The 285,517-nt window shown below is 45.6% G+C and overlaps 6 protein-coding genes and 1 non-coding gene across 20 annotated transcripts in view; 4 read left to right on the top strand and 3 right to left on the bottom strand.

Annotated features, from left to right (window-relative positions):
• Positions 1-13,906, bottom strand: part of Zmiz2 (zinc finger MIZ-type containing 2) — a 17,009-nt gene extending 3,103 nt beyond the window's left edge. The window contains exons 1-16 of one of the 6 annotated variants that reach the window (XM_038349916.2): positions 13,841-13,906; positions 7,567-7,753; positions 7,015-7,128; positions 6,822-6,936; positions 6,266-6,468; positions 5,876-6,059; positions 5,421-5,681; positions 5,031-5,210; positions 4,408-4,485; positions 4,108-4,276; positions 3,351-3,495; positions 3,067-3,277; positions 2,206-2,311; positions 1,833-1,990; positions 327-394; positions 1-32 (exon numbers count right to left, since the gene is read on the bottom strand). The exon at positions 1-32 is cut by the window's left edge and continues 37 nt beyond it. In XM_038349916.2, coding sequence (XP_038205844.1) covers positions 1-32; positions 327-394; positions 1,833-1,990; positions 2,206-2,311; positions 3,067-3,277; positions 3,351-3,495; positions 4,108-4,276; positions 4,408-4,485; positions 5,031-5,210; positions 5,421-5,681; positions 5,876-6,059; positions 6,266-6,468; positions 6,822-6,936; positions 7,015-7,064 — 1,960 coding nt within the window. In that variant the 5' untranslated portion in view covers positions 7,065-7,128; positions 7,567-7,753; positions 13,841-13,906. Of the gene's footprint in view, positions 33-326; positions 395-1,832; positions 1,991-2,205; positions 2,312-3,066; positions 3,278-3,350; positions 3,496-4,107; positions 4,277-4,407; positions 4,486-5,030; positions 5,211-5,420; positions 5,682-5,875; positions 6,060-6,265; positions 6,469-6,821; positions 6,937-7,014; positions 7,129-7,566; positions 7,754-13,479; positions 13,565-13,840 lie in introns of those variants that run through there. The other 5 variants (XM_038349909.2, XM_038349902.2, XM_038349895.2 and 2 more) reach the window with 5 other exon arrangements.
• Positions 7,281-7,411, bottom strand: LOC119806127. The gene has a single exon (XR_005284157.1). It is a non-coding gene; the product is annotated as a small nucleolar RNA U109 (small nucleolar RNA).
• A 27,551-nt stretch (positions 13,907-41,457) lies between the features above and the next one.
• Ogdh (oxoglutarate dehydrogenase) lies at positions 41,458-105,998 on the bottom strand. 2 transcript variants are annotated; one of them, XM_038309688.1, is made up of 23 exons: positions 105,882-105,998; positions 99,538-99,785; positions 83,919-84,110; positions 81,632-81,722; positions 65,722-65,837; positions 61,761-61,915; positions 61,413-61,559; positions 60,735-60,825; positions 60,196-60,375; positions 55,260-55,388; positions 50,265-50,444; positions 49,571-49,723; positions 48,807-48,909; positions 48,385-48,513; positions 47,803-47,953; positions 47,385-47,512; positions 47,118-47,296; positions 46,703-46,774; positions 46,013-46,141; positions 45,082-45,154; positions 43,055-43,218; positions 42,685-42,839; positions 41,458-42,563 (listed from the first exon to the last, which is right to left on the bottom strand). In XM_038309688.1, the coding sequence occupies exons 2-23, from the start codon at positions 99,757-99,759 to the stop codon at positions 42,443-42,445; spliced, it is 3,060 nt and encodes a 1,019-aa protein (XP_038165616.1). In that variant the 5' UTR covers positions 99,760-99,785; positions 105,882-105,998; the 3' UTR covers positions 41,458-42,442. The 2 variants fall into 2 exon arrangements, with proteins under 2 accessions (XP_038165616.1, XP_038165610.1); XM_038309682.1 differs by lacking the exon at positions 81,632-81,722 and adding an exon at positions 81,408-81,510.
• A 20,418-nt stretch (positions 105,999-126,416) lies between these two features.
• Positions 126,417-129,593, top strand: Tmed4 (transmembrane p24 trafficking protein 4). The gene is made up of 5 exons (XM_038332537.2): positions 126,417-126,602; positions 126,780-126,880; positions 127,044-127,169; positions 127,374-127,520; positions 128,943-129,593. The coding sequence occupies exons 1-5, from the start codon at positions 126,443-126,445 to the stop codon at positions 129,090-129,092; spliced, it is 684 nt and encodes a 227-aa protein (XP_038188465.1). The 5' UTR covers positions 126,417-126,442; the 3' UTR covers positions 129,093-129,593.
• Positions 129,594-133,041: 3,448 nt separating this feature from the next.
• Positions 133,042-141,525, top strand: Ddx56 (DEAD-box helicase 56). Of its 8 annotated transcripts, none has more exons than XM_038329576.2 (14): positions 133,042-133,174; positions 133,255-133,416; positions 133,868-134,028; positions 134,152-134,322; positions 134,434-134,524; positions 135,242-135,486; positions 136,417-136,536; positions 136,874-136,987; positions 137,100-137,194; positions 138,237-138,310; positions 138,400-138,489; positions 139,196-139,301; positions 140,822-140,895; positions 141,187-141,525. In XM_038329576.2, exons 1-14 carry the CDS (start codon positions 133,115-133,117, stop codon positions 141,262-141,264), a joined length of 1,641 nt encoding a protein of 546 aa, XP_038185504.1. In that variant the 5' UTR covers positions 133,042-133,114; the 3' UTR covers positions 141,265-141,525. The 8 variants fall into 8 exon arrangements, 6 of the variants coding, with proteins under 6 accessions (XP_038185504.1, XP_038185513.1, XP_038185523.1 ...); XM_038329585.1 differs by having other exon boundaries at positions 141,083-141,208; XM_038329595.1 differs by having other exon boundaries at positions 141,086-141,206.
• A 22,227-nt stretch (positions 141,526-163,752) lies between these two features.
• Npc1l1 (NPC1 like intracellular cholesterol transporter 1) lies at positions 163,753-184,723 on the top strand. The gene is made up of 19 exons (XM_038348566.1): positions 163,753-163,909; positions 164,965-166,493; positions 169,325-169,425; positions 169,737-169,909; positions 170,155-170,283; positions 170,761-170,943; positions 171,841-171,955; positions 172,117-172,244; positions 172,662-172,799; positions 173,103-173,192; positions 176,536-176,726; positions 176,903-177,027; positions 177,486-177,612; positions 177,766-177,821; positions 180,295-180,445; positions 180,699-180,930; positions 181,099-181,212; positions 181,301-181,463; positions 184,509-184,723. Exons 1-19 carry the CDS (start codon positions 163,859-163,861, stop codon positions 184,694-184,696), a joined length of 3,984 nt encoding a protein of 1,327 aa, XP_038204494.1. The 5' UTR covers positions 163,753-163,858; the 3' UTR covers positions 184,697-184,723.
• A 4,156-nt stretch (positions 184,724-188,879) lies between these two features.
• Positions 188,880-285,260, top strand: Nudcd3 (NudC domain containing 3). The gene is made up of 6 exons (XM_038325767.1): positions 188,880-189,317; positions 197,592-197,914; positions 248,452-248,584; positions 265,499-265,642; positions 277,828-278,016; positions 282,892-285,260. The coding sequence occupies exons 1-6, from the start codon at positions 189,126-189,128 to the stop codon at positions 283,000-283,002; spliced, it is 1,092 nt and encodes a 363-aa protein (XP_038181695.1). The 5' UTR covers positions 188,880-189,125; the 3' UTR covers positions 283,003-285,260.
• Positions 285,261-285,517: the final 257 nt, after the last annotated feature.

Genomic DNA, 285,517 nt, shown 5'->3' with positions numbered 1-285,517 from the left:
CCACCTCCAGACCCTCCAGCAATGCCGTCTTACTGTAGAATGCAAAGGAGACTGCTCAGGAGGCCTAGCCCAGCTGGGTATAGACCCTACCATTTCTCCAGCTGTCACCTGTGTGATGATTCTGTAAGGGACCCCTGTGAGTTCATGGCATGTATTAGGTGACCACTATGATAGTCCAGTGTAAGGGGATACTGTGCAAGGTCACCTAGTAGGGTTCTGCCCTGTCACCTAGTAGTTTCTGCTACTCTGGTCTGTGCTACGGAACACTTCTGACATTATTTCAAGTTCCCCCCTTTAAGGAAGCGGCAGACACAAGACTGACTTACTTGCACACAGGGCACCTCCAGGTCCCCCGCTCACAGTTGAGCTGCAAGTATGACTCCAGGTCAAAGCACTGCGGAGACAGGGAGACAGGCCATTCCTTAGCATGGGTCAGTGAAAGGGGCTGTTCTGAATGTCTTCTGGAAATTGTGACTTATTTGGGTTTATATTTAAGGTATCAGGTTTCTACTGCAGCAGCATCTTAATAGGCCTAATTTGGGATACCCCCAAGCAGCCCTCCCCAGCACTGCTATGCCCCAGGATCAGGAAGTTGTATCCATAGGGAATCTCTTGGCTCAGGGCAGTTGTTAAAAGGCTAAGGCTGCAGCACTCGGGAGGCAGAGGCAGGCGGATCTCTGTGAGTTTGAGACCAGCCTGGTCTACAAGAGCTAGTTCCAGGACAGGCTCGAAACCCTGTCTCGAAAAAACCAAAAAAAAAAAAAAAAAAAAAAAAGGCTAAGGCTGTAGCTCAGTGGCAGAGTCCTTGCCCAGCATGCATAAAGCCCTAGGTTCAACCCCTAGTACAACCTCCAAAAAAGGAAGTTTATAGGACAGAACACCACTATGCAGCCATATGTAGCATGCAGTTACTTGGCTAACACTGGTTATTTTTGCAGACGGGAACTCTAAAGGTGGGCAGGAAGAAGGCTGCACCCAATCCTTATACCTTTTAAAATGGAACCCCATGAATACAGTAACCAGCAAAAATATAGGGAAAACTGTACTGGGTATAGCGGCACACATCTTTAATCCCAGAACTTGGGAGGTAGAGGCAGGTGAATCTCTGTGTTCCAGGCCAGCCTAGTCTACATAAAGAGTTTTCCAGGACAGTCAGGGCTGCGTGTCACAAACATACTTTTATAGGAAAACTGCGATTATGTTTCAAAGGAGCAAGAGGGCCACGCCCCCATGGTAAGGTCTGCCTATTTGGTCTGACAGTTGAGCTCAGGTTCCATCTGCCAAAGAGGAAGAGGCTCAAGTGTCAGCACAAAATATTGTTTTCTCCTGTGCATGAGTACAGGGATGTCTGTCTGCAAACACAACACTGCAGCCTGGCAGGAAGATCAGGAATTCAGGTTTATCCCCAGCTACAAAGTGAGTCTGAGGCCAGCCTGGGACACATGAGACCATGTCTCAAAGGGGAAAAAAATCTGAGACAGATTCTCACTATGTACCCCAGACTGGCTTCACTTTAAGCTCCTACTGCTTCAGCCCTCTGGGTGCTGGGATTACAGGTGTGTATTGGGGTACCAGGCACAAAACCTTTCTCTACGTTGCTGATAAACATGTTTTTCTCTGGAGCTCCTACTGGTTACAGCTATGGACAGTACTGTGCATGTTTTAGTTTGGTAAATGCCAGAAGCAGACCCCTCCTGTGGCTCATGGGTTCTTTCTTTCTAATGCAGCTTTCTCAGTTTCTAGTTTAGATTCCACTCAGTACCGAGTCAGTGTTCTGGTTGCTCCACAAACTCAAGACAACAAATTCCAATAGAGGGCTACAGACCACGCACCTGTATGTGGCGACAGTCGTGACCACGGGCTGGGAGCTGGATCCTGCGGAAGGTGATGGGGCACTTCAGGGACACCTTGATAGCCGTCTGCTCCACCCCATCCTCTCCATTGGGCCCAGGGGTGCCAGGGATGGTGCCGCTACTGAAGTTCCGCTTTACTGACATTGACAGGGGAAAACACTCTGAGGCTGTGAGCTGGTGTGCTAACCAGGGACCCAGTCATTCCTCAATCAGTGCCTCTAAGGAGTTGCCTGGAGGTAACCAGTGCTCCTTGGGCAGAGCCACCAGTCTGAGGGGAGGAAATGGTCTCTGTGCCACACCGCAGGGTTCAGCGTGGGACAGCCCAGATGGCTGAGGAGTAGGGACCACTCACTCTTGGTGATGCAGTGCTCAGCTGGCAGGAGGCGCTTCTTGAGGAGGCCCTGCAGCACAGAGCGGACAGACGGACGGTGCACCAGCTGCAGCACGAAGAGGTGAGACTGCAACAGAGTGAGGGACGTTACACGTAGAGCAGGAGCCTGGGAGGCAGCAGGTGGTTCAGGGGGGATGTGTTTTAGAAGTTAATTCAAGGGGTGTCAGGCAGGGAGGGATGGGGCCTAGCATGGACAAAAGCCAGGCCAGCTACCTTCCTGACAGCGAGGCCCTCCTAAGTGCTGACGCACAGGTAGGGGCGTTCCTACTTCTCTGGGCTTTGGGCAGGGGCTCTGAGCTTCAGCCACACTGCACTATCTCAACTTGGCTCCAACCACTGTCTAGTTTTCTCCTCTGTCAAAACATAATCACCTCAAGTCCCTGGCACAGTCTCCTGCTTGTCACACCCACTCTCCTGACATGACATGGTATTTGAGCCACCCTATCTCCAGGCCCCTCCATTGGGGTGGCTCCTGGTAGCCTGCAGCTCAAGGTTACTTAGGATCCTGTCCACTGGAACCTGGTAAGGCCCAGGCCAGGACAGGTGGCAGGCACATCTTCCACGAGCTTCCTGTGCTTAGCTTTCTGATATAACTAACATGAACATTAAATGTGTCTAATGCAATCTAACTGGGAAACAGGGTGGATTTATTGGCTCCCTTTTCTGAAAGAGCAGACCTGAGAAGCAACACCTGCTCTTCAAGGACAAAGACCCTCCCCCACAAGCTCCCAAGCCCACAGGAGAGCTGATGGTCTGAGTGGTCTCTGCAGGCCCCAGCCTGAACCCTGACAGACCCAACCCACAGCCCCGCAGGCTACCCACGCAGCAGCAGGCGGTAACGGTGATCTGGATCGTGTTGCGGCCTGGCTGGCACACATGCTTCAGGTAGAGGGGCTTGTGCGAAGTCTTGTTGTCTCCACGCTCGATGCTGAGGGGTGTGGCGTTGACGCTGACCTGCACAGACGCTGGCCAGTTGGTATTCATCTGTCGGTCCTCATGGTGGTAGCACTTGAACTGCAGCTCCAGGTCAGGCCTAGAGGAAAGAGGATGACAGGAGCCCACACCGTGCAGCCAGGGCCCAGGGGCAGGATGGTAGTGGGACTCACCTCAACATCAGGGTCTTGTAGACAGAGTCTCGGAGCTGGAAGACATGGTTGCTCACAGCCAGGTTGTGCTGCAGGCGGAAGGGTTCCAGGACCACCCCATCTCGAACTGGGAAGGTCAGGCGCAACTCATCACAAGGACCACTTCCTGCAGGCAGAGGTATGCTGGCCATGAGTCTGGTACCCTTCCAAGGCCCCCAAGAACACTTCTGCACCTAGAGTCCCAAATTCTAACCTAACTCCTGAGATGCCCCCACTCTGGGCTCCTAATGTCTCTACTAAAAGTGGGCCCCCAGTCAGCATGTTCTGTCCTGCTTCAGCCATCTAGCAGTCTGGATCACATTCTGAACAGACACAGGACATGCTTCCAACCTAGAAAGTACATTCAGACTGGGCCACCTGCCATCGCCCTATGCTTCAACGGAAAGTTTTAGGAAGTTAGCTATTTTTTTTTTTTTTTTTTTTTTTTTTTTTTTCGAGACAGGGTTTCTCTGTGTAGACCTGACTGTCCTGGAACTAGCTCTTATAGACCAGGCTGGCCTCAAACTCACAGAGATCTGCCTGCCTCTGCCTCCCAAGTACAGGGATTAAAGGTGTGTGCCACCACTGCCCGGCAGGATGTTAGCTTTTGCAGGGGCCTGATATATAACCATTCTGCTTTGTATGAAGCTGGGCCTTGGGCTTTCCCTGTAAGACTCTCTGAGTCCTGATTACCTTAGCCACCCAAGTCTCATGTTGGCTGTTGTCCTTAAACACTCACCAGAGGGTGATGGGTGCAAAGAGCTGAGGCCTGGCTTGAGGTCAGGCAGGAAAGGAGACTTGACTTCCTGGCTTGGGGACATGTAGGGAACATTGCTGCTGGGCGTCATGGGTGGTGTGGGATTCCCCGGCAGTGGGGAGCTGGGGTAACCAGGGATGGAACGGGAAGGCTGTAGAGGTTGAGCATAAACAGTCAAAGCAGAATGGCAGAGTGGGAGGGCAGTCTGCTCACAGAACACCCCTCTTTCCACACACCCTCCCTGTGAGCCTCCCAGCCCATCCGCCCTGCCAAGCCCCGTACCCCACTCAAGCCAGGCTGGCTGTAGCTGATGCTGCCCCCGTTGAAGTTGGCGCCCTGCCCGTTGAACTGCTCTGTGGGCTGTGGGAAAGAAAACTGAGTGTGCCTGGGGCTCCAGCCTGCCCCCTACTGACCCCGTAGGCCTGATCCTAGAGTCTGCAGCACACACAGGAGCTGATCTGTGCATTGTCTACACTCCCTATAATCTGTAAGAGACATCACTGATTTCATAAAGTAAAAAGTTAATACTAAGGAAACAGGAGTGGCCCTTAAGTCGGAAGAGCTCCTTTCTTTCTTTCCCTTCTCCACCTCATCATGCTACTCTGCCTACCCAGGCTCCCAGTGAGGTGTGCTCACCCTCCCTATGCCCAGACAGGAGTCAGGATGTGGGGGTAGATGGGTAAGGAGTGAATGCACAGAGGTTGTCAGAATGGTTTGGAAGTCTGCTTGCTGCTCCCTACACCAAATATCCACAGAGAGACATAGACGTATGGACCACAGAATCAGACTGGTCACCCTGAGAGCTGTTCTTACACTGACTAAAATTCCCTGGCCAGCCTGCCGAAAAGTCCCCACTGAGTCCCATGACACTCAAGCCAGCACAGGCCCATGGGAGCCAGTCCTACCTTGTAGTGCAGTCCTGTGGAGCCAGGTGCAGACAAGGAAGGGGCCATGCCCTGCTGCAGGGGTAGCCTGTGTCCGGGGTAAGAGGAGGCAGGGCCAGGGGGTTGCCCAGGCCCAGGAGCATACTGGGCAGTGCTAGCTGCATACTGGCCTCCTTGTAGATACTGCTGCCCGGGATACACCTAAGAAGAAGTGATGCCCAAGGAAAGAAAGAGTTATCAGGGGAAGCTGTTTGTTGTGTGTGTGTTGGTGGGTGGCAGGGGGGTGTCTTCACGATCCTGCTGGGCACAGCAGTTCTCTTTCACAGCAGAAGCCACCCTTATCATAACTCTGGGACGACTTGGTAGGGACTCATCATCTAGGACCCCATGCTGAGCAATCAAGACACTCACCTCTGAATAGGCTCTCTTGACACCCTGTCGAGGCAGTGGCTGGGCCTGAGGTGGCCCAGGGTACCCATGCTGAGGCAGTCGCTGTCCTGCATACAAGGGTGTCATTCCTGCTGCCCGGGTAGGGTTCATGGCCATGGAGGAGAGGCCAGAGGGGCCCATCATTCCTCCCATGCCAGAAGGGTTCATGCCAGGGGGTCCACTGGGTCCTCGGGGACCACCATGCTGCAGAAACTGGCTGCTAAAAGACTGTCCAGTTCCCATCTGAGAGGAGAAAGAAGAGGGACGGTCCAGACCCACTCTCAGCGGTTCCCAGCCCTCTCTCCTTTCCTGTGCCTCTTCCACTGGCTTCATGATGTCCCACAGCAGTCCAGACTTGTCCCCACAACACACTGTGGCAAGTCCTGCAAGCCCACCCATACGTGCTATCACATAGAAGGAACTTGAGGGGGCCTCACCGCTCCATATTGGCTTAGCTCCTGGCTCTGTTTCTCCTGCAGGGCAGCCACAGTGGCTGTGGCTGTGGCTGTGGCGGTGGCTGCGGCAGCAGCCATAGCAGCTGCAGCTGCTGCTTGTGTGAAGTCTGTCGAGGGCCGCGCAGCATGTGAGGGGAGGGCCAGGCCTCCAGGGCCACCTGCATACCTGCAGGTGATATAGGATTGTCTCACTCTCTACGATAGCGTGCTCTGAGACACACAGCACTCGGGAGCCCATTCTTTCATTCTTTCTCAACCTTCCACTGTGGCTACTGGAGTTAGTGGGAAAGCAACAGGCAACATCCAACCCTTTGGCAGCACTTGCCAGGCTGACAGCTTCAAGCCACTGGCCAGGTGAGGGGCCCTGCTTACCCAGTGGTGAAGCTGGATCCCCCAGGGTAGCCCCCGCGGCCATACACGCCTTGCTGGACGTAGCCCTTGCTAGCACCACCTTCAGCAAACGCCTGCTGTCCCAGGCACTGCGGGGAGGTCAAGGCAGAGCTGCCACCTGCCACACCAGGCATCATGGAGCCACCAGGGGGGCTTCCTGCAGGGCCCATGGGGTTCCCCAAAACCTACAAGGAAGTGGGAGTCACCAAAGAGAACCAGCCAAACCACTGTCTTCAAGACATAGCTCTGAAGTGTTAGATGCCAAGAGAAACCTAACAAGTGGGGGAGGACCTGGGATGGGAAGAGTGGCTGTCTACAATTCTGACTAGGGTGGTCTATGGAGCCAGCCAGGGGAAGGCATCCCATGACAACACAGAAGAAAGGCACCTAGCAATTTGAGACCCTCAGGAAGCCCCATCCTGTGCTCCAGTCAGTCCCTGTAGCCCCTTGTTCTTGAAGCCCTAAGATGGCAGAGGCACCAACCACCAAGGCTCTCGATCCTGAGGGCTAGAGGAGCTGGGCCCAGGTGCATACTCACCTGGCTTTGAGTTGCGTTGCCAACTCCCCACACAGTAGTAACCACGGACAGTGACCCGGCTGGCTGAGTGGCACTTTGTTGCCAAGGCACAGACTCATATGCAAATGAACCATCACTACAGAGAGAGTAGCTTGTAAGGCGGGGTCAGAAGGCCCAGGGCTTGCTAGAGGCAGGCCACAGAGCCCACACTCACCCGTGTGGCGCAGGGGGCAGGGCAGGTTTCATGGGGTTCATGGGGTTCATTGGTGACAGAGCAGCCTACAGGCCCGATGTGCCAAAACTTCTCTGGGAGTTGCTGCTCCGGCTGCTGGACAGGAGGGAGAGGACAAGAGCTTAGACGAGCAGGAGTCCCTTGCAGTAGCAATGGACAGAGCAAAGGCAGGACTGTTTGATGTCAGCCTAGAATACGGTGCGAAGCAACTCTAACAAGGGCCCTCCCATCTTTTTTCCTTTTTCCTTTAATGTAGGAGAAATATACAACTACTCAAACTCTACTCTAAGGTGGTAGCCCTGAGAACTCCTTGACAATGTAGCATGTTATGAATACATTCCTACTCCCAAACAAAGGAGGGGCAGACGTCTGCATGCGAGGGCCCTACCATCTTAAGCCACTGAACCAACCCTGAAAGAGGGCTCTGATCTCAAACACTCTATACACCCTTTCCCATACTCTATCCACATAAAGTCAGGAACCCTTCTGCAGGTCCTTGGAGCCAATCAGGGTAGCACCTACTCAAAGTCTTACCCACCCTGGGCAGCCCAGAGACCTGAGAGGGAGCAGAGCCAAAGTGTCCTTTGAGGCGGGGGCTGGCGAAGTCAGGAAGCAGATGTGGAAAGGCAATCCATCCACCAGCTTGGCCTTGGGGAGGCTGGACCAACACGGCTGAGGCAGGACACAGGCACCAGCCCAGCTCCTGGCTGGCAGGTTTTTCCTATCAAGAGGGTAGCAGAAGGGCTTCAGGCTATAGGATCCTCAAACTGACCTAGACGACTTAAGGGAGTGGGTGACTGTGGAGTATCAGGCCAAGCAGGCAATCCTGTCCCCCACAGACCCATCTATGACACTTGTGAGTTCCCAACAGGGCAGTGACATACACAGTACAACAGGTGTGTGTGGGGGGGTATCCGCAGACACAAAGGCCCTTGATATAACTAAGTTTCTCAGCAATAGTGAGAGCATGTTAATCCACATCTACAAGACGGGACCAAAGGGGCTTCAACCGCGGAAAACCGCAGCAGTTTGGCTGGTGGGCAGGGGACCTGTGGCCAACACTGGAAGTCTACTGCTTTGGTACTAGGTCTGTGCTCCCATGTAGCTCCTGAGTCGGAGTGGCCACAGCTCCAGGAGGCTTCCAAAGTCATGTCTCCCACACTGCCACGACCAAGTACCTTCTTAAAACAGACTCAGACATTCCCCAGGACCAGACTGTTGCCCTTCCCAGAGCCTCATTTCCTCACATACCCTGAACCACTTGCATGCCTACCTCTACCTGGTCTTACTAGAGGGACACAGCAGTCATATGCCAGGCACTTCTCAGGGGACCCTGAGGTAAGGCTGGGTGACTGACACGTGTACCTTCTGAAACCTGCTGAAATCTGCTGAGTTCCCTCTTGCAGCTCAGCACTCACAAGCCTCCTGTCCAGGGGAACAAGAGATACCCCAGCACCCACTCAGCCTTGGAACAGACATTCCTATGTGCTTACCAGGGCCTCACTCAGAGCTCACCACAGACCTGGAGGCTCTGCAGAGCCAAGCTACACCACACAGCCCCAGAGCAGGCAAGAGAAAGTAAGGACAGGGACTGTGACTTGGCCCTGCTTCCAGAGATCCTTCCCACACCTAGCAGCAGGGGCAAAAAAGCCCCACTTATGGCAGTCTGACTCCTAACCCCCAGAGGCAACCAGATTTGATTCTGTCCTTTTCCAAACCAAGTTCTACCTAGGCAGTAGAGGCCAGGATGTGCCAGCTTGGCAGCAGAGGTTGGCATCCCTGCAGCTACTGCCTGATCCTGGGAGGGTGACCTGGGAAGAGGAACTTGTCAACAGACAAGTCCTCCTCCCAAGACCTGACATATGGGGCCTGGAACAACCAGGTGGATGTCAGGAACTAGGATCTATTTTTTTAATAGAAAGCAGTATAATTTAATGGAAGAGAATAAAGATGGGGATATAGCCACACAAACACTCCTGGGGCACCAGAGTAATCCAGGGGGGGAAGGGCATTTACAACAAGTGTGTAGGAACAACTGGAGTTCCATCAGTAAACAAAACAATGGATCAACTCCTCATGCAGGTCAGTGGCAGAGCACCTGCAGGAGCATGTACCAGAGTCTGGGTCTGAATCCTTGTACTGCAAAGACGACCAATTCATACCCATATCAAAATAAACTAGGTCCTGGGTTTAAATGTAAAATAGAAACTATAAGATGTTTAGAGAAAGGTAAAAGAAAAGAAACTACAGGATCTAAGCTAGAAAAAAGTTCTTAGATTTGACACCAAAAGGCACGATCCATTAAGAAAAACTTGGCTTTATCAAAATTAAAAACTTTTCTGTGAAAGATTTGCTAAAAGCAAGCCACCTGTTACAAATGAGGTGGCATCTAGAATATATAAAAAAATTTTAATTAGCAAAACAAAATCCAAATAGAAAAATCAGCAAAACAGCCGGGCGGCGGTGGCGCACGCCTTTAATCCCAGCACTCGGGAGGCAGAGGCAGGTGGATCTCTGTGAGTTCAAGACCAGCCTGGTCTACAAGAGCTAGTTCCAGGACAGGCTCCAAAGCTACAGAGAAACCCTGTCTCGAAAAACCAAAAATCAGCAAAACACATGAATAAACTTCTCCAAGGAGAACACAGATGCTAATTAGCCCAAGAACAAGTGCTCGGCAACTTGTCAAGAACATAGGTTAAAGCACGAGGAGGCATCAATGTACATCCAGAAGAACAGCTGAGACAAAATGTGACATCACAAAACGCTGGCAAGGAGAAACTAGACCTCACAGACATTACCCAAGGACCATAAATAGCACAGCTACTCTGGAAAAGTTGGCCATTTCTCTAAATCCAAGCTTGCAGCTATCACAGTACAACAGAGCAACTCTAGTCCAGGGCAATGTCAATTCAAGAGAAATGTCAACTCAAGTGGAAAAACTTGTATGTGAATATTTATTTGTTATAGCCAAAGACTGGAAACAACCTAGGTGTTCTTCAATGAAGGACAGTCACATCAGTGTAGGACACCCACAACCCAGATGCCAGAAGCAACACACCACTGCTAACACACTACAGCCTATTAGAGATGAATCTCCCAGAAACTGTGCTGAGTGCAAAAAGCAAATCACTGGTGCTATATTGTCCGTTATCTGCCAAAATTAGGGAAATTGTAAACGGGTTAACAGTGGCCAGGGGTTAAAGGGAGGGCGGGGAGGATGATCTTCCACGGCTGTAACTTCAGTACAAGGAAGCCGGGTGTGAATATAAACACACAACAGGAAGGTTCCTCCCAACTGTAGCAATGAGCTGTCCCAGACTGATGTTGTACTACAGTTTTGCAAAATGTTACCATTTGGGGGAAACTGGTTAGAGATACAAAGACTCTCTCTGCAATATTTCTTACAACTGGATACAGCTACAATTATCGCTATCTAAACAAAACCTTTAGCTAAACAAGGGTATGGTGGCCCAGGCCTATAACCCTAGCACTGAGGAAGTAGGGGCAAGAGGACCAGAAGGTCAAGGTCAATCTAGAAAATGAGTTCTAGATTAGCCTAGTGTGGTGGTGCCTACATAAAATCACAGCAACTGGGAGACCAAGGCAAATGATCACAAATCCAAGGCTTGCCTAGGTTTACACAGTGAGACCCTGCCTCAGTAAATAAATATTTTTTTAAAAAAAAAGGCCAGGCGGTGTGCACACCTTTAATGACAGCACTTGGAAGGCACAGGCAGGCGGACCTCTGTGAGTTCGAGGCCAGCCAGGGCAGCTAAGTCTGTTACACTGAAAACCCCTGTCTCAAAAAAAACAAAACAAAAACAAAAACAAAAAAACAAGCAAAAACAAAAAAATCCAACTTTAATTACAAAAACATTACCACAAAACCACACCACCAGAAACAGCCAAACCTCCCCTCAAGTCCAAACCTGGTTAGATTGGCCAGAGCCACTCTGTTGTCCCAAGCACTGGGAGGGAACCAGGCTGGCTGGGAAGCAGGCAGGTAAGCCCTTGCCTCATTTCAAGTCACCTAAACCAGTAACACTCACCATCAGAGCATCCCAGTTAGCTGGTGTGACAGGCTGCTGGCCCCACCCAGGGTCATTAGAGCAGGCTGGGTCCTGAGCCTTGCATCTTTAACACACCTGACCACAGTTTGAGAGATCTGATTTAGGAAGTGCACAGAATTGGGGGGAGAAGAGAGAAGGACAGGTGTGGGGTGGGAAGGCACCCACAGGAGCCTTTTACATCATAGGAGCCTGGGGAATTCCACCCACAATGCTTCTCTGCTGTGGACAGAGACCACAGACACTTCCAGTTCCCCCTAAGCATGTCTCTGCTCGGAGGACTTCCTGCTAAACTCCTGAATTCACACCTCAACTTGTAGGTCTTGCGGGAGGACCCTGGGACTGAGATCTGGTATCCAGTGGACCCTCTGCTCCTGACTATAGGGAGACTCTGAATGTAGACCCACCTCCCACCTCCAAAGACAGGACTGGGAAAGAGGCCTGAACTCTCCATGTGCCACCTGCAGCTGGAAGCAGGTCTCCCAAAGCTGCTCTGACTTCAAGTCAGTTTAGGAGCACAGTCTTCTGGAGGTCAAAGTCACATCTCCCTTCAGGCAGAGCTCCAGAGAACTTGCTTTCCGGGTGTCCCAGAGTCACACTCCAAGGGTTCCTTTCTGAGCAGCTAAGAACAAGACCTAGTAATGGGGCCCAAACTCAGGCAACATTCCTGCACCTTCTCAACAGCCCACAAATCGTGACTCAAGGCCTCCAAAGTTCCAGGGTTAGGTTCAAACTCAACTCAAATCCCAAGAGGGATCTGCCAGGCGGTGGTGCACGCCTTTAATCCCAGTACTCAGGAGGCAGGGGCAGGTGGGGTCTCAGAGTTCAAGGTCAGCCAGGTCTAACAGGATTTCTAGGACAGCCAGGGCTACCCTGTCTCAAAGCAAATAAACAAAAAAAAGAAACTGGGACTCCAGAGAAATGGAAGTCCCAGGAAAGGGTGAGGTGTGCAAACTGTGGTCCTAGCCACTCAGGAGGTTGGGGCAGGAAGATCATTTAAGCCCAGGAGTTCAAGGCAATGCAATAAAATCACAGGACATAGGTGGGTGGGGGAGGAGGTCTCAAGTGTGGCAGAAGCAGTCCCTAGTATCAAAGAAGCATAGTTAAGTGCCCAGAAGGCTTAGAGGTCCTGCCTGCTCTGTACGTAAGGCAACAATACTTCCTTAGTGTGCGGACTTCAAGAATGAGCATATGCCAATAAATAAATAGTCCAACCAAAACCTGACTTCAGTTTCCGATATTTAGAATAGGGATCAGGAAGTCATTCTAGGATATATGACCACCTTTATGTCCTCAGCCCTTAGAAATCAATCTTGGTAATCAGGATGCTCCCACAACATGCTGGGCCTGTCTCTCTGAAATCTACCTGTTTATCCTCTTTATCCCTCCAGCCTGTAACTGCCCTCCTGGGAGCACATCAGGACCCTTGAGGTCAGTCCTGGTGAGTAACGTTAAGCTTCCCTCCCCTGTTACCACTCTCAAGTGTCAAGGGATGCCCTTGGTGCTGGCTTTGCCAGGACTTGGTGGCGAGTACGTGTTCACCCTACCCACATTCACCGTGGTCTCAGATCAGGTCACATTTGTGACGACGTTATTTGTGTCCCTGTGAAATTTTCTGCAATAACACAAACGAGTTAAAGACATCATCAAAGACTGTCTCTAACTACTAAAAGGAACCCCGGGGAGGATGGTGGTAAGAGCGGGGGGAAGGGGGCGAGCGGGGCAGGTGATGGAGTAGGAAAGGGACTGCGTGCTGAGAACAGGATACCATGAGGGAATGGGATACTTGCGGGGGGGGGGGGCATTGGGCACCTGGGAATGGTGTTCAGGGTACCAAGGAGAACAAAAAATCTAGGGGAGAGTAGGGAACCTTCGTTCCTGAGCTTCAGTTTGGAAAAGGGTGTTCCCGTCAAGAACCTGGCCAGGGACTGACAGGTCAGCGTCCTCAGTCTAGGAGCCGCGCAGCTCCTCCTGGGGCCACTAACGGCTTCCAACCGCCCCCTCTCCCACATCACCCAGATGGTGAGCACCTAAGTGGGAACCGAGGGGCGCACTGTGAAGGTGAGCCTGCCCAGCTCCAGAGCTGGAACGACAGGTAGGGATGAGGGCCCATCAGCCTCCTCCGCTCAGGAGGCCCCCCAAAGGCCACTCGCACCCCTGGGCCATCCCCAACAAAGGCTTAGCGGATAGATAAGAGAGCCCGACGGCTCGGCACAGGGGGCAGGTACCCGCAGGTGGGCGGCAGAGACGGGCCGAGGCAAAACCTCCTCCGGCGCCTGGGACCGGCCGCACCTGCCACCGCACCTGCCGCACCTGCGCGCCCGCCGCCGGCACTTGCCTGCGGTGCCCCGCGCCGCCCCGCGCCACTCAGCCCGCTCACCTCCGCCTGGCCCGGCCCGGCCCGTTGCCGCGGCCCCCGGCCCGCGCAGCTCCATGCGCTCAGCCCGCCCTCGGCGCCGCCCGCCGCCCCCGGGCCGCCGCCGCCCGCGCCATCGCGCCGCCGCCGCTCGGAGGGCACAATGGAGCCGCCGCCGCGCTCTTCATGCATATGCATGACGCCGCGCCGCCGGCCCCGCCCCCCAGGCCAGAGCAGCGGAGCCCCGAGCGGCGCTCCGTAGGCTCCGGCAGGAGCGAGTGCGGGCCTGCATGGCCGGGCCGGGCCCGGGCTGGGGCCTGGCGGCGACCGGCTGCCGCGCAGCAAGCTCCGTGCGCCGGGCCTGCACCCCGCACCCTTTCCGCACCTTTGCGATCGCGGCGTCAGAGGAGCCCCGTGCGCTTCCTGCTGCTGTCCACCGGGGCGGGGCCGGCAGGGGCGGGGCCGCGGAGGGGGCGGGGTCACGGCGGGGCAGGCTGGGCCTGGGCCTGGCCCCAGCCTGGCAGTCTGGCTGGTTCGTGACTGAGTACTGGCTAGGTCCCTCCGGAACCTGAGACCTTTATGGCGGCTGACAGCGTCTTAAAGACTGGGACCCAGAGGCCCATCGCTGAAAATGAAAACCACGTATACCTGCCCAGACAGCCTTCTCCACAGCCGAATAGTCTCTTCCTGGGGTGTTGCCTCCTTCACCTCTCTGTTGAAGTCACTGTTACGATGTTCTAGGGGCTGGAGCGATGGCTCAGTGGCTAAAAGCTTGACTGTTCTTCCAGAGGCATCAGGTTCGATTCCCAGCTCTAACATGGTGGCTGACAGTCATCCATAATTTGAATTTCGGAAAATTCTGTGTTCTCTTCTCCTCTCCATGGGCATGTACGTAGTGCAAAGACATAACAAGCTAGCAAAGCATGCATGCACATAAAATTTAAATTTTTTTCTGGTCAAACAAAACAGACCTGTAGATAGTTTTGTCGTTCTGTAAACCTGGTAGGTGTGATGAATCTTTTGACATTGCAACATGAGGTTGTCACAAAGTTCATACTAGAGAACTGGGCAATAGATTTACCAACAAATGTCCCATAATATTTTAACTATATATGTATTATATATATAATATATATATATAGTTGTTGAACAAAATTCATAGGAATAACCTTCCACATGTATGCATGCAGGCCCCCAGGTACCAGGTTAGACACAACCTGTTAGGTATTTACTTTTTTTTAACCAAGTTTCAGAAGGATACATTTTCCTGATAATCCACAATTCTGTTTCTTTTTCGGTTGTGAGCCTAGCCTTTAATGGCTGAGCCATCTCTCCGGACCAGTAACCCACGATTGTTATCGCTGTTGTTATTGCAAAACACAGCATACATTTTGATTGCATTCAAGTGTCCAGTAGTATTAAACACATATATTGTCATGCAACCAACACATATCTTCAGAGCAGTTTGATCTTCTCTGCCCATTAACTAACAACCCCTGCCGGCGGTGGTAGCACACACCTTTCATTCCAGCACATGGGAGGCAGAGGCAGGCGGATCTCAGTGAGTTCGAGGCCAGCCTGGTCTACAGAGTGAGTTCCAAGACAGTCAGGACTGTTACACAGAGAAACCCTGTCTTGAAAAGCAAAGAAAAAGAGAAACCTCTCTCCTCCTCCAGTCACTCCACTCATGTCCCTGAGTTTAAATACCGTATATGAGTGGAACCACACGGTGTTTGCTTTCTTCACTGAACTTTGCGTCCTCAAGGTTCATCTGTGTGTCCAAACTTCTTTTGTTAGGGAGCAGTTGAAACAGGTTCCCACACTGTGAACTCAGGCTAGCCTTGACCTTGCAGCAATCCTTTTGCCTCAGCCTCTCGAGTGCTGAGATCACAGGCATGCACCTGTACAGCCAGCTAGTTTCCCTCCTTTTCATGGGAGAAGGATATCCCGTGAATGGAGAGAGCATGTTTTGATTATCCATTAATGGATTCAGGGGTACGCTGCAATTCGATTTTAATGTTGCTGAAATTTCTTCCCTGAGTCTCGTGCCTTGTTTTATGAGAGAAGTCATTAGTGCCCTGGACCAATGTGACAGTTCTGCAACATGACAGCCTTGGGGCTTGGCTCTGCCACTGCTAGCTTTAGCTCACAGCCCTTGGAGCAAGCATATTAGAGGGAGAAACAGAAGGCATTGTCTCAACAGGAGTAAGCGCTCCATCAGGAGAGTGTCAGGAGTCAAAAGCAACATCAACCACTGGGATGAGGATACAGGAAGAGTTATCTGGGGAGCAGAGCTGGTGATCAAGATACCCCAATGAATGGAAAGGTGATGTCACGGTCTTGACCCCTCTGCCTCAGAAGTTGTGTGGGTGGAAGATGCAGACTCATGGATCAGCACAGAAGAGTCCATTTAAAGAGTGAGGTGTCCCTAGGGCAGACAGGGGTTACCCCACATCTTCTTTAGAATCTCTGGTCCTGGCATCAATAGTACAAGCCTTTGATTCCAGCACGCAGGAGGCAGAGGCAGGTGGATCTCTACGAATTTGAAGCCAGCCTGGTCTACAGAGTGAGTTCCAGGACAACCAAGGATACACACTGAGTCCATGACTTGAAAAAAAATCATAGTTAAAAAAAAACAAAAACAAAAACAAACAAGCAAAAACCCTGGAAGCCGGGCAGTGTTGGTGCATGCCTTTAATCCCAGCACTCAGAAGGTAGAGGCAGGTGGATTTCTGTGAGTTGAAAGCCAGCCTGGTCTACAGAGCGAGTTCCAGGACAGTCAAGGCTATACAGAGAAACCTTGTCTCAAAAAACAAACATAACAAAATAAAAACAAAACAAAACAAAAAATAAAAAAAAATAAAGAAAGCCGGGCGGTGGTGGCGCACGCCTTTAATCCCAGCACTCAGGAGGCAGAGGCAGGCGGATCTCTGTGAGTTCGAGGCCAGCCTGGTCTACAAGAGCTAGTTCCAGGCCAGGCTCTAAAAAAGCTGCAGAGAAACCCTGTCTCAAAAAAAAAAAAATAAAATAAAAAAATAAAGAAGAAGAAGAGGGAAAGAAAGAAAAGAAATTTGAGTTGGGTGTGGTCATGTCTTTTTTTTTTATTTATTTATTTATTTATTTATTTATTTATTATGTAATATTCTGTCTGTGTGGATGCCTGCACGCCAGAAGAGGGCACCAGACCCCATTACAGATGGTTGTGAGCCACCATGTGGTTGCTGGGAATTGAACTCAGGACCTTTGGAAGAGCAGGCAATGCTCTTAACCTCTGAGCCATCTCTCCAGCCCCTGGTCATGTCTTTAATACCAAATTTTCTCTGTGAGTTGAAGAGCAGCGTGGTGGCTGGCCAACCTCATAGCTCCGGTTTCAAGAAGATTCTATGCGGCCGGGCGGTGGTGGCGCACGCCTTTAATCCCAGCACTCGGGAGGCAGAGGCAGGCGGATCTCTGTGAGTTCGAGGCCAGCCTGGTCTAAAAGAGCTAGGTCCAGGACAGGCTCTAAAAAAGCTGCCGAGAAACCCTGTCTCGAAAAACCAAAAAAAAAAAAAAAAAAAAAAAAAAAAAAAAAAAGATTCTATGCCTCTTCTGGCCTCTGTAGGCACAGAAGTGGTTCACAGACATGTATAAGGCAATACACCCATACACATAAAATTTTAAAGCGCCAGATACAGGAACTGAATAGATGGCTTAGAGTTTAAGAGCACTGACTGCTCTTCCAGAAGACTTGAGTTCAATTCCCGGCAACCACATGGTGCCTGACAACCATCTCTAGTGAGATCTGGTGCCCTCTTCTGGCCTGCAGGCTTACATGCAGACAAAATACTGTATACATAATAAGTAAATCTAAAAAACAAGAAAGGAAGGAAGAAAGAGAGGGAGGGAGGGAAGGAGGAAGGAAGGAAGGAAGGAAGGAAGGAAGGAAGGAAGGAAGGAAGAAAGAAAAAAAGAAAATGAATTAAAAAATATCAGACACAGGCGAGCAAGATAACTCAGTGGATTATCACACTTGCTACCAAGTCTGATGGCTGCAGGACTCATGTGGTGGAATGAAAAGAACCAGCTTCCACGAGTTGTTCTCTGCCCTCCTCGTGTTGCCATGGCATGTGCATGCCTCCCCCACCCCCGCCCATGCACTCAGATATGGTCATGGATACACACAATAAGTAAATAATAAATACATGTAATTTTAAAAACACACTTAAAAAAATAAAAGCAGATACAGTCTAAACACTGTCATTCTGAGATTCGTTGGCTGTGCAAACACCATAAACTGAAAGGGATATGTCACCGGGCAGTATAATAGCAGAAGCCACCATCAAATGTACAATGTGTCACTGATTAAAGCTGCATATGGCATGCTGCTGAGGTGCCTTTGGTCATAGGGTTTGTGGGTCCCACATCTGAAGTTCTGACCTCTGTGAGGTGGAGAGCAAGGGAACAATGTTGCCACCTGCTAGGAATCTGGCTGAAGAAGAAGGGTAGCTTAAACCCAGAATGCCACCAGCCTGAAGCTGGACTTGGTGACTCACACCTGAAATCTCACCACTCTGGAACTGAGGGAGGAGGAGGAGGACCACTGTGAGGACAGCCTGAGCTACAGAGTCAGACCCTGTCCCAGAAGGCAAGAGTCTTAAGAGTCTTTTTTTGTTGGCTTGTTAGTTGGTTTGTGTGTGTGTGTGTGTAGTGTGTGTGTGTGTGTAGTGTGTGTGTGTGTGTGTGTGTGTGTGTAGCCTTGGCTGTCCTAGAACTAGCTGTGTAGACCAAGCTGGTTTCGAACTCACAGAAATCCTCTTACCTCTGCCTCCCAAGTGCTGGGATTAAAGGTGTGAGCCATACTGCCCAGCTCAAGTTTTCTTTCTATGTTTTGTTTTTTATTTCAAGACAAGGTTTCCTCTGTGTATCCTTGGCTGTCCTGGAACTAACTCTGTAGACCAGGCTGGCCTCGAACTCACAGAGATCTGCCTGCCTCTACCTCCCAAGTGCTGGAATCAAAGGTGTGTGGCTGTATCTGGTTCTTTTTTTAAAAAAAATTATTTATTTAACTTTATTTATGTGCATTAGTATGAAGGTGTCAGATTCCCTAGATCTGGTTCTTATCAACAGCAATTTTTGTATCTTTTTCCTCTCATGATTATCACAAGCATTTAACTGCTTCTACACATTAACTGGAATCCTCATAAAGTGAGTACTTTAAACGAGGCCTAGTGCTCCCCATCTGTAATTTCAGTACCCACAAAGCAGGGGCAGGAAAAGAAAAAAGTTTGGTGTGGTGGCACATGCCTTTATGCTTAGCACTTGGGAAGCAGAGGCAGATGGGTCTTTGTGAGTTTGAGGCCAGCCTGGTCTGCATATCAAGTTCCAGGACAGAGCCATAGCTACATAGAGGTACATTGTCTCAAACAACAACAATAACAATAGCAACAACAAACAAAACAAAACCAAATAAGCAAGAGGATTTTAAGTTCCAGGCCAGCCTGGGGTACATAATAAGACCCTTCTTCTTTTCTTCATCATCTTCTTCTTCTTCTTCTTTTTTTTTTTTTTTTTTTTTTTTTTTTTTTTTTTGAGACAGGGTTTCTCTGTTGTAGCCCTGGCTGTCTGTCCTAGAGCTCACTTTGTAGACCAGGCTGACCTCAAATAAAGGCATGGGCTAGGCTAGGCTGGGCGGTAGTGGCACATGCCTTTAATCTCAGCACTTTGAAGGCAGAGGCAGGCGGAGTTTCGTGAGTTTGAGGCCAGCCTGATCTACAGAGTGAGTTTCAGGACAGGCTCCAAAGCTAAACGAAGAAACCCTGTTAAATAAATAAAGGCATGGGCCACCCCCATACCCAGCCTCTGTCATTTTGAGTATAGTTTCCTGGTTATTCCTTTGGTGTTCACAGTACAGCTCCCCGTAGGCGCTGAACTCACTTCCTGTGTTTCAGTTCCTGCACACACCCACCATCCCCTCAATGCTCCTCCCTCTTTTCTTTTTTTAGCTTGTCTGTGACCAGCATGCCCCTCATTGTTTACCAATGGTGAGGGGACACAGCTCTATGCTGCTACCCTCGGCAGCTCGGGCCATTCCTTTAGACTTTCAGGGATCTCAGCTCAGGCCAGTTTCCGGTTTGTGGCTTCTATGCTGGAAAGAATTTCAGGACAGTTGGCATAGCCAAGTTGGAGATTTTAATACCACTCTTTTTGTAGACCAGGCTACCCTCAAACTCACTGAGATCTGCTTGCCTGACTCGAGTGCTGGGATTAAAGGCATTCGCCACCACAGCCAGTCATCTTGGCCCTTTTGATGGCTCTCAGATTGCATCTCAGACATGTTAAAAAAAAAAAGTTGGTATTGACCAACAATGCTAAAAATTATAATTTTGACTTGTTGTTTGCAACTGCTGAAAAAACTTTGACACACCCTGTAAATGTTGGGAGTTAATGCATATGTTAAAAATTTTAGGTTTTGACACAACGAAAAAGATTTAAGAGCTACACTAAACTAGCTAAAAAGCATTCTCAACTCAGGTAATTCTCTTCTTCTTTAAATAGGAGACTATAGCCTTTGGGAGCATGAGTATTCATAAAACATTATAATTAATCCTAAATTATAATTAATCCTAACAAAAAGTATGGCTCCAGCCGGGCGGTGGTGGCGCGCGCCTTTAATCCCAGCACTCGGGAGGCAGAGGCAGGCGGATCTCTGTGAGTTCGAGACCAGCCTGGTCTACAAGAGCTAGTTCCAGGACAGGCTCCAAAGCCACAGAGAAACCCTGTCTCGAAAAACCAAAAAAAAAAAAAAAAAAAAAAAAAAAAAAAGTATGGCTCCAAGACACAGAGCTCAAAAAGTATGTATCTCTCTCCATTAATCTCTTTTCTTCACAGAGATCAGCAGTCAATGACAGGTTTAAAGCTACTTCTTCCCAGATGCCTAAGACAGGAGCTCGCATATATAAATGCTGTTCCAAAGACGAGAAAATTTGGGTAAATAAAGAGGTCATTGCCCAAGCCAGGCATGATCTGTCTGTCCTGTTGCAGAAGCACAGGTTTTATTAAAATTAATAAGAGAGTGGATTGTAGGCCCCTATTTCTCTATGGCATGGCAGCCAAGCCATCGAGCCATAGGCCACACCTGAGATGGGACACGTATCCTCAGGGGCTGGAGTGACGGCTCAGTGGTTAAGAGCACCGGCTACTCTTTCCAAGGGTTCAATTCCCAGCCCCACATGGCACTTCACAACTGAAACTCCAGTTCCAGAGGATCTGGCATCCTCATACAGACATACATGCAGGCAAAACCCCAATGGACATTAAAAATAAATAAATCTTTACAAAAAAGAAAGAATCCTTTTTCTCCTCTCCTGCTCAGCGATACTCAAGGCGACACTGGAGACACCTTGGATGAAATTAGAGTCTCACAAAGAGAGACCAGAAGCCATTAGGGTTGTGCAAGGAGTTCAGTTCACATCCATTTCATATAAATGGAGTTTCTGGTGAGAGTCCTAGAGACTGCAGGTCTACGGCAGGTTGTGAATTGTGCTGGAGTAGTTGGCATGCAGATGAGAGGACCCTGAAGGGCTCCTCCTCCTCCTAAGGAAACCTCTGCATTTTCCCTGCTTTCCTATACTGCCGCAAGCTGGCAGACTCACACAGCTGGCACAACTGTGATACGTTCCCATCACTCTGGAAGCCTGTCAGGTAAGATGGCAACACCTGCAAGGCACAAACAAGTCAGCCATACCCCAAACCCCACTGATTGCTCCAAGAAAGGATGATGGCCGGATGGAGCCATGCATGTGTGCAAACTATAGCTCTCTGAAGGCTGAGGCAGGAGGAATCTGAGTTTGAGGCCAGCCTGGTTTGGTACAGTATGACTCTGACTCAAATAAATAAATAAAAGGCAGGTGTGATGCATCATCTGGAATTCCTGAACCTGGAAAGCTAAAGGAGAATCACCGTGAGTATGAGGTCAGCCTGAGCTACAGACAAGACCCTGTCTCAAAGAACAATAACAGCAATGGAAGGTGAAAAGGAGAAAGACTATTTGGAACCTAGCTTCCTGCTCCCTTCTCCCCAGTGGCACTCCCACACCATGGCTCTTCTCCTTCCTGGTTGAAGTACAGCAGTACCAGTGGGAGAGAAGCCAGAGCCCTCACAGCCGAGCTCCTGAAGAACTCTTGTAACAGATTCAGGCCACTGACAAGGTCACAGCCACGTTTGACCCTTCAGCTGTGCACTGCCTCATACCTGCTCACAAGCTTTGACACTGCCTCCCTCTCCATCCCAGACACCAGCGTCACATGGAAGTGTTTGGACAAACACTTGCTCTCCTGTTTGGCCTCAGCTTAACTTTCTGGCCATTGCTTTAAGGGGAGTCCTATGTCCTGGGGTGGTGGACTGGTTCCTATAGTTGTCGCAGTCTTCCCAGAGACAAGCTCCATTCTCCTCTGCTCTTGAGTCCACAGAGATGTGGAAGTGAGGCGGGGACTTCTGAAGGTGTCCGGGTCCCTTGCTCATTCTCCAGATTGCTGTCTGTGGTCCAAGCATTACACCATAAAAGTACAGCTGACAGATCAACAGACTAACTCATGGGAGCAGAGAGGAACCCGATCTGCAGATCTTCGGTGTTATTATTCATAAAGCAGGGTGGCCCGAGGGGCAGCGTGGGTCACCTGAGACCTCGGCAGGTCCCCTTGCAGGTGGGAGACCCCGTGGGTGAGAGACAGATACGCCATGCAGAGAGAGCTTGGGTATTGAGTTTATTTAGTGGGTTATGGAAGGGGAGAAGGGAAGGAGAGAGAGAGAGAGAGAGAGAGAGAGAGAGAGAGAGAGAGAGAGAGAGAGAAAGGCCGATGCTGCCTCTCCAGAAGAAGGGCGGAGGGAGGGAGGGAGGGAGGGAGGGAGCAAGGGAGAGAGGGAGAGAGAGGGGAGAGAGGGAGAGAGAGGAGGGAGAGAGAGAGAGAGAGAGAGAGAGAGAGAGAGAGAGAGAGAGAGAGAGAGAGAGAGAGAGAGAACACAAACACTTGTGGTTGGGAGATCCCCTTGCCTCGGCTGGGGGGGGGGGGGTATTGGGAGTGGGCGGGGGTTGTCTCTTAAAGGGACAGGGTACCCAGGTGACAGGCCAGGCCAGGCCAACAGATTACAACATTCAGGAATACCTACCTTTCATTTGAAAAGTCGCTGTCATTTCTATGAAATGACATAGCATTCCTCTTTTCCATAGTGGGATTCGTCCCAAATAACCCCAGCAGTGTATTAATTCTTTCTGGATGACTTTGTCCCCCACACTGTGGGGCCCTGGTGTGAAAATATTCACTCAGTGAAAATTTTCACTCAAAGAGACCTTTGTTTTCACAGTCAGACCTACATAAAGCTAGCCCCCACAATGATCTTTTATGGAAGGACGTCAGACAATGAAAGGGGCCTTGCTAATAGACCACATTAAGAACCTCAAAAGACAGGCGCTGGGCAGGAAATACTGCCCTTACTGATAAACAGGTCTGGGTGGCCACAAAATCTCCAACAGCCAAGTCGGAAGAGTATAACCTACTGGCCTTTGCCCTACCCTAACAAGCTATTAATATTCCCTACTTACTTTCACCTTGGTTTCACTGACACAAGATCGTAGTCTAGAAAATTAACTGTTGGTGCCTTTACCCCTAGAAATACAGGGGGAAAAAAGCTGAGATCGCTAAACCAGCCCCAGAGAAAGGAATGCCTTCTCACCTGGGCACCAAAGGGTACAGCACCATCATCCCTACAGCACCCTGTTGTTTATGGGGGTGGGGGGCATCATCCACTTTCCTCCTGAAGCTTAGGCTGGTTGCTATGGCTACCAGAAGCGCTGTGTTCCCAGCCGCTGCTGGAACGGAAGTGCTTAGAGAGTGCACAACACTGTAGCGTTTGTCTTCCCTTCTCTCATTTACCAATCACAAACTCTAGCTTAACCAACCACACAAATACAGCTAACACACAACCCCCCTTTTCCTCTTCTCAGGATCCTGTACTCATTTAAAGCCCCATCCTTAATTAATCCTTCCGGTATCTGCCGGGGGAGTTTCACAGCCACGCCTCCTACAAGACATCAGCCTTACGTAACCTCTTGTTAGCCCCAAGAAACACGTGCTGGGTATCATTGCTATTTACCAAAAAGTTGTTAATTATGTCTGTGTGGATATATAAACAGGAAACCTTGTGGTATTGGGAGGAACATGGATAGAGATTGTCAGGGAGCATTGAAAGAGCCCTGGAGAGAGCCCTGGGAGACCACAGGAGAAACAAATGGGACCTGATGACCAGACTTATGTGAGTTAATTTGTTTACCCTCAGACTTCACTAGTCAGTTTTCACTTGCTATAGTTTTCCTTCTGAATCCTGAGAGGTTTAGGCGGGCTGGCACCCCCAAATAAACGTCGATACCTGAAGTTACTCCATGCAGTGAACTTGAATGGTGTCCCCCCCCCCAAAAAAATGTCCACATCCCATCCTGATTCCCAAAACCTGTGAATGTCACATGTAGCCAAAGAAGGTGTAGTAGATAGGGAGTGGCACTATTAGGAAGTGTGGCTTTGTTGGGGTGCGTATGGCCTTGTTGGATGACGCGCGCCCATCGTTGTAGGGGGTGGGCTCTGAGATTTCCTGTGCTCAGGACACTGCCCAAAGAGCAAGTCGACATCCTGTCTCTGAAAGCCAAGCGGTAACCCCACCATGTATGCTTGTAAGGCATGCTCCCTATCATGATAACAGACGGAACTTATTGATAACTGTAATGTTAAGTTGGGAGCGTCACCCCAGCCCCTGGCATCCATCCCAGCCCCCTGGCCTGGGAGTTGCATTGGTCTGGACTCCAAATCGCAGCATGCCACTCCCTCAGGGTATTTAAGTGGGCACCCAGAGGAGGAACATGTGGTCCGGGGTTTTGCATGTGCTCCCGGGTTTTGCATGTGCTCCCCTGCCATGCTCTCTGCCACCCGGGAGTGCTGTGTTTATTTAAACATGGGCATTTTAATTTGGTTTGATTTGACCTGATTGGATTTTTTTTTTTTTTGCGTCGGCAGAGCGGCTTGTCTTAGGATTTTTTTTCCTAACAATAACTGCCGGAACTTCTGAACTGTAAACAAGCCACCTCAATTAAATGTTTCCTTTATAAGAGTTTCTGTGGTCATGGTGTCTCTGCGCAGCAATAGAAACCCTACCTAAGACAGAAGAAATTAAGTGAAGGGTCATCCTAGTAGCCATGCATGCCGTTGACCTTATAAAAGTGTGGGAGAGGGCGGGGGAGGGACGTCGGAGGCCGTGTGTGAAGGAAGGACAGAGACTGCATAGATTCGGCAGCTAAAAAGGCAGGAAGGACCCTCCCTCAGGGCCGGATCACACTTCATTTCATCTTCCGGGCTCTGGAACTGCCTGTTGTTGGAGCCCCTCGATAAACTGTCCTTTGTTATAGCGGTCACAGACCTCTGGGACCTCCCTGCAACTGTGGTGCCCAGTTCCTATGGCGTCAGATGTCTTCTCCACAGCCACGTCTGCCATCTATTTCTGCTGGGCCCACTTCCTCATTTCTCTGCCCCTCAGGGGCCCCCTTTTCTCTCACTTTACCTGCCTCTCTGAAACCTGCCATGAAACTTTTACTTGTCAAGGAAGTCATCACAGGCTGTGGCCACCACACCAAGGAGAAATGTCACCTTCTTGAGAGCTGTAGACCGGGGCTGGGGCTTTGTCCCACATTTCTCCTCCTTCCCTTCTCCCTAGAGACTCCTACACACCCGAGGTCTGGGCCTCAATGCTCCCTGCTTCCTTCCAGAGACTTATGTGGCCCTGCCTTGTCAGTCACAGCTTCCCACACTCGCAGGCCAACTGTCCCCACACCTCTCCTGAAGGCTGGCTCCTTTACCTGCCTGCTGATATGGCCTCAACAGATCCAAATCAGACATCCTTGCTCACACTCGCAATCACAGTGCTTAGGGAGCTGAGACAGGAGGATCACCATGAACTGGGGTCAGTGTGGGTTACAAGGCGACTTCCAGCAGAGCCTGAACTACAGATGAGAGACTCTGTCTCAAAAGAGAAACAAACCTCAAACACCCCTCCCCCATCCCACCATCCACGGCAGCACTATGGTGGTGGCACCCCCAGCGTCAGCTGCACTTGTAGCAGGAATAATAAAAACCCAATGACAGATACTGGGGTCCAACCTGAAGATCGGAGAAGCCAAGCAGCCAGCCCCTGGCTCTTACCTCTACCTCAGGCAGCAAAGACGATCCCGCCTCCACTAACCCTCACAGTGAGACTGCTCTGAGATCTGTCTCCTCCCATTTTATATTCTTCTCTAGGGCTGGGATTGAAGGCGCGTGCCGCTGCCGCTGCCACCACCACCCAGCCCTGCTTCACGTTCGATTGAGACAGAGTTTCACTCCGCATGGTTCATCTGTCTAAACGTGCAGGTCAAGCTGAATGTGGTGTTTCCATCAACCTCGGAAGAACCCACAGACCCTAGTCATCACCTAGCTGCAAGCCAGCTTCTGTTTTCACTCTCTGTGTGCCTGTTGCATGTACTGCGTGTGCAATCATACAATAGATGACCATCTGTACCTGGCTTCTCTCATGGAGCAAAACCTTCAGTGCTTATCTGTGTGACAGCATATGCCAGAGCTTCACTCTTTGTCTGTACAGTGTTCTGCCTGCATGCGTCACTGACCGCCAGAAGAGGGCACCAGATCTCATTACAGATGGTTGTGAGCCACCATGTGGTTGTTGGAAACTGAACTCAGGACCTCTGGAAGAGGTCTTAACCTCTGAGCCATCTCTCCAGCGTCCCCCCCCCCCCAACACACTTTTTTTTTTTCAAGACAGGGTTTCTTTGTGTATCCTTGGCTATTCTGGAATTCCCTCTGTAGACCAGGCTGGCCTTGAACTCACAATCTATATCTGCCTCCTGTGTGCTGGGATTAAACATGCTACCACACCTGGTTTCACTCCTTCAATTTAGTTTATGCATATGATTGTTCTACTGACTTTATGTCAGAAGAGGGCATCAGATCATACTATAGGTGGTTGTGAGCCACCATGTGGCTGCTCGGAATTGAACTCAGGCCCTCTAGAAGAACAGTCAGTGTTCTTAACCACTGAGCCATCTTCCCAACCCCAATTGACCTCTTTCATTGCTGGTGGGGATGCCTCTGTCTTTTACTCAAACTACACCCATACCAAGGGAGCCCTTTTCAGAACCCTGTCCTCACAGGAAGGTGAAGCTTGGGATTTCCAGTGTCCCCATGGTGGCCCAACTGTTGTCCCTACTCCTTCTGTCACAGGGATGACTGACTTGCTGGTTTCACTCCCTGCCCTACGACATCTCAAGCTCTCCCATTACTCCTCTCTCAGCTCATCTATACGCATTATCTTAAACCTGCACAGTGAGGAGCCGGTGCTGTCAAAGAAAAGGCTTAATGTTTTAGGTTTTGGAAATCAGAGGTGTATCAGGTCATGCGGGAGATGGATGCAGAAGTCAGGAGAAACCGCAGGCCCAGGCCTTTACTGGGGTTACAGGGAACGTGAGGTGGAGCAGGGCAGCAGCTGCAGTTGGTTTCTTGGTTGGTTTGGGGTAGGGGGAGTGGTTTTTGTTTTGTTTTGTTTTTCGAAACAGGGTTTCTCTGTAGCTTTGGAACCTGTACTGGAACTAGCTCCGTAGACCAGGCTGGCCTCGAACTCACAGAGATTTGCCTGCTTCTGCCTTTTGAGTGCTGGGATTATAGGTGTGTGCCACCACTGCCGGGCTAGGGGGAGTGTTTTTTGGTGTGTTGGAGATGAAATGGTTGCGGACGGGTCTAGGCTAAACAGTTTGCATGTAGTGGCTATATTCTTGGAGGTGAACTTTACTACCTGCTAGAGCTGGCAATCCTGGGAAGTGTTTCTCTAGATAGTGACACTAGGCAGAGTAGAGCTTCCAACACGCACACGCACACACACACAAAAAAAAAAAAAAAGAGGAAGAAAATACAGTTCAGTGCCAGGTGGTGATGGAGGTGTATTCCTCTAATCCCAGCATTCAGGAGGCAGAGGGAGATGGATCTCTGAGCTCGAGGCCAGCCTGATCTACAGAACAAGTTCTAGGACAGCCAACGCTACACAGAGAAATCCAGTCTTGAAAAACCTGAACAAATGAATGAATGAATTTAATAAATAAAATATATATGTATATAAAGATTCAAGCTGCACCCATTGGCATCTTCAGGACTGTGGAGCTGCTCTGAGGAACCTGAGAGACCCAGGGAAGCCTCGAGGGGAGAGGAGTCCGCAGAGGATGAGTCTCCAGAGCAACCATTATCTCCTGAACAATTGAAAAAAAAAATGCAGGTCTTATGGGAAGATGCTTTTAAAAAGTGGGCTCATGGAAGTGAGGAAATAGCACGGTGGAGCACAAGGTGGAGCGAAGCGGTGGCCGTCGCGGATGTGGAAGTGCAGCCACAGGGGACAAAAGCTGTTGCATGGTAGGTCCTGGCCTGCACCTTGGAGCTGCCCCTGCTGCAGCGCTAGTTGCTCTCCCTGCTGCGGGGAGAAGGGGGAGAGAGGTAAGCAATTGTAGTTCTGCCTGCAGGCTTCAAGCAGGATGGTCCTGCTAGGTGAGCCTGAGGGACAGCTGGCACCGAGGGCAGGGTAGTGTGCAGTGGCCTAGATCTCATGCAGATCCTTTCCCGGGTCCTGCGGCCCAGCGGCAAGATCACCCTGACTCTGGGCAACAGCAGGATATCCCAGAGGAGTCTCAGCGATAGTCCAGTAAACCGGAAACCTTGAGCCAGACCAATAACTCGTTGCAGTAAGTTTCTGCCTGGAAAGTTGTTTGAGCAAAAAAACACACTGTGGCACACAGCAATTTGCAGTGCCGCTTTAGTGGATGCCGAAGTGTGATGGAGAGATGGGAAGGATGGCGAAATGGAGCTGCGCATGCGAGGTGCGGAGGGACGGACCGGCAGATGCTGCGCTGACAGGTATTGGAGCGAGGCTGCCTTGGACAAAGGAGTGTCATTGCTGAGTGGGGCCGGCAGGGCAGTGTGTGAGCCTGTAGCTCACAAAGGCCCTGTCCAGCTGCACATCCCCCGGGCTCTGAGCAACAAGATATCCTAGGTGAAGAACGGTTCATTTTCTGGATTAAGCCTGCTCAAAGTGGAGGCCATGTTAGCGTCCATGGTCCTTGCTGCAGCCAGGGGCCGGTGCTGGTCTCTGTGGTCCGTACTGCTGCCAGACTACCATGTAAATGTTCCTTGTTATGTTGCTGCTGGAATCCATGATCCATGCTGCCATGGGGACCATGTTGAGGTCTGTGTTCTGTGCTGCCCCTGGAGCCCGTGGGGAAGTCCGCGATCCCTGCTGCCACTGGCTGTTATGGGCAAGGAAGCTTCTTTTGCAGTGGCTTCAATGACTGCAGACTCATAACTGAGAATGAGAGACACTGAAGCCTTCTGTGACAATCACCCCCTCTCACACATACATACAAAAACAGTCCAGACAGTAAGCTATTGAAGTGAGTCCTTAAAACCTGTACTAAAGGGGCTGGCAGGGTGGCTGGCCCCTGATGTCCTCCTTCCCTTGTTTTCTTGTTGCCCCTCCTCTTCCGCATTTCTCCTTCTATTTATACTCTCTGCCAGCCCAGCCTACCCTTGCTCCTGCCTCACTATTGGCCATTCAGCTCTTTATTAGACCATCAGGTGTTTTAGGCAGGCAAAGAACCACAGCTTCACAGAGTTAAATAAATACAGCATAAACAAAAGTCACACATCTTTGTGACATTAAAAAAATTTTCCACCTGGCAGTGATGACACTCGCCTTTAATCCCAGCACTCGGGAGGCAGAGGCAGGTGGATCTCTGTGAGTGCGAGGGCAGCCTGGTCTACAAGAGCTAGTTCCAGGACAGGCTCTAAAACTATGGCGAAACCCTGTCTCAAAACACCAAAAAAGAAAAAGGAAAATAAATTCCACAGCATAAACAAAAGTAACACAATTTAATATTCCCCAACAGTCTGACCTCTGACAATCATTGTAGATATCATCTTCAGACCTTTTTAGAAGACCCAAGAGTTGGAGTCATGCATTATGGGTCCTTTTCAGATTGCCTTTTTCATTTATCAATACATATCTAAGACTCTTCTATCTCAGTTTGAGGTTCAATAGCTTATTTATTTTATTTTACCACTGTTGGGTATTCCACTGTATAGCTATCTATTCACCTACTGAAGGTCATCTTGCCCTGAAAGCTTTTGCAAATATGAACAAAGCTGCCACAGGCATTATGGGCGGGTTTTTGTGTGGTTGTGTCTTCTGCTCAGTTGGGTGTATTCTTAGGGTTGCACTGTAAGAGAATCTTAGTTTTTGTTGGGGGAACAAAGGTTCTTGTGCCCATAGGTCACTAGAGAAACCAGGAATGTTAATCACACAGTGATATCTCCTCAAAGAAGAAATTACATGTTTTCTTTGGGGAGGAGATATTGGGTTTGTTTGTTTGTTTGTTTTGAGACAGGGTTGCTCTGTTTAACAGTTCTGGCTGTCCTGGAACTTGCTTTGTAGACCAGGCCAACCTTGAACTCACAGAGTTTTACCTGCCTCTGCCTCCTGAGTGCTGGGATTAAAGGCATGCACCACCACTGTCCGACCGGGAGTGGGTATTGTTAAGGAACTTGTGACCTCTTTGCTATCTGGGGAAGCAGACCTCACCTGCCTTTTGCTATAGAGGCAGACCTCACCTAAATCTCCCAGAATGTGTACCCCAGACTCTCCCTCCTTAGATCTTTATCCTTAGCTCTCAGTTCCTAGAACCCGTCCTTAGGGGTGATGCCACAGAGCCTGCTGACCCCTATGGTACCCCAGTCAGAGACCAGATCCTAGGCCCTTGAGCTGGAGAGCCATCTCCATGGTCACATGTATGTTGCAAAGGAGTTTCTATGTAGTCACGCGTTAAGTTTTATTGATAGTGTACATGGAATTGGTATTACTTGGAAACTTACGCCAAATTCTACTGGGTTTAAATGTGCTTGCAATAAACTGGCATCAGACTCTCTATCAAAGTCTGATCCAGTCTGGCAGACTAAACCGTGCTGAATTGAGTCTCCATTTTCTTCTCTTTGCAGATCATTCCTCTGTCTGCTATGACTCCCACAGGGACCCCCTCAATCTAGGTGAGAAACTGTCTTTCTGTTTTCCAAAGAACATGTGCCATCTCGCGGTCCCGGAAGCGGCAGATGAGTGTCCCTGCTGTCCCACACCCTTGTCCTCACGGGATGATGTCAGTATTTGGGATTTAGCCATGTTGGTCAGTGTGTAGTAAGATGTCATTGCTGTCAAATAGCACACCGCTTGAAAAGGCTACAAGATCAGTCTTCCTGGGGTTGACATTTATCACACTATGACTTATATTAGACCTTTTGGCACTGTGACCAAATAGCAGCGACAACAGTTCCAAGGGAGGATTGGGTCTAGTTTATGGGTCCAGGTGTTTCAGTTCATACTTAGCTGGGTCCATAGCCGTGGGCCTGTGGGGAGGAGTATGGCATCCAGGAAGCAGAGTAGGGTAAGACTGGGCACCAGGAACAACTCTCAAGGTCACTCTTCCAGTCTCCACCTTCAATAGCCTATTCACACTGTGAATCCATCTGTGGGTCAGTCCACTCACAAGGACAGAGTCCTATGAGCCAGTCCCTAAACCCCATCTCTGAATGCCACTTGTACCGGCGACCAAGCTTTCAAAGCATGAACCTTTTGGGTCATAAAGTCCATATAAAAACCATGGCACTAGTATAATCAATAAAGTGTAGTATTGATGGAGAGAGGAAGGACAGAGATCAATAAACAGAATAGTAAACCTAGAAATAGATGCTCATAATGCCTAGCAGATTTGTTTTCTAGGGGTGGGAGTTTGTAGCTCAGGTTGGCCCATACTTTGCTATGTAGATCTGGCTAGTTTTGAACTTGTGACCAACCTTGCACTTCTACTTCCTGAGCAGTGGAATTATGGGTGTGGGCTCCCATTCCTGGTTCCTCAGATGATTTTTTTTTTTTTTTACAAACATACACCATGAATTCAAGGGCTTGGGAATTTAGGTCAGTGGGTACTTACTTAGCAAGTATAAGGCTTTGGATTTGGTTTTCAGCTCCAGGAACAGAACAAAACAAGAAACAAATTCAAGGCAGAAACCTTGGTCTTTTTGTCAAATGGTGCTGGAAATGATAGACACAAGTGACCAAAAAAAGAACTCTGTCTTATACAATCATTTGAGATGAATTTAGATTAAAAACAAAACAAAAAACAACCGTGAATGTGTGTGTGTGGGGCTGGGCAAGTTACACAGCTCAGCAGGTGAAGGGTTTGCTGCCCAACAGTGGGAGCCTGGCAGCTTGAGCCTTGACCCTTGGGATTGATTCCACACAGCTGCCCTTTGACTCCACATGTGCACCATGACATGTGTGCTCACACATCTGCGCGTGCGCAGGTGCACACACACACACACACACAATCTAATAATAAAAATCTTAGAAGTGGAGAGGCGCCTACTTGGTGGGAACTGGACACCAGCAGGAGGCAAGGGAGAGCAGAGAGCGGGTGACAGCCTAGCGAAGAGGACCGGAGTGGGGGGCATCGCGTGCACACGTGGAAGGGGCGGAGGGAATGCGTTGTGGCCACAGACCCAGCGGTGCAGGCCTTCTGTGATAACTTATTCTGGGTATCAACACCATCTAGGACCACTTCCTAGCAGACAGCCTTGGGGGACGCCTGTAGGGGAGTTTCTAGATGACTTTGTTCAGGCAGGAGGACCACCCTGAAGGTGGACTGGGGAGATGGTTCTATGCGGAAGTGCTTACCAGGAGTTCAGATCCTCAGAACCCAGGTGCTATGTCCAAAACACCCCCACCCCAGAATGGCAGTGCTGGTGACAATGTCCTAGACAATGTCCTGCTTTGCTCAGGTAAACAGAGAAATTATGTGTAAACATAATCCTGAAGGCAGGTTCTATCTGACCAGGAACCTCTCAATCTGCTCCCAAAGGTCAGCTCCCAGGGCAAGGGCGTCTAGTTCCTTACCAGCCGGTACCCACCCTGACTGCCACAAGGAATCCGCTCGGTTTTGTCATCTCTTCTCTCTGCATCCCCTTGACCCTGCCAGGAGGTAGACATAGTGGTTTGATATCCAATAAAATTTTCTCTCTACCCATGGAATGGTCTAGTTTGGTAGTTACTTGGAGGCCTATCTGTAATTGTGGTCTCAGAAGGCAGAGCCAAGTAATCCCAGAGCAAGGTGGCTAGGAAAACTAACCATCTTGGTGAGCTCTGGTGTTTTGTTTTGTTTTTTTTCCCTTTGGTTTTTCGAGACAGGGTTTCTCAATAGCTATGGAGCCTGTCTTGGAACTCACTCTGTAAACCAGGCAGGCTTAGAACTCACAGGGATCTGCCTGCCTCTGCTTCCCGAGTGCACCACCACCGCCCGTGAGCTCTGGTTTTAACTGAGAGACCCTGACTTACTGAATGAGGTGGAATTACACCAAGGTAGAAGGGCTAACAATGGTTCATCACATCAGCTTCAGGCTTCCATATGCACACACACACACACACACACACACACACACACATTCAAAACACACATACACAAGAAATGGAAAAAAAACTGGTTATGGTGATACATGCCTTTATTCCAAGCACTCAGGAGGCAGAGGCAGGTGAATCTCTGTTGAGTTCAAAGCTGAGCTGGTCTATGTAGAGTTTTCCAGGCCAGCCAGACTACATAAAGAGACTGTCTCAAAAACAAAGTGGCTGGTGTGGTGGCACACGCCTTTAATCCCAGCATTTGGGAGGAAGGAGCAGGCAGATCTCTGGGTTTGAGGCCAGCCTGGTCTACAGTGTGAGTTCCAGGACAGCTAAGACACAAAGAAACCCTGTCTTGAAAACACAAACACACATATACAAAATAAAACAAATAAAATAACCCCCAACACACACACCTGTGAGGACCTGACTTTACAAACTCCATTTTAAACAAGGGGCTTCATCTTACATCATATAGTGAGTGGGGGTCTCTGCGCCAGAAATGTACTGTGATAGCGGAATCTGAACGGATACCCTGAAAATAACTAATTAAAAAGCTAGGGAATAAGGCCATAAAATTTAACGAGGTCCAGATGTTCCTAGGAGGCATCTTGTCCTTGAAGATACCTTGTAAGTTATTAATGGCTTTTTGTTAGGTTTTCGTGCCCCAAAACTGACCAATGGTTTCAGGAACTACCTTACCCTATGCCCTCCTTACTCAATCCCAAGAAGACAGGACATGACCTCCCCTGATTAGGAAGTTCTCCTCTCCCTGGGCTGGGGCTGCGCTTCCCTCACCTACTCCATTGGCATGCTGGAGGTGTGGTCCAAATTCAAGTTTGTATATTAAAAACCCTCACCAGGCAGTGGTGGAGTATGCCTTTAATCCCAGCACTCGGGAGACAGAGGCAGGCAGATCTCTGTGAGTTCGAGGCCAGACTGGTCTACAGAGCGAGTTCCAGGATAGGCTCCAAAGCTACAGAGAAACCCTGTCTTAAAAAACCAAAAACCAAACAAACAACAAAAAAAACCTTCTTGTGGTTTACATCAGAATTCAGTTCATTTAGTTCTGTGAAGTTTCTTTTTTGGGGATGGGGATCAGTAACTTGGACAAAGCACACCAAAATAAGTAAGTAAATAAATAAAATGAACAAAATAAAATAAAAACATTTTTAATTACTTTTATGTGCGTTTGCATTTTGCCTGCGTGTATGTCTGTGTGAGGGTGTCAGATCCCCAGGAACAGGAGCTACAGACAGGTGTGAGCTGCCATGTAGGTGCTAGGAATTGAACCTGGGTCCTCTGGAAGTGCAGATAGTGCTCTCCACTACCACAAAGTAAAACTTTTTTTTTTTCTGGTTTTTTGAGACAGGGTTTCTCGGTGTAATAGCCCTAGCTGTCCTGGAGCTAGCTCTGTAGAGCAGGTTGGCCTCAAACTCACAGAGACCCACCTGCCCCTGCCTTCCAAGTGCTGCCACCACCAACCGGCTAAAACTTTTAGACAAATACTTTGATCCCTCTCCTCCCAGTCAGTAAAACCTTTGTTGATACAATGGCCCTGCTACATTCATTGATTAAAATGGCTGGCTTCTCCTTCATTCCCTTGGCACTGATTCTTTAAAAAGGAACCAGTCTCAGAAGACTGTGAAGTTGAATCCCAGACAATGGGGAAAAGACACCATCTCTATCTGAGTAGAACAAGAACCAAATGCACTTCCTCTCTTTCTTGATCGAGAGTAAAGTTTTGTTTTGTTGAGACACACACACACACAAAAATTTAGTTGATTTAGGGAATCAGGAGCCACTCAGGGACTATTTTATATTGTTATACTTACAGCCATGGCCTGCCTTACATTTTAAATGTATCTACACGTGTGTGATAGCATGTGCTTGGCTATCTGTTATTGCTTTGTTGAGTTAGAGAAATTTTCCAAATTTTAACACATTATAGGATGTGGTGTCAAAAATTATACAGTATCATGGAAACTCTCCAGGAACCATTGCGATCATGGTGGTGGTAGACACAAGTTTCCAACACCTTTCAAATTCTTATTTGCTAACAAAAGCTTGAATCTTGGGGATAAATCTTCCCAGGTGTTTTCCTTGCAGAGGCTGCCTCACTTTTTAAATGTTGATTGAATGTCTGGGTGTGAATTTTGTATTCAAAGTGTGATGTTTGTATTCCAGTTGTCCATTCACATAGAGATGACCTGGGAATACATGGAACTGGGAAAATTAAGACTTAGGTAAACCAGGCCCCAAAGGACAAACCTCATGTTTTCTCATGACTCCTCAGTAGGGCACGTCTAACATGGAGAACCTATGCAAGCCAGGAAACCAGGCAAGGGATTGCCTAAAGGAGACGGGATAGTAGAACACAGGTAAAAGGCAAGGGAGTAGGAACCTCATAGGTGGACAGTTTTACGCAGGGGGTGTTGGGGAAAGGGTAAGGAGGATTAATCAGGGACAAAAGTATAAAGGAAAGTCATGTGGGAAGTAAGATATATGCCCACTACCTTTGCAATGGTGTCGATGCACTGTGGTGCATGGGGTTGGGGGGCAACTGACCTCTGAATGGATCCAAGACATCATGGTAGGGGCAGGCCTGGTACTAAACTGGTCTAGGAGCAAGACGCGTGCTTCGCTTTCTTTTCTTCCTCACCTTTTTTTTCTTTTTCTTTTTCTGTCTCTTTCTTTCTTCTTTCTTTCTTTCTTTATTTCTTCTTTGTTCTTCTTTCTTTCTTTCAAAACTAACGACCTCCCAATCACTACCTCACTCCCCCCTCCCTCCCTCCTCTTTCTTCTTCTTCTTTCTTTCTTTCTTTCTTTCTTTCTTTCTTTCTTTCTTTTTCCCCCCTCTCTCTTTTCATCCTTCCTTCCCTCCTTTTCTTTGTGGATTTTCAAGACAGGGTTTCTCTGTGTTAACAGTCCTGGCTGTCCTGGCATCTACTTTGTGGGCTAGGCTGGCCTTTAAGTCACAGAGATCTTCCTGCCTCTGCTTCCTGAGTGCTGGGATTTAAGGCCACCACTTCCTAGCCTAATTTATCTTGTGTGTGTGTGTGTGGGGGGGGCAAGTTGCTGTCTAAATACCTATTTTCTACCCATAATTAAAAGTGCCCAGCTTTAATGGGCGAAGCTTCTGCTTACAAAGAACAATGAAAGCAGATGCACAGCTGCCCAAGATGCAGAAAATAAGCAATAGATGCGGGCCCAGCCCAAAGCAAGTCACTTACACCACTGTCTTGTAGGTGCGGGGGGGGGGGAGGGCAGGAAGAACGTAAGAGCTGGAAGACAGGGTGAATGGCTACAAAATGCCTTTCCTTAGACTTGACACAACCAGCCAGAGCTACATGGTGAAACCCGGTCTCAGAAAGAACAGGCTGTAGCATTAAAGAGAGTTCCTCTTAGTTCTAGAGTTAGCAGTGCCCGAGCTTGAAAGTAAATGGTTTCCTGACCTGTCTTGTGTGACTGAAGGCCCTGCAGATCCAAGTGAGTGGAGGCTACCGCACCTGGAGATATTTGGGGTCGAGGAAGGTAGACAGGGTTTACAGATCAGGTGAGAACTCAGGACGAAACAGTCATCCTGTCCCACGACAGCACAGACTCAAGAGCAGGCCACAGAGTGGTAGAGGCTGATGGAAATGGCCCGGAGGCCATGAGCTGCTCATCTGAGTATGGCATGTCCTTGGGAAGGGGTTCCTGTTCCCTACCACCCCACACCAGACATAGGTCAGTTAGTCCCCATGTGTGTCACACACACACAGGACTATATGGACCACCCTATTACTCCAAAGTGGTCTTGAAATTCAGCCTGGATCCTGTGTTCCCTGTAGAAAGTCAATGGTTTAAGCCAGACATGGTGGCACACACCTTGAATCCAGGAAGCTGGATCTCTGAATTTGGGGGGGGGCTCCAAGGATCCTATCTTTCACTGTTTAACGGTTGGCTATTGAGAGACTGTGGACTCACTGCTGAACCCACCAGGCTCCAACGGAGAGCTCCAAACCTATGGCCACAGAGATGGCTCTGGTTAATCATGGCGGGACACAAAACGAGTAGATATGTGAGACTTGTGGAAAGGGAAAGGGCGGTATGAGATGAGAGGTAAGGGCAGACACTATGGAAGGTGCATAAGAAGGAAACCAAGGAGAACAAGGTAAGGGTGAGTCCTGCCTTACCTCTGTGAGAAAGCAGAGTTGAACAGCACCATACGGCGAGGGGCTAAGGAGAGGGTTCATTAAGAAATCAACACGGAGCCGGGCGGTGGTGGCGCACGCCTTTAATCCCAGCACTCGAGAGGCAGAGGCAAGCGGATCTCTGTGAGTTCGAGACCAGCCTGGTCTACAAGAGCTAGCTCCAGGTCAGGCTCTAAAGCCGCAGAGAAACCGTGTCTCGAAAAACTAAAAAAAAAAAAAAGAAGAAATCAACACGGCTGGAAGGTAGTAGTGCATGTCATTAATCCCAGCACTTGGGAGGCAGAGGCAGGTGGATCTCTGTGAGTCTGAGGTCTACAGTGAGATGCAGGACAGCCAGGATTACACAGAGGAACCATCTTGAAAAACCAAAAAATTTAAATAATAAAAAGAAAGAAATAACACGGATTTTGTATCTTGAATCCCAAAAGTAGCTATTTTGGCTCTTTGGCACGCTGGGCCTTCCTTTTTTGCACATCTTCCACACTCATTTCTGTGCATAGCACCCGGTGGTAAGCAAGTTCATCAAGTACTTCCTGGACAAGGCACTAGAGAATTCCTTCAGTAACAGGCAGGCCCCGGTCTGTGGTCCAGACTAGGGTGTACATGCTGACAGAGCCCAGGGAAGCTTGTGGACCCCAGGCATGTTGTCTATCTTCAAGCACTGCTGTCTCACAAGTCACCTTCCTCCCTGCTTCAGAGGCCTGAGACAACCCCTGCCACACGCTGGTCATTGTAGCCTGTGTGCCCAAGGTGCAGGTGAGGGACCCAGGTAAGCATGGATAAGCCAAAAGGCCATCCGTACTAGGCCATCCTTTTCACATCTGGAGGGTGCCACCTATTGCTGGGGATAGAAGCCACTGGGTTTCCTTTGGGGGGGCAGTTTTGAGATGGGGTCTCTCTGTTATGTAGCCCTGGTTATTCTAGAACTCCCTATGAGAGTTCGAGACCAGGCTGGCCTCAAATTCAGAGATCCAGCTTCCTGGATTCAAGGTGTGTGCCACCATGTCTGGCTTAAACCATTGACTTTCTACAGGGAACACAGGATCCAGGCTGAATTTCAAGACCACTTTGGAGTAATAGGGTGGTCCATATAGTCCTGTGTGTGTGTGACACACATGGGGACTAACTGACCTATGTCTGGTGTGGGGTGGTAGGGAACAGGACCCCCTTCCCAAGGACATGCCATACTCAGATGAGCAGCTCATGGCCTCCGGGCCATTTCCATCAGCCTCTACCACTCTGTGGCCTGCTCTTGAGTCTGTGCTGTCGTGGGACAGGATGACTGTTTCGTCCTGAGTTCTCACCTGATCTGTAAACCCTGTCTACCTTCCTCGACCCCAAATATCTCCAGGTGCGGTAGCCTCCACTCACTTGGATCTGCAGGGCCTTCAGTCACACAAGACAGGTCAGGAAACCATTTACTTTCAAGCTCGGGCACTGCTAACTCTAGAACTAAGAGGAACTCTCTTTAATGCTACAGCCTGTTCTTTCTGAGACCGGGTTTCACCATGTAGCTCTGGCTGTCTTGGAACTCACTATGGAGACCAGGCTGTCCTCAAGAACCCCAGCGATCCACCCACCTTTGCCTCCCAAGTACTAAGATTAAAGGCATGCAACATTTCTAAATCCTTTTATTTTTATTACGTATACAGTGGTCTGTCTGAACGTATGTCTGCATGCCAGAAGAGGGCATCAGATCATGTGGTTGCTGGGAACTGAACTCAGAACCTCTTTCCAGTGCTCTTAAACTCTGAGCCATCTCTCTCCAGCCCCTAAATCCTCTGTTTGTTTTTTTCGAGATAGGGTTTTGCTGTAGCTTTGGAGCCTGTCCTGAAAACAGCTCTTGTAGACCAGGCTGGCCTCGAACTCACAGAGCTCTGCCTGCTAAATCCTGTTCTTAAGGCTAATCTTTAGGACTAAGCAGCTGAAATAAGGGAAATAAGGCAAAAGGGCAGGCATAAACACATATGGACTGATTTGACAACCTAGGTAACTTCTCAGCAGGGCTGGTTTCCTAGTTGACCAGGTCAGAGGTTTAGTGTGGGAAGGGACTTCTTTCAGCTGTCCAGGCCGACGGTCTCCAAGACAACTAGCTATGCTCTATAACAAAGTTAGGACTAAGCAGCCTTGGTCTTTCATCTTTGCTCACTTGCTGTTTATGCTGGGGCTCAGTGGTATTCTGGCCACACCTGGCTTCTTCCTGGTCTTTCGAGAGTATTATTTATGAAGCCATTTCTCCGTGCAGGGTACTCAGAGCCACCGACCCATACACAGAGGACTTTCAATAGCTTCAGCAGTAGCCAGGCCTGTCACCACCAGTGGTTACCACGCTGTGCTGCTTCAGAATCCCGCTCAGATCACTTTTCTGGGCTCTACTCACTCAAGACACCTTGACCCATGACATCCTTTCAGTCCAAATGGTGACTCTCCCTCCTACAGCTGCCTTGGTCTACCGGTTGTTTTAAATTATTATGTATAGTGTTCTGTCTGCATGTGTCTCTACACGTTAGGAGAGGGCACTAGATCTCATTATAGATGGTTGTGAGCCACCATTGAATTGAACTCGGGACCTCTGGAAGAACAGCCAGTGCTCTTAACCTCTGAGCCATCTCTCCAGCCAAGGTCTATCCTTTCTAAATGGTGTTTAGGTTGAGGGGAGACGGCAGGATGAGGTCAGCAGTGAAGTCCCAGAACACTCCCTCTGGCACCTTCCACACAGCTCTAAGCTACCTACCCCTGGGGAAACCGGGTGAGTACAAGCATTGAGCAACCACAACTTCCCGCAGACTGACGACCTCGGCACTTGCTCTGTGGCTTTAGCTTCATCAGAGCTCAGAATGCATCCTAGCTGCTCCCGCTCCACCAGCAGCTCCTGCAGCTGCAAAGACTGCAAGTGCACCTTCTGCGAGAGCTTCCACTGCTGTCCAGTAGGCTGTGTCGTTTTCTTTTTTTTTTTCAAGACAGGGTTTCTCTGTAGCTTTGTCCTGGAACTAGCTCTTGTAGACCAGGCTGGCCTCGAACTCACAGAGATCCGCCTGCCTCTGCCTCCCAAGTGCTGGGATTAAAGGTGTGCGCCACCACCACCCGACCTAGGCTGTATTTTCTTTCTTTTCTTTCCTTTTCTTTTCAAGACAGGGTTTTTCTGTGGCTTTGGAGCCTGTCCTGGAACTAGCTCTTGTAGATCAGGCTGGCCTTGAACTCACAGAGATTCACCTGCCTCTTGAGTATTGGGATTAAAGGCATGTGCCACCACCGCCCGGCATAGGCTATGTTTTCAAAGGCGCACCTGACAATGGCACCTGCCAGGAGGACAGTGCTGTTCTTCTGTGTAAACAGCAGTGTGGACCAACCTAGCTGTTCTTCATACAACCCTACCCTGTTTACCAAATCCCCTTTTCTATCAAGTAGGTGAATAATAAAAGCCAATTTGAGGGCTGGAGAGATGGCTCAGAGGTTAAGAGCATTGCCTGCTCTTCCAAAGATCCTGAGTTCAATTCCCAGCAACTACATGGTGGCTCACAGCCATCTGTAATGGGGTGTGGTGCCCTCTTCTGGCCTGCAGGCATACACACAGACAGAATATTGTATACATAATAAAAAATAAATATTTCGTTTAAAAAAAGCCAATTTGAATCTAAAAAACCAAAACAAACCAACAACCAAAAACAAATGTGCTGACCTCAGACAGATGCAAAATAGTGTACTTCCCACCTGAGAGTAAGGGCTGTTGTTCCCATCCCAGGACATTCTCTACTGGGTACGGATGGAGTTATTAGGAGTGCTTCAACCCAAGCTACATGGGGGAAGGGGGCAGGGGAAAGGCGATGCTGAAGGCACCGGAGCCCCAGGCTTGGGCTAGTGCTGCCTATAGAGAATAGGGTGAGGGGTCTGGGCTAAGGTCCCAGTCCTAGGACCACTGCTGGTGCAAGGTCTCATATCCGGGTTAAATGAGCTGCCGAGGCTTTAAATCTGCAGGATGAAAGGCAGTCATTAGGATGACCTGATGAGGAATGCTGACTTAGACATAAATGCCCAGTCCAGAGTGCAGGGTACCAGCCAGAAGGGGCAGGCCATTCAGTTTGCATTACACACCTACGTACAATGACTGCTGTTGCCCATGAGGGGGTGCAGAAAGCTGTGGGGCACACATCCAGTTGGCAAGTGGCCCCTGGCACTTCCTCCCCAGTGAGAAGACTGTTCCCAAGCAGGCTGGAAGGGCCTGCTAGTGAGGAGGTGGAACACAGAATGACAGCAGACAGACTGGCCATGATAACGTAGTTTATGGGTCAAGCCGATGCAATGCAAAGTTGGTTATCCTTTTTATCATTTCTTTTTTTTAACCAAAATAAATAAATCAGATCTGTCCCTTTGAAGGTCAAAAGAGGAAGGAAGGACAGCTGGCTCCAGGGTCACCTTGCCCTTAGTCACTGATCTCCTGTTTCTGACCTGCCTTGGCACAGCGAAGAGAAGGATCTATCAGGGCTTCCTTGTGTTCAAGGGAACAACAGAAAGAGAATTAACTGGCTGGGGGATCAGGGAGGAGTGGGGAGAAGATTCAGCAGGACCAAGAGGCAGCCAGTGCCTGGGGTTTGGGACCCAAGGGAGCTTCTGGACTCTACTCAGAGCCAATCACTCCAGGCATGGTAGTTAGGGCAAATTCCCCACAGCCCAATCCCAAGAAGGGTAGCAGAACTGGACCTAACTTTGTTGCTAAGGCCTTTTTAGCTGCTCTGTACCATTCTCCACTCACCCAACAGCTGAATTATACCCCCAAAATCTGCCAGCTATAGCTCCTCCATTACTTCTTAGTTTGGCCCTAGCAAGACAAAGCTAACCCTAGTCTTGAATCTGTGGCTTGCTAGGTGACAAGGACTGACTACTAGTGCCCTGGGAAGCCGCACAGGATTTCTGTTCCAATCCTGGAGGATTACATAGTGAGCGTGGGTAGGGCCAGAGCTGCCTTTCCTAGGATATCTTGAGGGGACCTTTCTTCATCCTGCTCCTTATTGCCTCATGGAAGGTGTGCAGCCTGAGAAGTCAGCCCAGGCTGGCAGTATCTGGGCTGGGGAGCAGCTGAGCACTGGAGTAGACAACAGCTTAATTCCTATGAGAACAGGAGTGGGGGTGGGGAGGATGTGGCACAGCAAAGGGCAGAAGTGTGGGCAGTGCTGAGGCACTATTCTTTAGTTGAGAAGCAAAGAGCATCATGGACTCGGGGGACCATGGCCTGATCAGCTCCAGGGCACCTAGGAGAATTTCTTGAAGGCGTCCAGGTCAAAGGCTGTGTCCAGGAAGCGCTGCAGTTCTGTCAGGTGAGTCTTCTTGTTGCCGGTGGCTGGAGCAGCTGCTGGGTCTCGGCCAGCATACCTGGCAGACAGAGAGGGAGTAATGAGGGTAACGGTCAGAGGTGGGCCCTGCCTGTTCTTCTCTACCTGCTTCCAGGTTAACTGCCCACCAGCAGGTCTCCCATTAGGGACTTGGGCCTTACCAGACAGGCTTGGCACGGTCAATGGTGGTCCGAAGTCTTGGCTTGACATAGTCATAGTAGCCTTGGTTCTTGTGCTCCTCCTGGCACCAGGCCAGCTCAGCATTGGGATACTTCTGTGCCTCCTTCAGTAGGAGGTCGAAGGGGAATGGTGATAGCTGAAAGAGAGCAGAGCTGGGGTCAAGAAAGGGACATTAGGAGGGTGGGGAGGGTTACACAAAGGGAGGTTGGAATTCCAGCAGGGAAAGTCTTGCAGCTATTGCAGGTGGGGAAGGTTAGAAACCTCAGTAAACAACGTTCTGCCAAAGCACCATAGCCCAAATACCCTAGAGGTGGGACACTGGCAGCTAGCTGCTATACCACATGCTCTTACCTGCTCAATCCTTGTAATTGCCACCTGCTCTGCCAACCCCCTGGCTTTGCGCTCTCGGGTGAGGTCATAGTACACCTTGCCAGTGCAGAAGAGTAGTCTTTTGACATCGTTTGGGTTCTGAGCTGCAGGGCCATCTTCTGGGATCACACGCTGGAAGTGGGTTCCTACAAGAAAATTTCTACAGCTGGGCTGGTTCTTTCTCCAGGCCTATTCCATGGTGGCTGCAGCTGGGCTGGTTCTTTCTCCAGGCCTATTCCATGGTGGCTGTGCATGAGCTGTCCCACAGTAGCTGGGACCTATGATTTCTGAGGGTTAGAGATACTTCTACCTCATGAGCTGCTGATGCCTGTGAATTTGCTCAGACTAAGAGTGTTGTAGAACCAGGCATGGGGATGTGCATCTTTAACCCTAGCACTCAGGAGACAGAAGCAAGTGGATCTCTCTGAGTTTAAGGTCAGTTCATTCTACATAGTGAGTTCCATGACACTCAGTGCTACATAGTAGAGACTGTCTTAAAAAAAACCAACCATCTGATGGCTACTTTCACACACAACTTACAAGTGTACAAATACTCAGAGGACACGACGTCTAAACAACTGCTGGTACAACTGGTGTGTACCAAACATGGAGACTTGACTGTTTCCACAACTGAACATTCAATGGGAAACGACAGAGTGATAGATGAAAAACCCATGGCAAAAATCATATTCAAGCCAGGCGGGGGTGCCACATGCCTTTAATCCCAGCACTCAGGAGGCATAAATCATATCCAATGGTGAAAGACTGTAAACTGTGCCTCTAAGGTCAAGAACAAAGGTAGCAGGCCCACCCTCACCACTTCTATTCAACATACTACTGGAAGTCCTAAACACAGCTGGGCAAGAAAGAAGAAATAATGGCATCAAATGGAAGGTGGAAAGTGAGGATGTTTCAGGGGATAAAACACTTGCCACGCAAACCTGACGTGAGCTCAGCCCCTGGAATCCCATAATGTGGAAGAACCAACTCCTGAAAGTTGTCCTCTCACTTCTATACATACTATATAAACTCCCCATCACACATACAAATATATTAAGTAAAATAAAATGATGATGATTTTTGTAGAAGAAAGGCTTGCTCTCTAAAACTCATACAGTAACTCAAGGGTCAATGAATAACCAAATAAAATTTTAAGACAAAGCTTAAAATTTCAAAATGAACTATAAAAGCTATAGTAAGCAGTGTGGCACTGGCAAGGGCAGTGGTGGTACACACCTTTAATTGCAGCCTGGTCTACAAGAGCTAGTTCCAGGACAGCTAGAGTTGTTACACAGAGAAACCCTGCCTTGAAAAACCAAACCAAACAACAATTTTTTTACCTGATGGTGTGATGGCTGTACAAAGTAACAATGTTCCTCCGTAACATTGAAATGGTTAAGACAGTAGATTTCACATCATGTAAATGCTACCACACACAAAATGTAGAAAATAAACAAGAAGCTTGCTGTATAGAAGACTGTAGGGGCTTGGTGGTCGAGAGAAAAGCAGTTTTCATCTGGGTAGCTACGGCCTGTATTAGCACTGCTTGTCACTTTCCAGGTAAACACCTCAAGCCACAGACTTCTACCTCTGCAGTGCAGCTGCACATTCCTTTCCCTGAACCTTTTCCTCACAGTGAGGAACGCACTCCCAGACCTGTGCCCCTGAGCGGTGTGAGCTGTCAACCCTAGACACACAGTAGGATCTCTTTTGTTCTTGTTGTGTGTTAGACAGGGTCTGACCGTGTGATTCTGACTGGTTTGGAGCAGGCTGACCCACAACTCAAGAGATGCTCCTGTCTTTGGCTCCAGAGCACTGGGACTAAGAGAGTGTGCCCCCATGTACTACTATTTTAATGCAGTCCCGGGGCTACTCAGTCTTTATCTCATGACTAAAAATCCAGAAAGAGCCTCGAGATGGATAAATACAAGCCCCATAAGCCCTACAGAACAGCAAAGAGCCACCAGAGCTAACACCATTCCAGGAAACACATAAGCCCCCACACCTACCTGGAAGCATCTCATCAAAGCTGGTTCTTGCCTCAGGGTGGCGTAGCAGGGATTTGGGAGTGAAGACGATTAACTGAAAGACAAAATAAGCTCACAGTAGACTATATTTTAAAGATTCTAGAATGGCGGTACAAGGTAAGGGCCATCTAAACCTTGATTTTGGGTACAAAGGATAGTCTGTCTTCCACATCTCAATGGGAGACTCACAAAATACAGGAAGAAAAAGGAAGACACCAATTTCTCTGCTGTTTACCTCTTCTGGGTAGGGATTTACTCTCCATGACCATCTGCCTGGAGCCCGTCCTTGGTGAACTGAGCAGCTCTCAGGTGGTCTTAGAGATAAGGCACTTTTAGTCTGTCTAAAGCTGAAGGCCTAGCACTAGGGCTGTTCTGCCTGGTGGGCCTGCAGGCTACTGGGTGCACAAAGCTGGAAGCCTTAGCTTTGCATTCACCTTCTGCGGTATCCCAGGGCAGCAGGACCTCCCTGTATCCTTACCCCACTTAGCCTCCCCACACAACTCCTACTCACACTTCAACACGCAGCTCAAAAGCTGCTTTCTGGGCTCCTGGAACTCCTCGGTCCCTGCTGGGGCTCACCTTTTTTCCAGTGCTCAGCATACCTACATGACAAGCTGTCTTATTTCTCAATATACCACGGCTATACCTGTCCTCCCTGCTGAGCTGATGACTGTATTCTGTCAGACTCTCACATGTGGTACTCAGGAGCATGTGAGGACGCAGCTTAGGAGTGAGAATGTGCAGTTCGCTGCCATTCATAACAACAGGCCTGGCTTCCTGAGAACACATCTCACCCTTATTCCCCTTTAGGTATCATCCACCCAACCTAGAGGAACAGACACCAGGGGAGTCTGTCTTTGTGGTAACACAGGAAGGCCAGCACCCTGGTCATTCTGGAGAACCCAGCACTGACCGGCTTCCGGAAGGGCAGCAGGATCTGTCGTCGAAGTACATGGAAGAAGTTGCCAGGGGTGGAACAGTTGACAACAATCCAGTTGCAGTCGTATAGCTGATTGATATCAAAGTTGTCTTCCTGCAGATTCTGCAGCATGGAAGGAAATGGCCAGAGGCCAGCAGCAGCTGTGAGCACTTTGCCTGGGAGAAGGGTAACTTAGGGCAGAGGTGCCTCGGGATGTCTCACTGGAGACTCAAGGACTCACTACAGACAGTGAGAAGCAGGCGCCACAGGTTCCCTGAGTCTGGTCCCATTTAACCCTTGGCAGCTTCTCAAGGCTACTGCTTGGCAGTGGATGTATGGAATATAGGAGACACAGGTGCTGGCTATAGTTAAGTCTATTCTTCCTTAGAAACTGACTCCCAGTAGAGGTCTGAGTTCTTTAAAATCCTACTGGAACCAGAGCAATGGCAATGTCACTTAAGAGGTCAGACCGAGGATCCTCGGCTTTCAGCAACAGCAGGAAACAAATGAAGTAGCCTATTTCAGGGAGATGAGCAGGCATGGGATCGCACTGAGCTACCCACTCTGATTCCTAAGCCAGAGGGAGCGCCAGCTGCAGCTGAGATCTGACCCCTCAGGACATCCAAATGGAATTCTTTCCTAGATGCCCGTAGGCAACTGATTATCAGGGTCTGTTCTACTCACAGGTAGGACATCTGGATCATCATTGCACATCTGCAGAAACCGCTCTGGGCGGGCAGAGGAATGCTCTGGACCCTGGAAGCAGACACACAAATCAGTTTGCAAGTTCTCACATGCTGACATCTACTGTACTTGTTTCTTCCTCCTGATGTCAGAACTCATTTGATTCTTCCCTTTCCCACTAGCAAAGTACAGGGCAGCAGGGATGTGGAGACGGAGCAGCATCAGCACCATCTGCTGCCCATCTAGGGATGGCTACTCAGGCTGCATGCAGCTGGGCCACTCTTGCCTTCCAAAGTCTTCTAGTTTTCCCATCAAGTGGCTGGGAAACACTAACAGAACACTCTGGTCTTTGGGATGGGGTCCTGAACAGGTCCTTCCCAGGTCTTGAATTTGGTGGGCAAGGGGAAGATCTCACCATGCCTTCCATGCCATGAGGCAACAGGAGCACAATGCCATTCTGCCGCACCCACTTTGCCTGTCCTGGGCAGATGAACTGGTCAATAATGCACTGTGCCATGTTGTTGAAATCACCAAACTGAGCCTCCCAGAGAACCAGAGCATTAGGGCTAGCCATGGCAAAGCCCAGCTCAAAGCCTATAATGGACAGAAAAGGAAGAATGGCATGTCAGGACACCAGGCAAGGGATGCAGAAGACTTGAGGTGGGGTTGGGGCTGGCCTTACCCAGGACACCATACTCAGACAGCGAGCTGTTGCAAACAGTGTAGGGGGCCTGATTGGGCCAAAGGTGGTTCATGGGGATGCAGGTCCTTTTGTCTACATTCTGATCATGGAGCACATGGTGGCGATGGCTGAGGCAGAATGACAAGATTAATAAGCAGGAGTACACATATTTGAACCAAACACTTGAAACTTGAAGCTCTAGTAGATCCACTGTGACAACTTGTCTTTCTGCCAGATGCTTCCGAGTACAACCCTCCCAGCATATAAACGGAGCATCCACAACATAAGAGGAAAGGGTGAGGCAGCCTCGACATTGAGGATGCAGTGACTTTTCTGGAAATGATTTCCCCACTCTGGAGTATTAGATACCAAAGCCCTTCCATTCCGTTTCAAACTGAAGGGTAAATATTTTTGTTACCTAAAGGTGCCCCGCTCCACATCCTGGCCACTCAGCCGGACGTGGATGCCTTCCTTCAGGAGTGATCCGAATGCCATGTACTCCGCCAGGGCCCAGTCCACAGTCCTGTTTGTCACTAGCTCCTTCCGAGTCTTCAAGATCCGGCTCAGCCCTGCAGAGAAAGAGAATGAGATGCTGGGCAGTGGTGGTGCACTCGCCTTTAATCCTGGCACTTGGGAGTCAGAAGCAGATGAATCTCTGTGCGTTCGAGGGCAGTCAGGCCTACAGAGTGAATTCTAGGACAGGGTCCAAAACTACACAGAGAAATCCTGCCTAGAAAACCCAATAAATAAATAAATTAAAAAAAAAAAAAAAAAAAGAGTAGCACTCCCAATACTGCAGGCCCAGCTCATGTGGACATCTTACTGTCTGTGCTTCAGGGACACAGACACAGGCAGAGCCTTTGTCACCCAGTGTTAGGACAGCAAAATGGTGACCTCTGCTTCTTTCCAAGTGAAGGAACTTGAATGTTGCGGGAGCTGAGTCTACCAACACACCCAGTGGGCTCGGGACAGGGAGTTTCTACAGTGCAGGGTTGGTTACCTCCATGGATGGTAAAGTTCTCCACAGGTACAGAGCTGGCGACATTCCCAATGTGGGCCAAGACATCCTCCTCCAGGCCAGTAGAGGGGCAGGACATGCTCCTGGGCTGTCCATCCAGGGTGAAAAAACCTAAGAGAACAGAGATAGGCTGGGGCATGCCATCTTTTGGAAGGGACACCTGCAGAGCAGACCAGAGTAATAGCTCTGCCTTTCACTGCAGTACCATGTGGTTTTGCGTAAATGGAAAGTAAGAGACAATAAAGCCTAGATGGCCACCCTGAGGACCACAGGCCTTGCTGAATGGAACACTCACTATGTGTTATGGGTACAGAAGAGGAGAGCTGGAGCTTTGTCTAGGAAGGGGCTTCATGGTTACATCCTATTTACAAGGAGTCTATCTGGGGTAATGGTCCCTTGCTTACCAGGCCAGGGGGAATCCAGCCAGTGCTTGATGTGCAAGATCTTCTCATCTTTAGATCTGGTGAATGCTTCCTCACAGATCTTGTCATACTTGGAGATTTCCTCCTGGAAGAGTGGGGGGATACACATAGCTGACCGAGCACAGCACACCCATGGCATACAGGCTTACTGTACCCTGGCCTTCAGTCCCTCTGCACTTTTGCACACCCAATGAATGACCCACCCACTGTATTTACTCAGAATTGCCAGTTTCTAACAAACAGCCTCTTTAACACCTGAAAGAAGCCTTTAATTTCTGGTCCTCATTCCCTGCATCATTTGGCTTAGAGTCTGTTTAGTCTGAGCCCCTAGACCAAACGTTTTTTCCTAAGAACTGCTTCAGTTTTATGTATTTGTAATTAGGCTTTAGAGCTGCCCCTTCAGCAGCTGTCCAGTCTGGGCCTCAGCACCAGCCCGGATGTCTACAACTGTTGTTCACACTGTCAGGTGACAGATGCTCTGTGCAGACTATACAGGATCTTTACCAAGCTGCATGGACCCCTGTTCAGACATCTCTCAACCCAAATAGCCCGTGTCAACAGAGAAGCTATTGGGTAGTCACTCCCTCATCTCTATAACACTTTCTCCTCCTCCTCTAAAGTTCAAGCTGAAATGCTGGAATGCTACAGCTGTCAAGACCTACGTGCTTTCATGGGGTCCTAGGAAGAAGACTGGCTGGGATGACCTTCTCTAGTTTGCTTAGGGCCAAAGGCCTGCCAGGACACACCTCATATTCGGGCTGGTTGACGACACCCTGGGATACCAACAGTTCTGCATACTTCTGCAGTACAGGCTTCTGCTTGCGGATCTGCTTGTACATGAGTGGTTGTGTAAACATAGGCTCGTCCATCTCATTGTGGCCATTGCGTCGATAACATACCTAGTCAGAGTCGCAAGAGAGGACTATGAGAGAGAGTGGCTGGTCTGTAGAAAAGAACACCATTATGCGTCTGTGGGGGGTTATCTGCCATATCTGTGTGATGGCAACATGGCTGTTACTGCTTTGCTTCAATGTACTTCCTCTACAGCTAAGATTTTGATTTTCTTTCTTTTACATGGAGAAATTAATTTTTGTTTTTTTTGAGACAGGGTTTTTCTGTGTAGCCCTGGCTGTCCTGGAACTTGTTCTGTAGACCAGGCTGGCCTTGAACTCAAGAGATCCACCTGCCTCTGCCTCCTGAGTGCTGGGATTACAAGCCTGCACCACCCGGCACAAACTATTTGTAAAGCAGTCCTACATAAGACAAGATGGACCATATAGCTCCCACTGAGTAGTATTCAGAGGCAAGTGTGTATCTAAATACTCTAGACCCAGAAGGATCCTACCTGAAGTATGACATTACAAAGGCCCAAGGTGACTTAGCAAGGCTAAGGGACAGGCCAGACATTCTGCTTGGATGGCTTGTCCTGCCATCACTTACCAGGTCAACGACAACATCCTTGTGGAAGGTGCTTCTCCACTCAGCTGCCACCTTGCATACATACATGACAGCTTCAGGGTCATCTGAGTTGACATGGAAAATGGGGGCGTTCACCACTCGGGCCACATCAGTGGGGTAGGGGGAGGAACGTGCCATCCGAGGGTCTGTGGTGAAGCCAATCTGTAATTACGGAACACGTGATCAGGCAACAGGGTACCTGGAAATGGTAGTACAGGGTACAGAGGCTGGTAGGCAGTACTGAGCACAGCCTATGTGCCCTACGTGGCTTCTTTGCTTAAGTTTTGCTTGTTTCCCCTACTCTGATAACAAAATTCATGTATGTTTAACATAGGGGATTGGAAGAGGAAATAGGCTGTTATACTAACTTTTTTTCTTTCTTTTCTTGGTTTTCCAAGATAGGGTTTCTCTGTGCAGCCCTGGCTGTCCTGAAACTTGAAACTTGCTTTGTAGACCAGGCTACAAAGTACGCCTGCAAACTCTGCCTCCCAGGAGCTAGGGTTAGAGGGACGCACCACCACTGCTGGGCTGGTGTGAACATTTTTATTTTTCTTTCCAGATTTTCTCTGCAGGCATACTTATGTAACTACATATAAGTCTATATTGAAGCTTATGATTTTGCTTCCCCAATGCATAACTGTTCCATTCCTCTGCTACAGGTGAAGTAGGTTAGTAGTAGCACGCTTCCCTAGTGTGCACAAAGCCCTGGATTTGATCCCCAGTACTGAAACAGAAATGATCAAGACAGCCAAGCTCAGCACTTTAGAGAGGCCAAATTCTCCCTCTCCCTCTAATTTCTTTGTGTGGAGGTGGCTTATGTGTGTGGCTTGTTCTCACACGGGGATAGGCAAGCACACTGTGGAGGTCAAACATCAATGTCTCACTGAACCTCTAACTCTCCAACTGGCGGGACTGGCTAGATAGACTGCACCTAGAATCTGCCTGCCTCTGCCACCCCAACACTGTAACTTCATTAAGGTCCTCATACTAGCGTGGCAACTACATTACCAGCTGAAGTATCTCCCTAGTCCCCGATGACCACCACTTTTTTTTCCCACTGTTTTTTGAAGCAGGGTCTGACTATATAACTCTGACTGGCCTGAAACGCATGTATTCCTTGCTGGCCTCAAACTCAGAGATCTACCTGTTCCTGCCTCTTGAGCGCTGGGATTAAAGGTGTGGTATGGCTAGGTACAGTTGGAATCCATGGATAGTATGTGCAGAGAAAACACTAAACTTTGAAACTGCTCAGTACTCAGAAGGCAGAAAGGAACTTTATAAATGAGGCCGGGCTGGTCTACCTTGTGAGTACCAGTTAGCCTGGGCTACAGAGGAGGAGCTAAAAACCAAACATACAATTAATAAACTTCACAAGCCAGGCATTGGTGGTGCACACCTTTAATCCCAGCACTTGGGAGGCAGAGGCAGGTGGGTCTCTGATTCCGAGGCCAGCCTGGTCTACAGAGTGCTAGGACAGGTTCCAAAGCTACAGAGAAACCCTGTCTCCAAAAACCAAACAAAAACTCCACAAAACAAATAAAACAAAAGTTTAAATGGAACTCTTCTATAAGCCAGCAATTCCACTCATAGGTGTATAGCCAAAACATCTGAAAGGAGGGTCCTGAAGAATATCTTTACACCATGTTCACAGCAGCATTATCAAAACAGGTAAACGGAGAGGACTCAAGTGTCTATCAATAGATAACTGAACAAAATGTGGAGCATTCCTAGGGGAATGTTATTCAGACTTAAAAAGATTCTGACATAGTACAACAAGATGGACCTTGAAGGCATTAAAATTAGTGAAGGAGAATTATCTTAAGAAGACAAATACTGGAGGCTGGAGAGATGGCTCAGTGGTTAAGAGCACTGGCTGCTCTTCCAGAGGACCTGGGTTCAATTCCAGTACCCACATGGCAGCTCACAACTGTCTGTAACTCCAGTTCCAGGGGATCTGACACCTTCACACCAATGCACATAAAATAAAGTTAAATAAATTATTTTTTTTAAAAGAAGAAGACGGGGCTGAAGAGATGGCTCAGAGGTTAAGAGCATTGCCTCTTCTTCCAAAGGTCCTGAGTTCAATTCCCAGAAACCATATGGTGGCTCACAACCATCTGTAATGAGGTCTGGTGCCCTCTTCTGGCCTGCAGGCATACACACAGACAGAATACTGTATATATAATAAATATTTTTTTTTAAAAAAGAAGAAGACGAGGCCAGCCTGGTCTACAAGAGCTAGTTCCAGGACAGGCTCCAAAAAAAAAAGCTGCAGAGAAACCCTGTCTCGAAAAAACCAAAAAAAAAAAAAAAAAAAAAAAAAAAAAAAAAAAAAAAAAAAAAAAAAAAAAAAAAAAAAGAAGAAGACGAATACTATAGAGTGCCACTTAAATAAGGTACCCAGAGTAACCACAAATTAGAGACAGACAGTAAAATGGTGGTTACCAGGAGCAGGGGAGAGGGAACAGAGAATAGGCAGCAATTGTTTTTGTTTAACATTTATTTTACTGTGTGTGTCTGTCTATATGTCTGTCTGTGAGTGCCTGATACACGTGTGTGGGTGACCACAGAAGCCAGAAAAAAAGCTGACGCTGGGTAATTATGAAAGGCCCAAAGTGGGTACTGGAGACTCCACTCAGGTCCTCTGGGAGGGCAGCAAGCCCCTCTCCGGTTCCAGGCAGTGGTTGTTTAATGTGGAGCTTCTGTTGACAGAGATGAATGGTGGTGACTGCATATTATGGATGTGTTTAATACAATTAAACGGTTCATTAGAAATGGTTATGATAATGAGCTTGCTAGGTATTTCACCACAATATAATAAAGGCAGAAAGTTCATTAGTGGAGCTTTTTGTTTATTTTAAAAGATATTTCTTTGTCCTTGGTATTTTTTCCCAAGGCTTCTTAACACCGTTCTCTGAAGGCAGGCAGATTATATACTAGTACTATCATCTACCGCAAGCGAGCTCCTCAGTCTGTTTCTCAATGTTCCTTTTTGGAAAATAATAATGCCATAGCTGGATGTGGCGGCACATGCCTTTAACCCCAGTGCTGGGAAGCAACAGCAGGTGTATCTCTGTGAGTTCTATGTCATCCTGGTCTACATATCAAGTTTTCAGCCAGCCAGGGATTAATGGGAGAAAGGGAGAGAGGGAGAGGGAGAGAGAGAGGGAGAGAGGGAGAGGGAGAGGGGAGAGAGAGAGAGAGAAAGAGAGAGAGAGAGAGAGAGAGAGAGAGAGAGAGAGAGATTACTGCACAGGTGACAATCCCATGGACTGAATTACTTACTGCATGTGAGCTGCCTGATTTGATATGTTGCAGACCACACACACTCAATGGCAGCTTTGCCATGCAGTGTGATATCACTTTGTCACTTACCAGTCCCTCCCACAATCTCACAATGCATCTGGTCTGCAGCTTTCTTTGTAAATGCACGCATGTAGCGGGCAGAGGACAACCTCAGGTATTATACTCAGTAATGCCGTCCACTTGGTTTGAGACAGGGTCTCCATTGACCTTGAGTTCACCAATTAGATCCTTGTTGCTACCCTCCTATCTCTGAGATTATAAGTGTATGCAATCATGTGCACCTTCTTTTTTTGTTTTTGTTTTTTGTTTTTTTTTTTGTTTTTGTTTTTTGAGACAGGGTTTCTCTGCAGCTTTAGAGCCTGTCCTGGAGCTAGCTCTTGTAGACCAGGCTGGTCTCGAACTCACAGAGATCCGCCTGCCTCTGCCTCCCGAGTGCTCATGTGCACCTTTTTAAAAAATTTATTTTTTGCCAGCATATATATAAGTGCATCATGTGTGTGCTTGCAGAGACCAAAGAAGGCTTTGGATCTTCCTGAACCAGAGTTACAGACAACTGTAAGCTGCCATGTGGGTCCCGGGAATTGAACCTGGGTCTTCTAGAAGAGTAATCAGTACTCTTAACTGCTGAGTCATCTCTCCAGCCCTTATACACAATTTTTATATGGTAGTTGGGGACTGAACTTGGGTCCACAGGCAAGGGCTCTGTAGGCTGAGCTATTCCCCTGGAGCTTTCTGAGTACTGGCTGACGGCAGCTCAGGCTCATATTAAACATCTGTGATGGTCACATATAAACATCTATGATAGATAAACTTCTTTAGACATAAAGACTTCCTGCTCCACCCCACCATTTATCTATTTGGGCTTTAAGTTTCCACTTATTCATCAAGCAGGGAATTACCCGCTATCAACCTCTGGCCTCCCTTTCCTTCTTGGTATTTTGACCCCACCCCCCCCATGGAATCTGAGTTCTGTGTTAGTAGAGCACAGCAGCTCTTACTCTCTTTGATGCTTAACATAAGTATAATATGTTACTTATACTTAATCAGCAGTGGAGTATGTGTCAGGGAGAGTTACATGTATTGGGTGAGATGACCCGAAGGAAGGACATAGTAGGTAATAGATGACATATCAACACTGAGCAGAACTGAACCGTGACAACTAGAAGAATACTTGAAAGAAGAAAACTCTAAGATTAGAAGTCCATTTTATGAAACAATCTGTAGTGACTACTTCTGTGAAAACTGTTTTAAAGGACTGCATAATGGTGGATAAAAGCCGATAGTAATATGTGTATATAGGACTCCAGTTTCTTAATGAGAAAACCAATTACTTATAACTGTGGCTCTAGACAGAAATACTCTAAAACAATAATGCCCTCCCTTTAATAATGTAAAATCTTTCCATTGTAAAAAGTGGCTTTCTGTGTTACCCAAAGAAATTTGTTTATTTTGTATGTGTTTTGTACACACAACAGAAGAGGGCATCAGATTCCTAGGACTACAGTTATAGACAGTTGTGATCTGGCATGTAGGTGCTGGGAATTGAACTCAGGACATCTGGAAGAACAGCCGTGCTCTCTTAATCATTTAGCCAGCTCTCTAATGCTATGAGTTGTCCAAATTTTAGATGGCCAGGGAGACACATAGGAGGTGACAGACACCTAAGGTTACCTGGTTGTTGACAACCACATGTACAGTGCCATGGGTTGTGTAGGATGGCAAATCACTGAGATGGAAGGTCTCATACACGATGCCCTGCCCAGCAAAGGCAGCGTCCCCATGCAGCAGGATAGACATCACCTGCAAAAGAGACTCCAAATGTAAAACATCTTGACATTCAGTTCACAAAACAAGTGGATGAAATGAGCTGCAATTAGTTTTTCTTACTTGAGTTTGTGTGCATGAAATGGAGAATAGGGTACACACGCCACAGCATGTGTGGAGGTCAGAAGACCACCTTGTAGAGGTGGGTTCCCTTTTTCCACATTTTTGTAGGTTCTGGGGATCAAGCAAACTCCTTTATGTACTGAGTTATCTTGTGCAGCTCATAATTTTTTTCAAGAGTAACGTTTTAAGGTTATTCACAACTCACAAAGTAACAGCAGCACAGAAGACTTCTAGAAGGGCATCCCTTCTAGCCTGACTTGCTGCCATATCCACATGTGCCACTGCCTGCTAGCACCTGCCTTGAATACAGAGAACTGCTAGATAGCCTTCTACACCTTACAAACCCTCCCGTCCAAGAAAGCAACTCCAGCCCCAGCCACCCCAGGGAATGTTTCCTCAGTTGTTATATCTCTGGCTGCTCCTGTATACCAGATAGGTTAGCTCTGGTCACTTGGTCTGGTCATTGTCTGCCAATTTCTCTTCAATTCATCTTCTCAGCAATGAGCACACAGTGAAATTGGTGGGAAGAACTTCATCTTATTCCTTCTCGAGCAAACCTTCATCTGAGCCTCAGCAACATCTGGACCCACCTCAGCTAGTTCCTTGAGTGGCTAATGAATGATGATCTCTGATTTATTACTTCTGCATCTATTAATTGCATCTTCTTCCTTCTCCCTGATTTATGATTGTATGCTCATGATTCCTCTCATTCTACAGAGTGAGCACATAAGCTCTACAGAGCACATGATAGTTCATGATACCATCAGTTATTCTGATGCTCACATTATTTCAATATGCTGTGTCTTTCAGGGTACCTTATTTTCTGGTATCACAGCACTGCAGCCTCATGTTGTGCTGTCTATTACCAGTCCTGATTCCTCCAGTAAAGGACAGGACTTAGATTCATAGCTATCTGTTAACCAACACCAGTCTCTAAGCACAGGGCTAGTGAATATATGGGTGTGCACACACAAATGTTATTTCTATATCTCTGTATACCACATCTATCAACATCTCCAGCTACCCACAGAGTTTACATATTAGCTCAGCATTCCCAGTCGGACCCATTCTTTGGCTATATAGCCTATTTCTATCCTAATCCCTTATATTAGTTAGGGTTCTCAACACACACACACACACACACACACACACACACACACTCAAAACCCACCAACAAAACAAAAACAGAGCAAATGAGTTGATTTTAAGGAAGTAAGCTGGCATGTTTAAGCACTGTGAGGTGTGTGGGGGGGGGCAGCTACAGATCTAGGGAAGAACTGAAAATTCAGTGTGAGTCTGAAACTATTTAGAGGCAGAATTCCTTCTCCTTTTGGTACCTGGGTGTTTAAAAGAGGGCTTCATGAGCCAAGGCTGGCTTAAAAGTTTCTATGTAGACAAGGATGACCTCTGAACTCTTCATCCTTTACTTCTACCTCCCGAGAGTTGGTATTATAGGACTGTACCATCATACTCAGTTTTATACAGTGCTGCAAACTAAACACAGGGCCCCTGCTAAATCCTTATGGTATTATACTGGGAAATGGTGATGAGCTATTGAAATCATCCTAGGCACATGTGGGCTTCCCTTGAGTCCAGAGATCTAACACCTCTGGCAGGAACAAGTTTTCCTTTGCACTGGGCTGAGCGCTTATACAGGCTAGCTTTTTTTTTTTTTTTAATTTACTTATTTATTATGTATACAATATTCTGTCTGTGTGTATGCCTGCAGGCCAGAAGAGGGCACCAGACCCCATTATAGATGGTTGTGAGCCACCATGTGGTTGCTGGGAATTGAACTCAGGACCTTTGGAAGAAGAGGCAATGCTCTTAACCTCTGAGCCATCTCTCCAGCCCTATACAGGCTAGCTTTATATCAACTGGCACAAATTAGTCATTTGGAAAGGGAACCTCAACTGAGAAAACATCCCCACCGGACTGTCTCCTGATTGATGACTGGTGTGGGAGGGCTCAATTCGCTGTGGGTAGCGCCCCCCTTGGGCTGACGGTCCTGGGTGCTGTAGGAAAGCAGGCTGAGCAAACTATGAGGGACAGGCCGTTAAGCAGCTCTCTCCACGGTCGGCCTCGGTTCTGGCCTGCAGCTGGTGCCTGACCTCGGATGGAAGACTGTGGTATGGAGCTGTGGCTGAAGTGACATGCCTCTCCTAGCTGCTTTTGGTCACAGTGTCTGATCACAGCCACAGAGAAGTAACTAAAACTCGGCTAGAGCAGGGATTTAAACTTTCACCGAGGAAATGTTTCTGGAATACAAAATCTCAAAGGCCACACTAGTACCAAGTCAAATTAGGTGAGCTTCTCAACGTACAAGGTTATAGACTGACCTCAGCCCAATTTACACAAAGTATGCAGTTTTTCCTGAGCACTAAGGTTATATAACCTGCCATCTTACTGAGTTCTAGATTTAGCAAAGTCAAATCATTTCTAAGGAATGTCAGAAAAGTAGCAAAAATAGACAAGAGGTCAACTAAGCTTTCTCTTCACCTAGCTGAGATCATGCAAGGCACTTAGAGCAAGGTGAGGAAGTAACTCAGAAATCGGGCTGGCAGCTCCCTGCACTGGGAAAGCACAACAATGAAGTACACGTGAATAGGACACTCCTTAGAACACGAGGAATGGCGCTGCAGAGATGGCTTATCACGCAAGAGCACTGTCTGTTCTTCCAGAGGACCTGAGTTCAATTCCCAGTGCCCATATGGCAGCTCACAACACCCTCACATAGACATACATGCAGGTATAACACTAATGCAATAAGATAAATTAAGTTAAAAAACCCAACCCAAACCAAAATATGTGTGAATTTCCAGCCAACCAGGAGCCAGCCAATTCCCTTCATTTAGATCCTAAAAGGGACCAAATATTGAACTCTTCTCTGCTACCTTTCTCATTATTTTATCACCTTTCAGGACACATCTAATATTCTAAACAAGGTCTGCCTGAGTGGATTTTGTCTACATTTTCAAAGGCAGAAGCCACCTAAACCTACTTACAACTTCATTTTACTACCCAATACCAAATATCCGGGTCAGCCCCCTCACATAGCCCCAGTGTTCTAAGTGGACGTGGGGCTACTTGTCTCCCAACACAGCTGAAGCCTCACTGTAGGTGTTCTCTGTCTACTTAAAGACTTTCTATGGCACCACCCAGCCCCACACTGGGACCCAGTAAGTGTCCTCTGGGTGCCTGGGACAGCACCATCAGTGAGGAATTACTTTCACCTCTCAAGGCCATCCCAAGCAGCTCTGTCACTTTCCTCTAAGTCACCAAGCATAATACTATGACTTATAACTTGTTTTTTCTTCTTTAACTTGTATGTAGGAGTTTTGCCTTCATGCATTCTGTGCACCACATCTCCAAGAACAACAGGAGTTTTTAACTGCTGAGCCATCTCTCCAGCCTTGAATTATAGTATTTTAAATAGCAAAACCAGGTATGGTGGTACACATATAAAATTCAAGCACTTAGGAATGGCTGAAGCAGACTCTCTTAGATGAGACTAATCTGGGCTAGAGTATGAATTTGTCTTTAAATAAATAAAAAAGAAGTACTGCAGACCCTACCCTAACTGTCCCTCTACAGGCTACTCTGAGAGGCTGGCTGCCGCTATGGTCCCAACCCTCTCTCTACTTTTTGTCCATCTTCACAGAATATTCTTTCCTTTTACCTCCCTAAATCATATTGTTTCTTCAATATCTTAACTTTTTTTTTGGCTTTTAAATTATGTGTGTATACATGTACAATGTGCAGAGTGTGCTAGGCCAAACAGCATTAGATTCCCTGCAGCTACAGTTACAGGCAGTCATTCAAAGGTGTGAGTGCTGGGAACTGAGCTCAGGTCCACTCCAAGAATATCATGTATTCTTGGCCATCCAGGCATCTCTCCAGCCCTGATACGTCCGACTGTCTCATCTAACCATGTCTGTAGACGTGCTTATTCTAAAGCACTATATGGTCCGTTTTGCAGCTCTGCTTTACTCACTGTTCAATGACTTCCTGACATTCTCCCCCCTTTTCTTTTACCTTTTTTTCTTCAAACAGCAAAGATCCTTGAGAGTGGGCTGACAGTGACTTTTTTACATATCACTCAATGGACATTATACCACGTACAATGAATATGAATAGATGACTTTTCCCCCGGTTTCTTAGTTTTTAACATCATTTTAAAAAAATTTATATATTAATCTATTATATACATAGTGTTCCTCCTGCATGTATGCCAACATGCCAGAGAGGGCACCAGATCTCATTATAGATAGTTGTGAGCCAACATGTAGTTGCTAGGAATTGAACTCAGGACCTCTAGAAGAGTAGTCAGTGCTCTTAACCTCTGAGCCACCTCACCAGCTCCTTAATACCATTTTTAAATAAGAACTAAACAACTTTATGGAAATGTAAAATTTGCTACAACTAAGAATTATATCCTGAGGTTAAATAAGGATAAGATTACAGTCAGATAAAGGTTTATAGGCCAGCTAACCAATATGCAGCATTCTCTATCACACAAAGGAAATGCCAGGGCAGTTGGGAGCTGTCTGACATGCACTTTTGGCCTGATCAGTGACACTCTCTTCTGACATCTGAGTCCCACACCTTTTCCCTGCAGTCCCTTTTTCTGTTCCTCCATCAGTACTGTGAAGACAATCTGTAAAGCACTGTGTGGAATACGGGCAGAAGGAACTTTACTCACAGTCTCTCAGGGCCTCACCTTTTTCCCTTCAGTATCTCCACAATAAAACTGCTCGGCTTTGGTCTTGCCCATCACCACAGGGTCAGCAGCCTCTAGGTGGGAAGGGTTTGCCACCAGGGACAGAGTGATGTTTCTGTCCGTCACACGGTTGATCCTGCGGTGATACATGCCCAAGTGGTACTTCATGTCCCCGGAACCCTGATGATAAATATGGCAATGATTGTTGAGTGATGATGGTAGAAGCGGTTCATTCTTAACGGCAGCCCTACAGATGGGATTTTGACTCCTAGGGTCCAACTGTAGGAGGAAGGGGAAAGCTTCCCCAACATTATCCCCCCAGGCACAAGTATAGGGTCACCTGGGCAGAAGTAAAATAGTCTTTCCCCCAGCAGGAGGGATATAAGGCAGGTAGAGGAGGTGGGCCAGTTCCAGTAAGGAAGGCAACTGTAAATGGTCTGGAAGACTGGCGCTTTGGTGAAGACCTTCTGAGAAACCAGTGGCTGTAGGGGTCTCAGGCAGACCAACCACAGTGGATATATCTCCATACAGAACCTCACCTCATCCGCTGCTTCCAGCTTTGAGTCAAACTGACAGAAAATCTGCTCCAGCTCCTTCCTGATGACATTCGCAAGCACGTTCAGTCGTCCTCTGGGACACAGGGAAGAGTGAGTAATCTCCAGGGCAAAGCTGCCCGACCCTACCCCTCACCCAGGACACATCCTTGGTTTGTAGCCCAAGAACAGTTATGATCCAAACCCATGAACAAGAAAAAGCAGAAAGCACAAAAGCTATCAGCTCCAGCTCCCCACCTCTCCCAAACCTCAGAGAGCGGTCATTATTACAAGTGAGACAGCAGCAATGGCACTGGGGTTGATTTACTTATGATATACTGTGTGTGCAACAAAGGCTAGTCTAGCACTTTAAAGTCCAAGTTGGACTTGAATTTTGTGATCTTCCTGCCCTAGCCTCTCAAGTACTGTGATTATAGGTATGTATTACCATGTCTACCTCGATTTAATTTTAACAAAACTCACTATAGAATGAAATACAAGTCTAACCATATTTGGCTTTTACTTTGACCCTGACTCTGTAGTCACCCTGATGTGGGTGGGTGAAAAACTTGGAAAGCAACACATCTTCATACACTCAGATACCATCAGATCTCTAGCTGCACTGGATGAGGGAACAGCAGGGCCCAACTACTGTGTCTCCAAGGCCCCATCGACCTAAAGTACCTGTGTGGCATTCCCATGATCACATAGTCTATTCCATTTTCACTTGACTTGTCAATGATTGTCTTGAGGGCAGGGATCAGCACCTCACAGCCTTCCAGACCAAAACGCTTCTCAGAAGACCACTTCCGCTGTAAGAACTCCTCAAACCTGGATAGAGAACCAAGCACCTTGAAGAACAATGTCCATAGAGCCAGTCTCAATGTTAGGCATTCTCAAATGACAAGAGGGTACAATGGAGGCCAATTCTGTTCTCCTGCTTGCTCACCACCCTGGAGGACAGGCTACCCAGACTCCACAAATACTCCATGGATCCCCTGGGCGCCTATGGCCCAAATCACACCTCTTTACCTGGTGGACCGTACAAGCCTGGCCAGCAGGGTCCGCTTTTCCTCATTGGTGAACTGCATGATTCCAGGAGTCTCAAACTTCTGCCGGATCCATTGGCATTGTTCCAAATCATTAATGAACATGAATTCCACACCAATGTGCTGACAGTAGGCCATCTGTTCACAGGGGCACAAAAGCCACTGGTGAACATAGACCACAATTCCAGTGTGCCAGCAATTAGCCATCTACCTGTCTACCACCCTCACACAGGCAAATGTATGTTTAACCAGGTCTCACTGTAAGAAGGTACCACCTGCCCTATTATCCAGGCTAGGGAGGAGCAAACTTCCTTCTATATATCTAAAGTGCTGTGACAGAAAGCAGAAATCAAGTAGGTATCAGTCTTGCAACCTTCCTGCCTTGGTCCTTCTATGCTGGGATTACCAGCTTATAAATGGAGAATGACTCCGTGGTGAAGAGCACTACCTTCTACTCTTCCAGAGGTCCTGAGTTCAATTCCCAGCAACCACATAGCAGCTCACAACCATCTGTAATGAGATCTGGTGCCTCTTATTACAGACAGGCAGAACACTGTATACGTAATAAATAAGTCTTTTTAAAAATGCCACACTTAGCTTCTGAGGTCCTTCTAACAAAGCCGTGCAGCACATTCTTAGGACCTGGTTTGGTACACGGAGAACCCAAGGAGCAAGGAGTCAACCAGGCTAATGAACAACCAGTTCATTATTTTCATGGTAAGTAGCAGAGACCATGCCAGCTTTTGGACTGGATCCCTTTCTAAGAAAGGCTGGCTGTCCTTATAGTACGTTCACCATCCATGATAAGAAAAGTTTGGTGGCTGAAGTTAAAAGACTTAAGACTTTAAATCCAACTTTCTAATAACTGATTTTCCTGGAAACTTAAGGACTGAAGAACATGACAGCATAGGAAAAAGGACAGGACTTTTTTGTTGGTTTGCTTGTTTGAGACAAGGTCTCTATATATAGCCCTGGCTATCTTGGAACTCACTATGCAGACCCACTTGGCTTTGAAGTCAGAGATCCACCTGCCTCTGCCCCCAAATGCTTGGACTAAAGGTGTGTGCCACCCAGTTGACACAGGTCTTAAATAGACCTGACGAGCCTTGAACCAAGTCTGGAAAGGAGGTGGTGGTCATCCCTGCAAAGGTGGGGACCAGTAAGATAGCTGGCTCTTGGGGAATGAAAACTAAGGGAAGAGAAAATGTATATATATCTGGAGGGACTCTTGCAAACCCACCTCAGGGATGATGCCCAACCCCAGTCTTACACAGACTCACGGTTCTTGTTGAGCCTTTACCACCCACCTATACCACTATCCTGGAGGCCCAGAACACAAGTGTGAAAGTAAACCAGGGAGCAGCACTGGGATAGTAAAGGCAACAGAGTGTCTGACGTTGCCAACTTTACAGACCCACAAGCCCAGTTGTCTTCAAATAGCCAGAGGCCCAAATATGATCCCAGTGACTTCTTTCTGTGCCTCCATTTGCTTTAGACAGTGAGTCCAGCTGGCACTGGCAGTTACAGGCTTGCTAGACTTGTGGCCAGGTGCCTGTTCTTTGACCCCACTTACAAAAGTAAGGCTGTCCAAAATATACTACAGCCTTTCTAGCCAAAATGAAAATCATATAGCCTGGAAGACCTTGAAATTTAAGGTGTTATAATTAATTCACACCATGTTTTATTCTTTTTTTAAAGATGTATTTATTAAGTATACATTGTTTGGCCTGCATGCCAGAAGAGGGCACCAGATCTCATTATAGATACCTTGGAGGCACCATGAGGTTGCTGGGAATTGAATTCGTGACCCCTGGAAGAGCAGCCAGTGCTCTTAACCTCTGAGCCATCTCTCCAGCCCTCTTTTCTTTCTTTTTTTTGTTTTGACACAGGGTCTCACTATGTAGTTTTGGTACTTCCTGTGTCGACCAGGTTGGCCTCAGACTCTGAGATCCTCCTGCCTCTGCCTCCTGCGGGCAGGGATTTATCATCTAAGATGGTAACTTGTAGAACTTCTAAATTAGATTAAGCTATAACTTCACAGTTTTCACCAGTCCATTATCACGTCCCATTTTTGCAGATCTGCAAGGAATCTGGTGACCAGCAGGACAAGGCATGCTTCTGCATAGTTTAGACCCAAAGAATACAGAAAGACATGAGCCCCCAGAAAGCCTAAGCCATAACTGTTGTCCTCAGAGCAATCCCAACTTAGAATACAGGTATGCACATAAACCCTTCACTACCATACACCTACATGTGATGTATATATGTGTTATGCTGTGATGTAATTACACAGAGTATATGTTTAGAAAACTTAAGTTAAATTTTCCTAGAAGAAATAGATGAGATGAATTTTCCTATCTTATTTGACCCAATATACCAAACATATCATTTCAATGGTTAAAGTTATCCAGGTGTTTTGCCCATTTCAAGTGTTCAATAGTTCTACAGACCAGGCTGGCCTCAGCTCTCAAGAGATCCGCCTGCCTCTGCCTCCTGGGTTCTGGGATTAAAGGCGTGCGCCACCACCACCTGGCTTCAAGGTGGCTCCCGCGCTGACATGGGCGGATCAGACAACAATCAGTGTCAGTCTGCGACAACGATGCACAGGTGGGCAATGATGCACAGGTGGGCTCAAAGTTAATTGCACTGGATCAATCCTGAGCATTTCCTTACGATGATCATTCCTTCCAGATAGAGACATAAATAGTTTCCATTCCTTGCTCTCCCAGGGGCCCATTAGAAAGTTAGGCAGCATCCTGAGATGCTTACAATAAACACAGGAAGTGTCCCAGCCAACATTAAAATATTGTCTACCATTCGTGGACTAAATATGGACCTGGAATATGCAAAAGGTGAGCTCACTGGAAGAAACACTAATCACCAGAGGTGATATGGGTGCGGAGGGGGGGGGAGGAGGAGGGGGTAGTTCTGGCTTAGGTGACCACAACAGGATTCCGCCCCCCCCCCCCCCCCCCCCCAGTGTAACTATGCTTCAGTCTGGGTTTATGAAGAATTATCTGTTGCTACCGATGGGTTCAGAACCTGTTAGTCCTGAATACCATGGATAGCACTAAGTAAAAGCAACAGCTAATACTGGATGACCATCTCTCAGCAAATCCACTCCCTGCTGGAACAGGCACCCTTATATACAGAACAGAGGCAATGACTTGCCCAAGAGAGATGGAAACACACAGGCAGCCTGATGCCAGAGCCAGGCTCTCAGCTGCTATTTGTAGTACACAAAAAGGAGTCCCTTAAATATCAATAAAGTACAGAAAGAAAGAAAAAAATAAGATGGGAGAAATGGGGTTGGGGTGGGTGGAGAACAGGAGCGGCCGCCACTGTGTAGTGCACTCTGCAGCTCCAGGCCTGCACACAGGCTAAGGGAATCTTCCAGGGAGACATGCACCTGAAATAAAAATCTAGAGGGAGCTGAAAACAGATTTTTTTATTTTCCTAAAACAGGGTTTCTCTTTTTAACAGTTCTAGCTGTCCTGGAACTTGCCCTGTAGACCAGCCTGGCCCCGAACTCAGAGATCTGTCTGCCTCTGCTTTCTGAGTGCTGGAATTAAAGGCGTGCACCACCACCACTACCTGGCTTTTTTTTTTTAAACCAAACTTTTCTCTCTTTATGACTAATGAAAAAATAGATTTCTAGCTATAAAACAAAACCAACCAAACAAAAAGGCTATTTTTCCATTTTTAAAAACACAGGACTGCCGGGTGGCGGTGGCGCACGCCTTTAATCCCAGCACTCGGGAGGCAGAGGCAGGCGGATCTCTGAGTTCGAGGCCAGCCTGGTCTACAAGAGCTAGCTCCAGGACAGACTCTAAAGCTACAGAGAAACCCTGTCTCGAAAAAACCAAAAAAAAAACCACAGGACTAAGCCCAAAACAAATAGCCTGTTCTCAAGTCTGATAGATTTTTCTAAAAATGGTTCTTACCTCCAGCCGCCGGATAATCTCCCGAAGAGGAAGTGCAGACTCCTGTCCCCCGATGAAAGTGGTGGTGGGCAAGTGGAAGACCTTGTCAAGGTCAGACTCATCTAGGCCATAGAACCCTACAGACGATGAGGGACAAGGCATAGCCATGCAGGGGTCACAGTTTATAGGAAGGGAAGAGGAGAGATGTCCCAAAGAGCAAAAAGAGAGAAAAAGATATCACATACCCCTGATATTTAAATATATGTATATGAAATCAAGCAGTATTTCCATCAAAACCAGAAATTTTAACAATAATTAGGAACTAAGATTATTACTATGTAAACCAGAATAAAGCTATTATGCACATATTAGTCCAGTTTTTGGCAATTACTTACAATTTAGAGTTAAATATACTTGAACGTCCCAAGATAAAAGCCAATTTTTGGAGGTGGAAAGAGCAAAAAAAAAAAAAAATCAATCAAAAAGTAAATAAAAAGTTGAGAGAATTAAGTAGGAAATGAAGAACTGATAAAGAACAGCAGACCATATATGAGTCATTTAACAGGAATATGAGTATATATTACAAAGTGAGTGACAGTGAGCTGGGGTCTACAAAGTGAGGGTGAAATAGTCACTGGGAATCAAGCCGCTTGTGGGAGAACTGTCCTTCAGGGTACACGTAAGGCAGCAAAGAAAGGTAAACAGCCCTTAGCCTTGGATTAGGAAACTCTTTTTTCCTGAAACAGTCAAATTGCTAGATGTTCTAGGTATATTCTGCAGTGCTATTGGATTACAGGTCTAACCCTCACTTCCCTACCGGCTCTCCCAGAAGTACTACAGGGAAGACGCTCTTCATCTGAGAGCGTGTTTCAGACTGGAAAGAACAGGAGGCTCTTCAGCATCATGCTTGTCTCAACCTGAAGTCTTTAAGGGAAAAACTACCAAATGACACCACTGGTTTGGCACTTACTCTGAAGGGTAAAGAGCACAGTGTAAGAGTCGCCAGTACTTGAATGCTTGGTTCTAGCACTTTCTCCAGCTCCAGAAATGAAAAGTGACCCACCGGCAGACAATCAGCTGAGTCTCTGACATCTGACTGGTCGAGATAAAATGTTTCACTGATTCCTGCCTGAATTAAGTAGAAATAAGGGCTGCTGTGCAACACGAGTCAGGGAACCACACTAATGTAAGCAACTTGAAACACAGCATGGGTACAAACTTCCAGACTTTTTTGTTCTGTTCCCTGACAGAGGCCCTATTTAGCTCTGAACTGGCCTAGAACTTGCTAAGTAGCCCAGGATGGCCTTGAACAAAGGTAATCCTTCTGCCTGGCCTCTGATTAGTGGAATTACAGCTGCGCACCAGTCTGCCTGGTTCTTGGGGGGATCTGTAAAAACACCTTTTCAGTCTTTAACATTGGTGCAGACCCAGGTATCTCCTAATGATTCCCATTCAAGCTAGGTTGGGGAATTAGATCCCCATCCCACTTTTTTTGAGACAGGGTCTTTCCACATAGCCCTAGCTGTCCTTGAACTCAGAGATCCACCTATCTCTGCCTCCTGAGTGCTGGAGTTAAGTGCACCACCACACCCAGCTGAGGAATTACATCCTTAAGTCTTAAAAAAAGTTACATTTTATCTAAGCCTTTTTAATTTTATTAAAGCAAAACAAATAAAAAACAAAAACAAAACCCAAAACAAAACAAAACAAAACAAAAAAACCCCAAAACCTAGAGGAAGATAATGGTGAAAGTAAAAGTGGTCAAGCTATTCACTTTTTTTCCCCTATTATTTTACCATAAAGGAACAGCAGTTACGGGCTTAGAGGAAGCACATAGCTCTTGCCTTTTATAAACCAGCTTGCAAGCAAAAGCTCTACGGTGTTTATGGAAAAAAGCAGAAAAAAACTATTTTCTATAGTTGTGTTTTTTAAGACAGGCTCATGTTATGTAGCCCAAACCAGTTTTGATGCAGCAGCAATTCTCCAGAACCAGCCTCCTAAATGCTCTAATTACAGGTATGCACCACTGTGCTTGATTAACAAAGTAATTTTTGAGAAACTTTCAGGCTTACAAAACTCAGCTCAGGCCAGGCATGGTTACTGCAATCCAAGCACTTTGGAGGTAAAGGCAGGAGGATCATGAATTCAAGCTCAATCTTGCTTATAAAAGACTATATCTCAAAACTAACAGCAACTGCCACCAAATAAAACAAGACAAAGTACCCGAAATCTCAGGTTAAGGGTAAGATCAGAGGAACACTGTTCAGTGTAGAAAATATCCAGATTGTGATGTTAACCAATCGGGTAGACTCCTGCAGATGAGAGCTGCACTCTACACTACAGCCTGAAGAAGTGGCACAGGAGGCACGTGGTGTGTGATGGTCCTCTAGGTGGAACACTCAGTTGTAATTCACTGATCAGCCTCAGAAGTACTGGGCCCATTTCTAGATCTTCAGTCATTTGAGAAATGAAACCACAGACGTAAGTTTTGGTGGGAAAAAAAAAAATCACTCCTTTCTGCTTTTCTACTAACTCCAACTAAAAACGCTAGATTTTTCTATGTGGAAGAAAGGGTAAGATAACCCTGTGAAAGGCCAAAAGAAGGTGGACAAAGCCAGGGAAGCCCAAGTTCTCTTCTGCTCCCACATCCCAGACAGGGAGGAGAGAATCAGCAGTAGAGACATCTCAAGTAGTGCAAACAGCCAAGCCCCACAAATGCGGCTCTATGAAGATCAGGAGGGGGCAGCGACACAAGATCAGAGACCTTGAGACAGTTCTGCTGCACCTGCCCCATCTCTCACTAACTTGTTACAAGCCTCAGTACCCAAACTGAGGTTTCAGGGAAAACCTGAGTCTAAAACTTTTATCTCCTTTCTGAGAAATAAATAGGAAGAAGGTAATTCCCCTGACAAGACCACCAAATGCATAAGACCAAAATGTCTTTGTTTCCATTAAAATTTTCAAAACATACCACAGAGCTGGTAAGATGGCTCAGTGGGTGAAGGAATCTGCCACTAAGCCGATGAACTGATTTGATCCCCAGGTCCCGTGCAGTGGAGAGAACTGGATCCTTCAGTTGTCTTCAGACCAGCACAGCACCCTAACTCACTACACAGCACTTGGCAGGGCAGGGCAGGGCAGGGTACTTGGGGGACGAGTAGGAGGGTCAAGGGGTTAAGATTAGCCTCAGGTACATAATGAATTTGAGCTCAGTCTGGGCTATGTGAAAACCAAAAACATACAAATAACAAACAGCATCAATCACTGCACTACATAAAAACAGAAATAGAACTTTTTAAAAGTAGACATACAAATCCCTAGCACAACAGGAAACAAAAGCAAAGAAAAAAGGAAAATATTTGCCAGATGTGGTAGCACATGTCTTTAATTCTACACTGGGAGGCAAACAGGAGGATCTCTGTGAGTTCAACGTAAGCCTGCTCCATGTAGTAAGATCCTATTTCAAAAGGAGCAAGAACATTTCCGAATGAACAGGAAACAATAATCAATAGCCTCACAGACACAGATGTTAGTTATTTGAGTCAAATAAAGCCATCACAAAACCATTTTAGTGAGTAATTACAAATATTATAGTAATAAATAAGTTGTGTTACAAGTTGAAATTCTTAGCAAAAACTAAAAACATACGAAACACCAGATGGAGGGGCTCGTGAGATAGTTCAGCAGGTAAGTGTCTGCCGCCAAAGCCTATGATCTGAGCTCAGTTCCCAGAGAACACACAGTAGGAGAACTGACTCCTACAAACTGTCCTCTGACCTTCACACATGCAGCACAGCACATGTGTATCCACACATGTACACACACATAGAGAAAGTCAGTGGATCTGAAGATGGAAGAACAGAAGCTTATCCACTGGATGAAAACCAACATTAAAAAGCACTGAGTACATGTGACACTATAATTAAAAATTTCACACTCATGTGGGCAAATTCCTGAGAGTACCTGAAAAGGTACTTAGAAAATGGCTGAAAACCTCCTAAATACAACAGAAGATCTAAACTCCCAGATTCAAGAAGCTGAATGAATCTAAAGAATAAGGCACTCAAAGGAGACAAGTTTTCTACTCCAACGGAACTGGTGAAATAATGACGTAAGTAGACTGATAAATTATGTCTACATAATGTAATACCTTGAGAAACTAAAAAAGCTATATAAATAGATACATTACAAAGATGGGATTATAAAATAAGAGTATTAAAATCCAGGCCGGGAAGATGGCTCAGGGGTGAAGGTGCTGACACGCAGGCTAGGTTTAACTCCTGGAACGCACGTAAAGGTGGAAGGAGAGAACCAACTCCACAAGCTATCTTCTGACCTCCAGTCTGTACCATGGCTTGCTCATGTCCCCTTCTCCTGCCCCTACAATGTTTTCCTAAAGGTTCATAGACGAACAGGAAGTAAAAGCAATTTTTAAAAACTGTTCTAACAAGAATAAAGATACTCTACAGTGATAATTGTAGCCCTCCCTGTGGCTTTTACTAAATAAACTGTAATTCCCTGGGTACCAGGTAGGAATTAGCGGAATCACTGTACCGGGACAGGTATTAGAATGAACTGCTCCTTCTTAGAAGTACTCTGACCCTGAAGAGTCCGTGTGGAGAACAGTGATTGTTTCCCAGGATCTGTAGAACTGTTTTGCTGAAGGGGCATTGTGGCCATCCCGTGACTTTGATCACAAGACATCTCAGGCACGCCTGAGGCTCTTGTATTACTGTGTATTGCAAACCATACGTAATGAAGGACTAGAGTCATGGGGCATGTGATGTTCCCCTTCAGTAAGACATGTGAATTAGATTAGCAACCTTGGTTTGAGGAAATACTTTGCGTAACTTTCAATAAATACACCTTTGTATGGCTGTTCAGGGGTTCAGTCTATCAGAGAGGCTGAACTTTCCTACTGCCACATAGGCCTTAAAATTTCATTTTGGAGAGCCTTCTTTCTTCAACTGACCTGTGCTACTGGGTGCACCCCAACACCCAGGAATCTTCCTGGGAAAAAGCAAAGGCTGAAGCCTGGTGCCTGCCAGAAGGGTACCTGTCTCCTGGACAGAGATTCCAGAGTTCTGACAACCTGTTAGACAACCAGAACTGAGATAATAATGGGTGTAGACCATACCTTAACCAGGATGGCTGGGTTATGCGTACTTCTTGCCCTCTTACTTAGACCTAAACTTCACGTAAGAACCCCATGGTCTTGGGAAGGTCACTAAACCTCACGTAGGACCCCATGGTCTTGGGAAGGTCACTAAACCTCATGTAGGACCCCATGGTCTTGGGAAGGTCACTAAACTTCTCATAGGAACCCAATGGTCTTGGGAAGGTCACTAAACCTCACGTAGGAACCCCATGGTCTTGGGAAGGTCACCGGGCCTCTTTTACCCCTCTTCCCACTGTGACCACATGGAATATGTCTTCTTTGTCTGTTTCTCACCACACTCTCTTTCATTGGCCTTTTGAAGATGAGTAGCTGAGCCTAACTTGTTAGGGCTGCCAGGGCCCTGGTTCTGATCCACTAACAAAATAAAAAATAGAAAAACAGGAAAAAGAACAAAATGGCGCACTTCCACTCTTAATACATCAGTAACCACACTAAATATAAATAACATTAAATAAAAAGAATTGGCAGGGTAGGTTTTTAAAAAAATTAGCTCGACAGAAAAACTAGGACCTAGCACAAGACAGTCTTGGTTTCTCTTTTCGTTCTTTCTTTTCTTTTATTTTTTTATTTATTTTTTGTTTTTTGGAGACAGGGTTTCTCTGTGTAGTGCTACTGTCTTAGAACAGCTTTGTAGACCAGGCTGGCCTCAAACTCACAGAGATCTGCCTGGTTCTGCCTCTCAGAGTACTGAGATTAAAGTAATGCACCACTATTCCTGGCATGATTATTTATAAGAACCTTACTTATCCTTACTTATAATGACATGGGCAGATAGAGAAGATAGCAACCCTAAATGCACAAGCAGATTTTATACATAGAAATATATAAATTTGTGATGTCATATAAAAAGCTTGTATTTCCAACACTGAGAATAAGGCAGGAGGATTGCTGCAAGTTTTGAGGCTGGCCAGGATTCAAAGCCAACCTGGGCTACATAGTGAGCCCATTTTTTTTTTTTTAAAAACAAAACAAAACTAAAACAAACAAAAAGAGCTATAAACTACTGCATCAAAAATTAATGACTCAAAGGAGAAGTGGACACATCTATATAGGCAATTGAAGATTTCAATGCCCTTCTCTCAAGAAAATTAAAAAACTAGGAAATTGTTATAGATCTAGAAGAACAATCATCAAACAAGATCTAACTGATGTTTCCGTGTATTCCCCCTAATAACAGGCAATACTCTTTTCAAACGACCTCTGTTTACATGTCAAGACATGACAAACTAGGCCTTAAAAACTAATAGATTATGTAGAAGGATTGAGATTATAACAGAATCGAATTAGAAACCAGTAAAACTTGGATACTCTAAATAAACCAAAAGTATTAAAAAACAAAACACAAAGTATGGGGGGAAGGTTATGAATTTATCGAAACTTGTGGGAAATCTAAAGGAGTTCCAAGAAAGAAACTTACAGTAGAAAAATGAACACATCAGAAAATAAGGTCTTTAATCAATAATCTAAATTCCTAACCCTGTCCAGGACTAGAAGAGGGAAAAACAAAACAAAAACCAACAAGCAGATGTAAAGAACTAAGAGAGCAGAAATTAATGCACAAAATAATGAAAACCAGGGAAACAAAGGAGTATTTATCTGAAAAGATCAATATATTAACAATCTCCTTGTAAAACAAAGACAACACAATTTACAAATATCAGAAATAAAACACAGTTACAGGTCCTCAAGGTATCAAAAAGATAAAAAGGGAATATCACAAACTCTGTAGATATTTTACAGTTTAGAAGAAATGAACATGGAGGAACTTCTCAATTTCCCTGTAAGTTTATCCTAATTCCTAACAAAATGTTGACAAGGTTTTATTCAGGCAGAAACACTTATTCTAAAATGCTCCAAAACAGGCTGGAGAGATGGCTCAGAGGTTAAGAGCACTGACTGCTCTTCCAGAGGTCCTGAGTTCAATTCCCAGCAACCACATGGTGGCTCACAACCACCTGTAATGAGATCTGGTGCCTTCTTCTGGCCTACAGGCATGGAGACTGAACACTGTGTATATAATAAATAAATAAATCTTTAAAAAAAATAAAATGTTCCAAAACAATCTTAACAATTGTGAAAGCAAAGTTATAGCCACAATAATCTAGATGTGATATTGGTAAAAGGGTACACACAATTAAAGGAAAACTGGAAATCCAAAGTAGATTCACACAAATGAAACCTAATGATTTTTTGAAAAATTTATTGTATGTCATTATTTGTGTATGTGAGACACACATGGTACAAGGCATGCAGGTGGGGTCAAAGGCCCAGAAATGAAACTCAGGTTTGTCAGGCTTGGAAGCAAGTGCCAGATCCTATTTTCATCTTATTTTATTTTACTTTTCTTCCCCCCTCAAGGCAGGGTTTCTCTGTGTAACAGCTCTAGCTTTCTTGGAACTCGCTTCACGAACCAGGCTGGCCTCGAACTCACAGAGATCTGCTTGCCTCTGCCTCCTGAGTTCTGGGATTAAAGGAGCCACCACGCCTGACTTTTGACCCTACTTATTTTTGAGGAAAGTGCAAAAATATCACTGAAGGAGAGACATTCCAGCTAACAATGCCAAAGCAATTAGAGACTATGGGCAAAATATTTAAATAACTCTCAGTTTAGATGTTGCTTTTATACGTAAATAAATTCAAAATAGATTCTAGAGTCATTCAAAATTATAAACCATTTATAGCTCAGCTGGCCTCAAACTCAAAGCAACACTTCTGCCTTGCCTCCAAAAGTGGTAAGATTATAGGTGTAGTCTACTGTGCCTATCAAAATTACAACGGGAAACATCTGGGACCAAAGGCTAAGGGAAAAGTTAAAATTGACAATGAAGTGCAGTAACTGTACATCACAAAATTAAAATGTTTTGTGAATCTTTTAAACCAACTGCGTCTCCTGCCATGGGATAGCACTCAGCTGAGAACACTAACAACCTGTATGTATCACTACATAACTAAAGCTAAAGGAAAAAACTCCAATCTCAAAAACTTACCAATGTTTTATAACACTCATAAAATGACAGAATTACAGAAAAGCAGAAGGACAAGAGCAGCTGCCAGGTTAAGCATGGTGGTAGGGTGGGGGGAAGGGTTCTGAGCCTTCACCTGGTGTGGTATGTGCTGCAGTCACAACTTGACCACTGGGTGTGCTAAGGCTTGTGAATGTCATCAATTCTCGAAACTGCACAAGTCTCCACACTTGTTTCAAAATGCAAAGTTTAATATCTCACAGGGACTATGAATAAGACAGAGGAAAAGAAAAATGTCTTAAGAGAAGCCTGAAGGAAAAGAAAGTGGCCAGAAAGTGAGGGGTAGGTAGAGAAGATGGCAGGCAGATGGCCCCAGCACCTCAACTCTGGATTCCTCAAGGGTATTCTACCCAGAGACAAGTCCTCCAGGAGCTCCTGGAAAGCTTTTACTAATACTTTGGTGGTCTTTAAACAGAATGGCTTCAAAACCTTGCTCAAAATGCCCAGGAAGGAGAATCTGAAGGAATCCAGAGTCTAGCAGAATCCACAAACAGAACAGAGAAGAGAGCAAGCCACCATGCAGAGCTCGTGTGGCCTCAGGCCCAGCTGGCTCCAGCAGGAGCTAAAGGTGAGCGATGCTGAAGATGGACGCCTATGGCAAAGCGACGATAAGCGTGTGGGGTAAAAATGCTCTCCAGACATAAAATGAACAGAAACAAGCCCACAACAGGTACACAGCTCTGCTTGTTGCTAAACAACTAAGTGAAGGAAAAATGTATTTTAAAACAATTAACAAACTTTTAAAACACTGATGAATGTGTGTCAACTTTCCCCAAGACGCATGCTAGGAAAAGTTGCACCTCCTATTCAAATGAAGTCCTCAACTGCAGAACAGTGAAAGGCTCATTGTTTTCATACCTCCTACTGTTAGCATTCGGAGTCGTTCCTTGAAAACTGCAAGATCTGAGAGGCAGAGTAGGGTAGCATGGGTGAGCGCAGAAGGAAAAAGACAGGTGAGAGTTAGTTTAAAACCTCAACATCAAAATCCGATACCATCACCACAGAAACAGGCAACACAGATGGAGGGATGGACAGACAGATGGATGGACATGGACACACACACAAAAGGAGACAAGGTTGGGTTTTGTGATCAGGGGTTGAATTGCTGAAACCTGTCCTGGTAAATGTGGGACCCATTCATAGAAAAGCTAAATAAGGTGGATCAAAAGTCATGAAGGCCACTCCCCTGATTCCGAGAAGCCACCAGGCAGCATCATTTGATCTCACTGGTCTAACCCAGCCTCAAGAAGCCACTGACACAGTGCTACCCGGAAAGTTGCACATATTTCTAGACCACTACGTGATGGAAGACAGAGGAAAGAAAAGAAGGTAAAAAGACCTAATTTGTGAAGTAGTAGTCTTTCAGAACTGTGTTCTAGAGAACAGAGAGATCTTTAGTCTAGTCTTCTTGTAGAAGATGGCAGAACTGAAACAGAAGAACTCAACAGCCAAAAAACAAAACAAAACAAAACAGAACAAAAAACCACTGTAGGAGTCCTAACTACACACAGCTAAGCACACCTTACATGGTCTTCTATCTGTGAGCTTTAGGCCTTTCCACCCCAACTTCCCTGGCCACTAGTGAAGCCCAACACATCCTCCCAGACACAGAGTCCTTCCTTGTGAGCCACGGCCATTTCTCTGGTCAGGGAGTGCAGGTAACAGCAGCCATGGGCTTCCTTTCAAGTGGAGGGCTCACAGGGAACAGGCAGTCTCATTAAGACTCCTACAGTGTGCAAACACCAGGCAAAGCTCTACCTTCTTCTCCTAGGGGCATCCATCTAAGACCTGAGCACCCAGTGACTCCTTAAGACAACAAAATATCTAAACTCTGCACAAAAGCAGCAGTGTTCTGCTTAAGGCTAGGGTTTCTCCTTGGGTCTCTAGAACCAAGACAGACCAGGTCAAGCAACCATTAGTGATTCTGCAGAGCTAAGAAACAGGGGATGACCTCAAAGGAAACTGAAATTGCTCATTCTTGTTAAAAAAAAAAAAACCCAAAAAACAAAAAACACAACAACAACAAAAAAAAAACTAAACACACTGGTGGTGGTGCCGTGTGCCTTTAATCCCAGCACTCGGGAGGCAGAGGCAGGTGGATCTCTGTGAGTTGGAGGCCAGCCTGGTCTACAGAGTAAGTTCCAGGACAGCCAGGGCTGTTACATAGAGAAACCCTGTCTCAAAAAACCACTCCTCCTGCCCCACCCCCCCAAATCTGAACATAGCATAGGACAGTTTTGCCACCTGGGGACTGGGTGTACAGACACAAGCGAAGAGGGTGGAAGAGAGCCACTGTGCTGCCACAGACACAACTGTCCCCAGTGTCTCTGAGGACTTGGGAGTCTTTTCAGCAGCTACTTTTAGAGTGCAGGAATGTCACCGTGAGTAGACAAAAGCTGTTAGGAATACAGCTGTGAAACTTCTAAAAGCTCAGGATACACATGGAGTAAGTGCGATAGATTACCAGTTCTTGGGCATATACAAAGAATATCTGTTAAACACTGAGTGGCTTCCAGGTCTGGGCCTCAATGTCCTTTGAATACAGCTTCAGGAAGGCCTGCTTAGTGTCTAGACCTGTCCACTCATAACAACTCTGGCATTTTGCAATAAGGACTAGTTCTACTTTAACGTCATCTAGGAAAAGCCTCCTTATCCCCCCCCCCCAAGAGGCAGTGGGTGCCCCACTCTCACACCACACGGAGCAAACCACGGCTGTGGGTGAGCGGAAATGTGTCCACAAAGAAGGATGTTCTACAGTACAACCTAGTACAAGTTAAAATGGCCCTCCAGAGGCTTACTTGGAAACTGAACCCAACTGAGTACCTCATGGAAAGAGGTACCCACCCCGTTCCAGACATCCTAAGCACAATCATGGAATATAACTCATAACTAACCACCGAGGAACTGCTCTAAAATGAAATCTTTACATTTTTTAATGAAAGCTGTAGTCCTGGTTGTTCAAGAGGCTGAGGCAATAGGGCCTTCTGAACCCTGTGTAGATGAGGGAGGGGGGCAAGGAAGTGGAAGGCAGAGAGAGACAGGAAGGAGAGAGAGACCAGGTGCAGTGGCTCACAAGCATAAACCCAGAACTCCCGAGACAGAAGAATCACTGCAGTAAATTCAAAGTCCCACCAGCTTACACAAAGAACTTGCAATAAAGGTACAGTTTAACTCTGAAAACAATCTTAGATGATGTTGTCACGTCTGCCTTAAAGATGAGGTGACTGGGATACAGAAAGGTCAAGTCTCCAGCTGAAGGTCATCCAGTCAGGGACTATAAGATTGAAGTCTAATGAGGAGAAGCTGGGACTTGATTACTTTCTAAACTCATGTCAAACCTGTGTACTCAGGGTAGTTGTTCAAACTATTTTTCCTACAGTTTCAAACATCTAACAAGCTGACACCTTTTTTAACCTACAGATATCTTTATGTCACACTATCTAAAATTCACAGCCTCATGGATGGGATGTAGCTAAATGTGCAGTATTTGCCTAGCTTACTAGAGGTCTTGAGTTTGATGGGGTAGGGGTTAGAGGGAAGCAAACCACGGTGGGAAAGGGCTCTATTCATCAATACTAGGAAAACCCAGGCAGGACAATCTTTTTTTTTTTTAAATATTTATTTATTATGTATACAATATTCCGTCTGTGTGTATGCCCGCAGGCCAGAAGAGGACACCAGACTCTATTACAGATGGCTGTGAGCCACAATGTGGTTGCTGGGAACTGAACTCAGGACCTTTGGAAGAGCAGGCAGTGCTCTTAACCTCTGAGCCATCTCTCCAGCCCCCCACCCCCCCAGGCAGGACAATCTTAAGCTCCAGATCAGCCAGGGCTACAAAGAGAATTAAAGACCTGCTAGGGCTTTATAATTTTTCTGATTAAAATAAGAAAATCTACAGGATCAGGTGGTACAGCTTTGTAATCCCAGAACCTGGGAGATAGAAACAAGAAAATCAGGAGTTCAAAGCCAACCTTGGTTACAGAGCAAGTACTAGGCTAGCCTGGGTGACATGAAACATATGCTCCAGGTCACGGGGAGTTGTCAGAGGATTTTAGAGAGCTCTGAGCCATTTCCATGCACTTGAATTTTATGATTTATAAAGTCTTAAATTATGATCTTCAGAGAAGCACAAAAATACTTAGAACATACCCAAAGTGGGTATGAGGCAAGGCCCTAGAAAGAGAAGGAAGGAGAGGAGGAGAAAGGGCAGGCAGGCAGAGTAGTGTAATATGGACTCAGCAGACTGAGCTTTGATGGAACTCCTTAAGGTTTTTTACCCTTCAAAGACTGCTAGGAGGGGATCCCCACAGCTTGCCTTGATTTACACAGTCTGATAGCTTGAGCGTCCCCAATTATTCTAATGTGCAGACAGAGAGGTACATTTTAATACAGATTCCAGCGGTATAGAAAAAGGCCAGTTTTCTCATCCGTTTCTCTCTAGATCTAACTGGTCTCTAGCTTGACTGATAGAGGAGGTGCTCCCTGAGAGAAGAGGAGGTTCCTGGGAGGTCTCTGCTCACAAAGAGTAAGAAGTCCACAGTCAGGAGCTTACCCTGACCCAAGCACATGGAGAAGACCCCTGAGGTCTTTGGAGTAGTCACAGAAGCGATGGGATACAAACAGGAGGACGAAGAGGCTTGGGACTGCTATGCAGTGGAAGAACCGGGAGACAGTGAGCAAGCGTTCTCACCTACAGGACGACACGGACGGAAGGAGGCACTGTGCAGAAACTGCAGCTTAGGACCAAGTTTTCACAGCTGAACCCCAGAGCAAGGCTGAACTCACTCCCAAGTCTATGGTCAGATTCAAGGACTTTCTCTACACTTTCCTCCTGGGTTATTTTTTTATATCCATGTTTTTGTTCATGGTTTCTGCCTCATAACTTTCTCCCCAAGTAAGGCCACAAAAACTAGAGTTCCTCTTATTCAAGTGGGTCCAAGAAGTTCTTAATTTTCCCAAGTCTTCCTATCACAACTGACTGACCTTGATCTACCCTCTGACAACAGGTAGCCTCATTTCAGAAGAGTCCTGCCCTATGCCTGAGAGGAAAAAATGCTGAGAAATTGGTAAGCGTTGCTGAGAAATTGGTGTCCAACTGCATTTTAGCATGACTATCCTTGCTTTGATCACACCTGCGTAATGCAGTCTCCATAAAAGCTCATGAGGACAGTGTTCTGCAGCTATGTACTACAAACATGGCAGCTGTTCGGATACCTGTCTACATGCCAAGACAGTAGTGTACGCCATAGAACAGAGCACGAGACTCCTCCAGACTAGCCCTCGGCTTCTCTTCATCTGACTGATTATTTACATTCTCAAAATACCTTTTATAATAAGGGGGTAAATATAGGCAAGTGCTTTGCTGGGTTCTGTAAGCTAATTGAACATTTTGGTATAGTGGCACAAACTTTAATCCCAGTCAGCACCTGGAAGGCAGAGACAGGTGGATCTCTGAGTTTGAGGCCAGCCTGGTCTATATAGTGAGATTCTGCCTTTAAAAAAGTTATTTGAAGACAGGTGATGGTGGTGTACATCTTTAATCCCAGTACTCAGTAAGTACTCAGTGAGTTCAAGGCCAGTCTGGTCTACAGAGTGAGTTCCAGGACAGCCAGGGCTACACAGAGAAACCCTGTCTTGAAAAACAAAACAAGCAAAAAGCTATTTGAACATAAACTGATGGAGGCAGTCTTGGGAAGGGAGGTCCCATTCTGGATCTGATTCCATCTCCAGGTAGACGGAAGTTAGGCTGTCTTTTACATTTGTCTGTGTGTGGTATGCATGTATGCACACAGTGAGGGTGTGGCGGTCAGAGGACTACTTGCAGGAGTCCATTATCTTTTTCTATCATGAGGGCTCCAGGGACCAAACTCAGGCTGTCAGGCTTGGCGCCAAGCACCTTTATCTGCTGGACCACCTTGCCAGCCTCAAGTGGCTCTTGTCCATAGTTCCTGGCTCACAATTTCTTCCCTAAAGCAGGCCATAGAAGCTAGAACTCCTCTTACCCAACATGGATCAGAAAACCCTAATCTTTTCCAAACTTTCTGTTCTAGAGTTCACCATAAACAAATTCTTTTCATGGAACCAGCTATCAGAACTGAACTGAATGAGAAGAAACCCAGTTGGTATTGACTGCTTACTTGGTGGGGAGAAGTCTATCTAAACCTCTCAGGTTGTGTATGTGCACTTGCACAGAGACCAGAGGAGGGCAGTGGGCATCTCTGCCATATTCCTTGAGACAGGGTCTTTCACTCAACCTGGAGCTAGGCTAACAACAAAGCCCCAGTGATCTTCTACAGGCTCATGTGGCCGTGGGGTTTTTTACAAGGGTGCTGGGGATTTGAACTCAGGTCCTCATGCTTGCACAGCAAGTGTTCTTAATTCACTGAGTGATCTCCTTAGCACCTTTTTATACCTTTTGAGGTCACAAAATTTGGGGGGGGGAGGTTGATAAACAAGAGGAGGTTTGTTTTCTACACATTTCCTAAATTGGCTAAAGAGTATGTACATGGAGGAAATTCTGTGGTATCTAGGAGTGTTCTTGAAAACTAAACAACAATTTATAAACTGTCAACCCAATTACAACATCAATAATGTCTGATGTCCAACTGGAGCTGATTAACATCCAAATCCTTGGTTACAATTCAACAATACTTGTAAGACCACAGGGTAGTACCTGCAAGGACACTAATTTTATCTTCTCCCCAAGGATATTAGCAAGTAGATGATCATTGATTTCATTAGCATGCAAGGTGCCTATTGTCAACACTTTGGTCATTTCATTATTAGTCACATCATCATTTCTTTAGTACAGGTTAGCAGCACGGTGACATAAGCAGATTAACTCTGGAAGCAACTGCAGTGAGCATCGCAATGCCCATTCACCTCACAAGGAGGACCAGGTACAGGTTGGCATATCTTCTGGCAACAATGACAAAACCCCAATTGTCCTCCACACATGCACCTCCCAAAGGCCCTGGCCTCCTGACACTGTAGGGAACGCCTTCCAAAGTTTCCTCAGTGTGATCACCAGCATTTATAAATCAGGAAACCCAAACTGCACACGTTGCTCTGGAATTCGCTCCTTAGGGATGTGAACATCCTCCAGCCCGAGCAGGCCCCACCATATTCCAGAATGGGACAGCCAAGACAACAGCAGCCTTGCGAGCCTGGTCAGTGGCCTTACGAAAGGCAGTGTTGTACAGGATATGGAAAGCTGGAGCCAGAAGAGCTATTCTCTGAAGCAGTGAGCCAGGTTTTCTCAGTGCCACAGACCCTTCCTTTGAAATTTTATTTTCCAGATTGAGACTTGGACAATCTGGCTGAAAATTGAGATAAAAATAATACCCTTAAAACACACTAAGGCTACATTCCTGCTCAATTTCAAGTGATCAGAACGAAGGAAACTTAAGAGCCTTCCCTCCTGTCTGGACGTCCTGGCTAGCACAGGCTGTGCACAGCGAGAGGAGCTCAAGCAGCGCAGCTGACTGCTCGCAGACCCTCACCAAGTTTGTCTGTGGATGAGATAATGTCAGCGGGCACGGAGGAGTCCAGATCAGCATCCAAAATCCCCAGGGGGTCCAGCTGTGCTACATGGTGCCCTCGTATCTATGAGTGGGCCAACAATGAGAGGGAAGGACACACACAAAAGGACAGGAGAAAAAAAAGAGGGAAGGGGCAAAAAAAAGTAAAATTACATTAAAATTAGCATTTACATATTAATTCTCACCCACGTTTGAAGAAACAGTTACCGGAGCATCATCAAAATTTACACAACTAATTCCGAGAGGATCAAGTTTTGCAATGTGGTGACCCCTGACCTGGAATAATAACACAAGCAAGTCATTAAGCAAATCCAATAAGCTGCGGGAAGTGGTAAAAGAATTATACTACATACAAATCTTTCTCAGAAAGGAACATAGCTCAGTGAACCCATAAAACAGAATTAGTTCTTAAAAAACAGTTTAAAACAGTTTATTTTAAAATGCATTACTGTGAGCTAGACCTAAAAGCACAGACCTATAATCTAGACCACTTACAAGACTAAAGCAGAGAATCAAATATTCAAGAACTGCCTGGACAACTTAGTGAGATTCTGTTCAATTTCCAGTAAAATAGATACACAAAAACAATGAATAAAAAAAAACCCAAACAACCCAAAGTATTATTGTATATAAATGCCCTTTTACGAGGATAAAAAAGGAGTATATTTCAAGTTATAATAAACTTGGATATTTAAAAATGAACTGTATCTTGGGGATCCTTAGTTTCTCTAGATCAATGGAAATGAGATATAAATTATTACTTTAATGTAAAAACATTATTTCCCAGAGAAGGAATATGAAGGCTTAGGTGTTAGCTGTTACTGAAAGAGTATAAACAAGGTGTCATCTTATTCAGGGAAGGTTTGCCTTTACATATCCAAGTGTGTGGAGGACTAAAGGCTCTGGCTCTAATGCTGCACAGAGTGGGTCACACATAGAACAGAATCTCCCACTATTGCACTGGTTTAAAGCACTTGATCTGAACTATTTAAAAAAAAACACTAGAGAGCTGGCTCAGCACTTAAAGAGCCCTGGTCGTCCAGATGACTCAGGTTCCATTCCCAGCATCTACTTGGAGGCTAACAACCATCTGTAACTCTAGTTCCAGAGGACCTAATGTCCTCTTCTGGCCTCCATGGGCACCAGGTGCACATATGGTGCACAAACATGAGTCTGGGGAAGAGCTCAGTGGTAGCTCCTGTGAATCACTTGTATACCCACATGCTGCACTCAAACTCCAGCACCACGGAAACAACAAAGGGCAAGGTGGGGTGGGGAAATCCCTTCCATTTTAAAATTTTAAAATATATATATATATTTTAGATAGTGTCTACTACTATTATCCCTGGTTGGCCTAGAACTCCCTATATAGACCAGGCTGGCCTCAAACTCACAGAGAACCACCTGCCTCTGCCTCCCAAGTGCTGAGATTAAACGTGTGCCACCACACTCAGAAAATTCCTTCAAGTTTAATGGGTTTATTTGCTTTTGTGTTTTAGTTAGGAATATTTCTATCACAGTTCTTGCTAGCAATTTGAGAAGAACAGTGGGTGATGAGAAGTCACTGGAAACCAGATTAAAAATGTTACTGTAGCCAACTGTATACAGGCTATGATTAGGGCTATAGCATTTATAGCATTCTGTGCATCTCCTTCCCATGTCAGCACATGTGTGTCCCATGAGCCCTCATTGAAGAGTATGGCAGGAAAAAGACTAAGAACCCAGGACCTTTCTGAACAACCACCACTGGGAAACTGAAGCATGAATCAGAAGAAACAAGAGCTCAGGGCACGCTCCCTAGATACTACTGTTGCATCCATGCTAGTGTGGAGCCTGGACTCTCATTGGAGGTCCTAGAAGGAAGCTACCTGGTTTATTATTCTGTACCTTTCCTCCTCAGTCTACTCAAATTTTAAGGTCTGAATTCTGGTTCCCCAACGGAGGTGGGCATGGAGGAAATCCTTGGTTACTGTACTGAGATGGAGAAAGGCCAGGAAAAACGAGCCCATTCCTGTTGAATGTATCTGATGAGGCTGGCTGCTTGCTGGCAGAATTCAGATAAAATGTTCTTGTATCGCCCACATTTTGCAGACTCAGTTCCTCTTCCCTACTCTCTGGCTTCTGTCTCTAACCCCTATGGATTTACTTTTTTACAGTGTCCAGTTGTTAACTGAGATGGGACAACAACGATCCATCCTTCTCGCCAACTGTGCAACACCTTCCATGCCCACATACTGACTGGCCTATTTATGGACAGAAATCATGAGCTACTATGAGACAGACCACTGAAGTGGAAGATTTGCTCAACTAGGGTACTCTTGCTTCTTTTCTCTTATATACTTGCTGTTTGCCTCTGTAAGCCCAAAGCAGGAAAGAAACAGTTGGCATTTGGAAGAGAATTAAACAACGTACATCCAGAAAGGCCTAGAGAATTCTGTATCTTGTATGAAACTGATGACAGCCATTGCTCACCTGATATGCCCTGATGAGAGATTGCACTGCCAAGTGGTCTTCCACGAGTTTGTCGACGTTAGGTTGTGCCTCCACCAGGGACTGTGCATGGGCCATGGTAGCCAGAGAGCTTCGACTCAGGGAAAGAGGACTCTGGTAGGCAGTGCCCGGAGGGGCTCCAGCATTGGTGTTTCGGAAAAAAATGTCCCATGACTAAAGACAAAAAGCACAGTTATGTGACTCTTCCCTAAATGCCATAAAGAACTGTCCTCTACAAGAAAGCAACACTGTCATTTCCTTATATTCCTAATCTTATTTACTTCAGATTTTAATAATTTAATCTGCATTTTGTACTGTAAATTATATACATTACTTAACTCACCTCACACAAGATGTAAATTAAAATATTTAAAGATATATTTATTTTAAAAATTTTACTTATATCTATTTTTGTGTTGATGTGTGTCTTAAAATTTTCATTACTGTGACCTAGGAAGTAGAGAAAGACAAGATCTCCTGAGTAAATTGGGAGCATGGGGACCATGGGAGAGGGCTGAAGGGAGGGGAGAGGCAGAGAGAGGAGCAGAGAAAAATGTAGAGCTCAATAAAATCAATTAAAAAATAAATAAATAAAGATACCATGACCACGGCAACTCTTATAAAGAAAATAATTGCTTGGGGTTAGTGGTGCATGCCTTTAATACCAGCATTGAGGAGGCAGAAACAGGTGGATCTCTTTGAGTTCGAGGCCAGCCTGGTCTATAGAGGAACAGATGGAGTTCCAGGACAGGTTCCAAAACTACAGAGAAAGGCTGTCTCAGGAAAAACAACAACAACAACAACAAAAAACCCAAAACACATTTAATTGGGGTGACTTGCTTGCAGTTCAAAGGTTCAATCCATTATCATCATGGTGGGAAGCATGTTAGCACGCAGGCAGATGTGGTACTGAAGCTCAGAGTCCTACATCTTGAAGGCAACAGGATGTTGACTAAGACACTGGGCAGTAGCCTGAGCATAGGAATCATCAAAGGCTCCCCCACCCCATGACACACTTCCTCCAACAAGGCCATACCTCCTAATAGCGCCAATCCCCATGATATTATAGGCACCAATTGCATTCAAACTACCATGTATGAGCATGTACCTGTGGAAGCCTAAAGAGGGTTTTTTGGGAGTGGGGTGGGGGACGAGATGGGTGTGGTATGGGGAGGTTAGTGGCTATCAACTACTCTGTGCCTAAGGGCAGCAAGTAAAGACAACTCAATAAATCATAATATTGATCACTGATCACTGAAGTTCTTTGTCTTAAAAAAATAATTGTTTTAGCATGCTAGAAATCAAACCCCAGGTCCTAAACATGCTAGGCGAGTGATTTGTCAGTGGCCCTCTTCTTCATCCCTATCCTAGTCAACTGGCTTTTTAGACTTAGCTCTTTCATGGCAGTGTTCAGAAACCAACATAGCTGATTTATGAATATATATATTCTTGGTACATAAACCAGGAAGTTCCCTGCTATACAAAGGCCTGACTGCCTCTTACAGAACAGGGTAGCCTCTCATTCTGGATACTTATGAAGACTTTTCTGAAATGCTTATAACAGTCTACAATAAGAACATACTCCATTGTATTCATTTAAAAAAATTAGCTGGGTGGTGGTGGCGCACGCCTTTAATCCCAGCGCTCAGGAGGTAGAGGAAGGCGGATCTCTGTGAGTTCGAGGCCAACATGGTCTACACAGTGAGTTTTAGGTAAGCCAGGGCTCCACAAACACTGTCCTAAAACCAAGAGAAAACAAAACACACCAGGAGGATGACTGTGCAGCCTGTGAATATGGTAAAAACACTGCACACTTTAGAACGACGACATCTGTGTCATACAAGCTATACTCCAGCGACGAGTTTTAAATTATCACTTTTCTGGTTAACTAACTGGGTATTGACTGGGGAAGACAGACCTGATGTTCTCTTCAGGTAGCTACAATGAAACCTACTATAGAAACATTGAGACAGACATAGCTGATTGTCTGAAACAGAAAAAAAAGGAGTTGCAGAGCTGGGGGGATGATAGTTTATGCCTTTAAGATCTCTGAGTTCCTATCCCGACTTCCTTCAGTGATGAACAGCAATGCTCAAGAAAAAAAAAAAAAGATCTCTGAGTTTGAGGCCAGCCAGGTCTACAGAGTGAGTTCCAGAACAGCCACGGTTACTCAGAGAAACCCTGTGTCAAAAAACCAAAAAACAATTTTACTTTTTAGAAGATATTATCCAAGTGTTTGCAACACGGATCAAGGACGTAAATTTCTCAAAATCATGGTCTTGATCTTCCTCTATGAATTTGGCTCCCACCAAAACTCACTCTGGATCTTTAATGTGGGAAAGAGCAGTATTTCTACCTGAGGGGAGGGAATGGAGGACATAACTGTTAGCATTCCATTCAGACCCTGCCAGGTTCCACATGAGACGTCTAGAAGATGGCTATCCATGAAACTCAATGGATATCCCCAGGTGCTTCTGACTTCACGGAGCCTTTCCAGCAGGCCCAACAGAGCTCCTTACATCTGGAAGCAGGAATGACCAATGACAGCATACTTTGGCTATAGGTGCTTGTTCTAGAAGCAAAGATGATCAATGACAGCACATGTGAGTATCAGTCTAGAAGAAATGACCACAGACCACATGGTTTAGTGGTCCATCTTCAAATACTCAGCCCAAGAAATAGTTAGACAGCTCTCCTTGGCCTACACCCAGGTCTTCAGTAAGTCTCTGCAATGTAGCAGGAGACAATCCAGCCCTATCCCATCCCAGAACTACAGGCAAACAACAAGTAGCTCCTCCCACATGTAACTCCAAACTAGCTCCAGTAGCTGGCTCTGACGCTCATGGCCTTAGGGCTGCATGAAGAGTAGCATAACCCTGACAGTAAGTAGCCCCTGAAGAACAGCACAACCCAAACCACCTTCTTTTTTATCTTCATAGCACCCGCCAGGGCTGGGGAATTAAACCCAGAGCCTCTCATACACCGAGCGGGCTCTCTACCATTAAACTAATATAAATCTGAAGCATGGTTTCTTCCTTTATTTTCTAACAAGGTCTCATGTGTCCCAGGCTGGTCTTAAACTTGATATTGTAGCTGAGGGTGACTTTGAGCTTCTTATCCCTTGCTCTACTCTAAAATGCTGAGATTCCAATCCAATCATGTGCCACCATACCTGGCTTATGCAGTGTCAGAAATCAAACTCAGGACTTTGTGCATATTAGGAAGGTAATCTACCAACTGGAGCTACAACCCCAGCCCCCAAACTTTGTTTTTATTTATTTATTTATTTTTAAAGATTCATTTATTTATTATGTCTACAGTATTCTGCCTGCATGTGTACCTGCACCCCAGAAGAGGACACCAGATCTTATTTTAAGATGGTTGTAAGCCACCATGTGATTGCTGGGAATTGAACTCAGGACCTCGGGAAGAGGAGTCAGTGCTCTTAACTGCTGAGTCATCTCTCCAGCCCCAAACTTAGTTTTTTAGATAGATTCTCACTATGGTCAACTGGCCAGAAACCTACTTTGTAGACTAGGTTGGACTGGAACTCAGAAATCTGTCTCAGCTTCCAGAATACTGCTCTACCATGCTAGGTCCCTAAACACTTTTTTTTCACTGCTTTTTTGAGACAGAAATTCTCTGTATAGCCTGGGCTGTCCTGGAACTAGCTCTGTAGACCAGGCTAGCCTCAAACTCAGAGATCTGCCTGCCTCTGCTTCCTGACTGCTAGATTAAAGGCATGCACCACCATGGCCCAGCTTCCCAAACACTCTTAAATCCTTAAAACATACCATCCTTGCTGTGGAATAATCCTCTGTACATTATGAAAATGTGTTGCTGTCATTAATAGAAAGCTGATTGGCCAAAAGCTATGCAGAATTTTTGGGGCAGAGAGAATGCTGAGGAAGAGGAGCAGATTCAGAGACATTACCAACCAGACAGAAAGGAAGCAGGACCTGCTGAAGAGGTAAAAGCCATGAGCCTTGGGGGCAGCACATAGAGTAATAGAAATGGGTTAATTTAAGTTGTAAGAGCCGGTTAGTAATAAGTTTGAGCTGTTGGCAAAGCATTTATAATTAATATTAAGTCTGTGTCGGTGATTTGGGAACTGAAAGGTGGGAAAGGAAAGTCTTCCTACACATCTCTTCTATCTCATGGAATTCACTAAGAACCCAGAAATAGTACCTGAGACCAAGATCTAAAACTGAGAATCTACCTGAGCTATAAAAATGACATCGTAGTCGGGAGACAGTGGTGCACGCCTTTAATCCCAGCACACAGAAGGCAGAGGCAGGCGGATCTCTATGAGTTTGAGGCCAGCCTGGTCTACAGAGCAAGTTCCAGGATAGCTAGGGCTGTTTACACAGAGAAACCCTGTCTCGAAAAACAAACAAACAACACTATAATAAAATCCTGGTGAAGCCGGGAGGTGGTGGCGCACGCCTTTAATCCCAGCACTCGGGAGGCAGAGGCAGGCCGATCTCTGAGTTCGAGGCCAGCCTGGTCTACAAGAGCTAGTTCCAGGACAGGCTCTAGAAACTACAGGGAAACCCTGTCTCGAAAAACCAAAAAAAAAAAAAAAAAAAAAAAAAAAAAAAAAATCCTGGTGAGCAACAGCCACTTAAGGATCAGCATCTATAAAAACTTTTGAAGCCAAGTACAATGATGTACTCAGGAGAGTAAGGTAGGAGAATTGACAATTCAAGGCTAGTCTGTGCTACACAGAAAGACACTCATGCAGGAGAAGGAGCAGGGTCTGGTTTCAAAGGCCACTCAAAAGGCTAAGAAAGGTGAGTTCAATGCAAGAGCTGGGAATATAGTTCACCTGGTAAAATCTTTGACACATAGCATGAGGGCCTGAGTTTAATCCTCATATAAAAGAGCCAGGTGCGATAGTGTGCATCTATAATCCTTGTGCTGGGGAGGTAAAGATCGTATCTGGGGCTTCCTAGCCAGCTAATTTAGTGAAATTGGCAGACTCTGTCTCAAAAAATAAAGTAGGGAGGCTAAAGTTATCATTCAGTGCTTGTTGTACAAGCATGAGGACATGAGTTCAAATCCTGAGCACACAAGTAAAAAGAGGGGCATGGTGGCACCACATCCAGCTCCCTGTGACCTTCTTTTGTGCCTAAAACACCAGGTGATTGGCTGAAGACAATAGACAAAACCTCTGCTTGTACTAAAGTTAGCCAAAAAACCAGGTTCATACCTGGTTTCCAGAGAGGAAAATGGGGGTTACGCAGCTCCAGCTCCAGTGGTTCTTCTCAAACAAACTGACAAGAGAAGAGTGCCCCCATGCTGGGTTGGGACTATACCTAAAGAATCCCCTTTGAACCACGACTGCTGTCACACTAATAGATAATCATCAGAGGCTACAGTATACAGCAGGCTGCCACACCTACTTGGCAAAACTCATACTAAATATACTGAATAAATTTAAATATGCTATTTAAATATTCTTTTAAAAAGACTTAGAAAAGTGCAGGATATTATTTGGCCACAGGTAACCAAACTATACACACCTGTTTAAGGCCAGAAGCACTCCTACCTAGTGACCACATTCTCTTCCTAGCAGCCTTAATGAAACAACTTTCTTCTTCGGAAGGCCAGATGCCATTCCCATTTCTCTCTTGTCTCTGCAACCCTGCATCTTACCCACAGCTCCCATCCCCCAGTCCTGCCTTCATCTCTCCCACCTCTGATGTGCCAACATCCATGTCATTGTCCTCTATAATATCCCAGCCCTGGGTTTGGTTCTCTTTACTGACCACCGACTTCTAAGATCCTTGCCTTCCCCACGTCCTCCTTAGATACCTAGATACCCATTCATTCACCTCACACAGGAGTCACTGTAAACACCTGGATTTATCACTATCTTGGACAGTCCTGTTGGTCTCCTGCATACATCTCAACTTGAGAGTCTATGCATTTATCGCTAGTCTGTCTCCATGCTGCCACAACAACTGAAGTCTTATCTCCACAGGAAGGAAGATCACCACTAGGGCTGAGACATCAGTGCCTGGCCTGTACAAGAGGAAGCTTCTGTAAATGTGAAAAGTTTCAGGGGAAAAAAAAAAAAAGTCAACCCCCTTACCCCCAATTTCTGCTCAGTGCAAACTGGAAGACAGAAGGCCACTCACTAAGGAAAGTAGCAGCATTGGTGGCATTGATGAAAACCTGACCAACCCCAATCTCCTGGTGAGTGATGAAAATGAGCCTAAGCCACCAACCTCAGTTCTCCGAATCAAATGTATTCCCACCTTCACTATCCCTTGTTATCACCTGGATAAAGTCCACCATCAATGTGAAAAGGGCAGCAATTTCTACCTTCAGAAATATGTCTGGGGACCAGGAAGAAGTAAAAAGAAAGAAAGCAACAGCTGGATCACTGGGAAATATGATTCACAACAGTTTCCTGCAGCTGGGATGGTTTCTTGTCCACAAGACAAAACAGAGTTGGACTCTGGCTCCAGGAGGATGAAGGGTGGTGGAGACTTCTGAGTCATGTTGATCTTCGCTCACATCCCCATCCACCACACCCATTTCTAAGGTCATTTGCCTCTCCAACCTCTTACTTGGCATGTTTTGCAATAAACAAGGAAAATATTTGTCTCCTTGCCTAGATTAGGACTGTACAAAGTTCACAACATTCAAATCTCAACAGAGATAAAGAAAAAGTTAAAATATCACAGTAGGTGGACAAGGTTACAAATGACACTCACAGAACAGGAAGCTGTCAGGATTATGTCTGGATAAGAGGGGCTACAGGTGCAGGAGGTGCCTATCCCAGGGCACCAGTCTCTGCACCTACTAAGCGATTTTGAAAGTATACATAGTTTTTTCCCCTTTTTGGGGGGGCATATTGTACACATGTGCATATATGTGTATGAAGAACTTTCTACTCCCCACCCCCGTGATGGGACTACAAGCACTGTGGCTATATTTTTATTTTACTTTTATGTGCATTGGTGTTTTGCCTGCATGTATGTGAGCTGTCATGTGGGTGCTGGGAATTGAACCCGGGTCCTCTGGAAGAACAGTCAGTGCTCTTAACTGCTGAGCCATCTCTCCAGCCTACTGTGGCCATATTTTACATGGATGTTAGGGATTCAATGCAGGTCACTGCTTTACTAATTGAGCCACCCCATTAGCTGAAAACACTTTTTTTTCTTTAAAAAGAGTTAGTTGTACAGTGTATGTGGGGAGTGGGTGAAGGGCATTGTTTTTGTTTTGAGACTGGGTCTCACTCTGTATCCCAGGCTGGCTTTGAACTCATAGAGATCTGTCTGTCTCTGTCTCCCCAGTGTTGGGATTAAAGGTATGCATCACCATGCCTAGCAAAAACATGGGTTCTAAAAACCTGTTTTTGGCCAGGCAGTGCTGGTGGGTTTTCAAATGCAAATAATTTTAATACTATGATTGAAATAAAATGAAGTCTGACTTCCCACGTTATTTATAGAAAACCCAGAGCACTTAGTCCTGTACTGGTACCAGTCAAAGAATAACCAACGACATGTGACAATAATCCAGTGGTATGGGTAGGGCAGGTTCAAAGGCCTACCTACTACCGATAAATTTTTGATGAAGCCCAGCATTATCAAATATATAACCTTGATTATTAAGATCAAATGCTAATTAAACTTATTGTTATCAATATGAGCTACAGGGAAATGAGTGAAAAGGCAGATGCTCCGAGGGACCCAGTGTCCACCCAGTGCCCTATGATCACCTGCCCGCAGGACGTAAGTGCCACTTTGAAGGGCGAGCCCTGCTGTCCTAGCCACAGCATGCACAAGTAAGGCTGACTGCATGCTATCTATCCCCCTCCTCCAAACCTATGACTCTGTTCTTTCTCGCAGGCTCTGAGTCCTTCCAGAAAACACCCTGGGAATGATTTCAAATGTGAATGTGTGACTACCTTGTGTGAACAGGTTGCAGGCCCAATGTGAAAGTAGCCAGAGTAAAGGCTAAGCACAAATGTTCAAAAAAAAAAAAAATTCAAGAGGGTAATTCCAGCACTTGGGAGATAGAGAGAGGTGCATCACTGTGAGTTCAGGCAAGCCTGATCTATAGAATGAGTTCCAGGATAGTCAAGGCTGTTACACAGAGAAACACTGTCTTGAAAACCCAAAAAAAGATTCAAGAGGCTGGACTCCAGACACTTTTATCCACTCAGGCCATCCCTAGGCAGAGGTCTCTTTTCCAGCAAGATAGGACCACTGACCAGCACCATCCCATCTATGAGACAAAGCCTCAGGTAGACTGTGATCCATGCTTGCTGGTACCAAACCCAGTTAAAACTAGAGGCCTGATAGGAGCATGCCTGTGGTCCCACTGCTCTTGAGGAGGGCAGCCTGTAATAATAGTAACATATCGTTACCTAGCAGGTAAATAAAACACAAGAAACTAACAAAAACCTAGGGAGACCACGATCAGATATCAGTAAAAACACCAAATGAATGCATGCTGCATTACAACAATGCTGTTGTTTTTACAGTACAGTATAAGTGACAGAATTTCTGAACTTTCTATCTGGGTACGTGAATTAAATTGTGATGGATACCTAAGACTGACAAAGAAAGCTCCCTTAGCTCTGACTTATGGAAGGTACTGTAAGGCGTGCTGCACTGAACTACAGGTGGCCACACTATCAGACCAGTCAAACGGGGTGGAGGCTAGCCTAGCCAGTCAGTCCTATATGGTCTTCCGTCCATACACATGCCCTGCCTCTCATCTCTCATTGATGAGAGATGAATGCTGACATCAACCCGCACTTACCAATAGGCTCCAGTAGGCGACCTGAGCTCAGATCTCAGGAACTCTGCAGCTACTCCTTATCACTGGGACTTTCCTAAAACTAAGACTTAGTGCCTGAAGAAGCAGGCCAGCAACGACTGCCAGCTATGAATAAGGCCTTCATAGACCCCGCCTAGAGTAGTCTTGGCTGCATGGGGCCACGATGAGAAACCAGGGGCTTTCAGCTGACTGAATCAAGAGAAACACCACACTGTTACCACTTTAAGATGTAGTTTGGGAATGGCTTGTTATACCAATACTCTAGGGAACCAAGCTTTTCCCATAGGAAAGTATTACAGCCAACATACCCCGTGACTCTTCTCTTGAGCACACTCAGGAGATTCTGCAGCAAAGGAGAGCACTTACCTCTGCCCAGCTCTGCATGTGACACAACTCATGAGAGACCAGTCAAAAAGTGGTTATCTGGGGTCACCTATGTAGATCTGGTTAGGGCCCACCTGGAAAAGGACCAACCAATTTTGTCCTCCACAGTTGTGACTGGGCCTCCTGCAAAGGAGCCCTAAGCTTGCTGGGAAAAGCAGCTGCTCCAAGACTTCTTTTAGAATGCTGAGGCTTCAAGTCACCACGTCCTCCCCTCTCAAGATAAACACCGAGTTAAGCAAGAGTCCCAAGGGCCTCAGACCTACAAGATAGTCTTGAATGGAGGGAAGGAGTCAGAGTGTAGGAAGCCTCAAGATTGTACAGGCTTCCTCTACAAATGTGATAACTTCTGTTTTCTAAATACTGGCATTGGTTCCTTAGAACACGTAGAGAAAACGAGCTATTTCTTGGACTTACACACAGCTCTTTGATTTTCTCTGGATTTTTCTGAATGCAGTCAAAGCAGTTGTCACTCCCATGGAATGAATGTGACTTGTAAAGTAGATTATGCATATGACTTGTATCTTTTCTCTTCGAGACAGGTTCACTTGCAGAAAATAAGAAAATTTTGGTTTATGAGCATGAAATAAAGCACAGGCCAGAAAGGGCAACAGTTAGGCCAAATGAAAGTGATAGCCCTCCTAGTTTCTGAATGCAGAGTCCCTCACTCCTACAGCAGCCACCGGGAACCGTAGTTCCTACTGTACTTTAGGAATGGGCAAGCAAAAGACATAAGAAAAACACAAATAAAAAATGGCTATCAAGATGGGTGGTGGTGGTGGCACACACCTTTAGTTCCAGCAGAGACAGAGGGAGGCAGAGGCAGGCGGATCTATGTGAGTTCAAGGCCAGCCTGGTCTACAAAGAAAGTTCCAGGACAGATAGAGCTGGTCCAGAGAAACCCTGTCTCGAAAAAAAAAGAGAAATAAAAAAGAAAAAAGGAAGGAAGGAAGGATCGATTAACAAATTCAGGAAGAAGGGAGGCTTTGGGAAGGTGGAGGTGTCAAGCCAGGAAAAGGACAAAGTGCTGCACCTGTGAGGGCGCTCAATGACAGGCAGGCAGGAAACAGAAGCAGGACCTCTGAGCAGCACCTTCAAGACAGATGCTGGAGTAACACAGGGAAGAACCAGATTTATCTCAGTCAGGCCAAAACCAGGTAGTTGCTTCAGAAGAACTAGATGCCATACTATATACCTGGAGGTTGGGTACTGTCTCTACTCAGTAAAACAAAACCAGTTTCAAGATTGACAGGGGCTTAGCAGTTTTCAACTACCTGCTTCTTTTAAACATTAACAAAGGCTATTGAGATCACATATATGTGTCATTATGCTTGGCTAGTTTTGACTGGTTTTTTTTGTAATTTTATTTATTTATATTTTATATATGAGTGCATATATACCTGCATGCCAGAAGAGGATATCAGGTCCTATTACAGATGGTTGTGGGCCACCATGTGGGTGCTGGGAATTGAACTTAGTGTAGTGAAAAGCTGCGGGCAGGCCTGCTTTTCATCCCACCCGGCTCCTGCATGGTTAGCTTTACACCCGAAATAACAAAACACAAATTGTATTCTTTTAAATACTGCCTGGCCCATTATTTTCAGCCTCTTACTCACATCTTGATTAACCCATATCTAATAATCTGTGTAGCACCATGAAGTGGTGCCTTACCGTTTAGTTTCTAGCATACGTCCATCTTGGGCTGGAGCTTCATCGCGTCTGGCTTCTCTCTGAGGAGAGGCACGGTGGTCTGTCTAACTTAGGAGAGGCGTAGCATCTTACTGATCCTTCTACCTCACTTCCTCTTCCTGTTCTGTCTACTCCACCCACCTAAGGGGCGGTCTATCAAATGGGCCAGGCAGTTTCTTTATTAGCCAATGAAATCAACTCAAACAGAAGACTCTCCCACATCAACTTAGGACCTCCGAAAGAGTGGGCAATGCTCTTAACCACTGAGCTATCTCTCCAACCCTAGTTCTGACTGTTTTTAAAACAGAAAAGTGGCTGGGCAATACCTTACTCCCAGCACTCAGGAGTTCGAGGCCAGCCAAGGCTGTTGCACAAAGAAACCCTGTCTTGAAAACAAAACAACCTCCCCCACAAAAATAGATGTCACCATTCTATGTATCCCCAACAAGTTATGAAATCAAAAAAAAAAGATAACAGGCTATCACCAAAGATTCTTAAAAGCATTCAATGAGAAATACCTAGAACAGATAGAGTCTCAGAGAAGACCAAGCTTAGAACTAAAGGATAGTAGACCTGGTGCAGAGGCAGATCAAGTAAGAAAACAGAATACTGTGGAGCAGCACAGGAAGAAGGGACATGGGAGTTCTATCCAGTGGCAATATTTTTGCCACACACAGAATTTTCACAATTATATATTCTTTTTCTATGGAATATGGGGATTGAACCAGGGGCCTCATATATGTTGGGCAAATACAGTACTATTAAACTAAAACCCAGCCATCTTTTTAAAAAGTTGCTTCTGTGGTTATTGTTTTCTTTTTCAAGATAGGGTTTCTTGGTGTAGCTCTAGCTTTCTTGGAACTTGTTTTGAATCAGACTGGCCTCAAAGTCACAGAGATCTGGCTGCCTCTGCCTCCCGAGTGCTAGAATTAAAGGCGCGTGCCATCACGGCTGTCTTGTTTTAAATATGGTCATACATGATGGCTCATGTCTATAATCCCAGTACTTGGGAGACTGAGATACAGAATTGCCACACCTTCCAAACTAGCCTGTGCTACACAATGAGTTCCAGTCAGTCTGGGCTATAATGTGAGACCAGGATTCAACCAAATAATTAACATCAGACAGAGATATATCTCAGTGCCCAAATCATTGCCTCATATGCACAAAGCCACGGGCTTAATCCCAAGCATCACAAAAAGGGGTATGGGGTGGTAAAAGCAAGGCATGGCAGCCGGCACCCACAGACCCTACTACTTGAGAGGCTACAGCAGGAGGACTGCTTGAGCACAGGAATTCAGGGACCTGGGCCAGGGTCTGAGCAACACAATACAACACAACACAACTCCTTAAAAAGCAAAAATTTTAAAAAAGCCTCCAGAAGTACCCTGGTTGGATTCTAAGCACTATACAAGTAAAAATATGTTTATGCATATGCATATTTAACTATAAAGCAAAACACAAAAGGCTGGAGAGATGGATCAGTGGTTATGAGCACTTGCTACTCTTCTAACAGATCACAATTCAGAGCTGGGCAGTGGTGGCACATGTCTTTAAACCCAGCACTTGGGAGCAGAGGAAAGCAGATCTCTGTTAGTTTGAGGCCAGCCTACAGAACTCTACAGAGCGAGTTCCATGACAGTCAGGACTAAGTAGAGAAACTCTGTCTCAGAAAAAAGGAAAACAAACAAAAATATCCCAATTAAGTGCCCAAAATCTATGTCAGGCTGCTTATAGTTATCTGTAACAACAAGTCCAGGGGATCTGATGCCACTAACCTCCCCACATAAATTGATCCACACACACGCACACTTACTCATAATTTAGAAGGGCAATTTTATGATATTTGCAAAGATTTAAATCAAATCAAAGATGTAATTCTATTAGAGAATTGTATTCACTGTGGTCATGAAAACACCTCCTTATGCTGGGCGGTGGTGGCACACACCTTTAATCCCAGCACTCGGGAGGCAGAGGCAAAGGCAGATCAATCTCTGAGAGTTCGAGGCCAGGCTGCTCTACAGAGCGAGTTTGAGGCCAGGTTCCAAAAAGCTAGAGAAACCCTGTCTCGAATCCCACCCCCCCCCCCAGAAATGAAAAAACACCTCCTTGTGAGGCAGAAGCAGGTGGATCATGAGTTGAGGGCAGGCCTGGGCTATATGATTTCAAGACCAGCTTGGTTACATACAGAGACTCTGCCTCAAAATTGACAGACAGACAGATAAACAAATAAATTTAAGTTTGTCCTATTGAACATCATTCACCAGCAGCCCCCATGACCTCTCTGAAAATAATTACTGAAACTGACCTCAGATATTTCTAAAATAGAATTTACCAGTGTGGTTAAATTGGCTGACCAGGCAAGCCCCCAGGATCCTCTGATCCCACCCCTAGCACTTGGGTTATAGGTGCATGTTGCCACATCTGGCTTTTCATATGGGTGCTGGGGGTCTGAACTTAGGTCTTCATGCTTGTACATCAACCACATCATCCACTGGTCCGTCTCCCAAGTCCCCAAAGCATTTTTAATAAAACTGAAGCATTTCTAAGGTTACAGATCTTAACATTCTGTGGATTACAGGTATCTTTAAAAATCCGATTTAAACCAGGTGGTGGCAGCACATGCCTTTAATCCTAGCACTTGATAGGCAGAGGCAGGTGGATCTCTATGAGTTTGAAGCCAGACTGGTCTACAAGAGCTAGTTCCAGGGCAGTTAAGGATACACAGAGAAGCTCTGTCTCTGAGGGGAAAGAAAAAAAAAAGACTTAAATTAAGAGTCATCTCCCTCAAAAAATGTGTATGTACCATGTGTGTGCATAATACAATTTGAGGAGGACTATCTAGCTGCAAACAAGGCATCAGAGAGATCAAAGTGCTGTCAGACTACAACTAGGATTTCTAGAGGGCCCAGCCCTTCAATCAGCCTTTCTGGTCCTCCCTCTACAGGTAGAAGGGGCAGAGCAATGCCTAACTCTTTAAAGGTAGCCCAGATTCACCAGGCAGTGGTAGCGCATACCTTTAATCCCAGTATTTGGGAGGCAGAGCAGCAGGATCTCTGTGAGTTTGAGGCCAGTTTGGTCTACAAAAGCCAAGTTCAGGCCTAGTTTCATAAAAAGCAAGAAAATAGTTTTTTTTCTTCTTCTGCCAGTTCATACAGTAAATGAAGCATCCTTGAATATGGTCCCAATTAGGTTTGCCACCAGAAAGCTGCCAGCACCTTCAACATTACTTTTCTCCTTAAAGAAGGTTATATTAGTATGCTCAAATGCCACATGTACATGAGAGTCATCTGTAAGATATCCAAGAACACAGGTGGCCAGAATCAGAAGCAGCAGGTTTGGGAAGAGCGCAGGTAAATAACTGCTGATTCAGGCTCAGCAGGGAGCCACCACGTCAACACATGGAATGAAAGAGGAGCAGGGTGAGGCTATGAGAGCAGGTGTGCGGGGGCCACGGGGCGGGGCTGTCTGTTCTTGGAATTGTTCATGACATTCATCCAGGGCCTCAAAAAAAAAAAAAAAAAAAAAAAAAAAAAAAAAAAAAAAGACCTTAAGTCAAAACAAACAAAAAACTTAATCACAGGTCAATGGGTAACGGGCACAGGATGCCTTCTGTTGAGGTGACTCTGTGATTCAATAGGGCAAACAGGCCCAACTCACAGGAAAGGTAAACATCTTGGCTGAGTATGGCCTCCATAAAGATGATAATCATCATGCCTCTGCCATTTTCTTCTTTTCTCTCCAAAAATTTACAGATGAGGAGCTGTGGAATATAAACTCTTACATCACACCACACTGCAACCACCCCATGTTCCTTATCCAAAAGCTAAATGACCACAGAGCCTATAAACAAGCCAGGCAGTGGCAGAGCACACCTTTAATCCCAGCACTCACAAGGCAGAGGCAGGAGGATCTCTGAGTTCAAGGTCATCCTGGTCTACAAAGTGAGTTCTAGGATAGCTAAGGCTGTTACCCAGAGAAACCTTGTTGCCAAAAACCAAACCAAAACAAATCAAAACAAAAAACCCTATAAACAGTCATTGGCCACAAACAGACCAAACCAATTCTGACACTACTAAGATGCCTGGACTAGCCCAGGGCAAGTGGATATATTGTGATAGTTTTGGGATTCACATCTCCACATGTCTGAACAAGTTACCCTCAGAAAGGGTTCAGGCAAACAGCGCAGAAAAGAAAAGGGTCTAAGAAGAAAATGCCCATGTAGATGCTACAGAAAAATAAAAAAACAGGAGAAAAAGAGAAACAAGGATCTAAACCAGTTTATATAGAAATTACATGTACTGAATTCATAATGTCACAAATACATGTGTTCTCTCAGAGCAGTAAGGACGGAAGAGCATCTAGAGGTCCCGTTCTTTCTCACAGACTTTCTTCAGAGGCTTCATCCTAAAGCAAGCTTTGGGGAAATCCTGGAGCGCCAGTCTTGTGCTTCTTCAATGTTCGCAGGACCACACTTGTATTTCCTCATATCCTTGAAGGGCTACACATGCTTCCTTGTGTGCTCAGAGTGTTGAGTTTATTGCTGGAAACCACTCAAGAAGGCTGTGTTCTCCAGTGAGGCCGCACTGAGTCTGATGCAGCTGACGTGGTAGATGGTGCTGGGGTCCAGTTGCCTGCCTGCCCACCGACTCTCCTAGGTACACTTACTTACCTGGCAGTCAGTGAGCACCTAACCGACACACACAGCACAGGAGCGCTCTGGGAGCCTTACCTTATGTACACTTTTGGGATTCTCCAACCAGGCACAGTACATCTCCTCCACATAGTTCGAACTAGTCCCACTAAGAAATGGTTCAGCAGCTACGGGTGCAGAATAGCACCGAATCTGTTGAAACGTCCTAATTGCTGCTGGTTTGTTCTGTGACAATGTCTTAACAGTCTGGGAGGCCGTCAATGGCCTCAACTTAGCAGCACAAGTCCTTAAATGAAACATTTTGTCCTGAAGCCTTCCACAAGTGCCTGTTTAAAAAAAGAGAGAGAAGGTTTAGGAGAACATTAAGGAGATAAAACTTGTTCAGGAAAAAGATTCTAGCTTGAAAGGTATTCACACCAGCCAATGACTTGCTCAATGCCTAGTCCACATGAGAGCAAGACAGAGCATGACTCAAACTGACACACTCACACCCCTGCAATGCCTGGATTAGCCCCAGAGAAGTAGGCACAGAGTTGCAGACTTGATCCCATCTGACTTGGGATCTTTACATTTATTTATTTTAAAGGAAGTTCCCAATCAGCTACCCTGGGTATCCAGGCAACTAGCTGTAGGACTAAGATTCTTTAAAAAAAAAAAAAAAATTTAGTTCTGTATACAACATTCTGCCTGCATAAATGCTCGCACGCCAAAAGAGGGCGCCAGATCTCATTACAGATGGTTGTTAGCCATGATATGGTTGCTGGGAATTGAACTCAGGACCTCTGGAAGAGAAGCCAATGCTCTAAACCACTGAGCCATCGCTCCAGCCCCCTCTTTACATTTATATACTGTCTAAAATGACTACAAAAAAAGACAACAAGGATTGGTTAAGAACTGATAATAATTGCAAAATGGCATTTTCTACTGTATCCAAAAATCATTGAGTATTCTCTGTGCTCTTAGTATTCTGGGGAAGTAGAGGTGTTGCATAGGGGCTGAGGAGATAGCTCAGAAGTTAAGAGCACTGGCTGCTCTTCCTGAGGGGCCCAGGTTCAATTCTTAGAACCCACTTGGCAGCTCACAACTTTCTGTAACTCCTGTTACAAAACACCAAAGAACATAAAACACAATTTTTTAAAAAAGGTGTTGGTGTTGCATAATGACACACACCTATATTCTCAGCACTCTGGAAGCTAAGGCAAGAACATCTAAATATTAAACACACATAGATATATGTATGATATATATATATACTTACATATTAGATCAACATTTTAATTATAAATGTGTGCTTATAGGGAGGCCCAAGGTCAATCTCTGGTGTCATTCCTCAAGTGCTGCCTTCCTTTTTGGAGACAAGGTAGCTCACTCGCCCAGAACTTATCACATAAACTAGGCTTGCTGGCCAGGGAGCCCCAGGAATCCGCCTGCCTCTGCCTCCTCAGCCCTAGGATTACAAGCAGGTACCACCATACCCAGGTCCTTGTGCAGTTAAGAACTTTACTGATAGTGGCACAAGTATCAAGACACCTACATGCTGAGTAAGCATTACATACTAGACCTGACTTGCTCAGTATCTTTGAACCAAACAGTAGAGACAGTAATTACTCTTGTCGCTCTCATTTGTTTGTAATTATAATACATTCTATGACTAAAGAATTATAACTTAACAAGTAGGCCAACTTACAATTATAACTTATAAGAAGCCAACAGAGATGTTTGAGAAATTCAAGTAAACACCAGTCACCTTGGTATGGCAATTACTCTAACTCGTGAAACATTAGTGGAGTATCTCCATTTTCTAGTACATGGCCTACTTAGCCCATCTAACTGCATGCAGGCTTTCATCCAGGAGGACTTCCAAAGTCAGACCACTGAAGGTCTCTATACCTGAGTCTGAAGATGGCTGTGCTCTTTCCCTAGCTGTGGCTCTGCAGCATCAGAGGTGCCCAGGCCTGCAGGGGTCTAAAGCAGGCAGACTAGTGAAGGCTTAAGGGAAGGGAAGAGGCACTTTAAGAGGTTGCATTATGACACACACCTGTAATGCCATCTGGAGGCTGAGAGAGGCCTCTAGATTTCCAGCCAGAGTTACTTATTTAGATAGACCCTATCTCAAATAGAATTTAAATTTATTTATTTGAAGTGCATTGGTGTTTTGGCCTTTTTGTATGCATGAGGGTGCCAGATATGGGGTTACAGACAGTTCTGAACTGCCATGTGGGTGCTGGGAATTGAACCCACTGGAACTGACTGGAAGAGTGTTTTTAACCACTGAACCACCTCTCCAGCCCCTTGGTTTTTTATTTTTTGAGACAGGGTTTCTCTTTGTTACAGTCCTGACTGTCCTAGAACTCACTCTGTAGACCAGGCTGGCCTGGAACTAACTCAAAGATTTGCCAGTCTCTGTCTCTCAAGTGCTGGTATTAAAGGCAATGATATGTTCTGAAAGAGTGAAAATTCTGAAATCTTTATAGAAAGCATGATAATCTGCCAATATTTTATTAAAGTATATACAGAATTTCTGTTTCTTGCTAAACTCTGCCCCAAACATAAATGTTAAATTTACAACAAAAGTCTCCAAAAGGTGGAGAAAGAAAGCAAACTGACTTGAACCTTGAATCTTGGATAGAGCACTGACAGAGCACCGTCCCTTACCCCACATATTCCAGATTAATGAATAGAGGAACTCTAAGAAATGCCAACAGGCAGCCGGGCGGTGGTGTGAAGCGCTTTTAACCCAGCACTTGGGAGACAGCAGCAGGCGGATGTCTGTGAGTTTGAGGCCAGCCTGGTCTACAGATTTATATCCAGGACAGCCAGAGCTACACATAGAAACCATGTGTCAAACAACCAAAAAGAAAAAAAAATGCTAACAGGTGTAGACAAGAGAAGGCACAAAGCCTATGCTCTTAAGTCAAAGCATAGTGACAGGTGCAGTGAAATGAAACAATTTTCCTACTACAGTCAAACATCAGAGAAGGTACCATAGCTCCATCTTCAGTGACGTCAAAGCACAAATGAGGGACTTTATCTCCACCTTTACTCCAGCGACAATCAGCTGGGGCCTGATTCCAGCAGTAATAAGGGCATAATCCTCATACTGGGTGGGGACCACAACAACAGCAGTAACAAAGTTCTTAGACTTGAGGCAGCATTCTCTGCCATTTAGCAGTCAGAAAATGCCCGCTCTACTCTGCTTAGAAATTTAAGAGCCAGACATGGTGGTGCATGCCTTTTATCCTGGCACTGGGAGGCAGAGACAAGAAGACCTCTATGAGTTCCTGCCTCAAAAATGAATGAATAAATGAATGAATGAGAGAGATCTGGGCCAGCCAGAATACACAGTGAGACCCTGACTAAGTAAATAAATGAGATCACTTCTCATACCTTTCTCTACTTACACTAATACCAATATATCATAGCTGTTAAGACTACCATATCTGGATAGGGCCAGATGCAGTAAGTAACGCGTACCTTTAATCCCAGCACTCAGGAGGCAGAGGCAGCCAGATAATCTGAGTTCAAGACCAGCCTGGTCTACAAAATGAGTGGACAGCCAGGGCTACAGAGAGAAATCCTGTCTTAAACAAAGCAACAGCTGGGTGGTGGTGGCGCCTTTAATCAAGGCACTCGGGAGGCAGAGGCAGGTGGAGGTCTTTGAATTTGAGGCCAGCCTGGTCCACAGAGCAAGTTCCAGGACAGACTCTAAAGCTACACAGAGAAACCCTGTCTCGAAAAAACAAAAACAACAACAACAACAAAATTTTGATTTGGTAAAAGGCTTAACTATACATATTTAAGAAGATAAACAGACCCTAAAACTAAGCACTACAGACATATCATAAATTTATGAAAACCTGTGAAAAACTACAATGATGCATTATGACCAAGAAAATAAAATTAAGTAAAGGTTTGGGGAGACCGCTTAAGTGGGTAACAGTGTTATATAAGCATGAAGATTAGAGTTCAAATCCCTAGAAGCTACTTGCAAAGACAGGTGTGGTCACTAATGTGCATCTGTAAGTCCAGTGCTGGGGGAGGCAGGAGGAGGGCTGCTGGGGCTTGCTAACTGGCAGCCTAGCTCCAGGGAAGATCTTGTCTCAAGGAATAGAAAAACTTAAAAACTGACACAGTTTTCAAATACTAAAGGAACAGAACTGTCGATCTGAAATCATCCAACAAGAGCTGCCAAGAAAACTCATCACTTTGGTTGAGGCACTTGCTGCCAAGTATGACAACCCAAACTGGATCCCCAGGATCCGTACGGTGGGAAAAGAAAATGACTCTCTGAAGTTGTTCTCTGATCGACACACGCACATGCATACACAGTGCCAGGAATGGTGTGGCATGCCTGCAAATCCCAGCATGCAGGAGGCAGAAGCAAGAGGACAACCTTGGGTCCAAGGCAAGCCTTGGCCGTATGTACTAAAGTAACCCAAAGGAAGTCAGCACAAAGAGGAGAAATGAAACTAGAATATGCAAAATGGAAGACTTAACATTTAACATACCACTATAAATCCTGACATCAGAAAAAGCCCAATAGGCAGGAGGATAAAATAAAAGTATATGTTTGTCTACAAGATAGTAATAATGAAAGTAAGATCGAAAACACATTATTTCATAACAAGTGGTGGTGGCACACACCTTTAATCACAACATTTGAGAGGCAGAGGTAGGCCTCAGACTCTTGTGAGTCTGAGGACAGCCAGGTCTACAGAGAAATCCTATCTTGAAAAACCCAAGTATTTCCAAGAATGGACCTATTATCTAATAAAGCAGAGAGCAATGAAAAGGCAATTACCAGAGACTGAGAGGAACATAAATAATGCAAAGGTCAATCTACCAGAAAGATTAGCAAACCTAAATGTGTACATACCAGGGGGAAAACGTCTGCAAGATAGATCAGTGCCACCAAACCTGACCACCTAAGTTCAATCCCCAGGACACGGTGAAAGGAGAACTCTCAAAAGTTGTTCCATGACACCTACACAAGCGCTGTCACATGTACATGTTCCCCTACACACAAATAATGTAACTTTTTAAATAGAAAGAAAACTGCCTAATATGTGATGCAAAGGGACAAGAATAGAAAGAGAAAAAAGACAATGACGGTGTCACTCATCCTAACGTCAGCTACTAAGTAATCTACCGGGGGCCACGTCAAGGGCCCACAAGACCGGGGAAACTAGGAAACTCCAACAGTGTCCTCTGCTCAATGTCATAGCACAGGATGCACAGACGCAAGTCCGGCCCATAAGGGTAATGAAATCCACAGGGAAAAAACATTTGTTTTTAGTTACTTGCTTCTACATAGAGGTCAAGAAGCTGAGTTGCACAGCTGAATTAGCGTCACTATTTACAGATAACACCTCTGACTGACGATCATCGGATCTAAATTGTTTACACGTCCTTCGAGGCCTCGATCGAAAACTGGCTGACACCACTGACCCCACTTGGGCCTGTAGAGGTGTTCCTTGAGTGACCTTTTGACGTCAAGGGTCTAAAACTCCACCCTCCAATGGTAACGCCGCCATTTTCTGATCCCACAGAGCGAGTCAGGAAGTGGGGCTACGCATGCGCACAAAGCCTAGCGCTGCGCTTCTCATTCCCTTTAATTCCCTTTCTCCAGCCTCACCCTGCAGCTACCCTTATGCGCTACCCTCGGGCCCCCGGTCTGAACACGCGTGTCCGCCACGTGACTACCCTTCCCGAGCTTGTCATCTCGGCTACAGGCGCACTGCGCGTGGGTAAAAGGCACACGATCTTGTAACTCCTGCGGGGGCACGGTCGCAGCGTTCCCAGCCACTCGGCGGAATAACTCGCGTCTGTCACAGACACTCTCGCGAGGAAAGCGGTGCGTGGACGGGGTTTCTAGGGAAACGAGTGTCACCTTGGCCCGCTGCCGGTTTCACCTCGCACCGGCAGGTGGGGCTGCCGCAGGCACCAAGGTCAGCGCCGTGACCGGGCGCGGCGAACACAAGGACGGCGGCCTGCTGGGGTCAGGGCACGCAGGACAAAAGAACGCGCGCGGGCCGGAGGAAGCGACCGGGCCACGTGACGCGCCGCGACCTTGGGGTTCTCCCGGGCCGCCGAGCCACCGACACCCAAGCCCGCCGCATCCGAGGCTCCACCGCCAGAGCCAATAGCGCTCGGCCCGGCGACCCCCGGCGCGCGTTCGCGTCCGCCAATCTCCGCCCGCCAGGCGGACCCTACCATTCCATTGGCTCCGACACCTGTCCGTCAGGCTCGTCCCCCGCCCACCATCGCCGCCCTCCGTCAGCCCGGCTCGGTCCGGCTTCACGCCCGTCACTTGGGTGGCCCGGCTGCAAGGGCGTGTAGGCCTCCCCCTCGGTCGCCGGCTCCGGCTGGCAAGCGCCGAGCCGCTCAGCCCTGGACCGAGCCCGTCCGCCGCGCAAGGTTACCTGTCTGCCGTTCTGCTCCACCCGAGTGAGGCGCCGACACCCCACTCCGGGCTCCAAACTCTCAGCCCCGCCCCGGCGTGTGGCGTCAGCGCGTAGCCCGGCCCCGGAGGAGCGGCCTTCATGAGCGACGGGCTGTGGGCGTGTCGTGATGTCACAGAGTTGCCTTTCCGTCCCTCTCGGGCTTCGCGCCAATGCGGAGCTTGCTGCTGGCCAAAATCAACCTGTTGCTCAGCGCGCTTCCACTGTCATTAGAGGAGAGAAGCTTCCAGAGCCTGGTTAAGACTCTAGTAAACTCAGGGCGTATGGGCACTCTGGTCATTGCAGCGTTTGACAGGCCCGAGGAGAAGCGTCGCGACTTTGAGGCCCACCGGCTTTGTAGCCAAAACAAGCACTAAATAATAGTTGAGTTAGTGAAATTTATCTCTGCACAAAATAATGTGAATAGCAAGATCTACTTTTTTTTTTTTTTTTTTTTTTTTCCGAGACAGGGTTTGTAGCTTTAGAGCCTGTCCTGGAACTAGCTCTTGTAGACCAGGCTGGCCTCGAACTCACAGAGATCCGCCTGCCTCTGCCTCTGCCTCTGCCTCTGCCTCTGCCAAGAGCTGGGATTAAAGGCGTGCTCCACCACCGCCCAGCAAAGATCTACTTTTTTGAACACTTGTTTTGCAGCCGGTTTGGGGAAGAGGATTTAGTGAGCCCTATTGTAAAGCAGCAACTTGGGTGCCCCCTCCTGCTTTCTGACAGAAAACTTGCTGGGTGGGATTGTCCTGGATCGTCCTGGCTCCAGAGCCTGCTATAAACAGGCAAAGTACTACTAACTAAACTATCGCGCTCCGCCGATCATAAAATTCTCCCAGTGTAAAAGTGTTCAGCCAGATTTGGAGGAACACACCCATAATCCCAGAACTGGCAAGACTGTGACCAATTGGAGGTCAATATGGACAACATAAAGAGCTTGAGGGCAGTGTGGGCTACATAGCTGGATCCAAAATGGGAGTCTCAAAAAGGGGAGTGGTTCATGTCTTTTGTTGGTTTTTGTTTGAGACAGTAGCTCATGCCTGCCTAAACCTTACCATGTAGGCTGGCGTTTAACTGTTCCTTTTGCCTCCATACACGAAGTACTGGGATTACAGATACATAATGCCAGCTTCATGCTCATGGCCTTTAACTCCACTCTTATTTCTGTTTTTTTTTTTTTTTTAACAGAGTACAGATTAAAGACTCAAAGTTTTTGCTGGACAATAATACAGATTTTAAAATGCTTTATGATTTGAGGCAGTTTACCCTTGCTATGTATGGCAGATGGTGCCAGTGCACTATGGGTGAGATGGTTCTGGAGTCCTTTGCCTTACTGGAATAGAAGTGAGTAGGGCTGTAGAGATGACTCAGCGCTTAAGAGCATTGGGTGCTCTTAAGTCCTGATTTCTGAGGTTCAATTCCCAGCAACCACATGGTGGGTCACAACCATCTGTAATGCAATCTGGCGCCCTCTTCTGGCGCGCAGGTATACATACAGGCAGAACACTGTATACATAATAAATAAAAATATTTAAAAAAATAGAAGTCATGAGATCTGGTTTTTAGCAAGAGTGTACAGGCCATAGTGCACAGGCAGAAGCAGCAGAAAATGGCACAAGTGAGCTGCCTTCCTTCTCAGATATTGGAGTCCTTGGCCCTACAGCTGATAAAGCTCTTATATGGGCGTAGGAAGCCAAGATTTCTCAGGTAAATTAGAATTAGAATCTAACCAAGATTCCTTGGTTAGAGCTTGTTGCAGATTAAAGGCAGCCTAGGTACTCAAATTCCTTGTCTGAGATCTAATAAAGAGTCAGAGAAAAGTGTCAAGTGTTTATGGCCAAGGGTCTGGTACCCCACACTATAAGATTGGCTGATGTTGAGCACTAAGGAATCCTGCTTTCCTAGGCCTACACAAGAAAGCTTTCTTTGTGTTATAGCTTCAGCCCTCACTACCAGAAGTAGGCAAGAAAGGACACTCAAGTAAATACTTTTAAAATTGGACCCAGCCAAATAGCGGTGTCCAACACCTTTTATCCAAGCACTCAGGTGGCAGAGGCAGGCGAATCTCTGAGTTCGGGACCAGCGTGGTCTACAGAGCAAGTTCCAGGACTACACAGAGAAACCCTGTCTTGAAAAACAACATCAAAAACAAAAATTTTTAAAAATAAATAAATAAAACTGAGCCTGCTATTGCAACACCAGGGGAAGCAGCACAGGACAGCATCTCCCAGTGTCCTCAGGAAGGGAGCTTCAGCATCCTGTTTATATCAAAGGAAGAGTTTGGTTCATTCCCAGTCGTGACTCTTAGCACCAGCCACTGAACATGTGTTTTGAACCACCCACAGCTGTAATAAAACACCGTGACTGACTAGCAGGCGGTGGTGGCATACTCTAATGTCAGTATTCAGGAGGCAGAGTTCTAGGCAAGCCTGGTCTACAGTGAGCTCCAGGACAGCCAGGGCAGTTACACAGAAAAACAAAAAACAAACAAAAACAAAGAGCAAACCCACCATGACCAAAAGTAAACTGTGGAGAAAAGATTTATTTTATTGTATAGATATTGAAGGTAAGGCAGAAACTGAAGCAGAGGCCATAGATGAACACTCCTCACTGGTTTATTCTCAATGGCTCAGTCTGCTTTCTTGTACAACACAGGACCTACTCAGGAATGGCACTGCCTGTGCCTTCCCATATCCATAATTAATCAAAAAATGCCCTTTAGGCCAATCTGGTGGACATTTTTTTTCAATTAAGAGGTTCCTTCTTCCATAATGATTTTAGTTTGTGTCAGGTTAATAGTAAACTAACTAGCACAGCCCCACACCTGGAAGTTATTTCTGGGCATCTTGGTAAGCATAGCTCTCCTGATGCTGAGAAACCCATTGGGCAGTTGGAGTTTGACTACTCATAAAAGATTGTTAGAGCTTCATGGGACTGCGTTGGCTCTATAGATGAGTCTGGGGTAGCATCGACAGGTTAGCATGGTTGAATCTTCCAGTCCATCAAGTCAGGCTATTTTCCCATCTCCCTTCAGAACCTGGAAACTGTCCCTGTGCAGTGCCTATGCGGGCAAAGTTGTAGCGGCTGTTTCAGAAGGGAGTTCAGCCTTCTCATCTGCCCAGGTTCTTCACCTACAAAGAGCGTTCTTCAACACCTGTTTATAAGGATAGAATTTTCTCCAAAGACTCCGTTTTTTTTTTGTTCTTTTGTTTTTGTTTTTTGTTGAACTATGTATTTTTCCCACTTCCCTTCCACCTTACCCCATAACCCTCACATTCCCAACTCTCTGGAGCTGTGACTTATAGTGTGGTTGTTTTTGTGTGTGTGTGGTTTTTTTGAGACAGTGTTTTTCTGTGTAACTGGATCTCAAACTCAGATCTCCCTGCCTCTGCTTCCCAAGAGCTGGGATTAAAGGCATGAATCACTACCACCCAGCTAAAGACTCCATTCTTGACCAAGATACAAAGTACCAGAGGCTTAAAGATTCACAGTAAAGGACTATGTACAGAGCCAGGTGGTGGTGGCGCACACCTTAAATCCTGGCACTCTGGAAGCAGAGGCAGGCAGATCTCTGTGAGTTTGAGGCTAGCCTGGTCTACAAGAGCTAGTTCCAGGACAGGCTCCAAAGCTACAGAGAAACCCTGTCTCAGAAAACCAGAGAGAGAGAGAGAGAGAGAGAGAGAGAGAGAGAGAGAGAGAGAACTATGTACAGCTGGGAATGTGTAGGAACCTCTCACTTCCTTGCACTTCCTCTCTCCATGTTTGTGACTACCCACAAAAAAAATTCAAATTGCATTTATTTATTTTTTACATAAAAAACTTTATTTGTAGGGAAACAAATTTAATCAAAAAGCCAAATGCTGAGCCATCATCTGACTCTTCAGACTCCCTTTCGTCTTTCTACCCTGCGTGGGTGGTGGTAGAGCATGAGGGAATGGGGGTAGGAGCCAGTCTCAGGAGCTACAGAGCCAGGGACAGCAGAAGCAGCAGCAGCCCCGCCAGCAGGCACACAGGAGAGCTTGCCAACACCCTCCTTCAATGTTTCTTCTGTTCCGTTCACTAATAACTTTGCTGCTGGCCATCAGTTGCCTTGATGCCCAAGCTGTCTAGGATCTTCTTGATGTCTGTCCTGAGAGAGAAGTTGCTCCAAGGGCAGCCAGCAGGCAGGAGGCCATGTATCACATGTCTGTCAGCTGGGGCTGACCGGTCTCACAATGTCTGCAGTGTAGGGCAGCAGAAAAAAAAAAAAACACATTTTTTTTTATGTTGTTCATGTAATATTTAAGAATTCATTGACAACTCTAAAGTCATGGAGATTTATTCTTGTGGGGTTTTTCTAAGAGTTTTGTGATTTTAGCTAATATTTAGATGCTCTGTCAGTTTGTTTGTTGAGACAAAATTTCAGTCTTTCCCAGGCTGTCTTCAAACTCCTGACCGCAAGTTATTCTCCTGCTCAGCCTTGTGAGGAGCTGAGGTTAACAGCACTCACCACCACAAGCAGCTTATATCCATTTTAAGTTAACTTTTCTGTAAGGGATGCAGCAAGGGTTCAACTCCATCCTTTTGCTTATAACTCCAGCTATCTGTGCCGTTTGTTGAGAAAATGGTTCTTTCCCTCACAGAGCAGACTCAGCACTCTTTTTGCTATTGAAGGCCCCTTGCAATTCACATGAATCTGAGGACTGGACTTCCCATAACTCATAAAAGATTGTCAGAGCTTAAAGGGACTGTGCTGACTCTATAGCTGACTCTAGAGAGCATTGGCAGCACTGCTGAATTTTCCAGTCCATGAAGCCAGGCTGTTTTCTCATCTCCTTTGGGGGAAAGGGAGGAAGAAAAGAAGGGAAAAGAAAAAAGGGGGGAGGGGGGGAGAGGAGAAGGAGGAGGAGGAGGAGGAGGAGGAGGAAGAAGAAGAAGAAGGAAAAAAGAAGAGGAAGAGAAGGAAAGAAGAAGGAAGAAGAAGAAGAAGAGGGAGGAGGAGGAGGAGGAGAGGGGAGGCGGAGGAGGAGGAGGAGGCGGCGGATGTAAGAAGAAGAAGAAGGGGAAGAAGAAGAAGAAGAAGAAGAAGGGGAAGAAGAAGAATGAAGAGAAGAGAGAAGAAGAAGAGGGTGAGGAGAAGGAGAAGAATGAAGAAGAAAGAAGAAGATGAGGAGGAGGAGGAGAGGAGGAGGCGGGCGGAGGAGGAGGAGGATGAGGCGGAAGAAGAGAAGAGAAGGAAGACCTGAGGGAGGATGAGGGGAGGTGAGGAGGAGTATGAGGCTTCTGATTTCTGATTATTCTTCTGTCTTTCGCATCTCTCCTCACCTCCTCCTCTTCTTCTTCTTCTTCTTCTTCTTCTTCTTCTTCTTCTTCTTTTTTGAGATAGAGTTCTCAAAAGCTATGGAGCCAGTCCTGGAACTCGCTCTATAGATCCGCCTGCCTTTGCCTCCTGAGGGCTGGGATTAAAGGCATGTGCCACCACCACCTAGCCCCCACCCCCTTTCTTGAAGCAGAGTCTCACTGTGTAGCCTTAGCTGTCCTGGAACTCACTATGTAGACCAGGCTGGCCTCGAACTCACAGAGATCCACCTACCTCAGAGGCCTCACTCTGCCTCCCAAGGGCTAGAATTAAAGACCTGTGCCACCAAAACCAGATCTTTAAAAGCCCTCCCCCACCAAGACTTTTATTCTTTAAAAATATACTTATAAAGTGGAAGCTCTCCCATTTTCCTTTTGGGTTGATCATTACTAGTGTATTGATTTGGGGGTATAAATGTGTGCCTTGAAACTGAGTTTGTTAGTTTTATTAAGTGTTTGCTTGTTTTAGTTTTTGAATTTTCTGTATATAGGATCATACTGGTAATCTGTGTATAGAAATAATTTTCTTTTTTAGTTTGGATATCTTCTGTCTTTTTGTTTGTTTGCTTGTTTGTTTATTTTTTGTTTTGTTTTTCAAGACAGGGTTTCTCCATGTATCAGTCCTGGCTATTCTGTAACTCACTCTGGAGACTACACTGGCTTCGAACTCACCGAGATCCATCTGCCTCTGCCTCCCGAGTGCTGGGATTAAAGGCATGTGCCACCACCACCTGGCTATGTCTTCTGTTCATGCCTCTTATCTATTTGTTCTGGCTAGAGGATTCATACAATACCAAGCAGTAATGAAGTGAGCATGCTTGCCTTGCTCCTAATTTCAGGAGAAAGACTTTCAGTTTTTCACCTGGAATTCACTGCTTTCTGTGGGATTTTCATGGATGCCTTTTAACATGTTAAGAAAACTTCTGGGAGCCAGGCATGAAGCAGGATAAGAAAATAGGAAAGATCCAGTAGGTAATGGCACACACCTTTTATCCCAGGACTTGGGAGGCAGAGGAAGGTGGATCTCTATGAATTTGAAGCCAACCTGGTCTACAAAGCTAGCTCCAGGACAGCGAGGGCTGTTACACAGAGAAACTCTGTCTTGGAGAAAGAAAAAAAAAAGAAAGGAAGGAAGGGAGGGAGGGAGGGAGGGAAGGAGAGAGGGAGGGAAAGAACTGTACATAATCCTTAAACCTTGTTGTAAATAACATCCTTTGATCAGTAGAACTTGGGCCACAGCCACACACATAGCTGTTAAAAGGACACCTATGTCCTTCCCTCAAGAAGCCTGCACTTGCCAGGTGGTGGGTGGACCCTGTCTTTAATCACTTTGGAGGCTGAGGAAGGCAGAGCTCTGTGAAGTCCAGACTAGCCAGGGCTACATAGTCAGACCTGGCTCAGACCAACCACAGCAAAAAGAGCCCATGTTGTCGTGTACTGATTTTCATATGGATGTGTCTAAAGGTCGTGTTTAAATCTAAAGTGTGCGCTATTCCTTATCACTACTTAATATATGTGCTGACTTGACTTGGCCTGACATACTTTTTTGTGATATAGTCTAAGATCTGTCTTTGCCTCCCAATCCTTCCCAAACAATTCTACCAACAGGGGATAAGCATTCAAATCTATGAGCCTGTGAAGACCATGCTCATCAAACCACCACAAAAACCCAGTAAAAGGTTCTGGAGCAGTATCACCTACAGTTCCCTGGTTCTGTTGAATCTAGAATTCAACTTCAATTCCTGGACACTGGTGGGTCAAGATAGAGGTCCCTAAGTAGGGATTGCCTCAGGCTACTGGTGCAAGTGCTAGGCTGTCTCTCTGCCACTGCTGACGGACACGATTGTCCTAGGGTTGGAAGATTGAATCAGTAGGATCGTGAATTTGAGGCTAGACTAGGCTACAAGTTAGGCTACAAGACCAATCTGTGCTACATAAGACCCTATCTCAGACGAAGATTGTAGTAGGAGGCTGCTTGTTCATTTCCCGACCACCCTGACTCAGAATAATCACTCAGAAACTATATTATTGCAATACTGTTTGGCCAATAGCTTAAGTGTATTGTTAGCTAGCTCTTACATCTAGAATGAACCCATTTCCATTATTTTATATTTTATCATGAGGTTTGTGGCCTACCAGCAAGGTTCCAGCTGACAGCTCGTGTCTTTCCCCTCTGGCGGCTACATGGCATCTCGTGACTCCGACTTCTTTCTCTCAGCATTCAGTTTAGTTCCCCCTCCACCTAGCTCTACTCACCCTATCACAGTGCAGCTTCTTTATTCATTAACCAGTAAAAGCAACACATGTACAGAAGGACTTCCCACACCAGAAGGTGACAAAGGGAGAAAAAAATGAAAATTATTGGGCTAGCATTGTAGTTCAGTGGTAGAGCACATACCTAGCATGTGAAAGGCCCTGGATTCTATTTCCAGCAGAAGGGAAGAAAATCCTTCTAATATTAATTAACTTTTTAAAGATACTTTTTAAAGTATGTGCTTATTTGTGTGTGGTGATTTGTTTTGTTTTGAGGGTGGGCTTTTATGGTTTTTTGTTTGTTTTTGTCAACTCCAACTAGAATCATCTGGGTAGAAGGAACCTCAATTGAAAGTTTGGCCTTTAGACAAATCTGTGGTGCATTTTCTTGGTTAATTATTGATGTAGACGAGCCCAGACTATCGTGGATGGCATCATCCTTGGGCAGATGGTCCTACAGTATATAAATATGAAATCTGAACAAGTCTCACCAAAACATAGTCATGTCTGAACAGCAATATTTTACTCCTGGTACCAATTTTTGTCTTAGTTATAGTTTCTATTACTGTGATAAAACACCACAACCAAAATCCACTTGAGGAAAGGATTTATTTTATCTTACAACCCTCAGGTCATACTCTATCATTGAGAGAAGCCATAACACAAGCTCAAAGCAGGAACTTGGAGGCAGGGACTGAAGCAGAAGCCATGGAGGAATGCTGCTTGATTGCTTGCTTCCCATGACTTGTTCAGCCTACTTCTTCATACAACTCAGGACCACTTTCCCAGGGTTGGCATCATGCATGGTTGGCTGGGCCCTTCTACATCAATCTTTTTTTTTTTTTGGTTTTTCGAGACAGGGTTTCCCTGTGGTTTCTAGAGCCTGTCCTGGAGCTAGCTCTTGTAGACCAGGCTGGTCTCGAACTCACAGAGATCCGCCTGCCTCTGCCTCCCAAGTGCTGGGATTAAAGGCGTGCGCCACCACCGCCCGGCTTCTACATCAATCTTTAATCAAGAAAATGCCCAACAGACTTGCCTATACGAAAATCTGTTGTTGTTGTCATTTTGTTTTTGTAGACAGGATTTCTCTGTTTAACAGCCCTAGCTGTGCTGGAACTTGCTTTGTTGACCAGGCTGACCTTGAAGTCACAGAGAAGCCTGTGACTCTGCCTCCTGAGTGCTGGGATAAAAGGTGTGTGCCACTATGCCTGGCTATAGGAAAACCTTAATAGAAGAATTTTCTCAATTGTGAGCTTCTCTTCCCAAATGACTCTGGCTTGTGTCGAGTTGCCAAAATACTAACCATGACATTAGCAAGCCAGCAAGCAGTACTCTCCGTGGTTTCTGTTTCAGTTCCTGCCTCCAGGTTTCTGGCTTGGCTTTTCTTCATGATGGACTATAAATGATAAGCTGAAATAAGCCCTTTATTCCCCAAGTTGCTTTTGATCATGTTCTTTATCATAGCAGCTGAAAGTTTTTTTAAAAATATTTATTTATTTATTTATTTATTTATTTATTTATTTATTATGTATACAATATTCTGTCTGTGTGTCTGCCTGCAGGCCAGAAGAGGGCACCAGACCCCATTACAGATGGTTGTGAGCCACCATGTGGTTGCTGGGAATTGAACTCAGGACCTTTGGAAGAGCAGGCAATGCTCTTAACCTCTGAGCCATCTCTCCAACCCTGAAAGGTTGTTTTTTTTTTTTTTTTTAGTATTACTTTAATACTACTGTTAGTTACCTGTATATCCTATGAACAAATATTTGAAACAATTTTTAATGGAAGAAATTACTTATTTCGGTTTACAGCATTGGTGATTTCAGTTTATAGTCCTCCTGGGCCCCTGGTGAGGCAGAGTGTGGTGGGAGCATGTGGAGGAAGCCACTGTTCATGGTGTGTATGTGAGAGAGAGAGTGACTGACAGACAGACAGACAGACAGACAGGCACAGAGATATGTGTGTGTGTGTGTGTGAGAGAGAGAGAGAGAGAGAGAGAGAGAGAGAGAGAGAGAGAGAGAGAGAGAGAGAGAGAGAGAGAGGGAGAGAGGGAGAGAGGGAGAGAGGGAGAGAGAGAGTCGACATCAATTTTGAGACAGTTTCTCTACATAGTTTTCCTGTCCTGGAAAGTACTATATAGACCAGGCTGACTTCAAGCTCACAGAGATCTGCCAGCCTCTGTCTCCTGAGTGATGGGATTAAAGACATACACCATCATGGCTTTGCCTTTTTTTCTCTTTTTTTGGAAACAAGGTCTCTCATTGAACTTGGAGCTCACTGTTTCAATTAGACTGACTGGCTAGTGGGCCCCAAGGATCTTTCTGTCTCTCTCTGCCTAGTGTTGGGATTATAGATGTCCACTGCTGCACTTGGCTTTGTATATAAGAGTTAGGGATCCAAACCCAGGTGCTCGTGCTTGCACAGCAATTACTTTACCAAGTGTGATCTCTTCCCAGCCCAAAGCTAGGCATCGTATGGTAGACAGGAGCAGGACTGAGGACAGATTTAACCTGCAAAGGCACACCCCTAATTATGTACTTCCTACCTCTAAACATTTATACAGCTTCTGAAAACAGCAACCAGCTAGGGACGAAACATCCAACACATGAATCTGGGGCGGGGCGGGGAGGGGAGGGCTTTTTATATTCAAACCATACCAATCACAAAAGGTTACTGGGTTGTGTCCAAATGCCATTTCTTCATTACTTGAGATAGACACGTATTCCTTTTCTTTCTACTAAGGTGATATATATCATGTTGATTTTTGGGCTGACTAGTTTTTTTTGTTTGTTTGTTTGTTGCATACAATATTCTGTCTGTGTGTATGTCTGCAGGCCAGAAGAGGGCACCAGACCTTATTACAGATGTTTGTGAGCCACCATGTGGTTTCCGGGAATTGAACTCAGGACCTTTGGAAGAGCAGGCAATGCTCTTAACCTCTGAGCCATCTCTCCAGCCCTATGGACTGACTAGTTTTATGTTAACTTGACACAAGCTAGAGTTGTCTGAAAGGAAGGAACCTTGGGAATATGCCTCCGTAAGATGACTGTAAGCGTTTTCTTAATTAGTGGTTGATGGGGGAGGGTCCAGTTCATGGTGGGTAGTGCCATCCCTGGGCTGGTGGCCCTGGATTCTATAACAAAGCAGGCTGAATGAGCCATGGGAAGCAAGCAGTGAGCAGCATCCTTCCATGGCCTCTGCCTTAGTTCCTACCCCCAGGTTCCTCCCTGTTTGAGTTTCTGTCCTGGCTTCCTTCAATGATGGACCACAATGTAGAAGTACAAACCCTAGAAACCTTTTCCTCCCCAAATTGCTTTGGTCATGGTGTTTCATCACAGCGATAGTAATCCTAACTAAGATAATTCTCAAATGTCAAAATGTAAAGACAGGTCTCCAGGTAACCTTGAACTGGTCCAACTTCCCCCTCACTTTAGTTCCCTAAAATAGCTGTAGAATGTGCTGAGAATACAACACCCTGATAAGAGGGACCTGACCAGAAACGACCTGCTTGGTTCCAGTCTTCTACAGAAACAGGACGTCCTTCAGTGTTTAGCCAAGTGTATCAGGTGGTTCCCGGGATAGGAAGTCCTGAGGTGGAATTCTTTTCTGGACTCTCAGAAAGTACAAGTGGGGCAACTGCAAATAAGACTCCATCCACTTTAGGAAAATTTCCTGAGTCCAGGGGACCTACCCGCTTGCCCACAACCCATACCTTCTGTTATCTTCTGCAGCTTCGTGTAATTTCTTTATGCCAGTGTTTGGAACTTACTGAATTCAGGCAAGTAATAACTTTGCAGTCCAGGCTTCTCTAGGCCATTTAGCTATACAGGTAGCCTATCTCTAGATCCCATCTTCTTGGAAGAAATGATATGTACTCTGAGTTAAGTTTTGATGTATTTATGATTTCTTGTGCACCAGAGATTGTATTACCACAGGAAACTTTATTCCCAAATTATATCGCATTTAAATTTGTTGGTAATGAACTGCCTGGCATCAGACTCCCCAAAGTTTGATCCACGTTGACAAATCAATATGAACTGAATTTTCATTCTCACCTCTTTCTCAGTTTGCTTCCCAGCTTGCTGTGATCACCTGCAGGGTCCCCCTCAGTGTCCCCTCACCCCAATGTGAAGAACTTAAGAAATATTAATGCTGTTTCTTTGAAAAATGTTTAATGAAAGTCACTGGGGAAGTTGCTGTGTGTGGATATGATTTGTTTCCCAGTGCTTTGTATGTCAGAAGTTTGATCCTTCATGCATCCCCCATGCATCCATTTTAACATGCAACGGTGTTAGCAAGTGGAACTTTAAGAGTAAGTTTGCTGGGTGTGGCAGCACCTGCCTGTAATTCCAGCACTTGGGAGGTGGAGTTAGGAAGGTTGTCAGTTTAAGGTCATCCTCTCTCAAGTAGTGAGTTTGACACTCACCTGGACTACAGGAGATCCTGTCTCAAACAAAAGAAAACAAAATAGTTAGAGCTTAGTGGGGGATTCATAAACCAATTAAGAGTGCAGTCAATCCCCAGTCTCTCTTTCTGGTTTCCTGCCTGAAGATATAATCTTTCTTTTTTTGCTGTTGTTTGCTCTTTTTTTTTTTTTTTTTTTTTTTTTTTTGAGATGGGGTTTCTCTGTGTAGCCCTGACTGTCCTGGAACTAGCTCTGCAGACCAGGCTGGTCTCAAACTCACAGAGATCCACCTGCCTCTGCCTCCTGAGTTCTGGGATTAAAACTGTGTGCCAACACTGCCTGCTGGGTAGCAAGTACTACTCTTAACCACCACGCCATCTCTCCAGCCCCTCTTTCACTCCTTTAAATCTAGACATTTGCCAAGTGTGACATCTCAGGTTTGTAATGCAGAATCTTAGAGGCTGCAGTGGAAGGACTGATGTGAATTTATTTTATATAGATGGGTGTTTTAATTACATGTGGAGGCCAGAAGAGGGCATTAGACCCCCTGGACTTGGAGTTACATATGGCTGTGAGCCGCCATACATGGAAGAGCAGACTGTGCTGTTAACCAGTGAGCCATCTTTCCCGTGGGCCCCTCCCCTACACTTTATTTCTTTTGACAGAATCTCACCGTGTAAGCAAAATACCCATACACATAAAATAAAATATTTTTTTTTTAGAAAGTAATAGGTATTTGGGCAGGGGAGATGAATCATCTTGGCACTTGACACAGTTTGATGGCCTGAGCTTTGTTCCTGGATTCCACATGGCAGGCAAGAATTGATTTTCAAAAGTTGTCATCTGACCTCTCTGTGTACACAAATGTGTGTAAGTGCATGCTCACACACACATGCAAACACACACACGGTGTGGGAAAGTCCTTCTGTATGTGTTGCTTTTATTGGTTAATGAATAAAGAACTGCTTTGAGCCTATGTCAGGGAAGAACAGAACTAGGCAGAGAAAGGTAGGCTATATGCTGGGAGGAAGAAGGCGAAGTCAGACAGTCTCCATGGAGCTGCCAGCTGAGATAGTTGTGCTGGTAGGCCACAACCTCGTGGTGATGCACAGATTAATGGAGATGGGTTAAATTTAGATGTAAGAGTTAGCAAATAAGATGCTACAGCTCATGGGCCAAGCAATGATTTAATTAATACAGTTTCTGTGTGATTATTTCAGGTCTGAGCTAGCTGGGTGGCTGGGAACCAACAAGCGGCCCTTCCTCCTATACACACACACACACACACACACACACACACACACGCACACACACACATACACACACTGAAAATAATGTTTGGGGGAGTAATACATGGGTGGACATTTTGTGGGCCACTATCTAATTTAATGTACTCTGTCCCTTTCCCTGTGCCTTATTTTGTTTCTTGACAGTTACCTGCAGATGATCTACTGTATGTTTACTTATTTTTCTTATATATTGGCAGATAAGAATTGAGATAAAGGCAAAGGAAGGAAGATATTTGTGTTTTGGTCACTGTTGTTTCTCTTGAACATTTAAGTACTACACATGGCTTTGCCATGTAGTGGCTGGATGAGGAAAGAAAAGGCCAACCTAGACAAAAAACCTCAAAAAACCTTGACCAAAAGTGTTCCAGTCTTTGAAGAAAAAATAAGTAGAAAGCCAGACAGTGGTGGTTCACACTTTTAATCCCAGCACTTGGGAGGCAGAGACAGGTAGATTTCTTTGAGTTAGGTGGCATCCTGGTCTACAAAGTGAGTTCCAGGACAGCCAGGAATGTTACATAGAGAAACCCTGTCTTGAACCCTCCCCCACGCCAAATAACATAATTAGATTGCCTAACATATATTTTCTTCTTATTATGTGTATGGGTATATGTCTATGTACATGTGTGTGCGTGTGCACATGTGGGCACACATATGTGGAAGTCGAATACCAAATGTTTCCACTTTTTCGACTTCCACTTTGTTTCATCTTTTAATTTCATTTTTGCTCTTTCAATACAGGGTTTCTCTGTGTAACCCTGACTGTTCTGGAACTCTCTCTGTAGACCAGGCTGCCCTTGAACATAGAGATCCTCCTGTCTGTGCCTCCCAAGCACTGGGATTGAAGGTGTGTGCCACCACTGTCCAGCTTGTTTCATCTTTTAATTTTTAAATTATATTTTATCTATTTTTTTTTGTGTGTGTGCATGCACGTGCATGCACTCTCTCCAAAGCATGTATGTATCTCTGTATGGGCCATGGCTCATAAATTGGAGAGCGATCCTCAAGAGTTGGTTCCCTTGTTATTCTTTTGGTTGGCGCTTTAAGGGGCAAGCCACGCCCACTCCCAGCGACCCCCCCCCAACTCCCCCACCCCTCTGGCTGCCATCTTGAATCTCTTCTCTTTCCCTGTCCCTTGGCATGGGCACCCGTGTCTCACGTGTCTCGTCTCTCTGTCTCTCTGTCTCTCTCTCTGTCTGTCTCTCTCTGTCTCTCTCTCTCTCCCTCCCTCCCTCCCTCCCTCCCTCCCTCCCTCCCTCCCTCCATCTCTCTCTCTCTGTCTCTCCTCTAAGTAATAAATGTCCAGGTCTACGCCTGCCTACCGTGTCTATGTGCCTTTTACCCGCTGCATGTCCAAACTCTCCGTGAGCTGTCTCTCCCTGCTCGCCACATTTGGGACCAGCTCACCCGGGATGAGCCACTGCTAGTGAACCGCTCGGGGATCTTGGGCAACCCGCTTGGGACCCTCGAGTCTCTGCCTTGGGACTGGCTGCTCCTGGAGCCCGCTGCCTGCCTACAGCTGCCGCCTGGGACTTTAGAGCATTTTGTAAAAGAACAACATCCCTCCTGTCATATGGGTACAGGAGATTGAACTCAGGTCTTCCGGCTTGCCAACAAGTGCCTTAACCTGTTGACCTCTTGACAGTCTCTATCTTGTTTTTTGAGACAGAATCTCTAACTGGGACCTGGGATCTAGGCTTACCAATTAGTCAAGACTGACTGATTGGAACCCTAGAAACCTTTCTGTTTCTGCCTCCACAGAAATAGGATTATAGTCACATCCCACTACACTTACCTGCCTCTGCCTCTTAAGTTATGGTGTTGAGGGTCTTTAATAAATATAGTAAGGGGTTATGATAGAGGTTGGCTTAGTGGAAAAACTAATATAGGTAAAAGCAAGATATGGTGTTTCCCCCCACCCCAACCCTGATAAAGCAGGACCTGCAGAGGATAGAAAATAAGAACAAGGAAATGTCACACAGCTAGTTTCTCTTGAGGAGCCTTAGACACTGTGGTTTAGGTTAATGATTAAGAAAAACAACTGAGTCCTTGAAGCTCAGCTAGCTCAAGTTTTTTAATCTTAACATTGAGAGATATGTTCACAGTTTTCAAAATATATTATAACTGAAAGAAAGCTTTAAAAAAAGAATTTAAGGTTAGATTAAGATGTTTTTGTTAATAGCTTTGAAGTGGAAAAAAACAGAGGAAACAATCTAAAGTTTAGAAAGGCATATAGTTGAGTGAGGGATTCATTGAAGTCAAGGGACAAGAACAAAGCAGCCCAATTATTATTAACTGATATGACTTTCTTGCTAGGATTGGTTGGTAAGCAAAAATGATGATTAATCTCTTGTACCTATTTTTGCCCTTAGGTTCCTGATATAAAAAAATGTTGACAAATGGGTGTGCACCCCAAGGATTTAAAGTAGAGCTGACTGTTTTTTCATATATAAAAGTTTAGGTTTATGATTTTTTTAGAATTCCTTATAAGATTACCTTTCGAAATAAGTAATAAAGTGATTGATCCTTTCTTTGTAACAAAAAAAAAGCAGCCTGCCAATAAAAGAACTGAGAAAAACACCTTGCTCACTCATGCTCTGCTTGGATATGAATGTATGTGGGTTCTTGGGATAATTTGTGGGTTTTTTGTTTTGTTTTGTTTTGTTTTGTTTCATTTTTGTGTTTGTTCTTTTGGTTTTTTGAGACAGGGTTTCTCTGTGTAACAGTCCTGGCTGTCCTGGAACTCACTTTATAGACCAGGCTGGCCTCGAACTCACTGAGATCTGCCTGCCTCTGGCTCCCAAGTGCTGGGATTAGAGGTATGTACCACCACTGCCCAGCAGGATAATTTGTTTTTCATTTATAGTATGTGGAATATTCAATACATTACTTTTCCCCTTACAGCTTATATATTCCAGCAAAATTTTTCAAGCAATATAAAAATTATAATGAAAAGTAATGTATTGAGAGGAGCGGGTCGTATCCCGCCGCCTGGCTAGCTTAGCCCCCGAAATAACCACACAGAAATTGTATTAATTAAATTACTGCCTGGCCCATTAGCTCTAGCCTCTTATTGGCTAACTCTCACATCTGGATTTTACCCATTTCTAATAATCTATGTTCACCACGAGGTCGTGGCTTACCGGGAAAGATTTACCATGTCTGACCTGGCAGCTGGCTCCATGGTGGCAATCCCTGACCCCGCTTTCTTCCTCCCAGAATTCAGTTCTGTCTACTCTGCCTACCTAATTGCTGCCCTATCAAAAGGCCAAGGCAGTTTTCTTTATTCAACCAATGAAAGCAATACATAAACAGAAGGACCTCCTACACCATTTCCCCTTTTCTTTTTAAAAAAGAAAGGATTTCACTTTAGCATAGTAAAATTACAAATAACAAAACAGGTATCAAGCTAGAATTACAGTTACAATATTTAAATCTATTTTATCTTTTATCATAACAAAGGAAAACTATAATTATAACTAACTATTCTTTAACTCCATCAAAGACTCCAGAAGGATATAATATTACCTAAGTAAACAGGAAGTGCATTGTAAGCAAATTCCAAAACTCTAGAAATGACAGAGACATCTTGCTGCCTGGACAGTCACTCAAAGTTCTTTTTTACCATTGGGGCATCCATCTTCAGCCTACAGGCCCATAGTATCCAGCAGACTTATTCATGAAGCAGGAAATTTCAAAGACAGTTCAGTCACTTTCTTCTGTATCCTGCAGAATGTCTCGCAGACTCTTTTATGAATCAGGAATCCCAAAGGACCATCTCACCTTTGGGCAAGTTCAGCCGTCCTCTCTCTGTGGGTTCTTCATGTCCAGTTTATGCAACAGTCCAGGCAAGAGCAGTTTCTTGCCCAAATGGTTTAGCTGCAACAGTGTGCTCACAAACTGCACTCAAAAGCTCCATAGTTAGACCACCTGCCTGAAAGAGTCAGAGTTTGCCCTGGCAGGGTGGTCGGCATTTTAAAACGGAGTGGCTTTTTTCCTGCTATGGCTGAAAACTGAAAATCATGCAGTCAGCTTTTCATCAACACTATTTAAGTGTTTATGGCAGGACCTCTTTAAAGAGCTGCAGGGTTTTACAGCTAAAGTTGAGTCAGGAAGCCTCTCTTAAATGCGAGCACTTGCTTGCCTCTAGCAAGCAGAGCAGACCCGAGAAATTGCTGCTACCAAGACAACATGCTTTACTCTATACTTTCTCAAGCTTTCTCAGGCTTTTTGTGGATACAGTTATCCACATGGGCACCATTCTGTATTGAGAGGAGTGGGCCGCATCATGCCGCCCGGCTAGCTTAACCCCCGAAATAACTACACAGAAATTGTGTTAATTAAATTACTGCCTGGCCCATTAGCTCTAGCCTCTTATTGACTAACTCCTCATTTAATCCATTTCTAATAATCTGTGTTCACCACGAGGTCGTGGCTTACCGGGAAAGATTCACCATGTCTGACCTGGTGGCTGGCTCCATGGTGGCAATCCCTGACCCCGTTTTCTTCCTCCCAGAATTCAGTTCTGTCTATTCTGCCTACCTAATTGCTGCCCTATCAAAAATGCCAAGGCAGTTTTCTTTATTCAACTATATTCAACTAATGAAAGCAATACATAAACAGAAGAACCTCCTACACCAAGTAAAGTTAGCTAGAAGAAAGACATCAAGAGATACAGAAGGGTAACACCAGGGGGGAAAAACAGAATAGAAAAAAAAAAAAAACACGGAGTAGAACAAGCAACAGTAAGAATAATAAAATAAATAATCAACCTTTGGCCCTCAGAAAAGTCTTTGTGTGTCTGTTTGTCCATCCAGTAGCTTGCCTGCTTTGCATTTCCTCTTTAGTTTCTCTGATCTGCTGAAGGCTTGCCTTTTATCAGCACACTAGGTGAGATCCTGACATATTGGAGATGTGTGTGTATGTGTGTGTATGTGTGTGTGTGTGTGTGTGTGTATGTGTGTGTATGTATGTGTGCATATGTATGTGTGCATATGTATGTGTGTGTGCTTTCCTTTTTCACTAGCCCTAGAGAATTAAGTTTTACTCCTCCGGAAAAGTCAAGTTGAATGATTAGGTTGCTGGCTCTGTGTAACCCTCAATCCCTGAGCTGCTGGAGGCTGGTCCTCACAGCAGCCATGCTCTTTCTTTCCCATCTCTCCTCATACTTACTCCCTTTTTTCCATCATGCCCAGTCCATCAGGAGCTGAGGGCAGGCCTGGGTGTTTTGTTTTGTTTTTGAGATAGGATCTTTCTATATAGACCGGATTGTCCTGGAGCCCAATATGTGGACCAGGTTGGCTTCAAACTCCTAGAGATCCTCCAGCTTCTGCCTTGAGAGTTCTGGGATGAAAGGCATGTGCTACCACATCTGGCTCAAATTGCTAGATTTTTATGACGGGATCCTAAACTGGAGCTGTCTTGAGCTTAGGGAGATTTCGGAGGCACTTATAGGGCAGGCTGTGACCTGCTCTAAGTTACTCCATATTGTGTAAAACTGTAGGTTTGGGGCTGTAACTTGCCCTGAGTCACTCCACTTTATAGTCACATTTGGCCCTGTCTTAAATGTAACTGCCGAAATATGATAATGTACACCTCACTGTGCATATAAACACCACCACCTGTGTAGTACTACCCATGAAACATAGACCAATAAACACTGATAAAGTACTATCTATAAACATACCAGAGTAGATTGAGACCACATGAATGTACTGGTGTGTTAAAACTATTAGAAAACAAGGCCTGAGAACTTACCTAATATATCAGACTGAGCTAGGGTCCATCATCCTCACGTGAACCCCATGAAGAGGAGTGCTCCTGACCTGCCATCTCATTATGAAATTGTATTTCAAGGGATTGGCAGTCAAGGGACTCCTCAGTGTCCCCAGGTTTCAGCTCACTAAGATCTCTGCCATTAATTTATTTTCTTGATCCATCTGGACCTGGTCCTGAACTTTGTTTCTATGGTCCTGTGATTCCTGTTTTCACCTCTGCTTCTGCCTGGATCAACGCTATGGCTCCAGCTCTAAAGGCTCCTATAGCCCTGTGGCTGGTTCAGTTAACCTAACAGAACCACTCAGTGACCCAAAGAAACTTGGGAGGAAAGGGTTTATTTGGTTTCTGGGTTACAGTCCATCACTGAGAGAAGGTAGGGCAGGAACTTAAGGCAGAAACTGAAACAGAAACCAGGGGAAAGTGCTGCTCACTGGCTTGATTCCTCTGGCTTGTTCAGTTACTTTTCCTTATACAGCCCAGGACCACCTGCCCAGGGCGCTACCACCTACAGTGGGCTAGACCCTCCTTCATTAACTAACAACCAAGAAAAGGCCCTTTAGACAAACTTGTAAGCCAGTCCAACTCGGCAGTGGCGGTTCCCTCTCCCCATTGTGTCAGGTTGACAACCCATGCTATGACAGATACATAGACATAATCACTGTATGATCATGGTGTATATATAACGTGTGACCTGAGAGATAGAATAAGTAATTAAGGTTGGAATAAAAAGAAGCTTTGTTTGGGTTGGGGGCAGCTGGGTGGGTAAAGTGCTTGGCCAGCATGTGGGAAGCTCCATCTTCAGCACCCCAGAAGCACCAGATGTGGTGACACCTTGCTCAGGAAGTGGAGACTGAAGGATCACAATTTCTAAGCCAAGTAGCAAGATGCAGGCCAACCTCGGACATTTGGAATCCTGCCCCAAACAAACAAACAACCCACATACTTGCCAAATTGATACTACTAGGCAAACTGTAGCCCATGAAGCTAACTTGTGAATTTATTGTTACTCAACAAGTCCTGAACTTGTGAAATGACGCTAATGTGTTTCTGTAGCGTGCTCATGAGAATGGTTCACTTGCTTCTGGCACTGAGAATAAGAACTCTGGCTGTTCAGGCCTCGATTAGGGAATAAACATCTCCTAAGGTGGCCTAGCACCTTGCACAGGAACCGCTCTTGTGCAGCTTCACACAGTGCGCAGGCACACAGCGGTACATAGCAAAGACTCTTAAGCCTAACAACTAGAAATGGTAGCGTTGGGCAGAATCACCGCGCAGGCGGTTTCCCTCTGTGTGGCTAGTCTACACTAGGAGCAGCGCAGGCGCAGAGAAGAGCAAACCTGAGGTTTGCGACCGGGTTTGGGATGGACAGAGCTGGGTATGGGAGAAGAGGAGCCGCATCACCGCGCAGGCGCACTTCCACTTTCCTGCTGATGCGCAAACGCTGACCAGTACGCGAGCGTGCGCATGCGCGGAGTTGAGGCGCGATGGCAGGTGTCGGGGTCGAGCGGCTGCAGGCTATGGTGCGGTTTGCGCTGCTGGTTCTCACTGTGTGTGCTGTTGGTGCCCATGGGCTCTATTTCCACATCGGCGAGACTGAGAAGCGTTGCTTCATCGAGGAAATACCCGACGAGACCATGGTCATCGGTCAGGGGGCTGAGGGTGGAGAGGCCCTTTGTTTTCGCCTGGCCCTCGGAAGGGCCCCTCCTCCCCTGTCAGCTCGCCCCCATCCTGACGGTGCCTTGAGGGCGCCAGGTCCCCTGCCCAGCGCCCTGGGGCCGCTTATTGGGGGTCCCCGGTCGTGACTGTGTGTCTGCCCCGCAGGCAACTATCGAACCCAGATGTGGGACAAGCAGAAGGAGGTCTTTCTGCCCTCGACCCCTGGCCTGGGCATGCATGTAGAAGTGAAGGACCCGGACGGCAAGGTAAACACGCCGTCCCCGGAAAGCTCTAGCGGGTGTCAGAAGTCCATTAATGTCATGGGATGTAAAGTACTGGTAACCTTGGTCCTGAGAAAAGATCTCTAGGTATCAGATCTTGCATTTTGAGAGGTCGTTGTAGAGTTGGGGCCTGATGCATATATTGCAGGTGGTACTGTCCCGGCAATATGGTTCCGAGGGCCGCTTCACGTTCACGTCGCACACACCCGGTGACCATCAGATTTGTCTGCACTCCAACTCCACTAGGATGGCTCTCTTCGCTGGAGGCAAACTGGTAAGAAGCTCAGACTGAGAGTTTTTCCTTTGATTTATTGTTATCTTTCATTCTTTTTCTTTGCCTTTTGGGGGAAGCAGGTGCGCACGGTCAGAACTGGGGAGATCAGGCTTGCCCTTCTGCCTCAGCCAGAGACAAGAACGGACTCCATAACAGTAACCGACGGTAGGCGGCACCCACTCATTCATTCCTGTTTCCTTGTAGCGTGTACACCTGGATATACAGGTTGGGGAGCATGCCAACAACTACCCTGAGATTGCTGCTAAGGATAAGTTAACAGAGCTCCAGCTTCGTGCTCGTCAGCTGCTTGATCAGGTGGAACAGATCCAGAAGGAGCAGGATTATCAGAGGGTAAGGGCGTGTGTCTTTTTGCACTTGGAGGTTGAGATTGACCTTTAAAACCCACAGTGCAACGTTTCTGTTTGGGGCCTTCCCTACCTGCAAGATTAGTTTTTCAGAGAATGAATTGGGGGCTATCAGTCTACGTAGGTGAAGTTTGCTTTTTCCTTTTGGCACTTTATGTGCATGTCTGCAGTGCTGAGGGTTGGACCCATGGCCTCATCTGAGTGTTAGTCAATATCTCTACCACTGAACCACACCTTCAGCCCATCATACGTATATATGTCTACAAACACACACACATTTAAATCCTACACCACCTGGTATTTTCCATCCAAGTACCAACTTGGCCTGGCCCTGCTTAGCTTCTGAGATCAGATCTCAAGGGTTCAGGCTCCACTTCCCTCATTGCAGTTTTGATTTTTTGGTCTGTGATCCTGATTAGTGTTAAACACTGACTCCCCACTTACCTTCCCATGTTGCTGTTCTATTTTTTTTGCTTATGGTCTTGACCACTGTAACCAACCAAGTGGAATCCTTTTGTGTCTGTCTTAGTCCATTTGTCACAGTGTGTGCAGGGTTCGTCCGTCCTGTAGTGTGTAGAACGCTCTGTTTGTCACCTTTATTTATTTTTGTAGTGCTAGAAGTTGAACCTCATTTAGGCTAGATAAGGGCTCTGAAGTCCACCATACCTCCACTTAAAGATTTGTTTTCTTATCTGCTATTACAATTAAATATTACATTATGTGTATATGTGTATGGTTTATGTTTAAGTGCAGGTGTCCTCTGAGTCCAGAAGGCATCAGATCCCTCTGCCTCCTTTTTTATTTATTTACTTTTTAATTGTGTGTGTGTGTGTTAGGGGGGACATGCACATGGGGGCAGGTGTTTGAGGCCAGAGGCATCAGATTTCTGGAGTTACAGGTGGTTGTGAGTCACCTTGCATAGGTGTTAGGAATCGAACTCAAGTCCTCTAGAAGAGCAGTACATGCTCTTAACCACCGAGCCATCTCTCCAGCCCCCTGCCTCTGCCTCTTAAAGTTGTACACCACCATGTCCAACTGTAGAGCTCTCCTTTTAAGGTGGAATAATAGCCTGTTGTATGTAGAGACCTCATCTTGCTTTGGGTAGTTATTTCTAAATTGTATGAACCATTCTAGAGAGGACAACGCACAATTTAGTAGTACCTATTGCTTGTATTCCATGGGCTCTTATTATAGAAGCATTATGTTAGTCCTAGCAGAGACGGTTGTAGAGGAACATCACTTTCCTTCCTAGGGACAGTCTCGGGGGAGACTAGCCACCTGACGGAATTACAGGTGGTGCTCCAGAGGCATCTGGTCTGGGAGTTGTGCGTCACACAAATAGAGGGCCCTGTAATAGCAGTTTGTGTTTTCCTGCCCATTCTAATCCTTTGCTCACTGTCCCACGCAGTACCGTGAAGAGCGCTTCCGCTTGACCAGTGAGAGCACCAATCAGAGGGTCCTGTGGTGGTCCATCGCCCAGACTGTCATCCTCATCCTCACTGGAATCTGGCAGATGCGGCACCTCAAGAGCTTCTTTGAGGCCAAGAAGCTAGTGTAGGACTCTTGCCGTATAACCCTTCCCTTTTACCCCAATTAGTTGTTAATTTCCCCACCTAGCCCCATCCACCTGGATTTTGAGGAGGAAAAGTGAAAAATCAATGTGTCTCACATTGGTGTCATGGCAATAAGCCATTGAGATCAGCTACCCTTTTGACCCTGGTTCTCCAAGAAGCAGACATCGGTCCACGCTTTGAAAATCTGCCTTAGGGTTTGGGAGAAGTTGGAATTAACCCAAGATCAAATCATTTCTTTTGCCCCTGGTGATTCTCCTGTTTTTGAAGAGATGACCAAATGCTCTTCTGTTTTCTAGTTGTCTACTTCTGCAGTAGACAACCGGGATGCTCCATGGAGGAGGCCCTGCCTCGGTGTTCCTGGGTCAGTCCTGAGTTCTTTCAATGGCTTTGTGAATGTAAATGAGGGGCAGTTCTTGGCCCTGAAGGATCGAGATGTTTTCTATATTTTAGAACTATTTTTGGATAAATTATATGTATTTTCCTTCCTGGTTGAATCATCACTGCCTGTAACTAGCCAAAAGCACCAACCCAGACCTTATGCATTCTACTTATTCCCACACTTTTAGTAACTGCCACGATGTGCTCAGAATTTCAGCAGTCTGGGGCCAGAAAGCAGATACTGTAGTTACTCTCAAGTCAATGTTACAAGGCCAAGAAGAGTTCTCTTGAACACTTGGGAGTCCGATCCGTCAGTCTAAGAGTCGAAGACAGGGACAGAGTAACTTGGAGCAGTGCATTCTTCCCTCGGTTTTCACTTAAGCAGTGGCAATGGTTTGTAGGTTCTTTTTGTTTTGTTTTTGAGACAGTCTCTGTTGCTGTGGCAGGCCTGGAGCTCCCTATGTAGACTAGCCTCAGATCCACCTGTGTCTACCTACCAACTGCTGTGACTAAAAAGGCATGTGCCACCACACCTGACAAATATTTCCTTCAAGGGAACCAGATTTTGGTTCTGTATGCAGAATTATTTCCAATGAAATAAACATAGTAGTTATGTTTGATAGACAATAATAGGTTGTGGACAGAGGTAAGATTTCCCCCCCCCCCCCGAAAAAAGACGGGGAGGTTACTGGTGTGGACTTCTTGCCTTTGTAGAAAATGTGGGGTAGACTTCAATAGGCACTCTTGCTAAGACTTGGCCTAGGAGTGGATGAGTGGATTGCTTAACCATTCTGTAAGGTCACCCTAGTAGATAAGATGTTATCAAGGAACTAGCAAAACAAAGCCCCTGAATCATAAACAACTCTTAAGACATGTCCCTCACCCCCTTCCGTATAAGCTTCATGCCAGTAGTTGCCCATCCTTGATCTTTTATTTCACAGTTTTATTATATATTTATTTGGGATATTTATTAAATTTCTTTTTCTTATAGAGCTAAATTCTCCCCTTATTTCTGTGTATTCTACTATATACGAACCTGTTTTACACTTAGAGTATATGCAATTTTTTTAGTTTGCAAAGAGGAAGGGCAAAAAAAAAAGTCCTACATAACCCTCCTAGTTCTAATTCTGGATGGCCATATAACCCCCAGAAAAATTCCTCTGATACTTAAAAAAGTTTACAGTCTTCAGTTTAGGATCAGGATGGGAAGCCAGGCGGTGGTGCATACCTTTAATCCCGGCACTCAGGAGGCAGAGGCAGGCAGATTTCTGAATTGGAAGCCAGCCTGATCTACAGAGTGAGTTCCAGGACAGTCAGGCTACACAGAGAAGTCCTGTCTTGGGAGGGCAGTGTGGATTAGAATAAATTAGGTGTTGAGAGAATTGTTTAGTTTTTCAGACAGTATCTATACGCAGCCACCAGGGTGGCCTTGAACTCACAGAAATCCACCTGCTCTGCCACCTGAATGCTGGGATTAAAGGCACGTGCCACCGTGGCCAGTGAGAGAAGGTCTTGATTTGTTTCTGAGATGGCCTTGAGGTAGCACTTGTGTTAGTCTTTACGATCCTGTTGGCCCTGCCCTTCAGGTGTTGGGATAATAAGTGTGTGCCAACATGTCCAGAACTAAGATGCCCTTTGAATAACTTAGATGTTTAGACCCATAGTGCTGTGTTGTTTTCTCAAGAATTCTAGACCTGATAGGGAAAGAGGCTAGAAAAGGCCAGGCGTTGGTGGGCTTGTCCAACAATAAACACACAGTAAACAGGGTTTCTCTTGCTAATCCCTTTCAACTCCGCTTTGGAGACTTAGCAGATGCAGGCTTGTGTATGAGGAGTACGGTAGGCAGGAACATGACTGCCTCAATGCCTCTGAAAGTTATGAACGCCATTGGGCATGACAGGGATTACTAACCAGATGACTTTGAAGTAAGGAGCTAGTCTAGATCAGTGGTTCTCAACCTTTTTCAAGATATTTCCATTATAATTTTTTTTTTTAAGACAGGGTTTCTTTGTAGCTTTGGAGCCTGTCCTGGAACTAGCTCTTGTAGACCAGGCTGGCCTCGAACTCACAGAGAACCCGCCTGCCTCTGCCTCCCAAGTGCTGGGATTAAAGTCATGTACCACCACTGCCTGGCCTTTCCATTATAATTTGTAACAGTAGCAGGATTATAGTTATAACATAGTGAAAATAATTTCATGGTTGAGGGTAGCACAACATGAGGAACTGTCTTAAAGGGTCCAGCATTAGGAAGATTGAAAACTGCTGGTGTGAGTTATCAGGATGAGCCCACTGTAGTGACAGGTGCCAGAGACTGCCTTTTAGGCTTCTAGTTAATCTGTCACCGGGAGTGCTTCCCCTATCTTAATAGATGCTCACTATAGTAAGACCCTCCCTGTCCATAAGTGCCCAACAATCTCTTTTCTATTACTGCTCTAACAGTAATTACCAGATGGCTTAAAACATCAAACTGTTAGGTTTGGGAGACCAAACTAGGTGACCTGAGGGCAAGCAGTTTATTAAAGAGCCAGTCAGTGGCAAGCTGTAGGAAAGGCTTTTAATTGCTCAGGGGAGAGCAGAGTTCTTTTAAGGTCTCTCGTGATGAAAGTGGTTGGGGATGGGGGAGGGGATGTGCTCAGAAGAAATGAGCCCAAGGTCGGCTGAAGTCGCCTAACTAGACTTGGAGACAGTTTATTGTATTTTTTTACTTTAGGAAGTGTTTAAGAGGTTCCAATGAAGTCGGACATGGTGGTGCAGCTTTAACAGCCAGTCTGGTCTACTTGCCAAGTTCCAGGCCAGCCACAGCTCAATAGTGAGACCTTGTTTCAAAAAGAACAGAATAAAAAGGTCCCAAGGACATCCCCAGCGGAAGTGGTTCTGGAAAAGGGAATAGGCGTAGCTGGTATGTAGTAACACCATCTGACTGCAGCTTTTGGTTTTCTGGAAAAGTCGGGTCCCAGGAAGGGGTCAGGTTAACCTGGCACTTCTGTGAAAGATAACAAGGCGTGTGGCAAGATCCATGAGACTCTTCGTAGTAGCTGGGGTTTTTTTTTTGTTTTGTTTTTTTTTTGTTGTTGTTGCTTTGTTTTTTTATTTTTATTTTTTTGAGACAGGTTTTTCTGTGTAGCCCTGGCTATCCTGGAACTCTCTGTAGACCAGACTGCCCTTGAACTCATAGCGATCGCTTGCCTCTGCTTCCCAAGTGCTGGGATTAAAGGCCCTCGCCATCACCTCCGGCTTAACAGTTATCTTAATAGGTTAACACTCTGTATCGTGATTTCAAACTGGTTACCCACAGAGCCGTAACTCCTCTACGCGCACGCACATGCCCAGGTGGGCGGCCTTGCTGCCTCCTCTCAGCCAAAACGCGGTCGGATCCTAACCATAACTTGGCGGGCAAAGTCCTGCCCTCGCCACTCTGCGGGTCAGCGAAGGTTGGCGCTTGGGTGAGTGGGGGGTCGGGCTGCAGCGACTCGGAAGGCACGCCTCTGCGCCTGCGCACCGCACAGCAGCATATGCGTGCTGCAACGCCTAACGCCCCCCGTCCAGGAAGTGACGTCTCCTCCGGAACGGATTCGTTTTTGGTTTGTCCCGCCCTTACGCGTGCGCACTGTCAGTACAGAGGCACGCCATGGAGGACCAAGAAGCGCTAGGTTTTGAACACATGGGGCTGGATCCCCGGCTCCTGCAGGTATGGGGACGGTTGTGAAGCTGGGATCTGGGGTGTCGCCGCACTCCGCGCCGCCTGAGCCCTGTCCTCTTTCTCCTTAGGCTGTCGCTGACTTGGGCTGGTCGCGACCTACGCTGATCCAGGAAAAGGCCATACCTCTGGCCCTGGAGGGGAAGGACCTCCTGGCCCGCGCCCGCACAGGCTCCGGGAAGACGGCAGCTTATGCTATTCCGATGCTGCAGTTGCTTCTCCACAAGAAGGCGGTGGGTAGCGAGAGGGGACAGTGGGCACACGGAAGCCCCAAAAGGCCATGGAGGGAGGTGCCCATCTATGCAAAGGTTTCTCTTATTTGGTGGGTCCATATGCAGTATAAGCTCTCAGCTGGAGTTCAGGTTCCCTGGCTTTCAACCCAGGTCTTACCACCACTACCACCAGCCTTGTTGTAATCTCGGGTAAACCATTGTTTGTCTAGAGAAGGCACATCATCTCCATACCGAGTCTGTGTTAATTCATTTCAGACATGCAGCAGGTTATTTTTAAATTTCAGTGCTCGGGAAAGCTCTCCCATTCAGTGTTCTGAGGTGGGCAGAATTAAGAGTTTATCAGGACATAGCTAGGTGATTGTATTGCTCAGTCCCCACGGTTTGGGAGAGGTGGAGAAAAGCATTAGGTGGACCCGGTATTTTTAACAGTCTTTAACTCATGCTTTTACAGACAGGTCCTGTAATGGAACAAGCTGTGAGAGGCCTTGTCCTCGTTCCTACGAAGGAGCTGGCGCGGCAGGCCCAGTCAATGATTCAGCAGCTGGCTGCCTACTGTGCTCGGGATGTGCGAGTGGCTAATGTCTCAGCTGCTGAAGACTCTGCTTCTCAGAGGTGGGTGGAACCTGCAGGGTGCTAATGCGTGTGACTGGTTTGGTGAGCAGCCGGAGGAGTCAGGTCTGCCAGGATGAGGTTCTGGCTGCTAAATCCTTGCTGTCCATAACTTGCCACCTTCAGAGCTGTGTTGATGGAGAAGCCAGATGTGGTGGTGGGGACCCCATCCCGAATATTAAACCACTTACAACAAGACAGCTTGAAACTCCGTGACTCCTTGGAGCTGCTGGTGATAGACGAAGCTGACCTTCTCTTTTCCTTTGGTTTTGAGGATGAACTCAAGAGTCTTCTCTGGTAAGGAGGTAACGGAAGTGGCTCCTAGTGGGAACCTCTCTGAGTCTAAACTTGGGACTGGAGTGGGATGGGTGGAATGGAGCCTCAGCAGGTCCTGTTTTTCTCCCACAGTTATTTGCCTCGGATTTACCAGGCCTTTCTCATGTCGGCCACGTTCAATGATGACGTGCAAGCTCTGAAGGAGCTGGTACTACATAACCCGGTAAGTTAGGTTGCTGAGGGAGCATTTGGAGCTGGAGCTGGGGACACTCGAGGCTCTGTCTCAGAGGAAACTTTTGGTGTTTGGGGTGGGGCTGTTGTTGAATGTGTCATGCCTAGTTCTTAGTCCTTGAAAGGAAGTCAAGTAAAACCATCATATATTTCTAGGTGTCCTCAGTCCAAACTATGCTTTGCCTAGAAAGCTTACCGTGTCCTCAAGGGGAGCCACAATTCTAAGATCAGAGTTGTCTTTTTTGTTGTTGTTGTTTTGTTTTTTGAGACGAGGTTTCTCTATAGCTTTGGTACCTGTCCTGGAACTAGCTCTTGTAGACCAGGCTGGCCTTGAACTCACAGAGATCTGCCCTGCCTCTGCCTCCCAAGTGCTGGGATTAAAGCCGTCAACACCACCGCCCGGCCAGAGTTCTCTTGTATATATTTCAGTCTCGAGAACCATTATGCACACCTACTGTGCTGCGTATTGCCTCTTAATGTTTCTCTTTGTTATATCCACTGGTGCTGTGTGTATAGTTTGCATTTCTATATATCACAACAGTTAGGGTGCTTTGAGTTTTTAGGTACAACCCTGGGGGTAGGTGTGTGGGGAGGATGGGGTGATGGCTCACTGTCTGCTCCGTGCTGTTGTGGGTGCTTTGGTTGCTGAGGCAGTGGCCATAGCTCCTCTTGACGTTCTTTTCTGATCACAGGTGTGTCCTCTTCCTAGGTTACCCTCAAGTTGCATGAGTCGCAGCTGCCAGGGCCAGAGCAGCTGCAGCAGTTTCAGGTGATCTGTGAGACAGAAGAGGACAAATTCTTGCTGCTGTATGCCCTGCTCAAGCTCTCGCTGATCCGGGGCAAAGCCTTGCTCTTTGTCAACACTCTGGAGAGGGGTTACCGGCTGCGGCTCTTCCTGGAACAGTTCAGCATTCCGTCCTGCGTGCTCAATGGAGAGCTCCCGCTGCGCTCCAGGTCTGCTGGGGTCTGCGTCCTGGTGAAGATAAGCTGAGGGAATCATGGAACGGGAGAATGCAGTTTGTTCTTTCTTTTTTTAAGAGATAGGGCTTTATGCTAGAATTGTAGACCAGGCTGGCCTTGAATTTAGAGGAGTTCTCCTGCCTCAGTTTTCCAAGTGTTGGAATTAAAACTATGGGCCAGCTCACACAGCTTGGTCTTCTTTCCTCTCTCCTCTCCCTCTCTGCAGTGCTAGGGATTGAACCCAAAGCCTCGTTGATGCCAGACAAGCACTCAGCCACTGAGCTGTATACCTGGCCCTTTGTCCGTCCGTCCTTCCTTCCTACCTTCCTTCCTTTCCTCTCTCTTTATCTCTCTCTCCTCCCCCTCTCTCCCTCTCTCCCCCTCTCTCCCTCTCTCTCCTTCCTCCCTCCCTCCCTCCCTCCCTCCTTCCCTTCCCTTCCGTCCTGTCTGCCTCCTAAAGACATGTATACCACGGCTTTTTTCCTGCTTTTTTAAGCACTTGCTGGGATTCAGACTCTCAACAGGCCTGACAAGTATTTCTCACAACTCTAAAATACTTATTGGTGCTCCATTTAAAGGGAAAAATTTATTTTTATTTTTTTATGTGCATTGGGTATTTTGCTTGCATAGATTTTTGTGTCCTACATGCATGCCTCATACCTATGGAGACTAGAAGAGGAAGATGGATCTCTTGAAATTAGAGATACTGACAGCTTATTAGCCACCATATTGGAACTGGGAATAAAACAGAGGTCCCCTGGAAGAGCAGCCAGTGCATTTAACCACTGAGCCGTCTCTCCAGCCCGTTGTGAAGATGACAAAAGAGAGTAGAAAGGGCAGAGTCGGAAAGGGCGATGGTTAGGGCGATGCTGGTATTGGGAGAGCCTCTTGTGATGCAGCGTGGCCTTTCCTCTTGGCTTGCAGGTGCCACATCATCTCACAGTTCAACCAAGGCTTCTATGATTGTGTCATAGCAACAGATGCTGAAATCCTAGGACCACCAGTCAAAGGCAAGCGGCGAGGCCGAGGGGCCAAAGGAGATAAGTAAGTCCACAGTTCTCTTTTTCAGCATCCCCCAAGAGGACTGTTATTGTGCATTTGTAAGACTGAAGGCAAAGTGCACAGAACAGGCTGCCAGATGTTCTTGATGATTATACCAGGCAGTCCTGTGGACCCTTGCTCGAAGAGTTCAGGGTCACAGAGGTGGTTTGTGGGTCAGTGTTCTGCTATTACCCAAAACTGAGGTCAGGGCAAGCCCTGGAATGTTTCTAATGTCCAATTGTTTGGTCTTTCAGCTTTGTTTACAAGGTAGTTTAGAGACTGAACTTGAGCATCCCTTTGCCGAAGTTAGGATCTGGCTGACATTAGGTTATTTCCTCAGCGCCTCTGATCCAGAGTCAGGTGTGGCCCGGGGCATAGACTTCCACCACGTATCTGCGGTACTCAACTTTGATCTCCCTCCCACTCCAGAAGCCTATGTTCATCGAGCTGGCAGGTAGGACGATAGCAGTGTGGTAAGCTAGGCCATGCTGAAGGAGTTGGAGTGAGCTGGACAGGCCAACTCCTGGACAGGCTAGTGATGCGTGTTTGATCCCCTCCCACTGTAGGACAGCTCGAGCCAACAACCCAGGCATAGTTCTGACCTTTGTGCTCCCCACAGAACGGTCTTGCTTGGGAAAGATTGAGGCGCTTCTCAGTGGAGGTAAGAGCCCTTGCTCCGTGACCATGGGCCTCTAAGAGCCAGACTTCTCCATCACACCTTGAAACCTACCATAGTGCCTAATATGGTGGTCATCAGAGAACATGGGGAGAGCACTGGATGACTGACAATTTGAGGCTAGCCTGGGACATATAGCAAGACCCTGTTGTAGTTGTTGCTGCTGCTATTTTTATTGTTTTTGTTTTGTTTTGTTTTTCGAGAGAGCCTTTTTCTGTAGTTTTGGAGCCTGTCCTGGAACTAGCTCTTGTAGACCAGGCTGGCCTCGAACTCACAGAGATTAACCTGCCTCTGCCTCCCGAGTGCTGGGATTAAAGGCGTGCACCATCACCACCCGGTGCCCGGTGTGTTGTTGCTATTTTTTAAAAATATTTATTTATTATGTATACAATATTCTGTCTGTGTGTATGTCTGCAAGCCAGAAGAGGACACCAGATCTCATTACAGATGGTTGTGAGCCACCATGTGGTTGCTGGGAATTGAACTCAGGACCTTTGGAAGAGCAGGCAATGCTCTTAACCTCTGAGCCATCTCTCCAGCCCTGTTGTTGCTATTTTTAAATCAAAGAATGGATCAGTGGTTAAGAGTACTTGCTCTTTTAGAGGACCCAGGCTCAGTTTCTGGCACCCACTTGGTAGTTCATAGCTGTCTGTAACTCCAGCACCCTCTTTTGGCATCTGCAGGCACCAGACATGTATATGGAACACATATGTGCATGCATGGAAAACACACACGTAGAAAATAAACCATTTTTTTAAGGGTCTCAGATGAGAGAAGAGGGCACTTTGCAACCATGCCAAGTGTGGTATCACATACCATAATCCCAGCATTTGGGAGCTTGAGGCAGGTGTGGTGGCAGGAAGATTCAGCGTTCTAGGTCAGCCTAGGCTACATAGCTAACTGAAGGCTTCAAGTATAGTGATGTTGAGTTGTCTCAGGGTATGGCCTCATTCGGAGAAGAGGAGCAGCAGGCTGCCAGGGAAGGCCTGACATGGCCCTGCCCTCCTCACTGCTGCCTTCTCCCCAGAGGGCGAGGCTCCCATCCTGCTTCCCTACCAGTTCCAGATGGAGGAGATTGAAAGCTTTCGCTATCGCTGCAGGGTGAGTTCAGCACTGGGGTGGGCAGGGGGCTGGTTGAGGAATGGGCTGTGACCCCATTGCTGAGCTGCCTGACTCCTGGTCTACCACAGGATGCCATGCGCTCAGTGACCAAACAGGCCATACGAGAGGCGAGACTGAAGGAGATCAAGGAGGAACTTCTACACTCAGAGAAGCTCAAGGTGAGGGCAAGCTTGGCAGCTGTCCTTTCTGAAGGCTGGCTAAGCTCTGGGTAGTGAGAAATGGAGAGCTGGTCAGTGGGCCGGCCTTTGGCAGGGAGACAGGAAATCAGCTGAAAACAGCTGGTCTGCTGGAAGGATGTGGACACACTTCATGGTGGGTACTTGGCATTAGACACAAGTGAGCGTACATAGGGTGTATGTGTGCATGTGTGTGTGTGCACACTATTATGGAGCGAAAGATGGAAGCCCCATAGGGTCTACACCATGAACCTTAGAATGTACGGGCCATTCCTGGATGTTACACCTACGTTGGAAAAAGTGAAGAGGCTTTAGGTGTGTTGAAGAATCTCATTGTGGGATGACACTAAGCTAGTGACTCAGAGTGCTGCTTTTGTATCGTAGAGAAGGATGTCCTTGTACCCATGGTTGGAACTCAGAACTAGCATCTAGCTGTCCTGAGTTGCCAATCTCTGGTTTGTGTGAAGGAACTACATTCCAGAGCTGACAGATTTCCACGAGGTGCTGTGGTAGGTTGCATTGCTGCAGCATGCAGTGCCTTACTTGGCCAGGAGAGGTCAGGGATGGACGCCTGTCATGGTTTGTGCTAGGCTGTGGCTGTCGAGGAGGGCGAAGAACAAAGTGATAGGCAAACTTGATGGTGTTGCTTCTTGCGCTTCTTAAACGGTGGGCTCTCTCTGCCTGTCAGACATACTTTGAAGACAATCCCAGGGACCTCCAGCTGCTACGCCATGATCTGCCCTTGCATCCTGCAGTGGTAAAGCCTCATCTGGGCAATGTCCCTGACTATTTGGGTGAGTCTTGCTGAGGGTCAGGAGGCTGGAGGAAATGGCCTAGCTTTTCTTGGTCATCTCCACCGGCCCCTGTGCTTGTGTTGGGAAAGCTTCATGCGTATAAGAGGACCTAGAGACCCAGGCAGGCAGCCTGTGTGACCACGAGCAGCTGTGCCACCGTGTACTAGCTCATGTAGATTTTTTCGACCCAGCCCATGGTAGCTGTCTTGTCTCTTGTGAAGATGAGAAAACTGGTTGGGCAGAGTTGGCGGCCCATTCCCAGGGTTTGGCTGATGGGAAGAATGAGCCAGTGAGTGGCGTCCTGTGTTCTGAAGAGGCTGAGCGGGTCTGAGAGTGGGTCCTGGGCTAGAGAATGCTCAATTGGCAGGCAGCAAGCGGAGACTCCTGTGGTTTGTGGGTTTGAGCACAGGAGGGAAACACACCCCACAGGGAAGGAGAGTAGCCATTCACCCTTCTTGTCTTGGCAAGTCTCTGGGGGATAGCTTTGCTGCTTGGGTGTCTAACATGGGGTATTTTTGGTGATGAGTATTCATGCCTTCTGTGCTTACAGTGACCATAAAGGAGAAGAGTGAGGTAGCTGGACAGTGAGTTAGACCCTCCACCGTTCCTGATCTTGCCTACCTAGGATGGAGGTAGTTTGCTGATAAACAGCCATAGAAGTGACAGGAAGGTATAGGAGGGACACACGGGGCAGAAAAGATGGAAGCCATGTGAAAGGGCCCAGGAGAGATGGGAGCATGCTAATACTAGGGAAGAGCTGAAGACAGGTTCCTCAGGACGCTGCCTTGATCCACATGCTGGGTGGGTCCCTTTGGCTTTTCTTTTTCTTTTTCTTTTCTTTCTTTTGTTGTTGTTATTTTGGGTTTGTTTGTTTGTTTGTTTGTTTGAGGCAGGGTTTCTCTGTGTAACAGTTGTAGCTGACCTGGAACTCGCCTTGTAGACCAGGCTGGGCTCGAACTCACTGAGATCCATCTGCTTCTGCTCCCCGAGTGCTGGGTTTAAATGTGTGCACCACCACCGCCCAGCTACAGCTTTTCTCTTTTCTTGGTACATGTTCTTTGTAGTGAATTTAAACATTACAGCCATGATTTAGACAGTGGGAGTCCAGGGAGCTAACTTTAATCTTTTGTCTGTGTAAATACAACAAATAATTGAGTATTGGAGACCCTTTCCTCTCCTCCCTTCCCCTTCCCTCCCCTTTCCTTCCGTCCCCTCCCCTTTCCTTCTCTGCTTTCTGAGGCTCCCTATGTATCCCTGGCTGTTCTGGAACTCACTCTGTAGACCAGGCTGGCCTCAAAGTCAGAGATCCACCTGCCTCTGCCTCCTGAGTGCTAGGAATAAAGGTGTGTGCCACCACTGCCCGGCTGGAAGTGTTTCTTGGGTCTAGATTGAGACTGTGCTACACTTTAGGGTAGCACTGAAAAGGGGTGGGACAATGCTGGAGGCCAGGTCTCATGGGTCTCCGTGGCTGGAGTTCAGAAACGGGTGAGACTATGCCTGAGGCCCAGCATCTCTTCCAGTTCCTGCTGCTCTTCGTGGCCTTGTACAACCTCGGAAGAAACGGAGAAAGCTGCCCTCCTCTAGGAAGACTAAGGTATGTCTCTTGGGAGTCTTGGGACAATAGCAGGACTACTTCCTACCTTGCCCTTTGTCTTCAGCAGCTGCCTTGTCTGAGGGAGGGAGGGATAGGATTTCCAGGATTAGGGGTGTGGGCTTGTAGTCTTCCCACAGCGGCCTGAAGGCCGTTTCTGCCCTTAGCTGACCGCTCACATTGTGTACAGCAGCTGGTAGTCTCTGGCGTGTGGCACAGAGATCTTGCCAGCACTACTCACTCTGTTGGGATCATCTGACTGCCCGCAACTGACTTGTGACTCTGCCTCTGTAGAAGGTGAAGACTCAGAACCCACTGCGTGACTTCAAGCACAGGGGAAAGAAACCTAAACCCACAGCGAAGCCCTCTTGAGGTGGCCTGGGCCTGAGGACACGGAATTGGGCATCCTGACCCGGATGGAGTGAGTGGGCTTCCCACTCTTTGTGGCCACACTCCGATGCTCATTGTCTGGACAGACTGAACTTCAAAGCAGCAGACTTGGGCGCTCCGTCTTCTTGGTACTGCTTAACAGAATAAAGATTCCAGCTGCCCCACCCAGGCTGTGAGCCTCTGGCATCTGGGAAGAGACTGCTTTCCCAAATCTTCAGAATTAATAAACTTTTATGAAGTGGTTCTGCTGGATGCAGTGCCTTGTTTGGCAAGCAGAGGTCAGCTGTGTAAGCCATGAGAAGCCTGTCCCGATTCTGTTGGTCTAGTGTTGGTTGTGTTCAGCTGACCCAGAGTCCTGTATCAAGTTCTGTGGTTCTATTGATCCAAATTGACTGATAGATGGACTTGTGTTCCCCGGTCAGGGCGTTCTTGAGCACAAGCCCCTGGCTTTCAACAGCGCATGCATGTTCACATTCAGAGGGAAAGGTCACTGAGCCCTGGAGCTGGAGCAGCTGGCCTCCCTTGCTGGGTGAATTCATGTGCCTGGGTAATCTGTTGTAGCAGCAACAGGTCCTACTTTTTTTTTTTTCTTTTCCCTGAGACATGGTTTCTCAGTGTAGCTTTTAGAGCCTGTCCTGGCACTAATTCTTGTAGACCAGGCTGGTCTTGAAATCATAAAGATCCTCCAGCCTCTGCCTCCCGAGTGCTGGGATTAAAGGCGTGTCACCATCCAGTCAGACTTAGGCTGTGGAGAAAATGTTCCCTGTGTTTTCTGAGTCTAAATAGGGAGAGTGTAGAGCTCACTGTCTTAGAGTCACTGTTGCTGTGATGACGCACAATGAGCAAAGCCACTTGGGGAGGGGAGGGTTTATTTATCTTAAAATTCATGCAACAGTTCATCAAAAGCAATGGGGGCAGAAGTTGATGCAGAGGCCATGGAGAATGCTGCTTAATAGCTTGATCAGCCTGCTTCCTTATAGAACCCAGGGCTGCCAGCCCTAGGATGGCACAACCCACAACGGGCAGTCACGCCTATAGCCTGTTCGTAAGGAGGCATTTTCTTAATTGAGATTTCCTCTCAAGTGACGTTAGCTTGTGTCAAGTTGATATAAAACTGTCCAGCACACTCATTCTATGCCCAAATGGCCTTCTCATGTGTGAAGTATCAGATGCTTGGGACTGGCAGGGTTGTCTCTTAGACTCGGTTTGAGTATGAAGTCTAAAGTAGGACAGGATGAGCCTGTGACCAGGTATACATATACTCTCTGAGTAGAGTCAGGAATGGGCTACCTGGGATGAGGAGGCACTTGTCAGTGTGAACCTGGAAATGAAGAAAGGGACAGGGCTTACTGGAAGCCTGAGGCAGTTCTCCAGTCTGGGACTACTGGGTGACCTGCTGCGTCTTGACCATGACCTTGTTTAGAATTGAGAACAAGGCAGTCTGCATGTAGAAACATTTATGGGAACCAACAATTGGACCCCTAACCAGGCAGTAGTGGCACACACCTAGAGGCAGGTAGATCTCTGAGTTAGAGGCTAGCCTGGTCTACAGAGTGAGTTCCAGGACAGCTAGGGCTACACAGAAAAACACTATGTGTGTGTAGGGGGGGGAGTTGAACCTCTAAGCTACAGTTGACTTCACAACTTAGGGCTTGTATCATCTGTTTTTGCCTATAGTAGGGGAAATATTGTGACCCTCAAGGCTTACGTTCCAGGGTGGAGGGCTGACATTTGGGTAGTACCCAAATAGGAAATAGTCATGGTGGGGAAGGCAGGATGCAGGAGGTTTGAGAAGGGCCACATTTGGTTAGAGGGACTGCTGAGGCAGGAAGGGAAGGAGGAAGTGGCAGTCCTGGCAGGGGACCTCTGTGTAAGAATTCCCTGGGAATGATGATACATTTGGAGATGAAAATACCAATGTGGTTGTCACCAAAGTATGTGACAGAGTGAAAGCTCATCTGGTTGACCCTGGAAATCTGAAGGTCTGTAAAAGGTGAAAGGAGTGCGGAGATCTTAGAGGACAGCACCCTGACCAGATAGTCACACCATGTTGATAATGGAGGACAGGGTGTGTCCAGAAACTCTGGACCTAGAGCATGGAAGGTTCGTGCGCCACACTAATTCTCTGCTTGCACCTGCCAAGGCTTCATGACTCAGCTTTTGAGGAACGCATTGAGGACTTTGACCTTTACAGTTGCTGTCCCTGGGTGGCAGTATTGATAAGGTAGGACTTGAGCAGGGAGACGCCTCAGCTCAAGCCATCCTCCTTTCCTGGGAAAATACTGACCATGAGATGCCCGCCTTACAGAAGGGGCTGCAAGTCGCTGCTTTCCCATTTATGACAGACTGCCTCTTCCTCCTTGCCTCTCTCCCTTCCTCCTTCCCTCCCCCTCTCTTTTGGTTTTTCAAGACAAAGTTTCTCTGTATAGTAGCACTAGCTGTCCTGGAAGTTGCTTTGTGGACCAGACTGGCCTCAAATTCACAGAGATCTACCTGTCTCTGCCTCCTGAGTACTGGGATTAAATGTGTGCCACCACGATCAACTCATCTTTTATTTTATGTGGGTGATTTGCCTGACACATTGTGCTGGGCACACACACACTCATTACTCATTTTTTTTTAATATTTTATTTATTTATTTACTTATTTATTATGTATACAACATTGTGTCTGTGTGTATGGCTGCAGGCCAGAAGAGGGCACCAGACCCCATTACAGATGGTTGTGAGCCACCATGTGGTTCTGGGAATTGAACTCAGGACCTTTGAAAGAGCAGGCAATGTTCTTAACCTCTGAGCCATCTCTCCAGCCCCTCATTACTCATTCTTGAGATGCCTCCAGAACTGGGCAGGTCCAGCCTTTATAGCTTATCCACCTGACTGCCCACACATATCCCAACAAGTCGCAAGGATTAGCACGAGTGCAGGAGAGGTGTCGGTGACCATGACAGTTATAGAGCAAGGCGCATCAAGAGGGTCTTTTGTGATAGAGCAGCACATCTGTGTGTGCCCAGCATGGCATAGTCACAGTGACCGGGCCAGACCACCACAGCCACTTACTGGCCATGTGGCCTCATAAGGAAAGACACTATTTTTCTAAATATGTAAGCGGTGACAGCATGTCTGGAGGGCGCCCCTGAAAGCTAATGCAGCACAAAGGTGAAGTGTGACCTAGTCACCTAGCACCCTTATTGTAGCCCTACTCTGTGCTGGCCCCTGATGCCTCTCCAATGTTCATACAATACCTCCCCACCCCACATACTCCCATGTACACCAGATCACAAAGTGATCCTCATAAAGTACAGGACTTGGGACTGAGATAGGCTCCGAGTTGTTGGCCGAGAGCTCAGGCTCTGTTTCCAGGTTCATCAGTCGACAGCTTGTTCTGTAGATCTAGGGCAGGGCCTTTGGATTCTATGTTCTGACAGCTCTCTTCCAAGGTGAGGCCAATTCTCTGCTGCCTGGACCGCCACTTGAGGTTCACCGATCGTCTGTCTTGCATGTGGACAAGCAGGTTCTGATTACCGACCCACTCAGTTGGCTAAGTGATGCGAAGGGAAGGGTCTTTCCGTATGTCTCTATCCTGCAACGTTCAGATCCGTTTTGAGGCTGCTCATTCAGCCAGGGCAAGTACAGACATTCATTTACTTCAAAGTTTCAAGAAGAAGAAGAAGGTTACTACGTAATCATATTCCATTCATAATTTGGAATATAATTGCAATTTCAAAACAACAACAGGGGGCTACAGAGATGGCTCAGTGGTTAAGAGCACTGCTTACTCTTCCAAAGGTCCTGAGTTCAATTCCCAGCAACCACATGGTGGCTCACAACCATCTGTAATAAGATCTGGTGCCCTCTTCTGGTTTGCAGGCATACATGCAGACAGAATACTGAGAATACTGTATACATAATTAATAAATCTTCAAACAACAACAAGGTATTTGGGGCCAGGGGTGGGGTGTAGTTCAGCGGAAGAGCAGTGTCCACTGTGTGAGGTCCTAGGTTTTCACTCTCAGCAGCACATGCTGAAACTCACGGTCAGCTGTGTCCTGCATGTGTGAAGGATTTGCCCGGCCCAGGGCTCTAATCCTTTCTCACCCAGCATGCCTTCCTCCAGGAGGGCATTCCTGAACCCAGTCTGTGCCACTAATAACTGCCTCACTCATGAAACTTCAGTTCCTAGCAGCTTGTCCCACCCTGCTGTGGGCAAAGCTCTGGAGGCAGGAGCATGGCAATTGTGTGTTCCGGGGTGCATCCACTCATTATTAAAAGCTTTGCCCTGAGAGTATCAACACCTCGTTTCTCTGGCCCAAGGATCTTGAAGAAAATGTCCAGTTAAATGGGAAAGGAAAGATCTCACATGGGAAGAACTCACTCGGCAGGGCTGGACTCTGCACCCAGCACAGCAGACATGTCTCGGGATGCTATCACATCATCTGCACGACTCAGAGCTTAGATGGGAGGCCCCAGTTGCACACCTCCCAAGGGCAGAGATGTGCCAGAGGTCCCATGCTCGTCAAGACTGCGTAACAGATGTGGATGCCCATTCCCGCTAAACACGACCCTGTAGGCAGAGACTGTCCATCTGATAGGTCTTGCTGCAGGCCCTTTTCAGGCTCCTCCCAAAAAAACTACAGTGCAAGTGGTTGGTTTAAGGTTAGAAAATGCAGTGCAGTGTTACAGGCAAAGAATGACCGCTAAAGTCAAGAGTCCTTGGACAAAGGCGGCCAACCAGCTCTCGCGCTACTTTGAGGATTAGATGCCTCACAGACTAAGCATGAAAGACCAGTCTCTCTGGCCTCATCCCAGCTCAGACTGGACACAGGATTGCATGGTCTCCATCTGCTCAGCAGTCTGGGTCTACTTTCCCCTAATCTGTGGCCTGTGTTCAATATGTTCAGTGTTCTTGACCCTGCCCAGGTTGAGACTCACTGGGAAGAGGGCGCTGGGAGTCACTGGTCAAAGCAGATGGACTGAACTGCCCACTCTCTCCTCTAAGCAGCCCCTGAGTAAGTACTAGACACCTCTCCATTTAGAACCTGCCATGGAATGAGAGAACTGACTCCCGAACGTTGTCTTCTGACACATATGTACATGTGTATACTGCACAATGATCCCATGAACACTAACACAGGAGAACACAATAATACAAAAAAAGAAAAGAGCCAGGTGGTGGCAGGGCATGCCTGTAATCCCAGCATTTGAGAGGCAGAGCCAGGTGGATCTCTGTGAGTTCGAGACCAGCCTGGTCTACAAGAGCTAGTTCCAGGACAGGCTCCAAAGCTACAGGGGAAGGGGAGAGCTAGGTGTTGGTGGGTCCACACTCAGCGAGAGGTGTGGCTGGAAAGGCATCCTATATACTGTCATCCCAGAGACGTCAGGCATCTGTTCTTTGGGGGAGGTGAGAAGGCAGGTGTGTCTAGGAAGAAAATATTGTTATTACCAAAGATGCGTGTGCCAGGATGAGGAGCCGGTAGGCCCTACATTGTCGCGTCCTGGAAAACTGGAGGATGGAAGGTCCTGTCTGCTGGACAGACCAAGTGTCCTGAATGGGTGTCCGCTTGAGCCTGGAGAGATGGTACCAGCATGGGTGTCCCAAGAGCTTGGCAGCCAAGGGGTGGTGAGGATTACCCTGTGAGGTCCTGTCCATCGAGGTTCGAGAGACCTAGGAGTTAACTGTTTGAGGAGTACTCTGACCCCTGGGGAGAGCAGGGCAGGTTTAGTGGCATTAAAGTCCACTGGTGTGGTAGCAGGGAGACAACTGTCAGTGTGTGAACAGAGAAGGAACCTTAAGAGGGAGAGGTAGGGGAGATACCCCATCAGTGGAGGAGTTTGGACTGGGAGGTGATGGTTAAGGAGAAAGGGTCTGCCATATAGCAGCCAAAAGGGCTTAGGCCCATAGGGGAACGTGGGGTGGCCCTGAGGCGAGTCAGGGCAATGGGGAGAAAAGAGAGCCAAGATAACCTGAGTTCAGTGAAGAGCTTGGCTAGTTGTTGTTTGATGAGTCCATTGGCCTTCTCCACCTTTCCCAAGGATTGTGGGTGGTAGGGGATGTGGAATTTCCAAGAGATGTTGAGAGCTTCTGACACGAGCTCCATGACCCTGGAAGTGAAGGCTGGCCCATTGTCTGGATGGCTCATGGAACACCAAACCAAGGAATGATGTGGTCCAGGAGTACCTGAGCCACCACATCTGCTGTTTCCCTGGAGGTTGGAAATGCTTCTATCCACCCTGTAAAAGTGTCCACAAGTGTTAAGAGATAACAGAGTTTTTTATGAGTAGGCATATGAGTGAAATCAACCTGCCAATCTTCGCCTGGTTGGTGGCTGCGAAGCTGGTATAGAGACTAACGTATGTGGAGAGCCCCTTGTGGGTCTGGGCACACATCTGGCAGGAGGAGTGAACCTGTAAAATAGAATCTCAGAGATGGGTGGGGTCAAAAAGGGGCTCCAAGAAGCAGAACAAAGCTTTGGGGAAGGGGCTAAGGATTTCTCTACCCAGTAAAGGTGCTGGGCAAGCAGGCATCGCTAAGAAAGAATGAGAGAAAAATTGTCCTGCAAGAATGCAGGGCAGTAGCAAAGTTTTAACTGGGGAGGAACGGGTCCCATCTACCCCCATAGCTGAAATTGGTGAGGGGAACATAAAGCCCAAGTGAGATGTTAGAACAGAATAGGTAGCTCCCGTGTCCAAAATAAAAGTAATGGACTTACTGGCTACCTGCAGCTTTACCCTAGGCTCGGATAGGGTTATGGGATGTACCAAGTCTGGGCAGCATCAATCCTCTGCAAGGCTGAGAAGTTCAAAGGCTGGCACAGTTTTCACTTACCGATGTTGGTGAGGCTGGATTTCACTCAAGTCACGGGAGCATTGTGATTTCCAGTGTCCAGGTTGCTGACAGATAGGTCATAACCTTGGAGGAGGCATAGTGCAATATTGTGCCATGTGACCATTTGGGCCACACTTGAAACAGCTTGCCTGTGAGGTTGACTTAGGCTGAGCTCCACCAGGGCAGAGTCTCATGGTTGGCTTCCCTTGTCCCCCTTCCTGTGACCTTAGGGCAGCTGCTAAGGTGTGGGCCTGTAGGTTAGCTGTCTGTTGTAGCCATGTAAAGGCCATTTTTACCAATTTTTGTGTAGGGGTTTGGTGACCCTCCTCAACCTTTCTTAACTGTTTCCAAATATCTGGTGCTGACTGAGAAGTAAAATGGATAAGCAGAAGGATTAGTAGAAAAGGAACCTAGCCGCTTTTCTATATGAGAGAGATGTGGAAGAGAAAAAGGTACTTGAGGAGGATTGGGAGGGGCTAGCCTAGTGCGCAAAGAGAGTCTGAGGGTGGGGAGTTGAGGTGTGTGGGGGGGAGGGTAAAGTGGGTAAGGTGGAAGTTGACCTTGAACCTCCAGTTTGGGAAGGGAGGGGTAGCCAGGAAAGGAGAAGAATGTGGAGAATGTTGCTCCACAGGAGGTGATTGGGTAGTAAGGGCTGGAGGGAGTGGGGGAAGGGCCAGTGCCTCTGGCTGCGTGGTGCTGGGAGACACTGGCTACTAAGGGAGGGGCAGAGAGCACAGAGCCCAAAAAACCATGGACATATGTAAGCTCTGTCCATTGTCTTTATGGCGACAAAAATATTCTAGGTCCTGGAGGATGGTAAGCTAATAGCCAACGTGTCCCATAGTCAAGATCGTATTGAGGCCAAATCTTAGTGCATAGTTTAATTAGCTGTTCAGGACAGATTGTATTGGACAAGCTCAACTTAAAAAGATTTTGTACAGATTCAACACAATGCCCATCAAAATCTCAGCAAAATTCTTCGAAGACCTCGAAAGAATGGTACTCAACTTCATATGGAAAAGAAAAAAACCCAGGATAGCCAAAACAATCCTGTACAATATAAGAACTTCAGGAGGCATCACAATCCCTGACTTCAAACTCTACTACAGAGCTACAGTACTGAAAGCAGCCTGGTACTGGAATAAGAACAGACAGGAGGACCAATGGAACTGAATAGAAGACCCGGATATCAATCCACACATCTTCAAACACCTGATCTTTGATAAAGAAGCAAAAAATATCAAATGGCAAAAAGAAAGCATATTTAACAAGTGGTGCTGGCATAACTGGATATCAACATGTAGAAAAATGAAAATAGACCCATATCTATCACCATGCACAAAACTCAAGTCCAAATGGATCAAAGACCTCAACATAAAGCCAGCCACATTGAACCTTATAGAAGAGAAAGTGGGAAATACACTTGAACGCATTGGCACAGGAGACCACTTCCTAAATATAACCCAAGCAGCACAGACACTGAGAGAAACAATTAATAAATGGGACCTTCTGAAACTGAAAAGCTTCTGTAAAGCAAAGGACATGGTCAACAATACAAAACGGCAGCCTACAGTATGGGAAAAGATCTTCACTAATCCCACATCAGACAGAGGTCTGATCTCCAAATTATACAAAGAACTCAAGAAATTGGACACCAAAAGAACACATAATTCAATAAAAAAAATGGAGAATGGAGTACAGACCTAAACAGAGAACTCTCAACAGGGGAATCTAAAATGGCTTAAAGACACTTAAGGAAATGTTCAACATCCTTAGTCATCAGAGAAATGCAAATCAAAACAACTCTGAGATTCCATCTTACACCTGTAAGAATGGCCAAGATCAAAAACACCGATGACAACTTATGCTGGAGAGGTTGTGGGGAAAGGGAACACTCCTGCATTGCTGGTGGGAATGCAAGCTGGTACAACCCCTTTGGATATCAGTATGGCGATTTCTCAGAAAATTAGGAAACAACCTTCCTCAAGACCCAGTAATACCACTTTAGGGTATTTATCCAAAGGATGCTCAATTGTGCCACAAGGACATGTGCTCAACTATGTTCATAGCATCATGGTTTGTTATAGCCAGAACCTGGAAACAACCTAAATGCCCTCGACCAAAGAATGGATAAGGAAAATGTGGTATGTTTACACAATGGAGTACTACATAGCAGAAAAAAATAATGACAGCTTGAATTTTGCAGGAAAATGGATGGAACTAGAAAACATTATTTTGAGTGACACAGAAAGACAATTATCACATGTACTCACTCATAGGTGGTTTTTAAACATAAAGCAAAGAAAGTCAGCCTATAAACCACAATCCCAGAGAACTTAGACAACATTGCAAACACTAAGAGAGACTTATATAGATCTAATATAATAATCTTATATAGATCTACATGGGAAGTAGAAAGTAGAAAAAGATAAGATTTCCTGAGTAAATTGGGAGCATGGGGACCTTGGGGGAGGTTTGAAGAGGGAAGGGGAGAAGCAGGGAGGGGAGCAGAGAAAAATGTAGAGCTTAATAAATATCAAGGAAAAAAAAGTAGAAAAAAGATTTTGTAAGAGGCATCCCAGGGGAGACAGCAGATCTGACTTTGAAGTGCAAGTGTCCATTTTAAAGTCTATGCCCAACCAAGTGGCCTAAGTCTATTATAGTGTGTTCACTAAAATAGTTTTCAGGTCCAACTGGGTTGTGAAAATTGAATGCTTGGTGTCCCAAAGCAAACAAATCCTACCTCAGCCAAGCCTGGTCTTGCCAGTCTGGCCGTTGTTGAGATCAAACTCTTGGCGCAAGCTTGTGGCTTCAACAAGAGTGTGATAATTGACAAAAATATGTATGGATGTGTCACCCAAAACCCCTAGAGCATAGACAAGAAAAAGGGACTCACCAAGATGCAGCTGCTGTAGCCCAGGAGCTGGTTTTTGCGTGGTGTGGAGAGCTCAGATTGTAGACTAGGGGGCTTTCGACACATGGCCTAGGGCCATGTGGAAAGGCTGCCCTATCTCAGTGGGACCTCCAGATGTTAGGAATTTTTCCTAATGTGAGCTCTTTGCCAACACAAAAATTCCCATCAAGCCAAATCACAAGAAGCCAAATTAAAAAAATATTCAGGTTTAATGGGATTCTTGCACTCTCAGGTGGTCCTGAGGGGGAAACGGGAGGCCAGGAGACTGGGAGGCCACAAATGCGATCACCTGGGGAAGAGGAAAGAGACCACATGTTTTTCCTTTGGGAGCTCACTTAAATACCCTGTGGGAGTGGTTCTGACCTCTTTGGAGTCCAGACCAATACAACTCTCAGGCCTGGGAACAGGGATGGATGTGAGGGGCTGGGAGCTACGCTCCCAACTTAACATTAAGTATATTAAAGTTTCTCCCCAGATCTCTTTTTTAGTTGTTGATATTATTGCTAATCCTATTTTTATTGTTATTTATTTTATTTTTTGAGATTGTCTTACTATGTAGACTAGACTGGCTTTGAACTTATAGAGATGCACCTGCCTCTGCCACCACCATGCCTGGCCTCAAATTCAGAAATCCACCTGCCTTTGCCTCCTGAATTCTGAGATTTATAGTCTGCGTCACCACGCCAGATGTTACTTTTTATTTTGAGATGGGGACTCATCAAGTTTCTCAGGCTGTCCTGCCTTGAATTTGCAGTTTTCCTCGGTTTTCTGAGTAGCTAGGATTACAGGCCTGTGCCCAAAGTCCTGATTTGGTATGGCTTTCTCAGTTTCTTCTTTGGATTGTTCATTTTTAATTAGTTAATTAATTTTTTGTTTTTTGAGACAGGGTTTCTCTGTGTATCAGCCCTACCTGTCCTAGAAGTTGCTTTGTGGACCAGGCTAGTCACAAACTCACAGGGATCCGCCTGCTTCTGCCTCCCGACTGATGGGATTAAAGGCGTGCACCACCACTGCCCAGCGTCCTTTTCTTTTCTTGTGATGTCAGAATATCATAAATATGATATTTATTTATGATATATCTGATGCTATGAGGGTGGCCTCACAGGATTACATATTAGTTTTTTATTACATCAGTGAAATACCTGAGGCAAACAAAAAGGTGTTTGGAGGCTGGAAAGATGGCTCAGCAGTTACAAGCACAGACTGCTCTTGGAGAGGCTCCAGCTTCGATTTCCTGCGTTCCTGTTAGTTGGCTCACAGAGCCTGTCACTCCAGCTCCAGGAAGATCCGACACCTGTGGTCTCCAAGGGCACCTGCATTCAGACGCACAAATGCTCCCACCCATTTAAAAAATCTTCAAAGGAAAGATGATGTTTGTTTCACAGCTTTGGAGGCTGGAAGTCCACATAGCACAGTGTCAGTACTGTGGGAACATCGTGTTAAACGAAGAGGCAGACCAGTCTGAAGCCAGACCCAGGCTTTTGCAACAACTTGCTGTAAATCCAGCGGTACCCAGTACCCGAAGAGCTGTCTTTAGTCCCCGCCACAAGCAGTTCTCTTAATAACCCCAGGACATCCAACTGGGTCACATCTCTTAACGGTTCTATATGTTACCGAGCTGAGACCTCGGTTCCACCTCTAAGAGGTTCAACGCTGTTTATATCACCTCTCATCAGCTTCCCAGGACCCGCGGCTCAAAGGTCCCGGCCTTTACTTTCACTCTGAGAACCAAGCTTCCGACCCACTCACACCGTCCTCACATGTCAACAAATGAATCTGGAAATGTTCTCTCCTCTTCAACAGTTTGAAACAGTTTCAGAAAGCTTGGTGTTGGTTCTCAGGAAAAGGTTTGGTGGAATTCACCAGTGAAGCCATGCGGTCCTCGGCTTTCCTTCTGGGAGAGTTTTAAGTTACTGACTCAGTTTCCTTGTTCTGTACAGGCCTATCCAGGCTTTCTGCCTACGAGTCAGTTTTGGGAGTTGAAGATTTAAGGGCTTCACTCATTTCTTCTATGTTACCCAGTCCGTTGGTGTTCAAAGCATTGCATTAGTCGTGGGTGGTGGTGCACGCCTTTAATCCAAGCCCGTGGCAGGCAGAGGCTGGTGGATCTCTGTGAGTTCAAGGCTGGCCTGATCTACAGAGTGAGTTCTGGGACAACCTGGACCATTTACAGAGACCCTGTCTAAACAAACAAACAAACAAACAAACAAACAAAAAAGTGTTGTTTTACTTATTCCTGTAACACTGTAAAGTTTCCACCTTCAGTTTTTAGCTTTCTGAAGTTAAAATATAATTACATTATTTTTCCTTCCCCTTTCCTCCCTCCAACCTCTCCCATATACATCTTCTCCCTTGCTCTCTCTCAAATTTATAGCCTCTATTATTATTATTATTATTATTGAGGTTAATTTTTATTTTATATGTATGGGTGTTTCACCAGCATGGGGGATCAGGTCCCCTTGGAACTAGAGTTAGAGACAATTGCTAGCTCCCACGTGGGTGCTGGGAAGTGAAGCCAGGACTTCTGGAAGAGCAGTTAATGCTCTTCACCACAGAGTCAACTCTCTAGCCACGCCTCTTTTTCTTTAATTGATACACATATATATTAGGAATCTATAAATAAATGTTCCTAAATCTATAGGTACAACCTGTTTATCCTGTACAATGTTACTTGTATGTATGTGTCAGGGCTGACCTTTGGTTATCGGATAACCTGTTGGGGGATTTCCGCTCTCAGCAATCTTTACATGCTTATAGTTCTTTTGCTAGGGTTTGGCCCATAAGATTTTTCCCTTCCACGTTAGCATGTCTGTTGTTGTGGTCATTGTTCAGGTCTTGTTTAGGCAGCCATGTTATGGAGACTTCGTGAGTACAGCTTCCCTGACATTTCTAGGAGACAATTTCACGGCAGACATCCTGTTTCTCTGGCTCTTACAATCATCCCACCCCCCACTTCTATAATGTTCCCTGAGCCCAGGGCTCGGGAACTGTGCTATAGATGGATTGGTTCAAGTCAGGAACCTTCTGATCACCCATTCTCTGCATTTTGATCAATTATGGTTTTCTATAATGGTGTCTTTCTATTGCTTAAGAGAGGTTTATTTTTATTGCTATTGTTATTGTGATTATTTTATTTTATGTTTATGGGTGTTTTGCCTGCATGTATGTCTGTGTACCATGTATGTGTCTGGTGCCCAGGGAAGTCAGAAGAGGGTGTCAGATCCCTGGAACTGTTGTAGTTATAGATAGCTGTGAGCCTTCATGTGGTTGTTGGGAATCAAAGTTGTCCTCTAGAAGAGCAGCCACGGCTCTGAAATACTTAACCATCTTTCTAGCCCAGAATTTTGTTGTTGTTTTTGTTGAGTGGTGATGCACTTCCCTGTGGCTGTAAGAATAAATATTCAAGAACTGGGCGGTGGTGGCGCACGCCTTTAATCCCAGCACTTCAGAGGCAGAGGCAGGCAGATCTCTGTGAGTTCGAGGCCAACCTGGTCTATAAGAGCTAGTGCCAGGACAGGCTCAAAGCTACAGCAAAATCTGTCTTGAAAAACCAAACCAAAACAAACAAAAAAAAGAATTACAATGGTTTAATAAAGTGGCAGTTCTCCTCCTTACTAGCCCTGACTAGTTTCCCACTGTGTGTGTGTATGTGTGTCCCATGATGGAGTAGGGGACTGAACCCAGGGCTTAGATGACAAGCACACACTCTCCCATTGAGCTATACCTTTAGCCACTAAAAAGCCAGCCTGACAACCACTGTGCTGTTGGACATAGTGGCACACACCTTTGATTCCAACACTTGGGATCTCTGTGAGTTTGAGGCAAGCCTGGTCTATGCACAGAGTTCCAGGGAAACCAGGGCTACACAATGAGACTTTGTCTCAAAAACAATCAAACAAAAAAATCTTCACACAACAAAAAAGACAACCATTGTCTTTTTATTATTCTTTTTGTATAAAAGACAGGTTCTGTTGGTGCTGGAGAGATGGCTTGGCGGTTAAGAGCACCGACTACCCTTCCAGATGACCTGGGTTCAATTCTCAGTACCCACATGGCAGCTCAGAACTGTAAATCCAGTTCCAGGGGATCTGAGACCTTCACACCAATGCACATAAAATAAAGTTAAATAAATTATAAAAAATTCTTTTAAAAATTTTTGAAAAGAGAGAGGCAGATTCTTACTTTTGTCTTCCTGCTAAGCGTAGCCTCTTATTTATTTATTTATTTATTTATTTATTTATTTATTTATTTATTTGTTGTTGTTGTTGTTTTTTAAGACAAGGTTTCTCAGTAGCTTTGGTGCCTGTCCCAGAACTAGCTCTTATAGACCAGGCTGGCCTCGGCCTCGAACTCCCAGAGATCTGCCTGCCTCTGCCTTCCAATAAGCATAGCCTCTTGTAGGCTGGACCACAGCCTGCCTCACCACATCATGCATCTCTTCTTCTGTGACGAGTGTAATTCGAGCCCAGAGTCCCCCCCCCCCCCTTAGCACATCCTTCCTGCATGCACATTTGGTTTGCCAGGGTTTTATTTCATTTGACTTCAGTCATTTTATCTTTCCTTTCTGATACGTTTTTTATATTTTTATTTCCTCCCATAGCTTCTCTATGAAACAGGGTCTTGATGAGGCCCAGGTTGGCCTCAAAGGCATCTTTCTTCTCGTGCAGCCTCCCACTTAGCTACCTCGGCAGGTCTGCGCCACTGCGCCCTGCAGTGATGCTTTCATTCCCCACTTGCAGAACTTACTGGATGTGAGAAATGTGCTTACAATTTCTCCACATTTATGGTTAAAAATATTTCTTTTTATTTTATGAGTGTTTGTCTACATATAGTTAGGCTAACAAGGCCAGAAGCATGGTAGGAACTAAGTTCAATGGTAAGGCAGTTTATATTGCTGTCTAAATGGTTTCTGGATTTAGTCCTAGAGAACAAATAAACACCACATGGCAGAGTATAGAAAAGAATCAACCTGAGATGAAGTTCTATAAAGATATTTATGTTCTTACTTGACCCCTGGGTCCTCTCACGACCCAGGTGTCTAGGTACAACTTCTGTATCATAGGACACTGGTTCCCCGATCTGGTCTCTGCTTTGTTTTTGTTGTTGTTGTTCTTGTTGTTGTTTTGTTTTTTGAAACAGGATTTCTCTCTATCTTTGGAGCCTGTCCTGGAACTCACTCTGAAGACTAGGCTGGCCTCGAACTCACAGAGATCCACCTGCCTCTGCCTGCCAAGTGCTGGGATTAAAGACATGAGCCACCACTGTCTGGCTAACCTTTGAAGTTACAGTTCTAGATAATCCAAACATACCAAGAAGCCTGAGAGAAACAACAGTTAGTTTATGGGATTGAGAATACACTTTCATGTATGTTAAAATAACAAAATGGCTGTGCACTAAGAGGGTTGAAAAGATTGGGTGTGATGGCTCACACCTGCAATCCCAACATTCAGGAAACTAAGACAGGAGGATTGCTGTGAATTCAAAATGATCTCTGGACTACATTGTGAGTTCCAGGTTGTCTTGGGCAACAGAGTAAAACTCTGTCAAAGGAAAAAAAAAGCTGGGTAATGGCGCACGCCTTTAATCCCAGCACTTGCAAGGCAGAGGCAGTGGATCTCTGAGTTCGAGACCAGCTTGGTCTATACAGCGAGTTTCAGGACAGCCAGGGTTACTCAGAGAAACCCTGTCTCAAAACACCAATTTGGAAAAAAAAAATGGAAGGAAGGGCAGACTACATTTTATTAGTGGGATTTGGAATCTAGATGTTTTGTGACTGCTGGGTGAAATGTCATTGGTGTAGTCTAGATGGATGGATTTTATCATCTTTTGTCCCAGAACCTGAAAACAGCTATTTCTGAACATCCTACTCTCCACGGCTTCTTTGGGCTAGATGGTCCTTTGCAGGTCTCCACAGCTAAACTCTACACAGGCACCGTTTGGAGGGTGACCTACCTTTGAGGATAATTGCATCGGTGTTTGGATTAGCCCTGCACAGAAGGAGGGTGTTCCCTGTGTGGTAAACAGCTGTTGCTGTTGGTGTAAGGCAGAAACAGCTGCCACCTAGGGGAGAGGAGGAGCAAGGGTGAGGAAGAGCATCATAAAACTGCCCTAGCATTTTCAGGGCAACTTTTTTTTTTTTTTTAATTAATTGTTTGCTTGGTTGCTATAGACCTTTATATATTTTTTTTGAGCACCTACAGAGTTGGTTCTGACGTTTCTGCTTGTTTTATCAATGTTTCTATGGATAGATACTATCTTAGAACTTCCTTGTTTGCTATCTTTCTGAGGCCACACCCGAATGTCCTATATATATCTATTTTTTGAGATAACAGATATACTTTAATAAATGCTGTACTTTCTGGGCCTAACAGATCTAATTTTCCAATAGTCCCTGGGTGAGATGATTCCATGGGTGGCTTAGGAGGAATGGAGTCCCTCTCACATGAATGATGAATGGCTTTTTTTGTTTTGTTTTGTTTTGTTTCTTGAGACAGAGTTTCTCTGTAGTTTTTGGAGCCCAGCCTAGAATTCTCTCTGTAGATCAGGCTGGCCTTGAACTCACAGAGATCTGCGTGCCTCCCAAGTGTGGGGATTAAAGGCATGTGCCACCACTGCCCTGCCTGAATGGCCTATTTTTAAAAATCATTATTATTGATACTTAAGGATCAGAAGATGATTGCTACCATGCTATCCAGTCTGGATATCTGGCATGGTAAACTGCGGAAGGCTAGAGTGTCCCACCAGCGGTGCAAGTGATATTTGTCTAGAAGTGCAGAAGTAGATGGCATGCCATTGCTAGTGACAATAGAAGTTTGAACACAGGGACAGCATCGTCTTCTGAACTGTAGGCACAGCCCTTCACCAAACACAGTCTTGGTTCTGAAGACAGGAAAATGAAGATGCCAATAGTAGGCTGGTTACCCCAAAGAGCCAAAAGCTGGCACTGTGACCACTCACATACACGATGGTCAGCCAAGATAACATGGGTAACTGTTGGGGGATGTTATTTCCAGGTGTGTGAGCTTTTCTTTATGCTGCATTTGTTTAACTCTGTAAAGCTGTGATTCCTTGCCTGTCTAAAACACCTGATGGTCTTCAATGCGATGCCCATCAAAATCTGAGTAAAATTCTTCAAAGACTTCGAAAGAATGGTACTCAACTTCATATGGAAAAGAAAAAAACCCAGGATAACCAAAACAATCCTGTACAATATAAGAACTTCAGGAGGCATCACAATCCCTGACTTCAAACTCTACTACAGAGCTACAGTACTGAAAACAGCCTGGTATTGGCATAAGAACAGACAGGAGGACCAATGGAACTGAATAGAAGACCCGGATATCAATCCACACATCTTCAAACACCTGATCTTTGATAAAGAAGCAAAAAATATCAAATGGCAAAAAGAAAGCATATTTAACAAGTGGTGCTGGCATAACTGGATATCAACATGTAGAAAAATGAAAATAGACCCATATCTATCACCATGCACAAAACTCAAGTCCAAATGGATCAAAGACCTCAACATAAAGCCAGCCACATTGAACCTTATAGAAGAGAAAGTGGGAAATACACATGAACGCATTGGCACAGGAGACCACTTCCTAAATATAACCCAAGCAGCACAGACACTGAGAGAAACAATTAATAAATGGGACCTTCTGAAACTGAAAAACTTCTGTAAAGCAAAGGACATGGTCAACAAGACAAAGCGACAGCCTACAGTATGGGAAAAGATCTTCACTAATCCCACATCAGACAGAGGTCTGATCTCCAAAATATACAAAAAACTCAAGAAATTGGACATAAAAAACACATAATCCAATAAAAAAAATGGAATACAGACCTAAACAGAGAACTCTCAGCAGAGGAATCTAAAATGGCTTAAAGCCGGGCGGTGGTGGCTCACGCCTTTAATCCCAGCACTTGGGAGGCAGAGGCAGACGGATCTCTGTGAGTTCGAGGCCAGCCTGGTCTACAAGAGCTAGTTCCAGGACAGGCTCCAAAGCCACAGAGAAACTCTGTCTCGAAAAACAAAACAAAACAAAACAAAACAAAACAAAAACTAAAATGGCTTAAAGACACTTAAGGAAATGTTCAACATCCTTAGTCATCAGAGAAATGCAAATCAAAACAACTCTGAGATTCCATTTTACACCTGTAAGAATGGCCAAAATCAAAAACACTGATGACAACTTATGCTGGAGAGGTTGTGGGGGAAAGGGAACACTCTTGCATTGCTGGTGGGAATGCAAGCTGGTACAACCCCTTTGGATATCAGTATGGCGATTTCTCAGAAAATTAGGAAACAACCTTCCTCAAGACCCAGTAATACCACTTTTGCTCGATTGTGCCATAAGGACATGTGCTCAACTATGTTCATAGCAGCTTTGTTTGTCATAGCCAGAACCTGGAAACAACCTAAATGCCCTCGACCAAAGAATGGATAAGGAAAATCCATTGTGTACATTTACACAATGGAGTACTACATAGCAAAAAAAAATAATGACAGCTTGAATTTTGCAGGAAAAGGGATGGAGCTAGAAAACATTATTTTGAGTGAGGTAATCCAGACACAGAAAGACAATTATCACATGTACTCACTCATAGGTGGTTTTTAAACATAAAGCAAAGAAAGTCAGCCTACAAACCACAATCCCAGAGAACTTAGACAACAATGAGGACACTAAGAGAGACTTACATAGATCTAATCTACATGGGAAGTAGAAAGCAGAAAAAGACAAGATTTCCTGAGTAAATTGGGAGCATGGGGACCTTGGGGGAGGTTTGAAGGGGGAGGGGAGAGGCAGGGAGAGGAGTAGAGAAAAATGTAGAGCTCAATAAATATCAATTAAAAAATGTATTAAAAAACACCTGACGGTCCAATAAAGAGATGAGCGGTCCATAGTGAGGCAGGAGCAAGGATAGGCAGAGCTGACAAACAGAGAGGATAAGCAGAAGAACCGTGAACGAGGAGCAAGAGAACAAGGAGAGGAGGCCAACAGGGATCAACCACCCAGCCAGCCACGGATTGAGAAGGAAAGTAAGATAAACAGAAGAAAGATAAAAGTCCAGAGGCAAATGGTAGTCAGAATAATTTAAGATAAGAAAAGCTGGCAAGAAACAAGCTAAGACTGAGCATCCATAACTAAGAACAAGCCTCTGTGTGATTTATTGGGGAGCTGGTGGTGCCCCCCCACCAGAGTCCAAAGACTAAAACATAACACAACAGGTGATTAGCCTGGCAATGTTACCTTCTTTTTTCCCTGCCTTTCCACATGAACCCCAAGCTCTGAGTGTTCCTGGAGTACAGAGAAGTCAGATAGTGAACTTCCTTCTCCTCTTCAGGTCCTTCCAAGCAAACATTGACCTGGTTCCAGAGGATTGCCTTGCCCCAATCCTAAGCTGCCCCCCTCCACCCCGTGTCATGTGAAACACTGCTCTGGGCGGCTGATGAGCTACACCATAGCTATAGGTAATTGTATGAATATTAAAAATAAGTTAAAAATGAGATCTCCTGACTAGCTGTGCAGTTCAGTGGTTTATCGCATGCTTACCACATACAAGTCCTAGGTTCAATCCTAGGTACCAGGCCTTCCCTCCAAACCCCGAGGTATCTTTTTTTTTAAATATTTATTTATTATGTATACAATATTCTGTCTGTGTGTTTGCCTGCAGGCCAGAAGAGGGCATCAGATCTCATCTCAGATGGTTGTGAGCCACCATGTGGTTGCTGGGAATTGAACTCAGGACCTTTGGAAGAGCAGGCAATGCTCTTAACCTCTGCGCCATCTCTCCAGCCCCCGAGGTATCTTTTTATCATGCTACAGTTCCTATGTTAGTGAAGCCTGGCAAACATGATCAGGTGAGAGTGTGGTGAGACGCTGTGCTTGCTGGCGTCACCGAGTGTCTGTTGTTTAAGGGTTGGGACTGACCCTTAGCTAGATACCAGTAACAGAATCTGATAATCTTCTGATAATCCTCATTTAGCTTGAGGAATGAAATCGTGAACTGTGTACTTCAGAGTCATAAACATGCTGAAAATCATAAATCTCAGCTCTGGGAACACATTTTAAGGAGATATACCCCCCATGAAAAAAAAAAACGAAGGAGGAGGGGAAAGAAGAAAGATGATACATCTTAGACACAAAGGATCAACCTCATTCTTTTTTTTTTTTTTTGCAGGGGGAAGGTTTATTTGGCTTACACTTACACTTCTGAATCGCTGTCATAGGGTCTCCATTGCTGTGAAGAGACACCATGACCATGGCAACTCTTATGAAGGAAAGGCATTTAATTGGGGTGGTTTATGTTTTCTGAGGTTTCGGCCATTATCTTCATTATGTGACATGGTGGCACACAGGCAGACATGGTGCTGGAGCTGAAAGTCCTACATCTTGATATGCAGGCAACAGGAAGTGGTCTGAGACACTGGAGATATCTTGAGCATATATAAGACCTCAAAGCCCACCTCCACAGTGATATACTTCTTCCAACAAGGCCACACCTCCTAAGAGTGCCACTCTCTTTGTAGGCCATTTTCTTTCAAACCACCACATTTTACTCCTAGGCCTCCAAAGGCTTGTAACCATATCGTAACACAAAACTGCATTCAGCCCAACTTCAAAAGTCCCCATAGTCTATCATAGTCTCAACGTTTAACAGTCCAAAGTCTTTTCTGAGATTCACGCAATTTCTTAACTGTAATCCCATTTTCAGAGGTTTAGTCCATTATCACCATGGTGCAACATGGTGGTGTGCAGGCAGGCATGGCGCTAGAGAAGTGGCTGAGTGTCCTACATCTTGGCTTGCAGGCAACAGGAAGTGGTTTGTCTCTCAACCTCATTCTTATTCAACCAGCTCAACTTGCAGTGCTGGAAGAGCAGAAGCACCCCCCCCACACACACACACACACTCTGTGGACCACAATTCCAAATACACTTCCTGATCAGAGACAGGCAAAGGAGTGTTAAAATCAAGGGGGAAGTAGCAGGCACGCATGCCTGTGTCACATGCTCAGGAATGACTGCGTGTGTCCTGGGCAAGGCCTGGAGGGACCCACATACAGGTAATGGAAGTAAGACTGGGCGATGGTCTTTCTTTCTGTCCCTAGTTGACTGTGTGATTCGCGTGCTTTTGGAGGCTTCAGAAAAGAACTCAGACCATAGATCTGAGTCCCGACTGTCTGGTACTGGGCTGCACACAGTTGAGCGACCCTCATGAGACCTGACATATAGAAGGCAGGGCTTTAGCATCTCTCACTTGGGCACTTGGGGTTTTCACGTGACTGTAGTCATTTTTTTTTTTTTGAGACAGGGTCTTACTCTGTAGCCCTGGCTGTCCTGCAACTCACTCTGTAGACCAGGTTGACCTTGAATTTACAGAGATTCATCTGCCTCTGCCTCCAGAGAGCTGGGATTAAAGGCCTTGCACTACCATGTCCCTACCAACAGTAACTTCTTGTTTCGAGTGTTTGCGATGTGGAAAAATAGCGGCCATGTGAACCGAGGTTCAGGTTTCCAGGAGTGTCCTCAATCAAGGACTTGCAGGTGCAGACAGTGCCACACCCCTATTCACTGTGTGTGTGGGGATCCTCTAGGATTCCCCTGTGCCCTGGATTGTCCTGGAGGTATCCGGGAAAGGAGCTGTTCTTGAACCCATCTTGATCACTTTCCTCATATCTGCTGATTCTGTGCCTGCCCACTCCACTGTTGTTACCTGAAGCCACCTTCCAAGTAAAACCGTTTGTCCTAAGATACTTGTCTCAGGGTCTGCATCTGGGGGATCAAATGAGAACCCTAAGACAAAGCAGAGGTGAGCAGATACCATCCGAGAGTAACAAGAGAACCGGGAGGTGCTGGGGGCAGGCCCTGTGCTGTCTCAGCCTCAGCTGTTCCTACTGAGCTTGGACAGCTCCCCTCTGAGCCCACCAGAGTCCATGGGACATGGATGGCAAGGAGTAGGCCCCTCCCGGCAGGCAGCTGTCTGGGCAGGGAGCCTCGTGAGAGCCTCGCCGCAGTTATCAGCAGCTCAGCTTTGGCAACAGGGGCCAAGGTCCTGGCCCATCTTGGTGATAGCATGAGCTCAAGGAGAGACTGGAAGATTCCTACTGGAAAGAAGCAGAAGGAGAACCATGGGCCCAGGTTGAGTGGGATTTGCCATCCAGATCACCTAACCGGAGTTGTTCAGTGGACTAGGCCAGGGCCAGGGCCAAGAAAGAGACCGAGCAGGAGTGGGGAGGAAGGGTAAAGGGATCAGATGAATCTCTGGTTTCCGTCCCCTGTCAGAACCTGAAGGGACTTTCATCACTGAATCACTGTACCCTCAGTGTCCCTTTATTATCTGGGTGCTAATATCAATTAATCAGTTGCTAGGTTGGCAGAGCCTATACTTGATGTTGGTCTCAAGAGGCGATGGGTCAGAGTACGGGCTGGAGGCCAAGCCCAGGATAATGTTGACATTCTGCAGCTCCATTGAGCTCCTGAGGCCAAAACCAGACCAGTGCCTGGTCTAGCAAAAGTACAACCCTGCATCTCCTGCCCAGCTGGCTCGAGCAGCGTGCGACTTCAGAAGCACCAGGAAGTGAGTGGGGATCCCAGCACCTTTACTAGGAAGTTCACCTAAGAGGGGGTACATGGAAGGGAGCCATCTGATAGGAGGGGACAGGGTGCGTGAATCATTAACCAGAAGTTCGCAGCCCTATTGGTCCTAATCCTGCCAGACATGTGTTGTCACTAGGAGGAGGAGGCGGCCTTAATGTGCAACTTTGGGAGCCAGTCCTCAGTCCTTCCCAGCTGTCCCTGAGGCTCGGCCCTACTTCTGCTTCCTGACCTGGGAATGGCAGCTGGCCTGAAGGGATGGCTGCTCTGGGCCCTACTCCTGAATACGGTGAGTCCATTGCTCATGGTTACTTCTTAGTGTCTCCCATTAGGGCAAGGCAAGCCGGGTATCTGATAGTCAGGGTCACACGGTTAGGGGAGGTTTCCCATGCCCAGAAGTAAGTGCTGGTGAAGTCTCCAGGTCAAGGGGTTGAAGGGACAGAGGGTCAGAGAGGCAAAAGAATGGGGCCTTTGCCTGTGGTTAAGTGGGGATTGAGTTGGGTGCTGGAGGTGGACCCTGGGTGAATATCCCCTGAAATATTCTGGGTTTGGGAGGAGGCCCTGTTACCATCCTAACTTGCTCTCAGAGGTGGAGGTTGGCATTTGGTAGTGCAGGATGTAGGACAGAAGGGTCTTATACTGACTTGAAAAGACAAGTGGCCCTGGCCTCAATGTGGATGGAGTACAGTCTAGAACTCAGACTGACAGCAATAGGGGTCCCTCCACCTCCCCATCTCCTCTGAAGCATGGCCTTTTAAAGCCACACTCTATCAGATGACTCCTTTTCTGAGTAACCCTGTCTCTATCCATTGGGAGAATATCCCTCCATTGGCACCCTAAGCATAGCCCATGCCACACGAGCCTCCCCCGTGGCTCTCCCAGCCCTCTGCATGCTCTCTTTCTGGTGTGGGAGGTCCTTCTGTCTATGTGTTGCTTTTATTGGTTAATGAAGAAATTGTTTTGGCCAGTGGCTTAGCAGAATAGGGCAAGGTGGGAGTTCCAAACAGATAGTCGAGAGAGTAGGAATCAAGTGGAAGCTATGGAGCCGCCAGAGACAGACTCACTGGAACTTTGCCAGTAAACTACAGCCACTTGGCGATACACAGATGAGTAGGAATGGGTTAACCAAAGCTATAAGAGCTAGCTAGCAATACGCTTAAGCTATTGACCAAACAATATTGCAAATAATAAAGTTTCTGAGTGATTATTTTGGGTCTGGGCATCCAGGAACGAACAAGCAGCCTTCACCTACATCCTTCTTTCTCTGGCTTCTCACTGCCCAGAAGGTACTCTACTGGGCCAATCAGCTTCAGGGCTAATGGATACTATTGGTCTTTTTTGCAGGCCCAGGGGGATCCCTACACACCCATTCATCAGGCTGGCTACTGCACCTTTTATGAAGAGTGTGGGAAGAATCCAGAGCTGTCTGGAGGCCTCACATCACTGTCCAATGTATCTTGCCTATCTAATACCCCGGCCCGCCACGTCACAGGGGAACACCTGGCCCTCCTCCAGCGCATCTGTCCCCGTCTGTACAATGGCCCCAATACCACCTTTGCCTGTTGCTCCCCCAAGCAGTTGCTGTCGTTAGACAGCAGCATGTCTATCACCAAGGCCCTCCTCACCCGCTGCCCAGCCTGCTCTGACAATTTTGTGAGCATACACTGCCAAAACACCTGTAGCCCTAACCAGAGCCTCTTTATCAATGTCACCCGTGTGATTGTGCAGGAGGCTTCACAGCCTCCGGCTGTGGTGGCCTATGAAACCTTTTACCAGCGCAGCTTTGCCGAAGCGGCTTATGAGTCCTGTAGTCGGGTGCGCATTCCTGCAGCTGCCTCACTGGCCGTGGGCAGCATGTGTGGGGTCTATGGCTCGGCTCTTTGCAATGCCCAGCGCTGGCTCAACTTCCAGGGAGACACAGGGAATGGCCTGGCTCCGCTGGACATCACCTTCCACCTCGTGGAGCCTGGCCAGGCCCTGGCAGAGGGGATACAGCCTCTGAATGCGGAAATCGCACCATGCAATGAGTCCCAGGGTGCAGACTCGGCAGCCTGTTCCTGTCAGGACTGTGCAGCATCTTGTCCCGTCATTGCTCGGCCTCCGGCGCTGCGCCCTTCCTTCTACATGGGTAAAATGCCAGGCTGGTTGGCTCTCATCATTATCTTCACTGCGGTCTTTGTGTTGCTCACTGCTGTTCTTGTGCGTCTTCGAGTGGCTTCCAACAGGAAAAAGCGTGAGACAACAAGCCCCCAGGAAGCCCCCAACCGCCCTCGTAAGCGCAGATTCTCACCTCACACTGTCCTTGGCCGGTTTTTCCAGAACTGGGGCACAAAAGTGGCCTCGTGGCCACTCACCGTCTTGGCACTGTCCTTCGTGATTGTGATAGCTTTGTCAGTAGGCATGATGTATATAGAACTCACCACAGACCCCGTGGAACTGTGGTCAGCCCCCAAAAGTGAAGCCCGGAAAGAGAAGGCTTTCCACGACGAGCATTTCGGCCCCTTCTTCCGAACCAACCAGGTTTTTGTGACAGCTCGAAACAGGTCCAGCTACCAGTATGACTCCCTGCTGCTAGGGCCCAAGAACTTCAGCGGGATCCTGTCCCTGGACCTGCTGCTGGAGCTGCTGGAGCTCCAAGAGAGGCTTCGCCACCTGCAGGTGTGGTCCCCGGAGGCGGGGCGCAACATCTCCCTGGAGGACATCTGCTACGCCCCCCTCAACCCGCACAACACCACCCTCTCGGACTGCTGTGTCAACAGCCTCCTTCAGTACTTCCAGAACAACCGCACGCTCCTGCTGCTCACGGCCAACCAGACGCTTGGTGGCCAGACTTCCCTGGTAGACTGGAAGGACCACTTCCTCTACTGTGCCAAGTGAGTAGATCTGAGAATATGTGCTGCTATGCCCCCAGGAACCAGGCCAGAGGGCAGCTCCATCCTTCAGAGTCAGGGAGAGCTCCTATGTGTGTACATCAGGGCCTGCGTGTGGCCGAGTCTGTTTGGGCCACTTCTTAGAGTTCACTCCCATCTTACGCTTGCTCTCTGTAGCACATTAGGCTTCATAATCCTTCCAGCTCCAGTCCATACAATTTTTCTTTCCGTGATGTCCCTGCTGTGGTCTTAATACTTTTTAGGATTATTTTAATTTCATATGCACAAATATTTTGCCTGCATGTATGTATGTGCATGGCTTATACGTCTGCCTGATGCCGCAGAGGCCAGAAGAAGTTGCTGGATTCACAGTGAAGTGGAGGTCAGTTGTAAGCGGTCAGGTGGATCCTGGAAACCGAACTCTGGTCCTCTGTAAGAACAGCACAGCTCTTAATAACTGAGTCCTCTCTCCTGCCCTCGGTGTCGTCTTAGTTATTTAAATCTAAAAGTGACAGCTCAGGGAGCCTTTGTGCTTGCACTGTTTTGTTTCCCCTGACTGTGTCAGGATCTGTAGGGCCTTTGGTAGCCTAGGATTTGGCTAGAAATAGTTCATTTGGGCTTGACCAAGACTGTGGCTTGTCTCTGGTCCAGGGCACCAGGCCAGGTGTTCTAGGGCAGTTTCATCCATCCCCCGATGCTGCTGAGGTTCTGTGTCTGGCTTTGTCCATGTTGGGAGTAGTATAAACAGGATGCCAGCAAGGTCACTGGGCCAAGGGAAGGGCGGTAAGAGGACCAGTAGTGGTGGAGAAAGAATGGAGAGTGAAGGGCCCCAAGGGCCTTCTCCCCACCCTACACTTAAGAGCAGAGCAGGTGAGGGTTACCCCAGCCAACTGCATAAGTGCTGGTAGTTTCCTTTTGACCTTGCAGATCCCAGGCAGATCTCACATTTTTTCTTCTCTCTCTCTCTTTCTCTCTCTCCCTCTCTCTCTCTCTCTTAGTTTTTCGAGACAGGGTTTCTCTGTAGTTTGAATTTGAAGCCTGTCCTGGAACACATGTAAACACATCTGCTTTTTTTTTGGGGGGGGGCAGATCTCACATACTTTAAGATCCACTACATTGCCAGGCGGTGGTGGTGCACCCCTTTAATCCCAGCACTCAGGAGGCAGAGGTAGGTGGATCTCTGTGAGTTCCAGGCCAGTCTGGTGTACAGAGCAAGTTCCAGGACAGGCTCCAAAGCTACACAGAGAAACCCTGATCCCTCCCCCCAAAAAAGATCCATTTAAGGAGGAAGCCTTTGCTGTCTCTCTCTGCTATTGGCTGTCCATCTTTAGCTAAGTTTCAAGTGTGGGCTTCTTCTTAGGGTGTCTGCATTATTCCTCAGATATAGTCGAATAGAGAAGGGCCATTGAGAGGCATCAGGGATGTAGTGTGATTTTGTTTTTGTTTTTTTGCTGTGTTGTTTGCTTTGTTTTGTTTTCAGATAAAGTCACACTATTTGAGGTTGTCCTCAAATTCATGCTCTTCCCTCAGCCCCCTGAGGAACAGGGGCTGCAACCCTGTGCTATCATGCTTAGCCCGTACCCCCCTCTCTTTTTCATATTTTAATATGGGAGAAGGAGCCATTGTGCAGCCTGATTTACAAGTAAGTTCCTGTACGGTCACGGCTTTATTAGAACTTTGGACTTCAGATGGAAAGCTCTGGGGACAAGTGCCCTTAGAATTAACTCAGTCAAACATTTAAACATGACTTTACAGTATAGTCTCCCAAACCCCAGATGGCATTTAAACAGGCTAACAGATGTCACTACTGGTCTCGAAATGGACAAAACAACAGTGTCCCAGGCTGGTATTGCACAACTTGCTTCTATATCTCAGGGAACAGAGGGAATCTTAACACAGGCATGATTAATCCAGGGGTCCTTATGAGAACTGCTAAACTCAGGGTCACATCTTTTACTTTATGAGGAAACTGACAACAGCTGTCCTATTACTTGAGAGCCACCATGAGAGGTACTCACACTATACCCATTTAATCCAAAAGACTCCATCGAAAATAATTTAGGCTTCTTCACAGAGAAAACCACCTATTGGAAACCCAGTGAAGTGCCAAGTTGTGCCATTTTTGTTTTGCTTTTGGATGCTTGTAATCTTAAGTGAGCTGATTATGCTTATTTCATAGACTGGAAAGCTGAAGCTCAGAGTGGTTTGGTAAACTGCTTAAGGTCACACAGCAATTTGGTGCTTTTTAGATGGTGCTGTTGACTGGTGCACTCCTCCGCACTGAGAATGTGTATAAGGAGCTTTGTGTAGGCATTCTGCATTGTCTCTGCAGGGATGTGCTTTGTAGCAAGCGTTTCATTGACGGGGACAAACCTGTCCAAGAGTCCTGACTGGGTGGCTGTAGACACGTGGCTCTCAACTCAACACTTGGAGGGGTCAGGTTCTGGGAGGGAGGAGAAGGGCAGCATTGAGACCTGTGCTGGAGCCGGTCATGGCTCAAGTCTGGGCTCGCTGCTTCATTGTGACGCTCATTTGGAACTGGAGTAACGGCAGGTCTGGAGTGTTTGGCTATGCGAGGGGGCCTGAGATGCACAGAGAGCCCATCATACAGTACCTGTCCAAGGGAGTCGCCAAAGGCAGCCCCTACCCCATTCTGTGCACTGGGGGAACCACATGAGAGCACCTTGTGGAAAGATGGTCATTTTGAACCCTCTGGGCCAGGTAGTTGGAACTCATTGCTCCTCCCTCAGGGAGCTGAGGGCCTGAGGTGAGGTGGGGCCAAAGGAACCAGGCAGGGGCAGGAAAATATCTTTCTCTTTGTGATTTCCCTCCAGTGCCCCTCTCACATTCAAAGACGGCACATCTCTGGCCCTGAGCTGCATAGCTGACTACGGGGCTCCTGTCTTCCCCTTCCTTGCTGTTGGGGGGTATCAAGGTAAGTGATGTAGGCCCCGGGAGGCTAATGAAGTGACAACTTTAGGGCAGGAATAACAGGTAGAAGGAAGAGGCCATAGGGACAGGTGTTTCCAGTGCCTGGCTTGAGGAGGCTGCAGAGGATGCTCTACCTCCCCTCTGCCATTCTTAACGCTGCCGGGGAGCTCTGGTTTTGTGCCTTTGGCTGGGAGGGGGAACTGGAGGATGGGATAAGGGCATTGCTGGAGTGGGGAAGCAGGAGAGGAACAGGAATGGGAGAAGGGTGCAGCTTGAGGGGTTATTAGAAGGGAGGCTCAGAGTTGCTCTTTCCAGGGACGGACTACTCCGAGGCAGAGGCGCTGATCATAACCTTCTCTCTCAATAACTTCCCTGCTGATGATCCGCGCATGGCCCAGGCCAGGCTCTGGGAGGAGGCTTTTCTGAAGGAAATGCAAGCCTTCCAGAGCAGCACGGCTGACAAGTTCCAGGTCGCCTTCTCAGCCGAGGTAGGGACCCTGCAGAGTTCCTGGTTCTGTGCTTGCAGTTCCCTAATGGTTTGGGGTCAGTTCCAGTCAAATCCACATCCTGGTTCTACCTGCTCCTGAACGGCCCTAGGCCGTGAAAGCCTGCGCCCACCCCAGTATGGCGCCTGGTCTGCGTTAGAGGCTCCTGTAGTTCCCCAGAGCATGCAGTGGGCGGCTCCACAGAGAAACCCAGTACGTTAGTCAGTGACCTGGTTGTGTGCTCACAGCGCTCTTTGGAGGATGAAATCAACCGCACCACCATGCAGGACTTGCCTGTCTTCGCCATCAGTTACATTATCGTCTTCCTGTACATCTCCCTGGCCCTGGGCAGCTACTCCAGATGGAAGCGAATAGCGGTGAGAGTGGGAGCGATCCAGCAAGAGGGACCCCGAGCCTAGGACAGCTCTAGAGGGCCTTCTAAAGCGGTCCTAGGGAGGGCTCCTTAACATAGCAAGTTAGACCCATTCAAAGGGAACTCCTCAAAGGGTAGTATTTCTTGAATATGGTCTGTGTTGAAAGGCCCAAAGTTTTCTTCCTGTAATCTAGAATATACCCACTGTCCACACACAAAGTTACTGTGTAAAAGGCCATGCCATGCAATTCTGGAAGATGTAGCCAGGCACACCTGCACTTTTGGGTGCCACGGGCCTGCCCCTGGAAGAATGGTATAGCCTAGAGACTTAAATATACATATGGGTTCTTCATTGAAGTGGGTGGCACTAAGCGCGTGTGAGCACCAAGGGGTCCTGCCTGTTTCTCACCCAACCTGGGGAGTAAGGAGGATCTGGGCAGGTGCTCTGGTAGCCAACAGGCTGAACCTAGCTGCATTGCAGGTGGATTCCAAGGCTACTCTGGGCCTAGGCGGGGTGGCTATTGTGCTGGGAGCAGTCATAGCTGCCATGGGCTTCTACTCCTACCTGCGTGTCCCCTCCTCTCTGGTTATCATCCAAGTGGTACCTTTCCTGGTGCTGGCCGTGGGAGCTGACAACATCTTCATCTTTGTTCTTGAGTACCAGGTAAGAAAGGAGGGGCTCTTTATACCCTCTGGCAACACAACACCCTCGTTAGACAAAGCCCCACACAGAGTTGCTGACATCCTTGCAGACTCTTCTATTCAGGCTTATATGTGTAGGAAATAGTGTGTGTTGACACAAATTTATTCACACTACTTGCTGATGGAAGTTTTTGTCCTGCCTGGTCCCGCAGCCATTCAGTTCTCAAACAGACTTATATTAATTATAACCTGTTTGGCCTATTAACTCAGGCTTATTAAATAGCTCTTACAACTTAAATTAACCCATAATTTGTGTCTATGTTTAGCCATGTGGCTTGGTACCTTTTCTTGGTGAGGCATTCTCATCTTGTTTCCTCTGTGTTTGACTGGTGACTGTGTCTCTGCCTTTCCTCTTCTCAGAATTCTTAGTCTGGTTGCTCTGCCTATACTTCCTGCCTGGCTACAGGCCAATCAACATTTTATTAAACCAATACGCATACAAGAGCACTATCACACAGCAAGTAGTGTCATCTTGAATTTGCTTTCAGTTAAGCACACGGTGTCCAGTGAGTTTTCTGTATCCATGCATTAGGGCTACCTCTTTCCTGCCTTTATACTACTTTGTGTAGCACCCACAGTAAGCACAAACCAGAGTCCTTTAGCCTCTCTTTGCTGTAAGCACTTAGTGAGAAGAATGCTCCATCCTTTTCATATCTAGAATGCACCAAGTGGTTCTTTAGGCCACAACACAGAAGCAGAAGGTGTGGCTATGAGTTGTTAGTAGGCTCTTCTCTCTCCAGAAGGTCTGGCAGTTCCTCAGATTTGGCCAGGACTTGAAGTCCTTTGCCACGCTGCTGCTGGCCTTTAGAGTCTGGTGACCTTGGTAGACCCTGTACACTCTGTCTCTTTGCCCGCACAGAGGCTGCCTAGGATGCCTGGGGAACAGCGAGAGGCCCACATTGGCCGTGCCCTGGGCAGTGTGGCCCCCAGCATGCTGCTGTGCAGCCTCTCTGAGGCCATCTGCTTCTTCCTAGGTGAGCGAGGGCTGTCCTCCACCCAGGAGCTAGCCTGCTAGGTTATTCTCTGTTGGGGCGAGTTTCTCAGAAGGCAGTGGGCATTTCCTGCTTTAAACTCTCTGTGCTGATATCTGGTCAATGAGACCAGGATGATCTGACAGATCCTGTGTCCCCAACAGGGGCCTTAACCCCCATGCCGGCTGTGCGGACCTTTGCCTTGACCGCTGGCTTAGCGATTATCCTCGACTTCCTGCTCCAGATGACTGCCTTCGTGGCCCTGCTCTCCCTGGATAGCAAGAGGCAGGAGGTAAAGCCAACTAGGCCAGGACTAAGGAATTTACCCTGCCCGGGTTGCTATGTTCATGGAAAGATGTGGCATTATGACCACAGAAGTAGCCAAGAGAGCTGGGTGGGAGGTAGGGGCATTATTCTGAAAGAGGATGTTCGGGATGTGTATTCTGCAATTTCCCATAGAAAGAGAATTTATTTTTACTTATTTTTGGAAGTATCATTAAACCTCCTAAAATTATGTAAGTTTACATAATAAATTATAAAGTTAACAGTAGTCAAGCTGGTGGTTTTTTAATGATGTAAAATTCAGTATTTGATTGAGGCAGGAAATAAAAGCAACATAAATTGCAGTGGCCATCTCCAGAGCTTCCCTGGGTGGGGTGGTTCCTGGGGTCTGCCTTGGACATGGTCTTGAGAGACTGCCATCCTCTAGGCCTCTCGCCCAGACGTCTTATGCTGCCTTTCACCCCGGAAACTACCTCCACCTGAACAAAACGAGGGACTCTTACTCCGCTTCTTCCGAAAGATATATGCTCCCTTCCTGCTGCACAGGTTCACCCGCCCTGTTGTGGTACGTGGGCTGAGGCAGCTGTACCGCTTTAGGAGAAAGGCCAAGAGGAACATGGTGGTGGTGGTGGGGTGGCTGCCCAGGTCCAGGACAGACACTTGGAGCTAGACCTCAAGTCTTTCCAGCTCCAGGATGTTTCTCAGAATGCCCACTAATGCCATTCAAGTCTGGGGGAAGATGGAGGCTGTTTGGGGAGGGGTTCTCAGCTCCAGGATGTTTCTCAGAATGCCCACTAATGGCATTCAAGTCTGGGGGAAGATGGGGGCAGTTTGGGGAGGGGTTCTCATGTGCCAATTTCTCCCTCAGATGCTTCTGTTTCTGGCCCTGTTTGGAGCAAATCTCTACTTCATGTGTCAAATCAGCGTGGGACTGGACCAGGAGCTGGCTCTGCCTAAGGTGAGTGGCCTCTTCTCATCCCTTGGTCCTGAGACCTGGGAGAAGCAGCAGTGCCCAGAGGGTGGGGTGGGGGGGGACACATGAGACAAGGCTTGGCACCATGTGGAAGCCACATCCATGTCTGTAAAGTGCAAGGGTTGAGTGCTGGCTCAGGCCACAGTAGACGCCCTGCATCAGGGGGGATTTATTACTTTTATGTGTATGAGTGCTTTGTTGGCATGTATGTTTGTGTGCCAGTTGGGTGCCTGTGCATGCAGAGGTTAGGAAGAGGGTGTCAGAACCCCTGGGACTGGAGTCACAGATGGTTGTGAGCCGCCTTCTGGGTGTTGGGTGGGAACTGATCTCAGGTACTCCGCAAGAGCAACAAGTGCTCTTACCTGCTGAGTCAACTTGCCAGCCCTCAACGTTATTTTTCTGTGTTTTTAATTTTTGGTGCTGAGGATCAACTCTGGGATCTCTCACTTGTTGGAAAAGTGCTTTATCAGTAAGCTATAAAGTCCTACCCTGTCTGCGTGCTTGTTTGTTTGTTGGTTTTTTTTTTTTTTTTGGTTTTTCAAAACAGGGTTTCTTTAGAGCCTGTCCTGGAGCTAGCTCTTGTAGACCAGGCTGGTCTCGAACTCACAGAGATCCGCCTGCCTCTGCCTCCCGAGTGCTGGGATTAAAGGCGTGTGTTTGTTTGTTTTGAGTCAGGGTTTCTCTGTGTAACAGCTCTGGCTGTCCAGGAACTTACCTTCATCATCATCATCTTCTTCTTCCTCTTCTTCTTCTTCCTCTTTCTTTTCCACCTCCTCCTTCTAATAAGTCATGGTACAGGGTTCAAGTAGTATCTATCTGTTTGTAGTGGTGGATTCTTTTGTTTTGTTGAGACAGGGTCTCATTTTGTAGCCCAGGGTGGTTTGGAACACCCTGTCCCCTTGTTTTGGTCTCTTGAGACTCCTGGCAGTGCTGATGCTTTATAGTGCTTTCAATGTGTATTTTCAACAATTAGAAACGTTACACACCTTTTCATGTACATATTGATCACCTGTATATCTTATGTAAGAAAAAAATGTATTTAAGTCCTCTGCTCATTTTTGAATTGGCTTTTTGTTGTTGATGTTGCTGAGGCTTAAGAGTTCCCTGTGTGTTCAGGAGATCTGCATCTTGTCGGAGACCTAATTATCAAAACGTTTTTCTCTTTCTGCGGGCTTCCTTTTTAGTCCAGTGGTAGTGTGTCTTGGTACGTGAAACATTTTAAAATAGCCACAGTGTTTTCCTTTTGTTGCCTGACTTCAGTGTCATATCCAAGAAACTGCTAAATTCAAAGTATGAAATTCCTCCTGTTTCTCATAAAGGTTCTTATAGCTTTAGATCTTATACATAAGCCTTTGATTCATTTGAGTTTTTTGTTTTGTTTTGTTTTTGAGACAGAGTTTCTTTGTGTAACCTTGGCTATCCTAGAACTCACTCTGTAGACCAGGTTGACCTTGAACTCAGAGATCTGCCTACCTCTGCCTCTGGAGTGCTGGGACTAAAGGTGTTCAAAGCCATCACCTGGCTTTGAGTTGATCTTTTTAAATGATGCTGTGGAAGTGTCCAGATTTTAATTTTTTTTTTTTTTTTTTTTTTTTTTTTTTTTTTTTTTTTTTGGTTTTTCGAGACAGGGTTTCTCTGTGGCTTTTAATTTTATCCAGCTTCCTCAGGACCATTTACTGAAAAAAACTATAGCTTTCCTTCATAAAATGGCTTTGGCACCTTTACCAAGACAAATCACCCAAACATGCCTGTGTGTTTTTATTATGCTCCATTGATCTCTATGCCTGCTCCCATGTCCGTACCACCCTGCTTTGATTCAGTAGGTAAATTCCTTTCTTCTTCTTTTTCTTTTCTTCTTCTTCTTTTCTTTCTTTCTGAGACAGGGTTTCTCTGTGTAGTCCTGACTTTCCTGGAACTTGTTCTGTAGACCAGGCTGGCCTCCAACTCACAACGATCCACTTGCCTCTGCCTCCCAAGAGCTGGGATCAAAGGTGTGGGCTGCCATTGCTCATAGAAATTTCAGACCAGAGTGTGAGTCTTTCACATTTGTTCTTTGTCAAGGCCTCTTGGGCTAGTTGAGTTCTTTAGAGATTACATTTGAATTTCGCTTGAAAAAAAAATTATTATTATTATTTTTGAGACAGGGTTACTCTGCATCTTTGGAGCCTGTCCTGGAACTAGCTCTTGTAGACAAGGGTGGCCTTGAACTCACAGAGATCCGCCTGCCTCTGCCTCCCAGTGCTGGGATTAAAGGCGTGCACCACCACCGCCCAGCTATTAGTCTGAAATTTTTATATTTTTTTTCTCAAAAACTGTTATTGGCGTTTTAACAGGGATTACAGTGACTCCAGTAAATTTTTAAAAAATATTTATTTATTTATTTGTTTGTTTGTTTTACATACAATGTTAGTTTCCATGTGTGCCTACATGCCAGAAGAGGGCATCAGATCTCTATAGATGGTTGTGAGCCACCATGTGGTTGCTGGGAATTGAACTCAGGACCTCTGGAAGAGCAGTCAGTGTTCTTAACCTCTGAACCCTCTCTCCAGCCCTGCAGTGAATCTTTTGGTGGCTTTGTTTTTGGTAGTAGTGATACTGGAACAATATTTGTCATCCGGACAGCTACGCCCCAGCCCTCCTCTCTGAAAGACAGTTTTGCTACCTTGAACATCTAACTCCACCATCTCCAAACGTGCTGCTGAGGAGTGTGGGTATGACTGCATTGCATTCCTTCCGTGTGACAAGAATTTCTCTTGTGTTGTCCACAGTGTTCTTTGATGTTGGCTTTTGACAGTGGTATTACCATGTCCTTTGGCCTAGATTTGCTTGAATTCATTCTATTAGACCTCGCCTGAGTCCTTTAATGTTTATATTTATGTCTTTCATCAATTTGGGGGATTTTTGGCTATTATTTCTTCAAACAATCTGTTTCTTTAATTTTTCTTCTCTTTCTGAAATTCTTACAATGCATATATATGTTTATTTGATGTCTCCTGGGACCTGTGTGTACTTGGTGTGTACTTCATGTGTGTGTCACGGCCTGTTCCTCTGAGTACACGGTTCTGTGTGTACCTCAGTCCGTGTCTTGTATGTATGTGTGCATGCACTCTGGATACTTCTGAGTGAGTTCCTTTCCATGTGTTTCTGAGCACGCATATCTGAATGTTTATCCGTGTGTACACTGTGTGTGTGCATCCCTAAACATGCTCCTCTGTATACTTCTCGGCTTACCTCAGTAGGTACGTTCGCATGGACTGTTCAGCATGCGCCTCTGTATGAACTGGGTACACACGGTCCCCCGAGACTCAGAGAGTCCCTTCTTTCCCAGGACTCCTACCTGATCGACTACTTCCTCTTTTTGAACCGATACTTTGAAGTGGGGCCTCCAGTGTACTTTGTCACCACCTCGGGCTACAACTTCTCCAGCGAGGCAGGCATGAATGCCATTTGCTCCAGCGCAGGCTGTGACAGCTTCTCCCTAACCCAGAAGATCCAGTATGCCACTGAATTCCCTGAAGAGTAAGTGGCTGGTCTCCCCAGCACCACAACTTGCCCCTTCTCTTCTTCCTCTCCTGTTTTCTCTTCCTGCATGCTCTGCCCCTGCAGCTAGCAAGGCCAAAGGAGGCCCAGTGCAGGGCTCAGGAAGGAGTCACCAGGCTCACTGGCTCTACCTGCTTTCTGTTGTCTGGCCTCAGGTCTTATCTGGCGATCCCAGCATCCTCCTGGGTAGATGACTTCATCGACTGGTTGACTCCATCCACCTGCTGCCGCCTTTATTCCTTTGGTCCCAATAAGGATGAGTTCTGTCCTTCAACCGATAGTGAGTGTGGGGCTGCAGGGGGCTCACTGCCTATTATAGCTTAGGGAAACTGAGGCAAGAGAGGAGAAAGGATTGGTAAGGCTCTCAGTTCCCCCACCACACCCATAGGGTTCGGGCAGGTTAGGCCTTAGGCACCTGTACTTGTGCATCCCTGGAGTCTTATGCCTTTGCTTGTAGAACATGCTGGTTGTAGGCATTGGGCAGTGGAGCTGGGAGTGGCGCTGTGGCCCCGTGTGTGAAGGTGCTGTGTTTATAGGTGTGAAAGAACCCAAAATGCTTCACCTAAGGTCTCTTTCCTACCAGCCTGTAGTGACCAAGAGGGGCACATCTCCCCCAATTGGAGGTGGCAGGTGTAAACTCCTCAGCACTGGGGACTTTAGATTGGGGCACAGAGAGGGAGTCATAACAGGAGCTGCCGGGCACGCCGTGTCACTGCCCAGAGTCCCTCCTCCCTGCAGCTTCCTTCAACTGTTTAAGAAACTGCATGAGCTTCACGCTGGGCCCCGTGAGGCCCACACCAGAACAGTTTGACAAGTACCTGCCCTGGTTCCTGAACGACCCACCCAACATCAGATGTCCCAAAGGGTACGTCCAGAGATTGGCTCCTGCTGGGTTCCGGAGATGGTGGACCCAGAGGGACAGATGTGTTCAGTCACGGCTTCCCTGGGGTACAGTGGGTGGCTTGACAGGACAAGGTTTCATCCCCACTAAGCCTCTGCTCTGGCCTCTTCTTTGCAGGGGTCTAGCAGCGTATAGAACCTCCGTGAATTTGAGCTCAGATGGACAGGTTATAGGTAAGTATGGCCTAGTTTGAGGAAGAGGTCTCAAGTCAGCTAGTTGCTTTAGAGTCCCTCAAGAGCGCCTGTGTCTGATATGTGTGTGCGCGCATGCGTGTATGTATGTGTGCGCGTGCGCGTGTGAAGGTGTGCGCGCGATTGTCCTGGGTTTGCCAGAGAGGAACCTACTTCCCAACTCCATGAGCAAGGACTTCACTCACTCCTTCACCCCTAGTCCATGGCCACTGTGAATGTGTGGTAACCCTTTCTAAGAGCTCCTGTCACACTTGGGAGCCGCCCACCCCAACACACAGTCACGTGTGTGTGTGTGTGTGTGTGTGTGTGTCATATGGCGATGCCAGCAGCAGCTGCTGACTGAATGAGGTAGAATGCCACTGCGCAGGGGAAGCCCGGGAGCAGTCAACAGCAACAAGGGGGTTTAAGTCGGACTGGTGGGGAGAAGGATCCAGTGTGTTATCAGCATAGCACAGCGGGTAGCAGAACCAGGCAGCCATCTGCATGGAGGGAGCCAGCCTTGGTTAGATCTGTGTTGAGTACCCTGGTGGAGCTGGCACGGGGACGGGGGAACGTCAAATGAGTTCATTTTTTTACTAACTACAACTGTAGCACACTTAGCCCACTCTCTCAGCTAACTCTTCTATGAAGTTCCCATCTTCCAAGAAGGCAGCCCACCTTACCCTGGTCCCCATCTCAAGGCACGCAGACTCCACGTAGTCAAAGGTGGGGTGTCAAGGACAGAGGGGTGGGTTGTTTCTTGGAGGGAACCCTGGCCCACATAACCCAGGGTAGGTCTGCATCCACCAGGGACCTTAATACCCTACAACAGCGCTTTTTCAAGTGAGAGCCCCGCGCCCCCTCCCCCCCACAACAGTATCAGCATCGTCAGGAAAACATTAGATGTGCCCAAGCCTTGCCTGAGACTTGCTAGACCGTATCTCTGGATGGGGATGACCATACCTCTAGCTGTGAACTACCTGCAGGTGCTCCTGAGGTTTGACATCAGGCTCCACAGGAACCTAGTATATTGTCTGTGTGTCTCGTGGATCTCTGCGAGTTCAAGGCCAGCCTGGTCTACAGAGGACAGTTAGGGCTACACAGAGAAACACTGTCTTAAAAAAAAGAACACAATTGTACTTATTGGCGGGATCCCTAAATCATGGCTCTAATAATCCAGTCATTTTGTTTGCCTGTCTTCCTTTCTAGTCTGTTCCTTTAGGAATGGGCAAACTGAAAAATTAGTATTTTTTGAGACAGGCTCTCACATAGCCCACATTAGTCTAGAACTTTCTATGTAGTATTGAATTCCTGATCCTCCTGCCCCCCAAGTACTGAGACCATAAGAATGAAGCATCACACCTCAACGAAAACCAGGCTAAGTTTTATGTAAAAATCCAGTGCATGAGCTGGGTGGTGGTGGCGCACGTCTTTAATCCCAGCACTCAGGAGGCAGAGGCAGGCAGATCTCTGTGAGTTCGAAGCCAGCCTAGTCTACAAGAGCTAGTTCCAGGACAGGCTCCAAAGCTACAGAGAAACCCTGTTTCAAAAAGAAAAAAAAATCCAGTACATGTTTTGAAAGCACACAAGGAGGATTTGGTTTTGCCAGGGAGATCTCTTAATTTTGTTTTGATTTTAGACAGTAATTACTCTCTAGCCCATACTGGCCTCGAACTTGTAATTATTTTCCTACCTTAGCCTGCTGGGTGTGTGATTACAGGCGGTATGCAGGGGTGATTTTTTTTTTCGAGACAGGGTTTCCCTGTAGTTTCTAGAGCCTGTCCAGGGGTGATTTTTTTTTTTAAAGATTTATTTATTTAACATGTACATAGTGTTCTGCCTGCATGCCAGAAGAGGGCACCAGATCTCATTATAGAGATTGTGAGTCACCATGTAGTTGCTGGGAATTGAACTCAGGACCTCTGGAAGAGCAACCAGTGCTCTTAAGCCCTGAGCCATCTCTCCAGGCCTCAGGGGTAATCTTTTAGGTTTCAACTGTCAAAGACAGCTGAATGACGGACTTTGGGTTTCAGAGAATGGCAGCAGGAGCAACTATAGTTTGTTTTTTTGTTGGGGGGCGGGGCTGATGCAAAGTGCAAATGCTTGGGTCTGAAAGATGGCTCGGAGGTTCAGAGCACTGGCTGCTCTTTTAGAAGACCCAGGTCTGACTCCCAGCACCCATATGTCAGCTCATAACTGCCATTAACTTTAGTTAGAGGGGATCCCATGCCCTCTTTTGGCCTCCACGGGCACCAGGAATTCATGTGGTGTCCAGACATATATGCAGTCAGAACAACTCACACACATTAAAAATAAGTAAGAAAAATGCAGGTCTGTTGTAGAAAATCGATTAGGAATTTCAGGTGGCACTGGCAGAATCCTGAACCCAGCCCGATCACACGTCTGTGTCACTGTCTCTGGGATGCGAGGATGGGTGTGACCTTTGACTTTCCTCTCCTGTGCTGTGGTCCTTCAGCCTCCCAGTTCATGGCCTACCACAAGCCCCTCAGGAACTCAGAGGATTTCACAGAAGCTCTCCGGACGTCCCGGCTGCTAGCAGCCAACATCACAGCTGAACTGCGGAAAGTGCCCGGCACAGACCCAGACTTTGAGGTCTTCCCCTACACGTGAGAACTGGGGGGCTGGGTCAGGGATGTGGGAGGTAATAGTCACATGAGAGATGTTGGGGGCTGCAGGCTTTTGAGTGATCTTGAGGGATGAGGGCCAGTTTTGTTTCTGGTGACTCCCGGGGTAGCCTGGGACCTGCTCACTTCTTACATGGGCTAGCATCCGACTCAAACCTCTCACGTTTTCCTCCTGAAATGGGATGTCCTTCCCACCTGATGGCTGGCGCTCTGACCACTCCCTGCTCTCTGGCAGGATCTCCAACGTGTTCTATGAGCAGTACCTGACTGTCCTCCCTGAGGGGATCTTCACACTGGCTCTCTGCTTTGTACCCACCTTTGTCGTCTGCTACCTCCTGCTGGGTCTGGATGCACGCTCAGGCATCCTCAACCTGCTCTCCATCATCATGATCCTCGTGGACACCATCGGTCTCATGGCTGTGTGGGGTATCAGCTACAACGCTGTGTCCCTCATCAACCTTGTCACGGTAACCCGCAGAGCAGCCCACAGGTGGCCTTTGGCAGTTGGGGATCTGAACCCATAAGCCAACCCCCCGGCTCTGTGTAGGCTCCAGACACCTGCCTGGCTTGCTTTCTTGTTTCTCTTTCTTCCCTGTCTACTGCCTTGTCGGCTGAAGTCCCCTCTCTGCTTGTAGGCAGTGGGCATGTCTGTGGAGTTTGTGTCTCACATCACCCGGTCCTTTGCTGTCAGCACCAAGGCTACCCGGCTGGAGAGGGCCAAGGATGCTACCGTCTCCATGGGCAGTGCGGTGAGTGGAGAAAGGTGGATCACCCTGTGCTCTGCCAGACCCTCCATGTCCTGCCTGACTTCTGGATATGGCCCTTCTCCCCCGCCAGGTGTTTGCTGGAGTGGCCATGACTAACTTCCCAGGCATCCTCATCTTGGGCTTTGCTCAGGCTCAGCTTATCCAGATCTTCTTCTTCCGCCTCAACATTGTAATCACCTTGATGGGCCTGCTGCACGGCCTGGTCTTCCTGCCAGTTGTCCTCAGCTATCTGGGTGAGTACCCATGCCCACCCCTGTCAGGATGCCATCATTTTGAGTACTGACCCAAATGGTACCTGCTCCCTTGGAAAACTCGTGGAGTCCAGGCCAAGATCGTGACCGTACTTCCTGCTTTGGAAGCTTTGTGTTTCATTGAATATGCTATAAGCATCTTTCTTTGTTAACTGACTGTGTCTTAAACACTGTTTGTGTGGCCTGTTGCACTTTTCTGTTGGACTTTTAAACCTATCCTTTGTGTACACACACACACACACACACACACACACACACACACTCTTTTCTGGTACTTCTGGGGATGGAACCTAGAATTTGCACACACTAGGCAAGTGTTGTACCACGGAGTTACACCTAAGCATAGAAATATATTTTGAACTGAGAAATGATGTGTGTGGGCACACAAAGATAAGTAACTAAGACAAGTATCTTACAAAATAGTACTTTCTCTAATACATGAAGGATTCTGATGATTTTGGTTCTATCCTATCATTGCTTTGAAAATTCTGGCATTGATCTACAAGTTTCATTTAATATTAGTGGGTAATAACGCAGAGTTTGAAAACACTGTACTATTGTATGCTCTGTCAACTGCTTTGTTTTGTATTTTTCTTCATCTGGATAGAAATCACAGGCAGGCAAAGGGAAGCTCTTCAGATGCTGGTCTCTGGTATTTTATTCCTCCCAGTGTTTGGCAGGAGCAGCAGTGGCAGAAGGCAGGTGGAAACCACAGCAAGGGACACCCTTGCACTACAGCCCTTGTGTAGGCCTTGGGTTTGCGGACCCTTAGCCCTGTAGCCTCCAGAGTCACCACTCTCAGCCTAGGGTACTGCCACCTTTGGTCCTGGGGACTCAACTCCGTGGGCAGTCTGTGTGTACAGCTTCTCTGCTGCAACTCCTTAGAGCCTAGCTTTCTGCCGTCGCTTGCCCTCTCTCCATCTGTCATCCTGCGTCCTGCCATGACTGCTCTAAAGCTGCACCGTGGCTTCAAGTAGCCTGTTGCCTCACTGCTGTTTGTGGAGGCCGCTCAGCTACTGGAGCCTCCAGTGCCATGTGTTCTACCCATGCTACAGTGTAGGAAAAGATCACCCAAGAGGACGGGCACCCAGGAGGCCTGATATTGCAACACCAGGGGGCAGCCTGTAAGACTGCTCAGTAGACTTGGAGCAGCTTGGTGATATAGCAAGAAAAGGTGTGTTTCGGTGTAGTGGCATTTCATTTGTATTTTAATAAGTAAAGCTTGCCAGAAGATCAGAGAGTAAAACAGCCCCAGTGGTCAGCCTTACAGACCAGGCAATGGTAACACACACCTTTAATCCCAGTAGTCACACTAGTTGCCATAGAAACCAGGCAGTGCATGCCTTTGATCCCAGCGCTAGAGAGGATTATAAAATGGGAGGAGACAACTCTCAATCTGTCTCATTCTGAGATTCCTGGAGGCAGGATCGTCATTTCAGACTTTGTTGAGGTAAGAGCCAGTGGCTGGATGTTTTGCTTTTCGGACCTTCAGGTTGAACCCCAATTTCTCTGAGTTTTTAACTAATCATACTTTATTTTGGTCAAAAACAGTTTATGTTTGGAATCACAATCTTGCCTCTTAGCATCAATTGTAGTCACTGAGGCTCTGTTTTGGACCAATTGCAGCCTTCCTTCTTAGCATTAATTACATCACTTGGCTTGTGCTTTGGACCAATCATAGCCTTGCCTCTTAGCATCAGTTACAACAGTTCTCTGGCTGCACCACCAGGGGGCGTGTTCATCCTCTGGCAGGTGCAGTCATAAGGGCTGTTTGGCTGATAGGTCTCAAGGCAGCCAGACTAGCAAGGAAGAATCCCACAGCTGCTGCTTTGGAAAGCAAAGTGCCCAATCCTGTTTGTTTGTTTGTTTGTTTGTTTGTTTGTTTGTTTGTTTTTTGCAAGGACGTGAACGTCAAAAGGAGTGCTTACAATATAATCTAAAGAATTTATTAGAAGCCGGGCGGTGGTGGCGCACGCCTTTAATCCCAGCACTCGGGAGGCAGAGGCAGGCGGATCTCTGTGAGTTCGAGACCAGCCTGGTCTACAAGAGCTAGTTCCAGGACAGGCTCCAAAGCCACAGAGAAACCCTGTCTCGAAAAACCAAAAAAAAAAAAAAAAAAAAAAAGAATTTATTAGAATAGATAATGATTTTAGATGGTGCTTCTCAGTGCTTAACTCCCAAGCACTCCAGGGAGAAGTGTGTCTCCTCACCTGTCTCACTGTCTCCACTGTTTATTTAGGTAGCTTGCAACTACTGGTCATTGGATTATTTCTGACTATACTGCTGTGGCCAGCACTGCAGTGACTGACCTTGAGGATGAATCTTTGACCTTGTCACCCAGTATCTTCCTAGAGAAAACCTGGGAATGTTGATTATTGATACCAGTTGTGGATGCTTGCCAGTTTATTTTTTTTTATTTTTTTTTTTGCACTAGAGTTATTTATAGGATCTCACTGGCCATCTTTGGGGAGGAGAATGTGTGTGTTGGGGACAGTAAGGACCAGTCCTGACAGATGTTCCAGCCGTGGGCTGGAAGTTTCTAGACCGATAAGGGCTGGGGAGTGCCAAGGCCCTTGAAAACTTATCACCTGCAATGCTGTAGCTGTAGGCAGGAATACCCTGAAGCTAGGGCTAAGTAGACAGAGTCCCAGAAAGGCAATGGTAAGTACAGAGCCTGACTTCTTAGTTGCCCTGTGCCATGGGTTTGTGTTACAGAGTAAGGAACAGTGCTTTTCATGGAAGGGTTGCCTGTGGTGTCAGTACCAGATTGTCCCCAGGAGAAAGAGGGAGAGAGAGACTGGGTGTCAGGGACCCCCTGAGAGAGCATGCCTGCTGAGGTGGATTGGTGGGTGGTGGAAATGCCAGCTGAAATGGCTGTTGTTAAGGTGAGGCAGGAGGTGCAGATGAAGTCGGAGCCCAGCTCTCACATTCTATCTAGCTTTGCATTCCTGGCTGTGATGCCTGTGCCATCTCTGTGCCAACTGCACGCCTCTCTGACCATAGGTCTATGTTCTTTCTCTTCTGCAGGACCCGATGTTAACCCGGATCTGGTACTGGAGGAAAAACTAGCCACAGAGGCAGCAATAGCCCCAGAGCCTTCTAGCTCCAAGCACCCCATCCCCGACACAGAATATGTTAACCCCGGCTTTGAAGACTCTACCCCTGGAGCTAGTGCTGCTGACAGCTCTTTGCCCAAAAGGGGCCAGAAGTTTTAATGGAGTAATGGAGTAGGAGGTCATCCAGGATCTGAGTCTTCCCTCTGGGTGTCCTCAAGGCCTGGGGGAGGTTGTTCTAGAAAAATGGCTGGCATCCTGAGCATGAGGCAGCCGTCGGCACTGGCAGTGGCCCTTAGCTCTCATACCAGGTTCCCGAGGCTTTGGTCAGTGTGAGATCGCCTCCTCCTTCTGGCCCAGGGTCCTAGGGCTGCTGGGGACATGTCTGCCTCAGGCTCAGATATTTCTCACCCCGTTTTCCCCTCCCTTATCAAAACTATCTCTAGGGGCTGGAGAGACGGCTCAGTGGTTAAGAAGCTCTTGCTGCTCTTCCAGAGGCCCTGGGTTCAGTTCCCATCACCCACACAGTGGCTCACAACTGTCTTCAACCCAGTTCCAGGGGATTTGGCACCTTCTTTTGATGTCACAGGCACCAGGCATGCATGTGGTGCACATATGTATGAGCAGACAGAACACTCATACACACAAAACAAACAAATAAATCTAAAAAAGATTTAAAAACATCTCCAGGGCCAGTGAGATGGCTCCGTGAGTCAAGGGGATTACCGTGAAGCTTGATGATCTGAGTCTGATCTCTGGAACTCACATGAGGGAAGGAGAGAACCCACCCTCTCAAGTGCTCCTCTGAATGGCATGCAGTGGCACCCTACCCCCACAGGATAAATAAAATATAACTCAAAACTTAAAAATCCCCATTCTAGGATGGCGTTGTAGATTAGTAGTAGAGAGGCAGCGTGCTAGTCCCGTGTACACGCGTCCAGTCCTCAGCACTGCAGAGTGAGTGAGAGGGAGCTCTGATCTCGTCCCTAGCATGCCACCACTTCCAGTGCCTTTGTTTACCGGCACCCCTGTGGACATTAAAAGTCAAATCTCCATTCCATGACAGCAAACAATTTTTTTGTCTTTGTTTTTCGAGACAGGGTTTCTCAGCAGCTCTGGAGCCAGTTCTGACAGCAGATCTTTTAACATTCACATCCTGAGAACAGGGAGTAACCCCACCTTGGGCTGTGACACTGTAGGAGAGCAGGAAGGGCAGAGGGCACCCATGGTCCTTTCTAGCCTGAGGAGGAGGGTCTCACAGCACCCTGTAGTAGCTGACCTCATGTGGAGTATGATATGCAGTTTGGTCTCTAGTTTCAGCAACTATTAAACCTGTGTGTCTGTCTGAAGGCTGAGAACTTTAGGGGTGGGGAAGTTTTCTGGCCTGGGCTTATGCCTGGAGCACAGGCCCATTGGCTTCAAGCTGCCCAACCTGATCCTGGCACATTGGTTTTGGCAGAGACAGAAAATACACTTTGTTCTGGCCTGGAGAGATGACTCAGTGGTTAAGAACACTGGCTGTTCTTCTAGAGGTCCTGAGTTCAATTCCCAGCAACCACATGTTGGCTCAAAACCATCTATAGTATGATCTGATGCCCTCTTCTGGCACAAAACCATACATGCAATAGAGCACTCATATACATAAAAAAAATCTTGTTCTTTGTGAAGCACAGACTGCTTAATAAATATTTGTTGAACAGAAATGGTGTTTTTATCACATGTCCTGCTCTGGCTGCCTCTGGGTTAGGGGTAACTTCTGCAATATGACACAGTGATATATGTATCAGGGAGTGGTTTATAGAAATATTATATTTTGTTCTATTTTTCCTCTTTATTTTCAAGAAAACAGCCTTGTAACATGTTCACTTGCCTTATGAGAGCCTGTGATGGGTAGGAGTACTGTCCTTCACTGTGAGGCACAGGGTTATGACATGGGGTTTTCCCCTAATCTGGAGTGGCCTGTGAAGCAGGCACATTTGGAGAACCTGCTGGAGAAGCCCAGGGTGCATTCAAGATTGAGCAACGCAGTCAGTCAACTACCTGCTCTGGGGGCTGGAGAGATGGCTCAGTGGTTAAGAGCACTGACTGCTCTTCCTGAGGACCCGGGTTCAATTCCCAGCACACACATGGCAGTTCACAGCTGTCTGAAGATCTAGTTCCAGGGGACCTGACACCTTCACATTAATGCACATAATATAAAGTTAAATAAACCACAAAAATATTAAAAAAAACCCACCAGCATCTGAAAAGATGCTCTGCCAGGGTGAGATTGTCCAGGAACATTCCAGATCACCTCTAAATGGGCATCTATATCACCTCCCCTCCCTACGAGACTCAGAGATCATTGTGGAAGATGGGCAGGAAGACTGTGAGAGCAGGGGGGAGTGGGCCGTCATAGTTACTATTTGCCATTGGATAGGGCCATTGCACCTGTGAACTCACAGGGGCTGGGACTGCATGCACAAGCACAAGACCTGCACAGGCTCAAGCCAAAGAAAATCTTAGCAAGAATGAAGGAGGGGCTCACAAAGTGTCACCCATTTCTGTGACACTACTGGCAACTGATGGGTACATAATAAATAGTTACGTTTCTCTAGGGATGCAGGCCCTGAGAACTTACCCATGTTCCAGTAGATGGTCCCACACCCATGCACATACTGGCAGCACTGAATGGATTCAGTGGTTGTAAAACTGAAGGGGAGAGAGGATATCTGCACATGAATTTGGGAGGGAAAAGTTACCTTTGGATGCTGAGTAGGTTCTGTAAGGGAAGAGAATATGGGGTAGATTGGATCCAAACACATTATATACATGTATAACCAGTAAATAAAATACTTTAAAATCCATATAACTGTAGAACCTCCAGAAAAGAACATAGGGGGGGACTGTATAATCTTGGGAGGGACACTATCCCCAAGCATAGACCCAGAAGCCATAAAGTAAAAGATTTGCACACATTAAAACAGGAACCTTCAGTGATACAAACGAAAAAAAAAAAAACTAAGTCCTAAAGAAAGTGGGGTGGGGGGAGGATGTGTGATAGTGGAGAGTGATTGAGAAGGACACATGGTGTTGACCTCTGGCTTCCATAAGTAGACACAAGGGCACAACACCCTGCACATGCATGTACTCACCATACATACCTATACCATACACACACACACACACACACACACACACACACACACACACGGTAGTAATAAAAAGATAAGCTCCTTTAGTCGTTGCTTGATAGCTATTACTTTTATTGCTGAATGGTTTTCATTTCATGAACCATTTCCCCACTAACTGCCTCTTGGCTGCTTTAGCAGTTATGCGCAAGGCAATGCACATTCTTTAGAGGTTGCGTAGGACAGGGTCTTCACTGATGCTGGATTTGGTAGACTGGGTGACCAGCATGCCCTACAGATCCCTTTCTCTGCTTCTGAAGCACGAGCTTGTGCTGAAGCCCGAGTGGCTCCAACATATAAAAACTATCTTCCCTAACTAGACTGGTACGGAGACGCAAGGAATAATCGGACACAACTTACGCGGTCATCCTAGAAGGGCAAGATCTCTCCCGTTTATTCTCCATATAACTTATATATCATCACATCAATTGAGCGGAAAAATACATTCGGCTGAGTCAACACCTAAGGGTTATCTTGCCCTTATTCAGGGAGATGGAAAATTCCCAACATCTCAGTATGTGCATGCATAGCTGTTATGTCCTTGGTTCCCTGGGGAGGAGGGGTTCTGAGAGTTGTCAGAAATGGCTTCACAATTGTCTTAAAGTTCTACAATACAACCCTATAACGTTCCTTTCCTTTTCTCTGGCTCACAAACAAAACGTGGTTGCCCTGCCTTTAAGAAGGCCCTCTAACCGGGCCGTGGTGGTGCACACCTTTAATCCCAGCACTCGGGAGGCAGAGGCATGCGGATCTCTGAATTCGAGGCCAGCCTGGTCTACAAGAGCAGCGAGTTCCAGGATAGGCTTAAAAACAAAAAACAAGGGCTGGAGAGATGGCTCAGAGGTTAAGAACATTGCCTGCCCTTCCAAAGGTCCTGAGTTCAATTCCCAGCAACCACATGGTGGCTCACAACCATCTGTAATGGGGTCTGGTGCCCTCTTCTGGCCTGCAGGTATACACACAGACAGACTATTGTATACATAATAAATAAATAAAACATTAAAAAAAAACCAAAAAACAAAAAAAACTGCCCTCTAGCTACCTAAGGCAGGAATTCAAACTAGAAAGGCTTCCAGACCACGTGACGTCTCCCGTGAACACGTCATGTTGCCGTCAGCCAATACTTCCGCCCTCTTCAAATATGGCTGGTAAGCGCTTTCCGCACCGCAACTATGGCCGTTTTTACTTGTAGAAACCATACTGGATTACATGCCAGTCTCCTTTAGGCGCATATCGCGGCGGAGGACATCCAGCAGGGGAGCAAGGAGAACAGTCGCTTATCGCCAAGTAGTAACAAGCGCGGACCGGAAGTCCCGCGTCTTCGTTGTCCGGGGGAGCCGTTAGGCACGCACGCCGGAAGTAGCCAATCGGCCAGTGTGAGGCGGTGCCCACTGAGTTCGCGTCCCTCGGGCAGTGGAGCCATGGAGCCCGGGGCTGCTGAGCTTTATGACCAGGCCCTGCTGGGCATCCTGCAGCACGTGGGCAATGTCCAGGACTTTCTGCGCGTGCTCTTCGGCTTTCTCTACCGCAAGACCGACTTCTACCGCCTGCTGCGCCACCCTTCGGACCGCATGGGCTTCCCTCCAGGGGCCGCGCAGGCCCTGGTGTTGCAGGTGAGGTGGGGAACGACGGGCCACTGGGGTCCTGCACGACTTTATTCCACGTCTACGTCCCGGCGCCAGACCTGCTCCTGGCTCGCGTCCTACGCCCCTAACCAGCGCCACTCCTCATCCCAACCCTTCAGATTTTGCGGTTCTCCCTGGGCTACCAAAGGTGATTTTGTGTAAATGGCCAGGCGTTATCTGAGGCGCGAAGCCGTTGTCAGGGATGCGTGCCGCTTTGGGAGCCGCCTGGGACTGTGCGGGGCATTCTTAGGTGTTGGAAGCTGCCAGCCTGCTTTTGAGGGCGTCCGAGCATCCTGTGGGCATCTCTAGAATGTTTCAGGGGGTTGTGCTAGGCTGTATTCAAACTGTGCCGGCAGGTGGGGAAAGACTTTCACAGCGGCAGAAACTTGAATATTTTAGACCTGCCGGGCTCAGGAGGTGACAGGAATGACCGGTACGTTTTGATTGGTGGGTGTGGCCGCTTGCCAGTGACCTAACTCGAGTACACTCAAAATAATCATGAAATTTACATTTGGATTTAAATTTGTACGTCCCAGGTTAAATTTATTGTTTTTGAAGCGTTACTAATTACTGAGTGAAGTTGTCTGGACCCCTGTTTAAAGTCGTTTTGTTTTGAGACAGGGTTTTGCTGTGTAGCACTTGGTTGGCTTGGAACTTGCCCCGTAGACCAGGGTGTCTTTGAACTTATGTCCCTCCTTCTTTTGACTCTCCAGCGCTGGAATTGTTGATATTGTCGAGTGTAGTCATAAACAACCATTTAATGAGTATGTTTAACACCCAGCTGTAATATAGACTCTGATGATGTGGGTCTTTAAATAATGGTCTGTCTACTCATGACACGGTTCAGAAAACAAAGCACAGAAGGCAACAGAGAAAAGTCTGTTGGTTCTGTGTGTGTGTGTGTGTGTGTAGCTGTTTGGAAGGAAATTATAGAGATGGTAGTTATGAAGTTGAGAAAGTTTTGTAGGAAAGGTTAGATTTTTGGTGAGATTAAAAGTATTGCGGGGTGTGGTTTGGCACACCTTTATTCTCAACACTCCGGAGGGGGAGGCTGGCAGATTCTGTGAGCCTGAGGTCAGCCTGGTCTACAAAGTGAATTCTAGGACAGCCAGGGCTGTTACACTAAGAAACCCTGTCTCAAGAAACCAAAACAACAACAACAACAAAAAAGTATTGAGGGGAGCATCAAGTTTGCCACTTGTAAAATGCTTTGTGTTTCCTTCTAAGTGTCTGAGTCCAGCCTGTGGGATTATCAGTTCCTCCGTGGAAGAAACCAAAGCTTAGGATGTCCTTAGTAACTGTCAGCATAGTGGTAGGTGATGGGTGGATGGGATGTTTTGCTGCTGAGGCTCGGTTTCAGGATGGAACCACAGTATCGCGTCCTCATCAGTGGCCCAAGTGCCGATTGAGTAACTGGAGAGTGAGAGGTAGCTGAAATGCAACCGTTCCTTACTTTATAATGAAGTCTTGCCACTTGATCTTCAGAGTCTGTCTGAATTCGATCAGTTCAGCAAGCTGAAACGATGGGACAAGAACTTCGCTCAGCTATTGTCTCAGCTGCAACTCATGGCTTCAGTTTTCTGATTCCAAATCTTTCTGCTCTGTCATTTAACCATTCTGTAGTAGGGTGGAAACTTCAGTTTCGGTTGTAGAAAGGTTTGTGGGAGAAAAGAGTATATATCCCTGTAGCTGGTGTTTGGCTTTCTGGTGTAGTACATCTTATTTTAACTTTAACACAATTGAGGGGTTGGTTCTTGTTTATCCAATGAGCTGACAGAGGTAATGCATTTATTTACCCTGTAACTTTATAAAACAGCTACCTCTTAAAGATAGATTACAATGTGTTGGCCATTCTCTTGGAGGAAAGGGAAGAATGGATCAAAGATTGCAAGGTTCCAAATCTGGGTTACCCACAGTGACATTCCTTAACTGTACTGTCACTTGGATTTGGGGGTGGGGGTTAGTTTTTTTTTGTTTGTTTGTTTTAGACAAATTGAATTTGAGATTGCAGACAACTTCTGACCTATAAGCTGTTGGAATTGAGGAACTGGATCTTGGGGGGGGGACTGGTGAGGTCTGAAGGAGAGGAGCCCAAAGTAGAGGATAGCTGGGGAACAGTCACAATGAAGGACATTGGGTTTCACTAAAGCCAAGGGAACTGTCTTTTGTTTGTTTGTTTTTGCTAGACAGGGTTTGTCTGTGTAGTCCTGCTGTCCTGAAACTCTGTAGACTAAGCTGGCCTTGAACTCAGGGAGATCCACCTGCCTCTGCCTACCTAAAGCTGGGACTACAGGCATGTGCCACATCCGTCTGGCTGGAACAGTCTTCTGCACAGGTTTAAGAGGTTTTTGTTTGTCCTCACCCCTTTGTCCACCCTAGGTCATTCTCACCCACTAGCCTTGAAAGGCTTTTTTCTTTGTAGTTTCTACTTTCAGACAAGTGTTACTTGTTCACTGGTTTGAGTCCTGGGAAACAGAGACTTTTAAACTGATTGTATTTTTGGGATTTTTTAAATTTAAATTTTGTTTTATTTTGTGTGTGTGCGTATAATTTTTGTTTTGTTTTGTTTTTCGAGAAAGGGTCTTACCATGTAGCCTTGACTGGCTTGGAATCCACTGTATAGACCAGGCTGGCTTCAAATTCACAGAGATCATCCTGCCTTTGCCTCCTGTTTTTGGGATTAAAGGTGTGTGCTGACATTCCCTGCCAACCAAGAAACTTTTAAAAAGCATATATTCTTAACCAGGTGTGGTGGCACACATCTTTAATTCCAGCACTGCGGAGGCAGAACCAGGTGGATCTCTGAGTTTGAGGCCAGCCTGGTCTACAGAGTCAGTTCCTACACAGGCTACAGAGTCAGGGCTACACAGAGAAACCTTGTCAAACTGTAAAAAAAAATAAAGTATATTTTTTTGAATATTTTTGTTGGGTAGGTCATAGTCACAAGGATCTGCTTATTCATCTATCTGGATCTGCTTATTCATCCATCTATCTATCTATCTATCTATCTATCTATCTACCTACTTACCTACCTACCTACCTACCTACCTACCTTATCTATTTTTTAATTTACAGAAAGTCTTTGGCAAGAGGCTTGTAAGGTGGGTTCAGTATTGCTGAGGGAGTGATATTAAATATCAGTTGGAGAGAGTGGCGTAGACACACGCAGTATTATGGCATTTCTACTCAACTGCTTGTTTTTGTGTTCCTGATTCAGATCCGAAGATTCCTTCCCGTGACTCTCTTTCCAAGTGTGATACCAGGGTCTCTGTGAATACAGGCAGAGAAAGTTTGGCTGTGTTTTTGTGGAATTTGAGAGCTTCCTGTTGATATTTTGAGGCGTGGACCGTTATTTATTTATTTATTTTGTCAACTTAATACAAACCAAGCCCTCTAGAAGGAGGTAATTTCAGTCGAGGAAGTCTGCAGGGCATTTTCTTGATTAATGATTCATGTGGGCAGTGCCATCCCTGATCAGGTGGTTCTGGGATGTATAGGAAAGCAGGCTGAGCAAGTCAGTAGGTGTCATTATTCCAGTCTCTGCTTTAGTTTCTGTTTCGAGTTCCTGCTTTGATTTCTTTTTCACCTGGTGATGGACTCTAACCTCTAAGCCAAATAAACCCTTTTTTCCCCAAGTTGCTTTTTTTGATCTTTTTGTTTTTTGTTTCTTGAGACAAGGTTTCTCAGTGTAGCGTTGGAACCTGTCCTGAAAATCACTCTGTAGTCCTAGGCTGGCCTCGAACTCACAGAGATCTGCTTGCCTCTGCCTCCCAAGTGCTGGGATTAAACGCATGCGCCACTACTGGATCATGATGTTTTTATCACAGCAATAGAAAAAAACCCACAGTACTGCTGTGAGTAAGGTCACTCTTCTCCTTCCAAGGTCTTTTTGTTTTTAGACAGGGTTTCTCTGTGTAACCTTAGTTGTCCTGAACTCACTCTGTAGACCAGGCTGGTCTCAAACTCAAAGAGGTCCACTTGCCTCTGTCTCCTAAATGCTGGGATTAAAGGCATGTGCCACTACCTGACTCCTTAGAAAGTCAGGAATGAAGTTTGTGATAATCTTGTTCTTTTCTATTATGTATTAGAAAATATTAAGAAAAAAAGTAGTTTAGTTGGACATATTAGTCTGTACAGTTGATAACTCCTGGAGTCCAGTGTAAGAATCACTGCTTAGTTGTAGTCTTTGTTAGGACAATCAGGAAGCTACCTGTATCTTATTCCTCTTAGAACTTGTTGGAAAAACTTAGGAAAGTCAGTTCACCTCCTGTCCCCTGAGCTCTTATTGAAGGTCATGGACATCTGTTCCAGGCTAGGACTCGGTGACGTTAGGGTGAGTGCTGTGAACATGGCAGCTTGCTCTCTGGAGTGGCCTGAGAACTGGGTGATGCAGATGGACAAGTGGAAGGGGTTCAGCAGGCAGAGTTTGCAAAGACCTCAGGAAGGATGAGGACTAGCAGGTCTTGGTTTGGAGCAGCCTGTGGTAGCAGCCTGTTGTAGCAGTCTGAGGTTATGGGAGAGACTCCTAACTGCTCCATTTTTTTGTAGTTAAGATGAAGACCTGAAGTGTTAGAGACAGAGTGGTTTTGAGCACAAAGGACTCAGGTATTTGTTGGCATGAGTGCTGGAGAGAAGCTAGTCACCTTCAGGTTGCCCGTGGAGTAGAAAGAACTCCGGGCTCGTCTGTAGGTGTCTTTTTGTTTTGAGACTGTAGTGAGGTGCTGTGGGCAGGCCTGTTTTTTATCCCTCCCGGCTCCCGGCCGCCTGGCTAGCTTAAGCCCTGAAATAACAACACACAAACTGTATTCATTTAAACACTGCCTGGCCCATTAATTTCAGCCTCTTATTAACTAATTCTCACATCTTGCTTTAACCCATATTTAGTAATCTGTGTAGCACCACAAGGGATGGCTTACCAGGAGAGATCTTAACCTGCGTCCCTCTCAGAGAGGAGAGGCATGGCGACTGCCCAAGGCATCTGCCTCACTCCCAGCATCCTGTTCTGTCTACTCCACCTATCTAAATCCTGCCCTATCAAAAAGCCAAGGCAGTTTCTTTCTTTTTTTAATATTTGTTTATTTATTATGTATATAGTATTCTGTCTGTGTGTATGCCTGCAGGCCAGAAGAGGGCACTAGACCTCATTACAGATGGTTGTGAGCCACCATGTGGTTGCTGGGAATTGAACTCAGGACCTTTGGAAGAGCAGGCAATGCTCTTAACCTCTGAGCCATCTCTCCAGCCCCCAAGGCAGTTTCTTTATTAACCAATGAGAGTCTTCCATCATTTCCCCTTTTTCTGTTTAAACAAAAAAGAAAGGCTTTAACTTTAACAGTAAAATTTCATATAACAAAACAGTTCTCAAGTAAAAATTACAATTACAATATTTATATCTATTTTATCTTTTATCATAACAAAGGAAAACAACTATATCTATCTATTCAACTCCATCAAAGACTCCAGAAGGATATAATATTATCTAAGTAAATGAGAAGTAAGCAACTTACAAAACTCTAGAAATCACAGAGACATCTTGCTGCCTAGACAGTCACCCAAAGTTCCTCTATACCGTTGGGGCATCCATCTTCGGCCTACAGGCCCATAGTTTCCAGCAGACATTTCCATGAAGCAGGAAATTTCAAAGGTAGTTCAGTCAGTATCTGCTGTGTCCTGCAGAATGTCTCACAGACTCTTTCATGAATCAGGAACCCCGAAAGATCATCTCACTTTTAGGCAAGTTCAGCAGTCCTCTTTCTGTGGGTTCTTTGTGTTCAGTTTATGCCAACAGTCCAGGCAAGAGCAGTTTCTTGCTCAAATGGCTATCAAGCTCCATAAGGAGCCTCTTCGATGCCCATCTTCCTCTTGAAGTAGATTGGTGCTGTCAGGAGCAGATGTGTCTCATTGTCATGAAAAGCCCTAAGTAATTAAAACATCTTAAATGGCATGTTCTGTAGTCTTTGAAAGATATGAAGAATGCCTATCTAACTGAAATATCTCTCTATATATCCAGAAAATCCAATTAACATGACTACAAGCTAGACTATCATTGACGATTATCCATTAACAACCTATATTTCCTAATTATACATTACATTTTTAAATGAACTACATAATCACAATATCTTAATCAAGATCAGAAATACATATACATATAACAAATTGACCTTAAAATCCATACCAATGCAAATTATTCATATCTATATTATATCCCCTTTTAAATGTAAAAGAACATTTGTAAACAATATTTGGGAATATGGGCGCAGTTATTTCTCTCCAAACTGCTTCCTGCTGAATGGGGACTCTGTTAATCAGATCTTTCTTGGTGTAACCTGTGTGCCAGGTTCATCTCAGTGATCAGTTGGGTGAAGTAATTTTCTGAAGGTGTTCACAGCAACCTTTGAGGAGGGCATGGTCTATCATACCATATTGAGATAGAAGCAATCCACAGGGTCTCATTTTCTGTAAAAACAAAAGAAGAATCTCTTTTCCAAAGTATCATATCCTTAGATCCAAATTCTGAAGTCAAGGTATTTTCAAAATATCTATGTTGGATTAGTTCAGTAGCATTTATAAACAAATACCTTTTAGCAGCTGTTGCTCCTTCCTCAGCATTTGAACAATTCAAAGAGAGCATAATAGTATACAGCATCAAGATTCTCTGTATTTTCCATCTTTATGTAGCTTTACTTAACCTCTATTTCTTTTATTTTTACTTTTACTTTTTGAGACAGGTTCTCTGTATATCTTTGTCCTGGAATAACTCTACAGACCAGGCTGTCCTTGAACTCTCAGAGATCCACTTGCCTCTGCTTCCCAAGTGCTGGGATTAAAGGTGTATGCTACCACACCTTGAAGTCACAGAGGTCAATCTACCTCTGCCCCTTGAAGTCACAGAGGTCAATCTACCTCTGCCTCTCAAGTGTTGGGATTAAAGGTGTGTACTACTACACCCAACAATTCCCTTTTTTTCTTATTTTTTTTTTTACTTTAAGAACTTTAACCTTTAGCCTGCATATATTTTAACACACTGTAAACCATTTAGAGGTTTTTTTTAATCTCTCTTTACTGTATATCTCTCTTTTTCTGACCACATGAGCCTTTAAATTACTGAGCAATATCGGTAGGACTAAAGCTGTGGCTTTGGCATCTGGATACAGCCCATTTCTTAGCTTTCCAGCCTCATGTCAGAGGTACCGGCTGTAGCCATTTTTATTGCCACAACTCTATGGCATTTCAAGATACTTGCTAGCAAGCAAGCTGCAGCATTCTGCTCACAGACCACAGTCAGTTGGACTGCCTGCCTGAAAGAGTCAGAGCTTGCCCTGGCAGGATGGCCATGAAGCCAGCCACCAGGTCAGACATGCTGAATCTTTCTTGGTAAGCCACCACCTTGTGGTGCTACACAGGTTATTAGAAATGGGTTAATCAAAATGTGGGAGTTAGCCAGTAAGGAGGCTAGAAACTAATGGGCCAGGCAGTGTTTAAAAGAATACAATTTGTGTGTTGTTATTTTGGGTGTGAAGCTAGCCGTGTGGGATCCGGGTGGGATGAAAATCAGGCCTGCCCGCAGCTCATCACTACATGAGACAGACTCTGACTGTATACCCGTGGCTGGGCTGGCACTCACACCCATTATGTACCACTTACTATTGCACTAGCCTGGAACGGTCAGATTGACCCTCCTGGGTACTGGGATTAAGGGCATGTGCAACCATGCCTGGCCTTTGTCTCCAGTTTTAACCTTTTAGGGTTTTTTTTTTTTTTTTCCTGTTTTTTGGCTTTTTGGTTTTTTTAAGATGGGGTTTCTCTGGCTGTCCTGGAACTCACTCACCTTTTTGACCAGACTGGCCTTGAACTCACAGAGATCCGCCTGCCTCTGCCTCCCGAGTGCTGGGATTAAAGGCGTGCGCCACCATCGCCCGGCTCCTTTCACTTTTTAAGTCTGAATTGCTGGTGCTTTCATGAATCCACAGTTCCAGGGCAGTGTGTTCTTCACATGCTGGGAAGGTTGGTAAAGGTAATGACAGCTAAAGCTGCTTAGCTTTGCATCCTCCGGGCTTGTAAGTACTGCTAACTTTGACTTGTTTTTTATTTTGTCAATTTTGGAATCTTCTTGAGGAAGAGCAGTTCCTACCAGCTTTATTTCTGTGTGATGTGTGTTCTAATGGGGGCAGGTGAGCTGATGTTGGATTGATGTTTCATATTTATGTGTTTTCTAATGGGGGCAGGTGAGCTGATGTTGGATTGATGTTTCATATTTAGGTCTTTAAAACATTTGATCACATGGCTCGCCAGGATGATGAGAAAAGGAAGAAGGAACTTGAAGAGAAAATCAGAAAAAGGGAAGAAGAAGCCAAGGCTGTGGCAGCTGCTACGGTTGAGAAGGAAGCCGTGCCAGTCCCAGTGCAGGAGGTGGAGATTGATGCTACTGCAGATTTGAACGGGCCTCAGGAAGTAGAGAAGTTGGAGTCCCCAGGTCCACAGGGCCCCGAGCACAAGGTGGCCAATGGCTTGGAGGAGGCAGAAGCTCCAGGAACTGTCAGCAGTGCTGCTGAAGGCCCTAAGGATGCCCCTGTGCTTCCCAGGTAGGAGCGGCTCCTCCACAGTGTCCCCCTTTCTCTGCAGTGCTTACGTTTGCCTAGGATTGGTTTTTGTTTTGTGTGGTTTGTAAAATGCCAGTTCTGTTTCAGTGGGGCAGTGGTTAAATAACAGAAATTTACTTCCTAATAGTTCTGGAGGCTGGAAACACACGATTAAAGTATTGCCTGGGTTGTTTGTTCTAAGGCCTCTATCAGTGGCTTGCAGACAGCCATCTTCTGGTGTCTTCATATGGTCTTCACGTTCCTCTGTGCTTGCCTGGGTCTTAATCTCCTGTTCTCAAGCTGCACCTCAGACGCGCTAGTGTGCATGCTGCCTTCCATTCACGTGCTTCAAGGACCTTCTTCAGGAACTCATCTGTGAATTCCCTTACCCCAGAGGACTAGTCAGCTAAAGTGTAGTCTTTATTTATTGTGTGTGGGTGGGCATGTGCCACAGGGCGTGTGTAGCAGTCAGAGGACAGCTTGGAAGAGTTAGTTCTCTTTTCCATTTTGTGGGTTCCAAGGATCGACCTCGAGTTGTCAGACTAAGTGGCAGGCACCTTTACCCTCTAAAAGGTAATTTTAATAGCCTCTGAATCATTCCTAGAAAAAAAGTTGACTTGTTTGGAAAATTTCTGGGAAAAAAGCTTTTCTTTCTGTCAGGGAACTTTGTAAATTAGCACCTGACTTATGAGAGCTGCAGACACCACATGAGTTTTCCTTTAGAGCTGCGTCTCTTTGTGCTACCCTGTCATCCTGCGCAGTGCCATTGCTTCCAGCTCCAGCTCCGCTGCTTCTTTACTCAGCGTTTATTTAGCACAGCAGCCCTTTAGGTGCACATTTAGGTGCATATTGCCTTCGGTCTTCTTACTGTTCCACTGTTTGAGACACAGTCATGCAACAGTTGAGGGCCAGAGCCAGAATTAGAGCACTTGTTGCCTACCAAAGCCCTTACTGTCTCTGTGTGCGGGCTGATTCTTTGGTTAGGAGCGGTATTGAGCATTCAGCCTAGGGCCCTCACACATGCTAGGCAGATACTGCATTACTGAGGGACATCCTCAGCTCTTGATTCTTATTGTTCTTCTTCTTTCAATAACACTGCTGAATGGATGATTCCTCCAGTCCCCAAACTCAAGGATTGATGTATACTTGAAGAACGGTCAGTCTAATGTAGGGCTAGATTTACAACCTGATCCTGCTACTTTTTAAATACAAATGAGAAATTTCGTTTCACTATTTTTTATAATTTCTAAAAAATAAAGGACATTTGTTTTTGATTTGATAGAATACTCACCTTATTGTAGGACTGTACTTTCAATCCTTGAACCAGTGGGCTGCATTTTACTTAGAGCTCCAGTCAGAATACTACCAGAGCAGTAAGTTCAGAGTGAAGCTTGCCTGTGTGTCAGAGGCCAGCGTGTTTACTTCTGCTGTCCTGACATTCAGTGCTTGGGACCGCAATGGTATCCTTTGGTCGTGTAAGCAGTGCATCATTTACAAGTTGAGGCTTGATCTCTAGCTGCAGCTGAGATGATTGTTTCTGCACGGCTGGAAATGGAATGTCAAAGGCTGTCTGTCCTTCTCCTTGTCCCACCTGGAGCTGGATCTTAAGTTCCTCCACCAATTCATTAGCCATGGCGAATGTGAAGAGTTGTCATTTTGTCAGCTAAGTCATTGAAGAAGAGTCTTCAGGTGACCACACCGAGGTACCTCCCCTTCTGAGAACTCTGTCCAAAGTCAGTTACCCCAGGACCCGAGATTTTTAGCACTTTTTTTTTTCCTTCCTCCCCTCCCTTTGGTTTTTAGACAGGTCTTACAGTCCAGGATGACCTTGAATCCTGACTTTTTTCCCCACCTCCTAAGTCTGGGTTACAGGTGTGTACCCCCATGCCAGGCTTGGTCTGCTCGCTCTTCCCACACTGCATGTTTTATTGCTTTTTGATGACCTGTGTTAGACATTGACAGCATTAACAGACACTTTTGATTCAGTAAAATCCCATGGCATGCTTATTTAATAAAATTTGGCATAAGTGCTGGGGGAAGGAAAGACAGGCTAATAAATCATGTATTTGTAGTTTGCATATGCATTTTTATTTTAAGTTTTTTAGTGTATATAGTACACTGTGTTTTGTTGTTTCTGGTTTTGTTTTTTTGAGACAGGTTCTCATTCACTGTGGTAACCTTGGTTATCTTGGAACTCGCTCTGTGGACATGGCTGATCTCAGCTCACTAAGATCTCTGCCTCTGCTTCTCCTTGCTGGGATTAAAGTAGGGTGGCACTTTGCCTGGCTATTAAACTTGATGTTTTTGTGTGTGATTAACACTTCCTCACAGCCAAAAGGCTGGGAAGCAGTCATTTTGTATCTTTTGAAACATGATTTACCTAGCAGTGCAATGAACTTTCTTTTGGAATATAGTTTATGACTTCTGTCAAATAGTCTTGTAGTCATCACAGCCATGATAGACATTTGCATTAGCCTAGACTATACTGTGCTTTTTTTGTACCAATCTTCAGGCCCTGCAATCTTGTACAGGGCTCTACCTTAAACTTTGTGTGTGTGTTTGTGCACGTTTGCACATATGTACTGACACATGTCAATGCCACAGCACATGGAATTAGTTCTCTACATCATGTGGGTGCTGGGGATTTGAACTCAGGCATAAGGTTTAGTGGCAAGTGCCTTCCTTACCCAACTGAGCCATTTTATGGGCACTTACTAATTTCTTTCCTTTAGAATTATTTTAAAATTTTTGTTATTTTACTTTTTGCTTAGGAGATAGGGTCTTGCTGTGTAGTCCAGGTTGTCCTCAACCTTGTGTGACATTTCTGCCTCCACCTTCCAAATGCTAGAATACAGGTATGTACCACCATGCCTGGCTACAGTATATATTCTTATTTGTGTATAATGATGTAGAGTTTTTACACGTAAAACTACAGGTACAGTTTTTTTTTTTTAGGTACAGTATTTTTGGGGGTGATTAAGGGGTATATTTTAAGGAAATGTTAATTTGACCTAATTTTGGTATCACTCTGATGTTAATATTTCCCCAATAATAAGCTACAATTGCTTTAAATCTCATTGTTGTTTTCACCCTACTTTCACTGCTGGGATATATCAAGCAAAAGTCAGAAATCCTCCAGGCCTGAGCCTGGCGTGGCGGCACATGCCTTTAGTTCCAACTATATGAGCGGCTGTGGTGGGGAAATTGCTTGAATTTGCAAGACCAGTCAGCCTGGACAACACAATGAATCCCCATTTAAGGAGTGAGGAGAAGAAGGAGCAAAGGAAAAGAAGTGCTGGGGTGCTTGAAACACCCACTCGTTTGGGTGTGTAAGACTGTGAAGTACATCATTGTTTTGGGAGTTGTTAGTAGTATTTCCTGTGTCTATCCTAATGGACCATGACCAGTGCCAGTGAAGGTGACTAGTGCGGTGGAGAGAAGGGATGCACAGCTTTCAGCATCTCTCTTGCTAGTCATAATCACCCCTCTTGAGTTGCCTGTTGTGGTTCCCCTCTTGGCTTCATCCCCGTTGAGAACTTAGGTTGTGTTTTCCTCACAGCCAAGCTGTCAGAGCACCTGCAGTTCAGGCTCTCCACCTGCAGGTGTTGCTACAGGCAGTGGAAATGCTGTGGTTGGGTCTGGGGATGCTCATGAAAGGATCTTGACAGCATGTGGCAGTTCTGCTTTTCCTTATATAAATCACGAGCAGAATTCCTTATAAAGGATGGAAGAGGGGGGAAAGTAGCAATAAGAATGTAAGTTATCGACACATGCCTTTAATCCCAGCGCTTGGGAGGCAGAGGTAGGCGAATCTCTGAGTTTGAGACAAGGTCTGCAGAGCTAGTCCAGAGCAGCCAGGGCTACAAAGAGAAACCCTGTCTTGGGGAATAAAAGAAAAAAAGAATATAAATTATTGCCCAGCATGGTGAGTCTGAGGCGGGTCTAGGCTACATAGTGACATAGTGAAACTCTTATCTTAAAAAGAAAAAAAAATAACCAGATAAACAAAAGAAAGTCCCCAGCCACTTCAAACCCATAGCAACACAAGAAGCAAACAGTGTCAGTTAGTAGTTTATCTCCTAGGAGAAGTTACCCTGAGTGCCAGAACCAAGTTCTTTTTTGTCTGGATACCGTGCTGTTGTATTGAGTAGGCATTACTACTGTGTCCAAACCACCCATTCTTGCCTATCCTGCCTGTGCAGGGAAGCAGAGTGGGGCAGTGTGAGGAGGGGGTGGCCTAGAAGAACCGCATGATGGATGAGCTGTTTCACGCAGTTGATATGCTACTAAATGAAGTCATTAGTATTTTTTCATATTTTTGGCAGTGTGTCCTTTGTGCCTAGGTGTTACAGGGACCTAGACACTTCTTGGGAAGTGAATTACATCATTTGGAAGAGGTTTCCTTGTAGTATAATACCATCCTTGGCTTTTGCAGTGCTGGGATCAAACCGTGGTATGCATTACATAAGCATTCCATTGGGCTCTATCACCAAGATTTTTTATTTTATTATTTTCTTTTGTTCTGTTTTGTTTTCCCCTTTTTCTTTTTCTTTGAAAAAGGGTCAACTGGGAGGTGGTGCACACCTTTAATCCCAGCACCTGGGAAGCAGAGGCAGGTAGAGCTCTGAGTTCAAGGCCATCCTGGTCTACAAAAGCTCAGTCCAGGACAGGCTTCAAAGCTACAGAGAAACCCTGTCTCAGAACCATAAAAACAAAAAAAAAGGGTCTTGTATCACCCAGCCTGGCCTCAAACTCACTATTTAGTCAGGTTTGGATTGAATTCCTCCTGATCCACTTGCTTCTACCTCCTAGTTGTGGAGCAGCCATGTGCCACTATCCTGACTGACTGCAGTCTCCTGAGTCTTCGTGTCATAGACCAGTGGTTCTCAATGCTGTCGTGACTTTCAGCCATAAAATTATTTCATTGCTACTTTATAACTGTAATTTTGCTACTGTTATGAATCATAATGTAAGTATCTGATATGCAGGATTTATGACATGCAACCTCCAAGTGGATTGTGACCCATAGGTTGAAAACCTCTGTCCTAGAGGGACTGATGAGCTCCTTGGGACCCCGTTTCTAAGTCTCCTGCCTTAGTAATGAGTGTTAGTCCTCATGAGCTCCCGAGACCCCTGCTGCAGTCGCCTCACCTTGAGAAGGCTTCACCATAGAACTTTAAGGAGAACGTTAGCACAGATTTTGTAGCACTGATGCCTGTGGTGATGTTTGTGTCACTTGATGTTTCTTAGGGAGGCTGTCAGAGTGAGACCTGTGCCTGAGGCCCTGGGTGCAGTCATACGACTTGTGAAAGCTGGGTCCTCTGGTTTATCTCTTTTACACAGTTCTCCATTTGCTGGTTAAGGCCTTCTTCAGGAGGCTGGTGTAGATGGTCCCTTGGTAAAGTCATGGTGGCATAGTCAGGAATCACCCGATGTCCATCTTGAAGGTTATTGAAAGGGTTGAATAAATACTGAAAACATGCTTAGCATGGTTTCTGATGGGGTGATCACTCAGTCAGGGGTTAGCTACTGTTACTGAAGTCATTTGTCCTAAAAAAGAGAAACTTGTCTTTCTTTTGGATAATACACAACATTTGGGAAACAGATAAATATGTAAATGAAGAAAATCTCACTACTCCTTACTAAAGTTTTGGGATATTTTCTGTAATTTTTCCTATGTATGTAAACATAGGCATACATTTATTTAAATTTATATCTTTTAAAAATTATTTGTTTTTATTTCACATATATTTGTGTTTTGCCTGCATGTATGTTTGTGTGAAGCTCTTAGATCCCCTGAAACTGGAGTTACAGACGGGTGTGAGCTGCCAGGTGGGTTCTGGGAATTGAACCTAGGTCCTCTGGAAGAGCAGCCAGTGCTCTTAACCACTGAGCCAACTCTCCAGCCTCTAAAAACATATATTTGTAAACTTTTATGACACGTCTTTCTATTTTGCTGAACAGTATAGCTTGAGAATTTCCAGCATTGTCTTTATACTCTGAATTCCTACTGCACACTGATGGGTGTGAGATGCCAGAATGACTGGCATGCGTAGCCTGTGCTCAGAGGGAGTCAGGGCGCTTGCTGTTGCTTTAGTTTCAGCGCTCTAGGGAGCTCACGGGGACAGAGCCCCAGCTTGCCCGCTGTTTCATCTTGCAGATAACTCACCTTGAAATGACTGCTTAAAGGAAGTTTAGACATCAGAGGCCTACAGAGGACCTGATTTAAGTCACAGCCAGGAAGACTTTTGCTTTCTAGAAAGTACTTGCTCACTTACTGATTTACTTGCTAATTTATTCTTGAGCTAGGATCTAGTTATCTAACCCTGACTAGCCTAAAACTCTGCTCAGCTTTCTTAGTGCTAGGATTGCAGGATTAACGTCCCGTGTATTTTAATTATGTTATTTGGCAATTCATTTGATTTTTACTTCATAGTGAGTCTTAACAGGCTTTGTTTTTAGAAAGCAGTAGCTTATGTTTTTTTGGACATTGAAGCTGTATCAGAAATGACTTGGTTTGTCGGAATTATAGAGGGTCTGAGGGTGGAGGAAGAAGCATGTAGCAGTAGCCTGGAAAAATGTGTTTTTCAAAATAATGATAATCACTGATCTGCTTACTTTTCTTCTGATGAAAAAATTAAGATCTACCATTACAAAGGACTTTGCTTAAAATCCTGCAGTTAGCGGGAAGGCCTGGAGTTGTTGGCGACTGAAGTGGCGCTGCTTCACTAGGCCGGACATGATTCATCTGCTTCCCTTTGTGAAGAAAAATTAACGAAGAGAAAGTAACTATAGCCAGACTATCCGAAAGATGCTTTTAAGCTAAGGTAGTGGGCTAGAGATGCAGATCAGTTGGTAGTGTGTTTAAGGCTCTGGGTTCCATTCCAGTCTCACATAAATCAGGCACGGTGACACATACACCATATCCTAGCTCTTGGACGAGGCAGGAGGATCAGGAGATCAGTGTCATCCTCAGCTACTTACAGAGCTCAAGGCTAGCCCTGGCTACCTGAGACTCTGTCTAGAAGAGCCACGACAACCAACTTGTATTTGAATTGGGCCATAATAATTTGTTAATTTTTGCACTGAAGACATAATATATATAATTCTTTTTTAATATTTATGTATGTATGTATGTATGTATGTATACAATATTCCGTCTATGTATATGTCTGCAGGCCAGAAGAGGGCACCAGAACTCATTACAGGTGGTTGTGAGCCACCATGTGGTTGCCGGGAATTGAACTCAGGACCTTTGGAAGAGCAGGCAATGCTCTTAACCACTGAGCCATCTCTCCAGCCCAATATATATATATAATTCTTAAAACTTTTGTTAGGAGGAATTTGAAGTAGAAACCGCAGCGGGGCATAAGAATATAGGACTTCCTACATCCTATATGCTCGTTGTCAGAACTTGTGTCTTCTGTTACTCAAAACAAATTCTGCCTCATAACATCTCATCTCAGTGTGTTCAGTTTCCTTATAATGTTCTGTAATATGGTTTGTTTGAATCTGACTATAAATAACACTGCAAACACTGATTGCTCACAATTAACAATTTCCACCCTCTACCCAGAACATCCTTGTTAAGAAATCAGTGAGCCAAGGCCTTGGGTTTATTTCCCAGAACCCTCTTTTTTTTTTTTTTTTTTTAAAGATTTATTTTTATTATTTTTAACCCCCAAACCATTTTTTTTTTTTTAAAGAAAAAAGTCAGGCTGTTTGTTGGGCTTGCTGTTGGATTTTGCAGATTGTTAACTGAGAGCTGGTTCAGCATGTCCTCTGTCCTAGTTCTTGTAAGTCAGAGTTGGATTAAGCGTAGCATTTTTTTAAAGTTACAAGACTATGTAATGGAAATGAATTGTTCTTCCTGGAGTCAATTTGTCCATGGCGTCCTTTGTAAATTTATTCGTGTGTGCACATACTTTGCCTATTATACACAGTACATGTGTATACACAGCACATCTGTGGCTGTTGACTTTGCCACATCCCCCAAATGTGCTGTGGTCATTCAGGCTTGATAAGTGACTGGCACTGACTTAGTGCTTTCTGTTGCCAGGCACCCTCTCCTTAGTACACATGTGAGTTTTTACTGTCTTTAAAACTGAATGGGGTAGGACTGTCGATCGTCCATCTTACGGTTCAGAAAATGGCTTGTGTTCAATTCGCTGCTGAGGAATGGAGTCTGGGCTTTCTTTCCATTGAATGTTTGGCACCAAGGTTCTTCACCATAGCTGACCTTACCCTCATTGGGGATTCAAAATGAAAATTACTGGGCCCCTTCACTAGAGGTCTATTTGATAGCTCTGGGTGTGGTTTGTATATCTTGTGGATTTTCAGAAGCTTCCCAGTGACGGATATGTGGCCAGGGTTTTTCTTGTCATAAAGTGTTATATCCTATGGATTTTTAGAGTCATTGTCTAATGGGTCCTGGGGGGGGGGGATCGGGCAGTGCCTATTTAAACTGTTTACACTATGCTGGTCACAAATGATGCTGCAGTTAATATATGTGCATTTCTTGGAACATGTGTATGTGTATCAGTTGGATGAATTCCTAGAACAGGAATTACTGGGTCAGAAGGTGGTTTTTTTTTTTTTTTTTTTTTTTGATGGATGTTGCTAAATTGGCCCCTGCGAGAGTCTACCCATTTGCTCTCCCACTGCCAGCTTGCATGAGGGAACCTGATCTCTTTCCAACTTTAATAGTGGCTTAAACTCATTTCTGGGCTGTTCTTACCTGTTCTTTGGAATGCTATTCACTTTTGACCTTCCTTAGGTTCTGATCTGTCTTTGTGTGTGCTTGTGGGTGTTCTTAGTTCCCATTCTGTCTATCTGCAAACACTATAAACTATTTATTTCTTTTGTTTGCCATTACCAACCTATTTTCCTTCTTATGGATTTCTATTACATTTTTAGCACTTGGTAAGACTCATGTTTAATCATTTTCCCCAGACTTTTCTTTATAGAAATTAAATTTTTTATATGGAAATTTGATTGAAATTTTAATAGGGATATATTCAATTCTTGTTTTGGATTAGGATAAACCGATATCTTTATAATTTTCTTTCTGTCTAAGAATAGGGTGAGTCTTTAAGTCTTGTGGAATTTTAATGTTTTTTTCTAGTAGAGAAATGAAATAAGACTCAGGTCTTTTCCTGGCTCCTAATAGTCTTATTTAATTTTGTTGGGTTTTCTAGGTGTATACACTGTTCAGTATTTATTATGCTTAGTAATAAATTATATTTTATTACTATATAATGACTATCTTTAGTAGTAAATTATATGTATTTTTTTGTACTTAGAATTTTAAATGTAACTGTGTATTTTTCTCACTGTCAAGCTTTGTTGCCAGGCAACTGAAAGGATGGAGCTGACAATCACTAAAGGCAGGAAAGATGGCTTCTGTGGGAGGGAGATGGGGGCTGGCTGTGGCTTATTGATTTAAGGGTCTGAAACTGACCAGAGGTCTAGGTGGCATTACAAAGTGAGCCCCTTTGTCTACCCGTTTGCAGTAGATCCTAGCACTTGGCACGTAGATGGCATTTGGTGAGCCTGGATTTTGTGATCTGAAAAGATTTCTTTCAAGGGAGCAGGAAGGGAGCTTTGGTGAGGAGAGTGAACCTCTCTTGAGTTGGTGTGTTCAAGTCAAGGATTAGACAAGCCTGGAAACATAGGTGACTCCTGTCATGCCACTGTGGTCAAGCTTGATCTTGGAGTTCTCTTCTGTTCCCCTAGAATCTCTGTAAACACCCATGATCCTAGTCTCTGGTAGTTCTTATTTCCCTTCTCACTGAGATGCTCCTATAGGATCCCCATGCTGTCTCCTCAATGTTGGCCCCAGAATGTACCTAGGCAGGCTGTCCTCTGTTCTCTGTCCTGCAGCTTGTAGATGGACACACTCCCAGCTCTCCACATGCCTGCCCTTGTGAGCTCTCTTTGATGTCTTCTCCCTTGGATCCCTTGTGCTCAATCCTGTCTTTTCTTGGTGGAGTATAGAGGCAGGAAGTCAGTTGGTAGGTGTACAGGATTGGGGCTGGCCCCACCACTGTCTTGTGTCCATGTCTTCATTAACCGTTTATCTTGGCCCCGACTTTCTCACGAAAGGAATACCTAACCACTCTGGATCCTAGCACCTTGCACAAACTTGGCCTTTGGTAAACAACTGAGTGAATGGTGATGGGCATTCAAAGTGACCAACCTTGTAGTTTTAGCAGTCTCATGGATGACATCATTCAGTTATTGTTTTTCCTCCATTTTTTCCATTTGTACATCATACACTACCCTGTCGTCTTCTTTTTTTGTGGGGGACTTTCTTTTCTTTTTTAAAATTGATATTTATTGAGCTCTACATTTTTCTCTGCTCCCCTCCCTGCCTCTCCCCTCCTCCTTTCAATCCTCTCCCAAAGTCCCCATGCTCCCAATTTGCTCAGGAGATCTTGTCTTTTTCTACTTTCTACTTCCCATGTAGATTAGATCTATATAAGTCTCTCTTAGTGTCCTCCTTGTTGTCTAAGCTCTCTGGGATTGTGGTTTGTAGGCTGGTTTCTTTGCTTTATGTTTAAAAATCACCCATGAGTGAGTACATGGATAATTGTCTTTCTGTGTCTGGGTTACCTCACTCAAAATAATGTTTTCTAGCTGCATCCATTTTCCTGCAAAATTCAAGCTGTCGTTACTTTTTCCTGCTGTGTAGTACTCCATTGTGTAAATGTACCACATTTTTCTTATCCATTCTCCGATCAAGGGACATTTAGGTTGTTTCCAGGTTCTGGCTATGACAAACACTACCCTGTCTTCTTAGTGCAGTGCTGAATTATGTTTTAAATTCATAGAGTCCTGAGACCTCTTCTCCTTTGTCTTGAGTGTTGAGGTGTGAGCTTTGCCTTGTTATGATCCTGCCCTGTCCCCCCTTCCCTTGTGGTTTACAACACTGTACAATTGTGTGATATGTGTGACAGCTTAGAGCTCTGCAGACCACATTCCTGTGGGTTGGGCACTCTGAGCGGTGCTGTGAGGGATTCAGTGACCTGAGGATCCCCCACCCCACCCTGAGACAGGGACTTGATATGTAGTCTTGTTTGAGCTGCAACTCTGCTATGTAATGAGGCTGGCCTTGAACTCATAGACATCCTCTTTCCTCTGCCTCCCAAGTGCTGAGTGATATGAGTTTCAATTTCTCTTAGGATGAAGAAACTGTTGTGAAAACAGTGCTTTAGTGCTTGCGTGCGTGGATAGTACCACTTTGCAGCGTTCCCTTGATATCTCCTGGAGTAAGTCATCTCAGATGGATTGGCTGAGAATCATGTGAACTATGATACAAGGCCAGATTTGGAGCCCTTGAAGATCTGGTCCCTTAAACAGTAGTCTGGGGCTCTGCAGAGTGAGGGTGGTATGTGTGGCATGTGATTTGTGTGTTTATAGCCTTGGCTATACCAGTCTATCCTTGGCTAACCAAGGGCTAGTATATTACTACCACTATTATTATTTGGTCTTTAAAAAACCAAATAATGACTTAGGTAATTCAATTTTTAAAAGAATTGCAAAAATCATGCCAAGAATCCCCATATTTCTTAGTATTAGCTAATTCATAGACCTTGTTCAGATTTTGCTTCTTGTTTCAATAATGTCCTTTTTTCTTGGCCAGGGTTTAGTCTGCTAATGTTATTGTATTGTATTTGTGACTATGTTTTTTCAGACTCCCCTTCTTTCCTAGGATAGTCTTTAAATTGGTGTTTTTCATGACCCTTAAAGGTAACTTATTCTCCCTCTCCCTCTCCCTCTCCCCTCTCCCCCTTACCCCCTCCCTCCCCTCATCACTCCTCCCTTTCTCCCCTTCTCCCCTTCCTATTATGAATCTACCTCTCTTGTTGGAATGTTCCTCATTATAGTTTTTTCTGATGCTTCCTTATGACTGTATTCATGTTACATATTTTGAGCAAGAGTGCTATAGAAAGTATTGCTGTGTTCAGAGCACCTCATATTAGGAAACTTACAACAGTATCTCTTCCTTTTGATTTTAACTGTGATCCTGGCTAAGATAGTAGCCATGACATTTTCCTCCCTCGCGTCTAGTTATGCTTTTTCATTGTAATTGCTAAGTATTTTGTGGAGAAATACTTTGGACTAGATAAATGTTTTGTTTCTCAAAGTTACTCAAACCCAGTTATCTTAGCTTGTTTATTTTTGTATAAATCAGTATTACTATAGTGCTTGCTAACTTTAGACTATTTTCCATCATTTTACATTTTTAAAAAAGATTTATTACCTGGACAGTAGTGGCACACACCTTTAAACTCAGTACTTGGGAGGCTTGAGACCAGTCTGGTCTATAAGTGAGATCCAGGACAGCCAGGGTTACACAGAGAAACTGTGTTTCAACACCCCTTCCCCCCAAAAGGTTTATTTATGTGTGTATTCTGCTTTCATGCGTGTTTATGCACTACATACGTACCTAGTGCCTGTGGAGGTCAGAAGATGATTTTGGGTCCTTTTGGACCTGGAGTTATAGATTGCGGTGAACTGCCTTGTTGGTGCTGGGAATTGGACCTAGGTCCTCTGCAAGAACAAGTGCTCATAACCATCAAGCCATTTTGCCAGCTCCATTCTTCATTTATTAATATACTAGTCAAAAGACAAAATTAAATTTAGACATCTAATTGGCTTATTTGCAAGTCTAGAATCAACAGTACTTCACTTTACAGAAAGACAAGTGTTTTCTTAAGCTAAGAAGGAAGAAGGAAAGTGGTTTTATAGACAAAATTACTAAGATATGCAGAACCTGGGGACAAGTGGCTTGGTTACTTCAGAGCTACCTTTATGCATGGTTAAAACAGGAGGCACTTTTACTATGTTGATGGTTACCATGAGTTGCTCCATTTTGGTTTGGTTTGCTGGTGACTAATGGGGGAGCTTAGTTCCAATATGAGCTATCATTTCTGTGTACACACTATAAGGACAGTTTTTCCCATTATTCTTTTTTTTTTTTTTTTTTTTTTTTTTTTGTTTTTCGAGACAGGGTTTCCCTGTAGTTTCTAGAGCCTATCCTGGATCTAGCTCTTGTAGACCAGGCTGGCCTCGAACTCAGAGATCTGCTTGCCTCTGCCTCCCGAGTGCTGGGATTAAAGGCGTGCGCCACCACCGCCCGGCTATTCTTTTTTTAAATATTTCTATTCAGTGATATTTGTTTCATCAGTTGCTTCTTTCAGTTGGCTTGTTCTTTGGATATAATATATACTTTCAAACATGTTTTTTTCCAGAGCCTGAGTTTTTTTTTAGGGGTATGTCTTTATTAATTGTTATTAATTTATGTATTAATTATGAATAGTGGGTTTCATTGTGACATTTTCATGCATGTGTAGAATATACATTGATCATTTTCACCTTCCACATCCTTGTCCATTCTTCTCAGCCAGTCCTCCTACCTTCACACCTTTTTTTTCTAATTTTATTTTTTAAAATTATTTGTATGGGTGTGTACAATGTAGGGATCAGAGGGTAACTTTTGGGAGTTGGCTCTCTTCCACTGTGGATCCCAGGGATTAAATTCAGGTTGTCAGACTTGTGCAACTGCTTCTAACTGTTTTGCTGGCCCCATGTGTGTATGTATGTATGTATGAATGTATGTATGTATGTATGTATGTATGCATTCATTCATTCTATTTATTTATTTAATGACCCAAATGAATTTCACTAGAATTGCTTAAGGAGCAAGGGTGAGGTGAGGGAATGGAGGTTCATAAGTAGCATGGGCACCTTACCAACAGGTTACACTACTACATTTTGTAACTTACTGTGTAGACCAGGTTGGCTGTGAACTTTTGGATGGGTCCTCTTGCCTTCTTTTCTGCATGCTGGCTTGTGCCTTGCTGTGATTTCTTTACATTCTTTCACTTCACACTCACCAGCTTTCTCTTCTTTACTGACTTCAGCTGTGGAGCAGACCAGATTTCTTCATGAAGCCTTTATACTTTGATTGGAGGCTGAGATGAAACCAGGAGCTGGTGCTGGTTTGTTCCCATCTTGAATGATGAGCAAGGAAAATTTTATATGTGCAGGTGCTTTGCCTGCATATATTTCTGTACACCACATGTGTGCCTGGAGCCTATGGAGGCCAGAACTGGGCCTCAGGTCCCCTGGAACTGGAGTAGTTACAGATGGTTGTTAGCCACCATTTAGGTGCTGGGACTGGACGTGGGTTCTCTTGAAGAGTAGCCAGGGTTCTTAAATTTCCAAGCCACCTTTCCAACCTTATTATGGTTTTACTTCTTTACACTCAAACCATCCCATTCATTCCTCTTCATGACTCCATCGTCTGTTCCCCTTAGATTATCTTTTCTTATGGACTGGGAATATGAGTCTGAAAGACCTGCCCTCATTCAGTTGCTAGCTCTCTGGCTTTAGGAGAGCCCTGCATCTCAGTGGACCTTACTTATTTGTTTGTTATATGTTCATACACATGAAGGTGCCACAGTGTGTAGAAGTCAGCCGCTTTCCGGAATCAGTTCTCTCATTTCACCACATGGATTCTAGGGAGTAAACTGAGTGTCTGGTTTGGCCAGCGCCTTCCCTGCCGAGTCAACTGGAGGCCTTGGCCTTATTTTTTCAAGTAAACATAGAGTGACAACACTTAGTGCTTTAAGGATTTTAAATGCTATGAGAAAAACCTGGAGTACAGTCAGTCACATATTATTTAATAAGTTCTGAGAAATGCCTAGTTAGGTGATTTAGCTGTTGTCCAAACACAGAGTGTAATTACACAAAGAGGATGTAGCAGCAAGCCTGCCCAACATGCTACTGTACTGAATACTGCAGACAGTCGTAACATAATGGTGAATATTTATGTGTCTAAATATAGAAGGACAGCAAAGAATAGGCTGTAAAATATAAAAATGATACACCTCTTCCAGGCACTCGCCATAAAGAGATTGCAGGGCTGGAAGTTCTCTGTAAGCCAGTGAGAGTGGGAATGAACGCGGATGCCTGCTTAGCTGGGTGCTACTCTGGGGTTAACACTGACTTAGCTATGGTTGTTCTTCCTCCCATAATAAAAGTTAGTATACCTTTTCTTATTTCATAAGTTGTTAATTTTTAAACCTTTGCCTCATGTAATAACACTTGGCTGAAAACATGAACACATTATCATTGTGCTTTATATCTTCTGTTACCTTTCTTTTGATATATGTAGTTTTTAATTTACAGTTTTTGTATGCATAAGACACACACATATGATTAGGATATCACTATTACTGTCCTCCACCTCCATACCTCGTCCCCCTCTGGAAAGTCTTCAGGGCGTGGAGCTGTTTCTCCTTTCAGAGATCTGTTCATGGAGGTTGCTGCCCCCCTTTCCTTTTCATAGTAGATATGTGCGAAGCAGATGGTGTGCCATGAGTATTCCTCTCAATTAGGGGAAACTGGGTGCTGGGCCGTGTTTTCAGACGTCTTAAGAGCTGCTGAGGCCTGCAGCAGCTTCTACACCTTGTACTGAGTTTTCTTGGACCTTCTTATTTTCTTTTCACGGTTTCCTTTTCTCTTCTTTTCCAGCCCTGTGTCCTCTAAGTTCAGTTTATAATCTAGATCAGTGACATATACGTGTTCCATTGACAACAGAAACATAGTCATCTGCACAGCTGTGCTGGATTTGATTCTTGGACTCAACAAATGTGGAAGGAGTAAACATTCGTTTTAGGGTCTTGAAACAGTGAAGCTTGAAAGTGTCAGCCTGTCCCAAGCTGCTCCCCACCCCCACTGGCTTTGGTTAGGGTGTCCAGGATTTTTGACTTGTTTGCTCTTTGTTCCCTTGAGTTCTTGTGCAGTTCAAGCCAGAAAGGGAAAAAGGAAGGATTCTTCCTGGCCACCCACTATAGTAGGAGTTTTAGAGTGGGTGTTCCGCTGTCCCAGAGTTAAATGAGCAGTTCTGATTCTGTCTGGGCACATTCTGCCTCTGAAAGCAAATCCCATTGATCTGTGGGTGGAACTGCTGTGCTATATATGCATTGGAAAGGACTCCACCTCTTCCCTTCCTCCTTTTCTGTGATAAAGTTTGTTTTTAATTGACCCATTCTTCCTTTGGGATGGGGTGCTATCTGCTCTTTGGGATCTAGAGAAGGCCTCAGGCCACTTTCTTCATTGCTGGGCTATTGAATGCGGGGAAGGAAATGTACTAGGGCCCCCTTCAGCCTTCAGTAGGTAGCCAAGCCCATCATGGCTGAGACTAGAGTCATCTCCCAGGGAGGCCAGTGCTCTCTTCCTGTGACCTGCAGGGGTCTGGAACACAGGTGTGGGCCGGCCATGTGCCTCCTCATGAGGGCTTTGTAACCTGGTGGTCCTGTGCAGCAGCTGTTTGCTGTGTTCTCCCCCACCCTTGCCCCCTGCTTGGTTAATCCAGACCTTCCTGTTCACTGCTGCCAGAGCTCCACAGAGCAAAGGACTCTGTCCTGCAGCTCCTTTGTCCCCTGATGTTAGCCAAGGCGGCAGCTGCTGCTCCTGCTCCTTCTCCTCACTAGTCTTGGTGGGTCCTTTTTTTTTTTTTTTCTAGAATGACTGAATAGTATTCTATTTCACCAGACTGGACTTGTGGGTGGGAATGGTTTTACAGGATGAACTTGTTCTACTGATCTTGATCTTGCAGCCTCTTTTCCAGTGGAGTTATGGGGGGAAATGGTAGCTAAGTAGAGATGATTATGAGAATTTGAGCATTTCTTTAGAAGTAAGTTTAAAGCAAATTAGAACAAAAAGAATTAGAAATGTCCCCTGGAAATGAGGTGACTGTGATGTGGCCTTTCTTTTGTCTGCCCTGCCTTAGCCTGAATGTACCCTGTAGCTGCTTGGCTCACATGGCTCCTGGCACTTCTGTGCATATGAAGTCTCTCCCTGCCCCACCTTCCCCCTCAACATAGATATTTGCAGTTATAATTGAATTTCAATTGAATTGAATAAGTGACGTGTTTAAAATTACCATTGTGGTATGGTGTTGTTAATGTGCTGTGAAAACTTCAAAAGCGCCAGTTTCTCTGTGGCACCGAGAAACTTCAGACCTGCAGGTCCAGACCTGTGGGTGCTAGCAGGGGACCGGCTGTGTTTTGGTGTGAGGTGTGTGGAGCAAGTACTATAGATACTTCATAAATTTGACTCTTTCTGTGTTAATAACAGATTTATAGTTTTTTTGCATTTGAGACTGTGTTAACACCGCAAAGCCTTTCTGACGCTGTACCAGTTTACATTCCCGCCATAGTGTATGAGAGGCCCAGCTCTCAGAATTGGATGCCTAGCTAAGATTTGAATTAAATTCATCTGGAAAGTAGTGCTTACTGATGTTTTATATTTATTTTAATATCTAGCTATGGTAACTACATACCAGCACTTGAGAGGGTTGAGGCAGGAGGATTAGAAATTCAAGGCCAGCCTTGGCTACCTACGTGGTTTCTAGGCCTACCTGGGCTATAAAATACACTATCTCAATTGAAACAAGCTGGGAGTTGTGGCGCACACCTTTAATTCCAGCACTTGGGAGGCAAAGGCAGGTTGATCTCTTGATCTCTGAGTTCAAGGCCAGCCTGGTCTACGTAGTTTCAGGATAGTTAAAAAAAAAAAAGGAGCAGCAACAGAAAACCAAACCTTTAAATAAAACAAACAAACAAATAAATAAATTCTTTTATTTTGTGTGAAGGAACTTGCGTATCATGTCATGTATAGGAGTCATTTTTTTGTCTTTCGTTCATTTTTATGTTGGTGTTCCATTTGTCTACCTTAGTTTTTAAGAGCTTATAGTATGAAAAGGGATTAGAACTTCATGTTAATGTTTATTTTAGTGCTTCCCTCAGTTTATCCTTCTACTTTGCTTTTGCCTTTTTTTTTGCCTAACAAGCATTTTCTTTAATGTTTAAAGTGTTTATTATAAAACTGAATCTTTTGGCATCTGAAAATTTGAATCAAAGTTAATTCATTTTTACTGTAATGTTTGTACTTTTTCTTATATGTCTACAAAATTATGTGAAAACAACCTTTGTATCGTTTGAGTTTTTCTATTCATATAACTGACTTATTTGGAATTCTCTTATTGTAAAATATAAGTTGAGTTTTATTCTTTTTCAAAAGACTGCACAGTTATGCTAACAACATTTATTATAAAACATGGGTACTGTGTTTAAGACAAAACTCATGCCTGGTGGTTGTGGCACACACCTTTAATCCCAACAGAGGCAGGCCAATCTCTGTGAGGCCACCCAGGGCTACACAGAGATACCCTGTCTTGAAAAACCGAACAACAAAAAGAGAGAAGACTTCTAGGCAGTGCCTTGGAGAGAGGCATTGGTCGAGACTTTAAACTGTCTGAATATGGGGACCTGGCTCAGGTGCTGTGAGGATGTGAAGTCCGCTGATGTTTGCTGCGTTCCCAGGTGTCCTACGAGGGTTGGGACGTTGCATTTTACTGTTTCTATTTAGCACTAGAGGCAGTTGGTTACTGTCTTCTGTACCTGCTCCTAGAAAGTGTCTGAGCCTGTGTCAGAACATGAGGCAGGGAAGAGCCCTTGTGCTTAGGGGCAAGTCCCCTAAGACTATCGTTTTGTCTTCTAGAAAGCGTTCTAGATGACTGTTAAAGTTTTTTGTTAATTCTGTGAAAATGATATTTGTATAGAACATTTGTGCTTCACGGAATGGTGGAATTCTGACCTTTGAACTTTATTTACACTCTGGGTTTAGATGAATCTTCTATCTATTCCTTGGGGCTCACTATGTTATTGCCACACTCCCTTGCCCTTACCAAGAATTCAAGACTGTGGCCTGGGCCATTGGAGGTATTGGCAGAACTTTGTGGGTAAGTGAGTTCTTGTGGGTTTTCTGTTTTTGTTTTTTCCCGGTGGCTACAGTGGGATTCCCAGAGAAAAGCTGGGGAGAAGCCGGGTTGCCATGCTAGAGTATCCTTCCTGACTTTAATGTCCTGTTTTGAATTTCAGACCTCTAACAGTATCTCCGGAGAGATGAAGAGCTCAAAGCTTCCATTTATGTAAAATGTAAAACTAGTTTGTACCCCAAACTCTACCATCTTTCCCAGCTGAATCACTGCTTCATCCTTATCACAAATAGTATTGCCCTAAAGTGAAAATAGATGATGCTGTTTATCTACATACTCCTAGAGCACAGTGTGTACATGTGTGTACACATACATGAAAACTAGATGATGCTGTTTATCTACATACTCCTAGAGCACAGTGTGTACATGTGTGTACACATACATGAAAACTAGATGATGCTGTTTATCTACATACTCCTAGAGCACAGTGTGTACATGTGTGTACACATACATGAAAACTAGATGATGCTGTTTATCTACATACTCCTAGAGCACAGTGTGTACATGTGTGTACACATACATGAAAACTAGATGAAAACTAGATGATGCTGTTTATCTACATACTCCTAGAGCACAGTGTGTACATGTGTGTACACATACATGAAAACTAGATGAAAACTAGATGATGCTGTTTATCTACATACTCCTAGAGCACAGTGTGTACATGTGTGTACACATACATGAAAACTAGATGATGCTGTTTATCTACATACTCCTAGAGTACAGTGTTGTACATGTGTGTACACATACATGAAAACTAGATGATGCTGTTTATCTACATACTCCTAGAGCACAGTGTGTACATGTGTGTACACATACATGAAAACTAGATGAAAACTAGATGATGCTGTTTATCTACATACTCCTAGAGCACAGTGTGTACATGTGTGTACACATACATGAAAACTAGATGATGCTGTTTATCTACATACTCCTAGAGTACAGTGTTGTACATGTGTGTACACATACATGAAAACTTAAGCGCTCCCAAAACTGTTTCTCATGGTGTAAATACCAAAGAGGCAGTTACTGGTGTCACTGGTGGAGCCTTGATGGACAAACTGGTGGTGGTGCATGCATGGGTGACTGCTTTTGTAAAGACTAAAATCAGACATTTGCATAGTGGTTGTTATTCTTGTAAAATTCACAGCATAACACAGCCATGCAAAAAAGAATTGGGGTTTCATTTAAAATTGGGTTAAAGTCTAGTTCAGGTACATTGAGAGTAAGTTTGTCTGCCTCACTGTGAAGAATGAAGAGAGTGTGAAGGTGGGGTGGCTTCTGGCACCCATCATCCCAGAGTCATCTAGCACTAGTCCACAATCCCCATAGTCACAGGCAATTTCTGTTTTCATTTGTGTTTGAAAATTGATTTTTTTTTCTTTTCGAGACAGGATATCTCTGTGTAGCACTGGCTGTCCTGGAACTCTCTCTTAGACGGGTCTGACTTTGAACTCACTGCCTGAGTGCTGAGATCGAAGGCGTGCACTACCTCTGCCCAGCCACTTTATGATTTCTTAATTCAGTGAAAAGTTAAACTAATATGTTGATCACTGTTCTCTTCTCCCTTTTCTTGAGATGAGACAGGTCTCACCAGTCCAGGCTGGTCTGCAGTTTACTGTGCTGTCCAGGCTAGCTTCAGATTCTTGGTGGTCCTTCTGTTTTAGCTCACCAAGATAGATGACATTAGAACTGTGATTAAGATTAAGCAAATCTGGCTTAATAGTTTCTCATTTAGGATTTTTTCTGAAGACATTTATTAGAGGGCTTTTTAAGGATGCACTGTGTGTAAACGGCTGTTTGTTATGTAGTTTTATAAACAAAGATGCTGATGACTACATATTGGTTGCCTTTGTCTAGTAACTCCCTAGAATCCCGGAAATTAGGTGCTTTGTGGGAAATCTCATAAAGTGTTGTTTGTAAGCAAAATGTGTCTAGCTCTTTAGCTGAGTTGTTTAAAATATACTCAGAGGTGGGAAGGTCATAGACATCTCCCTTTGTATGTGTTAAGAGAGGCAAGTGTGTATAAATGGCCCTGATAATCCCTATTAGAATAGTGGAAGTGGTCTGAGTTTTAATATAGGTATTCAGATGTTATATTTGTAGAATACCACAGAATAACTCTTTGGGGAGACCACCTGTGTTCATAGACCATCTGTTTGCACAGCTGAGTCACCTGAGCTCTGATTTTGCCGTGGAGCGAGGCACTTGGATGCTGTTCCATTACCACCTGTCCATCCCAACTGTGGACAGCTTTCACATGACCCTCAATCAGGGCCTGGCTCCCAGACTTCTCTCTTCCTTTGCTTTCTCCCCTTTATAGCTATGGATACAGAACATACTACATGATTAGAGGTAGAGTCCTTTCTCCTTCTCTTTGGAACCCTTCCAAAGGCTCGGCTCTGTGATCTCAGTGCCAAAGCTTGGGTTACTGTGCCTGTCTGTGGTCATCTTACTTAGAGCTGGGAGCTCTTAATACTTTGCCACAGCATTCCTTGATGGATGGGAAATTGATATTGTTTATTAGTATAACTCCAGCATCAGGAAGCTTAGAATGATTTGAGCAGCCTCCTCTTTTTTTTTGTTTTTTTGTTTTTTTTTTTTTGTTTTCCAGACAGGGTTTCTCTGTAGCTTTGGAGCCTGTCCTGGAACTAGCTCTTGTAGACCAGGCTGGCCTCGAACTCACAGAGATCCTCCTGCCTCTGCCTCCTGAGTGCTGGGATTAAAGGTGTGCACCACCACCTCCTGGCTAGCAGCCTCCTTTTTTTAAAGAGAAGATTTCTTAGCATTCAGGTTTCTCACGCCATGTCCTCTGCACGAGTGCTGAATATCTTTGATGTGCATGTCCTACTCTAAGAGCTACGCATCACAGCAGGAGGTACAGCTTTGACGAGCAGTTGTACTCCAGTGTGATAATCCACGATGTCATTCTTCTTGAACCAGGGATGCCTGTGCTGCCTTTTTATGCGTTCAGGGTCTCAGGAAGCCAGAAGAAAGGAGGAAGAGACATGTGTAATGTATGTGAGTTGGAAGTGTAGAATCTGGAGAGAGCATTGGAGATGAGGAGAATTGGGTCCATGCCAGTTCTTCAGTCTATTTTGCAGGGCACTTGAAACACTGGAAGTAGAAAAGAATGATGGTTCAGGTCAACTAAGTCTTTAAGGCGATGCAAAGATTTTCTAGTGGAGGAAAGCCAAACTTTCTTAATGCAAAATTTTCAAAAATAGCATAATGGCAAAGGAAATGAGTAGAATTAATTTACTTGGAGCCATATTTCGTGGTATTTGTAGAATTCAGTTGGCCCAGGACTTAAACTTTTGCTGCGTTCACCCTCTCAAGTTAAAGCAGTTGATCTTAATTACTTTATGTTCCCTTTTGTCATTTTATTTCGTCTTCTAGGTAGCAGGTTCTGTTTTCTACTGGAAAAACAGAGTTGTAGATAGGCTTAAAGTCCTACCTAGGTGGTTTAAAACCCTAGATATGGCTGAAGAGATGGTTAAGAACACTGGTTGTTCTACAGGACCCAGGTTTGATTCCTAGCACCCACATGGCTGTTCACAGCTGTCTGTAACTCTAGTTCCAGGAGAGCTAACTCCTCTTTTGGCTTCAGGGCATCAAGTGTGCGCATGGTACACAGAAACAAATGGAGGCAAAACACCGATGTACGTAAAATAATAATGAAATTAAAAACCATTAAAACCCCAGATATAGTCCATGATGAAAAATGTCTTTTCTTGGCTAGGAGATAGCTTTGGTGTTGTTGGTAAGAGTTATTTATGCTGCTGATTTTGAGGAAGGGCCTATGGTGTAGTCTGGCATCTTTTTAGCAGCGTCCAGCAGTAATTGTCTGCTTCCTGGTAGCCCAGTGGAGCACATTGCTGACTGCCTTTTTCTGATCTTTCCTGAGTTGGCCAAGTCTAGGTCATAATAGGTAATTAGTGCCTTTAAATTTTATATAATTATGATATTTGTGGCTTAATTTCTCTCTCTCTTCCTCCCTCCCTTCCCCCCCTCCTGAGACAGAGTTTATCTTTGTAATAGCTCTGGCTATCCTGGAACTTACTCTGAAGACCAGGCTAGCCTCAGTTCCCACAGATCCACCTGCCTCTGCCTTCTGAGTGCTGGGATTAAAGGCGTGCACCACCACCTGGCTTATATCTCTTACAGGAAGAGTTATATTTTATACAATGGTTTAATTTTAGTTTTTCTACTTAATAAAATTGATGTGCACCTGAATATTGCCTTTGTATAGTTTTAGAAATAAAACTTTACTTATTATTTATTGCTTTTTTTCCAGTTGATTGACTATCCTCTCTTAAATAATTTATATAGAAAATTTTCTTTCCTTCAGTGTTGTAGGCTAAATGTACCATTCCATTGTCCAAAGAAGGGTCATTACTGTTCTTCAGTGTCGCTTGATTTTTTTTAAATGATTTATTTTTATTTTTAATTATGCATATGTTTTTGTATCTGTGTCTGTGCACATGAGTGCAGTACCTGAGGAGTCCAGAAGAGGGTACTGGATCCCTCAGAGGTAGATTGGTTGGGAGCTGACCAGTGTGGGTGCTGGGAATCAAACTTGTGTTCTCTAGAAGAAGAACAAGTACTCTTAAGTCTCTAGCCCCTAACAAGGCGTCATCTTTTTCTTCTTCTTTGCCTCCTCAGATGCTGGGGATTGAACCTAGGACCTTTCAGACTGAAATTCTACCACCGATCCACACATATCTTCTTGATTTCTTTAAAATGCATTTCACTCTGACCTAGTGAAGTTGTGTATTATGTTCTGTAGAATCTATTTGGTAATGTGTTAAAACAGTGTATGAACTTGAAAAATACACATTTGGGCTTACTCTTATTAAATAGTCCTATTAAAAGCAGTTGTAGCATGTTGCTGGTGACTTCTCCCCCACTGCCACCCAACTCCCATTCAATTCAAATTCAGTTACAGAAAGTTACTATGGAGAATTATATACAGATTTCATGTGTGCTAAGTTCCATTAAAAGCCAGATAATGTTTGCGTTGTTTTTAATGAATGTTGTCTTTCTCAGAAAGTGTTATATGTAGGTAACAGGAAAGAGGTTGTTTAATTAGTTATAAAATAGTAAGGTTTTAGAAAATATGAAAAATAGAGAAAATTATTCAAGTTGCATTTGTATTACTATCTTGTTATTTTCCTCTAAAAATGTATTTATTTCCTTTAAAAATATTTTATATTTAAATTTTGTGTATGTCTGTGCACCATGGCGCATGTAGATCAGGAGAGGTATCAGATCCCCTGAAACTGGAGTTAATAGTAGATTATGAGCCACCACATGGATGTTAAACCTAGGAACTAAACTGGGTCCTCTGCAAGAGCAGTAACTGCTCTTAACCACGGAGTCATCTCTTTCCAGCCCTCTTGTTGCATCTTTATATAGAATTCTAACATTAGAAAACACTTGGCAACTGTGACAAGTGAATTACAAAAACGTAAAAAATAAAGTCCTTGCTTGGCCCTACTAACCTACTAACCAGTGGTGGCACACCATGGGTTATGTCTTTCTGTACTCCTTCAGGTTCTCACACACACACACACACACACACACACACACCTCCCTCACCACAAATGCATACGTATACACAATATTATAAAATTTGAGATATATAACCTTTTCTCATATGCTATTTAAGGCATGCTTACAGGAGTATATGAGCATCACTATTACTAATTTCAGAACACTTTTGTTATTCCAGAACTTCATTCACACAAATCCCTCAGCTCTAGATGCTTAATAGGTCTGCCAGTTCTCATGTTTCATATGGATGGAATATTGAAAACCTGTCTATTACCTTTTACATGTGGAAGTCAGAGGACAGCCTGTAGGAGTCAGTTCTCTTCTTCCACCATGTGGGACTGAGGAACCAAAGATTGACGATTGGCTCTTGACTGAAACCATCTCCCTGGCCTCATGAATGGAATCTTTAATTTTTTTATGCTGATTTTTGTGTATGTGTCTATGTGAGTGTATGCCACATATGCCTACGGAGGTCAGTAGAGGGCATCAGATCCCCTGGAACTGAAGTTACAGGTGGTTGGTATGGGTGCTGGGAGTTGAACTCAGGTCCTGTATAAGAGCAGCAAGTGGTCTTGACTGCTGAGCCAACTCCTTAAATTTTTACAATTACATTTTTACTTAGTGAGTGAGTGTGTGTGTGTGTGTGTGTGTGTGTGTGAGAGAGAGAGAGAGAGAGAGAGAGAGAGAGAGAGAGAGAGAGAGAGAGAGAGAGAGAGAGAGAGAGAGAATGTTACAGTCGCACCCACCACACTCGGCTTCTTAAATACTTTCAAATGTAAAGAATAAAGGTCCCTTCCCAAAACCTTACAGAGAGCATAACAACAAACTGCCTTCCCTATATTCTAAGTCTTGTTCTTTCATTTGATCACCTTGTTGAAGGAGGATCTTAATTTCCCATCTGTTCTCCATCAGACAAGTCACCAGGGCCAGCCTTTTCCCACTGAACTTTGTTGCTGCTCCATCTTCCTCCTGATTCTTAAATTTGGGTCAGTGACTGAGGCCTTCTCAAGACTCCTTCAGATCTGTGGTGTAGAGCCCTCCAAAGCTACAGTTTTAGGGACAATAATTAAAGCCTTAAAAATCCTCTCCCCTCCCCTCCCCCTCCCCTCCTCTCCCCTCTCCCCTCCCCTCCCCTCCCCTCCCCTCCCCTCTCTCCCTCCTCCCCGTGTGTGTGTGTGTGTGTGTGTGTGTGTGTGTGTGTGTGTACAGCCCAGGCTGGCCCAAGGCTTGCTTTGTATCCCAGACTGGCTTTGAACTTAGTCTTCTTGCTTCTGCCTCTTGAATGCTGGAAATGGAATCATGGAGCACCATGCCTAGCCAAGAATTCTTTAGAACAACTCAGTGAGATCTTCAGGATTCTATAAACTGTTCTTTTTGAAAGTCATTTTTTGCAGCGGTTTGAGATATTACACAGAATCATGCTGTGCATCTGTAACAGTAAGTGGGCTTTTGGACCAAGAGTGGAATGTCTTTGAAACTCCGTAGCTGATTTTCCCCGGAGATGTCCAGAGTAGCCAAGGTAGAGGACGTGAGTGTGAGTACTTGTAGAGCATAGTTTTAGAGGAGTGACTCATTGAATCACCACTAGTCATGGCCCAAGCGATATCAGCCCTTGTGTATGCCTTCTTTCTCATTTTAGTCCTTAGGCAGCCAGATGGCTGGTTTTGTTGTTCTGCCAGCCCCTTGCTCAGTGGCCCCTCCTGGCTCCTTCTAACTTGTGTTATGTCAAGTGAATGATACTGCAGCCTTGCTGTTCTTCTCCGCTAACATTTAGGAGAAGGAAGTATACAGACAGAGTTACAAGCCCCTCCCTGGTTCAGGCTGCTCCTGTGCTTTGTTCCCTCTGGGATTCACGCAGTTCCAGGAAGAACATCTGTGGAGCTGGCCTGACCTGGAGCAGTCTGTTGTCCCCATAGAATGCTGTGCATTCTCCCTCTATATATTCTGGTCTTGCGGTTCACTTGCTCAAAGTGCTTCTTAACCCTGTCCTGTGAAGGCTGTCTTGATCCTGGTTCTTACTTACTTCTGGACCATGGCACAGGTTAGCATTGTTGCCCTTATTAGTGATACTTCTTTTCTTTGAACCTTTCTCACGGTACACTTTGATACTTTTGATATGATTATGCCAAAGGTACGTAGTGTTTGTTCTTTCTTTCAGGGTAGCTCTTGTCTGCTAGCAAAGATAACACCATGGCTTCCTTTCCTCTTCCTGTCCATTCTCTTTGTCCACTTTCAGCTGAGCTCTTCTCCCTCATGTCAGCTCTGTTCTCCTTCTTTCTCAGACGTGGTCTGCAGTAGCCCAGGCTGACCCCTCAGTTAGTGCCTGAGGAGAGCCTTGAGGGCCTGCTCCTCTGCTCTTACCTCCCGAGGGCTAGAGTTACAGATGTGTCCCCCACACCTGGCTGTCTTCTTATGTACTAAGCTGCATGCATGCCTTTAGCATGTAACTTGGTGAGTTGTGTTTCCAGAACATGCCCATGATGTTTTTTGATGTTCCCTCTGTGGCAAGCCTCGTGCCTGACCTTACCGTGGGGCTGCTGTTGATCTGTTGTCTCTCATGAAGCTTAGTTTATATTTTCTAGAATTATATGGGTGGAATCATATAGGATTCATTTAAAAATAATTATTTATAGCAGTTGTGCTGGTACATGCTTGTAATCCCAGAACTTGGGAGGCTGAAGCAGGAGGACCATAAATTCAATTGGAGAGGCTAAAGCAGGATCCTCATTTGTGTATCGAAACCTTCTCCTCCCCCAGTCCCATAAACATTTTTAAAAAATAGTAAGAGGGTTGGAGAGATGGCCCAGTAGTTAAGAGCACTTGCTCTTCTTGTAAAAGACCTGGATTTGTTTCCCACACCCACATGGTGGCCCACAACCTTCTGTAACTCTCTAGTTCCTGGGGATCCAACATCCTTTTCTGACCTCCGAAATTATTTATCAGGTATACCTGTGCTACACATAACTTACATGCTGGCAAAAAATGCACATAAGATAAAAATAATTCATTTATTTTTTTTTCCTATCTTCTTTCCCCCAGTAATCTATCAGTAGGTATTTAGGTTTGCGATGATTAATCTTTTCTCCATTTTTATTATTGTTATTATTGTTGTTATTATGGTTTTTAGAGACAGGGTTTCTCTGTGTAAGAACCCTAGCTACCCTGGAACTCACATTGTAGACCAGACTGGCCTCAAACTCAGAGATCCACCTGCCTCTGTCTCCCAAGTGCTAGGATTAAAGGCCTGCACCACTACCACCTGGCTTTATCTTACTATTTTTAATTCAGTTATTTTTTTTTTTCTTTTCCTTTCAAGACAGAGTTTCTCTATGTAACAGCTCTGACTGTCTTGGAATTAGCTCTGTAGACCAGGCTGGCCTCGAATTTGAGAGATCAACCTGCCTTTGCCTCCTGAGTGCTAGGATTAAAGGCGTGTGCCACTACCACCCGGCTAATTTGCTTATTTTTATGTGTATGAATTGTTTGCATGTATGTATAACACATGTGCCTGATGGCTGAGGCTGAGTGCCTGATGGCTGAGGAGGCCAAAAGATGGCATTGGATCCCTTGGAACTAAAGTTACAGACAGTTGTAAGCCACCATGTAGATGCTGGGAGCCAAACTCAGTTTCTTTTCAAGTGTAGCAAGTACTCTTAATCCCTGAGCTGTCTCTCCATCATCCATTCATCTAATAACTGATTCGTTCGTTCGTTCGTTCATTTGTTTCTGAGTGTGAATATGAATATGCACATGTAGATATGTAGTTGAAGGTGCCTGTGGATACCAGAAAAGTGCATCAGGTCCTCTGGAGCTGGAGTTATGAGTGCTGAGAATTCAGATCAGGTCCTAGGCAAGATCATTAACACTCTTAATGATCTTTTTCTTATGATGGATAATTTTGATTGTCAGCTTGGTTGGATTGAAAGCCACCTAGGGAATTAGTGAAGCACATTTGTGGGTATGTCTGTCAATATGTTTCAATGAGGGTTTTGTCCAAAATCTGTTGATGGACTGGCAGTGTGAATAGTCTGCGGTAAGTGGTGGAACTGGAAGATGGGGGCTCACTTGTTGGGGACTGCCGACCACCAGACCCTGAATTTCCTGTGAACAACTTGTTTTCCTCTTCTCTGAGCAGCCTGCAGCTGCTCTGAGCATGAGGCCCTGAGAGCAGGTTGGTGGGTCTGCAGCTGAAAGATCCCGAGAGTTGGGGTACGGCCAGAGCCCTATATAAGCTTCCCTTGAGCACAATAAAGTGGGCATTCTTGGCACTCTTGTATCAAGGATGACCCGTGTCCCTGTGTCTCTGTCTGTCTGTGTGTGCATGTGTTTTGCTAAGTCTCCAGGACAGTTCCCAGCTTGCGCATCATCCCGTAGAGCAGGCGCTACAGTTAGAGGCCCCAGCGAGATTGGGAATTGGGGAGACATTGGGAGATCACCCTCAGAAGACTGGCCAGCAAGCAAGCAAGAGACTGATGGTGGGGGCATTCTTGATATTCTTGTCTAAGGATGTCCCCATGGCCCCATCTGTCTGTCTCTGTCTGTGTTCGTGCGTTTTTAAATTTTCAGCCTATTTCCCATATCGAGTAGAGCGTGGAACAGAACTGGTGTAGTTTTACAAGTGGAGGCCCTCAGAGAGATCGCCCTTGGGAATGGTGAGGGTGGATTAAAGATGTGTATGTGTGTTATGTGTGTTTGAGTAAGTTTTTATGGAGACAGAGTATACACAGCCAGATTATAAGCCACGAAAAGATGGAATGTGCACAGAGAATTTGGATTATGTATATTATTGTGTTGTCTTTTGGTTGGTTGACTGGAGAAAGACATTGATTCTGGGAACTGCTAAGAAAGGTATCTTTACTTTAAAATATGGGTCTAAGGATATGTTGCTTTGGAAAAGGGGTTCTGCTTTTCTTTCCATAGAAGATGAGAGCCTGTGGAATCATTCAAGGCTAACATGGTTTGATTCACCAATACCTCCTGAAATGTTGCTGTGAATACCCCCAAAGATATAGCTCCCCCAAGCAGCAGGAAGTAGTCTGGAGAGAGAGCAATGTCCAGATTCCCTAAATGATTGTTTAAGTGGGGCCCGGGAGCCTGTCTGCCATTGTGGGCCTGACAAGGGACTTGCAGGCGTGCATGCAGCGAGCAAGGGTCCCTCCTAGAGTCCCAGCAAGCAGAGAGGTGGCGGCTGGGGCAGAGTTTTGCGAGGGATCCAGCTGACTGCTGTGAGTGCACGTGGAGAGGCCCAGAAGTGGCTGTGATTCCTGGCTCTGCAGTTTCCACCCAGGAGTTTGTGGCGCGAGTGGCAAGCACATCTCCCAGCAGCAGTGGGAGGTGTGTTGCTCTGGCCCAATCGGTGCCCAGCCTGGTGGAGCCATCCTGGCTGAGAGAGACTTTGTTTGGGACAGTTACTATGTTGTTTGCTAGGGCATTTTCCAACTTATTGCTATCATATTTGTGCCACGCCCATAATTATATAGAAAAGGGGGATTATGTTGGGGATTGCGGACCACCAGACACTGAATTTCCTGTTTTCCTCTGCTCTGAGCAGCTTGCAGCTACTCTGAGCACAAGACCCTGGTGGCAGGCTGGTGGCTCTGCAGCTGAAAGATCCCGAGAGTTGGGGCATGGCCAGAGCCCTATATAAGCTGCCCCTCAGCCCAATAAAGGGTGCATTCTTGGCATTCTTGTATCAAGGATGACCCCTGTCTCCGTGTCTCTGTCTGTGTAAGCGTGTGTTTTTAAGTCTCCAGGACAGTTCCCAGTTTGCATACCATCCCATAGTGCAGGTGCTACACTCCCTGGAGGAAGTGAGTCCTGGGAATGCTTGTGGGGGATATCAGGGTCCTTTTCTGATACACTCTTGCTCTTGGCTGCCATGAGGTGAATAACTATGCCTCACCATTGCCCATTAACCATGTTTTTCTATCTCGCCACATGCCAAAAACAATACAGGCCGCCAGCAGTGAACTGTATCCATCTGATTGCATCCTCTGCAACCAGATGCCAACATAAATACCTCCTCCTTTTCAATTGTTTTTCTCAGGTCTTTGTCCACAGTGGCAAAAGTTTGATCATACAGGGTTGTTCGCTTGGCCGTTAGAAATAAAACTGCCAGGACTCTTTGTTAGTTTCAGTGGGACACACACTATTACAGTCTAGGTGTAAAGGGTCTGTCCCTTGGCAGTTGCTGCGTTGTGCTGCACATGTCACTGTCCACGGGTGTGTCAGGTGTCAGTGGCTCCTCGTCCTAATCAGCGTTTGATGTTCATTTTTTTTTTAATTTTAGACCTTCTCATAGGCATGTCATTGTGGTTTGAAGTTACATTTCCTTAATAAGCAATGATGATGCAGTTCTTTATGCCTTCTTTGGTGAACTGTTCAGATCTCTTGTCTATTTTTAAAAATTAAATTGTTCATTTTCTTACTAAGTTTTGAGAGTTCTCTGTATTCCTAGATTTATATACTTTATAAGATACATAATTTCCAGATATTTTTTCAGTCTTTGAATTGTCTTTATCTCTTAAAGTTGCTTTTCTATTTAGGGATGGAGGAGCTGGGGATTAAACCTAAGACCTTGCACATGTGAGACCTGTACCATCTCCCTAGCCCCAACATTGCCTTTAGAAAATAGAGGACTTTGTTCTTTATTTTATGTGCACAGGTCTTTGGCCTACATGCATGTCCATTCACCAAGTGCATGCTTGGCATCTATGGAGGTCAGAAGAGGATGTCAAATACCGTGGAACTGGACTCACAGATGGTTGTGAGTTGCCAATGGGTGATGCAAATCAAACCTGGGTCCTCTGGAAGATCAGCTGGTGTTCTTAACCTCTGAGCCAAACTCTGGCCCCAAAAAGACTTTTTTTTTTTTTTTTTTTTAAAGACAGGGTTTGGAGCCTGTCCTCGAACTAGCTTTGTAGACCAGGCTGGCCTCAAACTCACAGAGATTCTCCTGCCCATTCCTCCCGAGTGCTGGGATTAAAGTTGTGTGCCACCACTTCCTGGCCCTTTTTTGGGTTTGTTTGGTTTGATTTTCAAGACCAGGTTTCTCTGTGTAACAACAGGTCTAGCTGTCCTGGAACTCGCTCTGTTAGACAAGGCTGGCCACAAACTCACAGAGATCTGCTCACCTCTGCCTCCCAAGTGCTGGGATTAGAGGTGTGCACCACCCTGCCCAGCCCCAGATAGACTTTTGATGGCAGTTTCTTCTTCTATGAATTCCAGTTTTTGGTGTCGTGTCTAATCTTTACTTAGCACAAATACTTTTTAAAATACTTTCTACGGGAAATTTTATAGATCGATTTCTACTTAGGTCTGAGATACATTGAATTAATTTAGCATGTGGTTCAGGATGTGTCTTGGATCCTTCTCTTCTATATGTGGGTATTCAGTTATGGCAGCAGCGTTCACTAAAAGGGGCCATACTTGGGTAAGCATGGATGACTTAAACCCACTGCACTCATTTATTTTCTCTCTGACTTTTTAAATATCCCCTTTCCTATCTCTCTGTCTTCGGTATCTTTGCATGATCAGTCTCCCTATCCCGTGCTTTCTCCTGTCCGTGTTCCCTTCATATTCATTAATTACCTTTCCTTTGTCTGTACCTTCCTTTTACAACCTCAGTTCTGCGCGGTCCTGTCTCTTATTCTTGTATGAATGTCAGCTCTTTGTGTGTCTTGTTTTAAGTTAAAAGGATGATTCTCTCACAAGCTATGCCCCCCTTTTTAAAAAAAAAAACCTTTAAATTATTTTCCTTATCAGGGGAGTACAACATGTACATATTGAGGCCTCTGATCACTGTCAGGTGCCCTCCACTTTATGTTTTGAGACAGGTTTGTCATTTAACATTATGATTACCAATTTGATCAGATTGGCTGGCCAGTAAGTGTCAGGAATTTGAACTCAGGTTCTCATATTTGTATGGCAAGTCTTCATGAACTGAGCCACCTCCTCAGTCCCCAGTGGCCTTTCCTAGTTCTTCCATATTTGATGCTGTCAGCTGCCTGCCAGCGTGTGTGCTTGGCTTGTGTGCCCTCAGTTCTATTCCTCCCAGTGATGGCTTTCACCCTCTTCCTTAGTTTTGGCTTCCTTCCGCCCTTGCACGTAGGTGTTGGGGAGTCACATGTCTAGTCAGCCTTGCTCTTTCTCTTTGCCATCCTCCTCTCCTGGAGTACACCTGCTTTAGCGTCTGAAGCCACACAGCTTTACTACAGTCTGACTCCATTCCTGTTTTAGTCCTCCCCTGAAGGTCTGTGGGAGATTGTGTCTGTTTTGACCTCTCTTCTCTGTGAAGCGCCCTACCATTCTACCCTGCCCAAGCTCAGACCTGAGCCATGACATCATTGTAATTTCTTGATATTCTGAACAAAGTGAACTTATTTTTGAAGAGAAAAACCTACCAATTACTTTTCTGTCCATTATTTTGGCATGAGGCTGGTAGAATAGAAGTGGCAAGTAGACCATGCCTCTGGTTTATCTACGTAGGCATAAGCAGGGCCTCAGATGTATTGTGTGGGTTATGGAGAGTCTGTCTGTATGGCCAGGCTGAAATAGATGGGGACTCAGGGTATGGCCACATCTTAAAGTGAAGCTAGTTCTCAATGTCAGTGGGATGTACCTTCTCCCCGATGGTAATGTCTACTATGGTTTGACTGTTTCTAGCATCAAGGAAGCCAAGGGGATTACTAGTGCCAGCAGCGTTGGGAAAAAGACCTTGTCACCTATGACATCACACTCACTCTTTTCCCTAGTGCCTTTGAAAATATTCTGGGCCCTATGGAGAGTCTTTGGTTGGGTTAGCATTTGCTTATTCATGTCTTCTCTGGGGTAGGCAAAGTCACCAGTCCTCAAGAGTGACTTTATGGATTGATGGAAAGCAGCTCCAGACCTTGACAGGTCTTATTGCTGTTATAGTATGCTGCAAACTAGGAATTAACACTAGCTTCTACCTTCTTCCTCTAACTAGGCTCCTGAAATTGGGACTGACAGGCAGGAGAACAGTGTAGAAAATAAGAAAAGCCTACTAAGGCCAGTAGAAGAGACTGGAGGCCACCCAGCTTGTGGTGAGTGTTAGAAAGTCAAGTGCATCCTGAGCGAGGCCTGTCTATGTGTCTGCTAGATTCAGACAAAGACTTTGTAGTCTCCTTGAGGCCTTGGAGAACAGGGATGAGGCAGGAGAACAGGATGAGCAGCATAAGTAAATACCCTCTCTGACTCCCTCTTTTCCCACTGCACTTTTAAGATTTTCACTTTTAAATTTTGTGTATGTATCTGCATGTGGGTTTGTTTATGCACATGAATGCAGGCGCTCCTGGAGGCCAGCAGAGGGAGTTGGATCACCTGGAGCTGTAGCCACAGACAGTTGTGTGCCGTCTAGTTTGAGTGCTTGGAACTAAACTCAGGTTCTCTTTGGGCTTTTCTTTAGGCTCTAGGATCCTGTTTGTTTGTTTGTTTGTGAAGATGAGATGGCTTAGGGTCTTATGTGCCAAGGCCAAGGTTTCCTTTCCTGAAGGTTTGTACCTCTTCTTTAGTTCTTAACATTTATGTCATATATCAGCAGTTTTCTCTGTGACCTTGGTATTATCTAAGATCAGTGGCTGCTGTGGTTACCAGAGAGTGGGTGATTTCTTTTCTTACCGTCTTGGAAGCTGGAAGATCAAGATCTCACTAAATTGGGCAATTGGTGAGGGCTAGTTCCTGCATCCAAGATGGCACCTCACTGATGCCTCTTTGGAGAGGAAAAACTGTTACCACGGAGGGCAGTTGGGCTTCACACTGGGAGAGACACACACATTTCATAAGAGCTTTGATGTTATTTATTAGTGAGGAGCCTTAATGGCCATCACACTGGTTATTCAATGCCAGTCTCTGACTTTTGAAGGGGTATTAAAGTTGTAGCAGATGCATATGTTTGGAAGCTCTAGAGAAAGCACTTATTGCAGTCTCTTCTGGCCCTATGGAAACACCAGTCAGCCCCACCATTTAAAGAAGCCTGTTAATGTCTTTCTCTGGAGGTTTTGGCTTCGGCAGGTTAAGGTCATGGCTGTTGAGCTTGCCTGGACTATCATCTCATGTGGAGAATTAACAGATGGACTTTCAGATCCACTGACAACAGGTCTGTACTCAGGGAGTGAAATAGCCCTTCAGCAAACTGTCTGCTTGTTAAAGGCTCTTTCTAAGCCAAGAACTAATTGCTTTTTCTTAGCAGCATAAGTAAATACTTTCTTGTCAAAGCTGACTTTCTGACATTTGTTTCATTGCTGGCTATTTATTGAAAGACTCCATGTAATTCACTACGAAGAATTCTCAAGTTAACATAATAGATATTGCCAGAATTTAGTCTAGGTTTCTAAAACATTGTTTATATTCTTACTTGATTTTTAGTTGAATTGTATGATTTGTTTGTTTGTTTGTTTGTTTGTTTTGGTTTTTTGAAACAGGGTTTCTCTGTGTAGACCTGGCTGTCAGGGCACTTGCTTTGTAGATCAGGCTGACCTTGAACCCAAGAGCTCCAACCTGTCTGTGCCTCCTGAGTACTGAGATTAAAGGTATGCGTAACCCTTGCCTGGCTGTATGATTATGTTTGATGGAGTAGTCCTTCTAGTTGAAAAGGTTGTAATAGTACAGGTACTGCTAATTTGTATATTTATCAACAATCTGTGTTCATCAATGATCCTCCTCCTCTGAAGTGCTGTTTTTAGGGATGCAATCACAATTGACTGTTAGGCTCACAATGTTTGACAGTCTGTCCAGGTACCTTAATGTCAAGTGTAAACCAACAAGACAAAGCGCAGCTACAGCCCAGGTAGGTGTTGGAAGGACCCTGTGGTCTGAGCTTTCCCACCAGCATTCCAGTCCTGTGGTATAGGTTGCTGGAGGATCTTATCCCATTTATATGCAAAAGACGACCAAATTGGCTAACTTGGGGCTTTATAAATAGTAGGACTGTTTCTCCAGCCTGTCTTCATTCTGCTCAGTGTTAAAATTTTCTGGCAGCCTGTAGCTAATGAATGGAAAAGTACTGTTTGCCACACTTTAGACTAGCGGACTTGAGTGCTCCTGTGGTGCCTTGTCTCTAGGATGTGCTGGTTGCTCTTTGAGGTGGCCAGTTCTTCCCAAGTTGAGCTACCAACAGCAGCTCTCTGATCAAAACTCCAAAATGGTTGCAGAAAATGCCCTTTTGTCCCCATGAAGCTGTGACATTATATTGCTAAGAACAATAGAGGTCCCAGGCTGTGTCAGAGCATCTGCTTAGATTGAGTAGTCTAGTCTCTTGTGTCATTTGGTAGTGGTCAGGCTGGTGTAGATCTCAGGAAAGTGTGCAGGCCATTAGGTGCACGTGAGCCCTGTGCTATTTCTGTAGGGCAAATGTTTGTTGTTTTCTCCTTCTTTACGGATGAACACACCTAGGCTTAGAGACCTAGGGGTAAATGGTACAAGGTCAGACTGCTGCAAGTGGCAGGACTGGGATTTTGACTCAAGTTTGTGCCCGTAAGCACTAAGTGCTATAGCCATTCCTTTCATCTGAAATTCTAAGATGTCACTTGCCTTCACTCTGACTTGTAAGACCACTTCTTTGGCTTTTCACTTTCTTATTAGGGAGCACATGACTTCACAAGGCTTCAGGTCAGAGCTGCTGTGCCTACTGTCCATGCTATGAGTCTGTCAGCGCTGTGTGTCTGTCCATGTGGTATGGATCGGCTCAGTTGCCACAGTGCCACCTATGGGCATTCATGCGGGAGCCTCCCCTCCCCTTCAACAAATAGTCTTGAGGTTTCTCCATAAAAAGCTGCAGGGACTTTATTTAACAAAGAGATAATGTTGGAGGTTGAGAAGGGGCAGGTACTGAGTCTGAAAGCATAGCCTGTGAAAATCAACAATGATAAAGAATGTTAACCTTCCTTTACTGTTGGGGAAGAGAATGAGTAAAGTTGAGGCTCGAGAGTGGGTGCATTATATATGTCCTTTTACTCTTGAAGATCCTAATACGTGCTAGTTTGGAGTTTTCTTCAGAAGGTGGGGAAACCAGTGCTGTGTTCTGGTTTGCTATAAAGGTTACAAGCAGCTGTCAGAGAGGATAGGGTAGGGAAGGTAGAAGGTGTATATGGCAGGAGGCTGTTGTAGTGGTTTAGTTGTTTGTGATATAATACCATGTTCTTTAGAGCTTGGGAGACAGCAGGAGAGTCAGCCAAAGCAGACCAGGTAGTGGGTGTGATGGTGGTGGAGAGTGAGGGCCTAGCATGTTGTAGAGGAATCGAATAGGCAGAAACTATAAGGCGTGTTTGGAAGTCTGATAATGAGCAGAAATGTGGGCTACGCTGGAGCAAAGGAAGAAGATGGTGCAGCCTGTGCAAAGGCTGCTTACAGAGCTGATGATCCTTCCCTCAGCAGCCATTGCCTGCCTGTAGTTCTTCATCTAAGAGTGGGTTCCTCTGAAATGTCTCCCCTCCATGTTAGGATAACATCTGGAGCTATAATTATGCATGTCTTGTTTAGGCAGTCATATTGTTGAGACTTCATGGGTGTAGCTTCCCTGTCAAGTCTAGAAGACAGTGTCTTACAGTGGGTATCCTGGTTCTGGTCCTTAAAATCTCTTTGCCTCTCTTCCTTGATGTTGCCTGAGCCTTAGGTGTAGGAGTTATATTGTAGATGTATCACTTGGGGCTGGGCACCCCGTGGCCACTTATTTTCTACATTTTGAATAGTTATGGATCTCTGTAGTGGCTTCCATCTGCTGCAAAAAGAAACATTTCAATAAGAGAGCATACTATGCTGATATTTGGATATGAGTGAGGAGAAGTATGTAGAGTAGTTAAGCTGATTTTGGAAAATGGCAGTAAGTTCTCTAGAGTCTATGATCTCTCTAGCCACAGGAAGTTGACTAGGTTTATAGCGCTGGGCATGAATTCCCTTCTATGAGCAGGCTTGGTTACATCCCTTCCATCCCCAAATAAATGCCATTGCACCATTGGGGCTGTCTGGCAGGAACAGTCATTGTGGTTTACAGGCTCTACAGCTGGGTAGAACTATTGATTGCTTCTCTTCCTTCCCTCCCTCCTTCCTTCCCTTTCTCCTTCCTTCCTTCCTTCCCTCCCTTCCCTCCTTCCTCTCCCTCCTTCCTTCCCTCCTTCCCTCCTTCCACTTGCCTCTACCTTCCAAGTGCTGGGATTAAAGGTGTGTGCCACTACTGCTTGGCGGTTTCATTTTCTTTACTGATTAGAATTCATTGTGTACATGTACCACATTTTCATTATCCCTTCATCAGTTGAGGACATCTAATCTGATTCTATTACACATCTAATAGGAATAAAGCAACAATGAACATGGTGGATAAAGCAAGCTATCACTATAGATTCTATACCTTACTAAATCCTCTCATCCTTTAGGTTGAGAACCTGAAGTTCTTAAAGCTGCGACCCTTTTAGACAGTTCTTCATGTTGTGGTGACCCACAGCCATAAAAGTATTTAGTTACTACTTCATAATTGCAATTTTGCTATTGTTATGAGTCATACTGTAAATATCTGATACACAGGATATCTAATAAGCAACTTTCTTTTTTTTTTTTTTTTTTTTGTTAGCTTTCTTTTTTATTACAGTTGATGTATACGAAGGTAAACATGAGAAAAACGAACACAACGCTAAGCTCTGAACTAGCACATTAATACTGCTCAAGTTCCCCGTTGGGTTACTGCTTGTTTGTCTTGTTTTTTTAAACATCCCTTGCTCTCCTCTATACAGTTCAGGACCAAGCTTAAGGGTTTCAGCAATAATTCTGAAAGCTTGAAACTCCTGTATTCTGAAACGATTGGGTATTAAAGAAGACACCACAAAACTGGGCACATCTCCAGTATGAGATGGACAGGTATTCTGGAGACAATAGTCTGAATGTGCCATGCCCATGTCTCCCTCCGATGCCCATTTCTTACAGCAGACCAAGCCACGACAACCATTTTGTGTGCTGTCCAGGAGAGGTAAGCGTCCTAGACAACCGAATCAATTGGCCTTTCAAAGGCAGTACTAAACAAAGCCGGTTACTCTAGAGAACATCAAAAGATCTAAGGAGTGCTGTGCCTCAAAAAAAAAAAAAAAAATACAAGTCCCACAAAAATCGGGTCAGAGCAGGATCCTCTGCTCTGTAAAGAAAGGATGCTAGTGTTCCAGCCTCGCCACAGAACCCATCTGTCACATCCCAAGTGTCCATCCCGCGTCTAGAAACCCCATGAGGTCTCGAGGCTGAGACCCCCAAATTCAGAGAGCCCCCCGCGACTGCGACTACTGTCCGGCAGTCACGAGCCTCTCCGGACACGGTTCGGGTCGGCCCGAGGCCAGCTGGATGCTGCAGCACACAAACACTAGCGCTCCAGGCCGAGACTCACCAGCCTCTGAGCTGGCCATACTGCCAAGAAAGGTCGCGGCCGGAGACGAGAGCGCGGGCGGGCGATGGTGTCCTGGAAGGGCCGAACCGGAGAGCGCCGAAGCGGGTAGGAGGGGCGCAACTTTCAAAAAGGGGTTGAAAGCCACTGCTATAGAAGGACTTTGAGTTCTTGAGTTATGTGCCAGGGTTGTACGATAGATCTGCTGGAGCTTTGTGAGAGCTCTGCATGCTGCCTCCCACACTGTCTGTAATCCAGCACCAGCGAATGAGGTCCCCGTCCCCCTATTCTCGCAGCATTTGTTGTTACCTGTTTGCTGATTCTAGCCATCCTGACAGCTGAGAGGTGACGCCTCAGAGTAACGCTAGCCTACACTTGTTTAATTGCTAAGGACGGTGAACACTTGCAAAGATATTTCTTAGTCATTTTTTGGTTGGGTTTTTTTTTTTTTGATTCTCTATAGTTTTTTTATATATTGGATATTACTCCTCTATCAGATATAAAGCTGACAGAGGCTCTCTCCCACTCTTGGGCTTCCTCTACACTCAGTTGATTCTTTGCTATATAGAAGTATTTTGTTGTTGATGTTTAGGTGGTTTTTTTTGACTTTATTAGGTTCCATTTGCCAATTGTTGGTGGCTTAATTTTTGAGTAAATGGAGTCCTATTCGAAAAGCCCTTTACTGTCTGTATCATGTAGAAGAAACAAACTCTCCTTTTGGGATATTTTGGTTTTTGTTTTGTTTTGTGAGACAGGGGGTTTCTCTGTGTAGCCTTGGTTATCCTGGGACTCCTACTTGTAGATCAGGCTGGCTTTGAACTCACAGAGATCTCACTGCCTCTGCCTCCCAAGGCGTGCACCACCTCTGCTCAGCCTTTTTTGTTTTTTTTTGGTTTTGGTTTTGTTTTAAAGATTGGGTCTTATTCTGTAGCTCTGGTTTCTGGTTGGCCTGGAATTCCCAGAGATCTCACTGCCACTCTGCCTCCCAAGTACTAGATTAATGGAGGGGACAATCTATGGGAATCGGCTCTCAGATTTCACATTTATGTCCCAGGGATTGAACTCAGGTTGAACTTAGGTTCAGCTTAGCTTAGTGGCAAATGCCTTTACCTGCTGAGCCATCTTAGCCATCTTTTATATAAAGATATAAAGAAAGAAATGTCTTTGTATTACAGTTTTGTGTTTAACCAAATTATTATTACAGAAATATCAATATGTAAACATTGATAAAGTAAAGAAGGTACATTGAGCTTGTTGAATTTTTTTTTTTTTTAAATTCAGTGTATCTTGTTTGTAACGAAGTGCAGTATTCGCGACCTTCTTATTCTTTCACCACGCCTTGACTCGTCCCCGGCAGCTGCTAGGCCTAGAACGCTAATCAGGGCGAGTACCTGAACAGATGCTCTGTTTTGTTTTGCTTTGGATTGTGTTTTTTTTTTTTTTTTTTTTTAACTTTTCCTTTTCCTTTCCTATGTTTAGATACACACACACTTCCTATTGCAGTTGTCTATGGTATAGATTTTTGTCCTGGGAGCAGTGAGCTCTATCATTAAGCACAGGTGTGTGGTTGTTACCATATTGATTTGTATAACTAGGTGGTATATAAATTATTTTTTCTGTTGCTGTGATAAAAATCATGACCAAAAAAGCAACTTAGAGAAAGTTTATTTGTCTTACAGTTCCAGAGGGTTAGAATTCATCATGAAGGGAAGACCTAGACACAGGAGCAGGAAGCTGAGAGATCATGTCTCTCAGCACACAGGAAGCTGAGAGATCACGTCTCTCAGCACACAGGAAGCTGAGAGAGAACAAACAGGATCTGGGCAAAGCTGTAAGCCTCTCAAAGCCCACCCTCAGCGACACACTTCCTCCTAAGTGTCTACCTCTTCCCCAAGTAGCACCAACTGGGGACATTTCTCCTTCATACCACAGCACATATTGGTCAACACTGCCCTTGACAAAATACCTGAGAAAATTAAAGGAGGGGGAGATTTATTTTGTTTCAGAGGTTTTATTTCGTGGTTGGCTGGCCGTTAGGTTTCTGGGCTGGTTGATAAGGTTGAGTATCACAACAGATAGCAAGGGGGGGTAAGGAGGGTGGTGAGGGCATGGTTGGTGGAGGAACACTCTATCATGCTCTGTGATGTTCACACAAGAAATCACCTAATAGTACACCTTTTTGGTGCAGTGGTTTTCAACCAGTGTGTTGTTGGGAGGGGCTTGACTGGCCCTTTCACAGGGGTCGCCTAAGAGCCTCAGAAAACATAGGTATTTACATTATGATTCGTAACAGTAGCAAAATTAAGTTATAAAGTAGCAGTGAAATAATTTCATGGATGGGGATCACCACAACATGAGAATCTGTGTTAAAGGATCACAGCGTTAGGAAGGCTGAGCACCTCTGGGCTAGAGTATTCTGTTTGAGTATCTTTGATGGTATTAATGCCATGTTTTAGGGCTTGGGCAGTTCTGCCACTTAGAAGTCCTGTTTGTGTGTGGGGTACAGATTTGTATGCATCTGCACATGAAGGTCAGAGGTCAGCATCAGAGGCCTTCCTTTTTTGAGGCAGGGTCTTTCACTGAACCTCACTGATTCAATAGACCGGCTAGCCTTCTTTGAGACTGTCTAAATATGTAGTTTGGGCTGGGTGTTAAACTCACAGTTCTCCTGCCTTAGCTTCCAAGATGTGGACATGTGCCCCTGTGTCTGGCTTGACCTTTTAAAACAATCAAATGATGTCAGTCCGTAATCTAACTTTGCAATACCTTCTCATCACTTTGTGATAAAGTTCTGAGCTCTGGTTCAGTTTTGTCCAGTGACAGATGCCTTCATAGTCTTGGGCATTTGAAAACTTGGTCCCTAGTTTGTGGCCCTGTTTGAATAGGGTTAGGAGGTGTGGCCTTGAAGAAAGTATGTCACTGGGGATGGACTTTGAGGTTTCAGAAGCCTTGTGCCATTTCCGGTTCCTGTCTGTGTTTACTGCTTTTAGCTCAAGATGTAAGCACTCAGCTATCCTGCTTCTATGCTTTCCCACTGTGTTGGTGGTGAATTCTTATTCTATGGTGGTAAACCCAAATAAAAACCCCCTTTTTAGGCTGGGAGGTGGTGGCACATTCCTTTAATCCCTACACTCAGGAGATAGAGGCGGGTGGATCTATGTGAGTTTGAGGTCAGCCTGATCTACAGAGCTAGTTCCAGGACAGCCAGGGCTGTTACACAGAGAAACTCCATCTCAAAAAAAAAAAAAAAAAAGCCACAAACAAGCAAACAATCAAGAAAACCTTACTTGTATAAGTTGCCTTGATCATGGTGTTTTGTCACAATAGAAAAGTAATTAATGCAGTAGTATTGACAGTCCACATTAGTAAGAATATTAGTAATGGCATCTTACATAATGTGGTTCTGGTGAAAAGGGACTCCCCATGACAAAATCTTCAAAACATTACTACTTATGAATTTGGGGTCATTGTTGGCCTCATTTTAAAGATGAGAAAATTGAGACTTTGAGGAAACTGAGGCCTTTGCTCAGATAACAGCTTGAAGTTCAGGTTCTGAGCCTTGTGTGAACCACCCACACAACCTGAATGGTTCTGGCTATAGACTTGAACTTCCTTCTCCTTCCTGAATGTTAGGATACATTTGTCAAAACCAGGTACCATCTACACAGTATTACTAAATACAGTACAGCCATATTTGGATCCTTCTGGTTTTCCTACTAGTTAGCCACCTTTTTTGTTGCAGGATTGGGTGGGGTCCAGGATCTACTTTACTTCACACTTAGGCGTTGTGCCTCATCTTCTTCAGTTTGTGGCAATGTTGAGAAGGTCAGCTGTGTTGTAGGGTGTTCTTGACTCAGTGCTCTCCTGTGATTAGACAGGGCTGTGATTTAGAAAGAAGAGGGAAGAGGGCCTGACTTTTTTTTTTCCCCCTTGCATTGGGCAGTAAGTTTCTTTCTGTTCTGAGTTCATTAGAGCCACTTCACCTGTCCCTTTACAACACAGTCATGGATTACTCAGCCTCCTAAGAGGATAGAGGTGTTACAAGGACTTTGGGACATGCTAAAACAAACCAGTGTCTAGTAAATATATTGGGACAGACATTTAAATATTACGCAGCTACTGTTTTCTTAAGGTTCTTTATATCCTTACCGGCTCTCAGCTTTGCTCTTCTGATACACGAATTGCTGTCTTCACTCCTCTCATTCCTTCCTGCCTTTCTTTGTGGTTCAGTACAAGGTTCTTTCCCTTTCACTTATTTTATTCAGCTGTTCCTGTCTGCATGACTTGTGTTTATTCCCTTCTTTTCATTTTTATTCAGTACTATTATCTGCTTTCCTGTCCACCCTGTTCCAGCTCTGGCTCTTGTAGGCTCTCAGTGAGCTCTTGTTGCTCTTTTAACATGATATCCCTATACTCTGTTTATTTCTCTTGTTTAAAACTCATTTTAAAAATTGATTTATATGCATTGGTGTTTTGCCAGTACATATTGTCTTTATGAAGGTGTCAGATCCACTGGAACTTGAGTTATGGACATTTGTGAACTGCCATGTGGGTGTTGGGGATTGAATCCAGGTCCTTTGAAAGGTCGGCCAGTGCTTTCACCTGTTGAGCCATCTCTCCAGCCCACTCCTGTTGACCGAGGTTTCTGTCCCACCTGGTCCTGCAGCCGTTCAGTCCTACCCAAAGAAACACACAGAGGTCTACATTAATCATAAGCTGGTTGGCCTAGTAGCTCAGGCGTCTTACTAACTCTTTAACTTACATTAACCCATTATTCTTACCCATGTTAGCCACATGGCTTGGTACCTTTTTATCAGTGAGGCTTTCTCATCTTGCTTGCTCTGTGTCTGGCTGAAGACTGCAGACTGAGCCTTTCCTCTTTCCAGAATTCTCCTGATCTTGTTGCCTTGCCTCTACTTCCTGCCTGGTCATCTCGCTTCTACTTTCTGTCTAGCTACTGGCCAATCAGCGTTTTATTAAAATACAGTGACAGGGCACAAACCATTGTCCTACAGCCCCACTCCCCTCCCAATACTCTCCTATTCCTAGCATTTTTTTAATTCTCTGGCACAAAATGTAAATGTTCTGGACTCATTCATTGTTTCTGTGTTTTAATCCTAAAATCCTAAAATTTATTTAAAATTTAAAATTATTAGGGAACAATATTGAGAAACCAAGGCATAGGCATTCACAAGGCCCATTGCTTCTGCTTTATTTTAGGCCCTGTATATGGGCCATCAAGGATATAGGTATGCTTACTGTCATGTTGCACATAGTGCCTTTGCAGAGTAGGTTGCTGACCAACGGGATCCTGTGTCTTCTCTTTCATATTTGCTGTAGATATGAGCCCCAGTTTCCTGCCTCTTCTGCTTAGGCCTGTGGTCACTTGCTCATGTGTTCTTTCATGCTCTGGGACTTTGGTGTATACTGCGTGTAGTTACTGTTTATCTCTCTCCACTGAGCAATACATGGTCTCTGGGGTTTCCTTCTCCCTACCATGGCTTAGCAGGAACGGCAGTTCTGTGTGACATTTTCACACCTTCTGACTGTGGCTGTTCCACTGGATAGGTGTATATACAAAATGGTATTCTGGAGTATACATTGGTATCCTTGAGCAGTGTCTGAAGACTTCAGTCTTCTTGCCCTAATTTTCTTACACTGAGGCTGAGGTCTGGATTAAGACTGGGCGGAGATAATTTAGAAGTAGTGAAACCCAACAGTTATGTTTTGAGGGGAAGAATTCACAACTGCGGGAGGTTGGTACCCACTGTAGCATTGGTGGCTCTTTGGAAAAGTGTTGTCTATGGTGGAGACTTTGAGAATATAGGCCATACATATTCTGGTGAGAGAAGTATTGTGGGATGGAGGTTGGGGGTGTTCCTGAAGGTGCTTGGACCCCCATTGTAGGTCCTTTCTCCTGACTAGAGGTGGACTGCAGATACCGAACCTTTTGTGTTTTCTCTTTTAAAAACTTAAGTTATATGTGTGAATGCCTTTGCCTGTTTATGTCTGTACATCACCTGTGTGCCTGATGTCCCTTGGAGGCCAGAAGAGGGCACTGGATTCCTTGTACTGGAGTTACAAACAGTGTGAACTGCCATGTGAGTGGTGAGAATCAAACCCAGGTTATCTGTAAGGGCAGCCAGTGTGTTCTTAACTGCTGAGAACCGTCTCCAGCCACATTTGACAAGCTTAGAGAGTCCATGTGTGTGTGTGTGTGTGTGTGAGAGAGAGAGAGAGAGAGAGAGGGAGGGAGGGAGGGAGGGAGGGAGGGAGGGAGGGAGGGAGGGAGGGAGGTGAGGTTAGGGGTCCGTAGGGATGTCAAAGACAATTTTGGACACAGTAGGTTCCCAGGATTGGACTCAGGTCATCGGGCTCATGAAGCCAACACCCTTGTGAGGCTATTTCTGAGAAACTGACATGGGGAGTTCGTAGTCTTGAATAATGATGGTGGTCAGGCTTAGTCATTTCTCATTTGGGACTTTTTTTTCTTTTTTTGAGGGAACTGAAAATCTATTCAGAATGTTTCTGATTTTGCTTGCTTAGGGAAAAAAGGTTGAACTAGAAACGGTTGGGCTCATATAACTCAGTGAGTATTTAGGGGAGTAGGTCATCTAATGCTTAAAGAATATATATGTATCTAAAAAATAAATACCTTTCCCTTGTTATTAACATAATTTAAGAAAAATGTTACAATACAAGCTTCTATTTTTTGTTAATTTAAATAGTTTTGTAGTGAATATTAATTTTGTGTATTGATTGGCCGACTGATGTATGGTATGAAATATATTTTCTAAAATTTCATGTAAGACTGGGTAGTGGTGGCATACGCCTTTAATCCCAACACTCAGGAGGCAGAGGCAGGAGGATCTCTGTGACTTCAAGGCCAGCCTGATCTACAGAGCAAGTTCCAGGACAGGCACCAAAGCTACACAGAGAAAAAAAACCCAAAATTAAAAACCAAACAAAATGTAAATCTTATGAATTATTCATGAACATGAGCGACCACACACACTGCTTGATTGACCGATTGATCAATTTGTCTATTATTCATTCATTCATTCATTCATTCATTCGTTCATTCGTTCGTTCGTTCATTTGTTTATGTATGTATGTATGTATGTATGTATGTATGTAGGCCCATGTAGAGGGGCATTCTTTGAAAACTAGCTTAAAATGGGCTCAGCCAGACTAAAGATGGTACACCACAGGTCAGTAAAGTCAGTAAAGGCAGAAGCTGATTTTTAAACAGTGTGTGTATGTGTGGTATTATTAGTGCATGCATGTTCATGTGTATGTGTAAATACAGGAGCACATATGTAGAGGTCAGAGGACAACCTCAATGGTCTCTTGTTGTTTACTACTAACTACATACGCTAGGCTAGGATCCTGTGAGTGTTTGAGAATTCTTCTGTTTCCATCTCCCGACTATAACCACAGACACGCAGGAACTGCAGATGTGTGCAACTTAGACCCTCATGTTTGCATGGCCAGTGCTTCATCCACTGTGCCATTTTGCCAGTCTAATGCTGATTCTTCAAAAACAAAATTAAAATTGAGAATCTTCTGGCAAAACAGGTTTCACATGCATGCACACCCATATACACATAAAAATACACACACACACACACACACACACACACACACACAAATGGATTGATATTTCTTTAGTCCTTGAGGAGGAAAGGAGTTTTGAGGCTAGAAGAGTTGATGTGAAGGGAAACATTGATGTATTTAATTATATTAAATTGAAGAGTTGTGTTTACACATTTTATAGCACGAATGCAACTTACAAACTAGGAAAAGATGTTTTATAAACTGAAGCCATCAGTGAATTCTTATCAGAATTTATATAGATGTATAAAGCAAGGAAGTGGCAAACAAAAGCAGCAAAGACGCAGCTGGAATTGTATAAGGGCTGCATAAGGGCTAGTGAGCATATGAAGAGCTGTCGTGTGTGGAATTGTATAAGGGCTGCATAAGGGCTAGTGAGCATATGAAGAGCTGTCGTGTGTGGAATTGTATAAGGGCTGCATAAGGGCTAGTGAGCATATGAAGAGCTGTCGTGTGTGGAATTGTATAAGGGCTGCATAAGGGCTAGTGAGCATATGAAGAGCTGTCGTGTGTGGAATTGTATAAGGGCTGCATAAGGGCTAGTGAGCATATGAAGAGCTGTCGTGTGAGTAAATTTGAACGAAAATTGTCCTGAGAAGCTGATTTTATTTATTGTAATTGCAAGTTTACTGTCTGATAGTGTGATACATGGATGCTGTGGGTTTATGTTGCATTACCCACATTGCTAGTTAGGGTGGTGGCACACAGCACTCGGGAGGCAGAGGCAGCGATCTCTGTGAGTTTGTGGATAGCCTGATCTACAGAGCAAGTTCCAGGACAGCCAGCCAGAACTGTTACACAGAGAAACCCTGTCTCAAAAACAACTACAACAACAAAAAAACCCAAATCAGCCCCCCCAAACAAGCAAACAAACAAACAAAGATAAACAGATAAGCAGAAGCAGAGAGATCCGTGGTTTTGAGTGACAGGGCTTCAGACTGGAAAGACTGCGTAAGTCTTGTTCTTGTTCTCTGAGATGTAGGTTGTTCCCGGTGACAATACCAGCCATGCTCACTTATTGCAGGTGGTTCTGGTTTTCCGGCTCGCCCCACTTTGTGGTGCCTAGGCCTGCTGGGAAGGCTTTAGCAATCAAAACTGCTGGGTTTCAAGGAGACTTAGAACTTGTGGTTCATAGTACTCAGTGGAATGTGGGGCCTGTGCTGTGTTTTCTTTTACTTTGTCAAGAGCCTTCTTCCCTTGCTCATCAGGAACAGAGTGGGAGCTGCAGTGAGACCTGGCTGCTGACTCACTGTCTCACTCCTACCCTGATGCTGAGGCTCTGGTGCTCATCTCCCCTCCCCCGCCTCCTGCCTCCCCAAGCCTACAGCTGCAGGGGTGGCCTTAGATTTGCTGGGTGGGGCCCAGAGCCACCTGCACTTGACAGGACACATATTTTTACATACTGTTGGCTGGAAATAATCAACTTTATTTAAAGAGAATGTGGATTCAGAGTGCTAAAAAAAGCGACCAGCAACTTGGTAGGGCTGTTGAGGAACACTTTCCCTGCCTGCTGTAGATGGAGGCTGTGCGGCCCATGCAAGGCTCAGGGTCTGTGTTGGAAGGTCATAGTGGGAAGCTAGACCAGAGGTACCACACAACAAAGAGAGAGCCCCTAATGGGAATGCAGAGCTTTTCGGGGCTTGATGTGGGATCAGGCTGAGACTGGCAGCTTATCTCCCTGAAGAAGCGAGCCTACTTGTCATACTGATGTTTGCATGAAGTTCTGATATGTTGGGCCTTTTCCCTAGTACATGCTCTTCTACCTTTTGAGAAGTCTGTGCTTATTCCCAGATCTCTGTCAAGTGCCAGGGCCATTTTGGCTTTATGTGGAATGGCTTTTATTTATGTTTTCATATTCTTTTTTTAAAAGATTTTTTTTTTTTGGTATGTGTACTAGTGTTTTGCCTTTGTGTATGTAGGTCAGAACAACAAGTTGGATCCCCTGGAATTTGGAGTCACAGATGGTTATGAGCCACTATGTGGGTACCAGTTGTTCTGCAAGAGCAATAAGTGCTCTTCGTCACTGACCTATCTCTTTAGGCCTTGTTTTTCATAGTTTTGTCTATTTTTACATCATAACATGGATAGGGCTCTCAGTGGAGAGGGATCTCTTTTCCTACTTAGCAGCTGTAAAGTTAGCCACTGTTACCCTGGTTTCCCCCCCCCCCCCCCCCCCCCCCCCCCCCCCCCCCCGCCGAGATACCACTCTTGCCTGTGGAAACCCAATACTGCCTCTGGGGATGAGGCATGTGGGAGGGCCCTGTAGAAGCTTGGTGCCCGGGCAGTACCTCTTACTGTTCCTGTAGCCAACCCATTTAGGGGCATGGCTGAGGCTACTGGGATGGCCCTGGGTCCTGGCCACATGTTCATTCTGTCCATGATTATTAAAATACCTTTTCTGTTGGTTGTTAAAATGTTTGCATATTGTCGGGAATTTGAATATTACCTAAGGAAACGAAAAGGTCAGACTCCCTCCTACCATAAGAATCAAACCTGCTTATGCATGTATGTTCATTTCCTCTTCCTGGAAGTTGAGACCATACCACAGATAGACATTGTATATCTTTTTTCACCTTTTAGTTTTTTCTCTTTTGTTGTTGTGTTAAAAGGTTTTTCTATACCACTAGTCTTTGAAAATACTGGGCCTGTTATATACATTTTCTTTGTTTTGGTGCCTTCATCTTGCTCTTTTGTCAAGTCATCGAACCAGGTGTGACTTGTGTTTTCTCTGTGCTGCACAGTGCTTCCCCTTGGACAGTTTCAAGTCTGTGCCCATGCTGAATGGTCAGTGCCTGATCTTCACAGTATTAAGTGCTGGAGTTTTGAATATCATCTCTGAAGCTAATTTCCTCAGCCACTCTGGTTGTGTTGCCACATCAAAGTACTGTGTCTTGATGACTTAAATATCAGACATTGATTCTTACAATTCTGTGACCGAAATTTGAGATCAAGTGTGGTTTGGCTCTCACCCTTGAAGGCTGTAGGGAAGGGTCCTTCTGTCCCCTAGCTTTGGGTAGAGGCCCACAATTCTTGTCCCACCATTCCAATCTCTGTTCCTAATGCTTCCTTTACATCTCTTTCCTGGATAAGTCTGTGTCTGGAGTCTTCCCTTTAAGAACAGTGATCATCATTGATGACTTGATTGTAACTGAACCACTTTTGAAGCCTCAGGCTTAAGACTCAAGGATATCATTTGAGAGGACATGCATCTTCCCTCAGCAGCTTCCAGTTATCCGGCCTAGAGAATTGAGGCTGTGTTGGAGGCCGTGTCTCTTGAATACATGGAGACAAGGCACACATACAGTGGGTAAAGACGTTCTTATTTTAAAACTTGGGTGAGGAAAAATATGTACTTTTTAAAATCACTTCTTCCCCAACTCTGGTCTTGTTTCTATATCAAGACAAATGAAGGCACTTGCAGCTTTGTGCTTTCTGGAATGAATGGAACAGCAGGCATGTCCTTATAGTGTGTGGAGCTTCCTGCCTGCCTCAGTTTGTCAGCTGACAAAGACTTTTGTCTGTGAATCAACTCATTTAGTGGACTTGTGAGTCTAAATCCATCTTTAAAAGACATTTATATGGTTAACAAGGTAAATTTTGTGACAGATTTTGTATTTTATCTTCAACAACTGCTTCCTGGCTGTACCGTTTTGTACGTGTGCCAGGTTTGTCATGGAGGTATGTAATGGAATTTGGTTGACTAGGCTTTTTAGGCCATCTCATTAAATGGATTGCTTACCTCTTACTAATGGTTAAATGTAGTCCTTTGGCTTTGATTTACTTACTAGGAGGAAAGAGAGGCTTAGTGTTGGGTTAGGATTGATGTCAAGCAGCTGCAGGATGGAGTTTTCCCCCCGTAGTTCATCATCACATCCAGTGCTCATGAGCTAGGGATTTTCTTAACCAAGATGGCTGCCTGCTTAACAGGCCTGGTTCTGAACTGGCAGCAAGCAGAGCTGTGATTTCTTGGGAGACCACATAGGAGTGTCACAAAGGAAATGCCCCAAAGAGGGACCTTTAAAGATGCAGAAAGCAAGTTGCTCCCTCCCTGGGACATAGGAGTAACACATTTGAAGCAGCTTTGGAACTTGTCTGCTTTGATTTGTTCAGCTGCATCTCACAGTTCTTGTTCTTTCTCAGGATTCAAGAACAGTTCCAGAAAAATCCGGACAGTTATAATGGCGCCATCCGTGAGAACTATACCTGGTCGCAAGACTACACTGACCTGGAGGTCAGGGTACCAGTGCCCAAGCATGTGGTGAAGGGGAAACAGGTAAGAGGCTGGGGCAGGGGCTCCACTGCAGCCAGTCTGCACTCCAGGGAGGGAGCTGGCCTGACTGCTTTTGGGGTATGAGACCTTGTGCCCCAGGAGGTGGTTGCCTTTGCTATCCTTGCTTGTTAGCCTTTTTTACTTGGTCTTCCAGTTTTCCTGGGGAGAGCGAGTCCTGTTCTTAGTCTGGGGAGCTATAATCTGGAAAAAAGCCTACATGTTTGAAGTCTTAGCTCCTTAACCATGGCACGGGTATTCCCAGGACTTCCTTGGTGACAACTGGCCTCTTGGTTTTCAAGAGCAGATGCAAACATTCCCTTGACAGTGTCTGCCTTCAGCCTCCCTAAGAAAACTTGAGTTAGCTGACCTCACGATGTGGGCTGAGGCGCTTTGCCATAGTGACTGTCTTGTCTGTTTACTGCCCTGCAGCCCAGTGCTCCACACAGAATGGGGCAGCAGAGCTTCCTTGTGTACCTTGGAGGTAAATAAATACGTGAAGTTTATCTTGGGTCAGGGGAAGAGAGGAGAGTGTGAATTTGTGTGGGCGTTATTGCCACTGAAACTGTCCAAGACAGTGAGATGACAAAGGACAGGCATTTCTTACTGTCTGTTAACACTTTCCTGACTCCTAGTGTTGCTGGTTTCACATAGACATGCGTGAGACCAAGCTTTCCTGTCTACAAGCCTCTTTGCTGATGCTGGCTAGAGATCACCACAGGATATACCATTTCTGTGAGGTCCATCGATTTGGTGTTACCTGATGTACTTCTCAGTGTTCAAGCTCATTGACCAGGCTTGCCACCTCAGGGTGCCGATGGAAAGATAGTCCTACTTCCTCTTGCACAAGTTCTATGATGTATACATTTTCTGCCCATGTTGACAAACAAAGCTAGTTCTTTTCTTCAGACACATAACTCCCGTAGCACCCCCCTCCAAAAAAAATTGTGTCAGGGCGTACGTGATACCCATTGCAGTTCCAGCAGTCCTGAGGGAAAGCAAAGATATCTAGGGGTGGGGAGATGACTCACCGGGTAAGATCTTGCACTTGCTATGCTTGAATACCTGAGTGCAAATCTAAAAAAAGGATTGGTGGGGCTACAGATTCCTAACACGGTGGAGGGCGGATACAGGAGGATTGCTGGAACTTGCTGGGACACAAGTTTACCCTTCGTTTAGCAAGAGGCCCTGTTTCTAAGAAATAAGGCAAAGAGTGATAGATTAGGACACCTGCTCTTTCCCATGGCATCCATGGGAATGGATGGGCATTGCCACACCACACATGTATGCAACTCTAGGCCTCGGTGACTAAATGAACGTCTTGGCTTGTGTCTTGTGGTTCTTCCATGGGGCAGGGGCTATATCAGGTATATATAACTGTTACATTACCAGTTTAGTGGATTTCTGAAACTTATGTTTGGGAAGGAGAGAGATGTTTATTTAGGAAATGATAACAGAAATAACATTATTGTAGATTGTTATAAATAGTCAGGATTCACTTAAAATAAGTTTAAGTAACAGATCCAAATAGGATATTACAGAATTTTAATTAACATTGTAATAAAGTTTGACATGTCAAAAACTTTCCTTATTTTAATCTTCAAAAGCACCTTAAGTATACAAAGCAGTTCTGTGCTTTATAGATGAGAAATTAAGGCTGAGAGGAATTACTAAATTACTAAGTGTTGGCTCCCTGGTTACACCCAAATGGAGCGTCTAGATACCTATTTGAGTGGATGAATTGCTGAATAAATAAAAGGGCAAAATTATGTGTTGGTTCAGATATATCTGTCTCTAATCTTAGCTTTGAGTCTTACCTTTTACTTTATAAATTTCTGACTTCATGGAAGGTGGGGTTTGTGTAGAACATGTGATGTGGAAGTCAAGTTATATATGATTTTCCAGGGGATGGTAGGGACAGCCTGGCTGGAACCCTAACCCCACATAGTAACAGACCATCAGGTTCAGTTTACCTTGCCTGTTTTGGGTGGTTTGGGGCAGGTGCTGACTGTTTTTCCCAAGTTGCTTGCCAAACATCTCCTTGGGGTCAGGTGTTGACTCCCATCTCGTTTTGTGGTAGGAGTGCCAGTGCATTACAAACAAACTTAAAGGCTGGCCAGGTACCTCACTTGATAAAGTGCTTGCCGAGTTCGGATCCCCGGCACACACATAAAAAGACTTAGCCATGTTGTGTGCCTGTAATTCCAGTGCTGGAGTGACAGACACAGAAGGACCTTGAGGATTTACCAGTTAGCTAGCATTACTGAATCAACAAGCTCCAGGTTCAATAAGAGACCTGTCATAAAAAATAAGGTGAAGTAGAGGAAGCTATCTATCCAACACCAGCCACTGGGATGCACACACATACACACTTGCATGCCTATATACATGGGCATGTACATATATGCATATACATGAATATATACCCTGTATTCAAAATAAACTGAATAAATTCTTCTAAAGTTTTTAATTTAATTTTAAATTATGTATATCTTTGTGTATTTGTGTATGGGTACGTACATGTGATTGCAGGTGCTCACAGAGGCTAGAAGGAAGGTACTAGATCCCTTAGAGCTGGAGTTACAGGCAGTCGTAACCTACCCAGCGGGTGCAGGGAATTGAACTCAGATCCTTTCTGCAAGAACCTCACCTCTGCAGGTTTCTCTGAAAGGGCTCATAGTAGGACCAATTTAAAATTAGTTTCTCTTTCCTGTGACTCAAAAGACGTATGTTGGCAACCCAGACAGCTCCTAGGAACACGGGTTTCAGATACACTCACTCACTTGTGAGAGTCAAAGCCGTGCCATGTACCACAGACACCTTGGTATGGAACTGCTGCCATACCATGTAGTTCGGATGCTTGTCTCTCTCTAGTGTATTTCCTCTGATCTCCATGGTGGCGCAGTTCTGCTTTTACTAACTCTGGATCTGACTCATTCTTCTGTGTTTGAGCACATGGCCCAAGTGGTGTTACCAAGATTGATCTGTGGCATTGAACACTTTTTTTTATTGCATGGACAGTAACAGTTAGCAAAATGGTGGTTTGCGTATGTCCAGCATAGGTGAGGTGCACATCTCAGTGACTTGATCCTTTGGCTCACCATGCACTCATGGGAGCCCAGCCTGTTTCTTTAAAGCTGGGATGGGGTGGGGGAGCTTTCTAGATGTGCTGTCACTTTTAATGTAGGCATTTGTGACACCTACTGATGTTGCTTCTATTGGTGCTCTACCTGTGAAGATCCTTGTCTCCCACATGGTAGGACATTTTCTTTTTCTCCCTAATAATATTTTTCCATGCTATGCTTATAATATTGCAAAACTTTTTTTTACAAGTCCCAGGTCTACTTAATGTAAGACCTGAAACAATGAAACTGTTAGAGGATAAAGTAAGGAAAATGCTTCAAGAAATAGGTGCAGGCAAGAGCTTTCTGAATGGGGCACCCTCCACTTGGAAGCAAGACCAGCACTGACAAATAGGATCTCATGTAATGAAAAGCTTTCTCTATATAGCAAAGGAAGCAGCTGATTGGGTGAAGAGACAGTTGTCAAAATGGGAGGCAGTTGCTAGCTCTGCACCAGACAGAAAACTAAACAAGAAATAAAATAATTCAATATTCAAGTAGAAGAATGAAATAAACCATTCGAGTCACTGAGATTGGCATTAAATATGTATCACTAATAAACAAAAGGAAAAAATTGTTCACCAGCCACCATACAAATGCATATCAAAGCTACATGGTGGTGACCACGCCTTTAATCCCAATACTGCAAAGGATAGAGGCAGGTGAATCCCTGTGAACTCCAAGACAGCCATAATTCATAGTTCAGCCAGGACTGACGGTCATTAAGAAAATGAGCAACAAATGCCCGTGGAGATGTGGAAGTAAAATTTCGCACTGCTGGTGGAAATCTAATCTAGTCCAGCACCGTGGAAGTCACTATGCTGGCTTCTCAGACAAACAAGTAAACAAAAAACCAAGCCTGAGACATAGGTCTTAATGTGACCCAGTTGTCACACTCCTGGGTGCCTACATAAGTCAGTGTACCAGGGAGTACTGTCCAGAGGTGTTTCTGAAGCACTGTCACGGCAGCTAAGGAGTGGACACAGCAGGGTGTTCAGCTACAGAGAAGTGGAGGAAGGAATGTGATAGAGTCGCACGGAAGTCTTCTGGCATAGAGAAGTTATGTTGGCAGCAGGGAAATTGCTACAATTGGACCTGCATCAGATCAAGTTAAGCCAGCCAGTCTCAGAGAGGCAAGTACATGTTTTCTCTTTGTAGTTCCTTTATTTTATATACATATATAAAACATATGTTTTAGGTTTTTTTTTTTCGAGACAGGGTTTCTCTGCAGCTTTAGAGCCTGTCCTGGAGCTAGCTCTTGTAGACCAGGCTGGCCTCGAACTCACAGAGATCCGTCTGCCTCTGCCTCCCGAGTGCTGGGATTAAAGGCGTGCGCCACCACCGCCCGGCATGTTTTAGTATTTTTAAATACTATATGCTATAGTATTTTTAAATAATGTCAACATAAAGGACTTTAAATGTGTCCTGTAGAAACAAACACACAATAGGGATTTTTCTATGCCCTCTCCCCCGCTTCATTACTACATGTATGCACATACGTGACATGAAAGTAGAAAGTAAAAGTGAAACTGTCTAGTGGAACAAAGACTAATTGGGCGGGGAGGATGGGACATAAAGGAACATATGCTTAATGTGTAATATATGTTTGCTTGAAACTTTAAAAATGTCCATCAGTTTCTTAGTGATTGCTAAGAGCCTTTGTCAGTCCTCTCTTAAAACTTTGAAATAAGTTTCTGTTATGTCTCTTGGGTCTTCTAGCCTAAGGGCTTTTCCTTAGAGTTGCACTTCTTTCTTGACTGGTTCCCTGCCAGTCGTCCCTAAGTGTACCTGTCACAGCTGCCTGTCAGCAGTGTTTTATTTTTGGTGTGTCTCTGGCATCCATCAGATGTGATCATGTAGCTAGCCATGACTGCAGCAGCTTTGGTCGTTGAAGCCAGGGTCATCGGTTCTGGTTGGTGATGAAGAGGCCGTGTGTAGGCAGCCATTTGTTTTGGTGCTCCGTGGGTGTGAGACTCAAGGTTAAATGAGGGACATGGCAGCAGGAGTTGACCTCGCTCTGCAGTGGGAGCTCAGGGCTGGCCCTCTGAGCTGCCTCCTCTTTCTGTGGAAGTGAGGGCAGCATCCCGGCCTTTCAAGGCGGGAGTGTGTACCCAGTGTGTTGTGTTCTGCAGAGGAAAAATAGAAAGTTCATTTTTTGCATACAGGATTTTAAACAATGGTTCTTCTGGATAATTTAAAAGATTCCTCATGTGAAGTCTTTCATCTGCTTCACTAGAACATAGTTTGGTCTTTTCTTCACCATATTCTTTGCTTGACCTGTTCTTTGCTGCTTAGAAAGACCAGTGGCCTTCTCTGCCTTCTTACTCAAACCCTCAGTGTAGTGACAAGGAGCAGTGACTCCATTACTCACTTCAGGTCAGTGTGCTGACATTTCACTGGATCATAGACTTGCAGTGAGTGCCCTTGAGAATTAGACTGTGGAGTTCTTATTTCTCATATGAGAAAACTCTTTCTGCTGATGGTACTGGAGTGAGAAGCAGGAGCCAGGCTTCTCCTCGTCTTGTTTAGTTGGGAAGTGCTAGGATTTTATTTGCAAAGTAATTATTGAATTACTGGATAACTATTGAACCTGTCTAATGGTTTTCTTTTCTCTCAGATGCTCAGGCCCTGTTGCATGCCTACAGAGGCTTTGTCCTTACACTAAGCCTCTTGGGATAGGCGCTTGGTGTCCCCAGGTTTTGATTTGTGGTTCTATTCACCTGAGCTTGATGCAGGTGCTGAACCCTTGCTGAAAGCTTTAACGTACAGCATTCCCCTCTTAGAATGGGTCTGGGGAAAATGTAGGAAGATTGTGGGGATGCGATGGCTGCCAGCACTGGGGTGGTGGTGGGGTTGGTGGTGCAGGTGGATCTCTGTGAATTTGAGGATGGCCAGAGCTAAACAGAGAGACCCTGTCTTAAAAAAAAAGTTTAGAAAGATTTTATTACAGGAAATTTCCATAACAGAAAAGGCTGTTAGGAGACTTTTAAGTTTATATAAATGTGACCATTGGAAAGTCCCAGACCTTGCTTGGTGCTTCTTGTGCTGTGAGGTCGTATGAAAACCCCACTTTAGCAGATATACATATGTAATCAAGTATAAATATTATAATAGTATAAGTATTTCTGCATTCCCATCTCTAGCACAGGTAAGTTCCCCATTGTCTATCTAGATCCACTAGGGCGGCTCTGGCCATTTTTATTTATCTCCATGTCTCTGAGTTCCCCTTCACTTTCCTGCCCCTAGTCTTCAGGCTCAGGTTGCTACCCTTGTCACTCAAAGCTCCCACTTTCTGCTTTTGCGCTCTTCAAGCAACAGGATGATTAATAAACTAAACTGAATTATTATTATTACACTTTGTTTTGCATCTATGCATTTCCATATGAATATTCTGTAAAGTGCAGTTGCAAGATACAAAGGTATATTCTTGTAATTACCACAAAACTGCTTTTGTAGTGCTGTATTAAACGTGCATGCCAGTACTCACTACATGCCCAAGAGCTTCTACTTTTTAACAGACTTGTTGGACTGTAACACGAATTCTAATTGTTCTTAATAAAAAACAGGAGTCAGATATTAGGGGTGAAAGCTGAACAATCAGAGAAGCAGTACAGCCAGCCACTAGAGAGACCTTTTATATCTACTGAATCCTCAGACCAAAAGGGCGACCCTGTTCTGGGATGCATCTCCAGACTACACTGAGCTCTTGTCTCCTCCCACTTTGTATTCTTTCCACCCAGCCCTATCCCTTTCTGTCTCCACCTCCCTAGTGCTGGGATTAAAAGTATGAACCATCACTGTCTGGCCTCTAGAGAGTACTCTTATCTTCAGTCAAGTTTTATTTGTTAAAACACAAAGTATCACTACATTTGACAACATTCTTACTCATACTTCTGGGCCTTGTAAAGGTTAAGTGAAAAATATCATAGTATCTGGTGGAGTGTGAAGATGCATGCCTGTAAGGCCAGTGCTCTGGAGGCAGTCAGGCCTGCCAGATTATATGGAAAGACTCTACAAAACTTAAAATGTAACCTCTATGCCCGGTGTGAATTTACATTTCTCTCAATTGGTTCTCTCCTGCTTTGGCTTCCCCATTTTCTGTTACGTTGTTGCTCTTTCTCCAAGAGCGCCTGGTGGCTAGAGAGGTCAGTGTTTTGTGGTGTGTGTGTGTGTGTGTGTGTGTGTGTGTGTGTGTGTGTGTATCTGTCTGTCCCTTATCGTTGGGATATATTTTGAAACTCCTAAGGAATGCTTAAAACCAGAGATGGCTTTAAAACCTGTATATATATGTTTTCTTTATGCAGCATTCATTTGATAAAGCTTAATATAAAAAAGTAGACACAGTAAGAGATTAACAGTATGTAATAATAAAATAGCATTTTAAAACTATACTGTAATAGTTATATGAATTTTCTCTTAAAATATTATGATACACTATAATCACAGTTATGAGATGATGCAGTGTCTGTGATGAGATGAATGGCATAGGCATATGTGTATATAGGTGTAATACCTTGTAATGGATCAAAAGCAGAACCATTCGCTTTGTTATTCTCCATCAAGCCACAGTGATGTCATGCCTAGGAGTCTTCCATAGTTGATTTTTTAAATTTTTTTATTTTGTTGAAAACTTTTAGACAAACATTTTAATTTATAAATCATTTCTTTAAAAAGGATTAGTGTGTGTGTGTATGTGTGTGTGTGTGTGTGTGTGTGTATGTGTGTGTGTGTGTGTACATGTTTGGAAGTCCGTTGATAATCTTGGTAGTCACTTCTTTTCTGCTACCTTGTGGTAACCATTGATGGAACTCAGCTCCCAGGCTTATGCGCAAGCCTGTCTACCTGCTGAGCCATTTCACCAGCCCAATCTTTCTTTTATGATCATGTGACTTTATGACTTCAATGTAGCGTCCACAACACATCTTTCATGTCGGTGCAGTTTCCAACACTGCTTACCTTCCTCTTCCTCTGGAGATGACTCACGTATTCTTCCCTTTGAATGCACTTGTTCCGCCTTCCTCCATCCAGTGCATCAGAAGGGTCACTTGTCCTGCTGCACCTACGACTTCCCAGCACCATCCGTCCGCGGGAAAACACTTGACAGTATTCACAGTTCCTCCATCTGGAGGTTCTTCTAGTAAACATTTGCTTTCTGCTTTAACTTTTCCCTGTGGCTTCCAGTGTTGCCTCAGCAGCAGCAATGAGTGACTTGTGTCTGATAGGTGTGCCACCAGTATGTAGCCTTGACAAATGCCGAAATGTCCTGATCACGGGCTGATGTGTTGAGGCTGTGTCCACATTGGCATTTTCAGAGCAGATCTGAATGGCCAGATGGGTTTGTCTATCATTTATAGAACTTTAAATTCCAACTTTTCTTCTTCCAAGTATTTTCCCCTCCTACTGGTATGAAGCACTAATGGAACTGTTCCATAAACAATATGGCTGTCACCCACGCTTTCTGATTAGGTTACCAGAACACTCACTGGCAGATAATTTTTTTTGAGATCTTATGCAATCTCCTCTCTGTACTCTGTGTCTGCCTTTATTGTGTAACCTGTCAGACTTCATAGCCACACTGTACCCTAGCAGATCTGTCCTGTGCCCTGGTGCTTCCTTTGCACTTTTATGAATGGAGCCCTCTGAAAAACCTTCTTCTTCAAAGCCCAGTGTTAGTACAATGAAGACTTGCTTTTTCCTTAACCAGTTTCCTGAACTTTGTTTAAAGTATGGCAGCAGCTTCGCCAGCAGACCATGTTTCTCTAGTAATTTTTAGTCTCCTATCTGACCGTATTTCTGAACCTATGTATCCTTTCCTCTTTTTTGGAGGTTTCCTGCTGAGATCTACATAGTTTCAGTGCTTTCTGGTATAACACAGTGCTATTATTCAGAACATTCACACATGAAGCCTTTTCCTTGTGACCATCACTTTTATAAGTTGAGGAATGATAACAAAACTGGCATCCATTTGTACATGCAAGTAACACTAGACAGATCTAGCAAGTTGTGTGTGTGTGTGTGCATACATGCACATATGCATACACATACATATACACACATACACAAACATCTGGAGGTATGGGTTGGAGGGAAGGGCGAAGTTATGTAATTATAACTAAGATATCAAAATTTAGTGTTTAAGTTATAAATACATATTTTAAAAACTAGCATAAATTTTTCTTTAAAAAATTACGGTTAATCATATATTTTTATCAGCCTCATTGTATAGTTTTATTTTCTTTTTCTTTTTTTCTTTTTGCAATAGCAAGAGGAATTTTATTCTGCCACGGCAGAGGTCCCTCAGCCTGGAGAGGAGAAGGACCCCTGCTTTGTCTATTACAGGCTCTTTTAAAGGAAAAACCACAAAATCAGGGAGGGGGTAGGACAGAATCAAAGGGAAAGTCCAGAAACCATTTGTCAACTATTGTGACTAGTTCATTCAACAGTCAGCTAATTCCGCTTGATCAATGCTATGGCAATTACTAGGAGGATCACCTGCAGGTCATCTCACCCCAGTGCCAGGGTCCGGGTCTGTTGAGGAAAGACTACAATGGGGGTGGAAAGCACTCCAAGTGCTTCTCTGGCTGCACTTTCCTTCTTGTCCGAGGACCAGTGAAGCCAGATTGCAGAATGGATCTTTTGCTGCTACTTCATTTGTTCTGATCTAATAAAGTCAAAATCATGCCAAACCAAAAAACAAAAACCCTGTAATATCAACAGGTGGGAGGTAGAGCCAAGAGGATCAAGAAGTTCAGGTTGAAGCCAGGCGGTGGTGGTGCACACCTTTAATCCCAGCACTCGGGCAAAGGCAGGCGGATCTCTTGAAAGACTTTGGGGCACCTTAACATTACTGCACCCCCCTTCTTGTGAACCAGGACCCTGGTAACCAACCACGTGTGCACTGGAGCTTTGAGTCCTTTCCATCCCCTTTGTAGTTTTTCTTCAGTAGTTTTATTTTCTTTATTAAGACCTGTTTGTTTTGAGACAAGGTCTCTCTTTAGCCTTGCTGTCCTGTATTCCCTCTGTAGATGAAGCTTGCCTTGAACTCACAGAGATCTACCTGCTTCTACCTTCTTAATGCTAGGATTAAAGGTATGTGTCATGCTCAGATTGTAGATTACATTTTTGTATTGCTTTTTTTTGTCAGTTATAGTTTTCTCATAATTCTTTCGATACATTTTGAATTGAGTTTTTGAAAAGATTTTTTATTTGGGGCTGGAGAGATGGTTCATTGGTAAAGAACACATAGTATTATTCCAGAAGACTCCAGTTCAATTCTCAGTATGCAGATGGGGAACTCATAACCAGCTGTAATTCCAGCTCCAGGGCATCTGGAACCTCTGACTTCCATGAGCATGGGTACATGCACAGATACTTAACTTAAACTTTTTACTATTATTTACTTAATGTATATCTATGCATGTATATGCACATGTATGTGGTGGCCTTACTGGATTTCCTGGAGCTGGAGTTTCAGACCAAAATATGATATTACCAAAGTCCAACTTGATGAGACCAAGGAATTTATTTGACTTTTTTACAGAACACAGGCAAGGGGTTACTTACAGGATCATGGATGGCCCCCCACGGATGGCACAATAAAGTCACACCCCATCATGAATGGAGACCTCATGGAAGGTGCATGCTGGAAACACTCTTTAATCAGCCTTCACATCCATCCATAGTCTAGCATATTCTGAGATCACTTGGAGCTGGGAGAGGGAGTAATTGCTGGAATCCTAGGAAGTCTGGCTACCACCATATTGCTCCGCTCTAGGTGATTGCTAATGGACAAAGTCTAAGAGTTGCATCTTATAACTAGGAGGTGAGGGGCTTCCATGCAACACCTCCTGACATGGGGGGCTGGGGCTGAACTTTGATCTTCTCAAAAAGCAGCTAATGCTCTTGACTTCTGAGTCTGGTCCTTATGTCAGTACCATATTGCTTGATTACTATGACTTTATGGTAGGTTTTGAAAGTTTTATTCGGTTTTTCTCCTCCTACAGTTTTTCATTACTACTTTCCTTTCTATTAAATGGTTTCTAGAGTATTGTTAGATTTCTGAGGCTGTGTGAAGAAACAGAGACAGAAAGACAGAAATCTGACCTTAAACAGAAAACACTATGTTTTTTAAGCTCACACAGCGAGGGCAGCCCCTCTCTCTCAGAGAATTGGGGGATGTTGCCAGGCTGGCTGCATGCATTTCTTTTTAGGGATGCCATGAGGGTCTTACCCAAGATAAGACAGGCTGTCCCAACATACATTTCTTTTTGTACTGTTCCAGAGGCTGAGCAAGCTCATCTGTGAGCATTAGGTGTCCTGCTTAACAGTGTTTGTAGCTAACACTAAGAAACTAAAAAACGTTTGAAAACTAAGAAACTTTTTCTTAGTGCTTGCCACAAGGCCTGTGATTACATTGGGCTTCATGGCAGTTTTTTCAAGTTAGTGTCGCCTTGCTTAATTTTTAGAATGTTTTCTGCTACTTTGAGCTGTTACTTATGTTTTAGGTATTTGTAACTTTTTTGTTTTGTTTTGTTTTTTCGAGACAGAGTTTCTCTGTGTAGCCCTGGCTGCCCTGGAACTCTCTCTGTAGACCAGGCTGACCTAGAACTCACTGAGTTCTGCCTTCCTCTGCCTCTCAAGTGCTGGGATTAAAGGAGTGTGCCACCATCAACAGACAGCAGTTGTAACTCTTTCTCTCCCATCCTATTTAAAGGATAATGCTTGTGCCCACATTGCCTTATATTTCCCTGTTGAGCTCTTTTTCTATGGATTCAGTGTTCAGTCCTTTTGTTTCAGCCAGGACTCCCTTTAGTATGGTTGTAGGACTTTGCAGGTAAATAGTATGTAATGATTCTCTTGGATCTAGGTGTGGCTCTTTTAGGTTTCTACTTAGAATTCACTGGCTTCTGGGTGATAGTTAGTTTTGTCAGATTGGAAAATCTTCAACCATGATTGTTTCAAGTAGTTTCTGGCATTTCTCTTTCCCTTTTATCTGTGCGTCCCATTTTGAAAATGTTGGTGTGTTTGATGGTGTCTCATGGGCTCTGAAGCCGTCTTCATTTTCCTTCTGTTTCTCAGAACAACTTTAAGCTTGCCCGATTCTGTTTCCAAATGCTGAGGCCTGCTCTTGAAAACAGTGAATTTAACAAATATTTGAGACAGTTTTTCTCTATAGCCCTAGCTGTCCTGGAACTCACTCTGTAGACCAGGCTGACCTCAAACTCATAGGTTCACCTGCTTCTGCCTCTGGGATTAAAGGCTTGTACCACCACTGCTCTGACTTAAATTTTTCTTTAATGAATGTGTCTGCATGTGGGTATGTGCATTTGATTTCAAGTGTCTGAGGAGGCCAGGGGCACCAGTTCTAGAGCCAGAGTTACAGGCAGTTGAGACCTACCCTGTATGGGTGGCAGGAATTGAACTCCAGTCGCAGAAGAACAGCACACCACCCTTTAAACTCAGTGCTGCTTGCTTCCTTTTTCAGGTACTTTTAAACTCTACAACTCATGATTACTTCGCTTCAGGATTACTAATTTCCATGTTTTTATTGATCTTCTTTGGAGACATTGTCCTGATGGTTTCCTTTAGTGATTTACAGCTAGTTTTCTTTAGTTTTTGAGTGTTTTTTAAAATGACTAATTTGTAGACTTTATTTACTTATTTATTTTTTACAAGCCCTCGTCTGTGCTTTCATAGATAGATTTTGCTCACTGCTTTCCCCTATGTAGGAACCATACTCCTGGTTTGTTTGTTTTGTTTTTTAATACATTTTATGGGAGCTGGAAAGATGGTTTAGTTGTTGAGAGTACTTCTTCTCACGGAGGACTTGGGTTCAATTTCCAGCACCCACACGATAGCTCACAACTATCTATAACTCCAGTTCTAGAATATATGTGATACTTGGATGCTCATGCAAGCAAAACACTCATACACATGAAATAAGAAGAATTTTTAAAAAAATTTAAAAATCAACTTTTTAAATCTTAGTATTGGCTGGGTGGTGGTACACAATTTTAATCCCAGTGCTTGGGAGGCAGGGACAGGCATATCTCTATGAGTTTGAAGCCAGCATGGTCTCCAGAGCCAGTTCCAGGTCAGTCAGGAGAAACCCTGTCTTGGAAAAGAAAGAAAGGTCCTTATTGAAAATAACATAACATGGCTGCACTGGAAATCAGGTTCCTCCCCACTCTGTGATTTCTGTTGGTACTTGATGTAGTTGTTAAATGACTTTTTGAACTAATTTTTTTTTTTTTTTTTTTTTTTTTGGTTTTTTGAGACAGGGTTTCTCTGTAGTTTCTAGAGCCTGTCCTGGAACTAGCTCTTGTAGACCAGGCTGGCCTCGAACTCAGAGATCCGCCTGCCTCTGCTTCCTGAGTGCTGGGATTAAAGGCGTGCGCCACCACCGCCCAGCAATTGAACTTATTCTTTGTTATACAGAGCTGGTGAACTCTGACTACTTAGTGGTCCTTAAACACCCAGAACAACTAACCCCCCCTGTACTTTGCACTGTCTGTTTACAAGTCAGGATGGTATACACATGAACCACAGGTCATCTTAGTATTTCCCGAGCATGCATTGAGCCTCATGTTTTGCCTTTTAGCTGTTCTGGAATATGCCAGAGCTTTTAAAAGCCTTCTGGACATTTTATTCCCATTTAGTTTGCTCAGTTGTCATCCATTGCCTCAGTTAAAACAATTGCCTATAATTATTTTTAACAAACACTGCCCTGGGTAAGTGATATGTGATAGCGAGAGCTTGTTTGTTACATTTTTAATCTATTCATTTGTTTGTGTATATTTATCTGTGTGTGCACACATACATGCCATGGCATGTGGAGGTGAAAGGACAACTTCAGGGACCGGTTCTCTCCTTTCAGCTCTTGGGTCTCTGGGATAGAACTCAGATCTTCAGACTCAACAGCAGACCCGTTGGTCCGCCGAGCATCTCAGGAACCCTCTCCTCCTTTCTATCCAGGGTTACTGATTCGGAGTAGGTCATCTGCTTGGGTTCTCTGTGAGTAAACGTTATCATGTCCTTTTCAGAACATTGTTATCAAAATACTTGAGTTTAAATTGTCCTGTATTCATTCTGCTCAGCTCCTGGGGTCTTTTCAACATAAAGGCACAGTGTTTTACTCTTCTAGAAAATTAGCTAATAAGAATTCTAATAAGAATTTCTCGAATGTCATATTGTCTTAGCAAATGATCTCTGTGTAGAATATTATTTTAAGATGTGCTACTTTTGTTTGTTTTGTGGAACATTTGTTTAACAATGTAAAGCTGTGTTGCTTTTGTTTATGCTGCATCTGTTTATCTCTGTGAAGCTGAGTTACTTTGCCTATCTAAAGCACCTGATGGTCTAATAAAGAGCTGAATGGCCGTTAATGAGTCAGGAGCAAGGATAGGTTTGACTGGCAGGCAGAGAGAATAAATAGGAGAACTCTGAGGAAGAACTCAAGGCGCAAGAGAAGGAGAGGATACCAGGGGCAGCCATCCAGGTAGCCACAGAGTGAAAGTAAGATACACAGAAGTAAGAAAAGGAAAAAGCCCAGAGACAAAAGGTAGACGGGGTAACTTAGGTTAAGAAAAGTTGGCTAGAAACAAGCCAAGCTAAGGCTGGGCATTCATAAATAAGACTCCATGTGTGTATAATTTATTGGGAGCTGAGTGGCAGGTCCCCCCAAAAGAATCAAGAGTAAAAACAAAACAAAACCAAAACAAAAAATACCCAACATTTTGCTGTTCAGCATGAGGCTAGAGTAAAAGAAATACAACAACATCTCTTTATGTATTTCTTTGATTTGAATCTTCTAGTCTTTCTATTGAAGACTTATTTATTTTTTGCAATTATGTTTTTAGTTCTTTATTTTTGGTCCAATAATTTTTCATATTATCTTAGATTCTGCAAAGTTATAAAATAGAAATATTCAAATATGCTTTTTCCTGATTTAAGTTTATCATCTTTGGTTTTGCTTTTTAGCTTTTTACTTCATGCTGCTGGCTTTTTTCATAAAAGAGAACTCTTCCCTACTAGATGTATTTTTCTCATTATTTACTATTTTTCCACATTGCCAGCCAGCCGTGCCCAGTCATCGAGCTCCAGGCCAGTGAGAGGCCCACCTTAAAACATCCAAAATTGTCCTCTGGCTTTCACATGCATCAAACACATGCACACTCATACATAGATGTTTGCACATGTGCCTCCCCAACACACACATATATAAAATTACACAGGTTTTGCTCTTGTAATTCATGAACAAATAGTACCTGACTTGGAAAATTAAGAGTTTAAGTATTTAATTAACATCTACCAGGTAGTCTCTGAATTTTAATTTCATACACCTATTAGAAAAATAAATTTAATATACTTGTTCCCATTGTCTATTTAGTATGCATTGTGCAAATACAGGTTGAACATCTCTAGTCCAAAATTTTCAGATTAAGGAGATGCAACTAGTTAACATCTGTGCAAATACTTCAACAAAAGAATGAATGCAGGGCTGGGGAGATTGCTCCATGTTTTAAGAATGCTTACTACTTTTGTAGAGGACCTGGGTTCATTTCCCTGCATCCACATCAAATGGCTGAGAACCACCTGTAACTCCACTTCTAGGGACTCAGTTCCTTTTGGCATTCACAGGCACCTGCATGCATATGGTGGACATGCATGTACCTACGCATACACATAAAATAGTAAGCCTTTTTAAAATAAATGAGTAAGTGAAACAAATATAAGTTATTTTCTCTTCTAATTATTGGACTTACACATTTTTGGGGGTCATGCAATCTGCTTTGGATATGCTGGATGGTGATGTGGTATGAAGTGGGGAACCTTTTCCTAGAAGTTCCCAGCTCATTGTGGAGACACGTATTCAGGGCGGGAAGAGGTATACCCACGATAACAAAGTAGACACATAGACAGTTTCTGCCCAGTGCCCAGGGAGAAAGGTACTGAGGCTTGGCTTCATAAAGAACCAAGCTAAAAGGCCGAGCATAATGGCACACACCTTTAATCCCAGCAGTCAGGCGGCAGAGTCAGGTGGATCTCTGTGAGTTCAAGGCTAGCCCAATTTATGCAGTGAGTTTTAGGCCAGTTTAGGCTACAAAGTGAGACCCTGTTTCAAACAAACAGACAGAAACAAAACTGAAGGAACTAGTTTATTTATTTATTGTCCTGGATGAAGACCAAACTATAATCACATTCTTTATAGATGCTCAGAGAAAGAAGAGACCACACATGTCTTTTGCCAGAAAGTTTTGGGCAAGCAACTCAGTTATTCTAGGCACAGTGGTCCAGGGCCTGAAGAGGTCAGAGAGATGGCTCTTGCCAGTGACTGTCTGTGTGGTCATTGAGGGGAAAACAGAGAATAAATTCTCATGGAAAGGAAGCACACCATGAGAGCAACACCAGGATTCCCTCTGGAATCTTGAGCTGCGGCTTCTGCTGTCTCTAGGTAGTCATGGGGGGGGGGGTGAAAGGAAGTCCCCAATTCCTGTCTCTCTGCTTGCCTTCCAGCCCAAGAAGCAGTCTCTCTAAGAGCAGAAGGTAAAAGGATTTGGATAAAAGTCAGCAGCTTCCACCACAATACTTGATATCTCTGTTTAAAGTTGATTTTTTTTTCCTGGTACATTTGCCTAAAGGAGCTGATAGAATGCAGATTGCTTGGAATGCGGCTAGGCTGGAATGGCTTTCTTCACAGAAATGTCTGGTAAACCCCAGTGTCACAGTGTGTGCAGCTGGAATGCAGTAGCTGCTACCTTCATAAGCAAGATGATTTTTTTTCCTGGTGTATTCTCAGGTCTCTGTGGCCCTTAGCAGTGGCTCCATCCGAGTGGCCATGCTGGAAGAAAATGAAGAGCGTGTCCTCATGGAAGGGAAGCTCACCCACAAGATTAACACGGAGAGTTCCCTCTGGAGCCTTGAGCCAGGAAAGTGTGTTTTGGTAAGTGTGGTCACTGTGTGCTGAGCTCTCAGGTGTGATGCCTGCTGTGATACCCCCTTTGGCCAAGTCTTTCCAATGAGCAGTGGGACCTTTATTTACAGTAATTGCAACAGACTTAAGTCTTTGCGTATTTAGCACCATACTCCTGTTCAGAGCCTGTCTCCATCAACCTTTGCATTTGTATCCTCCCCTCAGTCCTAGTCATTCCCGAGAACCCACTTTACTACAAAGAAAGACAAAAGCAAATACATTAAAGTGAAAATGGAGGTGGCATTTTTTCTAGATGCCAGTCTGGATTTAATAAGTTTACCAAGGAGATCTCACCAAGTATCTGGCTAGGCACAAGGTAAAGTTCAAGGATATGACAGTGAGGTGTGAATCCGAATGAAGAGCCCAGTTGTTACTAGTCAGCAGACCCTACAGTTTGGCTGTATGCTTGGCCACATGTGCACAGCTCAGCTTTCTCTCCTGCAATAGCTCTGACCCTTGTGCTGGCACCCAGGAGGGAAACTGCCACACAGGGCACCTTGGACTAACTTGTTTCCTCTTTCTTCCTACAGAGGGAACAAGTTAGGTAAGAGAGATAAAGATGAAAAACAGTAAGTCTTTGGATGAAAAAAATCCTTCAGGTGTTCTTCATATATGTAACGGGTAAAATAAAAATGTCTGTTGTTACTGGTGGGTAAAGAAGAAAGCTCTTGAGCCCACAGTGGGTCTCTTAGTTACACTCATGTTTCAGGGGGAGGCATGGGCTAGGGACCAAGTTAACTGGACTCAGCCAGCACCTGTGGGAATTGGGTTATCACATCCGAAATAGAATTACTGTTACTCATGTGGACCCTCCCCGCCCCCACCCAGGCATGTGCCTAAGGGCTGCTTGTGGAGTTTTCAGAGGTGGGACTGGATCTGGTCTGTCCTGTGTTCTGAATCTCCCAGCACCCAGGCCATCTTTGTCAGTGGTTAGTACTGGTGATATCCATAGGGACTTGGCCCAGGGCTCCACCAGCCGTGTATAGGCTACATTTTTCTGATCGTTGTTCTGTACCTCACTGATGTACAGAGAAAATAAAAATACTGTTCTGCCTACAGTGTGCCCATTTCCTCTGAAGGTTGACTTTGAGTGCCAGCGTGATTGGGTTGAATGAACTGGTAAGGCATGGGTGCGTGTGCAAAGATGCTTCAGAGACAACTTCCAGGTGTGTCAGTGATCCAAGAGGGGAAGGCCTACCCTGAGTTTGGATAATACAGAACCATCCAATAGGCAAGACTCAGACTGAACATGATGTGGAGGAAGAGAAACATTTCCTGAGAACCCACTTTACTATATATAAAGACAAAAGCCTTGGATATCAGACTCCAGGTTCTTTGTCCTTTTATCTCTAGGATTTTGTATGAGTGACCCTTGAGCCTGCAATAGCTAACAGGTTGTACACCATAGATCTCCCTCATTCTGAGGGTCTGACTTCCCTGGCTTTGTACCTGTGATCATGTGAGCCAATTTAATATGTATTATATGTCCATGTGTGTCCTCTCACTTGTTCTGTTTCTTTGGAGAACCCTAATGTAACCTTCTTGGGTGTGGCAGCTCAGTCCTTTTTCCCTTTTCCTGACCTATAAAGGCTGCATGTTAATGGTACTGTATTGGACTCCTAGGTCTGAGCACCCCAGCTCCTTTCCCTGGTACGCTACTTGAGGTTCCAGGTGCTCTTGAAGTCTCCGTTGAGCTTTGCATGGTCAGACGGTTCTGGAGCATGAGTAACATGGCAGTACCACCGCCTTGCTCTTGGCAGGCACTGCCCGTGGCTGCTGTGAGTACCATGCTAGAGTTATCTGATTCTAGGGCTGCTGCCTTCAAGGACCATGAGTGAGTTCTATGACAGCCCTGGCTTCTGCCATGGCAGAGTATGGAATGAGTTAGGTTCTCAACTCTGCACAGCTCCCTACTGGAATCCCTTTTCAAGCACTCTGTGTTGCTCAAAAGCCAGCAGCATTCCCCATAGGAATGGTCTTTGGGCTCACAGACTCCATCTGTATCCAGAATCCACTGGAATTAAAAGCTGTGTACATAGAATTTATTCATTTACCTTATATCTATAAAATACGATTAATATTAAATTACCTGTAAGAGCTTTTGTTGATAAATCCAACTCTGACTTTATAAATAGTCCAGAGCCATGTTACTTTTGGAGGGCGTGTGCATACTGGTGAAATAGGACGGGGTCATACATTGTGACTTGATACCTATGGTCCTTGCACTCGAGAGGCTGAGGCAGGAGGGTTGCCATTAGTTTTGAGCCCGTCTGGATTACCTAGCAAGAAGATATCTCAAGAGGAAACAGACAAAACACTGGGCCAGCAAGATTGCTCAGTAAGTAAGGATGTTTGCCACCAAGCCTGATGATCTGATTTCAATCTTTAGCATTTATATGGTGAAGGGAGAAAACTTATTTCCACAAGTTGTTCCCTGACCTCTCTCTGTATATGTGCCATGACACACGCATGTATGTACGTACGTGTACACACACACACAGAGAGAGAGAGAGAGAGAGAGAAGCAGATAATTTTAAAAAATCATATAAAATTCTAAAAATGGAATAGAATGCGGTGATAGCCCAAATGCTAACGTCTTCATTAATTGCTAACATGTATATGTAACACATGTGTTGGCTCAGGTGTTTTATGAGATACATGATACTCTTTGATTCTTCATAGAGTCTTAGAAGTCAGGTACTTGAGGCTCTGAGATGGGGTTGTTTTTGCCTAAGTGTGGGATTGAGCCTCAGAGCCATGCCTGGCTGGAATTTTCTCTCTTGCCCATTTAATGAGGGCTGGGAAAAGTGACCTTTTCAGGCAAGGAGAAAAACTAAAGTGAAGAGGGAAGGGAGCTGATCCTAGTGGTTCTGAGAAGCTCTCATGTCAGATTGATGTGGGTGATACCTCCTCCAGGCTGGAGACATCGTGTGCTGTACTTGTACTCTCATTAGCCTGGCTGAAGACAGCTAGACAGCCATCCTGGAGAGCACAGTCAGATGGAAGATCCTCATTCCTGGTATCCATGCACATGTTCCCTGAGGACTCTTCATCCATGTTCTGCTATGGTCTGGGCTTACGTGTGTACCAGTTGCTTTTGGGTTTTGGTTTGATTTTTGCCAGATACCTATTGTCTGCAGAGTTTATAAAAAGAACCAACTAGCTGCATTTAGATGCCGCCATAAACATGACTTCTGTGGGTTCTGTGCCATCTCTAGTAGATCCAAAGAAAAGCCTTTGAGACACCACACCCTTTAGTCCCTGTCCCTCAGAGTTGCTGGTACTATTATTGGATGGATTTTATTTTTAGGGGAGCATCACTTGTGGACAGTAAGGGATTTGAAAAAGAGGAGCCATGGGTACTATAATCACTGCTTTGGGCTCTCTCATCAGCCTGGGTCATTGTCTATACTTGGGGTCCCTTCCTGATGAGAGGTGCAGGACTGGTCTTCTACCCCCTTTTACCATGCAGCCTTAGCATGTAAGTGCTGTATGTTATGTAATGTGTCCAGTTACAGACACTAAAGGTTTGGTGTGTTTTTACTTTATTTATTGATGACCTATTGGGGCTAGTTTTTTTCTCTTCTGATTACATACCTGAGACAATCCTGTAAATTATTGAGCATATTATTTTTCTTCATGAAGGACCCGTTTTTGTTCCCCTCAACACATTGCATCTGCTGTGTGAACTCAGCATATGGATTAAGAAAAGGTTGCCTAACTATCGGGGGGCCTGCCTATGAGTCGTCATTGTAGCCATGCTTGACTTTTGTATGATCTTGGAATGAGCTCCTGATATCCACATTCCTACTTATTGCCTCTTTTTGGGCTTGGGAAGATGACCTATGGATATGGCCTCTTTTGGAGGAAAGGACTTTGCAGGTGTAATTAAGAATGAGATCATTCTGGATTTCCTGGGTGACCCCTGAATTTGAAAGACACCTTTCAAAGAGGCGGAAGAAGAGACAGACATAGAAGTTCTCATGAAGACCAGGCAAAGACTAGAATGATGTGGGCGTAAATCAAGGGATTCCAGCAGCCACCAGAAGCTGAAAGAAGCCAAAACCATGCCTACTCCTTGATTTTTGACTTCTGGGCTCCAGAACTACAAGAAATGAATGGGTGACATTTTAAGTACTCAGTTCTCCGACCCAGTCTGATTTTTGTCATAGTAGCCCTTGGGCATTCTCACATTAGGACCCTTGCGGCCTCTGTGAAGAGGAGTGGCATTGGAGCTGTTATTGGTACCCCAGACTCTACAATCAGAGCTTCTGACCTTCTCACCTCAAAGCAGGGGAATGCAGACATGCCACTTGCTTCTTAGCACCTATCACGTGTCCTGTTTCTCCTCCCTTTTGCGGTGGATCCCACACCAGACAGTCAGGGCAGGCAGGGGTGGCAGCTAAAACCGTGTGACAGTTCTTGCCTCCCTCCCTCCCACACTTGAGAATGTTAAATGAGACTTCTTGACTCAGGCAAGCTCCTTGCCTGGTTACGGAGATGTAAAATCAGCCGTGGCAACGGCACCAGCTACTTTTCCTGATTCTTCATTTGGTTCCAGAAGCCAGACACTGATCTTGTGCATTGTCCTCATTTCTTCCTCCCTGTGGAGAACTGGCAAGCTGGCTGCCCTCTGCATTGTGTGGGTAGCTGTAGGCAGGCGGCATGCTCTGCTTCAGGGCTCTCAGCCATGGCTGTGCTGGAAAGGTAGTTGGAGCTGCCTGAGAGGTGAATGCCATTCCCCACACACATCTTCATGTGCTGACATCGTGTACACAGACTGTTTAACACTGATTAGATAGCTCTAGACTATTTTCTGAATAAATAGATGTTGGAGTTAAGGCTTTAAAACTTACTGCACTGTGTTTATTTATGATTTTTTTTTAGTACTGTGAGTATTTTTATACAAGCTGCACCTCCCTGCCTGTATTGAGATGATTTCCTGAAGTTATTATTTCTCAGAAAGTGGAATCCCAGGATGATTACTGCTGTGGCTCTCCCTGAACAGTGCAGCATGTCTAGAGTGGCGCCAGTGGTGTGTCATCCCCTGCCTCCTCAGCCAGGGACTCCTTCATTGTCCTTGCCAGTTTGTCTGGACAGCTCTCATTGTTCTTTCCAGGATGAAGTGGTCCCTTGTCCCTTATTGCCTCACAAGCCACCTTTCCTGGCCTGTGAGGATATCCTTGTGTATCATTTACCATACTTCTTAAATCCAGAATGGAAGCTACAGATTAAGTTATTTTTAGCATTTTGGCATTTTAGCACCCCAACCTGCGGTGTATGTGAACTGGAATGTAAGCTCACCGTTAGTGAGATGCCATCTCCAGGCTGAGTCCTGTTTCCAGTTTTATCATGATTCTTAACATCATTCTGTCCTGGATGCCAGCAGGGAGGAGCCGAGGCTTGAACTCACATGGAAGGCAGGACTGTGCTGAGCAGTGGATGGGCCCTCAGTCCCTCCTCCTGGGCGCTAGGAAGAAAGCGGTGTATAGCTTCTATCACTTGTTGTCCCCACTCTGCCCCCATGGCCTTCTGACCTGTGCAGTGCCTCAGTTCTGTTTGGATTTCTTAAGCTCACAAGGCAGTTGCTGACACTGTCTGTGTGGTGGTGGCTCGCAGCATACCCCAGGAGTCAGAGGCTGCCCCACCTTTCTTCCCCACAGTGGGTGTCGAGCTGAGCAGGTGCACCCGCCATGCTGTCATCTCACCCCATTATCTGCCCTTGTTCCAAGGTGCCTTCCTGGAAGGAACGTCCCACAACATTCCCGTTGGCCCAAACTCAATCACACGGGCAGCTGCGAGGAGTAAAGCCATCCTCACTGGGCACAGTGCTTCCCTGAATAGAAATGAGGTTCCGTTACTAAGGAAGGAAAGGGATATAAATGCTGGTGAGTCATCGGCACAGATCGGGGGATGCTGAGGTAAGTTTATTCACACTGAGGGTGAAGTTTCTGTGAGGACATTTTGGGAGCACTGTTCGGTCAGTGACGGTCTGGGGTCCCTCTGGGAAATTATTGTAGGACCAGACAGATAAAAGAGGATCTGGAAAGTGAGAGTGTATCCAGGAAGTGGTGAGGCCACAGTGACCCTTTAGAGCACCATCTAACTTTGACCCAATGAAGGATGGTTCAGAGTGACTTTCTAAGCCACTGAGAAAGGAGGAAGTCAGAAGGTGGCAAGCAGTTCCCTTGTAGAGAAGGCTCTCTTTAGTTGTGCCTATGCCCTGTCAGTAAGGAGAGGCTGAGTTTAAGGTCAGGTGTGCTGGCCTGTGGCGGAGGATGACACTGGTGACAATGTGAGGAGGCCTGGGGCAAGAGGGAACAAACATCCTTGTGAGATACCTGCTGGTAGGTAGGCCAGAGACATACCTCAGGAGACACTAGACAGGAGAGGAACACTGGGCATGGTCCTTAAAACAGAGCAGACCAGAGTCCTATGCGGCAGGAAGCTAGGCCAGCCAGTCTGTTACTTCAAAAGACTTGTCTAGTCTTAGGAAGTAACTTGGGATAAAGTGGTTCGGAGAAGCCATTATTTGTTATGTTGTATGCAAACATACATAGAGAATGGGACGGTGCAGGCACATAGCTGCTAAATACCCATGTGGCTGCCTATACTTTGAACAATGTGTAAATTTGAAGTTACTTGCAAATAAGAAATGAGTGGACTAGCAAGTACACAATGAAACTCAGCGTCATCAGAGGAATAAAGTAAAAATTACAGCGAGATGCCTTTTATACCTGCGAGAGTGGCTGCTAAGAAGCTCACAGTGCTCAACTTGGAGGAGCTGTGGTGCCCTGAACTCCACACTGCAGCCACGAGAGTGAGGTGGTGGGCATAGCAGATGTGCTCACATTGCAGCCCCGCTCATCTTCACTGCGCTCCCTGGAAATGGATTCACCAAAACCCTTACAGCGGCTTCCTGCCTATCTGCCACACCCTAGGAGCACCTCCATGGCCATGGACAGATAGTGATCACCTGCATCATGGAATAGCCTGGCCACACGGCATAGCCACAGGCTCCAGAAAGGAAGTGTGTACACGCCCACAAGCTGTGGGTTTCAGTGGGGAAGACATCCTGGACATGGACAAGCTGGACTACAAGATGAGCAATGCAGACTGAAGTGGAAGGAGGGGCCTGGGTGTGGGTGGGTTGTAGTGGAGGCTGGAGGAGATGAAACTGCAACAGGGTGAGTTTTACTGTGTGCAAACTACACCTCCACAAGCCTGACTTGTTAAAAAGTAACAAAATGTTAAACCAAAACAATTTAAGCAAACCATGGGACTAGTTTTGTGAGGGTGTGGTCTCTAGCTAGGAACCCATGAAGTCTGTTCCAAGAGAGTTTCTCCTCTGTTCTCACCCAACTCGGGTTCTGTCTTTAGTGTTGAGAACACCTACCCTACCTCCAGAGACCTGTGTGTATTCAAGCCACATAGTTTGCCTGAAAGACTAGGTTCCCAGAGTGTCTCACCTGAGTTCCCTAGAAGTAGCACTCAAGGAAGTCAGTGATGTTCCAAGGAACTTGTCTGCTAAGACTTCTGGGATATCCGCTATTTAAAGAGAGAGGGTAGACTTTGGGTGTGAGGGTAAGGAGCCAGAACAGGTCATGAGATGCTCCAAGGAAGCTCTGGAAAAGGAGGCCAGGCCAGTGAAGGATGAGCATGATTGTCACACTAAAGTGCAGCCTTACTTAGTCTTTAGAAACAGAGTGGAAGAAGATAATCTCAGAGGATTCAAAAAAGTTTTGGAAACATTTTGGGTTTTCCAAGAACTTCAGTGCTGTTTGCTGCTCCAGCACCGAGAGCAGCCTAAACCTTAACAGGAAAGAAGTCACTGGGGAAGGTACTGGGGCTTGTATGCTTACATGTAGTCAGAAAGAAGAACAGGTGAGCTTCCACACCCTTGAAAATGCATCCCAAATGACCATGAGGGACAAGAGACCCGAACCCCTTCCTTGTGCAGTGCCAGGATGTGGAAGTGGTACAGCTCTAGTGGAAACAGTCTGGGAATTTCTTGAAACATGAAGTAGATGTTCCAAGTGCCCCAGCAACTCCATTCCTAGGTAAACACTGAGGCAATTGAAATTAGGATCCCATACAAGTAGCAGCATTATTCACTATCGTCAAAAGGTGGAGATGTGTCCATCAACAGAGAATGGATAAATAGATTGTGGAAAGCTCATTCAGGGGACTGTTCGGCATGGAGAGGAATGAAGCTCTGATACATGCTACAACACAGGTGACCCTCTAAAACTCATAGTAAGTGATATAAGCCAGATACAAAACAACATCATTTGTGTGAAATCTAAAGAGACAAAAGCATTGTTAGTTGTATGGGTAGAGAGAGAAATTATTAGGGTAAAATGAAGAGTATATCACTGGGTACAAGGCTTCTTTTTGGAGTGATGGAACTGTTTCAGCATGCAGATGTTGCATACCACTATGGTTGTACCAAATGCCATTGAACTGTTCACTTTTGAAAAACAAGTTAAATGAATTTCACAATAAATTTTAAAAAAAAGAAAAGAAAAACAAGATGACTGGCATTGGATGGCACCTGTTACCATGTGGCTGAAGCTTTGCTCTCTGGTACAATAGCCCTAAGCTTCTAGTAGCATCCACTTAGACGTTTGACATGTACACCTGACTGAGGAGTGATTTGTTTTAATTAAAGATGTTTTAAAATCTTCTAGCTGGTTTTTGTGGGTGGTACATGCTTTTAATCCTAGTTCTCAGAGATAGGAGAATCATAAGATCATGAGTCCAAGGCCAGCCTGGACTACATACAAGACCCTGTCTCAGAAAAAGGGGAAGTGGGGGAACTAAAGGGCTTGAGAGGTGACTTAGTACACTTGCTATACAAGCATGAAGACCTAAATTTGAATCTCCAGTGTCCATGTTGTGAATATTTTTTTTTTAATAATAGACAACAACAGCCACAACCTGGCATGGCTGCTTGTGTTTGTGACGGGAAGCGGGGGCAGATCTCAGGAGCTCACTGGCCAGCTAGCCTAACTCCATAGAGTGGAGAGCAATAGTGGAAAATACCCAGCATCATTTGTTCTCCACTTGTACATACACTGTGTGCATGCAGCATACATACGTGCGCACAGAGCCCGAAATGTAGCACAGTAGTAGATTGCTTGTCTTGTATGCACAGTGCCTGTAGTTTGATCCTTATTGCTGCAAAAACCTTTGAGAATTTTTGTAATAACCTGAGCATGTTCCTATAGTTAGACATTCTGTGAAATTAAATATTTCTAATGATAAAAGGGATAGGATTCATCATGAATTTTGTTAGATTTGCTAAGTGCACATGTGGATCTGGCATGGGATAAGCCCCTTTCTATCCCCCCACTTTAGACTTGGAAGAGAACCTTTCCCTTACTCCTTACTCCTGGCACATAGCTATAATCCGTTCTCTCCTGGAGGACAGACCAGTGACTTGTCCTCTGTTCCATTTATCACTGTGTCTGGAGCTGTGGTGTTGAGCATTTGTGTGGATCTGGTGGTGGAGTTGAGTCTGGTCTGTGTGGTGTACAAAGATCTGCTAGCGATAACTGAACTATAGATATGCTTGGTCATCCCCCTGCAGCGATACTGGTGGGCTGGTAGCCGAAGGAGGCTCCACCTCACACAGCCCTGACATATGAGACTTTTCTTCATCTTAAATAGGCACAACAACATGTATGTTACAGAGCCTGGGAGTTCTGATGGCATATTACTGTAGATCTCATGTGCGTCACTCATAAAAACAAAAGACTATCTTTCTAGCAATTTACAGGTTTTTTTGTTGGTTGCTTGTTTGTTTCTTTGAGACAAGGTTTCTCTATAGCTTTGGTGCCTGTCCTGGAACTAGCTTTTGTAGACCAGGCTGACCTCGAACTCACAGAGATCCGCCTGCCTCTGCCTCCCAAGTGCTGGGATTAAAGGTGTGTGCCACCACTGCCCGGCCAGTTTACTGTTCTGTAACACCTCAGAATCTCTTCTGGAATAGAGAGAGCTTCCTGATTGAAGGTTCTTCATCCCTCAAGCTTGGTAAAGACAGGGCAGAATTCTCAGTATTAGAGTCTTTGGGGGCTGTTTTGGGGTTCCCACCTCATAAACTGCACATGAGTATTGGGCCGGGGCCAGAATATCTAGAATAGCTTTGTCCTAAGTTGGGAACCAAACAGCAGAAGTCATTCACTGGTGGAGCTGCCACCATAGGCAGTTGCTCTCCCCTGTTTAAAAGAAGAAGTTTTTTTTCCTTCATGTATATGGGTATTTTGCCTCCATGTGTCTCTGTGTTACCACATGTGTGCAGAGCTCACAGAGGCCAGAAGAGGGTGTTAGAGCCCATGGAATTGGTGTTTACATTTGGGAACCACCATGTGGGTGCTAGGAATCAATCCCAGGTCTCTGGAAGAGCAGCCAGTGCTCTTAACTAGTGAGCCATCTCTCTAGTCCCTCGTCCCTATTTTATTCCCTTGTACTTTGGGTATCAGGAGTAAAAGTTTTGAGGTACTGATGTCGTGTCATGATTACACAAGTTTTTGTGTTGTTTTTCTTATTTCTGGAAACTTCCTATGAATGTTCCTGTACTGTCAGCCTATTCTTTTAGATAACAGTATTCTTGTGGACTGACGCCAGGGTTCTATAGGTCAGTTTTAGCAGCCCTTAACTGTTGCAGAATATTTGTCTAACTATGTAAAGATGTGTTGCTGATTTACCTTTCCTGCCTAAGGCACTTGATTGATCTAATAAAAAGCTGAATGTCCACTAGTGAGGGAGGTATAGGTGGGTCTTCTGGGCAGGGAGAGTAAGTAGGAGGAGGATTTTTAGGCTTGGAGGGTCGTGGGAAAAGACCCCAGGGGCCGGCCAGCCAGGCAGAGAGGAAGCAGAAAAGCAGGACATACAGAATGAAAGGTAAAAAGCCCTAAGGCAAAATGTAGATGAATAGAAACAGGTTAAATGAAGTTAAAAGAGCTGGTGGGACAAGCCTAAGCTAAGACCGAACATTCATAATTAATAATAAGTCTCCATATCTTTATTTGGGAGCTGGTTGGTAACTCAAAGAAAATTCCAACTACCCTTAGCCCCTCTGTGAGCACTGACCTGTTTTATGTAGTCAGAGTCATCATATAGGGTGGGCAAACATTACACCTTGCTCCACTCTCAATAGTTTCCTGATGAGTCCTGCCAGTGACCATGAGGGAAACTGCCAATGCCTCAAGTTTCTTGTGTGTGTCCCTTTGACCGGTAGCCTCGGGGAATGGTGTGCCCTGAATCTTATTGTCCTATGTCCTTGTGACAGAAGCAGCTCTGTCCTTGAATACCAGTCTTGCAAGATGCCTCTGATGCTCTCTATTCCACTCTTGCTGAAATTCCACTTGGCTTCTGAGTTTCTGTGGTCATGTGATAAGTTTTACAGATTCCAGTACTAAGGGCTGCTGCATGATACTAGATGGGTGCTGTTTTGATCACAGTACGTCTAGACATTCCTGCAGCTTGAGTTGAGCTCTTCTTGGGCTCCTCTCTGAACCATTAGAAGTCAAAACCTCGGGCTGGAGGACTCCTGAAGGTACCAAGGAAGAAGAATAGGACCTGGGTCCCTAGTCATAGTCATCTGAAAGATCCTGTCTTTATCAGGTTACATCATCTCAGAGGTCCCACCTCTCCATTGAGTGTTGCTCTTGGAAGAAAGAACGGTCATTGCCAAGGGAGGAACTTGATTGAATTGGGCAGAAACAAAGTCTTACCAAGTAGGGTTCTCCTTGGTGGGGACTCAGCAGCATGGGAAAGCTCAGGGCCAGGTCCTGCTGGATCAGAGGACTTTAGAAAATAGTGTCTGCTTAGTAAGTGTGAGCACATGTGGTAGACAGTATGCTGACTCTGAGGACTCAGATCTATAGGATGCAGGACTCCTTAGTACCCTCAGCGGGATTTCTGGCTCAGAGATTCCTGTTGTGACCTCATACCTGACCCATGCAGCCACCTTGCCTTTGTGCAGGTCTAAAGCTAAGCCTGGGATATCTGCCTCTCACATACTTTGCTCTGTCCCCAGCACAGTATGCCTGACCCTTAGTCAACCCTGTCCACATTGCTAATATTCTTTCTCTAGTGACTTGGGCTATTTCCTGCCATACTTGATACAGTTTTTCCCCTCCTTGTCCCAGGTGAATCTGAGCAAGGTTGGCGAGTACTGGTGGAGTGCGATCCTAGAGGGAGAAGAGCCCATTGACATCGACAAGATCAACAAGGAGCGCTCCATGGCCACTGTGGATGAGGAGGAACAGGCAGTCCTGGACAGACTCACTTTTGACTACCACCAGAAGCTGCAGGGCAAGCCCCAGAGCCACGAGCTGGTATGAGCACCGTGGCTCTCCTGTACCTTCAGCAGGCGGGTGGGTCATGCTGGTGGGGAAGAAGGCATGAAGATGTTAGTTCTGGCTTAGGCCCTGCTGCAGGTCAGTGGTGCCCTGCCTAGGGAAGCCCAACTGCTCATGCCATCTGTTCCTCACCTAGGACAGATACACACTGCTGCTCAGCCACATCTTATACCTGAGCTGCTACATCATAGCCTAGAATTGTTTAGTGCTAATGGCTCACCCGGAGCCTGAGAGCCCCTTTGGTAGGAGGGAGGCCAGACTGTAGGACCCACTTAAGGTCTGACTACAACAGCCAGTGCAGAGCAGATAGGTGGGTGGGTGAAGGAAAGTGCTGGGCCTGTAATGAGAGTGTGAGGTCAGCAGCTTCTGGGAGAGCCAACGGCTGGGTCTGTCTGACCGCTGCAGATGCCAAAGAATGATTGTTTGGGTAAATACATTGTTCTTCCTCATAAGAATAACTGCTTAAGGAAGAAAAGGCTTTTGCCTCAGGTTCTTTTCACTGTCAAATGGCCAGCCACGTAGCACCTAAGCTTGTGTGTGTGTGTGTGTGTGCACCAAGCATGGCTTAGAGACTTGGTGTACGCTGTCTACAGGAAGCCAGCCCCCAGGACTCTAGAGAAGTTAATGTGTGTTCCCTATTGTCTCTGAAGGAGCCTTCATGGATTGTGTGAACTGTCCCATGCTTCCCTTTAGAGTAGCAGTGGTCTTTGATACACCCTGTTACTGCATTGGCCACTATAGTCTGTTTTCATGGACATGTTCCCTGTGACTAAGGTCAGGAAGCCTTTGGAGGCAGTACTGGCGTCTTCACCTCTTCCTCTAGGCCATACTAGGCCATGTCATGATCATGTTCTGTGATGGGCAGAGTAGATTGACTGGCTATAGGCTCTTCACAGCAGCCCTGGTTAGATGGTCTGGTTTTCACAATGAGGAAGTGTTGAGTTTTTGATATCTGAGTATGGATTGTGCTTCAGCAGTTCAAGCAGCGGGGATGGCGTTTACTTCTCTTCTGGCCCCTAGTGGGTGAAGGGGAGGACATCTTTGCGGGTACGCGTACACAGAGGTCCTTAGGCAGCAACTGGAAAACTTAGAGCCCTCACTTTAGCAGAGATCGCCAGACCTGCTTGGTCAGTGTAATCCGGTCAGGTTGGCCTGTGTCCACTGGGCAGAAGGTCTATCTGTGACCCTTAGCCTTATGGTTGAGACCTTATGGATCTAGAGGCTCACTCCTGTGTCCAGAGTCAGGACTTTGTCTACAAAATGAATCAGATGTATTCATAAGGTGACTGCCAGGGAAGAGTCTGTTTGGAGTGGAAAAGTGAGTGCAGACACCATCATCCTGGGTGAGGTGGGGGAAGAGCTACCAAGTGCCACTGAGAAGTTTGTGCCACAGAAGGGAGAGACCAGAGATGAGTGACTCCTCATGCCTTCCCCAGATGCTGTGACTGTTTGTTGTGGAGAAACACGAGAATAGATATTGATTGCAGCTTGAACTGCCTTTGTGCATTAGCCAAACCTCGGTGGTGTCTTCTGTAGACTCTTAGCTATGAGATATTAGAGAAGCTAGAAGGCTCAACAACTGTTGGCACCTCTTAGCCTTAAGGCCCCTGGGATTGCCTCCCTCGGCTGACACACAAGTCAGGACAACCTCAGTGTCACTTGTCAGGACCTGCACGATGTCATCTCCCTCTCCCCACCCTGCCTTCTTTCTTCCCCTTGATCCTTACACTCATTGTTTTCATGCATACATAGCCCTCCTTTCTTCCTTTGGTGCTGATGCCCTTTGGCATGGCCTAGTGTCACCTTCCTCGGGGACAGATGGAAAACACTCAGTCTGCATCAGTGAGGACAAGCACACACTGTCTTCAAGGAGGCAAGAGGCCAGCCTCTTTAATCTGATCTTATCCAGAGAGCAGTTTAGCCTCGTTTTTCAGTCTCAACAAAGGTCCTCTGCAGGAACTGGCCACTTTTTTCTATCCCTGTAGGTCTTAGGTCTCCTTGTTCTGGTGGCTACCTCCCAGCCTACTCTTCAGGACTGGGAATAGGGCAGTGTACTTTATCTCCAGTAAACCAAGGCAGCTCTCTGAAGTTCTGGCCTCCAGGATCCTCAGTGACAGTTTGAAACAGGCTAGTAAAAGGATCAAAAGATAGCAGTGATAAACATCATGTGTGTGCGCTGTGCACACACACACTTAATGTATCATCCCATGCGTGACCTGCTGCTGGGAAACTGACTCACTGCAAAGGCAAGGCTTTGGGGGTGCCCTGCTTTGGCTTTCTATGAAGACTGCCGTCTTTGCCCACAAGACCTGCAGAAACCTGCAGGTGGAACACAAGGTCCTTACAACTGTGCATAGAAGACTTGTCCGTGGCTGATGAGCAGCTTCCGCACAACTGTTTATGACCCAACACTGAGAAACTGAGGAGACTGAACATCTACCCAGCTAAGAAGGACCCTAAGAAAAACCTTGAAGATGCTTTTGTCTAGTGGAAAGAGCTTTGTCTTGAGTTTAAATTGATTCTGCTGTGGACTTGCTGTTGACCTGGCAAGGACCATAGAGGAAATGAGTGTGCTTACCCAGATGAGCTGTCCTAACAAGGCCTTCAAGGAGCCTAGGCCCAGTAATGCATGGTAGAATCCAGTGTGATTCCCTTACCAGAGCTGAACTAATCAGGATGGCCAAGGAAGCCTCTAGCCATGGATAGCCAACTGTGGATAAGTTAACTCTAGCATGTCCCACTACCTGTCAGTGCTGAAGTCTCAGCACTCTGGGGCTCCATGTAGAGTATATTTAGCACCTTCCTTTACTGAACAAAGAAACAGAACTAGAAAGGGAGGTCCATGGCCTGTGTTTCCTGGTGTAACAGGTTAGCCACACACATAATCAGTACTCACATGCTGGGGTTTTGTGGGTGGTTGAGGTCACGTCTCTAGGATTGCCAGTCCTAACTCAGGGAGAGAGAGAGACAGACAGACAGAGAGAGAGAGAGAGAGGGAGAGAGAGAGGATGGAAACGGGGCAGGTTCTTCTGTCAGCCTCCATCTGCTATGAGCATTGGCAGTCACAGTTACCAACGTGCTCTGTGTTGATGCCCATTTATGGTGTAAACTTGAAGTTTTCTAAATTTGCCAGAATTTTAAATTGTGCTTCTAATGCCACCAGTGCTTTGTGTTTTGAAGCATTTTAATTTTGAAGTGGTAATATACCTCTTCTGTCGTTTTGAATTCTTTAATGTTGCCATTATATGTCACTTCTTTCCAAAGTCAGCAAATTGAATGCTCTTCCTTTTCCCTAGTGAGAGTTCTTTGAGCAGGTGTTCATTGAGAAGGGGTATGTAGAAGTACACAGTGCCATTGCTCTGTCTGTACTTAGGATCCCTCCATCCTGGTGGCCCTTACCCCCTAACAAACAGTGGCTGACGTTGCAGAGGCAGGTGCCAGCATTTCCTGTGAGTGAACTTGGTGGCACACAGGATGGTCTGATCTCTGCCTGTGCTCTGCAGAAAGAGCCAAGCATTTATCTTGGGTATCATGGGCTTCCTCAATTGTGAAAACAAACCTAGGCACCTGCCCTTTGCCCTCTGGGCTTGCTACAGTGAGTCCCCACCCAGCCACCAGGTTCTTACAGCTGCATTTCACCTTGCAGCTGGCTGAGGCTCTCCTGATGGCCTCATCAACCTTCCTCCTGCTTAGGTGTACTTAGCTGACGGGTCTCATCTTGCGTTTGTTTAAAACTATACAGTGTCACACTTCTCATGGGCAAAGATGGGAGCCTGCTATGTACTAAGTATCTTTGATGTGCGTATTGCCGCTTCACTTAAACAAGCAAAACCTCTCTTAGCAGGAAGCTTGGATTTTGTTTAACAGTCCATAGTTCTGAGAATCCAGTAACTTTGCTGACAGTGCAAGTTTTCCACTTTACTTTCAATCTGTCACCTTTGTGATAAGGGAAGCAGCACCTGTTCTCTGCACCTGTTCTGCAGGGCTGTCTGCAACAGGTACTCCATTGGGGGGTAATCTCTAGCCATGCATTTTGTTAGGCTTTTTGTGGTTGGAAGCAAGGGGAGAGAGAGCACCCCATCCTTGGGTACATTTGTGGTAGCAGCTGAGGAAAGCAGATGCTCAGAGAAAGGCCAGCCCATCAGCATAGGCAGAGGTGCTGCCCTCAGGAGCACCGCCTCTCAGCTTGTCCCAGCTGTAACTACACAACTCCAGTCTGCCTCTGATCTTCAAAGGTTAGATAGTTCAACAGTGGCCATGGGCTGCGGAGAGCTAGGTCCATCAGCTCTTACTGTGTTCCCAAAAGGCAGTGGGGCATTTCTGACTGCCAGTTCCATGGCTGGGCATTTTGAGGTCTCTCCTCCTCTACATCATTACATCTTGGATCAAACCTATGTTGTCTGATGATGCATTTCTCAATGATAAAAATGTCCTTCCTTGGGCAAGGGGTGCTAGAACACCTCTGTACACATTAGTCGTGTTCTTGTGGGGTGGAGGCCCCATATCTTCATCTCTTGATCATCACCCTGGAGAATACTCCAGGTTTCTGTGGGTTATGTGGAGTTTGGACAGACTAATGGGAAAGGGACATGAGCAGTTAGTGCTTTACTGAGACTGAAGCTGGAAAGCTAGAAATTCAGTCTTGGAGAACAATCTTGCAGAGGGTCATGGGATGCCTCTCCTGAGCACAAACTACTGCAGGGCCTGCAGTCCTCTGGCCAGTTGGCCCTAGCAGGCAAGTCCTCAGGTCCTGAGGAAATAGGATGGCTCTGGGCCTCCAGGCAGTCTGTTGTAGGAGAAAGCATGTGGTGCCCTGTGATCTCCTTTAATCTCTCTATTTTCTATTTGTAGAAAGTCCATGAGATGCTGAAGAAGGGGTGGGATGCTGAAGGCTCTCCCTTCCGAGGCCAGCGATTCGACCCAGCCATGTTCAACATCTCCCCTGGGGCTGTGCAGTTTTAATGACCAGAAGGAAAGGAAGCCCTCATCATCGGGGAAGTGGAGACCTTGTCCCCTTCACTCCCTGCATGCCAGGGACTCACTCCTCCTGATCAGTACTCACCATAATTTTTTCATGATGAACCAGGCCTTCCGTGCTTACCTTGCACCTTCAGATTATGTTAGAGAAGGTGCAGGCCCAGCAGCTGCCTGGCAGTCTCTATGACCAACACTAAATGAAGGTGTTTGAAATTAGGGAGGGACATGTCCCAGCAAACTGGGAGCACATGTTCTGTCTCCACAGCAACCAGCCACTGCAGGCAGCATTTCCTTCTTCCCCTGTTCTCTCTGCTTGCTGTTGTTTTAACACTAGTCTGCTTGCTTTTTTGACTAGGGATAAGGAATGAGTAGGCTCTCAGACAAAGCTAAATTGACGTGTGTGGACCAGGCACATGCATGCAGGCGGATGGGGCATGGCTGTGGGGCTGACCTCTCACTTGGTGAGACCTGTGTGTGTTTGTGTGCTCACTCTCTCTCATCTCTTTGTGAATACACTCGGCCAGCCTCAGCGTCGTGTGCAGAACGGCAGAAACGGGTCCGTTTTGCCTGTTGGAGATGTTGGGAGAAAGTCTGAGATTCTGGTCTTTGACCCAGGTGTGGCAAGGATGCTGTCTGCCTTCTGACTGCAGCTGCCTTGCTTTGGTTCTTGTTGAAGTGGACCGGGCCTCGACACCACTACTTGCTCTATTCAAGACCTCCTCTTGGGTGTGCTGTGTTAAAGCCTAGGTACCTTCAGGAAGAGATACAACATGTTAGTTGTTCATTGGCAGATTGTGTCAACCACATTTCCTAAGCAGCCTTGACCGTGAAGGATGCCTCAGGAAGGAAAACTTAGCCACTGACTTGAAGGCAACTATAATTGAGTCCAAGAAAATGAAGATTCCCCTGTGCCAATCACCAGACTGCTCCTAGAACTCAGATCCTCTGTGGCTGCAGATCACCTTCAACCATGGTGTGAGGACCTGACCAAGGGGCAGGGACCTGGGTGTCCCAGCCTTTTACAGGGTCGTCTGTGCCTGTTGCCACCTGGCATCTCTGTTTGCCTGGCTCTCACTCTTGGTGTGTGTGTGCAGGTCTCTGTACTCTGGTAACCATACTAACAGTGAGAATTAAGACCCACCGAAGCCAAGGCAGCCTGCCCTCTGGAAATAGCCTGCCTGAGTGCAGTTGATACACGATCAGAAGGAGCCACCGAGAGCAGGTTGAAGACTTATTTCAAGAAGCCTTCCGTCAACTGTATAGTCAAGAACTAGTTCATTGCAGTCATTTGAGGATTTCTGGTTTACAGCTGGTAACTGATGGCTCTTGTAAGAAGTCCATACTGGGCGTTAATCTGTGGGTGCAGATAGACCATGATGGTGGTCAAAGGAGAGCAGTGGGCCCTAAATACCCACTTTGGAGTCTGGACTTGTGATTGGACACTGGTCACCAAGTTGATGAGGTCTCTCTGAAGAAGTCATCCTCGGGGAGAATTTGTCACATTCACAAGATCCCCAGGACACTTTTGCTACTTGTTCCTGAAGTTTCCATCAAGGTCCTAGGATTTGCACATCCCTGTCCCATACAAGTTGTCCCACCTAATGAAGGAAGTTTCATGGTGTGTATGTATCTCCAGTCTTCTGTAGTCCTGCTCTCTTCCTCACCACCCTCATCCTGTGGGTAGTCTTCCAGAAGGACTAACGGAGTGGGAGACCCCTGCATCTTTTTATTTGGGACAATGTTTCACTTCTGTGGCAACTTACCTTCCTTTGGCATGGTTTTATTTTCTGTGTTGCTTTTCTCCTTTGTCCCTGCCTTCTTTCAGCAAACAAGCCAGTGTAGAAAAAGCAGCCTGGGGAACCGTGTTAGGTATAGGCCATATGGCAGGAACCTGTGCTCTGCGAGTGATCCCTGTGGCATGTTATAGTGCATGGTGTGGTGGTGGCTACTGTATCCACATGTCTTCATCACAGTGGGGCTCAACCCTAGCCCTCCAAGTAGATAGCTCTTTGCCCTAAGACACTGTCCTGGCTCACCCTGCCACTGAAGCTGGCACATTGCCTGTTTTCTCTTTTTAGACACGACAGCCACAATTTGGTCCCTAAATCCCACCTGCTGAGGTCTGAGGAAAGTAGGGTGATTCCATCCCCTTTGTCCAAAGACCCAGGAGAGTTGGGTTTCCAGCCTACAAAGCTGCTCTGACTCCTCGGTGTTGGTTTGCAATAAAATCTGTATTTAAGCAAGTTTGGGTCTGTCTGTGACATTCACTGAAAGACATTCACTACTCTTGACTTGTAGCTGTGAGTCCTGAGCTCCTGTACATATTGTCAACACCAAAACTGAATTCTCTGGGTTGTTTCTCATCTGGGCTGTTAACTACTTTTAGAAATTCTATAAGTGATTAATCCGTTGTATTATTTCAGGCAGGTTCTAGGCTTCTGTTGTACCCTAAGGGCCCATTCAGAGTCCTCCTGGAGAGCCCTTGTCTCAGGGTTAATAT

This window comes from Arvicola amphibius, chromosome 1 (genome assembly GCF_903992535.2).
Source record: "Arvicola amphibius chromosome 1, mArvAmp1.2, whole genome shotgun sequence".
Taxonomy (NCBI): Eukaryota; Metazoa; Chordata; class Mammalia; order Rodentia; family Cricetidae; genus Arvicola; species Arvicola amphibius.
Note: the sequence above shows the minus strand (reverse complement) of the source record. Positions and strands in the feature narration are given on the sequence as shown.

Coding starts and splice junctions, on each gene's coding strand:
- Npc1l1 (XM_038348566.1), top strand. CDS start 163,859: ATGGCAGCTGGCCTGAAGGGATGGCTGCTCTGGGCCCTACTCCTGAAT. Junction 171,956..172,116: donor GGCCATCTGCTTCTTCCTAG/GTGAGCGAGGGC, acceptor TGTCCCCAACAG/GGGCCTTAACCCCCATGCCG. Junction 173,193..176,535: donor AGGAGCTGGCTCTGCCTAAG/GTGAGTGGCCTC, acceptor CTTCTTTCCCAG/GACTCCTACCTGATCGACTA.
- Ogdh (XM_038309682.1), bottom strand. CDS start 99,759: ATGTTTCATTTAAGGACTTGTGCTGCTAAGTTGAGGCCATTGACGGCC. Junction 48,910..49,570: donor TCAACCAGCCCGAATATGAG/GTGTGTCCTGGC, acceptor CCACTCTTCCAG/GAGGAAATCTCCAAGTATGA. Junction 48,514..48,806: donor GCTGGATTCCCCCTGGCCTG/GTAAGCAAGGGA, acceptor CTGTTCTCTTAG/GTTTTTTCACCCTGGATGGA.
- Nudcd3 (XM_038325767.1), top strand. CDS start 189,126: ATGGAGCCCGGGGCTGCTGAGCTTTATGACCAGGCCCTGCTGGGCATC. Junction 189,318..197,591: donor CGCAGGCCCTGGTGTTGCAG/GTGAGGTGGGGA, acceptor TTTCATATTTAG/GTCTTTAAAACATTTGATCA. Junction 197,915..248,451: donor GATGCCCCTGTGCTTCCCAG/GTAGGAGCGGCT, acceptor GTTCTTTCTCAG/GATTCAAGAACAGTTCCAGA.
- Ddx56 (XM_038329576.2), top strand. CDS start 133,115: ATGGAGGACCAAGAAGCGCTAGGTTTTGAACACATGGGGCTGGATCCC. Junction 135,487..136,416: donor GAGCTCCCGCTGCGCTCCAG/GTCTGCTGGGGT, acceptor CTTGGCTTGCAG/GTGCCACATCATCTCACAGT. Junction 138,311..138,399: donor GCTTTCGCTATCGCTGCAGG/GTGAGTTCAGCA, acceptor GGTCTACCACAG/GATGCCATGCGCTCAGTGAC.
- Tmed4 (XM_038332537.2), top strand. CDS start 126,443: ATGGCAGGTGTCGGGGTCGAGCGGCTGCAGGCTATGGTGCGGTTTGCG. Junction 127,170..127,373: donor TCTTCGCTGGAGGCAAACTG/GTAAGAAGCTCA, acceptor GTTTCCTTGTAG/CGTGTACACCTGGATATACA. Junction 127,521..128,942: donor AGGAGCAGGATTATCAGAGG/GTAAGGGCGTGT, acceptor TGTCCCACGCAG/TACCGTGAAGAGCGCTTCCG.